The 242,344-nt window shown below is 37.3% G+C and overlaps 7 protein-coding genes and 1 pseudogene across 10 annotated transcripts; 3 read left to right on the top strand and 5 right to left on the bottom strand.

Annotated features, from left to right (window-relative positions):
* The first annotated feature begins 14,106 nt into the window (after positions 1-14,106).
* lrch2 (leucine-rich repeats and calponin homology (CH) domain containing 2) lies at positions 14,107-134,278 on the top strand. The gene is made up of 21 exons (XM_021471636.3): positions 14,107-14,347; positions 52,281-52,425; positions 53,758-53,884; positions 53,977-54,082; positions 54,235-54,371; positions 62,581-62,711; positions 65,068-65,155; positions 67,906-68,002; positions 72,330-72,430; positions 72,572-72,636; positions 92,429-92,533; positions 97,589-97,648; positions 101,463-101,511; positions 102,623-102,661; positions 104,375-104,515; positions 120,086-120,139; positions 120,558-120,621; positions 124,591-124,703; positions 127,298-127,435; positions 127,620-127,697; positions 129,803-134,278. The coding sequence occupies exons 1-21, from the start codon at positions 14,107-14,109 to the stop codon at positions 129,920-129,922; spliced, it is 2,199 nt and encodes a 732-aa protein (XP_021327311.1). The 3' UTR covers positions 129,923-134,278.
* Positions 134,279-144,120: 9,842 nt separating this feature from the next.
* On the top strand, positions 144,121-160,592 carry il13ra2 (interleukin 13 receptor, alpha 2). Its single transcript, NM_001113731.3, has 10 exons — positions 144,121-144,181; positions 145,731-145,860; positions 147,700-147,851; positions 148,480-148,633; positions 153,246-153,366; positions 155,022-155,206; positions 155,316-155,467; positions 158,742-158,898; positions 159,575-159,671; positions 159,760-160,592. The coding sequence occupies exons 2-10, from the start codon at positions 145,758-145,760 to the stop codon at positions 159,857-159,859; spliced, it is 1,221 nt and encodes a 406-aa protein (NP_001107203.2). The 5' UTR covers positions 144,121-144,181; positions 145,731-145,757; the 3' UTR covers positions 159,860-160,592.
* A 1,705-nt stretch (positions 160,593-162,297) lies between these two features.
* ftr84 (finTRIM family, member 84) lies at positions 162,298-223,352 on the top strand. 4 transcript variants are annotated; one of them, XM_073951148.1, is made up of 9 exons: positions 162,298-162,371; positions 214,737-215,257; positions 216,106-216,201; positions 217,640-217,765; positions 217,931-218,038; positions 218,202-218,358; positions 219,478-219,531; positions 220,348-220,401; positions 220,510-223,352. In XM_073951148.1, exons 2-9 carry the CDS (start codon positions 215,174-215,176, stop codon positions 221,052-221,054), a joined length of 1,224 nt encoding a protein of 407 aa, XP_073807249.1. In that variant the 5' UTR covers positions 162,298-162,371; positions 214,737-215,173; the 3' UTR covers positions 221,055-223,352. The 4 variants fall into 4 exon arrangements, with proteins under 4 accessions (XP_073807249.1, XP_073807250.1, XP_073807248.1 ...); XM_073951149.1 differs by lacking the exon at positions 219,478-219,531; XM_005165370.6 differs by lacking the exon at positions 162,298-162,371 and having other exon boundaries at positions 214,662-215,257.
* tagln2 (transgelin 2) lies at positions 166,541-174,307 on the bottom strand. The gene is given in 5 exon segments (NM_201576.1): positions 166,541-167,242; positions 168,559-168,661; positions 169,854-170,025; positions 170,116-170,300; positions 174,158-174,307. Coding segments are annotated over 4 exon segments (606 nt in total). The 5' UTR covers positions 170,296-170,300; positions 174,158-174,307; the 3' UTR covers positions 166,541-167,091.
* On the bottom strand, positions 178,052-180,673 carry LOC137490143 (uncharacterized; annotated as a pseudogene).
* On the bottom strand, positions 187,980-193,644 carry si:dkeyp-110c7.4. Its single transcript, XM_691963.10, has 4 exons — positions 193,514-193,644; positions 192,379-192,483; positions 192,140-192,280; positions 187,980-189,171 (listed from the first exon to the last, which is right to left on the bottom strand). The coding sequence occupies exons 1-4, from the start codon at positions 193,518-193,520 to the stop codon at positions 188,744-188,746; spliced, it is 681 nt and encodes a 226-aa protein (XP_697055.1). The 5' UTR covers positions 193,521-193,644; the 3' UTR covers positions 187,980-188,743.
* On the bottom strand, positions 194,009-205,029 carry tppp2 (tubulin polymerization-promoting protein family member 2). The gene is made up of 4 exons (NM_001326439.1): positions 204,892-205,029; positions 200,460-200,665; positions 200,225-200,378; positions 194,009-196,598 (listed from the first exon to the last, which is right to left on the bottom strand). The coding sequence occupies exons 2-4, from the start codon at positions 200,654-200,656 to the stop codon at positions 196,404-196,406; spliced, it is 546 nt and encodes a 181-aa protein (NP_001313368.1). The 5' UTR covers positions 200,657-200,665; positions 204,892-205,029; the 3' UTR covers positions 194,009-196,403.
* Positions 223,353-224,977: 1,625 nt separating the features above from the next.
* nfkbib (nuclear factor of kappa light polypeptide gene enhancer in B-cells inhibitor, beta) lies at positions 224,978-229,867 on the bottom strand. The gene is given in 6 exon segments (NM_001128795.1): positions 224,978-225,610; positions 225,693-225,929; positions 227,732-227,820; positions 228,015-228,219; positions 228,859-228,976; positions 229,061-229,867. Coding segments are annotated over 6 exon segments (1,185 nt in total). The 5' UTR covers positions 229,552-229,867; the 3' UTR covers positions 224,978-225,565.
* Positions 229,868-242,344: the final 12,477 nt, after the last annotated feature.

Genomic DNA, 242,344 nt, shown 5'->3' with positions numbered 1-242,344 from the left:
CCATTCCATCCCAAACAGCGGCACCTTAGTGAATATTAATTAATATTAATGAATATTACACCTACTCAATGAAAATCAGATGATTCACTACATTAATAAATCTGACATAACTTGATCAGAAATCTAAAAAGGGAGAAAAAGAGTAGGGTTAAAAAAAAGAGTGAACATCAATAGCAGCAGATATCACTGAAGTGTTTAACAGCGTCATCGTAATCTAGTGGTTAGCACGTTACGTTAGGACGTCGCGGATCCGAGTTCGAACCTCACCAGAATAGAATATGATATAATTTTTTAATTTTTATTGTTAAGACTTAAAATACTGTTTGGGTTACTTATCTAGGGGTACATTTTTTTGTTGACGGTGATGACCGTTACAAAAGACTGGATATCTTTAAATAATTAATGTTCTCATATTTATGAAAAACATTTGAAGTTCTAAAGCAGCTGTGTCCTTGAAAAAGACATGTTAGTTTCATTAGAAACTGAATTGGAAATTACGTCGTCGACTGAGGTGGACCGGGTTAGGGCTTGAAACTCCAGAGCTAAAAAGAAGTCCCACTCCGGCTCTGGCATAGATGGATGTCCTTCCTAGAGGAAGGGGGTGGTGGTGGGCATAGATTGTTGGATAGATGTCTTCCCTGTGGCAGTTATCTACATTGTAGGTAATGGACACAAGAGCATCGGTGGAGTTTTATCTAAAAATTGCTGGAGAACAGCCAGCAGGTAGGGCTCTGTTAGTGCTGTCTTTGTCTTTTACAGACTGGAGTGCAGCATGTGGAGAAAAATGGAAATCACCTACCTCAGCAATGACTGGAAACTGGGGGTCAAGAATATCCTTCAAAAATAGATGGATGGGTGCATGGATGGATGTCCTTCCAAGAGGAAGGGGGTGGTGGTGGGCATACTGTAGATTGTCAGATAGATGTCATCTCTGTGGCTGCACTGCTGCACTGCAGAAGCTCAGCCAGCAGGTAGGGCTCTGTTGGTGCTGCCTTTGTCTTTTGCAGATTGGAGTGGAGCAGAAGAAGGAAACTCACAAGGAAACAGTGGAGATTTATCTGAAGAACACTGGAGAACACTGTTTATTGCTGGAGATCAGCCAGCAAGTGGAGCTTTGTTAGTTTTGTTTTCGTCTTTTCCAGATTAGACTGGGGCATGTGGAGAAATAGGAATCACACCTCAGCGATGACTGCAAACTGAAGGTCTGGTTAGGCATTTCCTGAATGGATGGGTGGATGAATGAATGAAAAATAGATGTCCTTTCAAGAGGAAGGGGGTGGTGGTGGGCTTAGATAGTTAGCTAGATGTCTTGTCTGTGGCAGGGGTTTCTTTTTCAATTAATGGACACACAACAGGCAGAAGAAGCAAACTCACAAGAGCAGCGGTGGAGATTTATCTGAAGAACACTGGAGAACAGCAAGCATGTAGAGCTCTGTTAGTCCTGTGTTTGTCTTTTACAGACTGGAGTGCAGCATGTGGAGACAAATGGGAATCACCTACCTCAGCAATGACTGGACACTGATGGTCAAGAATATCATTCAAAAACAGATGAATGGGTGCATGGATGGATGTCCTTCCTAGAGGAAGGGGTGGTGGTGGGCATGAATTGTTGGATAGATGTCTTCTCTGTGGCTGTTATCTACATTGTAGGTAATGGAAATAAGGGCATCGGTGGAGTTTTATCTAAAAATTGCTGGAGCTCAGCCAGCAGGTAGGGCTCTGCTGGAGCTGTCTTTGTCTTTTGGAGATTGGAGTGTAGCCGAAGAAGGAGACTTACAAGGAAACTGGAGATTTATCTGAAGAACACTGGAGAACACTGTTTATTGCTGGAGATCAGCCAGCAAGTGGAGCCTTGTTAGTCTTGTTTTTGTCTTTTGCAGATTAGACTGGGGCATGTGAAGAAATAGGAATCACAACTCAGCGATGACTGCAAACTGAAGATCTGGTTAGGTATTTCTTGAATGGATGGGTGGATGAATGAATGAAAAATAGATGTCCTTCCAAGAGGAAGGGGGTGGTGGTGGGCTTAGATAGTTAGCTAGATGTCTTGTCTGTGGCAGGTGTTTCTTTTTCAATTAATGGACACACAACAGGCAGAAGAAGCAAACTCACAAGAGCAGCGGTGGAGATTTATCTGAAGAACACTGGAGAACAGCAAGCATGTAGAGCTCTGTTAGTCTGTGTTTGTCTTTTACAGACTGGAGTGCAGCATGTGGAGACAAATGGGAATCACCTACCTCAGCAATGACTGGATACTGATGGTCAAGAATATGCTTCAAAAACAGATGGATGGGTGCATAGATGGATGTCCTTCCTAGAGGAAGGGGGTGGTGGTGGCCATATTGTAGATTGTCAGATAGATGTCATCTCTGTGGCTGTTATTAACATTGTAAATAATGGATACACAACAGGGAGAAGATGGAGACTTACAAGAACATTGTGGAGAACAGCTTATGCACTGCAGGAGCTCAGCCAGCAGGTAGGGCTCTGTTGGCGCTGTCTTCGTCTTTTGCAGATTGGAGTGGAGCAGAAGAAGGAAACTCACAAGGAAACAGCGGAGATTTATCTGAAGAACACTGGAGAACACTGTTTATTGCTGGAGATCAGCCAGCAAGTGGAGCTTTGTTAGTCTTGTTTTCGTCTTTTGCAGATTAAACTGCAGCATGTGGAGAAATAGGAATCACACCTCAGCGATGACTGCAAACTGAAGGTCTGGTTAGGAATTTACTAAATGGATGGGTGGATGAATGAATGAAAAATAGATGTCCTTTCAAGAGGAAGGGGGTGGTGGTGGGCTTAGATAGTTAGCTAGATGTCTTGTCTGTGGCAGGTGTTTAATTTTCAATTAATGGACACACAACAGGCAGAAGAAGCAAACTCACAAGAGCAGCGATGGAGATTTATCTGAAGAACACTGGAGAACAGCAAGCATGTAGAGCTCTGTTAGTCCTGTGTTTGTCTTTTACAGACTGGAGTGCAGCATGTGGAGACAAATGGGAATCTCAGCAATGACTGGACACTGATGGTCAAAAATATCCTTCAAAGACAGACGAATGTGTGCATGCGTGGATGTCCTTCCTTAAGGCAGGGGTGGTGGTGGGCATAGATTGTTGGATAGATGTCTTCTCTGTGGCTGTTATCTACATTGTAGAGAATGGAATTAAGAGCATCGGTGGAGTTTAATCTAAAAATTGCTGGAGAACAGCCAGCAGGTAGGGCTCTGTTAGTGCTGTCTTTGTCTTTTGCAGATTGGAGTGCAGCATGTGGAGACAAGTGGGAATCACCTACCTCAGCAATGACTGGAAACTAATGGTCAAGATTATCCTTCAACAACAGATGGATGGGTGCATGGATGGATGTCCTTCCAAGAGGAAGGGGGTGGTGGTGGGCATACTGTAGATTGTCAGATAGATGTCATCTCTGTGGCTGTTATTAACATTGTAAATAATGGATACACAACAGGGAGAAGAGGGAGACTCACAAGAGTATTGTGGAGAACAGCTTACGCACTGCAGGAGCTCAGCCAGCAGGTAGGGCTCTGTTAGTGCTGTCTTTGTCTTTTGCAGATTGGAGTGGAGCAGAAGAAGGAGACTCACAAGGAAACAGTGGAGATTTATCTGAAGATCACTGGAGAACACTGTTTATTGCTGGAGATCAGCCAGCAAGTGGAGCTTTGTTAGTGTTGTTTTTGTCTTTTGCAGATTAGACTGGGGCATGTGGAGAAATAGGAATCACAACTCAGCGATGACTGCAAACTGAAGGTCTGGTTAGGTATTTCCTGAATGGATGGGTGAATGAATGAATAAAAAATAGATGTCCTTCCAAGAGGAAGGGGGTGGTGGTGGGCTTAGATAGTTAGCTAGATGTCTTGTCTGTGGCAGGTGTTTCATTTTCAGTTAATGGACACACAACAGGCAGAAGAAGCATACTCACAAGAGCAGCGGTGGAGATTTATCTGAAGAACACTGGAGAACAGCAAGCATGTAGAGCTCTGTTAGTCCTCTGTTTGTCTTTTACAGACTGGAGTGCAGTATGTGGAGAAAAATGGGATTCACCTACCTCAGCAATGACTGGACACTGATTGTCAAGAATATCCTTAAAAAACAGATGGATGGGTGCATGGATGGATGTCCTTCCTAGAGCAAGGGGTAGGTGGTGGGCATACTGTAGATTGTCAGATAGATGTCATCTCTGTGGCTGTTATTAACATTGTAAATAATGGATACACAACAGGGAGAAGAGGGAGACTCACAAGAGCATTGTGGAGAACAGCTTACGCACTGCAGGAGCTCAGCCAGCAGGTAGGGCTCTGTTGGCGCTGTCTTCGTCTTTTGCAGATTGGAGTGGAGCAGAAGAAGGAAACTCACAAGGAAACAGTGGAGATTTATCTGAAGAAGACTGGAGAACACTGTTTATTGCTGGAGATCAGCCAGCAAGTGGAGCTTTGTTAGTCTTGTTTTTGTCTTTTGCAGATTAGACTGGGGCATGTGGAGAAATAGGAATCACACCTCAGCGATGACTGCAAACTGAAGGTCTGGTTAGGTATTTCCTGAATGGATGGGTGAATGAATGAATGAAAAATATATGTCCTTTCAAGAGGAAGGGGGTGGTGGTGGGCTTAGATAGTTAGCTAGATGTCTTGTCTGTGGCAGGTGTTTCATTTTCAATTAATGGACACACAACAGGCAGAAGAAGCAAACTCACAAGAGCAGCGGTGGAGATTTATCTGAAGAACACTGGAGAACAGCAAGCATGTAGAGCTCTGTTAGTCCTCTGTTTGTCTTTTGCAGACTGGAGTGCAGCATGTGGAGAAAAATGGGAATCTCAGCAATGACTGGACACTGATGGTCAAGAATATTCTTCAACAACAGATGGATGGGTGCATGAATGGACGTCCTTCCTAGAGCAAGGGGTAGGTGGTGGGCATACTGTAGATTGTCAGATAGATGTCATCTCTGTGGCTGTTATTAACATTGTAAATAATAGATACACAACAGGGAGAAGTGGGAGACTCACAAGAGCATTGTGGAGAACAGCTTATGCACTGCAGGAGCTCAGCCAGCAGGTAGGTGTGACAATTAAAAAAACAAGACGTGGAACCCAAATGCAAGTAAAAAGTCTTTAATGCTTAACTTAAGCAAAACAGGGAAAATGGTGTGAGGCTGGAAGTAAGGAAACTGTAGGAGTAACTAAAGAGATGGTCCGTCTCCGATAAATGTTCATAAACTCATCAACAGAGCAGATCAAACATTCGCCGTAGAAGAAACAGCAATGTCTCCGATGTACTCATCAACAGAGCAGATCAAACACTCAGCGTAGCAGGAGGAGGGATCATCAGAGACAGCAACAAGGAAATCAACCAAACCACTCACCACCAGCGATCTCAACGGGAGGAGCCTGACAAAAACGCAAAGCACCGTGAACAAACAACGAACTGACAAAGTGAAACAGGAACGCTGATCATTTATAGGCACATAAAATGCGCTACACCTGTAGCGCGCTGATTATCGGCCGAGTGCGCTACGCAACAGTTCCGGTAACAAAATATCATGTGACCGCTCAGCTGATGACATGAAAACAAACACCCACTGACAGCCACGCGACACCCACACAAACACAGAGAGAAAAAGCACACATACTTAGAAACACGTATCATGATAATGAACTGTCACACAACGCAAACACTTCAAATAAGTAGCAGATGGATCCACAACCGTGACATTACCCTCTCCCCTAGGGACGCCTCCTGGCGTCCCCAGACGAGCTTACCTGGCGATTGTAATCATCGATAAGAGAGTGGTCCAGTATGTCCCCGGCCAGAACCCAACTTCTCTCCTCCGGACCGTAACCTTCCCAGTCCACCAAGTACTGAAATTCTCGTCCCCTCCGTCTAGAGTCCAGAATGCGCTTAACCGAATAAGCAGTCTCCCCATCTACGAGACGCGGCAGGGGGGGCAACTGGTTTGTGAGGATTAATTGCCGTATGAAAAACGGGCTTTACTTTGGATACATGGAACACGGGATGAATTCTCCTGTACGCTGGAGGTAATTTGAGGCGGATTGCCACAGGACTAATGATTCTAGTGACAATAAAAGGGCCGATAAATTTAGGAGCTAACTTATTACAGACGGTGCGGAGCGGAATGTTCTTAGTAGAAAGCCACACTTTTTGACCGACAACGTAAACGGGAGGCTTAGACCGGTGGCGATCGGCTTTAGCCTTGGTGCGCTTCCCCACTTGGAGGAGGGTCTGTCTGGCCCTATTCCAAGTGCGGCGGCACCTCTGGACAAAGGCGTGAACGGAGGGAACCGCAACTTCGGATTCCAGACTGGGAAAATCTGGTGGCTGGTAACCTAGACTACACTGAAACGGAGAAAGGCCCGTGGCAGACACTGGTAACGAATTATGTGCGTACTCCACCCACGAAAGTTGTTGGCTCCAGGAGGAAGGATTCTGCGAGACCAAACATCGCAATGTACGCTCAAGATCTTGATTGGCTCTCTCAGTCTGGCCGTTACTCTGGGGATGAAAACCAGAGGAAAGACTAACAGTGGCCCCCAATAAACGACAGAATTCTCTCCAGAATTTAGAGACGAACTGTGGCCCCCTGTCAGAGACCACATCCCTCGGGAGGCCATGAATTCGAAAAACATGGTCAATGACAGCAACCGCTGTCTCTCTGGCTGATGGTAATTTGGGCAGAGAGATAAAATGAGCAGCCTTCGAGAACCTGTCCACCAAGGTTAAAACTACCATGTTACCGTTAGAGGATGGAAGACCCGTAACAAAATCTAGCGAGATGTGTGACCAGGGTCTCGAAGGCACTGACAGCGGTTGGAGGAGTCCAGCAGGGGGACGATTGGAAGACTTGGAAACTGCACAGACAGAGCAAGCCAAAACAAAATCGCGCACATCATGAGTCATAGCTGGTCACCAAAATCGTTGTTTGACAACAAATAATGTGCGACTCACCCCTGGGTGACAAGCTACCTTGGAGGAATGACCCCACCGGACAACGTCGGACCGTAATCCCTCTGGCACGAACAAACAACTCGTGGGCATCCGATCGGGGGCGTTACCCCATCCAGGGCTGCACGGACCCTCGACTCAATCTCCCAGGAAATGTTCGCTACGATGATGTTCTGAGGGAGCACAGGATCAGAAGATGACTTGCGATCCGAAGGATCGAAAAGACGTGACAACGCATCAGGTTTGATCTTCTTGGAACCAGGTCTATACGAGATGGTAAAATTAAACCGTCCGAAAAATGATGCCCACCGAGCCTGCCTGGAGTTCAATCTTTTAGCGGATCTAATATATTCAAGATTTTTATGATCGGTCCAGACGATAAAAGGCACCCCCGAGCCTTCTAACCAGTGACACCACTCCTCCAAAGCAAGCTTGACGGCCATTAACTCTCGATTACCAATGTCTTAGTTTCTTTTAGCAGGAGATAATCGATGAGAAAATACGCGCAAGGATAGACCTTGCCATCCGAGGCGGAGCGCTGGGACAGAATTGCGCCGACCCCCACCTCCGACGCATCGACCTCCACCACAAACTGCCGGGAAGGATCAGGGGCAATGAGTATCGGAGCTGAAACGAAGCAGCCCTTTAGTTTGGAAAAGGCAGCTTCGGCTGCGCTGGACCACCTGAACGGCGTCTTGGTCAAGGAAGTCAGAGGTGCGGCGAGCTGGCTGAAATTGCGAATAAAACGCTGGTAAAAATTGGCAAAACCCAGAAACCTCTGCAGGGCCTTACGGGAATCTGGGGTTGGCCAATCTACCACAGCCTGAATCTTCTCTGGATCCATGCGCATCCCCTCGACTGACACGATATGTCCCAAGAACTGAACCGACTGTGCATGAAAAACGCATTTCTCCGCCTTGGCATAAAGCCCATTCTCTAGCAACCTCTGCAACACACGCCTGACATGTTGAAGATGTTCCTGGAGAGAGTGAGAAAAAATCAGAATGTCATCCAGGTAGACATAAATAAACTGATCTATCATGTCTCTCAACACGTCATTGACGAGTGCCTGGAAATCAGCTGGAGCGTTGGAAAGGCCGAAGGGCAGAACGCAGTACTCAAAATGCCCTCTAGGGGTGTTAAAAGCTGTTTTCCACTCATCCCCGGGTCTTATGCGAACCAAATGATAAGCATTGCGAAGATCTAATTTTGTGAAAAAGTTCGCCCCCTGCAGGCGCTCGAAGGCTGAAGACATCAGCGGCAAAGGATAAGTATTCTTAACCGTGATGCTGTTCAGCCCTCGATAGTCTATGCACGGACGAAGGGAACCATCCTTCTTTTTCACAAAAAAAATCCCGCCCCCGCCGGTGAAGAAGACGGGCGGATGATCTTGGCTGCTAAAGAATCAGAAATATATTTCTCCATGGCCTCCCTCTCTGGAACAGACAGCGAATATAACTTGCCTTTAGGCGGAGACGTACCTGGCAGTAAGTCTATAGCACAGTCATAGGGACGATGAGGAGGTAGAGAAGCAGCCCGGGACTTACTGAACACTCTCTTCAGGTCGTGGTACTCACGAGGCACGTTTGACAGATCCACCCGCTCCTCCTGAAACACAGAACAAGACACAGTGGAACATGCAGACAATAAACAAGACTTATGACAGCTCTCACTCCAGGAAAAAACTGTGTTGTGACCCCAATTAATATGAGGCTTGTGTAACACCAACCACGGGTGTCCCAGAATAGCAGGATTTTCGACAGTGTTAGTGAGAAAGAAGGTAATAGTCTCAGTATGGTTTCCTGAAGTGATGAGCCTAATAGGAGCTGTAATATGTGTGATAGTTGGAAGAGGTAGACCGCTAAGTGCGTGAACAGCTATGGAATTTTTAACTTCTAAGCTAAATCAGAGTCAATAAAACTCCCCTCCGCTCCTGAATCAATGAGCGCATGACAGGGATGAAAGTTCGAATTGAATTCCAATTTAATGGGTAGGAAAGTGGAATCGGGAGAGTCCTTCCCTGTCATGACCTCACCCACCAAAAGACTCTTACCAGCGGATGATTTATTGTTCTTGGCTGGACATAAAGCCGCATAATGACCAGCAACCCCACAGTACATGCACAAGCCCCCCGTGCGACGGCGTCGTCTCTCCTCCGATGAGAGGCGGAACCTTCCCACCTGCATGGGCTCGGGTTCCGGATCGGGGGGTGAAGCCTCCGGAAAACAGGTCTGTGAGCGAAACTCCCTGTGCATACCTCTGAGCTGCATACGGTTGTCCACCCTTATGGCCAGGCTGATGAGACCGTCCAACGTCTTGGGTAACTCCAAAGCGTAAATCTCATCTTTTATATGATCCGCGAGTCCGTGAAAGAACATGTCCCACTGAGCTTCACTGTTCCAACCACACTCAGCCGCCAGGGTGCGGAAATCGATAGAATACTCCGCCACCGTGTGATCTCCCTGACAGAGCTCCGCGAGACGTCTAGATGCCTCTCTTCCTGAAGCAGCCTGATCGAAAACGGTCTTGAGCTCCTCTGTAAAGGACTTAAATGTTTGACAGCAGGGCAGTTTCCTCTCCCACGCCGTGGTTCCCCATAATGCCGCCTTACCAGTCAAAAGGTTGATTAAAAACGCCACCTTGCTCTCCTCGGTGGGAAAAGACGATGGTTGCAGTGAAATGTACAGAGAACACTTGGCGATAAACGCTCTGCAAAGTTGGGGTTCACCTGCATAGGACTGTGGTGGAGGCAGTCGTGGTTCGGCGGTTCGGGGAATCTCATTGGCAACCGGAGTGACTGTTGGTTCAACGGAGGGAGCCGGTATGGTGGAACCGGCGCTGAGACCCGAGCTGAGTCTCTGGACTTGTGTTGTCAGCTCGGACACCTGATTTACCAGTGCTTGTATAGCCTGACTGGTCACCTTCATTTGTTGCTCCTGGTGATCCATCCGGGCGACACTGCGTGACAGCACATCCTGTATCTCCGCCGCACTTGCTGGGTCCATGTTTGGTCAGTTCGTTCTGTGACAATTAAAAAAACAAGACATGGAACCCAAATGCAAGTAAAAAGTCTTTAATGCTTAACTTAAGCAAAACAGGGAAAATGGTGAGTGGCTGCAAGTAAGGAAACTGTAGGAGTAACTAAAGAGATGGTCCGTCTCGGCAGCACCGATAAATGTTCATAAACTCATCAACAGAGCAGATCAAACATTCGTCATAGAAGAAACAGCAATGTCTCCGATGTACTCATCAACAGAGCAGATCAAACACTCAGCGTAGCAGGAGGAGGGATCATCAGAGACAGCAACAAGGAAATCAACCAAACCACTCACCACCAGCGATCTCAACGGGAGGAGCCTGTCAAAAACACAAAGCACCGTGAACAAACAACGAACTGACAAAGTGAGACAGGAACGCTGATCATTTATAGGCACATAAAATGCGCTACACCTGTAGCGCGCTGATTATCAGCCGAGCGCGCTACTCAACAGTTCCGGTAACAAAAGATCATGTGACCGCTCAGCTGATGACATGAAAACAAACACCCACTGACAGCCACGCGACACCCACACAAACACAGAGAGAAAAAGCACACATACTTAGAAACACGTATCATGATAATGAACTGTCACACAACGCAGACACTTCAAATAAGGAGCAGATGGATCCACAACCGTGACACTAGGGCTCTGTTGGTGCTGTCTTCGTCTTTTGCAGATTGGAGTGGAGCAGAAGAAGGAAACTCACAAGGAAACAGTGGAGATTTATCTGAAGAACACTGGAGAACACTGTTTATTGCTGGAGATCAGCCAGCAAGTGGAGCTTTGTTAGTCTTGTTTTCGTCTTTTCCAGATTAGACTGGGGCATGTGGAGAAATAGGAATCACACCTCAGCGATGACTGCAAACTGAAGGTCTGGTTAGGTATTTCCTGAATGGATGGGTGAATGAATGAATGAAAAATAGATGTCCTTTCAAAAGGAAGGGGGTGGTGGTGGGCTTAGATAGTTAGCTAGATGTCTTGTCTGTGGCAGGTGTTTCATTTTCAATTAATGGACACACAACAGGCAGAAGAAGCAAACTCACAAGAGCAGCGGTGGAGATTTATCTGAAGAACACAGGAGAACAGCAAGCATGTAGAGCTCTGTTAGTCCTGTGTTTGTCTTTTACAGACTGGAGTGCAGCATGTGGAGACAAATGGGAATAACCTACCTCAGCAATGACTGGAAACTGGTGGTTAGAGGTTATGTATTACCTGAATGAATATTAAAAAAAATAAATAAAAAATAGATGTCCTTCCAAGAGGAAGGGGGTGGAGGTGGGCTTAGATTGTTAGATGTCTTCTCTGTGGCAGTTATTTAAATTGTACACTGTTAACACTTGCTGTAGATTATGCAGTAAACAACCCTAAAATAGCCAGTGTTTTGCTGTAATAAATAGAAACAGCATTTTACTGTAGGATTTACAAATAGGATTTGTATGAAATTGTGTATAGTGCAAAGAATAAATTACAGTAATTTACTTTATGAATGAATATAAATGTTGCCCGTTGCTATCAGTGTTGGGGAAAGTTATTTTTGAAAGTAATCCAAAATCTAAAATCTAGTTGCATTACTTTTTATGGAATGTAATGCGTTACGTTACTTTTGTGCTACTTTTTCTCAACGGCCTGAGGCTTGATCTCTTAAGAATTTGCAGGGGTTGTTTCTTCTTTTTTTTAAATATAAGAGCTCTGCAAATAATAACACATAAACTTTATTTACCTTTAAAAACACATCAATTAATAATAAGTTAGGATAATGTTATCTTCTGAGAACTTCCCTTTTACTCGTCTTCCTCCATGTGTTCAGAAAAATGAGAATTCTTCCATCACAGAAATGTAGGGCTCTGCATTGTTAATTTCTGTTTGTTTTTGCAAGGAGAAAATTTTCTCCTTGAGTGCGGGATTTGGTGTTAATTTCAATTCAGCAATTAAATTTTTAAAAGCGAATTGATTAAACTAAAAAGTAACCCAAATATAACTTAATTTTTAAATGTAATGCTATTATGTAACTTGTGTTACTTGTAATGCATTAACCCCAACATTGTATACCATCAGTGTCAAACCAAGTTCCCACCCTACTTCAACACTGTACTGTACACTGCATGTGTTGTTCATTAATTTAACCCTTTTTTGTTTCATTGTAAATAGAACATGCATTTATATATGCTGATTTGTTTATTTTTGTTAGATATATGATGTTGTATATTTGTTTGCTGCCAAAACAATAAAATACGTTTGTCTAAAGAATGGACTATAGTGTTTTTCAGCCAATGATGAACTTCGGAAAGGTTAATGTGACTATTTTCAATTTCATAAGGTTTCTTTTACAGCATCGATGTTGTAATGTAATTACAATACATTCAGTTAAATATACTTAAGCATTAATTTGGTTGTTAAAGAGTAAAAAGAGATTAAAAAATGTTTGAATGCAAGCTCCGTCAGTAGAAGCAGGCAGCGCAAAAACTCTATTGGAAACACTGTGGTAAAATTATTTTCCATATTTTAAAGACATGGAATTTAATGCAGTGCTTCTTGTTTGGTCTGATATCCACTTTTTATTGTATCTTAGCCAAGCATTGAAGATCGCTATTCTTCAGATCTTAAGGGCGGCAATTTTGTATGGGATGACAATTAACCGGAAGCCCTGGGGCAAGCTGACTGAAATTAAAAGTCTTTATACATATACCCCATTGAAATTCTTTCTATTTTTTAATAACAGATAAGAATACTGATTCATTTTAGTAAAACTACAATAACTCTATATGATATACCATTAATGTGTATGCAGTAGCTATTATGCTATAGAATTAAAGTACAGTAATAGTGTAAGCAGTTTCCAGTTAGTTACCGCTACTGCATTGTTGCCACTATTTCTACTGTAAAAACAACAACAACAACAACAAAAACTTGGTAAGGTCTAATACATTTATTACAGTATTTATTCATTTTTGTTAACATTAGGTAATTAAATAAAGTTTCATTGTTAATTTATGTGAACTCAGAGGGCTTTAACTAATAATTTAATTTAAAAAATACATTAATAATAAAACAGATCTCTTTTCAAAACTTGGCAATGGTCATGCAAGCAAATTTGCTCTTCTCACACTGAAGCATAAATTTGCATAACATCTGAAAAACTATTTTAATTTTATGGGACCTTTAATGACACGCAAAGATGAATGTTTGCCACACAGTGTGAACTTACAAAATCATGATTACTTTTGATTTCATTAGTACTTAAAAAACAGCATTTATCTTTTAGTTTATTTTTGTATAACTTTTTTTTATCATGCAATAAAAAACATTACAATATGAACAAAGAGACAAAAATGGTTACATAAAAAAACTTCTAGCAAATTAAACAAGTTTAAATAATTTACACCAAGAAAGAGTTTTGCATGCAATATATTTATTAGTCTTTTAAGGTGTTCACATATAAATCAAAGTCCTTTCTGAAAATAAAAAGTAAGGGTGTTTCTTTGAAAATGTACATTACTGCATTAGCCAGAAAAAGCAATGAATTAATAATAAATTTACAATGAGAAGGATCTAAATTCACAGAGTAATTACAAAGATAAAATTTTTGGGAAAATACAAAAGTTTTGAAATATTTGTATTTTTTAATGAAATTGGAAAAATCAACCCAAAACACTTTACAGTAAGCACACTCCTAAAATAAATGATTTAGTGTTTCGTCATATTGAGTACAAAATTCTCATTTGGGGGAAACAATGTTATGAAATTTAGCTAGTTTGGTATTTATTGGGTAGCAATTATGAATTATATTGAATTATTATTATTATTAATAGTATTATTATGAATTTTGATTGAGACAGCTTTATTAGATAAAAATATTTCTTCCCGAAGAAACCAAAACTGTTCCCAGTCTAAGTCACCAAATATATTATTCCACAAACCAATGCAGCATTAATCTTTTATTTTCAACATTATTATGAACATTTACCTGCCGTTAAAGCAATCCCCTCCTCTTTTCAGTAGTAGCCCATCCCCTCCCCGCCTCCTTTCATCTCATCCTCTGCGCATGCGCGTCACGCCAGGCAGCCCCCTATTATTATTGTAAGAATAATTTCACTTATGAAAATGGCGGCGAGTCAGGGAGCTGTTGGATCAGCGGCGGCTCTCCAGAGCCAGCCTTACCCGAACGTTGCCCACTGGAACCCGGGCGTGATGCAGCAGCAGCACCCGCTTCACACCGCCCGCAGCCTGGAGCGCGCGCTGGAGGATGCCGTCTGCTCCGGGATGCTCAACATCAGCGGGAGGAAACTGCGCGACTACCCGGGGCTCAACTACGATCTGACCGACACTACACTAGCAGGTGGGTCCGCAGATGTGGGCTAATCTTCCTGTGCGCTCTACTGACCCGCTTCTCGCGATTCTCCGTTTAAGAACAGCAATAAGATGTATGAAAGGAAGCGCGCGGCTGCGTGTTTGCGGCATTTGCGCGCTGTGTCAATGGATGTTTGTGTGTTGGCTACAATAGACAGTGCACATGGTGCTTGTACAAGAGAAAACCGTTAGTCTCACGCGTTATCTCTCGTGTTTGTCAGGGCTGGTGTGCAGTGACAAGCACACTGAAACAGAATTAGAGACAACACCTCTGGTGTCTGGTTGTTTTGGCTTCTCATCTCTTACACCCCAAACCTTAATCCATGCATGAATGAAGCTCGAGAGAGCACTTGAGCTCAAACGACAGGAGACAATCTTCATTAACCTTTGCTCCAGTAATTTTAACATGCAAACTCATTGCACCTTATCTAGACTGTGACTAAAAGGCTTTCTTTGTGTGTCATGGAGCCGTTTCATTTCGATAATACAAGAGTTCGTCTAGACTATAGAGTGATAACAAGCATTTTAAACGGACGGAAAATGCAGATAAAGGATGTAGTGCCAGACAAAAGATGCTGCTGTCCGTCTTTCCCCTATAACGCGCCGTTCGCCATCCTCTCAGAAGGTGCAAGCAGCCCTAGATATAATACACACGCATATTTAACGTTAAACCGATGTTTATTATTATTATTTAGATAATAGCGTTGAAGGCTATTGTGCTAACAGTCGACAGGAACTGTAAATGAGCAGCACTATTACACATATTGCTGTATGAAGTGAATTGGCCGTATCGTTTTTAGAGACGAGGGTAGAAATTAAATGTCTGCATCTCTTTCGGAAGTGTCTGTGGTGTGTAATGGTAGTCTTGCCGCAGCAAACAGCCATTCAGATGTGAAGCAGACAGTGGGAGGAGGGACAGTAATCCGTTCATTCATGCACACACCTTACTCACAGCATCATGTCTACACACTCCCATTCAACTGTATTGGGTTACGCTTGTGAAAAGCCCTTCTGTAAATCTTTGGCTGCGTCTCCAAACTGCTTTAGCTGTGTGAAGGGTCGTTTGTTTATATCAAGCCCTTGTGTTTTGATTCCCTCACATGGCTTGCTGGCTGGAAGAAGGCTGTGGTTGTTGGAGATAACGGTGGACGTTGACTGGTTCCACTGTTTGTGACAGGCCCGTCGGCGAACAGATGACATTTGTTGATAGTACAGGGCTGCTGGTGCCTGCTTTTGTTTTCCTGCATCTATATTCATGTGTTTGAAAGAGGAAATAGTTGGAAGCGAACCAGACTGTCATCTAAAAGAGGAAGTGACTTTGTTGCTGACTCAACTGGAGATATTTGGCTGCTTCTGCATGAAGGGTGGAGAATCCTCATCTCGCAATCTGTATTCACATTTGTGAGAAAGAGGCTGTTTGTGTGCTTGTTAGTTTTAGTGTTTGTTTGACAGTTTGGGTAGGCTTGTGTGTAGTTTGAGCAGCTCCAGTGACCCACTTGGCAGTCCTTCCTATTATTGGCTGTGTTTGGCCACAAACATAACACTGGAGTATGAAGACGCCCCCCGAATCTCTGATGTTGAAGAGTGAGAAAGACGAGGAATTCCCTCTCCTTTTCTTTCTTGTCTTCTGTTTTTCCCCAGCCAATTTTCAGTTTGTACTGTTTGGTGTGAGCATGCCATTGTCTTCATTTGTGTCTTCACTGGTAATTTGGATGGTGATTGTGAACTAAACATCTATTTATCTATGATGTATATCTTTTAAGTGTGTGTGTGTGTGTGTGTGTGTATGTGATTAATAGCAGCATAAATAGCTACTACTTATCCCATGATAACGAGCACAAGAATGGGTTCACAAGAACAAGATGAGATTTTAGACTTTAAAGAAATCCTCAATGAACTTTAAAAAAAAAAAATCACAGAATGCACAAAACGTTGGTGCATTTTGAAATCAACTTTCATTCATTCATTTTCTTTTCGGCTTAGTCTCTATTAATCAGGGGTCGCCACAGCGGAATTAAAAACAGCATATGTTTTACACAGCGGAAGCCCTTTCAGCTGCAACCCAACACTGGAAAACATCCATACACTAATTCACACACATACACTACGGACAATTTAGCTTACCAATAGAGGTGTGAACCTACACTGGTCTTACGGTTCGGATCGGTTACAATTATCATGCCATCGATTCGGTTCAATTCGATATCTCAGTGCATTACGGTGCATTGAGGATGCTTTCTATACACAGTTTTATATTTGGGGGTGGGGGCTATAACAAGCTGTCTAAAAAAAAACACCAGAGTTACCCACCGCTCCCGCTCTTTATTTGGAAATTCCTCAGACCTCAATCCAGAAGTATCCCCGTAACAGCCGAAAGGAGAGGAAAATTCATGCCAGCAGGTGTATTGGGCCACAGTGAGAGGGAGAAAAAGATGGAGTTTACTTTCATTCCCTTTATTGCTGAGAAATAGGGGCTTCTGCTGTAAGTGTCAAGGAGAGACTGTCCAGAAAACACACACGCTGTAAAATTGTGCACAGTTTCTGCGTTTAGAAAGTAATTCCGTCATTAATATTAGTCCAAAAGGGTATTCATTCATTTATTTTGTTGTCAGCTTAGTCCCTTTATCAATCTGGGGTCGCCACAGCGGAATGAACCACCAACTTATCCAGCATGTTTTTACGCAGTGGATGCCCTTCCAGCCGCAACCCATCTTTGAGCGACATCTACACACACTCATTTACACACACTCATACACTACAGACAATTTAGTCTAGCTCTACTTTTTGGTACATTTTTGTTGTGCCATGTACCCTTTGGAAAGGGTACCTAAAAAGTGGTATGGTGCAGTTTGCTTTTTGGTACCTATTGACAGTGGAAACAGACATAAAAGCGTACTGAACTGAAGCGTACTCAATGGAAACGGGCTACTGTGTTTCTCATCTGCTCTTAGACTCATCTGCACATCACATTATTTGTTTTTGTGAATAAAGATTGTGATCATGGATGGTGGGTGGATGGGAGGGGGTTCCTCGGTTCGCTAAGAGAATATAGGGGTTTGTACTTGGAGACATGATTTCTTTTTAGAAAAATGACTTTTGCTGCTTGTTCAAACTACTTATTTAAATTAAGTTAAACAACACTATTCTTAATTTGGGGGGGGGGGGGGGGTGAATAGTTTTGTGTTCTGTCTACTTAAATTTTTCACAGTGCACCATACGAATTTTGCATGCTCAAACTCTAATGTGACAATGGCTCTAACGTTATAAATGTGTTTATCATAGAATATGTATATATATATATATATATATATATATATATATATATATATATATATATATATATATATATATTTTTTTTTTTTTTTTTTTTTTTAAATCATGTATTATCTTCACATATATGCAGAGTACATGGCATTTATTAATGTTTTGTTAATGTCAGTGCTGTAGACTTTTATCCGGCTGTAGTATGCAGTATATAATATTCATGTGCAAAGTTGTCTTTTATGAAAATGACTTGCATTAAGGCAGTTTGTGGTCATGCATGTTCATAAATTATGCATGTATCCGCTGTGCACACATGATGTTGCTTTTAGGAATTTACTATTAGGGCTGATGCAGTGAAATGCTTAATGACAGCCTGTTTTCACATATTGCAGTAAGGGAGATGATAATCACAGCTCTTTCTTGGATGTTTATATTGGTTTATGTGAGTGCCAAAATGTGTGTTCATAGTCATACAAACGTTCAATGAAAACATAGGATAAGGTAGTGATATCAATCCAGAAAAGGAAATTCAAAAATCATTGTTAATAAACGTTAAAAAAAAGACAATGGGACTTTTTCACCAAATATCTGTGTTCCAAAAAAAAAAAGAAAAAAGTAAAAAAAATCATACAGGTCTGCAACCTTTTTAAATAACTGTTTTAAATACTAAAAAATAAATAGATAAAAGTAAAAAATGCCTGTATTTTGATTTTGTTTTGAGTTTTCCATAACATGTTGTCTCATCTTGACAGTTTCATATTGCTCTCTGTCTCTCGGCAGAACCCTTTAGGGTCATGACATAGAGATTTAGAGGAAGTGGTCATAAGATAGCCGTACTGAAGCTATTTCACATTTCTTGATTTGGAACGAGGAAGTAAAGTAAAGCATGTTGGGGTAAAATGGAATACCATAACTATAACAGTATTCTCTATTGTTTATGAGTTGCATTTTACCTCATGAAAATACCATATTGAATAGAATAGAAAATATAAGGTGGTGTCTTTCACTCGATAAAAGTACTTTACATTAATGTTTGAGATGAATAGTTGAACAAATTCAATAATGTAATTTCTCAATTTTTAACCACGTCAAATGTGCTGCAACTTGAATAGCAAAACGACTTCTATAATGCATAGAAGTCATAACATTAAGCCATTAAGCAATTAAACATTTGGATTGGTGCCAATTAAAGGAGACTCAATTTGTAAAACAGATTTCCAACATGGGGTGACACTGTGGCTCAGTGGTTAATACAGTCGCCTCACAACAAGAAGGTCACTGGTTCGAGTCTTGAGTGGGTCAGTTCGCATTTCTGTGTGGAGTTTTCCTGTTCTCCCTGTGTTGGCGTGGGTTTCCTCAGGATGCTTCGGTTTCCCCCACAAGTCCAAACACATGTAGTATAAGGGAATTGAATAAATGTTAATTGTTGTCAAATGTACTAAACCTACTCAGAAATCACTAAATTTCAAAAGCCCTTTTAGCCTTTCCGTTGGGCCCAAAATAAAGTGTCCGACATAGAAATAAAAATACTATAAAAAATACATACATTTACTAACTGATTTTTTAAATGGCATTAATTATAGGCTAAATATATATTTTTGAAAATAACCACATTTTATTTAATTATTTTTATTTATTTATTTATTTATTTTAATTGGAAAATCTGGTAGGTCTAACTTTTTTATATTATTATTTGTTTTATTAACTAGATACCAAAGTACCGTGTTTTTTACAACAGCAATTTACACAAACACAAATTCGAACACATATTGATGAAGCATCTTTACTCAATATGTAAGACAATGCATAAACACTGATTTAGGGCGTACTCACACTATGCTATCCGAACCGTGCCCAGGCCCGTTTCCTGGATCGTTTGAGACGTGTAAATGCTCTGAATCGGGCTCAGGCATGGTTCACTTGGCCGACCCTGGCCTGGTTAGAAGAGGTGTGCCTGTGCGCGGTTTACTTGGGCGCACCTGAGCCCGAAACTGAAGACGAGATGTGACTTTTACGTGACTGTTTCATGTGGATTTAATTATCATTCTTATTGTTCAATGAACGCAAACTGTCGTAGATTATTAAAGACACAAACCCCTCACTGCATGTCAGCTGCACCTTTAGCAAACCTCCTAATTCCTGCAGCACGAGGACTTTATGGTTGTTTATGAGCGTCAAAAGTGGTGAAATATTTAACTGCGTGTCACTGCTTCCCAAACGACTAAAACAATATAACTAAAGCAATCTCCACTTTGCTGAGCGAATGCTCTTACTGAACAGCGCATCATCAATGACGTAAGCATGCTCAGACCCGAATGTAATGTGAGCGCGGGCCGAAAGTCCATGATTGACCATATATGGTTCATGTCTTGAATATTAATTAGCTTCGCTCTGACGTAGATATACGTGACATAGTAAATAAAATATACGCTAAAATAACCAATGGAGGAAATGTATCAATGTTGTCTCACTAGAAAACGTTGTTGCTTATCAAACGCAGCATGAGGCATGCATATTAATGATTTCAGAGCTTTTTTATGATATCAGAGCTTGATAACATGGCTGCTCGTCAGGTCCGGATGAACAACCCAATAGATGCAAATGCAGAGGGCATGGCCTGTGAGTCTTGTCACAGTTTGATTTGTCTTCTGATCGGTCTGTTGTCCACCGAGGTTTTGCACTCGTGAAATTTACATGAAAATGAGGAAACAGTGGTGTTTAACGCTCACAGTATGCCCATTTCTATATACTAATGTCTTATTATTCTACTATGCCTTAGTATAACCAGATTTTCATTATAGGGCACCTTTAAAACATGCAAGGGGGTGTATTTTTTGGTTAATGAAAGAAAAAAAAAAGTCATGAGATATGAAGAATAAGTCATAAACTTTTAATCCACAAGGAAGTGGTTTGTTTTCATGGGTGCCACCATGTTGACGTCAGAGTGACCATATAGAAAAGTGCCTCTGGGACTGTGGCCTAATTAATTACAGTGATCACAAACATAAAATCTTTTTAGGACTGAATATGACCACTGTATTGATGTGGGTACAAGAAGGAAAGCTAGTGATACTATAACCATCATCATCATAGTGTTGACTAGTTTGTTGTACTTATCCTGCTAAATCAGATATGTCCCCAACACCTCTGTGAAAATGCTCCACATTTGTACAAACAGTAACTAGACAGATGTTTTTTTTCCTGTGGTAGTGTGGTGACGAATGTTTGGTTCTTTTATTTTTTATCTTCAGGGTAGTCTGCACAACAGGAGCACTATAGTCTTCTACTGAAAGTAGTTCTCAGTAGACCAGTGCCTATTAAAATCAGAGTAGTTTGCTTTTAGGAATGGCTTTCAGCTCTTAAATTTTCAGACACATGTTTGGGGAAGATGATTGTGATTCATGAAGTTTCAGTGCTTTTGAATACTTACAAGACTGTTCACAATATTATTAACTTAACTTAAATGGATTAATTTTGAGAACAGACAAAAGATGTTCAATAATAACACTTTTTATAAAAGCTGGTCATTCGTCTGAATGGCATACTCTTGTCTTGGAACTGAGTTGAAGACCATTAATAGCATAAATGTCAGAGGAAAATGTATTAGATTATGAAGAATGTATGACACATTATGTCCACTCTCCAGTTTCCACTGATTACTAAAATACTGCATTTTATAGTCAGAAGTCTTAAATAGGAATCAGGAAAACATTTTCATAGTTCATATAATGGCCCGTTTTTCACTGAGTGGTACGGTACGGGTCAACATTTTCAGGCTTCCATTTACACTGTCAAAAGGGTACCAATGTTATACGACAAAGTTTCAGTCTATGTCATTGTCGCTTGAGGAAATGTCAAAGTAAAGCTGTACGAGTCGTTCACATATCATAAGAAGTACTTGCAAAATAAATGCTTTATACACATAAATATTTGTATATAAATGTTCATTACTAGCCCTTTTATGATCATGTTTGATTATAACTGCAAATCAATGATTGCGTGTGAAATAGTCTACTGCAATGTCTGCAGTTATATAAATTAATAAATAAACATAAATGCAAGAAATATGAACATATACAGTCTTCGATATTTTACCAATTACAGAAAAACTATATACAGCGTACATTTAGTCCTTTTTTGGGTTCAAAAACAACAAGTAATATAGCCCACACTAACCCCTCATCTGTACCTTTAATCTTCACATGTACAGGCACAATATACACACAATTTTTGAATTCACATAAAAACATATGTGCGTAACTGAGATAAACTTTTTATCCAATAAGAACAAATGCCCATCAACTACAATGGAAACACTTTTACTGAACAAATTCCAGTATGCACATTAAAAAAGTGTTCATGTGATGGTGAAAATGTGTGTGAATGGACAAACCAGCAGGCTGAGCACATTCTAAAGCATCTGAAATGTTGTTTTGGTCATTCTAAAATGCTGTGAGCATTTCAGTATTAGTGTTAATATATTATTAATTACCTCCAGAACTGTCAGGAGGGTCTGCGCTTCATGTCTGACATCATCAAACACCACCACGCGCTTATTGCATGTCAGCATTTGTCTTCTTAGGCGCAAATCATTTATTTAGTTAAGAAAAGATTGATGCAGCTTCTCCTACCTCAATAAATTCTATTTTTACTCTTGATATGTGGCACCAGTTAATCAGGAAGTGACGAGTCTGTTCTCTTTGACTCATTGGATGGAATTGCTGCTTTATTTTCACGTCTTTTATGCAATATTCCAGTTTTGCACATAAATTTAATTTGCATCTTTGGATGGAAAAAGCTTTTGTCAACTACCCATACCTGATGCAAAAGCCCCTATTTATTACATATTACATTATGTTTGCAATTTGCAGCTACAACCACCACAAAAAAGTTTTGTGCTACAAACCTTTTCGTAACTGTCATTCATCTGAGCATTAATTCAGAAAAATTACCACAGATTAAATGCACAATTCATAACAAAAGACAGCACTTTTCTGATGTCATGTTATATAACTATGTAACTCCTTTTTGCTTGTGTTGTTTGGGATTCTTTGTGTGTCCTCCTGTGAAATACTGTAGACTCTGGTCTTGAGATCTTGTGACAGTCAGACCTCAGCTGCAGGCAGGAGACCTCTCTGCCCTTTACAGATGAACACACACACACACACACACACACACACACACACACACACACACACACACACACACACACACACACACACAGCATTCCCCAGAGACTGAGGTAATTACACATGATCTGACATGCTGGCCCCATCTGTAAAGGTGTCAACTTCAAACCCTTGTGCTCAACATTATGGTCTTTGCAGCTTGAGTTACACATCAACGTATAATGATGCTTTACAGCACTAAGAAAAAAAGATTGAGGAGATGTGGACTGAAAATGTAATAAACTGGCCAATATATTAATCCAGGGGATGAATGTCATTGATATGGTTGAAAGTGAGAAAGGCATCCTAAAAACAAGGCTATTTCAGCTTGGTCCATTTGAAGTGAAATTGAAGTGAAACTGATGAGATCTGACTCCTTTTGTCTCACTTTCAGAAGGTGACTCTCAGGTCTCTGATTGCTTTATTAAACACTTCTTCTGAGCTCTTGGTCAAACGTTAAAAGCTCAGATTAAAAAAATGTCAATTTCATTCATTCCTTTTCATTCAGTCCCTGATTTGTCAGGGGTCGCCACAAAGGAATGAACCGCCAACTATTCCAGCATATGTTTTACACAGCGGATGCCCTTTCAGCTGCAACCCAGTACTGGGAAACACCCATACACTCTTGCATTCACACACTTATACACTATGGCCAATTTTGTTTATTCAATTCACTTATAGCGCAAGTCGTTGGACTGTGGGGGAAGCCGGAGCACCCACAGGGAAAAACCCACAAAACATGGGGAGAACATGCAAACTCCACACAGAAATGCCAACTGGTTCAGCCGGAATTCATTCCAGTGCCTCTTTACTGTGAGACGACAGTGCTAACCACTGAGCCACCGTGTCGCCATATCAATTTCTATGTTTTTTTTTATTTTTGTGTATTTTTGTCTGATAAACACAAAGGTTATGTTTACTTATGCAATCCATATGTCACATGAAATCTGATTTCACACCTGTTTGTTTACTGTACAGTATGTGTGTTTGTGTGTGTGTATTTCAGTGTGATAAATCACATCATATTTGATCAGATTTTCATCTTTTAGGACTTTTGTAGCTTCACACAAAGTGTGGCATACATGTTGCGAATGTGTCAGCAATTTCAGACACACTAAACATGAGTGCATGAATGTTGCTTAAATCTCTTCTGCTTTTCAAGTAAAGGTTTAGAAATGTCATTATATAAACATGAACAGAGGCAAAGTTTGACAAGTCTCTTTCCAGTGTGCTGGCGTTTTCACCATTATTTTGTCAAACGTAAATACTGTGTTTTGTAAATACAGCAGATATTGACTCCTCTGTTTGTACAAGCGATCCGGTTTCATGACCCGAGTTAGTTTCTTGTTGTTTTATTACTTTTGCTGAGGTGGTGTTTATTTTCTACACTCACTGGCCATTTTATTAGGCACTACCTACGCATCTTTGCCTTTGAACTGTTTTGTGTGTTCAGGAAGGTGCTGGAAACATTCTTCATATATTTTATGTAGCAGATGCCCTTCCAGCTGCAACTTAGTATTGGGAAACACACCCATACACACTCACAGAAATGCCAAATGACCCAGCTGGGACTCGAACCAGTGATCTTCTTGTTGTGTTAACCACCGAGCCACTGTCACACTGTGACTAATTTCTTTTATGTTTAAGTAGAGCAGAGGTGCCCAAATTCGGTCCTGGAGGGCCTGTGTCCTGCAAAATATAGCTTCAACTTGTTTCAACACACCTGTTTGTAAGTTTCTAGTAATTAATAAGAGCTTAATTAGCAGTTCAGGTGTGTCTTGTTTACACCAGATTCAAAGGGCTTCAACGTCAACGCTTGTCTGAAGTTGGGGCTGACGCAATTGTCATAGCAGCATCAGCCAATGAAATTAGTCAGCAATAGACCACTCTCTGAGCTGGTGTATTTGGATACAGTGATCTGATTGGTTGACGCTTCTGTTGGCACTTGAAAAGATGAGAAAGTTCTGCAGCACATAAAGCCACTGAAGCAGCGCCAACGGATCCATAATGCAGTTTGGCAACGCCTGACGTCACATATTTAAAGTAAATAGGAAGTGTTGACGCTGCCGCCCTGTGTGAATGGGGCGTTAGGGTTGGAGCTGAACTCTCCAGGACACCAGGCCTCTAGGACCAGGTTTGGGCACCCCTGAAATAGAGCTTTTGTCACTGACTAGTCTTACAAACCTCAACACATTCAAAAATAAAAATCTGTGAATACAACATGGCACAGAAAAAATGTTTTTTTAAATGCAATATAGAAATGCAGTATTATCCAACATATTCTTTAAAATAAAAGTTAATTATTAATCCAATTAATCACATGTAAAATACTGTTTGCTGGCAGTGCGTTGAACATGCTTCTTGTATATATAAAGTACATCTATACATTGCAAATGGTAACATTAGAAGACAATTAGTTTTTTACAGGTAGCCAGACATTTATAGGAAGTTATATTGATCAGGATATTGATATTGTAGCTGTCAAATTTTATTCTTAATCGTTCCCCTTTGGATCAATGTAACATTTCCTGTTTTGTCCTTCATAACTAGTACTGTAACAAGCACTTAATTAAAGTGGGATTGTTGTATGCCATTTTGACATGTGTACAAAAAAAAAAGTTAAGCGATTGCTGTTTTTGTGTCTACAAACAGCAGCAGTAGTGTTTAGCTAACTGGTCAACTGTCTTGCACATCCCTAATACTAACATGATAGCATCACACAGCTGCTGCAGATTTGATGGCTGTTTATTTTAGGTCTGTTGACCATTTAAGTAGTGAACGTTCAAGAAATCAGTTTGATTTGACCTTTATGAAATGGTGCATTCTCCTTTCGCAGTATAAGGCAATTCCACCCACGGAACTACCTCTCAATTGTTATTTTCTTATTTCAGACCATTCTCTATAAACCTATCTAAGTCCCAGTAGGTCAACAGTTTCTGAAATAATCAGACCAGCCTGGCTCAAACAAACTTGCCACAACATAGTTACTTAAATGATCTTTCTAGCTCATTCTGAAGCTTGACTTGAATTTCAGCAGATTGCTGTGACCACGTTTACATGTTGAAATGTGTGAGTTGCTGCTGTGTGATTGGCTAATTAAATATTTGCATTAAAAACCTGTGGCTTTTGTTGTCTTGTGTTCTAAGCTGTATGCTGGTCCTTTTAAACATTGAGCAAATTATAAAGATACATTTGTTGCAAACTGTATGACACTGCATGTCAACACTTAAATGACATAGTAAACAGCACAAATGTGAGTATTAGATCTGTTTGTATTCACTTGTTAAATGGTGGCCTAATTTTGGTATTTACAACTACAATTATTTTTTCCTTGTAGCAATTAATCTTTGTACTTTAGATTTAGTTTTCTGCATGTACTCCTAAATGGCCGATTTCAACCGGTCTGATCTGTTTGCAGTGGCGCAGGCAGTGTCATCATAGAGATGCTGCATATAACATGTTATAGGCGTGGAACTTTTCCCACAGTGTGTGAAAGTAGCACTGTGTTCTCGATTTGAAGCCACAACCACTATGTTTGGTGCAACAGACTAATCGTAACTGTCAAATTACCTCCGCCTAAATACGCAGTTCAGTTCAACACAGATTGTTTACCTGTGCTTGAGACAACATCTCTGTTTATTAATGATTAACTGATTAATGTGATCAGTTAAACAGCTTAAAATGTGATTTGGGTAATTTTTTCTTCATATTGTTTTTCTTTAAAGCTATTCTTAAAATGTTTGTTATGCGAGTATAAAAATCCGCTAGACCTATCAGTCAAAATTGTGTTTAAAAAGAGTGAACATCTGTCACGTCGAAGTTGTCTGTAAATGCTTTACCAGAACAAGATAATATAAAACTATAAACTATAAAGCAAATTATTTTTTAATTAAAAAAAAAATTTAAACTTACATCTGTACATACATGCTTTTGTTCAATGAAGGCGATAGACCACTTTAAACTGAATTATTGTGTGTCGCAAACAAATTGAGATTGAGTGAATCTTATTTATAATGTCTGGCCAAATTTTCTCAGAGAATCAACTCAAGCACATTTTCCCAATTTTGTTTCGACTTTGTTCGACTGAAGTTAGATTTTGTGAGGACATAAAAGAAGGATTAAGTCCATATTATTGTAGTGATATTACTGTAAACTTAGTAACTAAATCATTTTGATTAAGGTTTGTCTTTATCAAGTTAAAGATTACTGCTGACGATACTAACTGACTTTGCCATCTGAATAAACATAAACAAGGAACATTGATCGCACACTTACCAAATCCGTAGAGACAGAACAATCAACACCAACTGGAACCGTATCTTTTTTTTAAAAGATGAACGGCAAATCTGGATTTTACCATTTTCAGATCAGAAAAGCTCTCGGGTAAAAGATGTTCCTTACAAATGTATTTTTGTTGCATTTTAGCAGACCACATTTATAAACGCAGAACTGACGACCCATGTCTCAGAAACAATTTGTATACTAGTATGAATTACGGTTGGCAACACAACATGGCGTCTCTCTGAACACTGTAAAAAGTAAAAGAAGTCTTCAAAGCTATATCATGCATATTAATGAAGCTGCACCTCGTTCATAATAGAGCATGCTGATTGGTTCGAACAAAGTCTTTCTTATGAATTAATGAACAGATGTGCTAATAACTCAATGATGTTTCTTTGTGAAATAGATTCAAAATTGATTTTTAAACCGGAAGAACGAATTTGCTCTAAAAAATTGCAGAAACAACCAATTTTCACTTTTGTTGTGAAATACTTGTGTCCTAATAGCGTTTTTAGCAATGTGGGACATATATGACTGTCAACATCTCAAAAAATGTGTTTTGGTGTTTCGAGAGCCTTTAAGTAGTAGAAGAAGATTGTTTCAATGTTTTATTTGGATTAAATAATCAGAGAATGGCCTATTTATTTTCCATTATTTTCCAAAGCCTTGTCCGATATACTATTGAGACCAGCTATTAGCAATCTGCCTGTCATGGGAAGTGATTCACTCGATCACTTCCTGTGAACTAAATAAAATAAATTCTATGACTAATAATATTGGGGTTGACCAAGCCTCTTCGCTTAAAATAACGGTTAATTAAGTGTTATGAGAGCCTCAATCAAATCTACTATTCTTGAAACAAAACCGCAGTGTTGATCAGACACTGACAGTCTCATTCTTATGACAAGACTCACCATATCTTAAAGAAGCACCAGAGAAAAGCCATTTTCATTTTATTGAGACCTAATACTACTGATGATGCTGTATGTAAAAGGGCTGGTTGCTATCTGAATGTGTATTATGTACACTGAATGGGCATTTTGTGAACTCTATCCACAAAGACAGACAGTGTGTTGTTCGTGCAATAGGAAATACTGCATCATATGACAAGTATGCTGTTTCGTTTGACTCCATTCATTCTCTTTCTCTTTCTTTCAGTCTTTTAGACATTCATGGCTTTAATTTGAACATAATTGGATTGACTGACTATTAAGTAACATTGATTCAGCACAACTCAAATGAGTTCTGATGGAGACACAAAGAGTGCAAAAGAGAAAGAGACAAAGAAATTAAGGAAGTCTGTAGGAAGAAAATGAATGAATACGGAGCAGAAAATGAGAATATTTGTCGTACCCTCTTTTACTACCGTCTTTTTATCATGCACGATTATTCAGTACTGAATGATTTACCATGCTGAAAAACAGTGAGCAGTACATTTCTTGGTTGAAAGATTTCAGTATTGGATGTATTCCCAGTAGACTTAACCACAAAACCACCAGATTCACCAACTAAACCAGCATCAAACCAGTATTTAACTCATTACATTTTTGTGTGTTGTCCTGTGTTAGCTGATAATGATATACACTTGGTTGTTTAAAGAAAAAAATCATCCAAAAATACAGAAATTTGAAATCAACCTTATGCCATTCAACTTACCACAGACAAGATGTGCATATCTGTAGCTAATATATAATTTATATAGTAAAACAGAAAACTGTAATATAGCAAAATATTCTGAAAAAATATATATAAGATAACTGTTTTAATATATTGTGTATACCAAAAATGACATTTATTAAAGTTGTCAAATTATCCTTGCGTTGAATTTTTTTGTGCACATGAAAAAACGTATTTATATACACACACACACACACACACACACACACACACACACACACACACACACACACATATATAAATATATATATATATATATATATATATATATATATATATATATATATATATATATATATATATATATATATATATATATATATTGAAACTGTAATACATTTTCACGATTCCCTAAAGGGCACCTATTTTACCCCTTTTTCAAGATTTATGTCTTTTGTGTCTTCAGAATGTGTCTTTAAAGTTTCAACTCAAAACACCCATCAGATTATTTTTTAAACCTTTCAGAATATTGGAATTTTCTGCTCTAAACACAATGTAGCTGCTTTTGTTGCTGTGCCTTTAATGCTAGTTCTCCCCACCCACTGTTCCCATGCACGAGCATGATAGAGTCATTGCATCAATCTCCGCCTCACATTTCTCACATAACATTTGCTTGAAATACTACAGTAAGAACTTTCCCAATGATTATCTGATGTATTTGTTATAGAGTTAATTCAAGCCTTTCTGCAGCAATGAGTCACACACAATATCGTTACAAAATTCAGGCACACACACACAGCAGACACAAACACACAACGTACGCGTTTAACTTTGCAATGTTTTTGCACAGCAAATGTGACAGGATCCAAGTTAATATGCCCTGCTGTGTGGATATCCTTTACGTTAATGTACAAAATAAACCTGATTTATTGTCCAGAAACTGGGATGGAAGCTTCTTCTTTTATATTTGTACTGACATGCGGCTCCGCCGGTGATGAATTAAAGACGGTAAAATTGCTGTAATTCATTTCAAACATGCACTCTTTTAAAACATTTTAAACTTGGAAAACTCATTTTTTGATGATGATTGATGATCACAGAGAGCTGAACAGATCTTTTAATCCCAGTTGCTTTGCACACATGTCTTGTGGATATGATTATATGCATTACTATGGAGACATGTTAATACGTAACTGTCAATCAATTCGGTGGGCGGGGAAACCGCACTCCTATGTAACGTTGCAGTCGGCCTCAAAATAGGAGGGATTTGGATGCTTTTTTAACATCAGTAAATTTGAAAAAAGACTTATTGTCTTTATATCACCCCAATATGACTGGGGATACACTAAACCTACACACAGTTCTCTCCAAACAGCTTAATACTAGTATTTTCATCATAGGTGCCCTTTAGTGGCCAAAAAGAAGAGCATAGTTTTGAAAAATAAAGATCACTTTAAATCAGTTAAATTTAATATTAGAATAAATATATTAATTTAATAAAATCATATTAAACAAACTCCTGAGCTGGAGTGTACGTCTCTTTTTTTTAGTCCCAAATGTACTGCACGGGTCAGCCTTCTCAATATATAAAATCCTGTATTTTACTTTAACATTGTGCAAAACGTTCATTTCTGGATGAAAAGACAACAAATATTTTTATTTTGCTTTAAACCTATTTTAAAAAGTTAATCAGGTTTTGACAAGTTTAACTGATGTCATATGAGATGACTAGAAAAGTTAATTTGATTCAACCAAAACAATTAAGGTAGCAAGAATTTTGTTACAGTGTGGAGCGATGCAAGAGAAATCAGCTGTGTGAGCTCCATTTGTGGGTTGTTTATTGGCTGTATGGTAGTGTGGGAATGAGGGTGGTGTTGAAGGTGTGCATGTGTTAACTAAGCACCAAATCTCTTCCCTCCTGTTAATTAACCTGTCACTCTGTTGCTATCTATTGCCGGTTTCTATGGTAATTGAAGGATGGTGGGTCAATTAAGATGAGCACCTCTCTATAAACGTGCCGAGACTGTTTCTCAAGAAAGCTTGTGATTCTGCATGTATTTGCATGTTTTATCTTGCCGTTAAAGTTGATTGGAATCTCAAGACTTCTTTAAACAAACGTTTCATGTTAAGATTTTTTTCTGAAAGGGTAAGTGATTGAATGGCGAAACATCAGTTTATTTGATCATTCTGACCAGTCCTGCACAGCAGTTTGATTATATTTGAAAGGAATTACTGTGTGAGTTGTGTCTCAAATGGCAAACTATACACTATGCTCTCATCTACTATGTTTTTATGCACTTACACACACACCATAGTATGTATATATATATATATATATATATATATATATATATATATATATATATATATATATATATATATATATATATATGTGTGTAGTGTCCCAAGTAGAACACTAATTTCTTTTTTTTTATAGGTGAAATTTTAAACCGTTTCCCTGATATCATTTGATAGTTGCCAAATCAGTGAAATAAATGACCAAACTACCAAATAATACCTGCCATGAGTATAATCTCTCTCATAGGAGAAGTTTGCTTTCACATTCCAAAAAATGTAAAGTTATCCAACATGTGTACCCGAAAGCTCCGCCCCTTCAGCTATGAGAGCAAAGCAGCTGCCGTTGAGTGTGTGAAGTGTCCAACATTCCACATTTCATTTTACCGGCTGATTGAGTGCATCATCCAGGTAATTAAGGTGCACTTATTATTTTTAGAGTTTTCAGTTTGAACGCACTACTTACAATATTTATACTACAAAATGATGTTGAATAGTGCATAAGTATGCATTTCGGACGCACCTACGGCTTTTGCAATTCTGCTTGATGCTAATGGTTCAAAAGGTCTTAAAATCTTGGACAAAATTTACTGAGATTTTAACAGGTTTATGCGTTGGACATCATTGAAGATTAAGAGTTAATGTTAGCATCTGATAGCTTTAATTGTTGGAAAATTGTATGAGGTTTTCTTCCACTAATTTCATCATTCGATTTTCGATCATGTCACATGTTGTGATGTCAGGTGTCTCATTATTATTCATGAGTTTTACTACCCAATGAGAATGCATTTTTTCATGACAAATGTGATGCTATGCAGTTACATACCAGTTTTTTCTCCATCACTTTCTCCAATTGGTGAATTTTGTTCCTCGCCACTGACTAGCTTGCTTTGGGACTTGTAGAGCTGAATCGATGGATTTGCTCTTTAGTGTTTGGACTTTCAGCTGTGAAAATTAAACCACACTGAACTGAACTAAACTGAACTTCAACTTTGAAACCTGGACTGACAATGTATACTAGAACTTGTGTTAAGCTGCTTTGACACATTCTACATCATAAAAGTGCTATAGAAATAAAGATGAATTGTATTGAATTGAAGCTGTGCAGTAGTAGGGCATTCATTGTAGGTCGCAGGTGTTTGTTTCTGTGCTGTAAAAGTTCAGGTGTGTTCCGCAACTTTACCCGTGATGCTGCCATGGCTACACTCAGTTGGTGGGCCATCAACCACTGACACATCTAATCTGTTTTTGTGAAAAGCAAGTATTTCTCTCAGGAGACTTACAAGAACTGGAGAATTCATTACCATTCCAACACGTCTCCCATCCTTGCTGTTCCTGGTTCATCCATATTTCCCTCCAGAGTACTGGCAGGGTCTAATGTTTCACCTAGAGAGGGCAGGGGACATGCACGATTTTCCACCACACCTCCGTTTTGCTATTTTGGTGATTCAGAAGAGAAATCCTCAACCACTACATGATTTTGTCAAGTACGATGCAATCCTGGATTAACATCTATGTTGATCCTGGAACATCATTTTTGTTGAAAAATGTAATCCATACCTATTTCTTACCCCTAAACCCAAACATAACTCTAAACTATTACAAAAATCAGAGGGGAATAATGGCTGGATAACAATCATGTAGAAGTGCATAAACCTAACTGTAAGCCTAAACCTAACATAAACAGTAAACTTACCTCATAATACTGATTGGCTGATTGGTATGTTGTTCCAGGATCAACATAGATGTTAATCCAAGAACATGTCCTACTTGGTGAAATTAGGTTGGCGAAATCCTCAAGGCAATGCACCGTTTTCACTGAAATCTGCAATGTCACTGTCCATCTTTATTATGAGTATTTTTCTGGGGTGGGTTGTCACTCCCTCAGCTCGTTCTTGCTCCACCAATCCCGCGAACCATCAACTGCCTTCTAATCACCTGCACCTGTTCCCCATCATCAAGGACACTATATTGACCTTATTCTAAAATGCGCCTGTTTTCGCGATTGTCTTAGAACTTCAGATTCAGTCGCCTATGGGAAAAATAACTAGGAATAATAAACGGCGGAAAATGGTCAAACTACTTGCTCTACAAACAAATGTTTGCATAACTATACAGACCAAGTAGAATAATATAATAAGAAAATATCAAATTGCAACATCAAGCAGCGTAACGAGCTGTTTTTAACGTCAAAAAATGAATGAAAGTGAATGAGACTGGAAATCGTGAGACAAAAAGATTCAAATGGCACCGCCCGTTCGTCAGCGGAGAATAAGGTGAATAAACCCACCTCATTCTTCTACTCATTGGCAGGTATTAAAGTCAGATGGTTGTCCTCACCTTCGCTCCTTTGTCTTCTCCTCTTCTTCCATGGATGTTCCTTATGTACCTTTGGATCCTTTACCCACTGATCAATGAAAGTGATTACACTCATATGGTGTTTATTTGAAGATCTACTAGTTACCTGATGAACTGTGTGTCTGTATACTCATCTTCTGATGTTCCCAAGAACAAACTGCGTGTGATATCACTAACATCAGATGGTTACCTTATGAGCTGTTGAAGAAGATCAATAACGTTCGAGGTTACAGAAGTAACCCTTCGTTCCCCGAGGAGGGGAACGGAAGTGCCATGAATGGGAGGATTCGTATCAGAAGCCGCTTATCTGGAGAGTATTGAACGGGCCAATGAATGAAATTAATTGGCAGCGTAAGCTTGCGCAGGTGTGCGACATCTGCAATCATCTCAGCATATAAGCACACCTGAAGCCAGCAGACGCCATCCTTTTAAGCTGAAGAGACTTTCAAACAGCTAAGGGACAGTCATTATGGCGACGGAATATGGCACTTCCGTTCCCCTCCTCGGGGAACGAAGGGTTACTTCTGTAACCTCGAACGTTCCCCTTCGGTTGGGGAACTTCAGTGCCATGAATGGGAGAATATGGAAAGCGCCATAATGACTGCACCTTACCAACACCCCCGATGAGGAGATAGTCAAGCAAGCGTGACGCACCCACATCATGGGGGGCGCGGTCCTCCAACGTGTCCCTGGCCCTAATTTATCCTACTTCAACAGAAGTTTTACGGATTTAGATATATTTTTTGGGAAGTCGTGAGCATCTAGATAATTCTAGGAAATACGACAGTACGTTGGGAAGCGTGCAATCCCGATAGGGAGGACGCTGCGGAGGCCATCCGTTACCCAAGGGGGGGATAGATGGCAGAATTTACCTATGGACTAGCCCTAAAAGGGGGAGTACGCATAGCAAAGAGTGGTTAGCGGAGAGGGAAGACACGGGTCCGCCCAGGGGGGGGACTTAACCGTGGCGGAATAAGCATATGGGATCGCCTAGTGGGGATCACGCATAGCAGGCACCTATACCCAAAACGCGGGCTGACCAGCGGGCAGACCTACAACGTAGTGGGCCAGCAAGTGACTCCTCCGCTGAGTCAGTGCTGGGGGCCACGGAGGAATCTGCAGGGCTCACCTGACGGGGAACTTTACTGACAGATAAAAAAGGCGCACGTACCTCCGTGTTAGGGAGAATGGCGCAGCAAGCGTGTTTCAACACCCTACCGAGTTGTCTCCTCAATCACCAAAGGGTTACCTAATACCCTTGAGGAAACCGGCTCCACTCGCAGATTGTAAAACCTTGCAAATGTGTTGGGTGTCGCCCAGCCCGCAGCTCTACAGATGTCTGTTAGAGAGGCGCCGCGTGCACGCGCCCAAGAGGATGCAACGCTCCGAGTGGAGTGTGCACGTACTCCCGGGGGACACGGCTGACCTCGACTCGAATAAGCGAGTGAAATGGCATCCACAATCCAGTGGGATAATCTTTGTTTCGATACGGCACTTCCCTGCTGCCGACCGCCATAACAGACAAAGAGCTGCTCAGATGATCTAAAATTCTGAGTACGGTCCACATAAATGCGCAGAGCGCGAACTGGACAAAGTAAAGAAAGGGCTGGGTCTGCCTCCTCCGGGGGCAGCGCTTGCAGGTTCACTACCTGATCTCTAAAGGGGGTGGTAGGAACCTTGGGCACATAACCGGGGCGGGGTCTCAGGATAACGTGAGAGTAATCCGGCCCGAATTCCAGGCACGAGTCACTGACCGAAAATGCCTCCAGGTCCCCGACCCTCTTGATGGAGGCCAACGCAACCAGCAGAGCTGTCTTCAGGGACAGAAATCTTAGAGATACTGATTCGAGTGGCTCAAAGGGATCGGATCGCAGACTCGTGAGAACGAGGGCGAGATCCCAAGAGGGCATGAGAGGGGGGCGAGATGGATTAATTCGCCTAGCACCCCTAAGGAACTGGATGACCAGGTTATGCTTCCCCACGGTGCCGCCAGCTACCGCGCTATGATAAGCGGAGATGGCGGCCACGTAAACCTTGAGAGTGGAGGGCGACAGCCTGCTGTCCAACTTCTCTTGAAGGAAAGAGAGCACAACACTAATCTGGCAATTTCGGGGGTCTTCTCTGCGAGAGACGCACCATTCAGTGAATAGACTCCACTTCAGGGCGTAGGCGCGCCTCGTGGAGGGGGCTCTAGCCTGAGTGATGGTATTAACCACCGCAGTCGGTAGGTTACCTAAGTCTTCCTCGCGTCTAGGGACCACACGTGGAGGTTCCAAAGATCGGGGCGAGGGTGCCAGATGGTGCCCTGTCCCTGAGAGAGTAGGTCCTCTCTCAAAGGGATCCGCCAGGGGAGGGCCGTCGCGAGGAGTGAGAGCTCTGATATCCAGGTCCGGTTGGGCCAAAGGGGCGCAACTAGCAGAACCTGTTCCTCGTCCTCCCTGACCTTGCACAGAAACTGCGCGAGCAGGCTCACTGAGGGAAACGCATACTTGCGCATGCCCCGAGGCCAGCTGTGGGCCAGTGCATCCGTGCCGAGAGAGCCCTCGGTCAGGGAAAAAAACAACTGGCAGTGAGCGTTCTCGGGGGAAGCAAACAGATCGATCTGGGCCTCCCCGAATCGCGCCCATATCAGCTGAACAGACTCGGGGTGGAGTCTCCATTCTCCAGGGCGTAACAGCTGTCGTGAGAGCGCATCGGCTGCACGATTGAGCGTGCCTGGGACGTGAATGGCGCGCAGCGATTTCAGCCGCGGGTGACTCCAGAGGAGCAGACGGCGGGCGAGCTGAGACATGCGACGAGAGCGCATACCCCCCATGCGGTTGATATACGCCGCCGCCGCCGTACTGTCCGTCCTGACCAGCACGTGTTGCCGCTCCAGCACCGGTAAAAAGCGGTGGAGAGCGAGGAACACTGCCAACAGCTCTAGGCGATTGATATGCCAATGCAGCTGGGCACCCTTCCAGAGGCCCGCAGCCGCATGCCCGCGACACACGGCCCCCCAACCCGTGTTGGAAGCGTCTGTTGAAACAACAACATGGCTGGACGCCTGTCCTAGAGGCACACCGGCCTGTAGGAACGAGGGGTCGTTCCAAGGGCTGAGGGCGCGGCGACACAGCGCAGTAACCGAGACCCGGTGTGTGCCCGCGTGCCATGCGCGTCTGGGGACCCGATCGTGAAGCCAGTGCTGAAGTGGTCTCATATGGAGCAACCCGAGCGGCGTGACGGCGGCTGCGGATGCCATATGCCCCAGGAGCCTCTGAAAGAACTTCAGTGGGACCACTAGTTTGCTGTCGAGCTCCCTCAGACAGTTCAGCAACAGGCGAGCGCGTTCCTCGGAGAGGTGCGCTACCATGGTGATCGAGTCCAGCTCCATCCCGAGAAAAGAAATCCTCTGCACGGGGGCGAGTTTGCTCTTTTCTCGGTTGACCTGAAGCCCCAGTAGGCGGAGATGCCGAAGCACCTCGTCCCTGTGCACAATCAATTGCTCCCGCGAGTGGGCTAAAATCAGCCAGTCGTCGAGATAACTGAGTATGCGAATGCCCGCGAGCCGAAGGGGCGCTAGGGCACCCTCCGCGAGTTTGGTGAAGACCCGCGGAGACAGAGAGAGCCCGAAGGGGAGGACCTTGTACTGCCACGCTCGACCCTCGAACGCAAACCGCAGAAATTGGCGGTGGCGTGGAAGAATGAAGACATGGAAATACGCGTCCTTCAGGTCTATGGCTGCAAACCAATCCCGAGGACGAACGCATTGGAGAATGCGCCTCTGCGTGAGCATTCTGAACGGCAGCTTGTGCAGACAGCGGTTCAAAACGCGCAGATCTAGGATTGGCCGTGACCCACCGCTCTTTTTGGGTACGATGAAGTATGGGCTGTAAAACCCACTCTCCATCTCGGCTGGAGGAACCGGCTCGATTGCACCCTTCGCCAGGAGGGCAGCAATCTCCTCTCGCAAGACAGGGACGGACAGGGGGTTGACCCTGGAGAAATACACGCCCGTAAACTTGGGGGGCCGTTTCGCGAACTGAATCGCGTAACCGAGTCTGATTGTGCGTATGAGCCACCGCGAGGGGCTGGCCCGCGCTAACCAGGCAGGCAGAGCCCTCGCTAATGGAGTCATCGCTACAATCGCTGACGTACCAGCGGTGGGGCAGCGCGGAGTGGGTGTGCTGATCCGGGAAGCACGAGGGTCCCGCGGAAAAGCTGGAGGAGAGCGATTCGCTCTGGCTCCGCACCCTGACTCCGGAGAGGGGGCTGGAGGGCTGAGGGAAGGGAGACCGTCCCCCCAGCGCTCGTGAGCCACTGGCGAAGCACGTAGAGTCTGCGAGCCGGAAGGCAGCGCGTCCCGGACTGGCAGAACTCGTGCAGTCACATCCGGGGAAGGGAAAAAGTGCTCTTTTACTGATGTTTTGGTGGCACTGAAAAGTACCGTTGTTATCGGGGCCCCGCCCTCCAGCGGGGAAAGAGCAAGTTTCCTCTTCTCCGGATGGCCTGTCTCAGGGACGCTTCGCGGTCCGTTTACCGGACTTAACGGCGCCCTGGGCAGGAGGGGCTGCCTGCTTTCGAGGTGAACGCCGCGCCCGCTTGGCCGGAGGCGCAGGCGGGGGCGGGGCAGCACTCGTTGGCGGGCGCCCTCGGCGAGGAACAGCGGAGGTGGATGGCTCGGCGGGCGGAGCGGGCTTACGGCCACGCCGATAGATGACATTGCCCATCGCATCCGACTGCTCTTTCACCGCCTTGAATTCCTGGGTGAATTCACCGATGGTGTCGCCGAACAGGCCAGCCTGGGATATGGGCGAGTCAAGAAAGCGAACTTTGTCAACGTCGCGCATATCGGCCAGGTTTAGCCAGAGGTGGCGTTCCTGAACCACAAGTGTGGACATCGTCCTCCCCAGCGCACACGCGGCGGACTTAGTAGTCCGAAGAGCATAGTCGGTCGCGGTGCGCAGCTCATGTAATAAGCTTGGGTTGGACCCGCCCCCGTGCAGCTCGGCCAGCGCCTGCGCTTGGTAGCGCTGGTAGGTGGCCATCGCGTGCAAAGCAGAAGCAGCCTGGCCCGCAGCCTTATAAGCTCTGGCTCCGAGGGAGGCAGACAACCTACAGGCTTTGGACGGGAGGCGGGGCAAACCCCGCCACGTAGAGGCGCCGCGCGGACAAAGATTGACCGCGATAGCGCGCTCCACTGACGGGATCGCCTCATACCCCCTGGCAGCTCCGCCGTCAAGGGCGGTGAGGGCGGAGGCACTCGCAGCACGGGCAGAGAAAGGTGCCCTCCAGGACTGCGTGAGCCTACTGTGCACTTCCGGGAAGAAGGGGACGAGAGGCTTCGAAGGCTTCGCCTTCTGGTCCTCTACGTAGCACCCATCTAGTCGGTCCGGCCGCGGAGCTGGGGGATAAACCATCTCCAACCCCACGGCCGAAGCAGCCCGGGAAAGCACGGCTAACATGTCCGCTTCAGGATCCGATTTGACAGCGCTCACCTGCCCGGAGGGGGCGAGCGGGTCCGGATCTTCGTCGGACAGTGAAAGCCCACCCTCCGATGCCGCGGAGGACATCTGATCTCCGGTGTCAGCGAGTGTGAGAGCTACCATCTGGTTAGACGGATCACTCTCACCACCCGAAGCTTGGATGGAGCGCCGTGAGGAGCGAGAGGTCCGCGAGCCCGTGGGCGGCGGATTAGCTCCCGCTGAAACCCTCAGATCTGCCCGAGCGCCCGCTGCTTTTTTAGAACAGGAGGCAACTGGGGTGGCTCGCTCTCTTGCGAAAGTTAGCCGCGATCTTAGCTGTGCAACGGTCATGGCATCGCAATGACGACATGAACCGCCCGCGAGCACCGCATTAACATGCTGGACCCCCAAACATGCAATGCAGTGATCGTGTCCATCATCCGGAGACAGGAAACCCCCGCATCCAGAAACGCACAGTCGGAGCGCCATCCTGAAAAGGACGTGCTGCACGACTGTGTTGCTCTTTTAGGAAAGTTGCAACTATACGCACCGCTCTGGAGGACCGGACCCAAAGAACCGCAGGCAAGGGAGTAACCCAGCTCGACCGTCTGCCACCGCGAAGACCCACTCTGGACCGGGAGACACACTCGTTCGCTCTGAAGTGCTGATCAGCAAGAGGAACCCTCATCGACTCACTCAGAAAGGATCTGAAGCGAAAAGGATGGCGTCTGCTGGCTTCAGGTGTGCTTATATGCTGAGATGATTGCAGATGTCGCACACCTGCGCAAGCTTACGCTGCCAATTAATTTCATTCATTGGCCCGTTCAATACTCTCCAGATAAGCGGCTTCTGATACGAATCCTCCCATTCATGGCACTGAAGTTCCCCAACCGAAGGGGAACAGCATTAACACCACTCTCCTGCTTCATTTTGATTCAGTGACTTGTTTTGAATAATACTGATATAAGATAATCTTCCTTGTCTACAAGCATGACATGTATACACCTGGGCTATGAACAGAACCCTTTTTAAAATAGGCTTATTGTTTTTTTTTTTTAATACATTTATAGTGCATATAGAATCTAATATATGTACCAGGGCATGACATTTCTTTTTAAAATTACTTTAAAATGTTAAAATGTTACAGCGATAACTTATGGTTGTTAACTTTAAACCTCATGATTTAACTCATATTTACCACTGATCTCTGCTTTGTCCTTCCAAACTCACTCCTCTCCCTTCTGCTTGCAGCTATCCATACCCATTTAAGTTGCTTTAAAAATAATAATAATTTTAAGGTAGACTTAAACTGAAAGACCCTTTTAAATACTCTTTAAAAGGGACCAAGCCCATTAAAAGAATTGAGTTTTGTCATTTGCTCAACCTCAAAACATTCCAAAAACTGAATGGCTGTCTTTTATTCTGTGGAGCACAAATTAAGAAATTTTAAATGTTATTTTATAATGGTTGTCCACACATCCATTAAGCTGTAAACCTACAGGAAGACATTCTGAAAGTAATACATGTAAATTAACTTTTATTCACATATAAAGATTGAATTTGCATGTGTAAACCTAATTCAGCAGAACCAACGGACGTTGTTCTTGTGTGTCAGGAATGTTAAGCTTCTGTTGAAGCTAGAAAATATTCATTACCTTATATCAAGGGTGCCCAAACGTTTTCTTATGAAGGGTTAAACACAAAACTAGATTGAGGCTAGTGGGCTGAAGGTAAATATAGCTGCCATGGGTACTTCTCTATTTATATAATAATATTTAAAAATAACTAGAAAACATTGGTTTATGTTAACTAGGGCTGCTTGATTTTGGGAAAAATCATAATCACGATTACTTTGGTCATAATTGTAATCATGATTATTCAAAACGATTATCAGTTGAAGTCAAAATTATTCGCCCTTTTGTGAATTAAAAAAAAAAATCAAAAATCCCAAATGATGTTTAACAGAGCAAGGAATTTTAACAGTATTTCCTATAATATTTTTTCTTCTGGAGAAAGGCTTAATTGTTTTATTTTAGCTAGAATAAAAGCAGGTTTAAATATTTTGAAACCTATTTTAAGGTCAATGTTATTAGCCCCCATAAGCAATAAATATTTTTGATTGTCAGCAGAAGAAGCTGTTATACAATGATTTGCCTAATTACCCTAATTAGGCATTTGAATCGCACTTTAATCTGAATACTTGTATTTTGAAAAATATCTTGTAAAATATTATTTCCTGTCATCATAGCAAAGATAAAAGAAATCAGCTATTAAAAATGAGTAATTAAAACTATCATATTTAGAAATGGGTAATGGAAAAACTTCTTTCCATTAAACAGAAATTTGGGGGAAAAGGGTTGTTAATATTCATTAAGGCTAATAACTCTGACTTCAACAGCATATATTCAGTCATATATTCTTACATTCAAAGGAAAGAGAAATAAATACAATAGAATAAAAATATGAAACGAACTGCTTTAAGCATCTTTACTGTAAGACAAACACTTTAGCTACAGCAGTCCTTCAGTCAAGAGCAGTGAAGGATTTTCTCCTTTTGTTGTTTGATTAATAATGATGGAAACAGGTGGCGGCAGGAATATTGCGGGCTGTCACTTTAATGTTTTCTCTTTCACGTGTCTTTTGATTCTCAACTCATTTGTTTATTACACAAATGAGAGTTAATATGAATAATTACTAAACACTGCGATTTGATAACTATTTGACCATTAAAGCGCTCACGTTAAGATGACTTTAGATGTGTGTGCTCTGCTCGTCTCAGTGTGCGAATGAGACCGAATGCTGACTGCATGCTTTGTGTGTGTGCCGCACACACACACAGAAGCTTACGGTCTTGTTCGCGGTTTTAAAACCATGAATGCGCATCCCATGCTGCAAACATTACATTACAGTACAGGCTTTTAGTCATTTTTCATGTGAAGCGCAGCTTTGCAGAGCAACAAATGTGTACAACTGGAAAGGGGGCGGTATATGATGCAATAATTGTTTATCTCGATTAATGCTTTTTCATAATCGTTAGAAGCCAAAATCGAAATAGAAACGGGATTTTGGATTAATTGCACAGCCCTAATATTAACTATTCATTTATTAATTCATTTTCTTTTCGTCTTAGTCCCTTTATTCATCAGGGTTTGCCACAGCAGAATGAACCACCAACTTATCCAGCATATGTTTTACGCAGCGAATGCCCTTTCAGCCACAACCCAACACTGGGAAACACCCCTACACACTTTTACTTTCATACACTGTGGCCATTTTAGCGTACTCAATTCACCTATAGCGCATGTCTTTGGACTGTGGGGAAAACCGGAGCACCCGGAGGAAACTTATGACAACACGAGGAGAAAATACAAACTCCACACAGAAATGCCTACTGACCCAGCAGGGGCTCAAACTAGCGACCTTCTTGCTGTGAGGAGATTGTGCTAACCACTGCACCACCGTGACACCCTTTTATTTTAACTAAAGCAGTTTTATTTTATTTTTTATGTTTTTATAATGAACCTAATACAATAAAAACTCATTTATAACAGAATGGAGTTATGCTAATCAAGCTACACCTGATTTTGCCTTCATTTTCGCTGATGTCCTTGAGTAAAAGTATTTAAGGTTTTGACAAAGTATTTATTTATTTACAATAACATTTTATTTAAACATTTAAGTTCAGTTGGCTTTTTTTTTTTTACAGCTTAACAATAAATAAAACAAACAAAAAATATTATTTTACACTAGAAATGACAATCTCTGTTAAAATCATTTGCCCCAATACTCCTTTCTCAGATCCGATGGTGGGCCAAATCAAAGATTACAATGGGCCAACTTTGGCCCACGGGCCCTAGTTTGGGCATCTCTGCCTTAGACTTAATACGTTAATACATAGAAATGATGAGAGCTCAGCATATTAACTTTATCTGTGTTTCAAAGAAGATGAAGTTATGATTATGCCTGTATATTCATTCATTTTAAGTCTAGCCATGGATATTTGAAAGTCTTTTAGTTGTTGTTGTTGTTGCTTCATTTAAAATGTTAACTTCACTTAAAAAAATGAGTTGGCAGCCATCAAACACAGCCTGTCAGTTGTGCATTTTGAGACTGTTATTTTAGAGAGCAATAGACAAGACCGATAAAATATATCAGTGCAACTCATTATCATATTCATGAAACACATGGGGCACTGTGTTTGCTTTGTGTGTGTGTGTGTGTGTGTGTGTGTGTTTCAGAAATATGAGCCCTCTCCCTGTCAAGAAGACATTAAGGAAGTCTGCCGATAGCCCGTATCATATCCATTGGCCTTAAGTCCATGCATTAAAAGCACATTGATTTCTCATTTAAGTGTGTGTGTGTGTGTGTGTGTGTGTGTGTGTGTGTGTTTGTGTTGGTGTGCGGGTGTGTATGTGTGTGTGCCTGTGTGTGTTGGGGGTCTGGTCCCTTCTGCTAAACAGCTGTGCCTCGGTATTGTTTTGATATAAAAAAAGAAAATCACTAAAGGAAAAGAGACAAGGAAAAGAACAGATGAAAGAAGCAAATCTGAGACTATATGCTCATACTTTATACTTACAGCCATTTCCTTTTGGTCAAATTTCATTGGTTTTGTGCCAAAATATACAGAAACGCACACACACACACGCATGCACACACATACTACTTGAGATGCTGAGCTGATATTAGAAATGTCGCTGTCTCAAGGAATTCTCATCAATTTATCCCACTATCTTTCCTTCTCGCACACTCCTCTCTGTCCACGCATTTACGCACACACGTACACACACACACACACACACACACACACACACACACCCACACACACACACACACACACACACACACACACACACACACACACACACACACACACACACACACACACACACACACTCAATCAAGCTCTTCAGTCATTCTGTCCACTCTTCAAGGTTCTCTTCACTCAGTCAGTGTCTTTGTTTGTCTGACTCTGATGCTCACTTCCTTATATAGTCTGTCTGTTTCTTTCTCACTGTGTGTGTGTGTGTGTGTGTGTGTGTGTGTGTGTGTAATGCATTTGCACAGCTCTTTTCCAGTTCAAGTGATTAGTTAATCTCCTCAGGTTTTAGATAATTGTACACAGTAATATTCGAAAGCCCTAAGACATCAATGATTTTTAATAGTACAGGACAATCGTTAAATAAAAAGAGATAGAAAGTATTTTTTTGCAATATTTAAAATGGCATAATCATTTAATTAAGTACACATTCTATTCCAATTTTGGTGTGGAATATTTACATTAAAAACGGCGCTACCAAAGTGCATTGTTTCAATGATGATGTATCTAAACACTTTGTTTGATAACATCATACATACTATAAGGATTTAAAAATATACTTTTTGTGTATTGCTTGAATATGGTTAGCACTGTCGCGTCACAACAAGAAGATCGAGCTCTGGCTGGGTCAGTTGACGTTTCTGTGTGGAGTTTGCATGTTCTCCCCTTGTTTGCTTGGGTTTCCTCCACTGTCCAAAGACATGCGGTCATAGACTAGAAGATATGGACGTAGTATCCATGATGTCACCCATAGGTTTCTGAAGAGTGCAAATGAAGCTACAAGTAGGCGTAGCCAATTGTCACCATTTTGTTTTCACATCATCGAAAAATGGGCAAAGAGGCAGAGCGTGAGCGGAGCTACAGATGCCTGCTAGCATTTTGCTTAGATGGGCTTTTCTTTGGGAGAAAAGCTTAACTTCAATACCTGCGATTCATTTGTGTTCTGAGCACATGTGCTTGGTTGTACACTATATCAATAAAGTGTTTAGTCTTTTAAAAACACTGTTGTAACACATTAAGCCACTAAACATTGTTCTTAGGATGTTTTTCTACAGGAGGAAAATGCAAATTACTTCCAGATACTTTAAATATAGTCTGTGTTAGCAAATGCAAGGCTATTTATGAAATCCAGGCATAAAACTGTATAATCACATTTCAGATGACTGTTTTATAACCTACAGCCAATCAATCTGTCAGATTCTGGAGTGCATTACAGCTCTGAAGAAAATAATAATTGATAATTTATCTTAAAAAAAACAAACAAATTCATTTATAGAGATGGTATATAAGTATAGAATTTCACTCACCTGTGAAGTGAAGGCCACTTGAATGGTTTGTGAGCACAATTAAGTGCACACAGAATGCCATAATATCTGATAATTGTAAGAAATCATTCCAAAAGGCAACTGACTGTGTAAAGCCACATAAAACAAAACAAAAAAAATACAATATATATGCAGAGTTCAGCGGCTAATCAGACGGAATGACGTGACTGCAACCAGTGAGACCTAGCTGTCATTCAAGTGGCCACGCCTTTAATTATGCAGACTTTATATACCTTAATATAAACAAAACGGATGAGTTATAAAAAAAATTCACCCCCTCACAGTTGTCATGAAGGGTAATAATAGCTTTATACACCAAAATAGTTTTTTTCTACCAAGCTGTTTTTTTTTTACTGTAAAGTTTTAACCATTTTAACAGCGGACTCAATAGGAATCTGCTCTATTATGGAGCTAAGACTAGTGAAATTTCGATGAATTGCAGTTTCAGTTACTTGCGTATTAGCATCACTTGGGAGAAGGGGATGTTGTCGCTTGTATGCGGCATAGGTGATCTGAATAAGCTAAATTGGCCTTAGCGTATGTGTGTGAATGCAAGAGTGTATGGGTGTTTCTCAGTGCTGGGTTGCAGCTGGAAAGGCATCCGCTGTATAAAACATGCTGGATAAATTGGCACTGTAGGTTCATCAGAATACATTTATTAAGACGTGTTGGATAGTCTCCAGTCATACAGCATCTTCAAGAAGTCCCCAAGTCCGCACGAGCCTACAGGAGTCTCTTACAAATCTGCAGTCTGAAAGCAAGTCTAAAATGCTTCTATGATAAGTTTTTAGGAGGTGGGGGTGGCTAGGTGGAGATGGCCAAACAAAGCATGAGTTTCAACAAAAAGAGAAAGAAAAAGAGTTTCTTTGGCCTGAAAGTATCACCCAAAGGCAAAGGCACATGCGTTTTTGATGAAGTTTTGAATGAAATTAGATAATTAAAAACCAAATTAAAAACTTTTCAGTTATATAGATTGTTGTTTATTTGAAACTAGATTAGATATATTTATATTTCCACAGCTGAATTATTGTAAAATGGGATGAAATCAGCCTTAATTAATCCCTTACACCCTAGTTTTGTAAGACTATGAGATTCCTGGTTGTTAGAAAAAAAAAGTTGTTGACGCACGTTTTGCCTGTACTTCACTTTGAAGCCTCTGTGTAATTTGTAATATATGTTGGTGTGGTTACAGCTAATTTTACAGCTTGCTTTTCTACTTTCGGTTTTGCTCGCTTCATTATGGTTTTGGTCAGCTCAGTTTGCATTTAGAGAAGAAACTTTAAGTGGGTGGGGTTATTGCTATAGTTGTACCTGACAATTATAAATGTGACATAAAAAGAATGCACAGCTCCAACCGAGTCACAACACAGAAGCAAGAAATGCTACTGATAGAATGGTGTTTTTGAGCAGGATTCTGCCACTTCGGTCTTGTTAATTCTTGTTTTGGCGGCAGAGTCCAGAGACCAGTCCTGTCCTGTCTTGTATGTTGTGCTCAGTTTGAGAAAATGTTTTTTTTTTAATAGAGCAATCTTATCCTGTCCTTGTCTGTCTTCGTCTTGACTGTGCTTAGGCCATGTGCTCTACTGCTTGACATGGACCTGCGGGATGTGCACTTTTATCCTGGTGTGTGTTTTGTTCATGGCATGGTGTTTTTGGTACCAGAGCTCCAGTCTACTTGTGTTTGGTTGGCTCTGGGATCGGAAACATGCATGGCGCATGTGAGTGCAGGGTAAGTGTTGTATTTATCGTGTACTCATGTCTTGCATTCTGTCTCGTCTTGGTGTTTTGTAGAGCACATGGCTCCATGTTTACATGTTGGTCGCATGCTTTAGTGTTGTGTTTCTTGTGAACACGCAGTTAATGAGTCATTAGCCCCTTTCACACAGTGATACCAGTAAATATCCGGAAAATTACGGGAACGACTTTACCTGTAAATTAAAAAAAGCGCTGTTCGCACAGGCAAGGACGTTCCGGATTTTTTTCTAAAAAGAACATTCACACATCCATTCCAAAATACAGGTAAATTCTGAGAGCATTAACCAGAAATAACATCTTAACAGCTGTGTTTGTAAGCACAAAAGGGGTCAGGTTTTTGTTGATGGTTGATGGTACATAATAGGTGTGTGTGCTGGCGCTTACTGGCTTATTCACATGCACACGCGTTAAGCAGCTGAAGCAGAGCTTGAAGGTAAACAGACATCAGTTTATCATAAGCATTTTATCGAAAATTCTTTCCACAGTTGGCAGTAAAAAGGAACAAATGGATAAAAAGGATAAATGTTACCTGATGAACATCTAGCAGCTAAATGTGTCTGGAAAAATATTCAAATGCTTTTATTTTTGTTTTATTTTATTTTATTTATAAACTGCATGGATGTGATTGGGTCTGAATGTTCTGATTAGCAGGAGTAGATGTCTCACGTCATCACGCTGTAATTGTGAACGCGCACTTTCCGGCAATTTTTCTTTATGCGTTCACACATCGCAGCATTCCGGCGAATTACCGGTAATGTTACAACTTCTTTTTCCGGAAAATGGCCGGAATGAATTTACCAGTATATTAAAAAAGGACCTGTTCAAACATGATCCTTTTCCAGAAAATTGCCGATAATTTTCCGCAAAAGTCTGTATGTGTGGATGGGCTATTGGCTGCATGTTCTAGTCCTGTTTTCTAGTGAGCACATGGCTTGTGTTGTCTTTGTGTCATGTGCTCTCCTGTCTATTGTCTAGTCCCACAGCTGAATGAACCACCAATTTATCCAGCATTATGTTTTACGCAGCGGATGCCCTTCCAGCTGTACCCATAACTGGGAAACCCCTATACACTTCTATTCACACACATACTCTCGGACAATTTAGCTTACTCAATTCACATGTACCGCAGGTTTTTGGACTGTGGGGGAAACCGAACCCCCTGAGGAAACCCAATGCGAACACGGGGAGAACATGCGAATTCTACACAGAAATGCCAACTGACCCAGCCAAGGCTTGAACCAGCAACCTTCTTGCCGTGAAGAGCGCTACCCACAGCGCCACCATGCTGCCTTACTTTTTTGTTTTTCGTAATACAAACCCCATATTATTTGCCGCACTTGAGTCCTAGCTCTTTTTCCCACCCACCAACCGTGACAGGAAGGTAGAAATGAAATATTTTACATCACAGTATTTAGGTACAGAAATTGAATAATCAAATATAACCTGACATTGTGTAGTCTTCATCGGTTAAATAATTCAATAAATACATCTTTATTAGACTTACAAACAGTACAATTGCTTGTGTCTGAATGCTTACACTGTCATTGGCCTTAAGAACACATGTAAATGATCACTTTTCACATTATAGTTAAACTCTTTAGTGAATCCAAATTTCTGGTTCTGAACTGTGGCTCCTAAAAAACTATAATCCAAACATATAAACTTAACATTGCATTTCATGCAATGTGACTATTGCACATTGCAATATTGATGTTGAAACTATATGTTGTGCTGCTCTAGTATATGTTACATTTTGGTAAAGGTATAGCTGCTTGTAACCTCACCCAAGGTGGAAAAGCTTCTAAAACGAGCTGTGCTGAACCACTTCATGCAATGCAGTGGAAAAGCACCTTATCATGCTAATCAGCCCACACTGTAAACCCTAATATGTTGTCTTTACTTAAACAATCAAGTAAAGTTAATTGAACAATACTTAAAATATTGCACTTTGGCCCTGTAACCGAAAAATATGAGTTCATTTAACTTATATACAATGAAAATGCATAAACTTAAGATTTCAAGTATAGTAAGCTTAAAATCACAATCCTTTGAAAAAAATGGGTCATTATTAATATAGTCTTGACTGTGAAATTCTAATATGTGCCACCTTTTAGGGCAAGGTCTTTTTTTAATTAGAAAACAAGGCTTCATGCATAATTATTCACTATTCATTATTAATTATTGGAATAAATGGCTACTTATTTTCTTTTTAACATATTTTTCATAGCATATAATTACACACACACATAGAAACACACAGTGAACTGAACAATTTAAGTATAATCTACCAAACCGGCAAGTTAAATACCAAATAAATTGAGGCAACGAGTTTACTCAATTAATTTTGTTCAGTCAACTTATTAGGGTTTTTAGTGCATTGGGGACACATGGAGACATGATCTGAATATTACAGCACAAAGATATACCTTTGTATAACATTAATCTGACTAAATGTCTTGAGTTTTTTGTGCAAATGAAATGTGCCGCTATGTGTAGATGTTAATAATGTGTAGCCTTGGTGCTTTTGTGTTGAACCCCAAGCTATTGAACAAGAGTATATGCTGCTCTCTTATCAGCCGACTGAAGGCTGATCAAGAGGAATGTCTGAGGTGCAGTCAGCACAGTTTGGGTTGGTAACGGTTGCCAGGCAACACTGCTTCAGTCTGTAATAGTTGCCAGGCAGCACAGCTTCAGTTTGGCAACCACTGCTGCACAGCCAGAAATGCCTTTTCTCTCTCTCTGCTTGCATCCCATTGGCTGAAAAGTGCCAAGCCCAAAATAGTGAATGAATCCTTTTTTTTGCTGGCATTTAGCCTCAAACTCCTTGAAGGATGTAATTAGTAGACCCTAACTTCTGGTATCATTATCTTTCTTTATTCGTCTGTTTCCGTCTGCTTTTAAAGAAGTCTGAAAGACTGTAACTAAATCACTGTTCCTCATTTTAGAGAGGATGTGAGTTATAAAGGAAGTTGATTTTTCTTCTGCAAGCATGTCTGTTGTCATGGCAACAGCATGGTAATGGCAGCCCAGATTTAAAGTTGTAATGGAGTGCATTAGTGCCCGTCTTAGGAGAACTACTACGTTATGTCATTTACAGTGCTTCATAGGGAGGCAGTATCAATATTTCCATACGCACAAGATTCTTGCTTGGTATCGATACCTATAAAATATCCATATTAAAAGGATATAAATACTAAACGTGGGTTTCTGTAAATACTCACAATTTATGTTAGTATTTTAGTTTAATCATATTTTTGCAATAATTAAATTTCTTAATAATTATGATATAAATATTTGTGTAAAGTAATATTTTTAAATAACTTGTTCTCAATTCTCTTGGTGCTAATGCTCATTATGTCGTCAATGGAATTTGCATTTAACTGGTCCTATGTAAAAAAAGAAACAATGTTTTAAAAGTTGTATACAAACAGATGGCATCAGCAAAAGCATGTACAGTTGACTGACAACTTCTTCATTCACAACCATGGCCTATATGCAGACTTTTAATATTCAGTCAGCCTGTTCAAGAACTTTCGTTTCCCCCCTGTCATGTCTTTAAAGTATGACAATGTACTTTACCCCAGTATTTTCTATGGGGTTTCTGCATTAGCCTGCTGCTACTAATGGCACTTGCATTTACACGGTCATCTCGTTTTATTCTTGAACAACTAAATGAATGCTTAAGTCTATCTACTGATTGTATTTTAATTACATTACACCATCGATACTGTAAAAAGAACCATATAAAATTGAAAATAGTCAAATTAAGCTTTCACCAGAAGTTTATCATTTGCTCAGAACACTAGCTTTGCACATTTATGGTTTTAAAAATGTTTACTTATAAAGAAAAGGAAGGGAGTTTTTATTTGCGCAAAACTACTTATTTTAGTCTGAGTTTGAGACGGATGTCCATTTGGGGAATGATACATTGTAGACTGAGGTGTTTGTTTCTGTACAATTCAAAATAAAGTCAAAGCAAGATAAGCCACTGAGATTATTTGAAAAAATGGTAATTTGACTACTAATTAAATCAGTGTCTTTTAGCAAATCAGTTGAATGATTCAGCAAGTCACTTGGTTGCTGTCGACTGCCATAATGATGTAACCAGCAGAAAGTGTCACAAAAGACCCCAGATTGACAGTGTGTCTGAAACGTGCGCAGCAATTCAAGCAAAACCAGCTCTTAGTTCAGCTGAACAGTGTATAACTGTTGTTTAATTAATAGCATGTAAACACAAACGTACAAGATCAGTAAATTTACGTTTCCCTCTTCATACAAAAAAATTAAAATACTTAAATACGATTGATTGGAGGAGCGGCGTGGTGGCGCAGTATCGATGTCGCCTCACAGCAAGAAGGACGCTGATTCGAGTCCCGGCTGGGTTAGTTGCTGTTTCTGTGTGGAGTTTGCATCAGTGTTGGCGTGGGTTTCTGTGGGTGCTCTGGTTTCCCCCACAAGTCCAAATACATGCGCTATAGGTGAATTGGATTAACTCAATTGTTTGTAGTGTATGTGTGTGAATGAGAGTGTATGGGTGTTTCCCAGTATTGGGTTGCAGATGGAAGGACATCCGCTGCGTAAAACGTAAGCTGGATAAGATGGCGGTTCATTCTGCTGTGGCGACCTCTGATTAATAAAGGGACTGAGCCGAAAAGAAAATGAATGAATGAATGACTGATGGGGCCTCATAACTCATGTATTCAGGTCATTTTACTGCAGGTATCTGTAATGAGGCCGATGGTCCTGTACCTGTAATGAGGCTGATGGCTCCTGCCATTGGAAAGGAGCTGGAGAACAATTTTATTTAATAGATAAATGTAGAACAAATAGGTGGTAAGCTGGTGGCAGTCCTTCAGGGTGACTACCGCTGAACTGAAAGCATAACAAAACACAAGCTTCAGGCCTGGTTCTCTTTCGTCTACCACTGCTGCCTCTTCTCCTGTTAAGGTCATCTATATGCTTAAAGTTCATCACCTTTCACTTAAACTGTACAACTGCAGGTTAACTATATTTATATACAATAACCTTAACTGATAGCGTTATTTGTAATTAGTTAATTAGTTTAAGTTATTATTAATTAATAAAGTTATAGTAACATACGACTTCTGATTTTGATTGTAATGCAATAATTAGCACCTTTTGAATTGCTGCTTTGAAACATAAATTATTGTGAAAAGCGCTCTAAAAATAAATAATCTTGAATTGAATAAGGTCAACAACTTCTTCGTGAGACTCGAGACAGGTGGCTCACACAGAGGTCACACAGTAGTTAACACTCATGCCACGGGCCTCGGTTTGCTCTCATGGCTCTGTGCCCTGCCTGTGTCATATCAGCACTGCATCTGACTTTAATGTACTGCTTGGATAAATTAATAATCCTCCTCCTATTCGCTTTTCCTCTTGGATTCTTGTTTCTCTGCCGCTCTGTCGATGTCTGATAAGGTGTAGCTCCTCAAAAAGATGAGACTAATCAAGTAACTGGCTTCCTGGTGTTTGGATCAATGTATGATCAATGTATAATACAGTTGGAAAAGAAAAATCTGTAAAAAGTATCCACCTTATTATTTTATTGACTTTGATTTCTCCTTCTCCTCCGCAGACTTGTCGAAAAACCGTTTTTGTGAAATTCCCCCAGAAGTTTGTATGTTTGCACCACTGGAGTCATTAAACCTCTACCACAACTGCATAAAGACCATTCCAGAGGCCATTGTCAACCTACAGATGCTCACTTACTTGAACATCAGGTAATGTACACACACACACACACACACACACACACACACACACACACATGCACACACCGTGATGCCTTTGTCTGTTAGTTTAATCAATCAGCTCATTAAATGTAATCCATTTTGAAGACTTTATTGGTATCTGGCTTTTGTGCTATACATTGTTGTTTGTTCGTTATCAGTATTATTAGTACTGTACAATTATTAAGTTTTATTACAAATTAAACATCAGTTAAACGTCAAGCCTGAAATTATTCATACCCCTGGTAAATTCTGACTTAATTCTTTTGTTTAAATGTAAATAAAAGCTGAGAAATATTTTCTTTTTTTTTCTTTTTTTTCCCCCTTTTACATCGTCTTACTATCTTTTGGAAGAAGTCCAAAAGATGTAATTTCAAAATGGTCAAAAGTGTCAGCGACTACTTTTACATGGATATCAGTAATCGAATTATTCGCCTTAATCTAAATGAGACAACAATATGATGAAGGTGTTGCTTTTTGAATGTTCCTTTTATGATCACATTTTACATGTTATAGCACATAATTCAATAAATGTCATTGCTTCTCCACACTATCCATGTTTACTGTGGAGTTTCATGTAATTTTGGGTGTTTTAATTTAAAATTTTTTGACGTAACTGCAGCTCGGCAGTTTCACTTTCATTCAGAAACCTTTCATGCATGTCCCCTGTGATTGAATTGCTGGAAGAGGTTTGTTTCAATGGAATTTGATTCGGCATGCCGTTTGAGGAAAAAAAAAATCTCTTAATTTTGCAATGGAGGTGTCTGGGGTCCTTTGCTGACTCGGTAGGTGCAGAGAATAGTGTCAAACAGCCGTTTGTGTATGGAATATCCTGTCACAAAATGTATCAAACATCCTACACGATGGTAATAATGGTAGTACTGAACTTCAATAATGCGACTAAAATTGGCATACTCCACATGTCTTAATTCCATTTCTGTTTACTTCGATTACGACTTTAGTCGGATTAAGGTAATCAATAATCGCTGTTTACAAGGTAGACTCTTAATCAGAGTATTGCCTTAATTGTATTAAAACCTGATTATTGCTGTCCATGTAAACATACGCAATGTAAAAAGTGTCATTTATGTAAAACAGATCTTGCCAATAGGTGTGTATGATGCTTTTGCGTTTTGATAATTGACTTAGACACTTCTTTTTAAAATATTTTAAAAATCCTTTGCTCAAAAGAAAATAACTGTATGAGGTTGAATTGACTTTTGCCTCTTGTTGTTGGTGTTACCTCATTAGCGAAAGCAAAAGATGCTAAATAGTATTTACTTAAGGCTATTGAAGCTAAAAATTGTATTTTGTTGTTTTCAGTCGAAATCAGCTATCTGTTCTCCCCAAGTTTCTCTTCAATCTTCCTCTGAAAGTGCTGGTGGTCAGCAACAATAAACTCCCTTCTGTTCCTGAGGAGATCGGAAAGGCCAAAGACCTCATGGAACTGGTCAGTATGTAAATAAAGATGTACATGTTATATTAATATGCGTCAGTTTGTGATGTTTGTATACATACAGTGCATGAATTGTCTCTGTTCAGGACATCAGCTGTAATGAGATCCAGGTGCTTCCTGCTCAGATGGGGAAACTCCTCGCGTTACGAGAGCTTAACATACGGAGAAACTGTCTACAAGTGTTACCAGATGGTACTGACACAAGTCATTGACATGTCACCAGAAGCATGAATCAAATAAAACATACAGTAGCTTTGTTGTATATAAACTTGGGAAATCTAGTTATGCTGCTAGCACTTGGTTAGCAAAGAATTTCTTATATATTTATTTCCTTTTTAACACAGAACTGTCCGATCTGCCATTGATCAGGCTGGATTTCTCTTGTAATAAGATCACAGAGATTCCCATTTCTTACCGCAAACTCAAGCAGTTACAGCACATCGCACTCGACAACAACCCCATGCAGTCTCCTCCTGCTCAGGTGAGTCTGTGTTCATCCTTCCAGTGCCGTATGCTTTCTGAAATATAGAAAATGTAAACACAATTACAGGATCCACTTATGAAAATGGAATTGGCTGATTAATGCAGATTTTGGATGAATATATTTAACGTTCTGCAGTGCTGTAAATCTAACTAAATTGAAATCTGAATTAGTAGTGAATATTAATCCACAAAAGCACATGCTATTTTGTTAACTCTATGCATCAATCATGTGTGACAGTTGTGCAGTTTCAGTCTGTTGCCTCACTTTATGAGACATGAACACATTACTTTATTTCAGATCTGCACTGAGAGCCACTTACAAGCATTTGACTGTTTTTATCAGTATGTGCACAGAGGAGCTCAAACCTGTTGAAACAGAGGTTCTGTGTAAAGTGAAGTAATTCTATATCTGTTTCAAAGTAGATTATACTTCTCTCCGTTCAATAATAATAAAACTATTATTAATAATAAGGAATTTTAAGGAACAATTACACTGTTGTTCAAATGTTTAATTTTAACAGAATTTTTTTCTAATAAATTTAAACATTTGAATAAGGTTTTACTGTAGCTAAACTCTTATTAAATGTTTTAACAGAATTACTTAATTATTTCAATCATTTGGACAACCTTTTTGGATTACATTGTTTAAATTTAACCTATACAATAGATTTTTAAAATAATAAACAAAAAACAGAATCTAGACATGAAAATGGAGAAAAAACATAGGAAAAATAATATGTATTTTATGTAAATCTGCTCTTCTTTTGTGTGAATCTTAATGCTTCATTGTCCACTGACTCTGTTGATCATTTCTTTTGCTTTGGCGCCATCTAGTGTCTGACAATGTGAAATCCACAAAATATCTAGCATATTGATTCAATGATAATCTGGAGTGTTAAAATTGTTATTTATATCTCACCTAGCAACATGAGCCAGGAAAGCCCCTCAACCTAATTATAATTCAAGCAAACAGAAAACAAATGAACAAATAGAAATATGGCAAGTCAAGTAAATTGCAGTGTATAAATTTTGTCTGAGAAACAGCATGAGACATCATTGGTACCATCAGGGCCAGATTTATGTGTAGCTACATGCTTACATGCCTTTTATTTCGCTGTCATGCTTAAATTGTAATATACTGTATGTACTTAAGCTCAGTGGTAGGCAAGCTGATTTGTGTCCCGGCTGGGCCAGTTGACATTTCTGTGTGGAGTTCAAAGTCCAAAGTGGCTTTTTTGCGGCTGGAAGGGAATCTGCTGCTTAAAACATATGCCAGAATATTTGACTGTGGCGACCTCTGATAAATATTGGACTAAGCTGAAGGAAATTAACTTATGTACTCAACCCTCTACCGCACGCATTATGATAAATCTATAAAAAAAAACTTGACTGTTTTGGGTCAGTTGGCATTTCTGTGTGGAGTTTGCATGTTCTCCCTGCATTCGCGTGGGTTTCTTCTGGGTGCTCCGGTTTCCCCCACAGTCCAAAGACATGTGGTACAGGTGAATTGGGTAGGCTAAATTGTCCGTAGTGTATGAGTGTGAATGAGTGAGTGTGTGGATGTTTCAGAGATAGATTGTGGCTGGAAGGGCATCTGCTGCGTAAAAATGTGCTGGATAAGTTTGCGGTTCATTCCGCTGTGGCGACCCTGGATTAATAGGGACTAAGCTGAAAGGATAATGAATGAATGAAGGAATAATTGGTATTATAAGCTTTAACACAAAAATAAATGACACTTTATTTATACTTTCTAACAACTGATATTCCAACAGCTTTCATTCATTCCATTCTTTTTTGCTGAATATTTTTAAAAACAAACCAAATATTGTATTACCATGTATACAACATACAGTAAATATAAATATTTTCTCCAGTAAATATTATAACAAATAAATAACAAGTCTAGTATATCTAGATACATCAGAATAATGTAGCTACTAGCTAACAATATTTATATATTATATGTATATATACTATACTACACCTGTCTTATCTGCCTCTGAGCAGATAAGACAATCAGATAAGATCAGCACTTACCTGAACTGTCTCTATCAAATGTCCCGTCTGCATAATTCTCATGGTCACTAAAACCCATCTCATCTTCACTTTCATCTGCAGGAAGAGCCAGTTCTGTCTTTTTCTTCTTTCACTTACCATAGAACATGCTGTTGTGATCGCTAATACACTGTTCCCTGTATTCATATCAATTCAAAGTAGTATTGCCATTAAAACTAGATTTTATCCATATGCAAATGCCATTAACATATGACTAATCAACATTATACTACTAGCATTCATGCTGTTATTGTTATATTGTTACAACTTCAGTTCACAGCTGACCTTGCTAGCTAGCTAAACCATTGCAATATTGTATGTTTCACTGTTGCACAGTGGCAACACATACATTTTATCCATTTACAAAAAACTAATTTGATAAAAAAAAAAAAGTTGTGAATATGTAATCAGAACTCACTGATCCTTTGTTTTTATTGACGTTTACATATGCATTCAGCGACTACTCACTATAAACGCCAGAAATCGCGCTACAGAAAAATACTGCACGTCATGTGACCTAACCAAAGCACATCATTGGCTAAACTAAGGTCTTCTCTTTTCAACAAAAAAAATAATGATAATGTTGGCCTTAAGAAACTTAAGTATCATATTGCCATATGGTTACACAGTGCAGTAGAGGGTTAAGGTTAAAATCTATTTTGCTTATGTCACAAATAAAGCTTAATTCAATATGCTTTCAAAAATAAATTGTTTAAGTATGACTGTACGATATATTGATCTGAATTCAGTATTGCACAATTTTTCTGCATAAAAGCTGACAGGCTTATTAGATAGCGCTTACATACGACTAAAGGGATTTATTTTGCAAAAACAACCATCTAGATCAGAGATGCCCAAAGCAGGGCCTGTGGGCTAAAGTTGGCCTTTTGTAACCTCTGATTTGGCCTATCATCCCATCATGGAAGAGGGTAAAAATTATGAAGAGAGTTGGTGTGATTTACTGCTGAGCTACAGAAAAAGCTAATTAAAATGAAATGTTTCGATTAAATGTTGTAAATGAATCCAATTTTTTAAAAAATGTAAATACAGTTACTTGACGGATAGAGGACTATGCAGAAGACATCATCGAGCAAATCGAGGCAAAACTACTGTAACTCAATTCTGTTATAAATGAGATGTAGTAACTTCATTATAAAATGTAAAAAAACAACAACAACATTATACTGTATTAGTTAATATAAAGCAATGTTTTGTAGTTATATTCAAATTTTATTAAATAAATTTGGAAATTACCTAGTTCAATTATATTTACATCTGGCCCACTAGCCTTAATCAAGTTTGCTTTTGGTCTTTCATTGAGAAAAGTTTGGGCACACCTGATCTAGATGGACATTATCCTGCTTATTACACCACTAATTGCCTCAAAATTAAACTGTTAAAAACAAAACATTAATCTGAGCTGTAACAGCATTTAAGTAGCTTTTTAACTAAATGTTAAGCTTCTTACCTGAACCGCTGCAGTCTACACTAACCAAATATTTATTATTACCCACTTGCAAAATAGTGTCAACCAGTAAAAACAGCAGTGTGACAAATAAGCAATATTTACTTCCTTACAAACACTCATTGTGCAATTCTGAGTGTTTTGCACACAGGTAAGTGGGCTGGACTAACCATCTGTAGGAATACTCTTCTTTGTAAATGCACACCATAGACTTTCTTTTAAACTTGTTTTACAAAGATTCAATAAGGTGACATAAATGTGTATTTATTATTGGAGTACATTGAAGTCACGGTTTGGTACGCATCTCGGTTTAGGGTTTTAGGCAAGGGCTGTGAGCCTCTCCTTATAGTACAAGGTTATAATGACAACAGTTTTTTTGGGGGGCAACATACAGTATAGATAACAGAGATTAGGTGCTTTTTTAAAAACCTTTCTTGAGTGCTCCTACATTGTTGCAATGCTGTGGACTTTTTTTGCCTAAATTCTGTGACTTGCACATCTGGACTGACTGTATTCATCGTCAGAGTTTCCAGTGTTCAAATTGATGTTTATTTATGTAGCACCGAGTTCTTGCGAGACAGGACATTTTGTTCCTCTGTATTACACATATAGGCCTGTCACAATAATCAGTATACTGACTTCTCGCACAACACATGGACATTACCTCAATCATTTTTGGTGATATTTCCCGGACATTAAAAAATAATTCTAGCAACATTTTAGCTGATTGCACAATCTCTCTGTCTCTATTGGAGGTGTCAGTGTCAGTATGGTTAAAAACACTATAGTATTTACTATAAATTACAATAGTATATTTTCATGTGGGTGTCTGTCAAGTGAAAATAGATAGGTAGCAGATTTCTCAGCCTCTGTTAATTTTTACCTTGCACTTTTTTGGTAACAGTTATTATTATTTGCGTCTGCTAAATGACAAAATGTAAATGTCATTTAGTTATTTAATTATTATTTTTATTATTATTATTTATTTAGGACATGCATTTTCACATTCTAATTATTCAATTATTTAAATGACTATAAATAAATTAAATACTCTTAAGAATAAAATATTATGTGTTCTTTGGAAGACTGTACTTGCATTGTGATAAATATGTTGAGTTTGCACGTTCTCCCCATGTACGCGTGGGTTTCCTCCAGTTTTCCCCAAAGACATGTGGTATAAGTGAACTGAAGAAAACAAAACTGGCTGTAGTCTGTGATGTGTAAATGAGAGAGTCAACTTCAGTATTTAAGTTTACTAAACTTAAAACATGTTCATTACATTTCAATTATGAAGTCCTATCAACATCATTCTTCATTACAACTTTTCTGTTTAAGTTAATTGACTTTAGACTAGGCTGTCACAGTGGCACAGTGGGTAGCAAGATTGTCTCACAGCAAGAAGGTCGCTGGTTCGAGCCTTGGCTGGGTTAGTTGACGTTTCTGTGCGGAATTCCGGTTACCCCCATAGTCCAAAGACATGCGCTATAGGTGAATTGGGTAAGCTAAAATTGTCCGTAGTGTATGTGAGTGATTGAGTGTGTATGGGTGTTTCCCAGTGATGGGTCGAGGCTAAAAGGGCATCTGCTATGTAAAGCATATGCTCGGTAAGTTGGCGGTTCATTCCGCTGTGGCACTCTTAGATTAATAAAGAATCTAAGCTGTAAAGCAAATGAACGAATGAATGACTTAAGACTACATCCATTACACTTGTATTGTCAAGTCTTGTCAACTTTAACCTGAGTTAAGACAACTTTGCTATTTAAGTGATTTAAGTAATATTTAAGTGATAATTTTAAACTTAAAATTTTAAGGCAGCACAAACTCTTTTCAAACAAACAATTTATTTTCAAGTTTCAGTCATGTTATTTTCCTTCATGTCTTTCTGTAGAAAAGCAGTTACCAAACCACATTATCATGGTGGAATACAGCAAATTTAGTTGACCATTTGATATTCCTGTAAGGAGCCTGTGAACATTACACTGTGACCCTTGAGTTCCCCAGAAAGCATTTTTATTTTGGCTCAGTCACATGTTAGTATACCTGACTGTGGGCTCAAATGAATTTTTTTTTTTTGTTGGCACCTACTGTAGTGATGTAGTTCTAGTTATCTACCCATCATATTCTGAATGTTCAGATTTAATCTCACTGTCCTTCACGTTTGAGAAGACAGTAGTTTAGATGCTAAATGTTCTTCCTTTTCCTTGTTTCTCAGAAAAATGTTCTGAGGTAAACAATTGCATAAATAAGTTTTTTTGAGCTAAAGTTCAATCAAAAGGTTTTGTTTGTCTTCCAGCAACAAGACGTTTCAGAGAACATCCAGTCCCTTGACTGAGATTAACCTCATTTCAGATTTTGGAATGTCCCTTAGTCTATGTATAGTCTTTCCTTGGAAATGCAGATTGGCAATTTGCCCTAAGAGAAAGTCAAGTGACTTTGTTGGTTTTGTCGTTTTATTACTGTACATATTTTGAAAATACAAGCTGAACAGGTTTCTGAGAAATAAATCCACTTTTACTAAAGTTGTTGCATTGTACTGAATCTGAACAGTGATTTAAGAATGATTGCTGGTTCAAACATTTGGAGATTTGGAGTTTAAATGTTAGGTTAAAATTTTATGTTCACTAAACAAAAATATAATTATTTAATATATTTAGTTAAATGTAAACATTTTTTAAATATGTTTAATCTAAGGCATGCCGGTGACGGAAAAGCAGAATTTTTAGCATCATTTGCACCAGTCTTCAGCGTCACATGATCCTTCAGAAATTATTGTAATATGCAGATTAGCTTCTTAAAAATATTATTTACCATTGTTGGAAATTTTTTAAAATAATATTTTTGTAAAAATGCGTACAGCTAAGGGGAAAAAGACTACTTGAAAAAGTTTTGTTTCTGTAGGTTTATTGGATTTATTAATATATTTATTAACAGCTATGCTGCTAGCCGGCAGCTAGCTCTCTGCAACTCTCACATGGTTGCCCACTGAAGCTAAGCAAGGCTGCGCCCGGTCAGTACCTGGATGGGAGATCACATAGGAAAGCTAGGTTGCTGCTAGAAGTGGTGTTAGTGAGACCAGCAGGGTTTGTGTGGGTCCTAATGCCCCTGTACAGTGAGCGCCGTCCTTCGGACGAGGCGTTAAACTGAGGTCCTGACTATCTGTGCTTGCTAAAAATTGTTCTCCATAAAAGAATAAAGTCAAATTTGCCCACTGGCCTCCTAACCATCCCCATATCTTAATTGTATTTTAGCTTCATCACTGTGTCTCCTCTCCACCAATCAGCTGGTGTGTGGTGAGCAGTCTAGCGCAATATGGCTGCTAGGTGGATGATGCACACTGGTGGTGGATGAGGAGATTCCCCCAATGTATAAAGAACTTTGAGTGTCCAGAAAAGCAGTATATAAATGTAAAGAATTATTATTATTATATTTAATAATACTCTATAAATGTCTGAGTAAATTTCTTTCAGATTTCAAATAAAAAGAATGTTATTTGTGTGTTTTCTTTAGTACAGAAATGCTCTGTTTTAAAAACTAATTTTTGAGGTGCAGCTGATCACAGAGAGTTGGAACAGATCTTCTTCTCCCAGTTTCTTTGCAAATCCTGTTTTGTGGACATGTATTTACACGTTATTATGGAGACATGTTAATATGTTCCCGTAAATCAATTCGGTGGGCGTGAAAAACTGCACTCCTATGTCATGTGGTGGGCCTCAAAATCGTTTGGATTTGGATCCTATTTTAATGTCAGGAAATTTTAAATAAGAGACTTGCTGAATTTATATCATTCCAATATGAATGTGGACCACTATACCTACACACAGTTCTGTCCAAACAGCTTACAAAAATTAATTTTGCATCATAGGTGCACTTTAATTTTTTTAATTACATTTATTTAGAATAACATATTTAAATTTTTGTTTGTGTGAAAATCAGGGTTATCCTTTAAAACACTGGGTTATATAAATATGTCTTAAAACATGATATTTGTTTAGTTATTTTATGCAAATATATTGCTTCCAATGACAGTATGTTTAATTTTACACATGGGAAGAAATAGGGCTGCAAAATATATTGTTTCAGCATTGATATCGCAATGTGTGTGTCCATAACAGTCACATCGCAGGTTATGCAATGATGAGTTGGGACTTGGGAATATAATTGATCAGCAACAACAGCTGAGAATACATTAGATTCATTCACTATCACAGTCAATTGCTAAGTATAACCCTAGCAGAGTGACACTTTACCATTTACATGTGTTTTAAAGGCATTTTAAGAGAGCTCTCATATGTTCATGATTCATACCCTTATAAAATCAGCCCCAATCGATCCTAATTAATGATTTCTTTCCAAATAGAGCTATACCACAATATATATTGCACAAAATCAAAATATCTCAATGTCAGATTTTTCCAATGTGTTGCAGCCCTAGTAAGAAACATCAGTAGTTTACAGAATGAAATAAAAAAAATTGCATTTGGCTCAAACACACAACCATAAATTGCAAATCCAGAAAAAAGTGAAAATTTCAAGTGGTCTCTTAAATCGTTCCACTCCTGTATTTCTTTGACATGTCTTTGATGAATAGAATTCAGTAAAAAAAAAAAAAGACAGCGGTTTTGTGACATCTCATCTTTTGTTAGTTTGTTAATTAATATATAATAATAAATATCTTTTTTGCTTTCAGATCTGCCTGAAGGGAAAGATCCACATCTTCAAGTATCTGAACCTGCAGGCATGTCGTCTGGATAAAAAGCCTGACACACTTGACCTGCCTTCTCTGGGAAAACGCTGTTTACCTCAGCAGCTGACTGACAGGTCCATACAGCCTTTTGCCATCTATTTATTGCGATTTCATCTACCAACAACACCAATTTTATAGCCCCAATGAATCATGTCATAAACACGTATTTCACAGAAATTCACAGAAACACTTTTTTACTCTTCCATTTTTTAATGTCACTGAAACCTTATCTACTTTTATCTATAATTCGTTGTTTCTGTTTATAGCTACATCATATTTTACATCATATATATGTTTGATTGGGAGCAATGTATAGCAGATGCTGACATGAGCCGGGTTACCATCCTCTGAAGCAAATCTTTTGAAAGTTCGCCAAAAAAGAAAAAATCTCAAATTTGAATGAGGTGTTTTTTTTCCCCCCAACGAGTTGTTAGAGCAGCTGACTGTAGTATTAGTAATCCAACAGTAAACAAGGCAAGCATAAAGCAGACAGGACTGCAGTTAGAAATGGTTGGGCAAGTTATAATTGTAAAGTATATATTCAAAAAGGCAGCAACACCAAAGCTCCATAAATGCAAATTTATGCATTTTCAAGCACACCTTCCTCAGACAGTGTTTATCACAGTAAGGTGCTTCTTTTCTGTATCACATGATCTCCTAGTATCTCACAAAAAAAAAAAAAAGCAACAACAAAAAATAAAATAAAATACACATTTATAAATTGTACAACTTAGGTATATTCAAAACAAACAAACCATAATGTTACATCACAAATTAAAGAAAACTAAATATAACAAGGAATTATAACAAAAATTATACAATACAAAAGGATAGCTTAGTTAAAAAACAACAAAAAAGCATGATCGTCATATTAATTTTTATATGAAATATTCGCCGGTGACTAAAGACATTAATAAAGTGCTATTAAAACACTGGCATATTATTTCAAGTGATCCTACCCTCAAAGAATGTTTTGAAAATTCAACCTTGTTTAGTACACAAAAGAACATCTAACATCCGGAATATGTTGGTTGTAGCTGATCTAGAACATTTATTAAATGCCATGCCACATGGTAATTTAAAATGTGGCAATTGTTTACAATGCAACTTCAGTTACAAAACGTTAACTTTTACACATCCCCATACAGCAAAAAATGTAAAAAAAAGCGAGGCACTATTTTGTGCAAGACCGCCAACATAATCTAGATGTTGCAGTGCCCGGGTGGTTTATGTTCCCTTGGTAAGACGAGTAGGCCTTTAAAAATTCGCATCTTAATCAATTGCTGTTACAACCTGAAGCCTTTTGCATTTTCACTCTAGATACATTGTCACCAAGAGGTTTAAATAAGGGGCTTGACATTCGTCCTTTATAATAATTCTTTAATGTTTAATTAGGTGTTTGGGTACAGGTTTTTGGCTATATTTTGTTGTATGTTTTTTGTTTTATTTCCTTGTTATATTCTCTTTTCTTTAATTTGTGATTATTGTTTGTTTCTGTATTTTAATTTTGAATACCTAAGTTGTCATTTTTTCTTGTTTTGAGATAATGGGAGATCATGTGATCCGGAAGTGTATAAAAAGGAGCACCTTACTGTGATGAACACTGTCTGATGAAGAGCCGTGTGCTCAAAACATTAGACGCTTTGTGTCAGCCGTTTTTAATTGAATACATTTGCATTTTTGGAGCTCTGGTGTTGCTGCCTTTTTGAATTTATAACTTGCACTTTTTGCGTTTTTGACTGAGCACCCAATTCAAAGTGATGTGTGTGCTTTTGTACATTTTTGCAAATGATAATTGTAACAGCAAAGGCAGCATGATGACATCAAGCCACAAACATATGGGCACAATAACATCTGTGGGATGTTTAGAAGGTCATAGTGACAAGACATTTTAATAACTTTAACTTTAATAACTGTTGTAACAATTCCTATCCTAATTTTTTGTATATTTCATCCTGACAATATTTAATCAAGGCAGCATGGTGGCTCAATGGTTAACACTGTTACCTCACAGCAAGAAGGTCACTGGTTCAAGTCCCGGCTGGGTCAGTTGGCATTTCTGTGTGGAGTTTGCATGTTCTCCTTGTTCGCGTGGTTTTCTCCGGGTGCTCTGGTTTATGCATGTGCTATAAGTGAATTGAATAAACTAAATTGGCCATAGTGTATGGGTGTTTCCCAGAACTGGGTTGCAGCTGGAAGGGCATCTGCTGTGTAAAACATATGCTGGATAAGTTGGCGGTTCATTCCACTGTGCCGACCCCTGATAAAAAGGGACTAAGCCGAAGGAAAAATTAATGAATGAATGGATATTTGATTATTTATTTATTTCTTATTTTATTCCAGCTATCAGTTTCTTTAAAGGAAACTATGATGTTGTGTTATTGGTCATCTTGCTTAACTGCGTATGTGTTTGCTTGTTTGTTTGTGTAGTATGGAAGATTTCTATCCTAGTAAAAACCACGGCCCTGACTCAGGTATTGGCAGTGACAATGGTGACAAAAGACTGTCGACTACAGAGGTAAACACACACAAAGTACCACGTTATTTTTTTTATATCTCAGAATGTGCATGGCCATTTGTAAATCTTTTGTGATTGTGAATATTTGTTAAATGTAACCTACTTCCAATTAGCTTTGTGAATTAAAGGTGCTACTGTATATAAATTCACCTGCCTCATCTTGAAAGCGAACAAGGTTTCTTGTGTGATTCAATTTTATTGTTTTAGCTGCTTTATATTATGAGTCAAAGATGAAACCAGATTTTCATGCATCAAATCAATGAAAGTAATGACAAAGTGTTATTTTTGTGCATTATTTATTCATTTGTCAAAAACAATGATTGATCATGATTTACAATAGACAACTTTCTGAAATTGTAACAATATTTTAATAACAAGTCTTCTCAAGATTTATAGCTCATAAAATTTAGAAATTACCATTATTAGCACTATGAAACATTGATTTTTATATCTGACTTTTATTTTGATATATTTTTTAAATAATGTATTTCTTTGTTAGGAAGCTAAATTTTAAAAGAAACATAATACAGGTGCTGGTATACTTAATCAAATTAAAAAAAACATTTATTTTATATTTGAAAGTGAGGGGTTAAGAAATAATTTACTTGTAAGTTCAATAAAATAAACAGAATGTAATACATGTATAAAATGCCAGAACCCAAACAAAAACAACTAGGATCCTATAAGTGCCTTCTTTAATGTGCAACCTCCAGTTTTGCAAGATCATCATGTTTGACACAGTGGATAGAGCTTTAGTAATTAATGTAAATTTGGTAAAATCAGGGATCTTCTCTTTTGTTGCAAATAAAAATAATTTGCACAATATATGGTTTAATATATAACAACCTCGGAATTTGCCTCAATCATGTCTACTCTGCAAGTTCAAATAATTGAACTCAATTTTTACTAAAAAGATGCGATGCAACAAGATTCTAACAGCAAGTAATTTATCTGTCGACACATCAAAACACTTAAATACCAGTCATTCATTTAAATATCAGCCACTGCACTGTAGGGAACACAATGGTAAGGGTTATAATCTAATGAATACATATAAAAACAATTTAACTTTATTAAACAGACTGTTGTACTAGCAGTACTGATGTTGACATTGAGTCACTGATTTTCATTTTCAAATCTGAGGTACACTATCTGCTGCTGCTATCAGTAGTATGGCAATAAATGTAATGGACAATTGTGATCAAACTCTCATTGATAGCTTTTAACACTGAATATAGCACATAATCAGTACCTGAGGTGATCATTGTCTTTGTAGTTTATGCTGTTTTGCTGCGACATTGCGGAAAAAGAAACTTTGAAAATGTGCACGTCGCAATTAGTTTCAACATGAAAAGATAACATTTATTGTGGCATGTGTGTAGATAGAACACAGTGTACTGACTTTTCTTTCTTTCCACTCAACCTCTTAAAAACCTGCATATTAATAGCATCTCCTTGATGACAGAATATTTTATATACAAAGTGAGAGGGGACTGAATTGGGAATAAGTTAAGTTCTTTGCATTTCTATCCAAATCAAACAATTCATGACCACCACCAGGGGTGACACCTTGCAACACTGCATGGAAGAAGGTATACTGTACCTTAAGTAAACTTTTTAGGGTATAGATCGGTAAACATTTTTTTTATTCATACAATCGGATAATGCCTATGTAATGCAGAAAAAAAATCTGATTCCTTTGTATGTCAGAAAAAAAATGTAAAAAGGGTATTTTTTGCGAATAGAATTGCTAAAAAGACGTTTACCATTAAAGGATTGAATGTAATGGTCAATCTGTGATGATTAGCCTACTATTATGCTTGAAACTAAATGTAAAAAATAAAACACTATTCACAATATCACTATGTAGTTTTTTCTTACATTATTTAATCCTATACACACACACACACACACACATATATATATATATATATATATATATATATATATATATATATATATATATATATATATATATATTATTATATATATATATATATATATATATATATATATATATATATATATATATAATTTTTTTTTTTACATAAAGTAGACTAAATTTAGTAGCTAGATTATTTTAGAAAAGCAGTTCATACTTATGTACAGAGTGCTGCTGGTATGTTGTTGGTTGAGATGTTGATAATAGCCAATGGCATCTGTTTTTGCTGCTGCATCAGTAAAAACAGCAGAAACTGTGACATTACATCAGTCTGTAACACACAAAAGTCATTCAAAAACTGCCATGCCATATTATGAACATGACTGCAAAGCACTAAATAAATTGAGAGTTTTTTTAGCCATTTAGTGGGATACTTAACCTGTACATCTTACACAAAGTACAAACTGTCACTCTTTTTTCACAAGGAAGTCTTCGCTCACAGAACAAAACAGGCATTCATTAAACTAAAACCTAGTGTGACTAATGAAATGAAAGTCTTGCACATTCACAGAAAAGATCTAATTTCCGCATTGCAAAATAAGGTGGATAGTACAAAGAAGATCTGTAAATACAAAGAATACTGTTTTTCACTTGATGAAAAAAGATACCACACGTTAGCACAAAAGCTCTTGAATAGTTGAGCTGGAAACACCAGTTGAGCATGACGAAAGATAATCTAGTAGGATGATCGAAGAATTTTGTTGTGGGAGTAAAACAACTGTCAATAATGTAAAGAGTTTTCCAGCAGGTGTGTCTTACAAAACAGACAAAAAAAAATCTTGTGTTTTCTCTTTCTCCTGTTCCGCAGCCATCTGATGATGACACCATGAGTCTCCACTCTCAAGTGTCAGAAACGGCACGGGCTGACGCACACATTCTGCTCACAAAGCTTGACTCAAACAAAGGTGTGTTTTCAGCATTAGTATTATTAACCATAAATAATTTTTCATAAAAGATGTTTTGTTGTGTTGTGTACCATAGTAATAACTTCATAATAGAAACTATACATTGAAACTAGACAAACAGATCTGTGTCAAACAGATACCTATATCATACCTATGTCAGTGTACAGATTTATGTCCTGATATGACACAAAAACACATACACACAGACACACACACACACACACACACACATACACACACACACACACACACACACACACACACACACACACACACATATGCACACAGTTAGGTCTATAAATATTTGGACATGGACACAATCGCAACATTTTTAGCTCTATACAACAGCACAATGGATTTGAAATGAAACAAACATTAAGTGCTTTAACTGCAGACTGTCAACTTTACTTTGAGTATCCAAATCAGGTGAACGTTGTATAAATTACAACAGTTATATGTGCATATGTGTCTCTCACTTGTTAAGGGTCCAAAAGTAATTGGACAATTGGCTTCTAAACTGTTCCATGGCCAAGTGTGTGTTATTCCCTCATTATCCCGATTACAATGAGCAGATAAAAGGCCCAGAGTTTCAAGCATGCTATTTGCATTTGAAATCTGTTACTGTCAACTCTTAAGATGAGATCCAATCAGTCAAGAAAGCCATCATAAAGCAAAAAATAAAATAAAAAATAAAATAAGAGAGATAGCAAAAACATCAGGCATGGCCAAAACAACTGTTTGGAACATTCTTAAAAAGAAAGAAAGAATGCACCAGTGAGCTCAGCAACATCAAAAGACCTGGAGGACCATTAAAACAATTGTGGTGAACGACTGAAGAATTCTTTCCCGGGGAAAACACCTTTTACAACAGTTGGCTAGATCAAGAACACTCTCTAGGAGGTACTGTAGGTGTGTGTGTGTGTCAGACTCAACAATCAAGAAAAGACTTTAGCAGAGTGAATAGAGAGGGTTCACCACAAGATGTAAACCAATGGTGAGCTTCAAAAACAGGAAGGCCCGTTTAGAGTTCTAAAAAAGCCTCCACCGTGCTGAAACAACATCCTATGATGAGATCAAGATCAACTTTTACCAGAGTGATGGAAAGAGAAAAGAATGGAGATGGAAAGGAACTGCTCATGATCCTAAGTAGTGAAGCATGGTGGTAGTAGTGACATGGCGTGGCCATGTATGGCTGTCAATGGAACTGGTTCTGTTGTATTTATTGATGACGTGACTTCTGACAAAAGCAGCAGGATGAATTCTGTTTCAGGCAATATTTTCTGCTCATATTAAGCCAAATGCTTCAGAACTCATTGGACAGTGTTTCACAGTGCAGATGAAGAAATAACCCAAAGCATATTGCAAAAGCAACCAAAGAGTTTTTGTAGGGAAAGAGAAGTGCAATGTTATGCAAGGCAGAGTCAATCACCTGAGCTGAATCTGATTAAGCATGCATTTCACTTGCTGAAGACAAAAAAAAAGAGAAGGGAAAATGTCCAAGAACAAGCAGGAACTGAAGACAGTTGCTGTAGAGGTCTGGCAGAGCACCATCAGGAATGAAACCCAGCATCTGGTGATGTCTATGTTTTCCAGACTTCTGGCTGAAATTGACTGCAAAGGGTTTGCAACCAAGTATTAAAAAGTGAAGATCTGATTGACGATTGTTATTCTGTCCAATTACCTTTGGACCCTTAATAAGTGTGAGCCATATATGCAAATTGTAATTCCTACAGCGTTCACCTGATTTGGAGTAAATACTCTCAAACTAAAGCTCTAAGTCTGCAGTTAAATCACATCTTGTTTATTTAATTTCAAATTCATTGTGTTGGTGTATAGAGCTAAACTTGTTGGAACTGTGTCAATGTCCGAATATTAATGGACATTACTGTAGATATTTACAATTAACATTTTTTTATTCAGACAGATGTATTTTTACTTTGTAGCTTACTTTTGCCTCACTTAAAGCTAACCTTTAAAATATAAACAATATAACTGCACTGTTTCTTTAACCTTTATGCAGCATTACAGGTTATGGCCTACACACTTTTCTGACAATTTATTTGATACACCTTGTTAGTAATGGGTTGGAGCCTATTTTGTTTTCAGAACCGCCTTACTTCTCTGTTGCAAGATTCAACAATGTCCTCAGTGATATGACACATACTGACATAACAGCATTACGCAGATGTATGTGGGATTTGATGACTGCACGTCAGTGATGCGTACCGTTTCACCACAAGCTAAAGATTGAGATCTGGTGATAGTGGAGGAAATTTAGGGATAGTGAACTTTTTGAGAAACTTGTTTAAGATGATTTGAGCTTCGTGACATTGCATGTTATCCTGCTGGTTAGCTGGTAGCTATCACATCACAGCCATAGGCGCAGCTTGTCATTTGAGCTAGGGGCAGCCAGAGGAACCAGTTTAAGCTATTTAATTAAAAAAACAACAACTCTTGGATTCTTAAACCATTTATTTATTCAATTTCTTTTCGGCTTATTTAACATATTTCGGCATATGTTTTACCCAGCGGAAGACCTTCCAACACTGGGAAACACCAATACACTCTTGCATTCACACACATGTACTACAGCCAACTTAGCTTATTCAATCCACCTATAGCGCATGTCTTTGGACTGTGGGGGAAACCAGAGCACCCAGGAAACACATGCAAACATGGGGAGAACATGCAAACTCCACACAGAAATGCCAACTGACCCAGCCAGGGCTCGAACCAGCGACCAATACACTTACCTGGATATTTAAAACTAGCTTGAATGACTGATTTAGTTTGATCAGGTGTGTTTACTTAGGGGTTAAAGCTAAACCGTGCAGAGCTGTGGCCCTCGAGGAACTGGGTTTGACATTTGTGGTTTAAATGATGCATAACTGGGGCCCAAATATAACAAAAAAATCCCCCACATCAGCAACCTGAACCATTTGAATGTCATTTGGATGAGACGTCTTTCGGATGAGTTGTTAAAACTCTGGTCATGAATAATTTCATGGCTGTAACTCTGGTGTCCTACACTCTCAGAAATAAAGGTACAAAATCTGTTACTGGAGCAGTGCCTTTTCAAAAGGTACATTTTTGATCATAATAGGTCCTTAAAGGTATTATACTATCCATTTATAATACAGTGATCAGCATATATAAGTACACCCCTCACTAATGTATCTTTTAAATTCATATTTTTAATAGGAAGCCATACAATATTTTAGTTATGCATATATGTTATATTAGTCAGTATTGAAGCCAAACCTGGAGCTTATCTAACAAAATAACTTATGATAGCGGTCCAAAAACTAGTACACCCAAATTTATATGTTATAGAAAAATTTAAAATACAAATAAAAAAAAGAGGATAAATCAAGAGAAGCAAAAAATGGAAATATTTAGTTGAGATTTTGTAGGTTGTAATTTTTTTTTTTTTGCAATATTTTGTTTGAATTTAATTGTTTTATCTTTCCATTTCTAAATGTGTTTGGTGACAAAAATATTATTTCAATAAATATATCTGTTTAATAAATCTGTTTTGTTTAAATGCACCAAAATACATTGCCTAAAATCACTGAGAAATTGATAAAAAAATATTTATTTTCAAAATAGGGTGTACTCAATAATGCTGAACATTGTTCCTGTTAATACATATTAATACCTAAAAAGTACATATTAATATCTATTTATTAATAACTGCTTTTTTCCTAGCCAAAATAAAACAAATAAGACTTTCTCCAGAAGAAAAAATTATTATCAGACATACTGTGAAAATTTCATTGCTCTGTTAAAAATCATTTGGGAAATATTTAAAAAAGAAAATCAAAATCAAAAGGGGGCTAATAATTCTGACTTCAACTGTATATTTTTGATAACTAGCAGAGTGTCAGGTTTATGTAATTCACCACTTTGCAGATACTTGATTGTTGAGGCCACCACAACTTCCTGGCATTAAATAGCATTATAATAGCCAGTAATTGTTAGTTGTCAAGTGAAAAGTTCAAAGACATCAGCAAATTATGCAAAACCGCAAAAGCAATCTTTGGTTTTTTTTTTTTTTTTTTTTTTTTTTGATGTGACGTTTTTTTCGGTGAGTTTTATTTTACCTATGATTGACACTGCAACTGATAATTACAGTTATAACATTTACTGACATGCTAATCCTATACAAAGTCTACACTCCCAGCAATCTCACAAAATGCAAAACAAAGCCATTTTCTCTTCTCAAGAAGTGTAGCATCTTACATAGCCGGTGTGTCTAGTAGGCAATTAAAATATCATTTTACAAGAATAAAACCGCCTTGTCTCAATAAGATCTCATTGTGTGCAGATCAGGACCCGTATGACTTTATTGACCCCAATCCAGATGAAGAGGGCACTTTGTCTGAGGGCGATCTACAGCACAATGCACCTTATGTGTCATGTATAAAGGTATGTATAAACACATAGACCCTTATCTACATCCTATCTTTACTGTTTTTTTTTGTCATGCAAAGCAATCCCCCACCTGAATCCATAGTTACTAAAACACAAAACCAGCCTGTAAAAGATCTTCCCATCTCTCCTTCACAGGAGCTGGAGCGGGTCCTGAAAACACACCAAAGCAAAGACAAAGAGAACTGGAAAGAGGAGTCAGGGTAAGTCCATGATGTGAGATATTATGCAGGAATTTCCCACAAGTTGCACAAATACTTCATCCCACCACCTTTAGATTACTTCTATTATCATCAATGACCTTGGTTATACATACTACAAGTTAAAAACGAGTGTTTACTTACTCTTTCTTTAAAAGTACTGTTTTAAAAGGACAATGAATTGCCATCTTCAATACTGAATCTTAAAGGTAACTCGTTATGGTCATTTTTACAAGATGTGAAGTTCCTATGTCCCTAGAGTGTGTATGTGAAGTTTCGGCTCAAAATAATTTTTATAAATCTTTGAAACTGCCCCTTTGAGGCTTTGTTCTAAATTGTGTTGTTTTTCTGACTATCACTTCAAATTTTAATGAGATTGTCCTCACAGCCCTCTTTTCAGAAGGGGATGGAGCTATAAACGCCTATGTGTCAACATAGTGGCAGATTCAAAACTCTAATGGTGGACAGTTGCTTTTCACTCAGGGCTGTTTACGCTATTGAGGGTAATGATTGCTAATGATTGACTTTCCCTTTCTGATGACATGTACAAAGGGAGAATGTCAAACAGCGTGTTTTTACAGAATGTTTTTATGAAGTATGATAATTAAAATAGAATCAATTAATTGTTTAGCATTAGAGGCTGGCTATACTGTAATTACACACTGTTCCCCCACAACTGTGTATATGCACCTTATAAAAGTGATTTTTCCATAATAGGTTCCATTTCAAAACCAGTTTAACTGCATTGTGAAGGGCTAGAAAAGCGTTTAAATTAGAGAAATTAGAGAAAGTGATGTCAATAAAGAAGACAGTATATTATTCAACATAAGCTTATTCTGAAAACGTAGCCCTATATACGTTTCTGGAGATTGAGAATTATGTAGCCAGAAGTATGTATGGCTGCATTTCGTCTTTAAAATGAATGCTATAGGGAGGTATGACTGCGTTGCTTTTTGCGCTTTACCAGCTGACCGCGTATGTATGGACAGCTTTCCCCCTGTTACCAGTTTATCCTGTTAGCTCGCCATGTATGTTGGCGGTCTTGAGAGGCAGACAGGAGTTGACCACAACAATGGGGTTCGAGTGTGGTGAAGAACGGTTCCAGAAAGCATGTAAAACAAGCCAAAAAATAAAATAAACAAGTAAATAACAGGGTGAGCATGTGATAAAATCTAAACGTGTGGGGAAAAGCCCTTGTCTGTTTTTTTTTTGCATTGCTTTAGAAAATTGTTGGTTGGGCTCAGGGAAGTGGCTGGGTGGGACAATCAATGCAATTGGTTGGGTTTAGGGAAGGAGGAGGGTGGGTTAGTCGATCGGTCAGTCATTCAGTCAGTCAAACACTTAGTTGACAGCGGCCTCTGATGGGTTTACGTTAGAACAGCAGGGGTTAGGAGCAGACTCGCACTCGCGAGTCTCAAAAAAGCGTACACAGCGTCCTCTGGTGGGTTTACGCGAGAATAGGAGGTGTGAATGGCACTCATGAGAGAAATTTGAGATCTCCAAAAAATCATACACATAAGTGGATTCACAAAAAATAAAAACTGTAAAAAAGCATAGCTCCTGGGACGTATTTTGCACTCTCCAGAAATGTATATTGAGGTACTTTTTCAGAATGAGCCTGGCATAATGTTATTTAATTCATAAGAAGACCATAAAACAAATCCATATGAATAAATCCAACTATTCTTCCATCCTTTTGAATGAGACAATTAACCAAGGTCTTGGCATTCTGCGTTTTTAATGAAGTATATATCAAACTGTATGGGGAGGTTCAACAAATGCTAAAAATAAATGTTTACATATTACTTTCGAAAATCACCATCACAATATATATATATATATATATATATATATATATATATATATATATATATATATATATATATATATATATATATATATATATATATATATATATATATATATATATATGTCATGACTGTCTGTGTCTACCAGATTCCACTGTAGTTCGCCAGTAACTCCCTGCGAACTACAGTGGTGAAAGAACTACATATCCATACATTCCTTCGAGCACACACACAGTCTTTCATATACAGTATACTGATTTGCAATCAAAGCTGTCTCTGTTCACCGTTGATTTCCTGGACTATATACTCAGTCATTTAACCTCTGTTTGTTAGTTCATCGTTCGTACTTGTTGGTATATGTTCTTGAATCCAGTTTAGTATCCTGTCCTAGTTGCTGAGTCTAGTTAAAGGTAATCTGTTTAGTTCCTTGTTTGTTTGTTTATTTGATACTTTGTCACTTTGATTTTTTTTGGTTTTTGTTCTCTGTCACTGCACAATACAACATTAAACTGCACTTGGATCCTACACCCGTTTTTGTTCCTGTTTCATTCTGCCAAACGTGACAATTTATATATATATATAAAATGAGATCAATCTCGGTAAGCAGACGTAAGGATCTAATTGCAGTTTAATTTGATTATTCAAGCAGACGAAAACGGTCAATACAGAAATGGCTGGTACACAAGGACAATCCAGATCGAAGTCAAAAAAACAGGCATAAGGTCAAAAAAGGTGACAAAACAGAATCAAACAATAAACAAGGCTAAGGTCAATAACAAATAGGCAAAACAAAGAAATGTACATCAAAGACTCCATGCTAAACTGGTGTATGTGTGGTTTATAAATAGTCTGAATGATGTGTGCGTCTCATCACCGGTTATTGGCAACTAGTGTGTGTGACATGGCCTGATAAGCTTTGTAGTTCCTTCACAAGCCGTGTAGTTCGCCAGCGATCTGTCAGGAGTGGATCGCTGTTAAACGTGACAGATACAGGTACATTTTTATTTTATAAATTATTAAAATATTGGTGTCTGTGATACAGCAAGTTCAGTGATTGTTTTCTACACCATGATTTTATATAAAATCCACTTTAATGTGTGATTAAAAAAGTGAAGTGAAGTCAAAATATTCATTTATGACCACTAAAAAGTGGTCATAAATGAATATTTTCTCAATTCAATTGTGTAGCAGCTCGAACCCAGAAACAGTGTTCAATACATCATGACTTAACTAGCGGATTGGCACTTCTTGCAAAGTGTGTACACCCAGTGTGCTGGCCAAATTTTCTCATTCTGGACCCTATCATGATCACCTAATCTCATCCTGTCGGTTAGCTCTGTCACAGTGGTACCATTGTGTATAAACACACGTGGACGATGATGATTGTTTCTTTGCCTGATTTATTTTAATCCAAATACATGCTGAAATAACAACAGCATAATAATATAAAGCAGACCAGACAAATAACTGGGGAAACTGAGGGATTTGCATTCAAGATAAACTGAAAAGGAACACCTGTTGATTAATGAATGAGTGGTGAGAAACAGAATGGGAACACACCATACAGGGCAGACACGTGACAGTATCAACATTGATCCGCAAACATAAACAGAAGCTCAATCATCGCGCCGTGACAAACCTCAATACATCTTGTTGAAGGTTAAAAGAGCTGCTTAAGACGTACAAATAAACAGCATTCGGCACTGATCAATGTTTATACGAGAATTAAAGTCAAAAGCGATTTTGATTTTCGGTAGACTTGGAATAAACTCTGCAGTTCGTCTAGAAGAAATCTTATTGTGAACTTTTTTTAAGGATCTCAACTTTCAGAAGGTGGACAGAAATTTGATTTGATTTAATTTTTTTTCATCTGAAGGTGAACCGGTATCTTATGGGCTCATAATTAAGGTGAGTAAATAATTACAATTTCAAGAGTTCACACTTAGCTGATTATGCTTGTTTGGCATGCTGTCCTGGGAGAGAGCACTAGGCTCAAAAGACCTTGAGCCCTGGACTCCTTCCTGTTTGCAGGGCGAGAGGGGAGATTGAGCTCAGGTGGATCTCAAGAACTCGCCTGCTTATTTGATAATAATGAAAAATGAATTGCTTTATGAGGGAAAAACTGGAACTTGGGGCCGCCGTGCCGACAAATCTAGGAAAAAAATGCGGAGGGATAGGAGGGATTCTACAAGACAAAGATGTCTATTGTATGAAGAATATGCTTATAGTGACTAAGGAATCGTCTGATTGGAGAATCAAGTATTAGCTAATAGTGATGTAACGCATCACAAATCTCATGGTTTGGATCACACTATGGTTTTTGAGTCACGGATCGGACCATTTTTCGGATCAGCAAAAAAGGAAGGAGACAAATGTCATTTGCTTTCCATTTATTCAAAAATATTACTGCAAAAATCATTGGTTTTAACAAACAGAACTTAGAACCTGCAATTTTTCTAAAATAAAAGTCAAGAAAGAACCAGCTGAAAAAAATATTCAATACGAAAAATGATAATGCTAAATATAGAAATCTACCATCTTGTACACCATATCATATTTATCTTTAAATAATGATTCAACAATTCACACAAAACTTCACATTTCATTATAGGTGTATTATTTTTGAAAACCTGTTCAACCTATGGTTGTTTGTCACCACCCATGGGTTGAACTATGCAATTGCTTTCACCAGCATCAAAAATTCACCAGCGTCAAGTGCATTAAATGGGGATTTTAATCTTTACCATAAACATCAGTGTTTATATCTGAAGTATAAACTGTTCTCCCAGTACTTCTGTGTTATTTAATTGTTTGTAACTAACTGAAAAAGTGTAAAAACTGAATCTCTCTTGATTAAAAGCAGATTTGAATGCAGTACTTATAAGAATTATTAAACATAAGCAAATCATTATCATTTATCATTCATTTTGCGCGGGTTTGAATTGAGATCACAATCTTTTAATGTTCAGTTGTGCAGCTTTACACCGAACAAATTAATGCAGGCTAAACAAACAGTGACAGAGAAAAAACTTTAATTAATAACCTAATTTCAAGAGTTCACACTTAGATATTGTTTGACAAATGTTAGCAGGTTTGGCATGCTGTCCCGGGAGAGAACCCTGAGCTTGGAGATAATTGAGCCCAGGGCTCCCGCCTGGTCGATTGAGCATGTAAGGGGAGTACGAGATCAGGTAGTTTCAGAGAGCTCCCCATGGTAAAGGATGAAAGGGGAAGAAGGGGTGGATGGGGGGTTTCTTCGGAAAATGAAGAAAAGGCAGTCATTTTTTGCTAGGCTACTTATAGTGAGTTTGGATTAATCTAATTGGCTAACCAATGACTGTTGATGAGAGACCAGCTGTGGTCAATCATATCAGGTGCTCCTTTTGAAAATATTTTGTGAAACTTCACTAAATATTTAGGTCCCACCACAACTTTTCCGTCATCATTATACTTTACAGTGACGCCAAAATGCTTTCATACACGTGATTTGAATGACGCGGGAGGCGATCTCTCTTCAATTGTTATAAATGTTGTATTAACCTACAAGTTCTAAAAAGTTATTAATCCGCGGTCACATGCATTCTGAACCCTGGGGTGTGATCCGTACGGATCACAGACCAACCGTGATTCGTTACACCCCTATTGGGTTCAGCCATAATCAATCATAATCACACGATCCTCCTAAAGTTAGTTTGAACCTGCTGAACCTCTGACTGAAAGGCTCTTTTGATCAACTACATATGTAATAGATTGATATTTTTCATTTTGTATTTTGTTTCCCTTTGGAGTAGAAATTTGTATATTTATAGAAATGTGTATAATTCTTGTCATGTGACTTGCGGTTCATTCACCATATTCTTTCAAGTAGATGCCCCTAGAAAGCGTGAGCGCGTCGCACCACTTACTCACCACATACCGTACGCATTGATCCTAATATGTGCATGCAAGTTGCATGCCTCCATAGGAATTAAGGAATTTACACGCGCAAAAGACGTAATATGTGAATGGCCCAGGCAACTCGGTGGCGCAATGGTTAGCACGATCGCCTCACAGCAAGAAGGTCGATGGTTCGAGCCTCGGCTGGGTCTGTTTCTCGGGTGCTCTGGTTTCCCCCACAAGTCCAAAGACCTGTGGTATAAATGAATTGGGTAAGCTAAAGTTGTCCGTAGTGTATGTGTGTGAATCAGTGTGTATGGATGTTTCCCAGTGATGGGTTGCAGCTGGAAGGGCATCCATTGTGAAAAACATATGCTAGATAAGTTGGCGGTTTATTCCACTGTGGCGACCCGAGATTATTAAAGGGACTAAGCCAAAAAGGAAAATGAATGAATGAATAAAAGTGAACGGCCCTTAGTTAATAGCTTCACCTTATCCACAGTTAATCCAGTGTGGATGGGTCTCAGTGTACAAGCTCGGAACTTCCAACTAGTGCACAGTTTGTGTAACTTTTTTTAGTTGCAGCAGTTTTGTTCCAGTGTTCTGTCGAACCGGTGTCAATTTAAATGTGGATTAGTGTGATATAAAGCTGTAATATCGCCCTAACCTACCAAATCCCTGACCCCAACCTTAGAACTATTCAAATACAGTGTTTGTATCATTATCTGATAGGTAAGATAAAATGTCAGGACATTGTTGCAGAAACACAGTGTTTAGAAGCCTTTGTGATTATTTAATTGCGATGAATTAAAGTGCAGATAGTAATGAAATCGGTTAATCGTTGCATCCCTATTTAGCTGTAATATTTTATATACACAGTTGATGCATTTTTCACGTTTATCACAGTCAGAGCAGGTGATGATGTGGCAACTAGAGGCACCTATAATTGTGTGTGTGTGTGTTTGTGGCTTTGTGGAAGCAAGGAGGGACTGGAAAAGTGACAAACAATCCTTATCAAAGCAAGTGACTCATTTTTTCCATTGTTTATTGTTTTTTTTTTCTTTTCACTAGATAACTTAGAATAGGTGTGGCAAATATTTCCTGACTTGGATCATCCTGTCTATCAATGTCAACAAACCCCAAATGTGTCCCCGATTACACAACGCACTACACATGACATACTGCAATTAATGCCTTTGTTAAAAATGTCAGGAGTTACAGTAATATCTAGATCAGTTTGATTTCTCCTGTAAAATACCAGTTTGTAAACAGTCTGAAACAAGTCAAAGAATTAGTGAAGGGTAAGAAAGTCTACAGGAGTGCTTGTGAAATGGGTGTTTTCCCTTTGGTAAAGGTGACCAGACCTCCTGTTTCTCCCAGACTTATGTTTTTTCCAGTGTTTTTATCCTTCCTATTTTATATTTTTATATTTTTATTTTTTTTGGAACCAATCCGATCTTGATACCAAAATTCTTAGTATTGAACGATACAGATCCAATCCCGATACTGTGCCATTTTTTTAAATTAACATTTTATTACATTTTTTCTATAGTTCTGGTGATAACCTCAAATAATCTATCTTCTTTAGTAAAAATAACAGACCTATAGGCCTACTGTATATGACAGACCGCACAATCTAACTAAAAACATGATGCATGCTATAAACTATAGGCTAAATTATTTGAGCATTCATTATGACATTGATATGATCTGTGGTAATTTTAGGATTTGTCTTTAAAATCTGTAATAGGCTACTCTAATCGTTGATAAAATAATCAGCCTTTTAGCAAAGCCTGATACTTTCCTGCAGAATTGAAGCAGACTAAACTAAACCATCTGAGGCCAGTTTTACTTTATAAACATTCCCTCGCCTAAACTCGCCGTGAGAGAGATGGAGAAACTGAAAGCATTTCTGAAAAATTATTTTTTGTCTAAAAAAAAAAAAAATATTTTTGAAATGAATTTCGGTTGGTATAATTTGTTGGTTATTTTAATGTTTTTTTTTTTTTTTGGTCAGTTATCCACAAAATAAACAAGAAGATTTAAGGTGAAGTTCAAAACAAGGTCCGCTTATAGGCCTATGCTTTAGCACACAAACTGACAAACAGATCTGTTAAATAAAATATTAATATAAATAAAAGGACAGTGAAATATGTACAGTTTCAGAGTAGCCTATATTAGGCTTAATAATTTTCTGTTAATGACAATTCATATGTGCCAGGCTGTCAATTTCACTTTTAGTCTATTAATTTAATCAACTACTTTGACCACAATAAGCCAGGCTTTAAAAACTATTCACAGCACTTAAAGTATTCCCCTGGGAAGAACAAACTCAGTCAGAAGGATAAGAGAACAGAAACTTAGAAATAATCCTACCGAGCGACCCATGTCGTGTCTGCGAAGCCAGTGCCTGAATGAAGCGCTTGCATCACGGACACTTCCAAAACAGCAACACAAAGATAGAAACCAGTGCGTTAAAGATCTGTCCAATGTATTATTGAGCCTTTTCTCATTAAAAGTTTCAGGTAGGCCTACTGTGTGTGAAGCGCAGGTAATAACCCTCTCTACTCTAGTGTTGTGAATGCGATCTGCTGATCTAACAGACACAGCGCAACATGATAGCATCAATGAACTCCATGTTGCAGGTCTAAATGAACCCATTTACTGCAAAACTAAATGCATTTCTCCACCTATTACTTATATTAACAGGAACAAATAGTCTTGGAATAAAGTTTTTTGTGTCATGAACACAATGCGCAGTTTAAATTGTAAATGAATGGAGACTGATTGACAGGCAGGGAAGCATTGTGCTGAGCATGAGTTTAACCACTTGAATATTCATCTGTACTTCACATTAAACTATAAAATGACTTCAGAACATTTAGGATATAGTAGGCCTACGTGACAACTTTCTAGTGCCTTTTAATAGGCTACCTACCTTTTGTTGGCTTATAAGTTATACCGAATGTAGTGCATGAGCAAGATTGGATTTGGATCGGTACCCGCTGCCAGCATCGTACTATTGTATCATGCTTAAATAGCCTAATCAGTGATAGCCAATCTTGTCAAAATATGATCATTCAGTCATATTTACATATCGAACAACAGCTTCAGTGATGGCGACATCAAAACAGTTGAGAAATATGATAACAAAAAAATGAATACCATCAAGCAGTTATGTGGAAACAATCAGTTCAAAAGTTCAGAAAGATATATTACATCTCATGTAATTGCTAAACCTGTGTGTTGGCTTCAAAAAAATCACAACAAATGGGCTTAGTGATTATGTTACATAATGTGTGACATTTACCTCAGGAAAGCCTTTGAGTATTAAGAATGCATTTTTTTGCAAGACAAAACACATCTAGAGAGGCGCATATTGCTGAATATATGCACTGTACATATTCAGTATTCATATAACAATATTCATATGGGTTTTTTATCATAGGCAACATTTTAGTATTGATGGTGGTGTTGCTCTCTATGAGAAATCTGGTCAGACTACTTTTATTTTACTTGATTTGTTCACTCCTCAATTACAGATAGCTGTTATATCCAAGTAGTGGGACTGTTACAGGCAATGATATATTTGCTTTACATAGACATTACACTATTAGTTTGGTAAAATTAAATGGATGAAGATTGGAGATGCGATAACTATGGGCAGCGGAACTGAGGTGACTGCAACTGCTGTACTTATGCACTAGCGTTGGCTTGCAAACATGCAATCATGTTAAAGATTGCAGTTTCATTAACAATGTTCAATGGTAGAGTATGCTTTCTTGCGAAGTGGAAAGTGAAGGTGTTTTAAGTGCAGGGTAGAAACATTCTTAAAAAATCTAGGTTGGCAGCACAGTAGCTGGTTCAGGTGAATGAGAGATTGTATAGGTGTTTCCCAGTGCTTGGATGCAGCTGGAAGGGCACCTGCCACATAAAAACATATGCTAGAGTAATTTAGGTGTATGTTTTTTTAAGCTGTGCTGGACCTTGATAGAGGGAAAAGGATAGTGATTGGATTTGTGAAAACAGCTGCATTTACATTTGGACACGATTTTTGTAAACGTGTCTTCGCTAAAATATATAAATTCAATCTTAAAATCCCTCACTACATGTACATTTAACTATGTTATGTTGACTAAAGTGTCAGCTACACCACATTGATATATATATTTTTTTACAGAAATGTAAGTTAATAACAATGATTTTATATGTAGGCTATAGAATGCTTTGATGTTCATTTGTGTATTATTTGATTATTATTATTATAGTTATTTTTAGGAAATTTGGCGAGAACAACTTACAGTTGCCCAATAGAATGTACTTCTCAAAGTAATGGCAAAAATTAGAAAAAGCGTTTATAATAATAATAATAATAATTCGTTACATTTATATAGCGCTTTTCTGGGCACTCAAAGCGCTTTACACAATGGGGGGGGAATCTCCTCATCCACCACCAGTGTGCAGCATCCACCTGGATGACGCGACGGCAGCCATTTTGCGCCAGACGCACACCAGCTGATTGGTGGAGAGGAGACAGAGTGATGATATGCCGATCATGATATGGGGATGGTTAGGAGGCCATGATGGACAGAGGCCAGTGGGCAGATTTGGCCAGGATGCCGGGGTTAAACCCCTACTCTTTTTCGAAGGACATCCTGGGATTTTTAACGACCACAGAGAGTCGGGACCTCGGTTTAACGTCGAAAGACGGCGCTCACTGAGCAGTATAGAGTCCCCGTCACTATACTGGGGCATTAGGACCCACACAGACCGCAGGTTGGGCGCCCCTGCTGGCCTCACTAACACCACGTCCGGCAGCAACCTAGCTTTCCCAAGTGGTCTCCCATCCAGGTACTGACCGGGCGCAGCCCTGCTTAGCTTCAGTGGGCGACCATGTGAGAGTTGCAGAGAGCGAGCTGCCGGCTTAAACTGTTTAAACTGGTAAAAACTGCATTATTTTCTGTTAAGGATTACTTACACAGTAAAACAGGAATAAAACAAATTCTGAGAAAATCTGTATTTATATATACATCTACTGGAACTATTTAGTACAGCACTAAAACAGAATCTTACTGAAAGCTCAGTTTGAGTTATGAAACTGAAATCTGAAAAGTGTAGTTAGATATATGGGTTTGACTTTCTGTCAGGTTTTGAATAAAACATGTTTCGAAAAATATATATCTTATATACATTTAAAAATGTATATACATTGTATTTAATGACAGGTGGCACAGGTAGCAATGTCACCTCACAGCAAGTACAGTAGGTCACTGGTTCGATCCTCAGCTGAATCAGTTGGGATTTCTGTGTGGAGTTTGCATGTTCTCCCGTGTTGGTGTGGGTTGTCAATAAACATACTTTTATACATTTTTAATTTTTTTCCAATTTAAGATACTGAACAACCCAATATTATATAATATGGCTTTGCCCCAAAAATACGATAATTTCTTTCGGACCTGTCTGCAATATTTAAGTTTTAACGGCTTGCTAAAAGCCTATAATGCATAAGCCAACTGCTATGTCTGAGAAAGTCTTACCTCTGATTTATTATCGTAATAAATATAAAATAAGGACGCATGAGCGGGACTATGCAAAACAAACCCAATGTGAAAAGAGTTTATTCGCATGTGACTTGTTTTAGCTCTGTTGGTCGGTTTAGAAACTTTGCCGTGTGAAAGCAAACTGCACCAAGAACAAAGTGCAACATTGTTACAATTTTAATCCCTGTTTCGTAACAAATAAATCGATTCACAGGTGAAAGCATCCTGAATGACAAGCCCTGATTCTCGTGGACGTGTACAAGGACATGTATCTGAAACGTAAAACAAAAAACCGATCCATTGTGTTAGCAGGCATATACCTGTATTGGCGGGCTTGCCAAACAGAAGCGAATTTACAGCTATGGCTTTCTGGGTAAAAAAGGTTTTCTTATTTTAGACGTATTATTTTTTTTTTTTAGCTTTGTTTAATTAAAACATTTCAATATAATAAAAAGTACATGTAATAATTAAACTTAATAATTATATTTTTATTATATAATATTTTTTCCCGCGCCTCCCCTGACATGCTCTGGCACCCCCCAGGGGAGGCGCGCCTCACACTTTGAAAACCCCTGATGTAGAAAATCAAAAACCACTTGAAGCATAAAGTCAATTCTATTTCATTGGCACTTTCCCACAATGTTTTGTCACCTGTGTTACGAGTTTGGTTTGTTTTTATCGCTGTATTCCAGAGAACTACACTAGTGCAGGAAGTGGTGTGATTTTATCTCGATATTGGGAAAATGTCCCTTGTGTTCTGGTAAACTTAGATGAGAACCAAAACAAGAGCTTATATCTTTGTTCTGTGGTTATGACTTACCTTATCCAAAGCATTATGGACAGTATAGTTAAGATTAGACATTTTTATCTGTGTTCATTTAGATTTATCATCCAGCCTCCTGATGTTATGATAGAGCCAGAGGATGGAGGGGTTTGGGGGTATTTTCATTCATTCATTTTCCTTCAGCTTAGTTCCTTCATTTATCAGGGATTGCCCACACACTTCTATTTATCAGGGGTTGCCACAGTGCTAACCACTGAGCCACTGTGTCACCCCTCAGAGTATTATACTATGATTTTCTTAGTTAATTATTTATACATTTGATGATTTATAAGCAGTACATATACTGAGCATTTATCCTATTATACTCAAAGACCAAATGGGGTTTAAAGCTTCAAAACAATTAGGATAAGAGAGTTTAATATAGTATATAATTCATAATTCATATATAATACAGAAATATAATTCAGTGTAACAGTTTACTTATCTACCGTGTTTGGGGTAACACATTACAAGTCATTTAAGTAACATAATACATTTCTAAGTAACAAGTAAAGTAATGCATTACTTTTTAAAATTAAGTACTGTGGTCCCTCGCTATTACGTAGTACACCTTTTGCGATCTCGCAGTTTTTTTGTGCAATTTGACATGCATTTTTTTGTGTTATGCGTCCTGGTTGGCTGTAGACCATTGTCAATTAATCACCTCCGTGTCTCGTACAGTAAGGAATGCGTTCAGCTTGCCAAATTAACATAACTTTTAGCAGTGTGAGTTCCAACAAGGATGCAAAAAGGGTCGTGACTGTTAGCAGCAAGACCATTGCAAAGCGGGTGACATACCAGATGCGCCGCACCACACAGCGCCATGCAAACAAACAATAAGGAGGGAGTCTGCTTTCGCTTTGTGGATCAGTGCCTGCAGAAAAAGAACATTAGCCTAAGCTGGATGCCAATATTATCTGCAATAAAGCTAAAAATGAACCTTTTCGCTGACAGCAATGAATGTTTTCGCCTGACAACAGGTTTTAATCTTTGGTTTAATTCAGTAATATTGGACTTTTTTTCTATGAAACACTTTTTGAGAGTGTTTAAACAAGACAGAAAAGTGTCAAAATGTTAATGCCTGACTGAGAAAAGTGTAAAAGGTGTGTAATGAGGGATTTTACAGCCTTAAAACATCTATAATAATTGTAAAAAATAAAGTTGTGTATTAGAACGTAACTCCCACGATAAACGAGGGACCACTGTAATAATATTTTTAATGTAATGCAAGTTACTTTTTAGTTTAGTTAAATCATTTTTTAAAATTGCTAAATTAAAATTAATGCAGTCACTCAAATCCCACACACAATGAGAGAATGTAAGAACAGACAAAAAATGAAGATGGCAGAATGTTACATTTCTGGAAATATTCTCGTTACTTTGAGCACATTGGAAAAAAAGGAAAAGAGGATTATTTGAACAGACAGTGATTTTACTTTTTAATTAGACAAAAAGTAAAAAGTAGCAACTCCTATATAAATAAAATGTATGCAATTACTATTAAAAAACAAAACAAAAAAAACGCAAGTTCTGAAAGAGATCAAGCCTCAGCCATGTCAGAAAAAGTAACTCAAAATTAACGTAAAGCTTTACTTAAGAAGAACGCTTTAAGTCTGAATTATTAGCCCCCCTTTGAATTTTTTTTCTTCTTTTTCTAATATTTCCCAAATTATGTTTAACAGAGCAAGGAAATTTTCACAGTATGTCTGATAATATTTTTTCTTCTACAAAAAGTTTTATTTGTTTTATTATGGCTAGAATAAAAGTAGTTTAAAATTTTTTTAAAATTATTTTAAGGTCAAAATTATTAGCCCCTTTAAACTATATTTTTTCGATAGTCTACAGAACAAACCATCGTTATACAATAACTTGCCTTATTTCCCAAACCTGCCTAGTTAACAAAACTAACCTAGTTAAGCCTTTAAATGTCACTTTAAGCTGTATAAAAGTATGCTTGGAAATGTGTTGAAAAATTTTCTCTCCGTTAAACAGAAATTGGGGAAAAAAATAAATTAGTGGGCTGATAATTGAGACTTTAACTGTATATAGTATATGTATACGAATTAGGGTACAGTAAAAATAGTACACTTAAATATTTACCCTATGTGACTCTTTTTAGTCACAACTATGAGCATGCTGAGGCACTGATTGCTTAAAAAGGTGCCAGCAGCCAAATGTTTTGTCTATGGACAAGTGTTTTGGTTCCACAGATGTTCTGCTAATAGCTTTTTATGATGTCAGCTGCTCTTTACTGGAATTCTATAGTAAAAACAAATCGAACCTGAGGGGGTGAACATGAGGAGGCTATTAAAAAGAATTTCTTTTAGTTTAGCATCATATGAAGAAAAAAGTTCCTGTAATTTGGTCCTGTGCTTTAAGGTTTCCTCCACCCTTGTGGTTTTATTAGATGTAAATTCATATGCATATACTCATATTTTCAAATATACATTTAGTTAGGATGAGCTGGCAAATCTTACATTCAGATTGCTGCTGTGTAAAGATTCCAGATTTGTAGCATAATGGGTGGAGCCTGTGATTTCTTTTAGTATGTTTGATGAGCTACATTAATAATCCAAAAAACAATCAGCTGATTCAGTCAAATGCAATCCACGTTGATGTAATACTAAACACAATAGTAAAATAATAAATGTAATGCGAAAAGAAAAAAATTCATGACAGACTTTGTTTGCAGATTCGCAGGAGCTTTGCGTCATTGTCTTCTTGTGGTTTATCGCGTTGCTGAGACCTAAGATTTTCCAGAGAATTTCCAGATTCTGTATAATCCAAGTGTGCAACGTAAACAAACAAATAGATGAGTCAGCCGGTAAATTCCCAATTCCTTGCTATTCTTGTGGTTACGTGTTGTTGCTACGATGTATCGGCTTGAGTGGGTGTGCATGACGCTGTGAATGCACTTTTGCACGGGTGGAAGAGAAGAACTCCTTGTATGGTAAAAATGGGTGGTGTTGACGATGGATGATATGTGGTTTGTGACGTTTGGTTTTTGGTAGATTTACAATCAATAAATGTTTTCTTTTTCTGTCCAAAAGCCTTTTATTTCTATTGGTTTTGCCTAAAAATGCCTTTTTTATCAAATCAAATTGTAACACTTCTGAACTTAAAAAACAGAAAAATTACTCAAAAATGATTTGATTTTCCAATCAAGATATAACAATTATGTTCAAGGAGCAATTAACACCCCCAAAATATGTAATTGTCCTTCTAAACAGCTTTTAAATATTTACTCCTGTATATCCTGTGCACTGAAATTGGTCTGTGCTTTCTTAATTCAAATGTTTTAGTAATGAAAAATGTCTTTTTGAGTTGCTAATACATTTTTATCCTCACATGTATTATATTAGCAAATGTTTTGTAGAAATCTGCCTGTACATGGACATGAACTCATCCTGTACAGTAGGCTTTTGTGGAGCAAGTCCACTCTTTGCGGCTGTAACACTTTCAACTCTTCTGGAAAGGGTTTACACAAGTTTTTGGGAAATTTCACTTCCTAATCTGCAATTGCCACTCTGAATATCACACTAACTGTACCCAAAAAAAAATAAAAAATACTAATACTACTAATACTTTCCTTCTTAGACTTTACAGACCTGAAACTTGCCTATAGCACTTATTCATTGTTGCTCTTATAGTTGTGTAAATTGCTTCCTTGTCCTCATTTGTAAGTCGCTTTGGATAAAAGCGTCTGCTAAATGACTAAATGTAAATGTAAATGTAAAATTTTTGACATTTCATCTGGAAGTGCATTTGTGAGGTCAGGCACTGATGTTGGATGAAGGACCTGGCTAGCAGTCTCCACTCTAATTCATGAGTTTTTCAATCAGGTTAGGATCAGGACTATGTGCAGGCCAGTCCAGTTCCTCCACACCAAACTCCCTCATCAATTGTTGTCCTTGCCTTATGCACTGGTGTGCCGTTATGTTCGAACGGGAACATCCCCAAACTGTTCCCACAATATCTTGTCCAACATATCTTACATTAAAGCATTGAGTTCCTGTGACTAAAACTAAGAGCCAAGCTCAATACCTGAAAAACTCCACTCTAATTCATCCCAAAGGTGTTCAATCAGGTTAAGGTCAGGACTCCACACCAACCCCCCTCATCCATTTTGTTCTTGCTTTATGCACTGGTGTGCAGTTATTTTGGAGCTCCTCAAACTGTTTCCAAACTGTTTCTACAATATATTGTCCAATTCTTAGATTAAAGCATTGAAACTTCCTTTGACTTGAACTAAGGGGCCAAGGCTAACACATGAAAAACAACTATAATCCCCCTTTACTAAACTTTATAATTGGCACAATGCAGTCAGGCAAGTATTGTTCTCCTGGCAACCACCAGACCCAGACTAGTGCTCCAGAAGAGGACAATGGTTGGGACATTTTTGTTAGACTTTTCTGCATGATGTAAGTAGAGAAGAGTCATTCATTTGATAGTCTCTAATCACTGTTTAGCTTTGGAAAGATGTTCTTATACTGTCTGACTGTGATACAATGGCCTGGTTCATTATTGACATAAATGTGGACGAACAAAAGTCTCGCAAAAGCAATTTAAAGTGCATGTGTGAGGAGCACAAACAAAACATACGCATACATAAATTGGTATGTGCACAAATTATTAAGTGCTTTCAACTCTGGTGACAAAATTCACATCAATATGCAAACCCTCTTATAAGCATACTAACTGAAGTACGTACCTAAAGGGATAGTTTATCCAAAAATGTTGCTTTTCTTCTGCTGACCACAAAAAAGAAGAATAAAGAAGAAAAATATCGATAAACAGTTGATTGTAACCCCTGACCTTCACAGTATTTTCTTCTACCCTGGAAGGCGATGGTTACCACCAAATGTGTCATTGGCAATTTATTTTTATCAAATCACATCTTCTCATCACATGCTGTGTGATTTTCTGTAAAATCTGTCCACTCCATCTGCCCAATAACTGCGGAATGGCTCTGATTTTGAGCAACTTGCGGCAACTCTTTGTGTTAGACAGTTAATTCAAATGAGATGTGCTTTTGATGCTTCTCACTAGCAGTAATGATGCGCATATGGTAAGGTGACAGTGTTCCAGTAATCATGAGCATACACGCACTGCTGCTAAATGGACAATTGAAAGAAAATAGGGATAATTGCACTATATGACCAAAAGTACATAACTCAGTCTAATTACTAGGCTTGGCTCTTCCTTTATTTGCAGTGAAACAAATCATGTCGCATGAGACCAGTACTGTGTGTGCTTTTAGCTTTTTTGCATGTCTTTAATCCTGTTCCAAAATTATAATAAAAACAGAATATGGTATGGAATAAATTGTACAATACACGCAAAGCCCAGATGTCAACCCAATCAAGCACCTACAGTTTAAAGTGAATTAGAGCATCTGTTTATAGATTTTATTGCACCATCCAGTTGCTGACTAAATTCACTGCAGTGTTTGACTACTACCACTGTTTATAGATGTAGTAAACTTCACATAAGATATTACATCTGTTTAAAGGCTTCATTATGGTCTTCATGCCATTCCTATCCACCTGTACTATTGCTAACATACTGTAATTAGGACTGCTAGCTAAAGCACAATGGCCATGTTTGCATTATACATTCCCAAGAGTGACAACTGCATTTAAATGCATGAGTGTTTTGTGTGTGTGTGTGCGTGTGTGTACTCTCTACATTCTTGGAATTGAAAAACAACAGCGTAGCAAAAGTAATGCAAATATCTTATGTTGAAGATATGCAAAATTATTAACTTAGTGTTTGGTTGGTTTGTTAATATAATAGGGATCAAGAATGGATGCAATGATGCGTTTTCACAATGGGATTTTACAACCATATTTTAAATAAGATTCTTACTGCAGAAACTTAAAAATAGTGAACCTAAAACTAAATGTAGCTGCAGTTTGTACAGTATGTGGCCAATAATTTGTTTATTAGTAAATTTGGTGATGTACACTATAAATAGCCACCACAATGCATTAATTCATAGCCATAGTCCTTGTCTAATGGTTTTGTCATTAGGTTTCTAAATATAACCCCAAATCTGAAAAGGTTGTGACAGTGTGGAAAATCAAATAAAAAAAGAAAGTAGTGATTTCCAAATTTACTTGTATTTCATTCCAGACAATACAGCAAACATTATTTAATGTGTTCCTCATGATTATTTATTTATAATTTTTATTTTTTTTTCAAAATAAACATGTATTCCAGTTTTGGTTCTGGAACAGTAAAAAGTTAGAACAGTAACAAAACAGTAAAGCATTTTCCACTTTATAATGTTGCCATTCTTCTTCACAACACTTAAGGCATTTAGGGACTGATTGTGATGAAGTGCTTCAGGTGTAATTTTGTCCCATTTGTCCTGCAAACAAATCTTAAGGTGGGAAACGGTACAGGATCTTTGTTGTCGCATTTTGCGCAAAATGCGTCACACATTCTCTATTGAAGACAGGTCGGGACTGCAGGCAGACTAGGACTTTGTAATGTGTGCTGAATGTGGTTTTGCATTGTCTTATTAAAATATGCATGGGCGTCCCTGGAAAAGAAGGCAGCATATTGTGCTTTAAAATCTCTATGTACTTTTCAGCATTAATGTTGCCATTAGAGAAGTGAAAGTTACCTTTGCTAAGGGCATTGATCCACCCCAATACCATGACCCTGGCTTTTAGAGTAGTAACAGTCTAGATGATCATTTTTTTCATTAGTCCAGTGCCCACGGCATCCATTTTCCCCCCAAAATACCTGAAATGCTGATTCATCTGACCACAGTACATGATTGCACTGTGTGATGGTCCATTCCAGATGCCATTGAGCCCAGATAAGTAAACAGCACTTTTAGACACTGTTAACATAGGGCTTACTTTTGGCACAGTACAGTTTTCACTGGTATTTGTGGATGTAACTACGTATTGTGGTACTTGACAAAGTTTTGCCAAAGTAGTCTTGAGCCCATGTGTTGATATAGCTTATAGATGAATGATTATTCTTGATGCAGTGGGATCAGAGATCACAGTTGTTCAGATTAGGCTTGCGCCCTTGCCCTTTACGCTCTGAAATTCCTCCAGATTCCATTAAACTTTTAATTATGTTTTGCACTGTCGAAGGTGAAATATTCATGTCTTCCTATCTTTCTTCTTTCATTGTTTTTAAACATGTTATTAATTTTCTCACATATTTGTTGGCAAACTGGTGATCCTCTGCCCATCTTTGCTCCTAAAGGAATAGATCTTACTTGGACGCTACTTTTGTATCATAATTATAATCACCTGTTGACATCACCTGTTTAAAATCTCATTATTTAACCAATTTACCTGATTGCTAGCGCTAAACTGCTACTGTCCCAACTTTTTTTTAGAATGTGTTGACAGGTCTGAATGACAGGAAAGGATGTTAATTTGCACATGAAATAAAAGTTACCAAACGAAACATGATATATTTTGTGTTCATATTGTCTGCAATAAAATACAATTATATTGTATATTTATATGTATATATGTATAGTATATGTATAGAATTCACTACTTTCTTTCTTTTTTATTTGTGTTTTACATACTGTCACAACTTTTGCTTATTTGGGCTTGTATATTGTTAATTTATGAATTCCATTCACTTCAAAGGCATTAAATATACTGTCTTAATTTTGCAACTAACACTTTGTAAGATTTTGCTTTGTGCGAATTGTGTGCAGGTTAAGTATTAAGCAATGTTGTATTTTGTCTGTCTTTTTTCCACTTTAGCTCGGAGAAAGAGCAGTTAGCTGAAGAAGAGGAGGATGACCTGAAGGAAGTGTTGGATCTGAGGAAGATCGCAGTGCAGCTGCTCCAACAAGAGCAACAGAACAGGTGATCTTTCACACCAAGTCACATACTCGTGTAACTGTCAGAGCCCATCAACCACAATATCTCCATCAGACATCCTGTCTTCTGTATTAAAGCATTAGTCAAATAGCTTCATTAGAGAAATTAGTCACAAATAACCACATATTTAATTCACCCTTATGTAGGTATTTCGAAGACATGAAAAGCGAGTGCTAACTACTGATTTAAAAACACAAATTCTCATTTTATTTATATTTATTTGTGTTTTATTTATATTTTATTGGTTTTAGGATTACTAAATATATTTAGGGTCTTTATTGAGAATTTTAACTTGGAGTATTTTAACAGCCTGTTATTTGACTTTCCCAAGTTGGACAGTCTCACATATATTCTGCTTTATCACAGTTATCCCTGTACATTATTTAGTGATTTTTAGAGCTGAAATAAATGCAACTCTGACTTTATCAACAAATCTTTACGTTTCTCCATGGTTGCCTGCAGATTTAAAGGCATCTCAGTTATTTGTCATAAAATAATCTAGATTAAAGTCAATTATATATATTAAGAGCAGATTGCAATTGACATGAATACATAACTGCAATATTCAGCACTTTACTAAAATCTTACCTCTAGCATTGCTAATTACTGTAATCAGTCACACTGTATAATTTTAATTTTGTTAATTGACGTCAACTAAATAAAGAATTGCAAAGGAAATTAAAGGTTAAATAATAATACTTTACTTCAAGTGGATGTTAAGGTGTCATGAAAACTGTATATGCCAAGACACGTCATGAATATGAAGAAGATTTATTCATGCTTATGACATTCACTGTCATTCACTTGTTTTAGATGACTTTATGGTCACTTGACATATTTAAATACTTCATAATCCTGTCTATGCATTTGTCATAAAAACTTGACATTATCAAGACAACATAACTTGTCATAAATCTGTCATTAGTGAAGTTTATTTATAAACTTATTTCAAGAGGATCACTTTCTTATGATTGCTTGCAGCCGGTCCCACATTATTCAATTTATCTTTCACCAATCAAACGATTCCTAAGCCACTTCAAATACCCTAAGTTCCATATGACAGCCATCTTCGTTTTGAAGAATCCCCCCTTCCACCCCTACTTTTCCTCCTTTCGTAGATGGGTGGCACGGTGGCCCAGTGGTTAGCACTGTTGCCTCACAGCAAGAACGTCACTGGTTCTAGTCCTTACCAAGCCAGCCGATGATTCTTTGCGGAGTATACACATTCTCCTCGTGCTCACATGGGTTTCCCCTGGGTTCCCCCGGTTTCATCCCATCGCCCAAAAACATGCAACTTAATTTAATTTACTAATCTAAATCGGCACCATAAAAATACACCTAGTAAATCTCTTAGGAGCAATCACTATCTGTTCATTAGCTACTACGGCAGGGGAGTTCTCGAGATCTGCCTGAGCTCAAACTCCCCACTCGCCTTGCAAACGGGAGGGAGCCCCAGGCTCGAGGATGTGTGAACTCTTGAAACATGATTTTCATGAAGCCTTTATCATTGTCAATAAATGTCAATATATATTCTTGATCTTATTATAAAATTATTTGACAGAGTATTGCCACTTTTAATAATACGTTATAATGACAAATTCACTTTTGTTTCCCTGAAAAAATTATGAACTGAAAAATATTGATGACACATGTGTAGTGTATGTGTAGAGCTGACAAGTTATGTTGTCTTGGTAATGCCCTACTGTCATGATGAAGATGTCAAGTTGTCATTAAAAAGACAAAGGCAGGTTGTCATGTATTTGTTTATGTTAAGTCCTATACAATGCCATACTTGTATTTAAAATGACAACTGAGCAATTGACACTCAATAGCAGTTGTCATGAGCATGCATAAAAGCTCTTTTATATTTCTGATGTTATGATTATAGAGGTGTCTTATGAATACCTCTTCAAGTAAAATGATACCAAAATGTCTTGTATATTTGTTTTCTGATAATAGACAAATTTCAAATCGCCCTGGAATCACAAGAGGATGTGTAAATAATGACAATTAAATCTGGAGAAGTTTTAATTTGAAGTAAATAGGCTACTCCTCTCTTCAGCACTCCCTTTCTTTCTCTTGGGGCTGATCCTGATACCTCAGATGACTCTGCTCTCTTTCATTGCAAGTTATAGCAGAGACGAAAGCAAGATTTGGCAGATTCGATGCTCTAATCCATGCAATTTTCTGGTTCTAAAGAAGTGGATGACTGTCAGATGTTTTGAAGTAATAGAATCAGACCCCCCCCCCCTGCTTACTAACAAATGAATCACCATATTCCTCCTGCTCTGTCTCCTAACATCTCCTTCCCCATCACTTTCCTGCATCTCCACCGCACCCTGGGATCTGATTGGTGCTCGCATTGCGTTCGACTCTCAGGAGGCGGTCCCTAATTTGTAGGGCAGAGAGTCTGATACATCGTAGAAGAGCAGCGGGCAGAGCTCACAGGTAGAAGGACAGATGTGTGTCTACATGTGTGTGTGATATACAGTGTGTGTATATAAAAATGATGTTTGCTGTTTGTTTAAACTAGTTATTTAAAATGAGCTGCAACAACACAATTAGTGAGTTCTTATTACGACAACTTAATTGTTTTATGTTTAAGCTACTTAAATTTGTAAAAACTATTTGTTAACTAAATTCCTTCATGTTGTCCCAACACAAATCCATTTTGTGGGATCCAGCATTATTACAGTGTAGGACACATTCTCAGTATATGTGGTCATGTGCGTTTATGTGCATGTTTGTGTTAGTAAGCACATGCGTGTTTAGGTTTAATGATGCCAAAGAGCCGAGCAATACAATTGAAGTGTGTTGCACTTTCATATTCCTTATCAAAGTCCATATGCTTCTAGTACTGTGTTGCATGCCCTTACTTAAAAGGGTTGTATTCAAGTGCACACCTGCCAACACTCCCATTCTTCCCTTCGAGTCTCCCGTATTTTAGACTCATCTCCTGCCACCCACCCATTTCGTATTTTTCTCCCTCTAAATTCCTGCAATTTTACTTTCCTCAGCTTTTTGGTACAGTCTGTAACACCCCCGGGTTGCAGCAGCCGCCTGAAACCCGTTGCATAGTACAATTACTTACCTGGTTTTCAGCTGTGTTATTCAGACACCTCACCCCCGAGCCAAGCCAAGTCTTCAGAGTATGGAACACCAAACTTGGCTATATGTCACAATGATTCTTTCTTCTTAACTTACTATTTACAGCTAATAGTTTAACTTGCAGTATAAATTAAAAGCTTAATTGTGGACTACTTATGCATTTAAGGTTTGCTAAAGTTACATATATACAGTAGTACACTTTAAGTGCACCTATGATGAAAATCAACTTTTGGATGCTGTTTGTACAGAACTGTGTGTATGTATAGTGTATCCACTGTCATATTAGAGTGGTAGAAACTTTTTATTTCATGATGTTAAATTAAGACCCAAATCCCTGTGATTTTGAGGCTCACCGCACTGTGACATAGCAGTGCAGTTTTCTCCACCCACCGACAGGCATCATGTTTCAATAATGACATGTATAGACATGTCCACAGAACAATTTTTGGGCTTCAATATTTACACCTAAGAAATGGGACAGGACTACAGCACATGTACACGTCATCAGATGTCATCGCAATCTCTTGCTTCATGTAAAATCACGACGATCGCGACTGCTGTAGTTATTCCAGTTGAGTTATTTTTTGGTGTTTATCTTCAGGAAATCACTGATAGCATATATTATGTTATCATAACGATATAATGTGACAATAAGATCTATACTGTGTATTTACACAGTGGTCACATTCATCTATGTAAACACACCAAAAACAACATTAACATTATAGAAGGCACTGTAAAATTTTCCAGCCACTAGACATTACTGACAGGGTATTTGAGAGTCATCAAGTGTCAGAATGTTGTGGGACTGCTATACAGGAGTTATTATGATGGATTATAGATCACCAAATTTAGCGTTTTTTTTTTTTAAAGCATGACGGTAAAACACGAACGCAGTTATGAAAATATTAAAACGTGTTTGTTTGTTTTAAGAATTTCTAATAATGCCAAAAAATACTAATTTGTGGATCTCCTTACTTCTGGGTGTAACTATCTGCTGTTGTGGCTGTATTCTGGGATATTTTCTTACCCCTTGGTTTCGATTGTGGTCCTGAAAAATCTTTGTTCAAAGGGCTATTCACCCCTTCCCCTTAGCCCTACGCCTTCAAGCTAAAGAGAACTGGGACACCCCTACCCCTTGAACGAGGGGTGGGGGTTAGGGGAAGGGCTAAGGGGTAGAATTGGGATTGGGCCTAAGACACCAAAGGCTTATCTTACATCTTGTAAAAGGATTAAAATAGGTGTCCATTAAAAGTATACTTTTATTTACTTAAAATTGAGTCAGTTTAGTTTAAAGCTATATTTAAGTAGTACACTTACAACTATAGCACCAGTACTTACAGTACATACATTTTTTTTGCTGAGGCTGATTTTTAAGAAAATTAAGAAAATAGTTTCCTGCAATAAAAAAAAACAAAAAAAAAAAAAAAAAAAACTGTTGACGTGCAGAGCTGAGCTCTTTTCTTTTGAATTAATTGCTTCAGTTCCCATAAAAAGATTTAGTGTTCTTTTTGGAAGACACCATATGTTTTGTTACAGATCATTGCGGAGAGCTCTTCAATTTTACTTTTTTTTTTCTTTAGCTGTACATACTGTACGCATTACATCTTAAATTACCTAAAATACTTGCCAGATTAGACTAAGATACATTTCCAAATATCCCGATGAACGTTTTTGTCGCCTGTGAATAATTTTTATGATCAGATACCACATACTTAACTGTTCAGGTTACAAAAGCTAAATCCATGTTTGGCTCTCATGCGACAGTTTCTGTCAAGCACCTGGCCAATTACGAAAATACATTTGAATAAAGATACAGATCAAAGTCTTTGCTACGTTATAATCGACGCTGTATAAGAATGACTCATGCCCATGTTAAACATTTTTTCTGCGTCATTTGAAAAAGGCAAAAAGGTTGTTTTGATCTTGCAGGTTTCTCAGCCACTCAGGGAGCAGCACCAAACAGAGATCTCCATCTCAGACTGTTAGAAGGTATCTCTCTCATGCATAAACACCTCCATTCTAGCTCTTTCTTCATAAATCACCTTTATTCACCTTTTTACACACACCTAAGCTATTTACTGTGAATGTGGGATGTTCCCTATTTAGTAATTGAGTAATACTAATAATGTAATATATAATAATAAATAAAAGAAAATGTAATATAAAATAACTTGCGTTAGCTACATCAATAAATGTAATAATTAGTATTATTACAGATGTCAGTTTATAGAGTCGAACAGAGCTAAAATAACTGGGAGAAAGTTATACGGAAACCTTGAACATTGGGGGTAAAAATAGCAACACCCATAATTACTGTAAATATATGCTGGATAATGTTAACAGACATCATTACACATATATTGCCTAGCAAGTAGTCTGTAAATGTACATTAGAACTATGACGACACTTACTTTCATTAAAACTGGACCATAAGCTTCAGGATTGACATCTTAAGTGAATCAGATCAACTCTGGAATACAAACTGATTGGCTAAATACAATTTTTATTGAATGCCTTAAGCTTTTTTTACAGTTTGTGTTTTTTTGATGTCACTGTTTCAACAACCATAGACAGTGTCACAAATTTTATTTCCATCAAGCATTACGTTTTTTATTTGAGATCTTGTATTGGAATATCCTCCTCCATCTGATCCTGAGGAAGACCAACCACTATGTAAAATCTACTGCAAAAAATCTCAAATTTTTGTAATTGGCTTATAGGGTCAATCAGATCATTTTCCTCAAAAGTTTGAATACAGTAACTACAGCAAAAAAAAATCATAAAAAGCAGGAGAACAGCAGTCTGGCCAAGAGTAGATACAAGATTCGGCTGACTGAAGCAGGATAACAAATCTATTTTAGACAAAACAAGAACAACAAAAACAGAGACAAAACATTGGCTGGGGGCAAGCAGGTAGTGGATGAATTTTGGGTTTTAAGAAGATTAGTTTACAGTGCAATTAATAAAGCTTTAGAAAAACCTTAAACATTGGCTTGGAATAATTACAAATATCAATTTCTGACACCAGTGTTAATGTTAATGATTTACATTTTATTGTAAGATGTTGTCTTTACATTTTAGTGCTTTTTAAAGAATTTAATAATGAATGCTATTTTAAAGTGTTTTTAGTGAAAACAGACTGTGTTATTCATGACACAAATACATTTAGCGTTTGTTGGAAAGATATTTATTGAGGATTAAGAGGTCTTTTTGACAAACTAAGTAAATTAAAAGATGGGGATTAAATGGAAGGGTGGAGAAGAAGAGTTTGACAGCCCTACAGTTAGCAACAGGAATGTACAGTTTACACCTTGTATTTTTTTTCAGACCTGTGGAATTGTTTTGGATCAGATTTGAGGACAGTTTTCTCAGATTCAGTTCTTGGAATAGCTTAAAGTTACAGAATTTACAATTTTTTCCCCAAAGTCTGCATTCAACTGTTCAACAGTCCAACTTTGGTGTCACAAATTTAGTTTTTTAATGCTGATTATTTTAGTTAATTTGTAGATTAAAATGTTTACATGTAATTGTCTTTAAATTATATTTTTTCTTAGCAAATAATAATGATGATTATACAGTTTTACCGTGATTTACTTAAGACACCCAGTAACATTTTAATATAAGAATTTAAATTATCTAAGGAGCATTTTTGTAATGTATAATAGTGCAGCACAAAATACTAATCAACTGTAAATTTAAATACTTTTCCACTTTTTTTTAACCTTTGTTTTACCCATTTGTCAGCAAGACATTTTGTAATTATAATTATATTTTAAAATATTAAAATAAAGTAAATGTTAAGGTTTAAATGTATGTAATAAAATTTGTATGTATTAGTCTCCCATAGTTTGAAATTTTCATTTTATTTTAAACAAAGTAGACAGTTTATTGACATTAAATTAGTTTTTTGTCTTTTTTTTACTTTATATTTGATGGAAACAAGTAGTCTTTGAACCACATTTTATCTAGTTGCATGTTTTAAGACGTTAGCATATACACAATTCTTATTAGAAAGTTACATAAGTCTTATTTGTTTTATTTTGGCTAGAATAAATGTGTTTTTTTTAATTTATTTAAACCATTTTAAAGTCAATATTATTAAAATATATTATTAAATATTTAAGTCATTATTAGCTCCTTAAGCATTTTGACTGTCTACAGAACAAACCAATGTTATAAAATGACTTACCTATTTACCCTAACCTGCCTAGTTAACCTAATTAACCCAGTTAAGCCTTTAATTGGCCTTTAAGCTGAATACTAGCATCTTGAAAAATATCTTGTAAAATATTGTACTGTCCTTATAGCAAAGATAAAATAAATCAATTATTAGAAATTAGCTATTAAAATGCTAATAAGTATATTTAGAAATGTGTTGAAAATTTCTGGCAAAGTTAAGAAAAAAAATATAAAAGAATACATATTTAGCAGGAGAGTTCATGGGCCCTATCCTACACCCAGCGCAATAAGGCACAAGACTTGTTTGATGCGATTTGTTGCATCAGGGCCCAACCCAATCCTAATTTTCCCGTTTTAAGCCATGCTGTATAAATAGCAAATCCATTTGCAGCACTTTGTGGACTCATGGGTGACATGGGCATTTGTTGGCTCGTTGCTATTTTGAGAAACTAAAATAGACAGCGCAATTGACCAACTGAAAGCTGGTCTAAAGTCTGGCGCAATGAAGGAGGCTCATTCTTATCCTGGTGCTGCAGATGGTCTGTTTTCTTGCTAGTGAAGTGTTCAGTTTTTCCTCTTACAAAATCCGCCATGTAAATAGCAAATGCACCTTGGTGCAACTCAACTGACTCTTAAAGGGAATGGGAGATGAGACTCTGAATGGTTTAATACATGTTATCCCCTAAACACACCCATAACTCATTAAGAGAATAAGCACAACCCTGTTAGACCGTGCTCCTTGGCGCAAACCGTATTTTTCCATCCTTAAAATAGCAAAAGTGGATAGGACAAGCCCCTAATGCTTTTTGCACCATGCGTTTAGACTTTATGCCTAGATTGTTAAAATAGACCCCCATAATTCTGACTTCAACTGCATATTTACATATAAAAACATAAGACACACATGTAAGCAAGGTATTTTTAAATACAATATTTGAATACTCAAATTAGTTTACAAGCAAACTTTTTTCCTGTTGAATAAATTGTTTCATGTCTACATCATCCCTTTCAGTCTAATCTAAAAGTCATTTAGACAAAACTCTATTCATTAAACTTTTTTACTTCAAGTCTTTCAATCTGACTTTACCCTCAACCCAGTAATTTAGTTGCATGTAAAAATCAAAAATAAATATGCACATTTTCCACAAAACATTAAGCAACATTTTGAAAAAACTGTATATGACCTTTGCTTATCTAGTTTTGCTAAACGTCATATTTTAAAACGAATTTTTGAATTATAACAGAAACCTCAAGGCACATCATATCAGTCACAGACCTGTCAGTATTGTCTGCAAAAGCAGTCCCAGCTATATTACAGCCCCAGACATGCCTGTCAAGCTGTTCGCCCAGAGCATACAGCCTGATTTAGACCACTAGTCTTCTAGAATTACAAGCTGTCAATTTCAACTGTAAGGTTGTCTAGTATACAGCTCTCCATTACCTTTATCCTCCACAGACAAAGTAGGCGGATTAATGATCTGACAGCACATCAGGCCCCACCTCACACGCATGAGTGAAAACATACATTATTACATGTGAAAACCCAGCCAGAAAAAACATTCTCAGTTGCCCCTTAAGTCCTAACATGTTTTTTTGATCCTCAAAGTATCTGTTTTCTTTACAGTGCATCTCTAGATGAAGGAACCAGCTCCGCATCAGCATTCAGTGGACAGGTACACACATCTTTACCGACAGACGCCTTGATAAACATGTCTACATGAGTGCAATAATGCGTACAGCCATATGCTCAATTTGACATACCTTGTATGAAATACATGCTGGCTTCACACTTGAAAGTGTCAGTTATTTGACATCTAAGGTTTGATGGCGCAAGCCCTTATTTTTACAATAGAAGCGCTGACAGCACTTTATCTGTTAGTACTGTATAACACACAAGTTCTTTTGTACGTTAATCTGTGTTTTGAATGTGACCTGACATGCTAACTCATTGCCAGATCCACATGAAGTCTGCAGTCACTGAGCAACACATGTAAACACCCTAATCATATTATTGTCTTTTTCAGATTAAGGCAGATAATTAGATTACTGTTGTCCATGTAAACATAGCCTAAAATAATTTAGCTGGTGTTAGCAGCAATTTTCTTCTTAATGTATTTTAAGGGATGTTCATTTACTCACCCTCAGGCCATCCGAGATGCAATTCGCTTTTTATCTTTCAGTACAACAAAGAAAATCTTCAACTGTGGTCCTTGATGATGTACAAATTGTAAGGGATTTTGTGTAAATGCAATTATAATGTCACAGATAGTGTGCACTCTTCTTCAGATGGATCTTTTTGCTCGAGTAGATCTTAGTATGTTGTCAGGGGCCTCAGGTAGAAAATTACATCATCATTTACTCATCCTCCACTTGCTCCAAGCCTTGTGGAGTTTCTTTCATGTGTTGAACACAAAGCAAGATTTACTGAAGAATGTTGGAAAGCAGCAACCGTCGGCTTCCATAGAAATTTTTGTTTCTAGTATGGATGCCAGTGGCTGCTGGTTTGCAACATTCGTCAGATTATCTTACTTTGTGTTCAACAGAAGATAAATGTAAACATAAATGTTTAAAAACAATTCAGAGTAATTGGTGAGGATATTCTCATTTGTGGGTGAACTATTTATTTAAGCTTTCAGATGTCAATGCAAGTGCAGGACTCTTAGCTTTATTGGAGTGCAGAAAATGAATGCAGTCTGCAGATTTCATTCAAGTGTGGATATCATCATGTTTGTCGATTTCATTCAGTTTTTTTCCCATGTGTGTGTCTGTGTGTGTTGTTTCAAGGAGACTGATCTCACTGATGAAGATGCAGCTTTCTCTGAGGTCACTCTTCACTTCATCACATTTTTCCTTCTCATATTTCATTCTCAAGCCTGTTTCACACCGCAAGCGTGAGAAGAGGGTGTTTTTTTCGGCATCCATGTTAACAGATTAGAGTTTTCATACTGCACTCACGCTCAATTAAAGTGTCAGTGCATTGATAATGAACAAAGACACACATGGGCCTGTTGGTTAGCACATTTCTGCAGTGGTTTACATGTGTCAAATTGTAAAAGTAGACTTTAAAGAAATAATGATTAACAAACAATTTCATACTTATAAAATAATAATAATAATAATAATAATTATTATTATTATTATTGTTATAATAATAATAATAATTATTATTATTATTATTATTATCATAGTTAATGTTATTATTATTATTATTAAAGTAGGATTTTTTTATTATTTTCTAATAAATTTTACATTTAATTTCTTAATAAATTGCATCATAATTTATTTATTTATTCATTTATTTGATTGATTCATATTTGATTTTAGAACACGTGTTAGATTTTGCAAGTGGCTTTATGTTTTAGAAATAAAATATGTAATATTATCAATAATATTTGTAAAGGAAACAAAGGCCCTATATGTGCCATTTACATATATTTCAATTAACATAAAAAACGAGTGCATGTTTTTACCAAAACTAATATTGGATTTTTTTTAAATGAGTGGGTGTGTAAAGCAATATAATTTGCACTAAGAAATTCTGAGTTTTTTTCTATAAAAAAGTTCTTACCACCCCATTTAGAGCATCATTATAGGCAATTTAAAATATAACTAATGTAATTCAAACGATAGATCTGGGACAGTAAATCTAAGGTTTTGGGAAACACTCGTCACTACATAGTTCATCCGCGAGTTACGTTGTTGTTTGGGAAAGGCACCCTTGTGCAGCAGTCGGTGTGAAAGGCAAACACCTGTGGGCTTCTTCTGCTCTCCATACGCGCTGCTCACACACTGCTTGCGGTGTAAACCAGGCATTTTCATTCTTACCGAAAAGCTTCTAAGCTCCAATCATTTTAGTATGACTTTCATTAACATTTACATTTTCTATTAAAGGGAGGTTTCACTCAAAAATGAAGATTCACTGATCTTTGCACCTCACTTGTTCAAAACATGTCAAAACAAAAACAAGTCATTGACGTCCCTAGTATTTTATTTTTCTACTATAGATGTCAATAGACACCAGTTTCCAGCTTTTATTAAAAATATATACTTATTTAGTTTTCCAACAGAAGAAAGAAACTCGTAAAGTTGTTGAGCCAGGAGCCTAGGTGAGGAATTGGCATGCACATTTTAATTTTGGGTGAACCTTCCCTTTAAGTTAATCAGCAATGAACATAAGAATTTATTGTTCTTCAAAGTCTATTAACAACAAATGCAATATTTTTTTACTTTCTATCGAGAATCCTGAAAAATATGTAATATAGTTTTCACAACAATATTAAGCAGCAGAATGGTTTTCAACACATTCTTTTGATTTCATGCTTTTAATCGTTTATGACATCTTTGCCAACAAAAACCCATCTGAGTTATCAAACCACATAATGTGAGCAAATGTTTGATGGATTTTCAGTGTTGTTCAGCAATGACCCGAAAGAGCAAGTTCTGCCAGCTGGCAAGAAACACACTTCTCATTGCCTTCAGCCGATTTTATAGTTAGAGAGTCCTGTGATTCACTCTAATGTTTTGATTCTTCTTCAGCCTTCTTCATCTTGCTCATTTGACGGAAGTTTAAAATCAGAGAGCAGTGACTCAGAACCAAGATGGCCAGAGGTTCCTCCTGTGCTCAACCAGAATGAGGATCGTAGAAGAAACAAGTACCTGAGAAAAGACTACCTGAAGGTACAACACCCAAGCACGTGCACATTCCCATGCTGTCAAATTTTGTGTTATGATGTATACTCACGTTACTTTTTTATAGTCATTTTTTAAACACACATACAAATATTTCAATACTCTGTGCCAATTTAACCTGGTAGCCTGTATATATCACATGGATATTTCCTGGAAAATAGTGTGAATTGCATGTGACGTGCTTCACTGCGTTACTCATAGTTTTCGAGTACATTGTGTCTGTTGCTCCAAATGTTCTCCAAACATCCTAGGCTGATGTATTATCTATACTCATCATCATTCAGGATGTCAGCTGTTTATTTTTTTTTAGCTTTAGTTACTGGATGATTGTGCATGCAGATTTACTGCATGACTGCATTCTCAGATCTCGTCAGGTCATGAACTGGCACGCAATTGGCTGTAATTTTTTATATTTTTTGTCCCCTTATAGATGTTCTCCCTTGAGAGAGATTTTAAGACCAAATTGTATCTGATAGTTTGAAGAATAACTCTTATTTCTTATTTATTAAGTCTTTTTTACACTATATAAACTGTTGCAAATTTCCTATTGTCACGTCTGCCAGCAATGACTGAAGAGATCGCTGGTAAACTACAAATCCATTCTTAACTTTCGAGATCAGATAAGATTGGGCGTGCCCAGGGTGGTATGGCAGTAATCGATTTGTAATTCATGACTGATTTGTAGTTCACCAGCGATCTCTGCAGTCATCGAACGCTGGCAGACGTGACATCTACAGTTGAAGTCAGAATTATTAGCCCCCTGAATTATTAGCCCTCCTGTTTATTTTTTTCCCAATTTCTGTTTAATTGAGAGAAGATTTTTTTCAACACATTACTAAACATAATAGTTTTAATACTTCATCTCTAATAACTGATTTATTTTATCTTTGCCATGATGACAGTAAATAATATTTTACTAGATGTTTTTCAAGACACTTCTATACAGCTTAAAGAGACATTTAAAGGCTTAACTAGGTTAATTAGGTTAACTAGGCAGGTTAGGGTAAACCGGCAAGTTATTGTATAACCATGGTTTGTTCTGTAGACTTTCGAAAAAAATATATAGCTTAAAGGGGCTAATAATTTAGACCTTAAAACGTTTTTTTTTTTTTATTTAAAACTGCTTTTATTATAGCCAAAATAAAACAAATAAAACTTTCTCCAGAGGAAAAACTATTATCAGACATATTGTGAAAATTTCCTTGCTGTTAACATAATTTGGGAAATATTTAAAAAAGAAAACAAAATCTAAGGGGGGCTAATAATTCTGACTTCAACTGTATGTAGAGTTTGATTAATGCAAAATAATGGAAAAAAGCCTATATGAATTCCTAGTGACCCACACTAAACCGACGCAGTCTTCTAACATGGATCCAAATCACTAAGAACAGATTCTTCCTCTGAGCCCTGTAATTCACTATGAAAACAATTTATTGTGTCAGCTGAGGGTTCACAGAGATCTCTGGTGCATGTTAACTTCTCTGTTGATGTGTCAGTGATGCTTGACACATTCTGTAAGCAGATGAAACATGGAGAGTTGTTAAAACAGCACCATGTGTGGAGTGAAAAGATTCTCAACATCAAAGCCTCATGTCAGCTGTAAAGGAGGTTCTGGTCAGTCTTGCTGCCTCGGGACCTGAATATCTTGATGACATTGATAATGGGGATAGTGGAAAAAAAAACAATGACTCAAAGCACATGTGTTGATGAGCTACGAAACAGCAGGCCAATTTCTGCCCTATGCAGTGGCTCAACCTGACTTAAGTGTTGGCACAACCTCGAGAGGCATTCATAGCAGATAGAAATTTGATACATTTGAACTATCTGAAAGAATTTTGCGAAGAGGTGTGGTTTGTGCTCATCTAATCCACAATTACAGGAAATAAGGGGTGGAGGATATTTCGGGCAAAATGAGGGTTATTAAATGCAGGGTTCAAAAACATATTTTATCCATGCGTAACACAGTGTGGGACCACCACTGGCGCAATAATGAGATCAGAGACATGGGCGAAGTTTAATTTGTGTAGGTCTTTTACTTACCCATCTGTGAAGTTTGTTTAATTTATTATAATTCAGTTATAATTTAATTATAGCTCTGTTTTATTTCAAAGTCCTTAATTAGATTTTCTGCATGGAATATGAACATAATTATTACAATATTATTATTTTTATAAAATTATAATTCTATTTTATTGCTGATTCTACTGCAGTACACTCCTTACTCAAAAACTTATTGAAAAATAAAGAAAGAAAGACATGGGGTTAAAAAACAAATACTGTATATATACACTCACCGGCCATTTTATAAGGTACACTTTGATGATACCAAGTTGGACCCTTTTTTACCTTTAGAACTGCCTTAATCCTTCATGGCATTGATTCAACAAGGTACCGGAAATATTCCTCAGAGATTTTGCTCCAAATTGATATGATAGCATCATGCTGTTGCTGCTGATTCGTCTGCTGCACATTCAAGATGTGAATCTCCTGTTCCACCACATCCCAAAGGTGCTCTATTAGATTAAGATCTGGTGACTGAGGAGGCCATTTGAGTACAGTAAACTCATTGTCATGTTCAAGACGCCAGTCTGAGATGATTCACGCTTTATGACATGGCGCATTATCCTGCTGAAAGTAGCCATCAGAAGATAGGTACACTTTGCTCATGAAGGGATGGACATGGTCAGCAACATTACTCAGGTAGGCTGTGCTATTGACACAATGCTCACTTGGTACTAATGAGCCCAAAGTGTGCCAAGAAAATATCCCCAACACCATTACACCAGCAGCACCTTAACCGTTGTTGCAAGCCAGGATGGATCCATGCTCTCATGTTGTTGATGGCAAATTCTGACCCTACCATGCGAATGTTGCTACAGAAATCAAGACTCATCAGACCAGGCAACGTTTTTCAATCTTCTATTGTCCATTTTTGATGAGCCTGTGTGAATTGTACCCTCAGTTTCCTGTTCTTAGCTGACAGGAGTGGCACCCGGTGTAGTCTTCTGCTGCTGTAGCTCATCCGCCTCAAGGTTCTATGTGTTGTGCATTCAGAGATGCTCTTCTGCATACCTCGGTTGTAATGAGTGATTATTTCAGTTACAGTTGCCCTTCTATCAGTCTGGCCATTCTCCTCTAACCATGGCATCAACAAGGCATTTGCACCCACAGAACAGCCGCTCACTGGATATTTTCTCTTTTTCAGACCATTCCCTGTAAACATTAGAGATGCTTGTGCATGAAAATCCCAGTAGATCAGCAGTTTCTGAAATACTCACAGCCTGACAACCATGTCACGTTCAAGTCACATAAATCAGCTTTCTTCTCCATTCTGATGCTCTGTTTGAACTGCAGGAGATCATCTTGACCATGTCTGTATGCCTAAATGTATTGAGTTGCTGCCATGTGATTGGCTGATTAGAAATTTACGTTAACGAGCAGTTGGACAGGTGTACCTAATAAAATGGCCAGTGACTGTATATGTATAATGAATATAAATAATTCAGAGATTGTAGGGATTACAGAATCTCCAAAGATACTTTTGCCACATTTTTATATACCAAAACAGAACAAGTTGTCAAATTCAATATATGTTTCTTAAAATCTTAACTAGGACACTTGTAGTAGTTTGCCTCAACAGAAGATCATCACCTGCTTCTACGTCACCCTTCGTTTAGCTCCGCCCACTGAAATCACTTGTATATGTAAATAAAGAGAGGCAAAATTAGATCTATTTAAAAACCAGTGCTCTGAAGACAACAGTCGACTGCTGTTAAAATCTTTTTGATCAGACATTTAAAATGATACCAAACATAAAAAAATTATATATTATGTGAAGGACACTGTATAGACATTCCTGGTGAACTCATGGCATTGTGAGTGGTTTTTGGTCTGAGTCTGGTGGAGGAGGAGGGTGGTTTCAGGATGGGTGAGAACAGAGCACAGAGACAAATTACTTCCTGATGTTTTCTCCTGATTTGTGGAAATTTTGTTTTATTGCATTGAATATGTTTTTGTCGCTGCCTTGTTAGGAAAACAAAATGTACCCGTAACATAAAATATAAAAGTGCTTCTCCCGTTAATTATTCAACAACTGATTTACACTGCAGACCCAAGCAACAAGCAGTTGACTTCTCACACATTACACAACCCGACAATACCAGTTGAAAATTTTCAATTGCAAAACTCAAGCAACAACAGATGAGAGCAGATGTCAACATGAGTAACACAGTGCTCTAACAAGACCAGACAAATGGTCTGTTGTTGCTGCTCAGCATCTATTTGTGCATTAGGAATGGGCTACAAGAGGAGTGTTTTTTTCCCTGGTTATTTCATCATGTGTTTATTTTAGCTCTTTAATAATAGAAAGAGCAAGTTTTTAGTTTTGTTTTTAACAAGCAACAATGAGTACTTTTGCATGGACACCAATAACACATTTAATAGACAATATTCTGATTAAAAGTCTACCTTAAACATCGATTTTTTTGATTAATTCAATCCCATTAAGGTCATAACTAAACTAAACAGAAATCGGATTAAGACATGTGGAGGATGCTGATTTTAGTCGCATAACCAAAGTGCAGTACGGACATGTACACTCCTAAATCAAAATATTACCGCCATGTAGGGCTTTTCCTCGCATTTTGTGACAGGATATTCCATACACACGGCTGTTTGACACTTTTCTCTGCACCTATCAAGTCAGTAAAGGACCACAGACACATATATCTCGAAATGCAGAGGTTTTTGTTTCTCCCATTCGGCGTGCGGTATCAAATTCCATTAAAACACAACTCATCGACCAGTCATTAATTCATACTTGGATCCAATACCTCATATTATCTTAGGGGCATGAATAAAATGTTACCAAATAAAAGTGAAACTGCTGAACTGCAGTTAAAGCTGAAAAAAAAATTGTTCCCAGTGATGGGTTGCAGCTTTTAGGGCATCGGCTTTGTAAAACATATGCTGAATAAGTTAACGGTTCTTTCCGCTGTGGCGACCCCAGATTAATAAAGGGACTAAGCCGAAAAGAAAATGAATGAATGAATGAATGAATGAAACTGACAATGTTTACATGGACATCAGTAATCAAACCATTTGCCTTAATCTGAATAAGACAATAATATGATTAAGGTGTTATCATGAGTTGCTTTTTTAAAGTTATTTCCATGTACCCATTTGACATGTTATAGGACATAATTCGATTAACATCATTACATCACCATTCAATGCTAGTTTCCTCCAGCGCTTAACACAACAGTTTGTGTTGGTCATTGCACCATATGTGATTTTGGGCGTTTTGCTTTTAATTTTGTGAATTTTTTTACTTACGTTTTTTAAAATGTTTTTTTAACGTAACTGTTGTTAATTTTTTACGCTTTGTGTGCAAACAGATGATGGCGGACACAAATTTTCAAAACAACTGGCCAGCTCTGCCATTAATTAACATTTTATTCTCTAACTAGAGTATAGTCATCGTTTTCCACTTATATTAAAAAATGTGCTCTCTTGCTTCAAGGCATTCTCATTTGGTTGTAGTCAAACTCCTGACAGAATATAGAGAAGTAGAGAAATGTACTACTAAACGGTAGTGGTTTGATTTAAGCTGTTTACATGTCTGTTCTGCACTTCAATAATGCGACTAAAATAAACTTAATTCCTGAAGGATCGCAACTCTGCACTGTTTTGCTTCAACCCTAATCAAACACATCTGATCCAACTAATCAAGGTGTGCAAAAGAATCTTGAACACCTTGATTAGTTGCATCAGCTGTGTTTGATTAGGGTAGGAGCAAAACAGTTCAGAGCTGTGGCCCACCAGGAATTAAGATTGAGACCCATGGTTTAGGTGGATTATGACGGTAATTAATAATTGCTGTTTACATGGTAGACTTTTAAAGTCCCCATGAAACAGAAGCTGCGGTTGTTGTTGTTGTTGTTTTTTTTTTTTTTTTTTTTTTTGCATTGTGATGCAGTTCGTAGAGAAACGGAATATTAAATGACACAGAGGTGGGTGTGGCTTGTTTTTTTCTACTACGAGCTGATTGGATGTAGTAAAGAAGGCGTTTCATTCTGAAAAGGTGAGGAAAAGGGTTTGAGGAGAGTTATTACAACCTAATAGACAACTCCTCCTCACCATTTCTGTTTGTTGCTGAAACTAACAGTTGGGACTGCGTGGTTAAATATGTTAACCATACCCAATTCCTAAAATATATGTAATCTGACAAATTAACTGAGAAAAAAAAACACAGCTAGTGCTTTTGCAGATTTCAATTAAAAAATAGAAGGGCAAACAATTTTTTTCTTAATGACAAACTCATTTATTCATTTTTATTTATTTACAGTGTGCAATCTGATATTTATATAAGGAAATTAAGGAATAAAATTATGGGTTTGAAATGGGCGAACTTAAGCCTTTTGTTTTTGGTTCTTCATGACATACAGTACAGTGCAGAAACTCACTTCCCCATAACTATTCTTCTCTGCCAGGGGGATTTCCTTAGTCTGTTCATTGAGAAAAACACAATAGAAAAAATGTCATTTTCATTCGCTCAGCTTCCATGGAACTATCATGTGACCCAAATCAACACTAAACACCCTGTGCCCGGATGGCTTTACAATAGATTATATTTCTTGAATCAGGCAATTTAATCATTTCAGCTTTGTGACTCGACCCAAATGAAAGAAGATATGCACAGGCAAGCTTATTCTAGCGTTATGCTTGGGTCTGGGCCCAGTCTAGATGTGAATAGGGCTGTTGTTTGACTTTTAAAAGTATAGTTTTACTTTAGAATGAACCGATATCAAGTAAGACTGCATTATTACAAATCATTTAATAATAACAGTTATATTATAGAAAACATTTTTCAAATTATGAATTTAGGAGGTTGCCAGAGATATTGTAAATGGCTCAGTTTTTTTTAGATTATACTAGATTAGATTAGATTAGATTCAAGTTTATTGTCATTACACATGTACAAGTACAAGGCAACAAAATGCAGTTTAGGTCTAACCAGCAGTGCAATAGCAGCAAATGCAGGATATAGGGATAAGTTTTAAAGTGCAATTATAGAAAAACTATGGTAATATTAACAGATGGATGTACTATGAACATTATATACAGGTTGTATTAACTATGAGATTTACAATATATTAATTTATGTACAGGTTGCTATTAATAATCAGAAATATGCAGATAGATATGAACATAATCACAAATGTATATGTACAGTGGGTATGTACAATTCGTGCAATGTAGCGCAAAGAATATGTGCAATTTTATTTGTTTTTAGCCTGCTGGTTTTTGTCTGGGGGAACCTGAAGCGGATAGAAAACACTTTGTGATCAGGGTGAGAGGAGTCCTTGAGAATACAACGTTCTCAGTGCAGATAGTGTTTTCTGGATGTCCTCAATGGCTCGAGGTGGGGTCTCTGTGATCCATTGGGCAGTTTTTTACCATCTGCTGCAGTGCCTTACACTCAGCAAAAGAGCAGCTTCTATACCAGTCGCAGATGGTCAGGCGCAGTGGTAAAAGTTCACTAAGATGGTTGAAGACAGTAAAAGTAATTTAAAAGTAATTGAACTTTTAGCATTGTTTCATGTGTAAAAATAAATATACAAATTTGTCTGTTTAGCACATACATTGATAATTATTGTTACTATATTTACCATGAATGTAAATGAATGGGTTCTAAAAATATCTAAATATGTTTGCTATTACTAGAAAATATTACATGTTTTTTTGTGGTATTAAATATGATTTTAAAAAGTCTTAGTAGTTTTAATATTTTTTAGACCTAAAATATGCTACTTAAATGACTGATAATGAGGTTTCAGACTGGACCCCTTTGGCAAGTTAGGAAGCATTTATTGAAAATTTTATTTTTATATTTGGAGGTTCCCTAATGACTCTTTTTCTTCACAGTCATTAGCACATATAATAGTTCTGCTTTAAACCTCTGGAACCATAATAGCTTATGGAAAATAGAGATGAGGAATAAATTGGGGTGTATTCTAAAGTCAGATCCAAGAATGGCTTTGCTGTAGCTTGCTGTCTAGAATGTCTGTCCCTCTGCCATGAGCTCTGTAATGCTAGGAATCGAGGCCTTGGTAGTTTGAAAAGAGAAATTACCTTAAAATAAGGGTAGAGAAGAAGGGTTGCAGGAAATTTGAGTGTACTAACCTGACCTGTATACCACGTGTATACAGTATGTACCTGGTCTAACAGAAGCATGATGAGAAGAACAATTGGAGCAGATATTCAGCTGAATATCTGAACTATAACTGTGCTCAAAAAAAACATTGTTTTTCGCTTTCCTTTAAAAAACAGCAAACAATAATAAAATAATAATACTAAAATGATAATTATCTAGCAGTAGTATGCTTTAACTTGCTTCAAAAGCCAATTGAGGAATCTGAATCTATATGCGCTATCACGATTGGGAAAAATCTTGAAGCCATAAATACAAACCTCATATACTGTAAACAAATAAACAGGCTGTCTGCGGGTTCTTAAAACGTCTTAAAATGTCTTAAATCTCAAAAGCTTAATTTTAGGCCTTAAAAAGTCTTAAATCCTTAAAATATCATATCTTTTTAACATATCTTAATTGTCCTCTGTTCATGTATAGATACTTAGTCTGGTCATTAACACCCATACAATCCCAATCTCAATAAAACTTTCTGTTTAAACATACCATTTTCAACTCTATTTATAATACCCATAATGTTTTACAGAGCCCCTATTATGCATTAAAAGGTCATATTTTGGTTTTGGGGGTCTCCAACAACAGGCTGATATGCTTACAAGGTCAAAAAACACTTTCATTGTTTTATATTATGCATTTATTTTTACCTAATTATCCTAAAAACTTCCGTATGATTTGTTCACTTGTGTAAGAACAGCTGATGGTGGCCATAGTATCGACAAACGGCAGAGAGCCGCGAGCTCACAAGCGTAATTAAATCCATAAAGAAAGCATCACACGTTACCAGGGCCGGAGCAAGCTGAACTGCCGCTCTAGGCAGAGGACGATCATGCCGCCCTCAACCCCAATATGTGAAAACGAAAGTGACCGGTTATGAAAATGAAGTGAGGTGTCGCGGACCTTTATTCTGCCGCCCTATGCGCGGATATAACTGAGGACGCGCGGGTGCTGAGGGAGGGAGGGAGGGAGATGTCGCCGACGCTGCTCCCTCTATTCTGCCGCCCTATGTGCGGAAATAACTGAGGATGTGCGGGTGTCGCAGACATCTATTCTGTCGCCCTATGCGCGGATATAACTAAGGACACGCGGGTGCTGATGGAGGTGTCGCTGACGCTGCCCTCTCTATTCTGTCGCCTATGTGCGAATATATCTGAGGACGCAGATGGTGAGGGAGGTGTCGCGGACATAACTGAGGACGCGGGTGGTAAGGGGGGTGTTGCGGACGCCGCCCTGCACGTTACATTTTCAGCATGGCTTGATATGTGAATACAAAGAGTTAACCAGATACAGTACAAGCCACTTGGAGCAGTTACAAGTAACAACAGACAATTAAATACACATATTGCACGACAGAGAAAACAAGGAGGTAACCATTTTAAACGGACTTACTGGAAGAAACTGGTTCATCAACTGTGTACTGATAAAGTTCCTGTCAAGATCTGACAAAGTCCCATACATCAATAATTTTTTCTGATCCAAATGGCCGATGTATTCCCCATTGTAAACGTGTAGGTTGCTGTAGCACTCGTCAGATTAATGACGTAAACACAGCACAATGCTGGGGCTATAATGCTGAGATATTTTTGCAGAAATTAACTTTTTAACCACTGACTCTTCATAGCCTCTTTGGGCAGGAAAAATAACACTAACTTTCCCCTCACAGTTCAGAGCACAGCGTCTTTGTGACATGATTCAACAGGGATCTGCTTTGAGTCAACTCTTTGATGAATCAATAGTTTTAAACATGGTGCACTTTCAGATTTAAGCTGGGTATTTCACTTCACTTTAAGCTGTGTTACACACTGCATGAAAGGCCATTTTCAAAAACCCATAATAGGGGCTCTTTAATTACTTTCCTTACAGTAATATTTGTTTAAAAGTTCTTTATTTATTTACTGATGAGGATACTGACCTAACCTATATTTGTATTATTCAATTATTATTTGTATTTATCAATTATTTTTATTATTGTAGTATTAAATGTGTTAAATTATAATCTTTTTTTTTGATAGGACAAGTGAAAATCTTTTCCAACTGGTATATTCGAAAAAAAAAAAGTCTTTGGCATTTAACCTGTACAAGTCTAAAATTTCATTCATAATAGTCTTAAAAAGGTCTTAAATTTAACTTGGTGAATACAGGTCCTGAATAAAGTAATAAATAAATAAAAAAATACCCTGAATAAAGGTCATGTTTAGAACAAAAGAGCAAACATAGAACAAAACTAATGTCAAACAGCCATCTAAATATGCAAATGTGCTACAAAGGAAAATGAGCTGAACCTCTGAGCACAGTTAAGGCTGAGTTACAGTAAAATACATGCAAAACACCATGGACAAGAATACAAAAACAGAAAAAAATATGATTCTAGTACAAAAGACAGACACCTGAAAGTGGTGCTTACAGTATGGAGCAGCAGAGATCATTTGAAAAAAAGCAGCCCGGATCTTATAAACACTGCTTTTTATGGGATTATACGAAGAGACAGAAACATTTATAAACATTTCCTTAGTAAATTTCCTTCAGATATGCATACAGTACAACATCCAACCACCACCATAAATTCATCCGTTCTGCAGTCTCATGGAAACTCCTGTTATAGTATTTTACAGTCTTTTATATGTACTCAAATGTATATATTTTTTACTTGTTCAAACTACTTAATTAAAATGAGCTGAAACAACACAATTCTTGAGATTTCATTGGGACAACCTAATATTGTTTGTTCAATCTACATAAATTTGTTAAAAGTGTTAAATTAACTTAATCAATTTGTGTTGGAACCCTGCATTTTTACAGTGTACATTTTGTCTACAGTTTATGGATTATGATTATTAGCTGGCATTTTAGGCAGATAGTGAATCAGAGAGGTTTTTAGCTTTTCGCATAAAAGGTAAATCTGGAGAAGAAACAATTTGAGTGTGTGAATAGCAGAAACAACTTGAAACACTGCTAGTTAGGTATACAGTGCTGAGAAGTGTTCTGGAATAGTTGACCAAAAACCGAAAATGTTTCCTCATTTGCTCACTCTTCACTAGTTTCAAAACTGTTTGAGATTTTCTTTTGTTAAACAAAAGAAAAAATAATACTAAAGGAAACAGGACACCTATAACCATTGACTTCCATAGTATTTGTTTTTCCTTTTATGGAAGTCCACGGTTACAGTTTTCAGCTTTCTTCAAAATATCAGCTTTTGTCTTCAGCAGAATAAAAAACTTTGGAACAGCTTAAGGGTGAGTAAATAGCGATTGTGTGTTTATTTTTAGGTGAATTACCCCTTTAAGGTACATGTAGACTTAAAGGATTTAACATAAATAGACCATTTTGAATAAGCCATTAGGGAGACCTAACTTTTGACTGAGTTCAAACATTCTTGCCCACTCTCTTATTTTACAAGATCTTACATTCTGGTCTACGATTTATTCTGGCCAAGAATTTCCCACTTATACAGGAAGAGGCTGATTAATTAGCATTTAAACCAACCAATTACATTTTTTTCTTCTGAGATTAATCAAAGTAATGAAACTGGAAAGGAATAAATCAATTGAAGAGTTCAGATGCAAAAAAACTCTTAAGTGCCGTCTGAAATTTCCATCGAAATGGAAATTTTTCTCAGCCTCCTATGTTTATGTTGATTTATTTCACTTTAAAACCATAATAAAGGACTTATTCTTTGCCATAAAAGTGATATTACTGAACTTACACACAGGCGCCTGATAAATATGCTAGTTTTAAAAGAAAATTTCAGACAGCATTTAAAGGTTTTTGCTCTTCAATTCTTCACCAACCCCCCACCAAAAAAACCTAAATGTGTTATAATTTTGAAATTGAATGTAAAATTAATGTATGTATACAATTACTTTTCTTTTCTTGTTTTTTTTTACTGATTAATACTCATAAAACAGAAAAGAAAGGAGATTATACATGGATCGGCTTAAGAACTTTTGTAACCCTAAAGTCACCTTTATTTCAGCACATGCATGTGAATGTGTGTAGGTGGATGTTTTAATTTGGTGTTTCAGGTAGTCTGGCTGGAATTGAGCATGTGAATTTCCCTCAACATGTGCCATTTGTCTGTGCAACGTGCATCAGACCGTGAAGGGAGGATTGAGGAATTTTTGTGGGCCCTTTATCTCAGACTAGTCTATATAGGTCATTTCTGATATTAAAGGTTGAATAAATGTGAGGTATATGGCTGTTATGTGATCAGATTTTAAACAATGCGCATATCGTAGTCAAAGGTATTCATGATAACATGAATAATATACTGGATATATATAAAAGTGGTTTTCAAGCACGTTCTTGGAGGACTACCAGCACTTTATGTTTTGCGTGTCTCCTTTGTCTTACACACCCTTTTTTAATCTTGCTGTCAACGATTTTCTTAGTATGGGGGACAGGGCTTGACATTAACTTTTTTGATCACCAGCCACTGTGGCTAGTTGTTTTACAACATTACTAGCCACTCGGCATTTTCACTAGCCACAATTTTGTTGTTGGGAAAATATATTTTATATGCATAAATATGACTTTGACATGCAAAAATTCCTCGATTTAGATTGTGTGTTATGTCCACAAGCATCCTCATTCATTTAATTTTTTGTGTGTCGTGTATGAGCTTGCTCAATGAACATGAGCAAATGGGTCATGGTTTCATAATGTCGTATTACAATTAGTTTTTATTTCACATCACTTTCCAGAGCTCAAAATGAAGGATTTACCAAATTTATCTCTGACCACACCAAACATAAATAAATGAATTATTTCTTAGCCACAAATGTTAAATGTGTCAAAGCAAGCAAAATATAGCTGTAGACAAATACTTTTGATTTAACAAGACATTTTTAAAAACAAAACAAAACAATTGAAACATTTAAAAAGTAATTACTGTCATGTATCCTAAACATGCACTGTAATGGATATGCAATATTTGGACATGTTAGTAAGAAAAGGCATTTTGTACAATGTACTGATATCATTGATAAGGATGCACTGATTAGCCAATTTCACTATTAACCGAGCTTAAATTAAACTGCTGTAGCTAAACAAAGTTATGCCAACTGTGTGCTACTGTAGTTTACAGTTCCAAGCATAAACTGAGGCTAATACGCACACACACTGGATTACCTACAGCAGTGGTGCTCAACCCTGCTCCTGGAGATCGACCTTCCAGCAAAGTTCAGCTCAAACCCTGATCGAACACACCTAAACCAATTAATTAGGACCTGAACAGCACTTGATAATTACAGGCAGGTGTGTTTGATATGGGTTGCAACTGAAATCTGCAGGAAAGTCGATCGCCAGGAACAGGGTTGGTCACGCCTGACCTACAGTATAGCAGCAGGCCGGTCACATATTGCGTCTTTTCCGCATGCAAGTTCATTATTTCCAATGCATACGTGTACATATTAGGAGCGATAGAAGAAGCCTACTTGAGCAATACACTGATTTTGTTGTGCTTGGAAATACATTTGAATATGTTTGTAAAAAAAGCCACATTGGACAATGTACTGATGTTATGTAGTTTCAAAATACAACATATTAATGTTTTAATGTAGAAAAAGCCAATTAGGGTGTCTTAAGGAGCAAAAATAACTAATTGAATAGCACTGGTATAAACCTTAAAACATTAAAAAAATGTAATGTAAACTACTGTGTTTCAATCATTTATAGTGTGAGTACACTAATGTTTTAAAGAACTAAGATCTATACATTGTTTTTTTTTAGCCAGACAAAAACCATAAGCATGTAGTGATAAGAATATCATATAATTAACTTCAAGTTATTCACCGCATATACTAAGAAAACTTACTGTTATCCAATTTTTTCCCCATAAACAGCACAGCATTTTTAAAAGTGTAGCTGTAAATTTTAAACATGCAATAGGATTAAGAAAATACACAAGATTGTGAAAGAGTACAGATTACCTATTTACTGTTGCAGTCATGTGTTAACTCTCTTCAGTTTTCATCAGTCAAAATGGTGCATTTTATTCAGATAAATTACAATCAGAATGCATAAGTCTATAGTAAAGACTTTCTGTAAAGGAATTTCTGAAGTTTTTAGAATTATCAGGACATTCAAGTATGAATGAAACCAATAATGTGATAGTATTTCGGCACATTGGCTCAGTGGTTAGCACTGTCACCTCACAGGTCACTGGTTTGAGTCCTCCGACTGGGTTATGCCTAGTTCAGACTGCGTGATTTTAGCCACGATTTTGGCTCGCTGACAGGTTTTGAGAAATTGCCAACAAATGCCTGAAATCACAAGCAAATCGCTGCTCGTGCACGGGAGTGACAATCACACAGTATAAACTATCAAAGACGCGATCTGAGAGAATCGCAGATTAGTCGCCGATGCCTGTGAGATATTTGGCGTGCTAAATAGCTGGAACTGACGGCGATTCAAATCATGCAGTGTAAAATGAGTTTTGACTTAAAAATAACATCGGCGATCGCCTACAGCCAATGAGAGTGCAGCATCCACTTGTGTGTGTGTGTGTGTGTGTGTGTAAGTATACCTGCTGCAGGCCAGCGGGAGGCTGAGGGAGAAGTTAAAAGTGCTCATTTTCGATTTATTTTGACCCACGAAATGGAGGAAAAACTAGTGGAGGTTTGACAGGACTCAGGAGCAACCGTGTCTGTTTGACGTTTCATACAGAAAGAAATTAGTTTATTATCAACTTAAGTTGTGGAGAAATGTCTAATTCCCTTTAAACCCAGGTGAGCAAATATGTAAATTTTTTACCCCATTAAAGCTTCTCTCTCATTATGTAGTTAATAACAAAAGATATACTACGTGTTTTTGGCTGTGAGACGTAGTTTGGACAAAGTTGTCGGCGATTCTTTCTATTGTAAAGTCATGCAATGTGAAAGTCTCTGTAGCCGATCCATCTTGCAGTGTAAACAAAGCAGCGACGAAACGCTAGCCCAGATAGTCATGCAGTGTGAAAACATCTGTGACATGACTACTTTGAAAATCATGCAGTCTGAACTCAGCATTAGTTGGCATTTCTGTGTGGAGTTTGCATGTTTTCCACATTTTGTTGTGGCTTTTCTCTGGGTGGCCCAGTTTTCCCCACAGTCCAAAGACATGTGCTAGGTGAACTAGATGAACTGAATTGGTCATAGTGTATGTGTGTGAATGCAGGTGGGTGTTTCCCAGTGCTGGGTTGCAACTGGAAGGGCACCTGCTGTGTAAACATTGCTGAATAAGTTTGCTGTTCATTCCACTGTGGCAACCCCTGATAAATAAAGGGACTAAGCCAAAGAAAGATGAATGAATGAATATTTCTCTATAGGAAAATCACAAATCTGATCCTCCACCTCCCTATGTTTCTCCTTTAGTACAAGTGCCAAAGTGCCCGAAGAAACTCCAGTGGCAACGACATCGATTGTGAGGTCAGTGTATGTGCACGAATTTCTGCTTCATTTTGACATGATTGCACAACAAACATATCAAGTTTACGAATTTTCATATTTTTAAAACACTTACATTACCATGCCTTTAAAGAAAAGATTGATTTAAAGATTTAAAGAACACAGAAATGTCTATAATCATTATATGATATATTTTTGTAGTTACAGTATGGTCAGCATTTAATTATATAATATCATCAGTTACGTATTTGCTGTGTGCGAGAGCAATCTAATTTGTTCAGGAAATTCATGAAAGTGAACCCTGATTTGATGTCTTCTTCTGTAGAACTACAATATATGAACACATTTTTACCAAGAAAGGAAACATCTGTGTAAAACAGACCATCTCAGTCAGAAAAGACTGAATTCATTCCAACATGACAAATGTTTGTTGTTACAGGAGGGAATGCGGTCTAATGATTTCTCAACAACTCTCACTGTCTTCGGTCTGAAACCCAGATCAGGTACAGTAAATCTTCTTAATCTATACAGTAGATGCCAATACTGCAAGGTTTGGTAACTTTTGAGTCTAAATGAGTACTAAACATTATATTTAAATGCCCATTTAAAACTGTTTCTGCTTTGCTTGCTGCTTGAGAGCCATGTATTACAGGGTTTCCAAAGTCATTACATACTAGAAACACACAAAAGTCATAACTAAAATTATTACGAACTGTAAAAAGCAATTAATTGCTTGAAACATGAGTAAAGCTAGTAAACCCTTATGTACTGTTGGGGATTTTTTCATTCACTCTGGAGTGATTTTGAGACTTAATTTGACCATAACTTTTTCTGTTTCAACTAGCGGAATAATATTTTGTGACAAATCTTATTTTGACACATATTTTGAGAAAATGCTTTGACATTTTTAAAGAACTCAACGAAACACTCTGGACACATTTACTGCCTTTTTGTTATGTTAGGGAAGAAAACATCCACTGAAATAAACTGCTATAAAAATGCATCTGATAATTTTTATTTTTATTTCACTTTTTTGCATAAATCAGGGCTTATAAACCTCACTCCTGATCAAAACTACTAGATTATTTAGAAAATTGTAGGATTTTAACTCTTAATTAGCCAAATTCTAATAAATAAATTGTGTCACTGATTTATAGCTTGGAACTATTGAGTAAGCTTATTTTAATTCTGAACATTGTTTGTTTACTTAATAAATTTAAAGCTCAGTTTTTCTTTTATTAAAGTCTACTAATTGCTTTAAAAGCAGTGGGTTTACTAACTTTTAAAAAGTAAAGTCCATAAATAGGTTTTTACAGTGCAGCATTTAAGGTCTTTATTACATTAACAGTAGTTTTTCCCATGCACAGATTTCATCATAAAGTGTTGGTAAAGATTAGCATTTCTAATGAAAGATGTTGTCTTGAACTGTGGTCTTTTACTTTAGCGATAACGAGGTTTGCAGAGAGAGGTGGAATTTCTTTATCGTTTTTTTATGGCGTAGCATTTCATTGGAAAGCAAAAGGAAGGCCCATACAAGTGCTAATCTGGAAGGTCAGCCAAGGGAGACCTCAAAACTTCACTGGAAAGCACAAGGAAGGTCCATGCTTCCTATCTCACAAAAATACAATGACAGTTCAGCAGAGTACAATTCCAAACCACTTGTTTTGAAATGTTATCTATTACAAGTGCTTCCTTTTAGCATTTAAACAGATATGTATTTAAAATATGTGAACGTTGCTAAGATGCACTGATAGGTGCTGTGAAAGAGCCATTGTGTTAACAATCATTAAATCATCATTCAAATGTTTTGATGTTTCTTGTCTGTATAATATAGCATAAAAGCATCAACAAAGGAGAATAAAACCTCATTCTTTCTATGTTTGTCCTGAAATTAGATCTAATATCATGTAGAAATGTAGAGATCTGAAAAGTGCCTAGCAATTTTGTTCAATAAATAACTCTCTGTCTCGAACAATAATACTTTAACAGTTTGAGAAACAAAGTATAAGTCGGTTGATAAATATGTTGATAACATGTTAATGAATTAATAGAAGATAATAATAGCATTATACCTTAGGTGTATCTTATTTTCTAATAAATCAGACTGAAGTCAGTTGATCTGCTTATACTATGGTACTTATGGTTACCACATTTTCAGATGTTGTATTTCAAGACATTTTAAAGGTCCTATGAAATTAAAATTAAGTTTTTGTAGATGTTAGTATCAGTATTATTTGTTTTTAGGATATCTATAATCTAGTGTGCTCTAAAACAGTGACAAAATTCACATTTAGAAGATAAAAAACTGATATAAACATGTAAAGCTTGTAGTTACTTCTGCCCAAATGGATCACCGGTGTTTTTTACGTCACCACAGTACACCACAGTTTCTCATCATATAATAACCAATCAAATGCTCTCTAGTATGTGTCATGCCCCGTCCTCTTCGAGATGTCTCTCATTTTCTTTTCATTTGATACGTTGAGCTAAACCCCTCTTGCTGGCCGAGCTGTGATAAAACAAAACACTGTCGGCTGTTTTTGAAAAAGGTGAGGAGCTACACTATGTCCAACCTCTCTTTATGTTTCGGTTGAGATTACATGAAACATAGAATAAAAATGCAATTTTAGGACAAATTTTGAAACCACAAATTCCAAACCCTTTTTGTTTTGATTTGATTGGAATTCTGACTGCTGTCAAAGTCCCTTTAAGGCAAGTCATTTCACTTGGCGGCCATCTTTGAAACGTCTCTTGGGCAGTGTGCTTGGGCATTCTGTCTGCATGGGGAAACGTCAGATTCTCCAAAACTGTTTGCCAAGCGTACGATTACACTACATGTTTGGAATCACAAATAAAAGCAAACGACTGTCTCAAGTTTCATTTCTAACCGTCCAAATCAAACAAAATCACCATATTTTCAGGTTGCCCAACCTCATTTACACATTTCTACACAATATCATCCTTAAGATAATGCTACACCAGATTACACTGTCTTCTGAAGTAATCCACAACTTGGTCTTAATGGTGAATCTCCTTCAGAAATGACAATGAGTCTTTTTTTTACAAGTTTGTTGCTGTCATGTGATGTTCATTTGACAGGATGGACTGTATACCTCACGTTTGTTTTATACAGATTACAAAACCAGAAAACGTTTGTTATCAAGTGCACATGGTTCATTCAATAGTACAGATTTCTAGCTTCATTTGGATATATTCTATGTGTATTCTATTGTGTTTGCTGCTGTAGGCTGTGAAATATCTGAAATCATTGAGTGTAGTGATATGAAACTGTAATGTGGTCAATTATCTTAGCTGTGCATTTATCTGAAAATAATTGCACACATTAGGATGTTTATCATTTTATCAGAATCAAGGATTCAACAGAGTACAGCAGGGATCATTATATCCAACTTTGACTTTTTTCGTCAAGGCATGTTAATGTACAGACTGAGCAGTCATTGTCTTTAGTCTTTTTGAACAGATTTGTTATTTCTGTGTTAAAACCTTCACAGAAGTATTAAATGTAAAAGTTTATAGTTTGAATAGAAAATGCCGATGTCTAAAGGGAGTCGCACCCTGGATGCCCCACATTGCAACTTATCTTTCAGAACTGTAAACAGTTTTATATGAGGGCACGAACATCGGGGCCACCTTTTAGCATCTGTTCGTGTTGCTGTCTATAGACATCTATTTAAAAACATGACAAGCCATGGCATAGTGCATCCATTTTGTGTCCCACTTCTGATAAAAGAAAATAATTGTTTGAAAGCAACTTGACACTGCAAATAAAGATTGCAGCAATCACAATGTTAAGCAAATATATATATATATATTAGGTAAGCAATCATTACAGTTTTTGTCTCTGAACAATATGTTCAAGTGATTTTTCAAAAATGCAGATTCATCCTGCAATTAAATGTTTTTGGATTTTTGATAATTAATTCTAAATTAACTTTTAAAAAATAATGTTTTAATTTTATAATATAAAAGAAATTTTATTTTAGTGTAACTTATAACATAATTGGGGCCACGGTGGCTCAGTGGTCTCACTGCAAGAAGGTTGCTGGCTTGAGTGCTGGCTTGGTCAGTTGGCATTTCTGTGTAAAGTTTGTTCTCCCCGTGTTGGCATGGTTTTCCTCCAGGTGCTCCAGTTTCCTCCACAGTCCAAAGGCATGCGGTATAAGAGGACTGGATAAGCTAAACTGATCGTAGTGTATGAGTGTGTGTGAATGTATGGGTATTTTCCAGTACTAGGTCATCAGCTGCATAAAAAATATACTGGAATAGTTGGTGGTTCATTCCTCTGTGACAACTCTTGATAATCAGAGACTAAGCTGAAGGAAAATTAATGAATGAATAGTTACATAATTTTCATTTTTAGGGAAACTAACCCTTTAATGAACACACTGCAGTCATTGACAGTGTAGATTAAAAGATTCAGAATTAATGAAGATTGTGTGTTTTTTACTCAGCCTTCTCCCGTGGAAACCGTCAAGACTTCAGCTCCACAGACCCAAGCTTCACCATGAGGAGGAAGATGGAGCACCTTAGGGAGGAGATGGAGCAGATCAAACTTTTGCGGCAGGTCAGAATTCCTTGTGTTGCGAAGTTAAAAGCAAAAGCTAAAAGGATTGAGTCATACACCATAACTATGGTAACGCACATGAAGGCAATAAAACACACATGCAAACAAGTTCTGTTTCGATGTATACGTCCCTGCCCATTTTTGCCTAGAGGTTTACTGTTAACAATTCTCTTTAAATTTGTTGTTAGTGCTGATGGAGTCTGCGCATGCATCATTGTCGAGTCATGATAAAGATCTTTTACAGACAATAAATACTACCTTGTAATCAAGTCCTGTCCTTTTTAATTCCGCGGAAAGTACAAAGAGATTAGGAGTTGAAGTCACTGTGCAGGGCATGAAACCCTTATTTACTTGTGCGTCACAAGCTATTGACATGCACGCTATATGAGCTGCTTGCTGTATTTAAGTTACACTTGCTGTATGCACCATTTTTCAACAAAGAAGTAAGTTGAAGGAGCAAGATGTTTATTAGCTGGTAAATAACTAGAAGGGAAAAAAATTACTAAACAGTTTGTGCTACAAATCATTTATGATCATGATAATGCATTCAGTTATAATATCATAACAAATATTAGGCAGAAAATAATTTCGAATAAGGAACGTACAGTAAACAGCTTAGTTTTGTAAACAGAAATGTAGATCAGGGTTGGAATGTAACAAGTACTTGTGACTAGAGATCTTCCGATACTCTTTTCGCCTACCAATGCCAGATTTCCAATATCTGGGTGTGTATCAGAACATACAGCTGTATGTACACAACTAGTCCTGTGTAAATTGAAAGAACTATTTTATTTTATGGTGTGCTTGAGGAGTATCCCTTAATAAATGATGAGCAAGTGTGTGTGTGTGTGTGTATGTATAAGCAATATTACACGAGTAGCAGTGTGAGGTGGCTGTATATCGGCATTGGTGGAAGGCGTGGGTTGGCATGAGGCCACAGGCCATGCGATATACAGCCATATCGCATAGCTATGATGAGTGTAATATTGCTTTTATACAACAGTTTGACAGCATAATTGTGTATGTAAAGAACAAAAAACACAGTGTCTTAAAACCTTTTTGTAAGAGGAACTACTTTCTTCCGCCACTCATTCACATCTGCAGCTGAGATCAGAACAGCAGAAACCGTTACTAATTCACCAACGTCATTTTAGAGTTAGTATCTGAATAATTCAGATGACAAAACTGGGGATTTTGCTGACACTGTAAGATTACAAGGCTGAACTGCCATCAGTCTAAAAACATTTCCCAGTATTTCAAGCAGGATATCACAATAATTAACCCCGAAAAGGCCAAAGCAACACAAACATTTTTTTTTCTTTCCGTTTACTGAACTAATCTGCAGTAACGAAAATGGGAGGGTTATTAGTAACCAAAAAGTTAACTCAGGGTTATACAAAGAGTGGCCAACACAAAATACATACATTTCTAGTATGTGAGTTCCATCTCACACTCAATACACTACAATTATATGGTATAAATACAGCACTGCAACATCAAAAAGAGAGAGATCGACTTAGAAAGTCCCTCCAGTTTAATAATGATTGGATAGGCTGTAGTTTTTCCTCCTCTAAAGGCGTATTATGCAGTCTTTGTCGCAATCTTGTGAATAGCGCTGCACAGATGCAATCTAAACAGCTACGTTCTTACATAAAAAAGCCTCAAAACTATAGTGCGTTATTGATCTGCTGTAACTATGTGGGCAGAGTAATACAGAAGTGTGAGGAGGCTGTAGAGGCAATCTTAGTTATGCCAAAAATGCTGGGTCAGCTTTTTATTTTTACTTTCAGTTTTTAATTTTTTTATTTTTTTGCCGCATTTATTGTAAAACGTTTAGTTTGTTCTGGAAACTATTGATGACATTTCTTCTAAATCTAAAATAAATATTTATATTTTATATATTTATAAAAAAAAAAAAAAAAAAATATATATATATATATATATATATATATATATATATATATATATATATATATATATATATATATATATATATATATATATGCATAAAATAAAAAGGTGCCATGCTTCTAGCAATGCTTACATTTCTTCCTAGATAAAATAATACTAGTTTGTGAAATAACCCTAATTTTCAAATATTATTTGTTATTCTGACAAAATGTTCTTTCGTAAAAATTTACATTTGAAAGACATGTCATCAGACCTTTAGAGAATTAAACAAATATTTCAATTCTACCAAATCCCATATCTAATGAATAAAAAAAAACAAAAAAAAAACAAAACAGAGAAATTAACAATTTTATGATGATCTTTTAAATTAGTCTATAGCTGTAATTAGATTACTCATAGAAATGCATTTAGATTTACATGTGTGGTGGAGTGATGTGGGGTTGACTGATCCTAAAGCAGCCATGTCTAATCTCACATCTTCCTTCACTTCAGCTTCTGCATCTGCTCTCCTTGGTGCTGAAGAGCCACTCATGTGATGCCTGAATCTCTAAACAAAGCACTTACAGAGCCTTATCTTGACATTTAGCCTATGGGTGATTCTTTGTTAACGTGACATACTTACCTGTTATTTGGAATGGCTAATTTGCAAATGAAACAAACAGAGCCCTTGTGTGTGTTTGCAGAACCTCGAGTCAAGGTTAAAGGTTTTATTGCCAGATGACGTGGGCGCTGCGCTGATGGATGGTGTCGTTTTATGCCATCTAGCCAATCACATTCGTCCCCGTTCGGTCGCCAGTATTCATGTACCCTCCCCTGCCGTGGTAAGTCGAATATCCTATATCAATAAAGGATATTTACCTCAGAACTTCAGTCAAATAAGATTGTATTATGTTTGAGCTCTTTTAAATATTCATTAGTGAATTTACAGCATTCAAATCAAGCAGGATTTTGATTGTTGATGCTCTACTTGCTATAACTTTTATGTGTTTCTACTTTTTCTAATAGCCAAAGCTAAGTATGGCCAAATGTCGGCGCAATGTGGAGAATTTCTTGGATGCTTGTAAAAAGCTTGGAGTGCCACAGGTGGGATTGAGTGTCTCTTTCTTCTGAATCCATGATATTTTAACACTATATGGACTATTAGCCAATATCTCTATGTTTTTTTTTATTTATTTATTGGTATAAGCTCAAACTGAAACCACCAGGATTTAAACCACTCTACAATGTCTATAATACATATTTTCCCATGTGTGGTGAGCATTTGTGGATGAAGTAATTACACTGTAAACAATGCTGTAAAATTTACAGTATTACTGGCAATTTTGGTTTCCAGTATAACTAAAATTTACAATTATTCATTTTAATTAAATATTGTTTTTTGTTAACAGTGTGCTTGCACATTTTACAGGATTAAGGCAGTTTTTACAGTATTGCTGATGTTACAAATTTAATTAAAAATCCTTAATCAAAAAGAAGTTTAACAGAAATTTAACAAGATAACTGGGATTAAAAACATAATCTCTTATGCCCCCGAGCTCTCTCCCCCCAAAATATAAACTAAAACACAAACCACTGAGAATTAACAAGAAAATATGATTCATTTACCGAAAATTAGGAGCAAAATAACACCGGGAGGGGTTAGGCCAAAAAAGGGGTTAGGTCTGTTGGCATTTCCATGTGGAGGTCTCCTTGTGTTTGCGTGGGTTTCCTCCGGGTGCTTCGGTTTACCCCACAGTGCAAAAACATGCACTATAGGTCAATTGGGTGAGCTTAATTGTCTGTAGTGTGAATGTGAGAGTGTGTATGGTGTTTCCCAGTCATTGGTTGCAGCTGGAATGGCATCCACTGCATAAAACATATGATGGATAAGTTGGCGGTTCATTCCGCTGTGGCGAGTCCAGATTTATAAAGGGACAAAGCCAAAAAAAAAAATGAATGAATGAATGAATACATAAATGAGAATAAACCAAAATAACTAAATTAAAGCAACCTTACCCTGAAAAATAAATAAGAAAATAAAATACAGAAAACTTACCTCTCTACTAACAACACAGGACAAAACAAAAATAATAAACAGAAAGCACTAAAACTCCCTACCATGCTCCAAGCCAGACAGGGAGGCAGAAAACCGTGTGTCTCCAGTTAGAATGTACAACTTCACATCTGCATCTCCCAGTGATAGGTTGCAGCTGGAAGGGCATCTGCTGCGTAAAAAAATTAGCTAGATAAATTGGCGGTTCATTCCGCTGTGGAGACCTTAGCTTAATAAAGGGACTAAGCCGAAAATAAAATAAATGTAATTGTTAGAGTAAACCAAAATTGCCAGTAATACTGTAAATTTTACAGCATTTTGTACGGTGTAGAGATGCATTTGTTTTCTCAGTGGGATTTTAAAGAACTTTACCTGTTTTTTTCAGCAATTTGAATTGAATCAATCAAAAGAATAAAGATATTTATATTGTTGCAAAAAATCTGTTTTAAAAAGAATATGTGTCATTGTTGGAATTTACCGGATTTTAACATAGATTGTAAGTAAAAATGTTACTTGACTATTAAATTGTCATATCGGAATGTTTTCTGAAGGATCATCTGAAACTGAAGGCTAAGGAATAAACAATATTTGACCATAAATTCAATCAGAATACTGTTATATCAAAATTTAACAAAATATTAACATTTTTAATTAACATTTTTGGTCACACTTTATTTTGGTGGTCTGTTTGTTGAATTTAAGTTACATTGCATCTACATGCCAACTGATTCTCATTAAATTATAAGTTGACTGTTAGGGTTAGTGTAAGTTGACATGTACTTGCAAAATTTCCTATAGTCAGTTCAATGTCTGTTGAAGAAGCAGTATCAGCAAATGTTAAGCAGACAGTCTACTAATACTCAAATGGACCATCAAAATAAAGTCTTACCACATTTCTATGCAGTGACAACTAAAGACTTGTCATTCAAAAACCTTAAAACTCCCACCAACCCCAAACTCTTAAACAGCATTGTAAATATTAGATGCGATTAACATTTGTTTTTACCATGTATTCTTATTAGCAAAGCAGCAATATCAGTTCTTCGTCTATTTATACTGCTCTAAAAATAAAGGGAACACTTGAACATAATGTAACTCCAAGTGTTTCCTTTCTTTTTCTATTTATGCTTACATTTGCTTGTTTGTTTATCAACAGGACCAGTTGTGTTTGCCACATCACATTCTGGAGGAGCGAGGTCTGGTAAAAGTCGGCGTCACCGTTCAGGCTCTGCTAGATCTTCCGTCATCGAAACCCAATCAACTTTCCACCATGTAGCACCGCTAGATCATCTCATCTTTCTGTATCCTGCCTTACCACCTCATCCCGTCCCTTCTCTGTCAATGCTGATCTTTGACCTACCATGGGGAGACCACGACCCTTCAGGCCGGCAATTTCCCCCTACCTCTAATAAGCCTCTCTGGAGGGCTCGAGACCTTTTAATGCTCTGTTGGAGAGGAATTGCAAGTTAATGCCACACGTTTTATTCCGAGGGGAAATATCTGTTTATATTTCACAGCTGGACACTTTTTTGTTTGGTGTCTTCTCCTCATCTGTCTGGTGTTCACTCTTCTCTTGGACCGGTGAGCCCACAGTGGGTGAGGACAGGAGAAACGCATGCAGCTTTATGACTGATTCTGGAACAGAGGGATGGTGTTATATCAGTGCCACCACAACCCTCTTCTGTATGAAGTCAACAAGAGCTGTCTGTCATTCAGTTTCGTCGTGTCTGTCTCAAAAAAATGAGTGGGGAAGGAACATCTGTTGCACGTTCAACCAGGCGAGCACAGAGTTGGCATACAAAGGTATCACGGCGATCAGGTGAGTCACGGGCAGAGCTTTAGACAAGATTTATGTTTGATATCACGTGCCTGCACAAGACAAAGACGTTTTTATGCTCTTACGTGCATTCAGATGTTTTTGTAACTGGTTTGCCCACACGTTCTGTTTAGCTTTTCGAGTTCTCATGAACAGTCTGGAATTCACAACAGAGTTCCTGAACGTTTCACACGTGCCAGTCTGTAATTGCATATCATAAAATTGGGACTCTTCAGGTTGCAGGCCTGAGCAGGAATGAATAGTGAATAGTCTCAGCTCAAACTAGGTCAGTTATTTATATACAGTGCTGCATGAAAGTCTGTGAACCCACTGTGGAATTGGTGAAAATGTGAATAATGGTAACACGATAAGAGAGATTGTACAAAATTAACATTACTGGAGGACACTTGTGAGACTCAAACACAACTATTACAAAAGAGTTTTAAAAATAGCAACGAATAAAGCAGGGGTGTCAAAACTCGGTCGTGGAGGGCCAGTGTCCTGCAGATTTTAGCTCCAACTTGCCTTAACACACCTGCAAGCTTGATTAGCTAGCCCAGGTGTGTCGAATTGGGGTTGGAACTAAACTTTGCAGGACAACAACCCTCCAGGACTAAGTATGGACACCGCTGGAATAAAGGATGGAAAGGAAACGCGATGGCTTAAAAAAACTTAATGTTAAGACAACTTTTGGAATTTGAAGATACTTCTGTCATTTCCACACTTGTTTTTGTTTAATAAACATATATTTATTTAAATTTTGGCCTTTCGTCCACACTAATGCCGAGTTCAGACTGCATGATTTTAGCTCCGATTTTGACTCGCAGGCAAATCGGTGCTCGTGCAAGTGAGTGTCAATCACACAGTATGAACTATCAAAGACGCGATCTGAGTGAATTGCAGATGAGTTGCAGATGCCTGTGAGATATTTGGCATGCTAAATATCTGAAGCTGTCGGCGATTCAAATCATGCCATGTGAAATGAGGAGTTTTGACTGAAAATAACATCGGCGATCACCTAGAGCCAATGAGAGAGCAGCATTCCCTTGTTTGTGTGTACCTGCAGGCCAGTGGAAAGTTGGGGGAGAAGTTAAAAGTGTTCATTTTCAGTTTATTTGGACCCAAGAAATGGAGGAAAAACTAGTGGAGGTTTGACTGGAGCACCCATGTATGTTTGACGTTTTATACTGAGAGTTAAAAAAGAAAGTTGAGGAAAAATTGCTAATTCCCTTCAAAGCCAGGTGAGCAAATATGTCCATTTTCTACCCCATTAAAGTCTTCTTTCTCATTATGTAGTTAAAAATAAAAGATATACTACGTGTTTTTGGCTGTGAGATGTAGTTAAGATGAAGCTGTTGGCGATTCTTCCTATTGTAATGTCATGCAATGTGAAAGCCCCTGTCGCCGATCCATCTTGCAGTGTAAACAAAGCAGCGACAAAACGCTAGCCCAGATAGTCATGCAGTGTGAAAACATCTGTGACATGATTACTTTAAATATCATGCAGTCTGAACACAGCATGAGATGGCTTTTTTTTGTAAATGATAACATATTTTTGGAAAACAATGATGAACTTTTAGTCATGTGACCAATTTAGTTACACTGGTGGATAACATTAACAAAGATTATTTATACTGTGGATTGGTTTTCTTCAGATGGCACAGAATGTTTTCTTCCGGTCCACATTCTTGCTTGTTTTTGCAACTTTATACTCCTTTGTTACACGCAGCAACAACTCCACCTCACTATCGGCCCATTTATAAAACTTGCTGCTTTTCCTTGAAATATTGCTGTGATGTTTCAAAGAGCTGGAAAGTGAATAAATGCGAGGAAGAAAAAATGCAGGTCAGAGTGATTTATATCTTAACATAATTTGTCTTCTGAATACATGAAAGTATTCTTCTGTTATTTCTGGCAGAACTAATTTCAGCAAAATGAGAAAAACATCTTCATCCTGTTTAAAGATTCACAAAAGGTTCACAAACTTTTAAGCAGCATTGTATTTACACTACCTGACAAAAGTCTTGTCATCTATCCAAGTTTTAGGAACAACAAATAATAACTTGACTTCTAGTTGATCATTTGGTATCAGAAGTGGCTTTTATGAAAGGCAAAGGCCTCTAGATTATGCTTATTTAACAACAATAAAATATGATCATGCCTTGATTTTTTATTATTTAATTAGGACAGTAAGGTCTGACTTTGCTTAGACAAAAGTCTTATCACTGAACAGAAATAATGTACAGTAAATAATATAATAATGTACACTAAAGAAAAGTTATGCTGCAGTGGAAAAAGAAATCGTATTGTGTTTGATCCCCATGAGCTTGGGCGACTGCATCCAAACATCTTTGTAATCACTCAAATAACTTATTAATAAAGTCATCTGGAATGGCAAAGAAAGCGTTCTTGCAGGACTCCCAGAGCTCATCAAGATTCTTTGGATTCATCTTCAATGCCTCCTCCTCCATCTAACCTCAGACATGCTCAATAATGTTCATTCTGGTGACTGGGCTGGCCAATCCTGGAACATTTTGATCTTCTTTGCTTTCAGCTGCTTTGATGTGGAGGCTGTAGTATGAGAAGGAGCGGTATCCTGCTGAAGATTTTGCCGTCTCTTGTTGTTTGTAATGTAATAGGCAGCACAAATGCCATCCACTCTGCAGATCTCTTGCACACCCCTATACTGAATGTAACTTCAAACCATTATTTTTCCTTCACCAAACTTGACTGATTTCTATGAGAATCTTGGGTCCATAAGGGTTCCAATAGGTCTTCTGCCGTATTTGTGATGATTGAGATGCAGTTCAACAGATGATTCATAAGAAAAATCTACCTTCTGCCACTTTTACAAATGATAAACTAGACATCAAGTTATTATTTGTTGCTCTTACAACTTTGGTTGACTACAAGGCTTTGTAAGTTAGCGTATATATAGAAAATATTAAGAGGCAACCTGAAAATTGTCAGTCAATATTCTCATTGTACGTATAATAAAAGTATTAGAACATTTCTACATTATAATAGATAATGGTTTTAGTCCTTTATAGAATAAATCAGCTATTAAAGTAATCTTTACATTTTTCCCACACAATTTCTAAAAAATAATAAAGCGTGCTGAAATATCAGTAAGTCATGAGAACCAAAAAGACAAATCATAGCCATGAAAGACACATTTTTATACACATACATGGATTTTGTAGACAGATTTTCTCATTGTTTTTGTCTCATGTAAAAACAAAGGAACCAGAACAATCTTTGATGCTTGGAAAATCTAATCAAGCTGTAGGGGATTTGATGCGCAGCAGGTCACTCACCACAGCAAACTGTGAAGATTTTAAGACATGTTTGAAAATGTACAAATGCTTTTGTTTTATTAAGGAAATTATTTATTTACTTGTATGTACTTCTGTATGTTTAATTTATTTATTTCTTCGAGTTATGTTGACTACTTTATCAACCTCAGAAAAACTTTGACTATAAATCAGCAATACCATTTCAAAAGTCTGGAGTGTATCAGTTTCAAGATGATGAAAAACTGGATTAGCCACCTCGAAAAGTGTTTGTTCTTGAAGTTATTTGCAGTCAATAGCTGCATTCATGTAATCTCCTAATTACAGTAATTATGAGATTCCAACTTTAAAAAAAAATAGGTCACATCTCATAATTATTACTTGTAAACTGAGGATTTTCAGAGAGTTACAGATTGTGCCACGTGACCACTGCACTGCATGAGTGCCATAGATTGATTTAGATGCTGCTGTATATTTAGGTTTTGACTATGTTGCCAAGTTTGGACACATAAAAAGCTCCAAGTAGACCGTCCCTTTGTCATTTCAAAATTACGATAATCACAAGACTCGACAAACACAGCTCATTTCCATGTAACACTGCTTTTATATACACTGAAAGCTGTTTATTATAAGAAAGCTGTTTAGGATTAGATGTAGAATCTTTGTTCATGTTTAATTACGTAGGAAATAGGTTTACAAAGAAATCGGTCTTGGAATGCAGTACTGGTACACTGGTAAACACACACAAACAAATAACTTTGTAATTATAAAAAATTGGTCTGTTACTGTTCCAAAAAAATATTCCCAGAAACTGTCATTTAAGAGGGTAACAAACTGGTCTTGTTGGAAAAATTTAGCTTTATTGCACATTCCCATGATTCCCATTAGTCTCATTGGCTTCAAGTCTTTGGACTTTAAAAAAAATCTGAATCCTATTATATTTATGGCCATATGTGCAAAAAGAGCAACTATAGGTCCACATTGTACCAATAAATTTCCATACCATATCAAAATACCATAGTTAATCACTCTTGAAAACAGATTGATCCAATTAAGACCTTTTTTATATTTTAACCCCAACAAGAAGCAGTCTCTTCATCAGAAAGCAGTCTTTGCTATCGTTTTGAACATGGACTCTTAGTATAAGCGGACTAATTCATGGAACTGTCCATATGAGCCTCCAGATATTTATGTGAATGTCCTTGTAGGATGAAATGAGTTTTCCCAGATGTTTTGTTTGACCGTTCCAGTTCTCCTGAACACTCTGTGTCACAAATTCACTACTGAATTGCTGAACGTTTAGCTTGTAATCGTAGAAAACTACTTATAAAGCATACAGTACCAATTGGGACTCAAGCTCAGATTATAAGTGTCATCTCAGAAAAATAGTTATTGGTAAGACTTTATTTTGATGGTCCATTTAAACATTAGTAGACTGTCTGCTTAATATACTGTATGTTGATACTGCTCCTCCAACAAACTTTTAACGAACTATAAGAAACTTTGCAAGAACATGTTAATTTACACTAACTCTAGCCACAACCCTAACCCCAACCTATATAATCTAATGAGATTTAGTTGGCATGTAGATGCAATGTAACTTAAACTCAAGAAAATGTAGCTTCAAAATAAAGTGTGACCTCGTTTTTCAGACTACTGGTGCTCTTTATCCCTGAAAATATTTGTTAAAAACACTTGGCAGAATAGTGATTCACTTTCAAAGTAAGTGGTGTAAAAGAAAATTGATAGCAGGATTAAAATCTTGGCAAAATATCCCCTTGTGTGCTGATCTTCTGCACATGCTGACATTTGGCACAGTAATTTTTATCCTTGTAAATTATACTTATAGTACAGTGTAAAAATAAACTGTAAATTGACAGTTTTTCAGGGGCATATCACAGGCGACACAGTGGGTAGCACGATTGCCTTACTACAAGAAGGTCGCTGGTTCGAGCCTCGGCTGGGTCAGTGGGTTTTCTTCTGGTGCTCCGGTTTCCCCCACAAGTTCAAAGACGTGCTCTATAGGTGAATTGTGTAAGCTAAAATTGGCCATAGCGTATGTGTGTGAATAAGTGTGTATGGATGTTAATGGGTTGCAGCTGGAAGGGGATCCGCTGTGTAAAACATATGCTGATGTTGGTGGTAATATTCCGCTGTGGCGACCAATGATTAATAAGGGGACTAAGCTAAAAGGTTAATTAATGATGACTGTTTTTCATATTTTATTATTAATTTTTTTTACACTTTCTGTATTTATGCTTTTGATTTTATTATGGAATCTTAAACTTTCCTCAAAATCTTATAATGTCCAAACATTCGACAAAGTGACATTTTGAAGAGTTGGAAGTGGTATATTGCACTCAAAAAATAGTTGTGTTGTTTGTTCAAACAACTTATTTATAATTAGTTATTATTAAAAACAACACAATTCTTGAGCTCTTTTGAGACAAGTTAATAGTTTTATGTTTAAACTACTTTAATTTGTGAAGACTAAGAAGTTTGTCCCACCACAAATCAATTGTGTGGAACCCAGCATTTCTTACAGTGCGTCAGGGTTGGTGTTGTAAATTATGGTACAAAAGCCTACATTTTTCTAGTACTTTTTTTTGTCATTTTACAAACTTAATACAGACCCTGCTCATTCTTAAAACGCAGCCATATATACATTTCTGGAAAGCACAAAAAACATCCCAGGAGGCCACCAGAGGCCGCTGTGTACATTTTTTTTAAGGTCTCAAAATTCTCTCGCCAGTGCCATTAGCACCTGTTGTTCTCACGTAAATCCACTATAGACCGCTGACCAACTGACCGATCCCCACACCCACCTTCTACCCTAAAACCAACCAATAGTGTTTTAAAAAGCACAGACTGACCCACCCAAAACCCAACCGACAGTGTTTTGAAACAATCCAGAAAAAAAAGCCCTCGCCTGGTTTTTACCATGTTTTCAGATTTTATCACATTCTCACCCTGTTATTTACTTGTTTAGTTTATTTTTTGGTTTTTGTCTTACCTGCTTTCTTGAACTGTTCTTTGCCAGACTCAAACCCCGTCATTACGGTCAACTCCTTTACACGTCTCAAGTTTGTCAACGTACGCTGCGAGTCACTGGACAAACTGGTAAAAGTGGGAAAACCGTTATTACGGAGGAAATCAGTCAGCTGCTAGCAAAAAAAGGAACAACGTCATACCGCCCCGTATCATTCATTTAAAAGACGGAATGCAGCCATACGTATTTCTGGCTACATAATTTGCGATCTCCAGAAATGTATATAGTGCTACGTTTTCAGAATGAGTGTTGAATAAATAGTTAAACTGTCGACAGAGCAGAGAAAAAGCACTCATAATGCAATTCACAACCATAAATAAACACCATGTGAGTCACAAAGTACAAAACCTGTTAATTAACCAATATTTTTACAGCATACAGTATATTTGTTACTACTTTCTCGTTTTATTTACACGACCACATGTTTACAAGACCACAAAAGCTGTATTCTCATTACCTTTACAGTACATTGAGGTAATAAACGGCATACACCAGATTTGCAGAATGTAGCTTTGGCAAACATAATTGCAGACGCTGAGCTAATTACAGCTTATGAGGGGTTACGGTGGTTCGAGTCACTTTGGGAAGATTGTATTTATGAGCTGAGAGCTTATGAATGTCAAATGTAAAGTTGTAATTACTAGTGGAATTTTCTTGAGATGAGAAACCATCTTCACTTAAATCATGCTGTCAGAATTATCTCATAACGATCTTAATGGCTGTTTATAAGCTCTGTTCATTCATATCGCACATTTAAAGGGGTCATCAACTGCCCTTTTTAATTAGCACTGTCCTTGGAAGTCTGCTCATATTGTTTTCAAGATATTTAAATCATAAAAAATAATTACGCAATAATAAGCGATTCGTTTTGTTTTTGATGCTGTTTATTGGAACACAGGATTTGAATAGGCATGGCAGATTATTGATTCTGTGGTAAACGCACACTGGCATGCTTGGCTCACAGTATACATATTTAAACAATTTCAAATGTTGGAAAGGACAGCTCTGTACCTGCCAATGTAAACTTCTGCATAAATGTTTGACAGCCAGCTTTTTTGGTTATTGACAGTGCTGTAATTAGGATTTAATAACCATCTGAGATGACAAAGGTTTTTATTTACTAGCATTACAACACACTGTATGGTGTTTGCTTTTGATGTCTGATTGCGCATTTGGATTACCAATATGGTAAAGCAACTAGAAGTATTTATGTGTTAAAAATTAGTACTATTTTTTAATTTACAATAAATAATCTAATGTTGCTATAGTATTGTACCTACATTGTTTCACCTACAATAATAAATAAATGTACAGCACCTTTCTTAAATAAAAAAAATAAATATATATTAAAAAGGAAAAATGCACCCAATAAATAAAGAGTTTAAAATAGCATGTTATGCAGAAAAGGCTGAGAGAGCTTAATGTGCTTCAATTTAAGAAAACACGTACAATTAAAAAACACCAGCAAATTAAGAAAAGATCTTCATCCGTTTAAAAGCAAACACGCTGCAAATCTTCACAACGCATACACAATTAAAAAAAAAAAGTGCTACATTTTCTTACAACACAAACAATTTACAAAAACACACTGCATTTTTTCCACAACGCAAACAATTTACTAAAACGTGCTGCGTTTTCTCACAAGGCAAACAATTTACGAAAACACGCTGCGTTTTCTCACAACCCAAACAATTTACAAAAACGCGCTGCATTTTCTCACAACGCAAACAATTTACAAAAACGAGCTGCATTTTCCCACAAGGCAAACAATTTACAAAAACGCGCTGCATTTTCCCACAAGGCAAACAATTTACAAAAACACGCTGCGTTTTCTCACAACCCAAACAATTTACAAAAACGCGCTGCATTTTCTCACAACGCAAACAATTTACGAAAACACGCTGCATTTTCCCACAAGGCAAACAATTTACAAAAACGCGCTGCATTTTCCCACAAGGCAAACAATTTACAAAAACGCGCTGCATTTTCTCACAACGCAAACAATTTACGAAAACACGCTGCGTTTTCTCACAACGCAAACAATTTTTACGAAAACGCGCTGGATTTTTCTACAACGCAAACACATTTAATAAAAACGTGCTTAATCTGCTGCCGTATTTTTGTAATTGCATGTAAATTCTTAAATTTCTTAAATCAGTTCTTAAATTGCAGCACTATAAGTTCTCTCGGTCACTGTAGAAACTAATGTTATGATTTTTCCTGTAATAAGCATAAATACAAGCTTCCCAGAATGACTTGGATACACATTAATTTAAAATATGTTTTTATTTGCAAGCTTTTCCTTCCCTTTTGTCACTTCTCTAAACGTAAGTGAAACGGCTTCTTATACCAGAACAAACGTAGTGCTTTATTTTGATGATGGTTTTATTTATTTGTTTTACATTTATATTTCTTGGCTATAGGTTTGTTATGGTTTTGGCTTCATGAGTGACAGTCGTCCCACCCTGTACCAGTAAATATATCAACACTATCATCAGTAGAGAGATGTCACTGCGAGAAGAGTTTTGAAATTGAAGATAGATTACATGTGCACCTGGATAATACAATTAACACAACACTCTGCACAGACGAGGTTAAATAAATACGGCAATATACAATTAAAGCATCGTTTTTTATTTCACGATGACTTGCCAAAGATTGAGGCTTATGTTGTTGTGTAAAAGAGCATGTTTGAAGAGTGTGCTTTGGTTAAGCATATTATAATCAAATCATTCAGAAATAACAGATAAGCATAGTCTGCTACTACAGTTCATACTGTATATATGAAAACTGAGCCCGCTTTCTTGCAATAAACAGCTTTATTAAGTGAATGCAAGCATTAACACATACCTTTTTTTAACCTTCACTATAAAGTCTAAACAGTTTTCCTCACATTACTGTTCATGACTGATCACCACGCATTCTTATGAAGTCCTTTATCTCTCTTATTGCTAATTAATCACTAGCACAAATTGAAACGGAGCCTTCCTATTAGTGCTTTAAAGAGACAAAGTAAACATTATATATTGATTCATGCCTTTCAACAGTATCTTACCTGGCAGCAGGTTTTAACAGCGTTTCTGTGGAAAGCAGTTTTTGCATCCGCATTTGCAGCAATTAGTAATACTTCACACCCCTATCATCCTTCACGTTCAAGTCCAGAAGTGACTAATGGATTGTTGACAGCATTTCCTCGGGCCCATTTCTTCATGACACAAGCAGTCAAGCGTTCAAAAAGGTTTCTTCTTAACAGGGTATCTTTCTATTGGTTTCTGTTTTGGAGAGATTGGAAACGCATCAGTGCAGATCGATTTAAAGTGGCAGCTTCAAAGGTGTTGCTTTCTTTCCGTTTGGCTGCAAAGTTCGTCACATAATACCCAATTAGCCATCTGCCATACTCATCCACATGTGCTGTCATTACTCGCAAGACTCCTGAACTAAGATCGTGTACTCCATGCCACATATTGACAATATGCTAGTAATAATAACTGAACTGTAGCAGACAAATGAAAGGCTGATTCTGCATTGTGGGAAACTGGTCGACATCTGAAACTGAATATATGCACATTTACACTGTTCGCTATGAGGAGGACAGTAAGCGAGGAAGGGTGATTGCGATGAAAGCCATTCTTGTGTGTTTATATTTCCTAACTTTTCCATCTTGGCTTTGAAAGTCATCTCACTCATCGGCTCTGATTCCAAATGTTGGGTTTGGGAAAGAAATGTTGATTTAACAGTAATGGATGGCACGGGCCCTCCCACGCAGTCTCTACTGTAATGTAAATATGTTTTTGTATGACACAAGTGGATCATGCATGCGTGGCTCATGTACATACTCTCTGTTTCAACACACATTTGAATGTTTCCTAAAGAGAAGGACAAACGGAACGATTCAGATGTCAATAAAATGACCTTTTACAGTGTTTCATTGTGCTTCTTCTTTAATTCTTCATGACAGGAAATGCCCTGTGTAAGTGTCAAACTGAAATGAGCAATGATTAAAACATCAAAGATGAGTAATATGGGCTTGGGCTGTTCAAATATCTGTCTGCACCATCTGCTGCATGATTAGGGGAACTATGAATTTCCAAGGAAAGCTTGTGACTCTTTTTTTTCCAGGGAATCTCCCAGGAGAATGCAAGTGGTCATGAAGAAGCGTGCTCTCTCAAGTTACACTGCTGAACAAAGTGCTATATAAGTCGAGCTGGTGGTTCAATGGTCACGGAATTAAAATGAGCTGCAGAAGTGAACCCTTATTCAAAGCAGATTTATTACAGCTGGTTTTATTATGCATTGTTGAATGCATGCTATAGATACTGCATATGGTTTCCCAGTGCTAGGTTGCAGCTGGAAGAGTGTCTGCCGCATAAAAAACAGATGCCAGAGTTATCGGTGGCTCATTCCTCTGTGACGACCCCTGATAAATTCAAAGAGTGAGTAAATGAGTAAGATGCTGCATATGCTACTTTAAGTACCATTGATGGTAAATGAAAAATGTGCAAAAAGGATTCACAAAATAGGCTAGCACATACGTATACTCATTGGCCACTTTATTAGGTACATCTGTCCAACTGCCTGTTAACGCTTCTAAACAGCCAATCACTTGGCATCAACTCAATGCATTTAGGCATATAGACATGGTAAAGATGATCTGTTGCAGTTCAAACCAAGCATCAGAACGGGAAAGAAAGGTGATTTAAGTGACATTGATTGTTAGTTCCAGACTGGCTGGTCTGAGTTTTTCAGAAACTGCGGATCTACTGGGATTTTCACGCACAACTCTCTCCTAGGGTTTATATAGAATGGTCAGAAAAAATATATATATTCAGTGAGCGGCAGTTCTATGGGCACAAATGTCTTGTTTTTGTCAGAGATCAGAGGAGAATGGCCAGACTGGTTCCAGCTGATAGAAAGGCAACAGTAACTCAAATAACCATTCGTTACAACCGAGGTATGCAGAAGAGCATCTCTGAGTGCACAACACGTCCAACCTTGAGGCAGATGTAATGTAATGTAATGTGTGTATTTATATAGCGCATTTATTGTGAATGGTCATACAACCAAAGCGATTCACAATCATGAGGGGGTCTCTCCACACCACCACCAGTCTGCAGCATCCACTTGGATGATGTGACGGCAGCCACAGGACAAGGCACCAGTGCGCTCACCACACACTAGCTATTGTGGAGAGTAGAGAGACAGTGATACAGCCAATTCAGTGGATGGGGATGATTGGGAGGCCATGATCATAAAGGTCGATAGAGAGACTCTACTCTTTTCGAGAAGTGTCATGGGATTTTAAATGACCACAGAAAGTCAGGACCTCGGTTTAACATCTCATCCAAAAGATGGCACCCACTGACAGTATAGAGTCCCCTTCACTTTTACTGGGGCATTAGGACTCACACAGACTACAGATTGAGCACCCCCTCAGGGCCTCTCTAACTCTACTTCCAACAGCAACCTAGTTTTCCTATGTGGTCTCCCATCCAGGTACTGACCAGGCTTAGCCCTGCTTAGCTTTAGTGAGTGACCCGTCTTGGGCTGCAGGGCGATAAAGCTGTGGCTGTGGATGGACTACGGCAGCAGACGACCACACCGGGTGCCACTCCTGTCAGCTAAGAACAGGAAACTGAGACTACAATTCACAGAGGCTTACCAAAATTGGACAACAGAAGATTGGAATTTGTTTCCGCTACGACTTTCAGATTTTAGGGTCAGAATTTGGCGTCAACAACATGAAAGCATGGATCCATCCTGCCTTGTATTAGTGGTTCAGGCTGTTGGTGTAATGGTGTGGGGATATTTTTCTGGCACACTTTAGGTACCAATTGGTACCAGTTGACAATGTGTCAAAGCCACAGCCTACCTGAGTATTATTGCTGACCATGTCCATCCTTTTATGAGCACAGTGTACCCATCTTCTTATGGCTACTTCCAGCAGGATAATGCGCCATATCATAAAGCGCAAATCATTTTAGACAGGTTTCTTTAACATGACAATGAGTTCACTGTACTCAAATGGCCTCCACAGTCACCAGAACTCAGTCCAATAGAACACTTTTGGGTTGTGGTGGAACAGGAGTTTTGCATTATGGATGTGCAGCCGACAAATCTGCAGCAATTGCATGATACTCGGATGTCAATATGGAGCCAAATCTCTGTGGAATATTTCCAGTACCTTGTTGAATCTATGCCACGAAGGGTTAAAACAGTTCTGAAAGCAAATGGGAGTCCAACCTAGTTCTAGTAAGGTGTACCTAATAAAGTGGCCGGTGAGTATGTTATATAATTTAACTAAACTAAAATAGCAGGATTAGGATTTTGTAAACGGAACATATTTTAAGCCATGTGTGCTGTTGAGATTGTTTTTATCCACTCTGTGGTCATTTTATGTCTTAATTTGGCCACAAACTTTAAGTTTTAGCAAATTACATGATTTTTTGGAGACAAATCTTATTTGACACATATTTTGTGAAAATGCTTTGAAAATTCTTAACAATAAACTCAGTAAAAATAACACATTTTACCTCTTGCCAACAGGGAAAACCACCAACAATCAAAAATGCTTGATTCTATGGTGTCATGGCTTTGCAATCAAAAAATGTCATTTTAATGAAAGTCAATGAGCCAAAGACAGCCACCAACAAAACGAAAGGGCAGTCAATTTGAACAGTACACAAGGATTAAGTATTAGTTTATAATGCTTGCATTACGGTCTGTTTACAAGACCCCGATCCTGCTTTTTAGCACATTTTATAGCATATTGAATTACAAGGCTCTTCTTTCTCACATTTTTTATTTCTCATCAATGGTAGTTGCTTGAAAACCTGCTGTTTCCTATCAGCATTAAAACACAGAGGGTACATGTTAATCAGAAGAGAAAAAAATGTTTGTGCTTGTGAGTTAAAATAGCTCAGCTCTCTCTTATTCAATATAAACATTCCTCCTGGAAACACATTTGTCTTTTTTTCTCCCACTCGCTTAGCTTTAATTCGTCACATAAGTGGGAAAAGTGAATAAACAGAGTGAATAAAAGTAAACATTGAGTGACTTGATGCTCACAACTCGCACAGAAACATATTTGCAACCTTGCCTCTTTTTTTTGCTCTATGTAAATACAGCTCCAGCAACAAATAACCCTTTGTTATATATTGTTCATGTTGAGCGATCACTTTACCAGTTCATGTTGAATGATAAAACCACATGTATTAAACTTTTAATGACTTTAATTATGTCTTGGCAGAGACTTGTATGCTGTGGTAGGTTTCCTTATAATAGGTCTGGAGTTCTGCTTAATAACCAACAGGAGGCGTCTCGCCTACAAAATCCCAGAACAGAACATGAGTTCATTCAGACCATCTTCAGGCACTGACTGTGAGTATACTTTTTTCCTCTGGTCTTTTGTACTTCAGTAGCTTTCTCTTGTTTGACATGTGAATGTTCAGTCTTCTTTATTATCCTCAGATCTGTTTTATTTATCTGTATATGCTAATTTCATTTATAATATTCATTTTGTGAGTACAGATATCATTTATGGTAAATATTTCAGTTTATTGAAATAACAGCTTTTATTTTAACATGTCAAGTCAAATTGTTACGTTAGATTTAACAAAGTATAAAACTATATTACACATTTGTGTTGTTTTTATGCTTTATAAAATTAGAAACAACTTTTGACATTGGATATCAAAATATATACTGTACATTTCTGTGTGTATGAACATTAATATACTTGATGTATGTTATTATTAATATTTAAAGGGATAGCTCTCTCAAAAAATAAACCAAAAAAGAATTTGCAGACTATTTAAATCCCTTTAAGTGGTTCAAAAGCTTTATGAGTTTCCTGCTCCTGTTGACACTATGTAGTACTATGGACGTCAATGATTACAGGTTTCTAACATTTCTCAAAATCTCTTCTTTCGTGTTCAACAGAAAAATAAATTCATAAAGAAAACAAGTGTGAGTAAATTATTGCAGAATTCTCAATTTTGAGTCAATTATCCCTTTAATTTATTTGAATTTCTTGCTTTCCTTTTAATTTTATGCAATCTATTTCAATATAATGATTTGTGTTAAGGGAAAAATTCACAAAGAAATGAAACTTAATTTGCTCAGCCACTCATTCAGTTTTTTCTTCTGTGCTACCTTAAAAATTACCCCAAAAAACGTAATTTTCGCTCAATTAAATTAATTTAAACCAAAATACAATGGTTACCAAAAATAACTAAAAAGCATCTTTTTTTCAAAAACACAAGTTTGTAAAACACTATATATATATATATATATATATATATATATATATATATATATATATATATATATATATATATATATATATATATATATATATATAAATATACACACACACACACACACTCACATATATATATATATATATATATATATATATATATATATATATATATATATATATATATATATATATATATATATATATATATATACATACATACACACACACACATACTTTTCTTTTTCAAATAATTCAAGTTTTAATCAAATTCAGATGTGGTTGGAAGAACAATGTTTAGATGAAAAGAGATTTGTTTTGTAAATTTTTTGACAAAGCTATTCATTTTATGCAAAGAACAATGAAGATATACAGTGATGCAGAACAGCTATTAAGATGCCAGTGAGCTGATATGATATTAAGCAGTCTTTGCTAGTGAAAGTTCAAAACAAACCAGTTTATCATAACAAAGGGGCCACACCTTTAGCGTGAGCGTTTAATGTGTGTGAACAGTTATTCATTTTCGAACCACAAAGGGTAAAAAATGGGGACCGGTGTAGTTGTAAATCAATTTAAACAGAGTGCTGTTTTACCTGCATTGCAGGTCACAGAAGAATGAAAGCTCATCATTGGACTGATGTAAATGTTTAATGCTTTATCCCTCTATAGGCACAGATAATAACATTTCTAAAGGACATGCTGCTGCTGAATAGGTTCTCTGTATGGCTCTCTGCGTTCGCTGTGCTTTTGCTGACTCAGCCCATCTCCACATCAGAGGTCATGGCCTGCGGAGCTGCGGGTGAGTTTCCTGACTGATTCCAAAGAAGCCATTAAAACAACAGGCACAATTCCAGGCCTCCTCCAAGGGAATCACATACATACTGTATAAGATAGTCTGCGCTTGCATGGGCAAATCTTGAATCATTTGATACTAAAGGTGTGTTCACACTTGTTGTTCGGTTCACTTGACAATGACAAAAAAGAAAACGGAACATTTAGTTCTTTGTGTTCACGCTATTATTTCAAAGGCTGAACTTGAAGATACAAAACAAAAGTTAGGACATATATCAGAACTTACTGAACATATAAAGGAACGTGAAACTGAAGGAACGTGAAACTATAATTCATAACGACTATAGTGTGAAAAAAGAGGTACTCTTGAGCACACTTTCTGTTTTTTTTCTCCTGTTTTTCATCTTGTGATGACATGTCATGTTGTTATATAAATATATGCCTCTAGTCCATATTGCATTGACCCACATGCTACTAACATATCAACTGCACCAGAGTTTTAACCAGAATGCCTAGTGTGAACACATCCTAAAATACAGCCCGTATGGTGTCTTTAACATTTGTTTCATCATGTCCTTTTGACGCGATTTCTTTAGTTGCTTAACTTAATGACTAGACCAACAAAGAATTGAGATGACGTTTTGCCACAGTTAAAAGCTTGTCTGATTCCACTATATTTCATTATAAAAAGTTTGACTCATGCGACTGACTCAGCAAACTTACAGAGTTCAAAATGTCTTTCGGCAAGCCAAGTTTTAAAGGATTAGTTCATACAAAAATGAAAATTCTGATATTAAAAACTCATCTTTGTGCCATTCAATCCCCTTTGACCTTAATTTTTAGAGAACAAATAAAGATATTTAGATGAAATCAGAGAGCTCTCTCATTCTCCACAGACAGCCAAGATGATTAATAATAATAATAATAATAATAATAATAATAATAATAATAATAATAATAATAATAAAAATTATAATAATAGTAATAATAATAATAATTCCTTACATCAGGGGTGCTCATCCCTGTTCCTGGAGGTATACCTTCCTCCGTAGTTCTGCTCCTACCCTGATCAAACACACCTGAACCAATTATCTAGGACCTGAACAGCACTTGATAATTAAAGGCAGGTGTGTTTGATGCCGGTTGCAACTGAAATCTGCAGGAAGGTAGATCTCCAGGAACAGGGTTTGGCACCCCTACCTTACATTTATATAGCGCTTTTCTTGACACTGAAATCGCTTGACACGTTGGGGGAATCTCCCATGAGTGTGTAGCATCCACCTGAATGATGCAGCGGCAGCCATATTGCGCCAGATTGCACACTACACACCAGCTAATTGGTGGAGAGGAGACAGAGTGATGAAGCCAATTATGATACAGGGATGGTTAGGAAGCCATGATGGACAGAGACCAGTGGGCATCCTGGGATTCTTTTACAACCACAGAGAGTCAGAATCTCAGTTTTAAGGTCTCATCCGAAAGACTGCGCTCACTGAGCAGAATAGAGTCCCCTTCACTATACTGGGACATTAAGACCCACACAGACCACAGGTTCAGTGCCCTGCTTAGCTTAAGTGAGCAAAAATGTGATAGTTGCAAAGAGCTAGCTACTAGCTGATTGAAGTGTAGCATTACCAAAACATTACTTGTGACTTCAGTGGTCCAGCTGTAATCATATGAAGCTTAAACAACACTTTTGAGTGTGTTTCCTGTGTGCAATATAATGTATTTGCATTAGAATCATGAGGGTGAGTGATTAATAACCAAATTAAAATTTTTGGGTGAACTAATCCATTAACAGTGCAACAAATATTGCTCGTTAACTTACACTATTCCTTCCTTACAGTGGATCCACCTGCTAATATTGAGATAACAGATCCTGGCTTTCTGGGTTACCTCAATATCCAGTGGACTCGTCCAGCTAGCCTTCAGAACCTCACGGGCTGCACAGTGCGATACCAGCTCCGATACTTTGACACCTACGAGGAGCGATGGAGGGTGAGAATCCACCCACAAAACAGGCCTCACACACATTTATTTTCATTTCAATTAGTAAACTTTCATTCTGCTGCATATTCTGCCACAAAAACAAACACGTTTTGCCTATTTCACACTTCATGCATGCTTCACTCTTTGGCATGATTTGAATGATTTGCTTTGATTAACAGAAGATTTCTTTTATGCTGATTTTTGTGGAAATTCCTCGTTGAAGATCTTTATTATCATAGCTCAATATCAGCCATCGGAATAAAACTGTGTTTTCAAAGCAACTGAATGGCATGACAAATATTATCTAAAAACTGAGAATGGTCACATTGGTTTTACCTCCATTTCATTGCTTCATTTAATGAATCACACTTAAGTGCACTCTAAGGTCCATTGCAAGCACAAGTGAAACAACAGTGTAGAGTTCCAGGGAACTCCAAAAAGCCGAGCCAAATCTTTGTTTAATTTAATGCAATCCTTCTGTGACCACAACCACCTGCAGGCAATCTTCAAAAAAATTATAAAAGAATGCTCACCTCTTACTTAGAGTGTCAGTGTAATTGAAATATATAATCCTATTATCCGTACAGTGAAAGCACCGTGATTTGTGACTCCAATTGTGCTGTTTTGTGTTGTACAGAGTGTTCGAACTGTCAAACTGACCTACGCTGCCCAGTTTGACCTTGAGAAACCAGTCAAATTGAGAATCCTCACTGTACTGAAGTGCGCCTGTACCAACGGGACAGAAGTCCAGGGAGAAGAGACGGAGACAGTGTACACACCTGAACCCACAGGTAACATTGATTTAAAACTATTGTAGACCACTGAAGCCAAAACATGTTGTGGATTCTTATTTTATGCAATCTGATTGAAATCTTACTGATTATATTAGTCGTTTAAATATACACTCAGTTATCCTAAGTGTTGCTAAATTGTCCCAGTACATTTTATTAAACAAAAAAAAAAGATCAATCCAATACCATAGTGTAAGTCATAGCTCAAACTTGATTCCTGGAGGGCCGCAGCTCTGCACAGTTTTGCTCCAATCCTAATCAAACACAGCTGATCCAACTAATCAAAGTGTTCAAAATTACTAGAGAATATGGCTGTTTCTTAACATGCGTTCTTCAGTGATCTTGCGTCCTCATGTTCTTATGTAACATCATCATCAACTGCCAAAGTTTAGTTCCAAAACTCATGACCGCAAGAACGGAGGAAGCGTGAAAGTTCCTGTATGTGTTCTTGGTATCGCAGATGCATCGATGCAGACTTGAGCGCAAAACTCGCTCTAGAAGTCCCAGAAGTTATTTATCTCAGGAGTTTTCCCAAATAAAAAAATGAAAACATTCACATGAAATTCTTAATTAAGGCATAAACACATTAGGGGGGTTTATTTGTTGAAATTCATATTAAAATCTGTTTTATTTATATTGTGCAAAGTATTTTTGTAAAGTCTTTATGCATAGTTTATATTGAGAAAAGGGGACAAGCAATAAATCGCATGCATGCTGTAATGTTTAAATATTTTTCCATTAAAAATGCATGAAGCACGTGACCAAGTGACCATCAGGAAGAACGCAGCATCTCATTTTTCAGAGGATGTGTTCTCTGTTCTCGTAATTTCCTCATTCTTCCGAGGTGATCTGAAAAAACTGGTCTTCACTAGAACGCAAGTCCGTTCTCTGCGTTCTTGGAATCGAGAAACAGCCTATTAAGCAGCTGTGAGTTGGAGGTGGTTGGAGCTAAAATCTGCAGCTGTGGCTCTCCAGGAATCGAGTTTGAGACCACTGCTGTAGGTTGATGATTACCTGATAGGTTGCCAATTCATTAAACGTTTTATTTGACAGAGCATAGTGAAGCCTCTCACTACTGAAAGCCAGGAAAACTTTTGTTAAACTTGTAGGCTTGTGCTGTTATCATTTTCAACTTCATATCATGTTCTGAAGAACAGAATCTTCTGACCTCCCACTTAAAAGTAATACTGTATGTGAAATGCTGCTCCACTTCAGACATCCAGCATGAAGTCATTTCCAAGAAGGCAGTGACCAACGAGCAACTGATCAACTGTTGAGCAACTGCTTATATTTGACATTGGCCCAGCTTAAATGCAGCATGAGTTCCAGTCAATCACACATCATGACTACTTTTTGACAATATGAAGTCAAAAAGATGCATGGTTGTTTCACTTTTAAAAAATCAACCAAAATGCTGTCTTTCATTTTTTAAAGGTTTTGAGAAGCAGAGATGAATGTACTGTACTACCATTACATATAATTAACATCTAATGCTCTGCTTAAAAAAAAGTTGAACTAAGTAGCTCCACAATATGCTTGTTGGAAGTAAGCCACCTTAAAAGTCAGATGTCTGACTTCATGTGGTCTTCTAGACATTATTTCCAGTCATAGGTGGTGAAAAAATATCACAACATTAAAGTGACATCGATTACGCGCAACAAGACGTCCATATTGTGTAAAACAAGTTGCATGACTTAGGGCCCTATTTTAACGATCTAGGCGCAAAGTCTAAAGCGCATGGCACAAAAGCAATAAGAGCATGTCCGAATATTCTTTTGTGATTTTAAGGATTGAAAAATTCTGGGTGCTTATTACCTAAATGAGTTATGGGTATGTCTTGAGCATAACTTGCATTAAATGAATCAGAGTCTCATCTCCCATTCTCTTTAAGAGTCAGTTGGGCCACACCATGGTGCTTTAGCTATTTACATGGCAGACTTGGTAGGTGGATAAACTAAACGCTTCACAAGCAAAAAAACAGTTAAACAGACCATCTGCAGCGACGTTAAAGAATGAGCCTCCTCCATTCAGCTTCTTTACTCTCTCTTTACTTTCACATGGATAAGGAAACCACACTGCACTGAAAACATCCGTTAGCCTACATATTTAATTTTGTTTGTTAAGCTCAAAGATTCGTTTCAAAACTATTTCTTAATTCAGTTTTAATTTCCAACAAACGAATAAATGAACAATAATATCGAAATGTGGTCAAAAGAGTGTCAGGAATGAACTGAAAAAAGGCATGGAGGCAGTGATTTTATATTAATGCAGAAATAATAAGTTTTGTAACATTCTAATCCTTTATTTTTTTCATATGTAAAGATATTTGTGTATTACTTTACACCCCGTGTATATTTGAACCCACATAGGCGTAAAAACGTGTTCTGCTTGACCTGCTTTTATTTGGTCAATGGTGTGGTCTATTTCAGTTCTTCAAAATAGCATCACGCCAACAACGCGCCTTACATTTTAGACCAGCATGCCCGTGAGTCCACAAAGTGGCGCAAATGGATTTGCTATTCACACAACAAGGTGCAAAACAGATTTACTTAAAGTCAGCATGGAACAGAGGGTTAAGATTGTCCCTTTTCCCCCATATTGTCATGTACAGACAAGTAAAACATTCTTTAAATGAGAAACAAAAATTGGGTGGTTGATAATTTCATCCTTTGAGAACCAGGTTGAATTGTTGGTAGAAGGGTGTTGGTAACAAACTGAAGTAAGACTGATGAATGGACAAAAGCAGGGCTGAAGCGAGAATCACGTCGATACTGTAGCCTCACCCTAAAGGCATTCCATGTGACCAAAAGTAAAGAAAAGTTGTTTCAAGAAGTTGAGGGAAGATTGTGGTATTTGATTAAAGTTTCTGAGGGCAAATACATTTTTTACAAAATAATAAAGTGCACAGATACATTATTTATAACAATCACTACAACACAGAAAGATATTTTAAAAAGTACCAATTGATTTCATGCCGACTTTAAGATGCCTTCAAAGGAGCTTCCAAAGATGAGCATAAATTATGTCTTTGATGTTAAAATCTAGTGAAGCAATATTTAAAACACTGCCATCAGTTCATGCTTCGTTTAACAATTTCCCCGAAAAAGGGATGTGATGACTTTTCCCATTCTAATTAGAAACAATAAAACAGTCAGATAGACTTTACAGGAACACTCAACACATATATCAGTAAAGCCGCATTAACATTAACGCAGGTATTGCATAAGATTTAACGTCTTTGTGTGTGATGTAATACCTTCGAATTTCAGATATGCAAAACTATCAAAACAATAATTACACAAAAATGTAACCACCTGAACTGATGAATGTGAATATGCATTCTGAGCCTTTTTGATCTGAACTATTGTATAACAAAAAAATGACCAAATGGACCAAACAAACACACACAAAAATGATTTTAAAAACATGCTAAGTGTCTAAACACATCTGGAAGGGATTAAAACTGTTTCATCATGCGCTATTTATTTGGGAATTTATTTTGAAGTGAATTAAACAGCCATTGCTTCAATTTTTATACAGTAAATGATCAAGTAAATTTCAGTTGAAGGCCTAACCATCTGTGGGATTACGATCCCTCTAATTTGATGATAACTGAGCCTGAACCATGGATAAGAATTTCTTTTGAAGCATAACTGCCATTTCAAAATTAATCATTCTACTATAGAACAGAATTCTTCAATATTGTAATTCAGGCCAGAAGTGAGCATTCACATGCATTTCTCAAGCCATTCAACAGCCAACTCTAATAGAAACATTTATTGTTAAAATGATATATATTCTATTTTTATATTGCTTTGTTATCTTGTTTGAAACTGCTTACTCTATTTTAATATTATATATTTCTGCACCATCGCGTCATTCTAATGCATGCTTAGTTTGTCAGTCATCTGCATTTCATTTAGTTGCTATTCATTTGCCCTCTTTAGTTTTGGTTTCCATAGTTTCTGATCATTATTTGATTTATTTCTTCTTCATTTCATTCAGTATTTATGCTGTATTGTACTGTTCTATGACAGTTATTTTTCAACGATCTGTTTGTTACTCTTCTACAATGTCCTGAGTTCCTTATGTATTTAGAACAAAATATCCCCCCATCCCCCCATGTAATATTGTTACATAGATATTTAATACATTTCTTTATGATTTATATCATATACACATATTTTATATCTAAATATAGATAAACAATTTCTCAAACATATGCATGCCTGTGTGTATTTATATTTATTTTACAGTGCCAATAAAAAATCAACATGCTGTGTGAAAATCTATATCTTTACTCATATTACACCCTGCTTTCAAAAGACCTTCGAGATAAAATTGTAGAAAGGCACAGGCTAGGAGAAGGCTACAAAAAAATTTCAAAGGCTAGAAGAGTTGATTTCAGGCTTTATGACAAAGGAAGTAATTATTTCAAAGGGTGTGAGGATTTTCTAGGAATCTGTACATAGCAAGTATAGACACACTGTCAAAACAACCTTTAATTTTGGATTAAATTAAAACAGATTTTTATTTTTTTTTTGCCCTGCACTAATCACTTTTAAGTGTTTAATTTCTGTTTAACTAAAGATGCCTGTGATTTTTCTCTCAGGTTTGGCAGGCTCAAGAATAAGAGATTTTCACTGTATCTACTATGGGAAGGAGCACATGGAGTGCACCTGGAAGTCAGGACCTGTCCAGCCTCCAAATTCAGAGCACTACCTCTATTACTGGTGAGTGATTCTATGTAAATACTGCTGAAATTAGACTATTAAACATCCCAAATCATTTAACAGATGCATTAAGCACAGTTGCTCTGTGCCTCGGGGAGACTAGATGTCAGGTTGATACTCAAGTCAATTACTGTGGAATAGCCTGGATTTTACAAGTGTATTGAGACAATACACTAATGGCATGCAAAGGCTTCCTGTTCCATCTGTTCCATGGAAGAAAAATAAATGAAGTGCTCTGTTCATTTGAGTTTACAAACATTTGCATTTGGCAAACTTCAACCAATTTGGTTGTGTTCATGGTGGAACCAATAGGATAAACACTTTCTGCTGAACTACAGGTCAAGACAGAGCTTTTTAGCTGACTTAGCTGTGCTTCCATGAATCTGCTTTGCAAAATACCACAGAATCTTAAAGGTGATGCCAAAATACCATTCTGATCATAATCCACTCATCTATTCATTCATTCATGCATGCTATTTTTCTAGCTAATTTGCAAGATACTAGTTTTCAGCTTAAAGTGTCTTTTAAAGGCTTGACTAGGAAATTGATGTAATTAGGCCGGTCATTGTACAGCGGGTTTGTTCTGTCGCCATTAAAAATAAATGTCTTAAGGGGCTAATAATAAAAGTATTTAAAAAATAAAAAACTTATTTTATTAAAGCCAATCTAATAGAAAGAAGACTTTCTGTGGAAGGAAGTGAACATTTCCTTGTTCCGTTAAACGTCACTTGAGAAATATGTGAAAAATTACAAAACTTTCACTGGAGGGCTAGTATTTTTTGCTTCAACTATGTGTTTACAAGGGTGTAGAATTGGCATGGATGGAAGGGACGTGTCCTCACCAATAACCACCAATTTCTGACATACCCCTACCAATAATTTAATCAACTTCAAATTAAAGTAATGCTCTGTCAACTTTAAACCTAAATGTGCACCAAGTCAAGTTCGCTACGAGTTCACTGTAATACTAATAACCAAGGCTGTGCAATTAATTACAATTCAGTTTCAATTTTGACTTCTATGATTATGAAAAACAATAACTGGCATAGAACAGTTAAATTGTGTCAAACATCTCTCTAAATGTCTCTATATTCATACCTGCTCAAAGCCCGACTGCAGCTAAATGTAAATAAACTGTTACAGCATGGGATGGGATTGTTTATAATATTATTAAGTACTTTAATCATGTTTTTAAAAGTACAAAACATAATGTGTGATGTGCTTTACACTCTCAGAAACAAAGGTACGTGAGCTGTCACTGGGGTGGTACCTTTTTGAAAGGAACAAATTTGTACCAATAAGGTCCATATTAATACCTCAAGGGTACATATTAGTACCTAAAAAGTACAAAAGTGTTCCACCTAAAATTTTTAGGTAATAATATATACTTTTGGGGTACCAATATGGACCCTTCAAGTACAAATTTGTACCTTTTAAAAAGGTACCACCGTAGTGACAGCTTGCGTACCTTTATATCTGAGAGTGTAGAGAGTGTCCCCACCAATGTCAAGAGCGAATCTACGCCCTTTGTGTATATATAAACATATATCTTACACATAGACTTAGACATAAGTCACTTTGGATAAAAGTGTTTGCTAAATTAATCAATGTAAATGTAAAGTAAGTGCACTCAATAAGTGTATCTGTTTTTCCAGGCACAGGGAAATGGAAGAAACAAAGGAATGTCCAGAATACATTGTATCATCAAACAATGAGAGAGGATGCAGGTTTCCTCGCCAATCACTCTTGGAGTTTTCCAAGTTTAATATGTGTGTCAACGGATCTTCTTCAACAGGGAGTCTAAGACCAGCCTACTTCTCCATTGAGATCCAAAACTATGGTAATTACACTGACAGAACAAATTGCATATATACTGCAGAATAACTAGGGACACATAAGCAGTTGATTTGACCCAAAGTGCATAATGGAACATTGTCTTCTGTCTGCAGTAAAGCCTGCAGCGGTCTCTTCTCTGGACGTGTTAGAGACTGATGGACGGTTGAAGTTAGAATGGGCGCCACCTAGCGGTCAGGTGCCAGAACACTGCTTGGATTATGAGGTGGAGAGCAGCACTCTAATGGCAAATGGCAAAGAACTGAAGGTATTCTAATCCTTTTATCTTACTTCCTTCTATACAGCGATCTTCTGTTTTGTGTGCAAACTGTGGTGCATTTTTGAGCTTGCTGGTTCATGTTTTAGACGTTTCACAACAGTCACACAAAAATTTGGTTGTGCAAGATGTCTATAGATATTATGATATCTCAGGACTTTATTTAAAACTAACTTCAACATAAAATACATCCCAAGTGTAAATATAAGCCATCAGCTCCACTTGATTGCAATGCTTCAGATTTCAATTCTGCAGATTTAAAGCTTGTATATTCCCCCTTAAGAAATCACATTGAGATGGGTAGAGTTCACCAAACGTGAACTTCATGGTTGCAATCTATTTGGCTTTCAGGCGCATGCTTGTAAACTCCCCAAGCACTTCTATTCAGGGAATTCTCTCTGGTCTTTTAAAAACTGTTCCACTGCCTGAAGTGGACATGGAAGTTTTTGTTAGATTTCAACTAACGGAGTCTGGGCATGTTCAGATACTCACAATTGTATTCTTGGCCACTTGAGTACTACAGTGAGTGTTTTAAAAACAAAAATCACCTAAATGAGGTGGCTTATCATAGGGCAGACCCCATAGACTATACAATAATATGTATTACTTTCGTCATTTAATATATATATTTTTTTGCTAAATGACACTACATAAATTATATTACATTTATACCACAGTACTGTTTGCAGACATGAGGAGACCTCAAATTTTGGTAGGCGGCAATAAATAGGTTATTACCCAAATATCTACTGGTTGATGGAACACACAGGCTATACAAGACATTTTTATACAAAACAATAAAATAAATTTTCAGGGTTTATTATAACACAGACAAGAGATGCAATTATTTTTAATCAATTCTAACAGTGTTTTATGTCATTTTAAAATTATAATTTTAAATTATAAAAAAGGTTTGTATTTGGAAGCTTTTCGATTTGGGTCAGCTCAATTAAGGTGGAAAACCCAGCATAAGGGGTTAAACACATACCAAAATGCTCTGCATTCTCTGACATCACATTCAGAAATAAAGACCCACAACTGTTACTGGATTGGTAGGTTTTTTTTGTGTGTTTTTTTTTTTTTTTTGAGTTACATTTTTTCTGAACTGACAAATTTGGTTCCTTGAAAGTATTATATAAGTACCTAAATTATACATAATTATATTAAGTGTTTGTACAATTTACTTTTTTACTGTATAATAATAAAGTATAAAAGCATACCAGTACTGCACCAACAACAGCTTTTGTACCTTTATTTCTGAGAGTGACAACACTGATAGACTTCATCAATCAACATTTTATGTAAAAAAAGCTAAATAATTATTGATCTCAGAGGTTACGTTCAGATAGTAAGCATTTTTTTCTGGCAGACTATCTTCACTATTAAGCGAAGTTTATTTATAAACTAATTTCAAAAGGATCATGTGATTATGATTGATCACGGCTGGTTCCGCATTATTCAATTTATTATTCACCAATCACACGATTCCTAAGTCTCCGTAAATAACCATAGTTCCATACCAGTCATCTTCGTTTTGAAGAATTCCCCTTTCCACCCCTATTCCTCCTCCTTTCTAGATGGGCAGACCAGTGGTTAGCACAGTTGCCCCACAGCAAGAATGTCATTGGTTCTAGTCCTACCAGTCAAAGTTGACGTTTTTATTCACATCTTCACATGTTCTCCGTTCTCCCTGTGCCCGCGTGGGTTTCCCCCCGGTCCCCGGTTTCCTCCCACCATCCAAAAACATGCAACTTAAGTTAATTGACTAATCCAAATCAGCACTATAGATGTGCTCCTAGTAAGCAGTTATATCTTCACAGCAATGCCTAATTGCACACTAGCTTCAAACAGCAGGAGAGTTCTCGAGGTCTACCTGAGCTCAATCTCTCCTCTTTCCCTGCAAACTGGAGGGAGCCCGGGCTCGAGGATCTTATGAGCTCAGGGCTCTATCGTGGGACAGCATGCTAAACACGCTTTTTAATAAATCATCAGCCTAAGTGTGAACTCTTGAACTGCAGTTGATTAAATAAGATGTATGTGTCCATATATAACCAAACTATCTGCAAACTACTGTTTGGGTAGCAAATATACAAGTAAATTGACCTGCAAACACATTGACTTGCAGTATCTCTCTATCAAAACAAACGCCCTGTTCAGCTGATTTGAGCATGTGTGTGTGTGTGTGTGAGTGACAGAGTGAGTGAGTGAGTGGTATTTGTGTAAAAACACTTATGGCTTTCTCCAACATTATTTCAACAAGTAGGACATGTTCCTGGATTAACATCTATGTTGATCCTGGAACAACATTCCAATCAACCAATTAGAATTAAGAGATATGTTTACCGCTTATGTTAAGTTTAGACTTACGGTTAGGTTTATGCACTTCTACATGATTATCCAACTATTATTCCCCTCTGATTTTGGAAATAATTTACAGTTATGGTTTGGTTTAGGGGAAGGGAATAGGTATGGATTACATTTTCAAACAAAAATGATGTTCCAGAATCAACAGATGTTAATCCAGGATCTTACTTGGCAAAATCATCACATGCTTGTGGCTTTTCTGTCACAGATTTTGACATCAATGTATGCCGTGCTAAAAAACACACAAAAGACCATCTAAAATTTGATTTGAGCAGCTAGAACATCTGGTCAGAGATCTAAATCTTTCCACTTTTCGTGTATTTTGCTTCTCAGATTTTCAAGGGTTGCCCACCAGAAGTGGCCATTTGTACAAAGTAATTAATTATACATATCAGTGTCAACAAGATGGATGGAAATTAGTGAGAAAGGGGTGCTAAAAAATGAACTGGAACTGTAATACAGCCAAACTCAAAATAGGTCCCCTTTAGCTTGTGTTTCTGCTGTCCTTCATTCACATGCCTGACAAAGTGCTTTGTAACCACCCCTTTCCACTCGCAGATCACTTTCTGTGAGCACTCTGCTAATGTGCTGATAAGAATCAGGTGTATTTGATAAGAAGAACATCCAAAACGCCTTTAGCAGCACAGCAGAGGAAAACTGATGACAGGACTCTCAATATTTTCGTTGCGGTGCAAGAGCTAGTAATTAGTAAACAGCTCTTGAACATGAATGACTTGAACAAATACCACTCACTCGCATTTCATTCTGAATCTTGGCATGCACCGTTAAACAAATGTTTGATTAAGGTTGTGTGCCAAACCAAGCAATAAAAAAGAAAGAAAGAAAGCCAAGAATCCCATCTGTCAAGCCAATCTGTGTTATTTTTATTTTCTTCTTTCAGCAAACGGAGATTCTGGAGAATCTGGATCTGGGCACATCTTATGAGCTCCCGAGAGAAGCAGAAAGTAAGAAAACCTGCTTTAATCTCAGATCGAAAGTGAATATGTACTGCGCTGATGGAGGATTCTGGAGCGACTGGAGCCAAACAAAATGTACAGGTGAGACAGGTTTTTAAAATTGACCTTGATTAATTTCATTCATTCGTTTATTCTTTCCAATTTGTCTTTTTATTTTTTCAGAACATTTATATTAAGATGGGATTTTAATTTTATATAAGATTCATCAGCATGAACCACGCCACACTTTGAGCTAGACTTTATTATAAGGATGTAGGGGATGGTAAGAGAACAGGGGGATGAAGGGAAAGAGAAGTAAGAGGATGAACAGTGAACATTTAGATAGGTAGGTTGATCAGGTGTCCTACAATGATGCCCAGAGTCTTAGAGTGGGGGTACCATCTTTGTAATATTTTGGTTGAGGGATTGGATCCCCCGATTCAACCTAGGAGTGAAGAGAGTGTTATAGGATTGTGAATGGGAAGAGAGGAATTAGAGGGACTGTGGATTCAAAAGAATGAGAAGAATAGTGCTAGAGGGCTGGTCTGCCTTAATTAAGTTTTAGGGAGTAGGTGATTGGTTAAGGAGACAAAGTGAGGCGGGGTTCCTCTGCCGAACTTTTGTTAACAAGTTAACTCCATTAAAAATTGTACCATGACAAGCTTTTCAGCTTTTGGGAATATTTTTTTTATGAATAATGTAAATGTGTCTGCTAAAATGTTTGATGTTAAATAGTTCTTTGCGGTTTGATCATTTAATCATGTATTTTTCCTCAAAGTCAAACCAACATTGAATTATCGTTTGCTGGACCTGGTGATGATTGGCACTGCTGGAGTCATCATCTTCTGTCTTTCCTTATGGATATTAACGAGGATGTGAGTTTTCAGCCAATAGAAAAAAATTTATGCATACACCATTATCTTTGCCGTTTGTTGACACTCAATCTCATTTTTGTTCTGACAGCTGCATAAAGCCGTGCAGCAAGAAGGATGTCATCTACACGCTGTACAAGCAGAAGGTCAACGAGAACATGCCTTCAATCTTCAGCCCCATTTTCAAGTGATGATGCTTCCTATGACCTGCTTTTGCTGCATTACCATTCATACCTAATACTACATCACTAAATGCACACTACTCAGAGAAATAAACACGAGAATTGAGACTCGTCAGAGCCCTCGCACAGTTTACCTGGTAGTGGATTCAAAGTGAGCGCTGAGAGGCTTGTGGAGCAGATTTGTGGAAAACCAAAAGAACCAAAGCACTGACCTGAATGTAGAATCCACTTTGTTGTTTACCAAGCCACTCTACTATTAGCTAATGTGTTTACACAAATGTTATGTGCCTGTTAAAGTTACTCATATATAAATATGAATTATATTATAATATATTTTATTTCAAATGCCAGTGGTCTTGCCAGTTTTGCCCAGTTTTCAATAGCATCTATTCAGTCTTGAATATTTGTTCTTAATGTCAATGATCTTGCCAGACATGGCGTACTGTACAGTTTCAGTTTTGTCTTTTACAGTTTTCCTGTTTTTTTTTTTCATTCAATTTTTTGAATTTATGCTGTTTTTAAAGTAAATGTATTAAAATAAATCATAGATGTTTCAGATGCCAATAACATTGCCAGTTTTTGTTCGTTTTTATACATTTTCCTATTTTTCTACTTGCCAGGTTTTCTTGAATTTGTTTGTCTTTTACATTAAACCATATACTGTATTTGTAAGATGCCAGTAAACTTGCCATTTTTGTGTACTTTTGCAATTCGCGTATTTTCTATTAATAATAAAAACAGTTCTTGAATAAGTGATCTGTTTGTGTGTGTGTTTTTTACCCAAATAATATACCCAACAAAGTCAATCCAGGGCACAGTTAAACGTACCGGGCACTTTATTAGGTACGCCTGTCAAACTGCTTGTAGCGCAAATTTCTAATCAGCCATTTACATGGCAGCAGCTCAATGCATTTAGGCATGTAGACATGGTCAAGACGATCTGCTGCAGTTCAAACAGAGCATCAGAATGGAGAAGAAAGGTGATTTAAGTGACTTGGAATGCGGCATGGTTGTTGGTGCCAAACGGGCTCCTCTGAGTATTTCACAAACTGCTGATCTACTGGGATTTTCACTTACAACCATCTATAGGGTTTACAGAGAATGGTGCAAAAAAGAAAATGTCCAGTGAGCGTCAGTTCGGTGGGCGCAAATGCCTTGTTGATGCCAGAGGTCAGAGGAGAATGGCCAGACTGGTTCCAGCTGATAGAAAGGCAACAGTAATTCAACTCACTTGTTTCAACAGATGTATGCAGAAGAGCATCTCTGAGTGCACAACACATCGAACCTTGAGGCAGATGGGCTACAGCAGCAGAAAACCACGCCAGGTGCCAATTCTGACAGCTAAGAACAGGAAACTGAGGTGACAGTTCACACAGGCTCCCCAAAATTAGACAATAGAAGATAGGAATTTGATTTCTGCTGCGACTTTCAGTTTTAGGGTCAGAACTTGGCATCAACAACATGAAAGCATGAATCCATCCTGCCTTGAATCAGCAGTTCAGGCAGGTGGTGTAATGGTGTGGGAATATTTTTCTGGCACACTTTAGGTACCAACTGGTACCAATTGAGCATTGTGTCAATGCCACAGCCTACCTGAGTATTGTTGCTGACCATGTCCATCCTTTTATGACCACAGTGTACCAATCTTCTGATGTACTTCCAGCAGGATAATGCGCCATGTCATAAAGTGTGAATCATCTCAGACTGGTTTCTTGACCATGAAAATAAGTTCAGTGTGCTCAAATGGGCTAAACAGTCACCAGATTCAATCCAATAGAACACCTTTGGTATGTGGTGGAACGGGGAGATTCACATCTTAGATGTGCAGTCGACAAATCTGCAGCAACCTCGTGGTGCTATCATGTCAATATTGACCAAAATCTCTGAGGAATATTTCCAGTACCTTGTTGAATCTATGCCACAGTGGATAAGGGCAGTTTTGAAGGCAAAAGGGAGTCCAACAGTTTGTCTACAATTCATTTAAAAGCTTTTACATTGGAAGTTATATTATTTTAGGTACATTGAGTTTATAGAGTGGGGGTTGACATAGTGCTTATAGTGTTCTGGCAAATTAGGGGCCTAGTGGGTTGCCAGGGATTACCAACATTCCATATAACCTTTACATTGCACAAAAGACTCTCAACAGTGGTAAGTTTTTGTTTTTAACATTAATAAAATCTTCCCCTCACTTAGAACAAATGAAGAAGTCTTGCTCATGAGAAAATAAATGTGCTTTTGTGTCACGTGTCACTTATTAAACAATCCATTTGCAGCAAAAATACAACTCGTTTGCACCTGAAACTAAATTTTTGAGATGAGGAGGTTTGCTATGAAAGTTGCACGTTTTATAATCACCGTGATTTCGTGGGAAAAATGACAATTTCTTTCACACAGTTGAACAAGAGAATTACGACTGTGTATTATCAGCGGATTTGGCAACTCTGGCTGTGGCATATTGGTTTAGTTGGTGTGTCAAACACCAACTCAGGAAAAATAATCCCTATGAAATGAAACTTCAAAGGTAAAGTACACGGTTTACACCTTTTTATGCTTAAATCTTGTATTTCATGTATTAGATAAATTAGTTTATGCTGTGTATTTAGCTTGAGAACCTGACTGTGCAGCTGCGATTGCGTATTGTGGGAATGTTGAAGAAACTATTGGTATTTTTTTTTTCATATAGGCGATTGTAGCCCGACTCTTGTTGATACATAAAATGGGCTACTTGAATATCTTCTGTTGAATCTGAACCTGGCCTGCAGTCCAAACTTTCTAAGCATTGTATTTCTAGGAACAGGAAACGTACACATTGGACTATAAAATTGTTGTTTTTGTCTGTTGCAACACACTGTTCATAGCAACTCTCGGCCAAGAAGGTCAAGTTGCAACATTAGATTTTATTTTCAGTGGAATTACTAGGATAGCAAGACAGAGTTTCGGAATGATAACGAAGAAAGTTCAAATAAAGGCAACATCATCTTTTTGGTGGTGACATGAAGTTGTTGAGTACAGCTTGCTACATAAACAAAGATATCCAGTGCAAACTAAATGAATTACATTTTATGACTGTACATTATTCAATATTCATACCGAAAGAACGCTTGGATCTATTTAAACAATCTGGTAAGTCTTGCCGTTGGTTTGAGTGTCCACCAGCAGATGGCAGCACAGTACACATAATGCGTATGTCTATCGTTTCACACCCAAACTAATTGAATCTGTCGTTTTCATAGCGGCCATAACAAAATATTTAACCACCCGAGAATACTTTTCTTCTGTATCAAACCACAGAAATAATGATTATTTTCTTGTAGTTAATGTTTCGTTCTGGGCTGTGGCTTGTTGTTCTGGCAGCTGCTGTTGTTGTTGTTGTTTTTACCATAAATGTCAATGGAATTTCGGTTATGTAATTCTGGTGATCTGCTGAGCCACCAGAGACCCATGCTAAATCATGTAATGAACAGACCAGGAAGTGTGAAGGCAGGATGTATAGAGAAGGAAGGAAGGGGGAAGACAAAGGGATGTCAGTACTAGAATAAGATTTATATAGTTCTCAGATGTTCTTTTGTTTCCCAATAATTACAGTGACATTCCAACAGGCTCCTGATATTTATTATAATTCTTTTTTTCCCCAAACACTCTGCACCAGCCTTGAATAATACAACAGTAAACCTAATATAATCATACACTTGATACTGTACACATTCAGGACTAGGCCTAGTCTGTTTCAAACCTTTTAAATGTTATTAGGATAATTTATTTTGTATTGCGATATACAGATGAGTGAAAAACTCTGGGCAGTCTTAAAAAAGCTTGTTTGTTGACTGAATGGAGGCAGATAAAAATATAAATCTCTGTAAGAAAGAGCTTGATTTCTAGCTTCTTGAGGCTGTCCCACCAGAAGAATTAAATTCACCATAAAAATAAAATGACATATTTATTAGAAAGGGGTAAAACAAATTTAAGTTATTTAAAATATGCATGGACGGCATCAATATGGATGCCTGTAGTGTGCATTTCATTCTAATATTAATTTTGTTGTACATCATGTGTGTGTTGTGGTGTTGGTTTGCTTTGAATGGCCCATTTTTAATGAATTTGGTTCAAAGTAATCTTATGGATAGTGCATCATTTATTTTATTTTTTTTTCTAAAAGAAACAATTATAGTCTCTAGGCAAACTATAAAAACATTAAGGTTATGCGCATTCCTGTCATATAGGACTGTATGTGTGCATGCACATAGTGTAGGGTTTTGTTGTTGTTGTTTTTTTTGCATGCATAACACAGCATTCTTAGTCACTTACTGTACATAGGTCTTTGTAAACAGGGATTGTTTTCACAATACTGTTGTCTTTATGCAAAACATTTTTAAAGTGCAAAGGAAATCTATTTATACATATAAACTGTCTATATTTGAGTGCGTAAATATGCCGGGCAAGTCAAATGTTTGGAGTCACATGATTGAATGTTTCTTCTTAATGGTCTTAAAACATCCTTGTTCAGAAGGCACGGGAAAAATAGGTTATCTACACATTAATCCCTTTACTAAACCTAGTTTTATTCACTGTTTATTTAAGGCCTGTAAAGGAGATTAAAAGTAAGTGTATCTAATTAAACAAGATCCAAACTCAGTCCTGGAGGGCCATTGTGCTGCATATTTTAGTTGCAACTCCAATTAAACATACCTGAGGCAGCTAATCAAGCTCTTTCTAGGTATACTAGATCACCAGGCAGGTGTGTTTGATTAGGGTTGGAGCAAAACTATGCAGGACACCGGCCCTCCAGGACCGAGTTTGGACACCCCTGCTCTAAAGGGGTTAGAGCATAGAGATGAGCTCTTCCCAAAAGAGTGCTGTGCGTAATACCAAATAACTGCACAATTGATCATGGTCTAAAGTTTCCATCACATGTATTTTTCAAAAAGCCTTCATTCCAAAAATTCCATTTGATCACTTTGGTTTGGAGTAACACTTCAGTATGGCAGCCATGATTTTTTCACTGCCCTTTGGAGGACAATATATTCCAATTTGGAATGCACCAATAGACTGGGCAAGTAAGACAACGCTGATCTCAGAACTGGCATTAGCATTATTATTGTTAATTTATAAAGCAGTACATCCTTGATAAACTTTCTGACATGCATTGCTCTCTGGGGGTTTTTGCTCAACTGCTGGAGCTCAGACGTGCACATGACAGCGCATTTGTGTGTGTGTGTGTGTGTCTGTGGACCCATGATGTGTGTTTTTAGCGGTATAGTGTGGACGGAGAGCTGTTTAGAAATGCTAGATGAAACGCCAGTGAAAACGTGGATAGCTTTGCAAAAAACAAAAAAGTGCAAACATTTGTTGTAAAAGATCCAAAGAAAATCGGCACACTGCCACTTTAGCTCTCAAAAAATCTTTAATGTCACACGGTCATATGATGTCAACACAATGTGTACATAATGTTTTTTCCCCCTAGGTCTACTGGCCTTGTGGTTGATTCATGTGATTTTGTGCAGGTGTGATGCGCTATATTTATATATTGAATACTCTGTCTCCGAGGATGTTAATAGTGAAAATTTGGATTTGTATTTTAAATGTTTTTTTTATAATGGTATGTATGTATCTCATATTGTCATATGTATATTATTGTATGTAAATGTTCCTGTTTATCGGCTTGTTAGCTGATTGTGATAATTGACTGCAGGTGCTGTGTAGAGCTGTTTCACTATTTCTGGAGTACTTCCATTTATAATGCTTTACCAGATGAAGACCATGTCGATCGAAACGTTGTGACATTGTGACATTAAAGATTTTTTGAGAGCTAAAGTGGCAGTGTACCGATTTTCTTTGGATCTTTTGCCACAAAAGTGGATAGTTTTAAAATGGCATTTTAGAATGAAAACTAAGACGTATTAGTGTATAAACGGGGCTTAAGTGTGTATTTTTCGTGATCAGGTTTGCGCGGGGCGAGGAGGAGGATTGCGATACTGGCTCAGCATCGTGATGTCTATCGGCTATCGATAATAGACTATGGCATCGTCTAATGACGCAACCCTACAGGGAACTCCACATCCACTCCACATTTAGTTATGTGAACCAAAAATTATCCATGTAGCCCCAATACAAAATGATTAAGTTAATATAAAAAGCCTGCATGTAAATTATATGTATGATGTGTTACAGGGTAGGACCTATGTTTTGAAAATCTCTGGTCTAAATGTCTGTCTGGTACTGCGTGTGCGTTCGTGCGTGTTAGAGGATCAGATAAAAATCTCATTACTCTCAGACCATGTCTGTAAGTTAATTTATATTGCTCATAGATTGTTGCCATGGTGCTTCTGTTCAGGCTAAGAAAAATAATGATGGCAAAGAAAACCCTCCAACCTTAAGCTCCACCTCCAATTTCACCCAAGTTTGAACGCCTTTTGCAACTTCTGTGGAATTCCATGTCAGCGCTCAGATCACCCTCTTACTCTCTCACTCCCTCTTTTTCTTCTGCTCAGTTCTGTTTTCCTTCTTCCACAACTAAAGCATGACCTTTTTTTCAGTAAAAGCAGAAAGCTCAGACTGCATAAAGAGATGAAGCAAGAAATATTTTTGGGTCAGAGGGGTGGGAGAAAATCTTATCTGGCATCTGTAACTACCGGAAGGGTTACGTAATTGTCAGTGTGAGACAAAGGAAGCTAAATGAAACACAACTGAGACTTTTATTAACTGAATTTTATTAGCAAAATCAATTATTAGTTACTCATATACAATGTATAAACATAATGATGTGAAGATCTAGATTTGTATTGAATTTTTTAGATCACAAAATAAGTTTATAGCCGAGCATACAAATTAAATCTACAGAAACACAAGACAAGACAAACACCTGACTGTGCGAAGCCAAATTTACCTTACAGGCTTTTTGTTCCCATGGTGTGCAGCAGAGTGCGTTTCTCTGGAATGTTAATAATAGAATAATGGAATGTATGTCTGTCTGCGCCATAATAGAATTGAGATCTAAATGGAATGTATGGAACACTGGCTCATGTGAGGAGTAAAGATTGGATTCTGAAACAAGGACCTAGAGCAGTTTTGTTTTTTGTTTTTTTCTTGAAATGATACAACGCATTTGTAAACTTTGGTTTTAGCTGTGTGTTATGTTCATTTTTTTTGTCCAGCTGGGGTCTGCTGAAGGTTTAAGTAAGACTATGCAACTGGTCAGTCTTTCTGATGGGCTGAGAAAGACCGATCACAGGTCATCCGGCTTTTTATTGGTTGTTTAGGATCTGCCGAGGTCGTCCGTAACCGGTCATTCCTGCTTGCGATGCCCCTTTGTTGGTGCCCATCTGTAGGCCGATTACACTCTGGCCTTCTTTCATCTGCTCCTCAGAGAACTCTCTCCTGTTCTCTTGTGATTTCCTGATGGAAATGAATAATATTAATAATATTTACAAAAAAATTAGCACTCTTCTGTAGGGTTGGGCTATAAAACTCATTAACTGAACAATAATTATCACGATTTTATGAACTCCTGTTCAATAAATAAAACTCAATAAATGCCCATTAAAAAAATTATGCTTCAAAGCAGACATTTTTTAATGTGAAAGTTTAGCTTTGATCAGTAGCAGATCTTGGTCTTAAAGTGATCACGCGATTCGCTCCAGAGAAAATTGCTTGGATTTAGTGTTGAACACAGTTGTCTCTGTGAATTGAACTGCTGATCCATTATTGCATTAATGTATAATAACAGTAATAGTTGTAAGCTTATTTTTCACTTAGGAATGGGAAGAGCCATTTGCAAATTTAATGTGTCTGGCGTCAGGAGTCATTCTCTCCCAGCTAATTTTAAGCTGTGCAAAGTAACTTTTTACGCTGCTTTTTTTAACCATCCTATTATATTATTTGAAGGTAGTGTAGGGCTGGGTGATTAATCGAAAGTAAACTGCAAACGAAAATGGTCAAAGTTGCGATTGTAATGCACATCTTGTCAGGGAAGCACTGTTGTGTGATCAGCAGTATATCTTCTCCAAAGGCCAGAGGGCGCTCCTGTGTGAAGGAGCCAAAGGAATGCCAATATTTACCTGCTTTCGTTAATTCAGTGTGCCTAATAATCATATTACTGTGGAATCATCTTATACAAAGATTTTTTTAAAACACTCAACTAGTGTTGTCACAACACTTGAATTTGATAATTCAACGTTACTTAAAACGTAAAGTAAAAAATGATTTCTGAAGGCTCTTGTGATGTAATGGCTGCTGAAACTTTGTTACATTTAAAGTGTTGCAGTTCTATTAGCACCCACAAGTTGTCTAGCAAGTTCACTGAGCATATGAAATCTTTCAAAGACATTAAAAAAACATTAAAAAAAACATTAAAAGACATTAAAAAATCTTTCTGACCCCAAACACACTCGGCGTGTTTTCAAACAAATTATCATCCTAAGCGGCCAGAGAAGCTGTATTTGCTTCTGTTAACTTCTGCTTGTTTATAGCCGTCTCTCTCTTCTTTTGTAAAGTTTCATAATCGCATATTTCTATTAGACCGACATACTGGACGCATTAAAACTGTCTGGCCAATAAGTGTTTGTAATCATGTTGCTATGACGATCTGCCACATCTACAGATCGCCCAGCACAGTGGCTTGTTTTTGTTGTCTGGTCGCTATGGTGATGAGCTGCCGGTTCATTCTGCGAACAGGAAGAAGAAATGACAAGTTGACAACAGCAAGCACTTACTTTGGGAACCAAGCAGGGTCACCACGGTAACAACCGTCATCCTTAGTAACAGCCAGACTCCCCAAAGACAACAGTGTCATTTGCACAGCAGCGAGGTCCTTACCTAACAAAACACACACATACAACATAGACCTCATCACAATCATGTCTTTAGCTGTTTTTCATGAGAACGGTAGTGTAACTGTGGTCTTATGAACTGTTTCAACTTTGTGATTGTTAGTTTTTGTTAGTTTCTCATTGTTTTGTGTGTAATTTTTACTTTGTTTATTTGCTTTCTATTTTGGTTTTGGTATAAAAGTTTATATATATATATATATATATATATATATATATATATATATATATATATATATATATATATATATATATATATATATATATATAGAGGTGTGAATCTACACTGGTCTCATGGTTCAGTTCAGTTACGATTATCATGCCATCAATTCGATATCTCTGTGAATAGCAGTGCATTGAAGATGATTTACAATTTTATATTTTACTTGATATTTTACTTAATTCTTGAAATTAAAAATTATATATATTTATATTTACATACTATTTGTAATACAATTTTGTCAACATGAGCGTTCATAGCCAATAAACTATTGTAAATATCCTGCTTGCTTTCTGAGCCTTGTCAAGCGAATTCTTACACGGCAATGATTGGTCACGCTCAACAGAAAGGGCTGCGATTGGCTCTGACACTCTAGTGCTGTTCACAGATGAGTGACGGCATAAACGGCAGCCGCGATTACAGCTTTTATGATAGAAGCGGTGGAGAAAACTCGCTTTGTAGACATGCGCTTGTGTCTGGATCCACAAGTATCGCTATAACAGCTGAGAGGAAAGGAAATGTCACGCCAGCAGGTCAAAGGGCAACGGTGGGAGAGAGAGAAATAGAGTTTACTTTTATTTTCTCAATTGCAGTGAAATAGGGGCTTCTGCTGTAACTTCAGTGTTAGTGAAAGACTGTCCAGCAAATATGCACATACATGTAGTGAATTGTGCACAGTTTTTGTGTTTTTAAGTAGTTGCAGTGTTTAAATTACTCGCGGTCGCCTTCCTCGTCATGGCATTTTACCGCGACATAGCGCATATGAGATAAATGACGTTAGTGCGTAATAACCTATCTATTACTGAACTGATACTCAATTGTCTGCATTGCAGTGTGCACCATAGAAACAACTGATTTTGACACCCCTATAATATATCTATATATTGAGAAAGGCTTGAACACATTTTTGTATAATATAAAATTAAAATGAATGTTAAGCTGAAGGTAAAGAGACTCTCACCCTCCCATAAGTCGACTGTCTGAAAGATGTCAGATTTGGTGATTCCGTATCGTTCGGCAGCAGTGAGAAACTGAGAGATCTGCTCCATCTGTTTAAAAGCCATGCTAGAACTCTGGATCTTCTTCACAGGCTTTGAGTCTTTGAAGAGACTGTTGATCAGCTCGCATAAAATCTGCAAAGATAGAATAAGAAAAGAGTCAGTCATAATTCTGGAAATATGTTGCTATGACTTAACCTCATCAAACTGATTGCGGTGACTTACACATCCATCCTTGAGCCACTGCTGAAAGCCTTGTTTTCCAGGTTGAGGTTTTCCTATAGCTTCTCCACACTGACTGACGATCCACTGTACCAGCCGCCCCTCCAGCTCTGGGTCATACTTTTTGTCTATCTTGCTCTGCACCTCGCGACTCAGACCGTAGGACGGACCTTTATTTGCCATTTTGACTGAGAAAACATACACACAAGTCCTTTCACTTCAGTTATTTGTTTCCACTTGTGACCATTAGTTGTAGTTCAGTATTTATTGTTTCAATATATTTACTTTCAATTTTAGTTTTTGGCATCGTTTGTTACACTGTCTAAGATATTGTCTTAAGTTATTATTTTTGCTGATATCAATACTGGCATTATTATAACTGGTTATATCCAGTGTTGGGGGTATTGCATTACAAGTAATGCGAGTTATGTAATAATATGACTTTTCTTAGTAATGAGTATAGTAACGCATTACTTTTCAAAATTAAGTTATAATCTTTGAGTTACTTGAAAAAAATAATGCAAGTTACTTTTTAGTTTAGTTAATTGCTTTAAAAAAATAAATTGCTGAATTAAAATGAACACAGACACATTGAATCCCACACAATGAGAGAATGTTGGAACAGACAGAAATAAAGATGGCAGGGCTTTAGATTTCTGCAATGGAAAATTCACATTATTTTAAACACATGGAAGAAAATAAAAAGGGGATTGTCTCAGTGGACAGTGATTTTACTTCACTAATAAGATAAAAAGTACAAAAGTGGCAAACACGTTGCTTTAAACATTCATTATTCTGTGTATACAGCATCTAGAGGTCTGGGCTCAGGAAGTTGTTCGAAGATAACATTATCCTATGTTACTTATTTATTTTTTTCTATTTAAAAAAAGAAGAAAAAAAACCCCTGCAAGTTCTAACGGAATAGAAACACAAAAGAAACTTAAAAGTTACTGATTATAAAAAGTACCCAAGTAACTTAACTAGTTACTTTTTTGGTGAGTCACTCAATATTGTAACAAACTACTTTCTAAAGTAACTTTCCCCAACATTGCTTCAGTCATTCAGCAGATGCTTTTATCCAAAGTGACCTACAATTGAATAATATGCAAGAATTTCTATATTTTATCTGTTCCATTGGTAACTTTTCTGTGAAGAGCTTGTAAAGAAATGTAATAAATGAAACCAAAGCTCTGTAAACTGAAACTGGCATCTAGCATTAAGTACCTCGCCTGTAAATATGATGATGCTGCTGAAATGACATCGCTTGTGCAAATATCACTACTCTATAATTAGATGCTTTCTTTACTTCTATTTTCTCAGTTTACTTAACAGCCGCTGACATCATCCTTTAAAGGGACAGTTCCCCCAGAAATAACATTTCCGTTATTATTTACTTGTTTCAAACTTGTTTGAGTTTCTTTTTATGTTGAACACAACAGATTTAAAAAAAAAAAAAAAAAAAAAGTTAGAAACCGTTAACTGTTGACTTTTTTTTTAACCATTGACCTTATTTATGTTAATGGCTGCTGGTTTACAATATTCTTCACAATATCTTGTTTTTTTGTTCATCGTAAAAAAGAAACTCATAAACATTTAGAACCAATCAGTAAATAGCGAATACATTGTTATTTTTTGGATGAACTATATTTTTACACTTTTGCTTTTTTGTTTTATAAAGTTACTATTTACTTTTTATTTTTCATTAAAGATAATACCAGACCAAACTTATAAAAAAGCTGTGCTTTTGTATTTTTTTTAAGCTGCCCCCCTTTATTTTGCATGATTTGTTCAGTAAGGTTTCGTTTTGCTGAAAGCTGGAATCTGTGTAGGCAGAACGTTTCACTTTGGTTAAAGTATGTGTTAACTGCCATGAAAATCACTTAAAGTAAATTTCATAACAGTAATGCCAAGTTCCATCGCGAGAAATTTATATGCTTTGGCAATAACCTAAACTCAAAGGTGTATGTAATCCTAATAAAGCATGTAACAGCCTCTAAATCAGCATCTAAATTAGCGAAGAGAAAGGCATTTAACTTGAGTCTTGACTAGAAACTGATGACCATGAAGTTTAAAAAATGATGCAACCTGCTTTTGAGTCAACGTGTACTTATCACCATTGAAACAGCTGTTATAGGCCATACTGCATTTATCAGGCCTTCATTTGAATTCATTACTGTCGCATGCGCCTCATCAAGAACTAAAATGCAAACACAACAGTATAGGCAAACTACTACAAATAGAAAGTGACAGTCCTACCCTAAATCATCAACTAAAAGTTACCTAAAACTTATATAACGTTTTGTCACCAAACTTACCAGAAAATCATTGGTTTGAGAGTTCTGTGTGAGCTGTGTTTTATACAGTACATTACTACAATATTTACAATGAACTAGGGCTGGGCGATATGGCAAAAATGCATTCTCAATTAATTCTTTTCCATATTGAACGATAACAATATATATTTCGATATCAGTTGTACCCCAACAATGACTGAAGCTATAAAAAAAATGAGAGGGTCCATTAAATAGCATAACCTATTTCAGTGCATCTCTAATATCAACACACTTTTAGATTCTCATTGTTGCACATTTCTGCTGTGTGATTGGCTCTTAGAAAGTCCAGAGCTTATCATTATTATTGACATAAATTTCATCACGATTCAGTATAATATTGTTTACTGGCCCAGCCCTACAATAAACCTTCAAAATTGTGCAGAAATATTGTGATGCACCTCTAGTGTCTAAAAGGTCAGAATTTGTGATTACTGTCTGACTCCTTTACAACATCCAAACACATAAAGCATATTCTAGTTCATTTTTCCTCCCTGCTGTTTCCACTTTAGTGCACTCAGATTCCACAGTAATCTCTAGAATTGCTATAATACCAGACATTCACAAACCTGTCATACACAAGCACATATCCATTTCCCTGCAAATCATTAAACTCAGTCATCTCTGCTTTGGGTGATGTATGAAAATGACAAGTTACAACTTGCTCTGCCCATGTTTGTAGAGAAGGTGAGGTTACTGGGTGTTTGTGTGTTTGTCTTATGAATGTAACATGTGCATATCACAGTCCAATCAGTTCACATCCGGTGAAGCGTTTCCTTTATTTGTAAGTAGTAGAGCCCCACCTGTTGAGCCAAACACACAAACAAAGTGCACCTGGAGTCTCTGATGCAGTTATATTGAGTTACAAAACTACCCGTACTTATAAATGTCATCACATCTCAAATTGCGTAACACAGTTCATCTTATCTGTTATTTGTCTTCAGGGAATGTATCATGCAACATTAGGACTCAGCTCTTAGTAACATCCTGAATAAGATGTGGTGCGTAAGCAGACATTTTGATATAGAAAATGAAGACACAAATGATTAAGCCTGGCTTCACGCGATGTTCAGATTAATTAAGGTTTATCAAATCAAAAAATCTAACAGTTGACTGAGCTTTAACAGCTAACACCCAGTCCTCAAATGCAGGAAACCACAGGCTGTGAGAGGAGTTGGTCTTAGTTCAGAAGCAAAAGCATTTTTGCAGAGATCTGATACTCTCATTTGAATGTCTCTCAAAAAAAAAAAAGAAAGAAAGAGAGAAAGAGAGGAGTAAAAAGAACAGCCCTCATTTTTCAGGGGAAAAACATGTGCGTCATTCAGCCAGATTATCGTTCAGTTTTGGAGAATGTGTTCTGAGAGTGAGTGAGTGTGTGTGAAGAAGAGAGTGAAATGACAGGGAGAAGACTGAACTTGCAACATGTTATCAGCTACTGCCAATAAAAACACTTTGCAGGCACAGAACATGTGAAAACAGGCAGTGGAATTTAACAGGGTTTTAAACCGTGAGCTAAAATAAACATTTCTTCATCACCTAAACATCATTCAATGTAATATTCAGTCAATACCACTAAAACTTACATCTAAATACTCAAACTCAAAATCTTTCCCTGTTATTCTTACCTGTACACCTACTGTAAGTTACTTGTACACCTTTTCTGTCTAAGTGCACATCTATTCAGTACAGAACATAGCAAAACATAGGTTACTTACCGGTATATGTATAGAAACCCTGCTCAGTAGTTTTGATGTGGAAATGCGAGTGAGTGTGAGTGTATATGAGAGTCTCTTCCTCTTTATGACAGAGTTCAGGGTCCAAGCTCAGGGAGTGCCACCCTTATGGAAATGACTTCACCAAGAGCGAGACCAAGCATGACAAAGAGGGAGTGTTGGACAGCTAGAAAGGCAAAAGAGGAGGGAACCAAGTCCATAAAAGGTCATGACTTTTTTTTCAGAGTCTCTCTTTCTCTTCACCGTTTTCTGCCCCTCCCTTCCTCTCTCGTTTTCCTGTATTGCACTGTGCGTCCTTATTTGGGAGAAGGAAAAGAAGCGGTCTGAACAGAGCCAGGAATTTCTTCACATGCCTTTTCCCTTGCACCGCCCAGAGCTGAGGGAAGAGGGTGAGAGGAATGACAAGGGCATAAATGAGAGATTTGGCATTTTGGGGGGCACAGCTGATTTGTATGTTTGATCAAACAGGAAGTCACACAGTTGACACCTGACAGAAAATAGACATGCATGCCATTCCTGACATTTTATGACATCACTGAACAAAGTGAACTAATGATGTCATCATTTAACCTGTGCTTCCATAGTAACAGTACTGAGTCACTTCCTTTTGGTTAGTTTTTATGAGTTTAACCATCTGTTAACTTGGGAATACAGACTTGAGGATCTCTTTAGGATTTGCTTAAAATAATCGTATAATGTGGCGACACAGTGGCTCAGTGGTTAGCACTGTCACCTCACAGGAAGAAGGTCTCCGGTTCGGGTCCCGGCTGGGTCAGTTGGCATTTCTGTGTGGAGTTTGCATGTTCTCCCAGTGTTTGTGTGGGTTTCCTCCGGGTGCTCCTGTTTCCACCACAAGTCCAAAGACATGCACTATAAGTGAATTCAATAGAATAAATTTTCTGTAGTGTATGAGTGTGAATGAGTGTGTACAGATGTATCCTAGTACTAGGTTGCAACTGGAAGGGCATCCGCTGTGTAAAACATATGCTGGATAAGTTGGCGGTTCATTCCGCTGTGGTGACCCCTGATGAATAAACCCAGCAGGCACAGAATGTCAAGGTAACGTCAGAATAATGTTGCATTTTGGGTGGAAATGAAAATTGGATTCACGTCAGAACCCAACACCAGGCTAACATCAAAGTCCAATGTCGGACAGATGTTGCTTTTTGGTTATTTTTTAGCACAACCTAAAATCAACCGAATATAAACGTCTAATTATGTTACAGCTTGACATTGTTGGACTGATACCACTATGACGTCCATCATACGTTGGATTTTGGTTGCTACACCTGAGGAATAAATGTTACTACTTGACATCAATATGACGTTGGTTTAAGATGTTGCCTCGACATTGGATTTTGGTCACTTTCTAACATAACCTAAAATCAACCAAATATCAATGTCATTTCATGTTAATATTGGACGTCAAAATAACATTTTTCTTAGAAGCTGCCGACCTAAATTCAACCTAATTTCAACGTCTTATATAGTTGTGTGTCTGCTGGGAAGGGACTTAGCTGAAGGGAAATAAATGAATGAATAATCGTGTAATTGTAAACAGTGTATTTGCTATTTAAGACCAATTCACGCTACACTTACAGTTAGAGAGATGGTAAAAGACCAATTTTTTGGGATTAGTGTGTTTGTTACCGCTTTCAGAGTCTGTCCTGTTTGTTGAAGAAATGTAGTGATTGTCCGTGTTAGTCTGTGTCTGTCGGTGCCGTGAGCTGGCTCTAGTCTTATGTAAGTTTTTATCTCAAAAATCCTTTAAGTTTAGTTTATTCACTGACTACTCCAAGAATGCCATTCATGGGTTTATCTCCTTTAGAAGTGTAAACAAAGCTTCCTGGAGACTATTCAAACATTGAGGGTGGTGGTCTGCTCAAATTAAAATAGTGAGTGTTTTGGGTGTGGCTGTAGCTGTCAGACAGAGCTAGAGGGTGTTTATTCAGTGTCAAATCATTATGTCTGATGTGTTACACGGGAAAATAAATTCAGGGTATGTTTACATAACAAAGTACATAAAATTTGAAGAGTACCTCTTTTGCATCTTGAGTATATTCGTATACAGATAACAATGCTAGCATAACAGTCCCTGTTGTCATGGACTTAAATAACTAAAAACACACTATTTTGCATATCAGTGTTGTAGATGGCCTAACAATATACAGGAGATGTGTTAATTCAGTCTCTCTTGTTGTTGTGCTGTGATCTTGATCAGCTCTTTAGTTCCTTACAGTTCAATAATTGTAGTGGGCCAAGCATTTTCTAGAGATTTTCAATAAAGTTGAGGTCAGGATTCAGGACTGGTCATTTCTTTATTTTAGCTGTGTTTAGCTGGTTTTACTTGTTTTTGAAGAGGTCTCATTTTCCTGCATGTAAATCGCTGGCTGATTGGGCAATAGACACTTCCATAAAATGAAAGTTGAACCAGTTTTCTATCTAGTAAACATGCTCCTCACCAAATGTCAGTCTGGCCTTATGATGCCTTGTGCTGATAAAAGTCATTGGGACTTCAGGCTAAATTCTCAGAAACATGGACCCGTTGTATGCTTAGAGACATATCTTTACCCCGTGCAGAGCCCTTAACCTGATTTCAGTCCAAGTAGAACATGTACCTGGATTAACATCTGTGTTGATCCTGAAACAGCATTTCAATCAGTCGATCGAAATATTAAGGGATATGTTTACCATTTATGTTAAGTTTAGGCTTACAATTTATGCACTTCTACATTATTGTTTTCTAGCTATTATTCCCCTCTGATTTTGGAAATAATTTACAGTTATGGAAGGGTGTAGGGGTAGGAAATAGGTATGGATTACATTTTCGAAAAAAAAAAAAAAAAGATGTTTCAGGATCAAGATGTTAATCTAGGATCTTATTGTACTTGGAAAAATTATGAAGTGCATTGAGATCTGAAGTGGTGAGCTGAGTGCCTATTGAGCTACATTTGCCCCTTATATATTTGTATTTCAATATCTACAAGCTTTTTGGGGGACTTGAATAAGTTAGAAACCCTGTAAAGATGCAATCTTCTAGAAATTGCTGATATGGAAGAACCAGTTTTTCTCATGCATAAAGGTTTGTCCATTTCACCTTCTACTGGACAACCTGATGTCGGAGGGCTTTAGTAATTTCAGAATGGCTCACTATCTTGCAAATTCAGTGAAAACTGGAAAGTTTGGCTGCCAGATCAATATCATGTTGTGGGTTATTTTAATTAATGAATTATTTATTTATTTTGATCTCCAGTGAGCATTTACATTTATGCATTTAGCAGACACTTTTTATCCAAAGCAACTTACACTCGTGAACACACACCCGGAGCAGTGGGCTGCCTGGGGAGCAGATGGGAATTTGGTGCCTTGCTCAAGGGACTAACCTCAGCCCTGGTATTGAGGTGGATATTTATTCACCTGCTGATGCCTGGACTGAAATCTGTGACCTTTAGATCCCAAGCCGAACTCTCTTACCATTAGGGCATTTTTTTTTTATGTAATGGCTTTCTGTGCCTCTACACTAGTCTTTGAAGTTTTGGCTATGTATGTACTACAGATGTGGATTCTCTTTATCTGAATCTGTAGCTGTACGGAGTTGCCTTGTGCAGTATTTCTTTATTTTAGTGAAACTTGATGATGGCAGAACCAACAAGTACATTCTCAATAAAATCACACTTTTGATTGTAATATATTCTCAAAAACGATTTGTCACCACAGTCAGTTTAATGCTTTTAATGCATTTCTTACAACTACGTAAAAGACTTCCTGATGAGTATTTCCATGAATGAAGAGAAGGTCAAACAATGTTTGTCTCCACTAGCCTTAGTTTATTCTACTCAACATAATGATCACATCACTGTCAGTGTATCTGTGAGTTTGTGTATCTTTGGCTCTGCTTCCAGCAATGACGTGCTGTTTTAGCCATCAGTTGGATAGAGTAAATATCTGCTGAAGATGTTTCTGCCCCGCATGTCTCCGCACACTTCTCTGCCAGACATGAGCTCTGCATAAGCCTGCTCTCAGGGTCTGAGATTGAACAGAACAGTTTGTGTGGCGCTGTCTTCTGCATCTTCCCTGTTGTCCTCCCATGTGCTGGCTTCTGAGCAGCCCTGCCTCACTAGTGCCACCCGCTGGTACAAACACTGCCCTTCAGAGCTCTTGTGTACACAGTCAGACTGAAGGAGAAGATGCCCGCAAATGGAGCCGTGAGGATACCTGAGTGACAGAAATATACTATTATGCATGCATTTATATATTTGTTTATAAGTGCGTTTATGAGACAGAGAGAGAGATTCTTTATATATTAAATTACCAAATTAGTTATTTTTTTGTGTTCTAAATATAATTCTAATTCTAGCCTTAGTTTTTATATTTAAATTAAAATGTTGTTGTTTTTTTCGCTCCATATTAAAAAACAATTGTATATTAGAATATTTTATTAAATATTAATATATGTAAATATTTTTTTTATCTTTGTCACCAATTCTGTTCATGATATCTATGGACTGAGTTTCCAAGCGCAGCCATGGGCTGGCGGGGGTCCAGTTGGGGGACCACAGGATTTCATCTCTGTTATTTGCAGATGATGTTGTTCTGTTGGCTTCATCGAACATGGACCTTCCGCAAACCGCCTTCTGGGGCGGTTTGCTCCCGAGTGTGATGCAGCTGGGATGAGAATCAGCACCTCCAAGCCCAAGGTCATGGTGCTCCACCTAAAAAAGGTGGTTTGCCAAAAAAGTGCTTACCCCAGGTGGAGGAGTTCAAGTATCTTGGGTTATTGTTCAAAAGTAAGGGGAGGATTGAGCTGAAGGTGAGATTGACTGGTGAAGCTGCAGCAGTAATGCGGTCGAACCGGTCCACTGCAGTAAAGAAGGAGCTGAGCCAAAAGGCATTGCTCTCGATTTACTGGTCAATTTACGTTCCTATTCTCACCTATGGTCACAAGCTTTGGGTCATGACCGAAAGGACAAGATCTCAGATACAAGTGGCTGAAATTAGTTCCTTTGCAGGTTGGCAGGGCGCACCCTTATAAATAGGGTGAGGAGCTCTGTCACCCGTGAGGAGTGAGCCGCTGCTCCTTCACATAGAGAGAAGTCAGTTGTGGTGGCTCGGGCATCTGTTTCGGATGCCTCCTGGACGTCTACTTAGGGAGGTGTTCCAGGCATGTTCACCGGGAGGCCTCGGGGAAGACCCAGGACACACTGGAAGGACTTTGTCTCTTGGCTGGCCTGGGAATGCCTCGGGGTGCCCGAAGGAGCTAGAGCAAGTGTCTAGGGAGAGGGAAGTGTGGGGTTCTCTCCTGAGACTGCTTCCCTCACGACCCGGCTCCGGAAAAGGCGACGAAAATAAATGAATAAATGAATTTTTCTTAGAATTTTACATTTATTTTATTACCATATTAATATTTAAATTTTCTTCTAATTTTGCTACGTTATTAGAATTTTTCATGTATTATTTTAAATATATTTTTGCTGCAATTTCATAAAAGTGATTTTTTTGTGTGTATATATAATTTTTTTTTAATTTTGCAAAAATTTTTCTTTAATTATTGGTTTATTAATAGTGTCTAGTTTTACTCTGATTTAAGACATTGTTTTACTTATATTTATTTGTGTATTTTATTAATTTTATTGTAATATTATTTTATCATAAGATCATTTTCTTTAAGTTTAATTTTTCTATATATTAATTTTATTTATCAAAATTTTTTGTTTATTTACATTTTCTTTAAATCCTGTGATGCTGTTTATTTTTTATTTGTTTAGCTGTGTTTTGTATTGCTCTTCTAACAACAGACAAACTACAGTATATGGATTCAGTATACAATATGTTAATAATCCTTCCAGAAGATGGATGAAGCTTTGTTGACAGACTTTGAGAGTGAAAGACAGGAAGAAGTGTTGTTGTGTACAGAGAGCAGGGTTGTATGCATTGCCGTGGTTGAGTGTGGTATTGGTATAGGGAATGGGCACATCACAAGTAAAGGGCCCAAAACATCCAGACATCTGAGCCATAGTTGTGGTAAATGCCACCGCCCTGCCAGCTGCAGTAGCAAACAAAGAGAAACACATGTGTCTTAAAATAAGAATCAATGTATCAGAGAAACAAAAGGCGTTCTTCAAAAACAGTGCATTGACCCGTGGTTTTGTCAATGAGCTCCTAAAGGTCTAACAGTGAATTCCTGACACTCATGAGGTGCTTGAATGTTTCCTTTTCCAGCTGGTCCATCTCTGCAGTGGCACAGCAGCAGCTCTTCTGACTGTATGAGCACTTGCAGTCCCAGCCTGCACATGGCAGAGAGCCCTGCCATGCGTCTGAAACTGAGAGAGGCGATAGGTCAGACGGCACGGTCTGAGAGACAAATCAAACATTGAGAGTCCCAAACGCACCTGCTGCTGCTTGCAGTTCTGGAGAAATACTGACTGTTTCTCTGGTGCCAAATAGCACAACCATCACACACACGCTGACGGCAGCAGTGCTGATCTTTACAGCCAGCATGCTTGAAAACACACACACAGATGTAGTTTGGGCTGAACAATGTATTGTTTGAGCATCATTATCACAATGTGTTTTCTGCAATAGTCACATGGCAGGAATGGATTATTTATTAAAGATTACAATATGCCGGCGCCATTAGCCTAGGGGTACTACGCGCTGACATATAGCACCAACATGCCCACGGCGACCTGAGTTCGATTCCCGGCTCGAGGTCCTTTGCCGATCCTTCCCCTCTCTCTGCTCCCAATGCTTTCCTGTCTGAATTATTTACTGTCCTGTCATAATAAAGGTGAAAAACCCCTAAAAAATAATAATAAAGATTAAAATATAATGATATTAATAAATATATATATTTTTGTTTTTTAATTCAGTGATGACCGTCTTTAATTTTGATTGTTCAAATTCTGTAGTTGAATACTGCTAGACTCCCCAAAAAAACATAAAGCACTGTTTGTTTATTTATTTTTTGTTACAATTTATGCAGATGCACCTCATAGAAAAAGACTTGATCATCTTAGTCATTCTAAATGAATGAAATCTTTCCTAATAGAGTTATTCAAAGCATTAAGTGAAATTATTTTAATATTGCAATTTTGTATCGCAATAAAACAAAATTTCACTTTGTTCGATATTTCCAACATCGTGCAGTGTTGTGCTGTTAAAAGATTACTAACATCTAATCATTCATAATATTGTGTTTACATAATATGTGTGTGTATTTAAATATGATGTCTGTGTATATAGTTGTCACCGACTCGGTCCCAGTCATTCCCCTCGCTGACCAGCAGAGGTCACCATCTCCAATAGTGCTAAGAGAAGTATTGAGTACGGCCCATTTTGAAAATGAATATTTTTATCGATTTGTCAGTAAATATGGGCAATATATTTTAGTGGATTTAAACAAAACATTTATTAAACAAATGTAATTTAATGATAAAATATTTAAGTCACCAAACTTATTTAGAAATTTAAAGATAATACAAATTAAATTCAAGCAATATATTGCAACCTCCAAAATTTCAACTAAAGTTTAAGAATTTTTTTGCTTCTCTTGATTTTTTTTCTCTTTTTAAATTTGTATTTAATATTTTTATATAACATCATTTTAGGTGTACTAGTTTTTGGACCATTATCATAAGTTATTTTGTTAGATAAGCTCCAGATTTGGTTCAGTACCGACTAATCTAATGTACAGTTGAAGTCAGAATTATTAGCCCCCCTTCAAATATTTTTTTCTTTTTAAAATATTTCTCAGATGATGTTTAACAGAGCAAGGAAATTTTCCCAGTATGTCTGATAATATTTTTTTCGTCTGGAAAAAGTCTTATTTGTTTTATTTCGGCTAGAATAAAAGCAGTTTTAAATTTTTTAAAAGCCATTTTAAGGACAAAATTATTAGCCCCTTTAAGCTATATCATTTTTTCGATAGTCTACAGAACAAACCATCACTATACAATAAATTGCCTAATTACCCTAACCTGCCTAATTAACCTAATTAACCTGGTTAAGCTTTTAAAATCACTTTAAGCTGCAAAGAAGTGTCTTGATAAATATCTAGTAAAATATTACTTACTGTCATCATGGCAAAGATAAAATAAATCAGTGATTAGAAATAAGTTATTAAAACTATTATGTTTATTAATTAATTGGGGGGAAAAAATAAACAGAGGGCTAATAATTCTGACTTAAACTGTATATGCAGAAATGTAATATTGTATAGCTTCCTATTAAAAATATAAATTTAAATAATAGATTTGTGAGGGGTGTACTTATATATGCCAAGCTCTGTATATATAAACACATACACACTTGCATGCATATGTGTGTATTTAGTTAAAAACATTTTTATTGTTATTTTTTAATACATGTGTATATGTGTTTTCATATATACAGAACAAACACAGTACAAACGAAATTATTATGTAAATGCAAACTTTGGTTTCGTATGTGATTTGATCAAGGTTAATCATTGACCAGTGCTACAGATATGCAAATACAAGATGCTGTTAAGTGAAAGTTGTTGTTAATACAGGATGTGAATTTCTTCCTCTTTTGTGAAATTACAGTTCATATTTTCACAGCACCATAAATATCAATGTTAAATGCTTGACTGGAAATCGACCACACTGACCAAAAAACAAACAAACAATTTCACAGATTTAAGTGCTTTCAATTTAGAGCAATGCTGAGTTTACAGATATTTGAATTAATCTGAACAAAGCAATTTGCCAAAAATGGGAAAACTGTTAGTGATTCAGTTGAATTCAAACAGTTTTATTTGTTTGCATTCGAATGTTTACCGCATTTCCTCACATACTGTATAAATAATATCATGCATATAAATAATAACAAGATACTTCAAGGCCTTTATAAAGTTTTCCTTTAGTATTTAATATTTGTTTCTGCATGATTTAGATCTGCAAGAGCACAGATCCTGCTAATTGATATATTTTTATTTTATCTAATGGAGAACACTGCTGCAGTTCTAACTATCACAAACATCACAAAAACAAAATTCATGATTTTTTAAATATGGTGCTCCTTATGATGATCTAATCGTGCCCTAAATGGCTTGAGCAATCTTAGCAACCCACAAAATGTCTTACTAGCAGGGTGCAAATTACAGGGGGGTTTAGGTGGGATTGAACCCCTAATAATGCTTGATCCCCCCGGAAGGACATGAGAACAACATGTATGGGGGTCAGTCCTCTAAATAGTAAGCAGTTTGCTCTGATCTGCATCTTAAATACTAATATTACTAATTAAATAATTCATTCTTTTTGTTGTCGGCTTAGTCCCTTTATTAATCCGGGGTCGCCACATCGGAATGAACCACCAATTTATCTAGCACGTTTTTTTTTTTTTTTTTTTATGCAGCAGATGCCCTTCCAGCCGCAACCCATCTCTGGGAAACATCCACACACATTCATTCATTCTCTCACACACACACACACACACACACACACACACACACACACACACACACACACACACACACACACACTCACACTCACACTCATATACTATGGACAATTTAGCCTACTCAATTTACCTGTGCTGCATGTCTTGGGGGAAACCGGAGCACCCGGAGAAAACCCACGCAAACGCCGGGAGAACATGCAAACTCCACACAGAAATGCCAACGGAGCCGAGGCTCCAACCAGCGACCCAGTGCTTTCGCCTAACAGCAAGAAGGCTTGCTATCTACTGCGCCACTGCTTCGCCTAATTAAACAATAGTTAATATAAATATACAGTTTACCAACCCTATAAGGGATTATACCATTATGAATGCATAATTATGTCAATTAATGTAAGCTGTTAGACACGGTAAGTGTTCACAAAACCCTTTTCTTGTAAAATAGGTCCTTGTTTCTACATATAATCTAAAAGTAAAGTCAAATCATATGCATTGTTTGCATAGTTTGACCTACAGTAACCTGCTAATGGCTATTTACAGGATATTGCATGTAGGTCAGAATACACAAACTGTCTCACAAAACACTGAAAAATTTTATGTTTATTTAGTCATTAATTTTCTTTACGGCTTAGTCCCTTTATTAATCTGGGATTGCCACAGTGGAATGAATCACCAACTTATCCAGTATATGTTTTACGCAGCGGATGCCCTTCCAGCTGCAACCAGTTACTGGGAAACATCCATATACACGCATTCACACTCATACACCACAGACAATTTTTGCTTATTCAATGCGCATGTCTTTTAATTGTAGGGGAAACCGGAGCACCCGGAGGAAACCAGCTCTAACATGGGGAGAACATGCAAACTCCACACAGAAATGCCAGCCGAGGCTTGAACCAGCAGCCTTTTTGCTGTAAGGCGATTGTGCTACCCACTGCGCCACAATGAGGCCAAATTAAATATATTACATTAATAAAATATATGACATTAAAATTGATGCACTGAAGCATGTATTACACACACAAAAAAAAAAAATATTACAGAAAAAGTGACTCCCCTGATCGTCAATGTATAATTCACACCCTGCTTACTTTTCCCACATTTTAATCAGCAATCAGAGTAAATATGTGAACGTTTAAGGAATGGCACTTTTCAGCTAAATATTTTTTTTTTATATATAAAAAATATTTTGAGCTATACAGTATGAATCAATATAGAGAGAGTATAAGATCCTCTTTCAAAACAACCAACACATGAGCTGAAACGATGTGCTTTAAATGGTAATTCAATACCTTTTATTAAATAGAGATCTACACATTTTTTTCTCTGCCCTTCCAAGCTTTTTTGTTTATAGAAATAATCTATTTTCTAAACAGCATATGCACATGTTCTCACCTTTTTCGTGACCTAATGTAACCCTGCTTTCCAGTAACAGCAGCTTTGTTGTTTTGACGGCGTTTGGGCTTCTTTAAATCTTCTGTCCGTTTCACAGCATTGACACTCTTTACAGTCAATCTTTGTTGATCATAAGTAGATTTTTCCTCAGTGACTGAGCAATAATTAATTGTTCCTGCTTGTATTTTTTTTATCAGTGATGTTCCACCCTGATGACCATCAAATACTGTGTTGTGCATATCCTATAGTTGCTCTAATCTAAAATCCCAAGACACATGGCGAATACTTTCAGATGTCCTTCTCTGAACTGCTCAATTTCAGCGTTTAATAAAGCGATAATGACAGAAAGTCTGCGAAACAAGAGTATCAGTGGGTCAGCTGGCTCTGGTTGCAGATGTGTTTGTGTTTGTGATGAATTGGCTAATATTATCAGTTATGAGTGGATTAACGGCCTTATTAGGATTGCTTTGTCCTTTAGAGAGATTGAGGATAGCACATGTTTGTGTGTTGTGTTCGGTTTAATGTGGCTCATCCAGGTGATGTAATCCTCAAACCTCATGTATAATATTAAAAATATAAATCACTCCAAAGTTTGCTACAGAATGCTGGCAGAATTAAATGTGAGTAACTGTCTGGCAGATTGAATGTTTGTTCAGACAGATAATTTCTCTAAGAACTGTTAGGGTTTCAAAATAAAACAGTTGCCGATACCTCATTTATCCTCTTAACATTCATTCATTCATTTTCTTTTCAGCTTAGTCCCTTTATTAATCTGGGGTTGCCACAGCGGAATGAACCGCTAACTTATTCAGCACGTTTTATGCAGCGGATGCCCTTCCAGCTGCAACCCATCACTGGGAAACATCCATACACACACACTCACTCACACACATACACTAGGGTCAATTTTAGCATACTCAATTCACCTGTACTACACGTCTTTGAACTGTTGGGGAAATCGTAGCACCCGGAGGAAACCCACGCGAACACAAGGAGATCATGCAAACTCCACACAGAAATGCCAACTGACCCAGCCCGGGCTCGAACCAGTGACCTTCTTGCTGTGAGGCGATCGTACTACCCACTATGCCGCTCTAACAGTTAATAATGTAAATAATTATTAAAACTACTGCATACTAAGTTACTTTTATTGATGTGTAGTTAGAGTCAATATTGTGTACAGTACACAAGAGTATCTGGAAAAATACTGGCATTAGTATAATAATTAGGGTAAACCATTTGTTCAAAAGCTCAACAATAAACTACAAATGGATTTCCCTTTGGCTATGTTGGTGGCTGTTTTTGCCCCATTGACTTCCATTATAACCACATATATTGACTGCAAAGCCACGACAGCATATAATCATGCACTCTCACAACCCATCACTAGTTTTTAGATGTTTTTATGTTCACTTTGCTTGAACCTTCTTTTTTTTTCAGAGGCTCTTTTACGTTGCATTAAGATGAAAACTAATCCCTGAAATGCTGCTCTGAAGTGACTGATGTTTATCTGTTTGCAGGAACGTCAGTCAAAACATCGACCTATAGTCATTAACTGGTATTTGTACCCTAAACTATATGAGCAGTCTTGACAATGTTATTATTATTTCATGAACTAAAAACACCAAAAAGTCACTATTTGGCACATCAAAATTAGGCAGAGCAGAGATTAAGATCTCTTTATGCATTTTGAAAGTGTAAATAACCTGAAAACACCCATGAATCACAAACAAAGTATTTCTTATAATTATATTTTTCTTCTGGAGAAAGTCTCATTTGTTTTAATTTGCCTATAGATTAAAAGAAGTTTTTAATTAAAACAAAACATTGGTTAACTTTATTATCCCCCTTAAGCAATATATATATATATATATATATATATATATATATATATATATATATATATATATATATATATATATATATATATATATATATATATATATATATATATATATATATATTGAGAGATATATATATATATTGAGATATATATATATATATATATATATATATATATATATATATATATATATATATATATATATATATATATTTATTTATTTATTTATTTATTTATTTATTTATTTATTTATTATTATTACTTTTCTTTTCATTGTACTTTTAACTTGCATATTTAACCTAATTAGTCAAATTAAAGTTTTAAGTTGAATTTTAAGCTGAATACTAATACCTTAGTAAAATATTATGTACTGTCATATAGCAAAGATGAGATAAATCAGTTATTAGAAATGAGTTATTAAAATTATTAGGTTTAGAAATGTGTTGACAAAATCTTCTCTCCGTTAAACAGAAATTAGGGGAAAATATAAAAGAATTGTCTTTCTACAGCTCCCTTTCTTCACGTGCTCAATACTTTTTCCCTGTGTCATTTAATTTTATTACACATAACTTAATTTCCGAACTAAATAGTTTTGTGGATTTTTTTTTATTGTTGTTACCACCATCTGATGAAAATTTTAAGTCAAGCAGCACCTTTAGAAATATGTTTTCTGAGAAAAATGGTGACGTGTTCAATACTTATTTCCCTCATTGTATATGTATGTGTATATGTGTATACATTATATAAACCATGGAGATATATATATATATATATATATATATATATATATATATATATATATATATATATATATATATATATATATATATATATATATATATACACACACACACACACATATATATACAGTATATATATATATATATATATATATATATATATATATATATATATATATATATATATATATATATATATTTATATATATTTATATGTGTGTGTGTGTGTGTGTGTGTGTGTGTGTGTGTGTGTGTGTGTGTGTGTGTGTGTGTGTGTGTGTGTGTGTGTTTGTGTGTGTGTGAAACTATTAAATTTTGTTTCTTTACAGTAATTTATCTACTTAGAGAGGATGGACACAGAATATTAACAAAACATTTGATAAATGGATGAAATAATGGGAGAAAGTAAAAGTTGGACATTCTGTTTTCATTTCAGCATTTTACTATAATGATGAAGTTCTCTCTCTGTGTGTATGTGCGTGTGTGCATGCGTGTGTGTTTGCGTGCGCTTTTACAGTTCAGGATCGAATATTTAAAACAACTTCACCACATTGAACCTTCTTAAATCAGGTGTGTTGACATCTGAAATGGTGGTCAATAATTGAAATGCTCAGAAATTTGCAAATTCAAGTTCTGTAATGTATGAAGACAATGACATTTATGAGAGCGTCTGACTGATATAGCTTGTAACATCTGTATTGGGTAAAAATGATATGATCAATATCTGGGCAATGTATGTTTGTTATTTAAATGTAATAAAACAATGTTTCAATTAATCATATTTTATAGTTTATTTTAGTCATACAAGCTGTTTTAGTCAGCTTAATGTAAGTTGATGATATTTGATTCTGTTTAAACTTTGAACAGTACATTTGTGCGTGATTGTGTGCACTTTTGTAATTTATGAACACGCATGTTTGTGTAATGACATAGGTATAAGATATAATGTTAAAGTGGTTTATGAGGACATGCCTTGTGTTCTTATCATTAAATTTTTTAATCTTACTAAACGGTCTATTCACATTCAAAATTTGCCACAGGGTTTCTGTGAGGGTTGGATTTATTTATTTATAAGACAAGGCCATATAGTGTTTTTTACAGTATTAAATGCATACACCTATGAAGAGTCCTCATAAACCACAAAAACCAACCTGTGTGTGTGTACATGTTTCACTCAGTGGCGTACAGCAGAAAGCCACTGAATGTGTTGTAGTGGTTCTGATCATCACAAAGCCAGCATCCAGCCTGGAGACTGATGGTAATGCGGTCTCCTACACTGAGCTGTGCGAGTAAGACAGCAGTGGCCTGGTCCTCCTGGTCTTGATCATAAACCTCTCTGAGAGCTGCTAGAGCCACACCGTTCTTCCTGATGCTGGCACACACTGCCAGCGGTGCGCCTGGAGAGCCTGCGTCGCTGAACACAGTGAAGGCCAGGTTATAAACGCCTGAGCGTGGAACCGTGAACACGCCAGTTGTGGAGTTATAAGCCTCTCCAATGTTGATGAAGATGCTCTGGTAGACCACGGTAATCGGCAACTTCACTGGACCAACACAACGCCTTTTGTCAGTCAGACCAACAGAAAATGCCACTCGGTTGTCTGAAGAATAACAAAGAGCATGTGTGAAACCCAGATGTAATCATATTAATAGGGAAACTGAGCTTCATTACTTTTAAGATTTAAATTAACTTTCAAGATTATTTAGGTTTCTTTAAGGACTGAAAAAATATTTCTGTTTTATATCAGCAGCAAAATTTCTTTTTTATTTTGTGGTGTCTTTTATGACAATATTTCTGTTTTACACTGTAATGTATTTTGTATGTTTTGTAATGTTGCCAGGTTAATAGCAAGATATTGTCATAAGCAGATGTTGGTGACACTAATATAATAAAAAGTTTTACAATATTATGACGTTTACCATAAAGGTAGAACAATTTTAATAGATAAAATACTCTACACTGCCAAACCAGAAGGTAGATAGGATAATTATCTAGTTCAAAATAAGACAAAAACCAGTTTATATTACTTCTGTGCTTTCCTGTTAAGTTCACTCAAAACTATAAGTTTTAACAAAATCCCCATGTCTTTGGAAAATGAATGAATGCAACAAATGAAAGATATATCTGAAAGAATTGCCTTTCTACAGCTCTCTTTCTTCACGTGTTTAATATTTTGTCCCTTTTTTCCCTCTTTAATTTGTATTACACATAACTAGGGCCAGGCGGAATCTGCGGACATTTTTTTGCTATTTCTGCTGAGAATTTTGGTAAAAATCTGGGGATTTCTGCGGAATTATTTTGGGATTATCATAACTAAAGCCTTAATATATGAAATAAAAAATAATATCTTTTTAACTTTTATTTAATGTTTAAAATGCAAATCCAATTAGATTCACTTTATTTGGTAAATAAAGCAAGTTTGTCATATACAGTTGAAGTCAGAATTATTAGCCCCCCTGAATTATTAGCACCCCTGTTTATTATTTTCACCAATTTCTGTTTAATGGAGAGAAGGTTGTTTTAGCACATTTCTAAGCATAATAGTTTTAAAAACGTATTTCTAATAACGGATTTATTTTATTTTTTACATGAAGACAGTAAATAATATTTTACTTGATATTTTTCAAGCCACTTCTTTATAGCTTAAAGTGACATTTAAATGCTTAACTAGGTTAATAAGGTGAACTAGGAAGGTTAGGGTAATTAGGCAAGTTATTGTATAATGATGGTTTGTTCTGTAGATTATCGAAAAAAATCTGCGGAATTTTGTGAAACATCTGCAGGAATTCTGTGCACGCAGATACCGGGTGGGCCTACACATAACTTAATTTGTAAACTAATTAGTTTTGTTTTCTTTGCATGTATGGATTTCTTTGGTTGTTACCAACATCTGGTAAACAAATTTTCTTTAAAATTTTTTTATTTTTATTTCACCTTTAAAATTACTTTTCTGAGGAAATGGTGAAATGTTCAAAACTTATTTTCCCCATTGTATATGTTATATAATATATTAGAAACCATTCTGTTTATTTACAGTTTAAAATACTTAGAGAGGATGCAAACAGAATATCAACTTTTAAACTTTTATACCTTTAATGATACAGGTGATAATAGAACAGTTTTAATAGATAAAATACAGTATTCTACATTGCCAAAGCAGAAGGTACATAGGATAATGATCTAGTTCAAAATAAGATTTCATTTGAAAAGAAATTAGTTTCTATTACTTCTGTGCCTCCTGTTATGTTCACTCAAAACTATAAGTTTAAACAAAACCCGCATGGCTTTGGAAAATGAACGAATGCAACAATTAAAAGATATATCAGAAAAATTATTTTTTTCAGTAGCATAGAATACAAATAAAACCGATCATTTTTAAAATTTAAAAGATAGTTCACACAATTTTGGAAACATACACATCCTAAAATTTTGCCAAACCTGAATGGGTTTCTTTTTGTTGCACACAAAAGAAGATATTTAAAATAAAAAATTGTTAACCAAACCAATGATTTACCATTAATTATTAAGCAGACTCTTTTATCCATGTGACTTATAATGAGGAAGGCATCATATGACTTTGTACTCGCAATAAGTGCTACTAATACAAAGTTTCTGATTCAGTTTGGAAAATACAAGCTAGAAGAGCGAATATAATTATTAATTTTAATTTTGTTTTTTAAGTTAAAGGGCTCACTGAACTGAGTTTTACAGTAGGTGTCTTTTGAATGTTGCCAGTGTGAATCATGGTAGTCCAGCCAGGAAAGCATTGCAGTAGTCCAGTCTTGAAATCACAATTGAACCAGCAACTGTGCTGAATGCTCTTTAAGGAAGGTCCTGAACTTTCTGATGCTGTACAAACCTACATGATCATGCTGTGTTTGCCATGTGATCTTTGAAGGACAACTGTTCATTAAAGATCACTCTACAGTTCTTCACTGAATTCACTGAATTCCTTCACTGAATATCAGATGACCCCAGATAGATTGTGAAATTATGCTGTATAGCTGTATTGCAGGAAGGAAAAGAAGCTATCAACAGATTGAGCTGCAGATGATATTTCATACAAACCAAGAGGTCCTCCAGGCAGTGTGAGATCCTTGTTGTTACTGTAGTATGGTTGAAATGCGAGATGTGTGTGGTCAGCATAACAATGTTAAGAAAAGTCCTGTTGGGAGTGATTGAACCTTGCAAAGTAATGTAAATGGAGAGGAGAATGGTTCCAAGAACTGATCCCTGAGGAACCCCTGTGAAGGGGTGGTTTGCTTTAGACACATCTCTCCTGGTTATCAACCTTCTTCATAATATTGCTTTTGAGTTCAGCAGAAGACAGATACTGCTATAGATTGAGAACAAGTTATTATAATATTTATCATTTATATTATGTAAATGATTCATTATTTTTGTGTGAATCTCTCTAAGTAAAGTCAAATACCAATTGTTTTACAAGCTGTTAGCATATCTGAGCCTAAACTTCAGGTGCTTTTATTTCGCAATATTAGAGATGTATAAAACGTTGTTTTTCTAAATTATACTTGAGGAAGCATGTGTTTGTGTGTTGGTGTGTGTACCTCTGATGTTTTTCAGTGTGTTTTGTGCTTTGGCCAGCGAATCCTCCAGTGCGTTCATACTAGAGTTTAAATATTGCTGTAACTGCCATTTTTTCTTCTGCATCACACAACAACCACATGACTCCTGGTCAGTCAGGCACGCTAGTGAGAGAGAAATAAAATGTTGCACGTGTCTTTAAGATTTAGTGCATTTCACATGGCTGTTATTAAGATTTATTGTATAAGGCATTAACTCTTACGGTTGATGGGATCTGGAGCGAGGGTTTGTCCTGGTCCGTCCCAGCTGTAGGTCTTTGGCTGGCTGAGCACCAGCGGCAGCGCGCAGAACAGCACAACAACATTTCCTGATTTAAATTGTTCACAAAGGTTTATCACATCATGTCATGATACCATTATACAGTCTGTACAGTTCTGAGCCAGTTTAGCTTAGGCTCATGAAAATGGTGCAAATGTATACAGATCTGTCAAACATAATGTAGCCCACATGGACTCTGTCTGCAGACTCCATCTTAAGCGCTCGTTTATTAAATATGTCAGCTAAATGAATCATTCTTTCAGCTTCCATTAAGAGTGCAGTTCTCTCAGCTACATTACATACACAAACTCAATATAATACGAAAAAAAGGTCTTTAGATTACATCAGGGCTTTGAGTAGCTAATATTATATTTTTAAATATTTGTAAAAAATACGATTGTACTTCTCTTAAATAAAAAGATTGATTTAGAATGAATTATAATAAACAAAATGTATATAATTAAATCATAATACATAGAATATAATGAAAACTTCTAACAAAAACAAAGAAAACCATTTGAGGAAACCGACTGCAACAAACCATTTCAAAAAGTACTCCTAATGAGTACTGTGAACCTAATCTATTTGAGTAAACAAAGCAATTTGAGCACAGTAAAACCTAATAAATGATGAGAACTGAAACCAACTGAGTACTGTAAAACTCAATAAGTCAAGGCAACTCAAACTGTTTGAGGAAACCGATTGCTACAAACTATTTGAGTTAAAAAAACTAATCTAAATAAGTACTGTGAACTTACTCTATTTAAGTTGAAGTAATGAGGTATTTAATTAGCTCATTACCTTCAACACTGAGTTCAAAACTCTTTTCAAATTGGTAGAATTACCTTTAAGCCAATTTTAAGTTAACTACACACCTTTCATTTGATAAAGTTGACTGTTGGGTTTTACAGTGTAGTAAAAACAAATAAATATTAAAACTAATAGTTAGACAAAACAACAGCTGAATGGTATTTTGTCCCCTATAAATGTTTAACAGGCACAACAGTCTGACAAGCTAATGTTAGGCTCTTACTCTCAGAAAAATAGTTTCTGTACATAAACAGTGTTTATTTTCTCACCTTTCATGTCTCACAGCTGTTTCTGCCTATTGAGTCTTAAGCGAGTGAAAACCAGAGTGTTGTATTCGGCTTTATATCCAGCCAGATCTCCTCCTTCCACATTCAATAGAGGCAGATTTAGGTCTGTGTGTGTGTTTATAAAGAGGAGCTTTATGTCAGTAATATGAATAAAAAGCTACAACAAGTGGGACGACTGCTCCTGTAACCGTGATTTACCTCTGATGCGTTGAAATCCAAAACCTCACCAAGCTTTATACAATACTGCAAAACAATGAAGGGCATAAGAGACATGAAATGTGATGAAGCTGACCGCAAAGCTTCAAACCTGCTATCTCAAACATGTGCTTTCCCAGGAAAGGATTTCTGTTTCATATTGATTGGGGCCCCAGAACAGCTATTCAGAGGAACGCACCACACCTCTGTCTACAATGCAGCAGAAGTGATGGAAATCATCACAGTGATGTGTGTTGTAATTTAAGTATTCCCACATGGTGCTTCATTATTGGACTTTATTTGACTCAGTTCAGTCTGATAGAGATCTCGGTGCAACAAAGCTAAGAAGCTCAAAAAGCACACAATAAAGCTCAGCAAATAGCCAGCACATGTATATAAACCTCTGTGGAAAGAAGGAAGCAGTTAAAATGACACTTCATTCCAAAAATGAAAAGTCCAAGCAAGCATGTTTTGTTTTTAAAAGATGTCTAACAGATGTCTAAACATGGTCATCTTGGCTAAAACATGGCTAAATTTGGGCTGTCAGTGAAAATCTAATAGATGTCTAAGAATGAGAAGCCAACACAAAAAAAGTGTATCAAATCTATTTGTTTTGGCCTATTCTTAGAGATCTATTAGATTTTCACTGACAGCCCAAGTTTAGCCTTGTTTTAGCCAAGTTGTCTACGTTTAAATGTCTATTAGACGTTTCTTAAACACAAAATTGTTTGTCTGTCAATTTGTTTCAAACCTATATGATGTTATTTTTGTGCAAATCACAATAATAATATATTGACCATTTGGCAGAATCAGATATATCTTTTTTGTGTGTGTGTTTAATAGATTTTTGGAACAACGTGAGACTGAATAATTCATTTTGGGATGAAATATGCCTTTAACTGTTAATTTTTGGTTCATTTATATTTATAAATTATGCACATTTTATGAAAGGCAAATGGGAAAAAAACAACAGCTTGTTAGGGCTGCACGATTAATCTAAAAAAGATTGTGATCTCGATTTGACCCCCTCACACAATCTTAATTCAGCAGCGATTCAGCCAATTATATTTTAAAGTACGGGAGAAGCATAAAGGAGGTCACACAAGTCTTCACACTGTTTTATATACTTTTTCCAGCAATGTGGACACCTCCAAATGGTTTTAAAAGGGTCACACGAGATGCGTCTGAAAATGCCTAGTACTCAGTAGGTGCATTTGAATTTAAATGAACTACTCGGCCATTAGAAAAGTACGTTCTATACAGTATGAATGTGAGCAGTATGAATGAAACTCGGATGTACTACATCTGCCATTTTGTCATCGACACATTGAGTTGTGTCGCTTCACTCCCGTTTATGAATTCTCTCACAGGGCATCATGGGATAGCGTAGCGTCCATACGATGCGCACTTCAAAATCTCGCTGGAAGAAGCAGGTCATACAGGTACTTCTCGCATACTGATTTTTGAGACCAGATCCCATCAACCGTAAGAGTTAATGCCTTATACAATAAATCTTGATAACAGCCATGTGAAATGCACTAAAAATCAGTATGCGACGGCAGCCATGACATTAGCTGCACTCAGCGGTGAAATTAAAAACAAAAACTGCACACATCATTTAACTATATATTACATTTTAGTTATGATTACGACAAGCATTTGGTGTGTTTTTTCTTTCATAGCAAACACAAAGTGTTGTGCATGAGAATAAATGTTTTACAGTGTCATTACAAGTGCTCTAGAAGCTATAATGTTGAATAAAATGCAAGAGGGAATTTGATAATGACAAATGTCTCATTTTACCAGTAAAAAAATGTCTAATATAGTTGTCCATGACAAATGACAAGCATATGTCTCAAACCTAATATTTAAACTTTAGAATTATAAAAATTTGTATTCTGATGTCATCACTTTACTGTAAATTAACAAACAGGACAAATTTAAAGTCTATTCAATCCACCATCGCATGTCTATACAAGTTTTAGTATTTTATCCAACAGCAAACCTACACACAAGCCTAATATTATTTGTTGTTGTTTCACCATATATTTGAGATAAAATAATAATAATAGCATACTCATATTAGCCTTTATCTACAGAATTGTGAGAAAATTGTGATCTTGATTTTAAGCTAAAAAAATCGTGATCGAATCTCATTTTAGTCAGAATCGTGCAGCCCTACTGCTTGCTACCACGTGAAAAATCACTAACATGATGACAGAATGTACTGTAAAACCCCCTAACAACTCTGTTTTTTTTATATTCAACGGAATGTTTTTGTTTTGCATATTTAACTAATTTACACATTTGACAGTTTTCTTTTAAAGTGACTTGCATTCAAGGTATGTATTTATATCAGTTATATTCCATCATACCTAAATCAGTGTTTTTGAGGTAGCAGCTAGCATGTTTGGACAGAAAGACAAGTTGCTACATGGCGAAAAGATCCAGTGTCATAACAAACGAAAGGGTATTTATAATTTATAACAGCAGCATATTATATTTGAAAAGTAATTGCAGATATAAAAGTGAAAAAAAGATTACAGTTATTGAGCAAGATTTTTGCCAGGGGTTTGCTTTTGCAGGCAAGCCAAGACCTAGCAGCCGAAATTAAAGCAGGAAGACTTCAGACGTACACATTATGTCATGCATTAAGCATTCCTCCCCTTTCATCCATTCATTCGTCCTCTTTTACTTTGCTGTCATAGCTGCCTTGGCCTTTGTATGCAGAGACGTATCCACTGGTGTCAGGGATGTCCGCCCTTCCCTCGCGGCCTTTTCCCTTTCCAGATTCATCAAAACGCTCCTTATGAGACCCGGTGTACTTGCTGGTGTCTGTTAACCTATCCACGGCTGAGGCTTTTGCCACTTTCTGTGGAGGGAAAAAGATGGTGGTTAATGTGCGTGTTTGTTTCTTTAAAAGCAGGTCATATGGGTTTTCAAAACAATATCTCATTTGCGGTTTTTAATGTAGCTGTGTTTTAATGAAAACACAACTCATAAGTTGTTAATGAAAACACTGCATGATAAAGATATTGGGCTCATTGTATTATTTATATTAAATGAATAGGCGAGACAGTGGCGCAGTAGGTAGTGCTGTCGCCTCACAGCAAGAAGGTCGTTGGGTCGCTGGTTCGAAACTCTGCTCAGTTGGCGTTTCTGTGTGGAGTTTGCATGTTCTCCCTGCCTTCGTGTGGGTTTCCTCTGGGTGCTTCGGTTTCCCCCATAGTCCAAAGACATGCGGTACAGGTGAATTGGGTTGATAAATTGTCCGTAGTGTATGAGTGTGTGTGTGAATGTGTGTGTGGATGTTTCCCAGAGATGGGTTGCGGCTGGAAGGGCTGCGTAAAAACTTGCTGGATAAGTTGGCGGTTCATTCCGCTGTTGCGACCCCGGAATAATAAAGGGACCAGCTGACATGAAAATGAATGAATGAATATTAAATGAATATACATGTTCATGAATCATAAACAGAAGAACAATTTTTTAATGTAAATCCTTGGTGAAGCTGTTATGACATCAATTTTGACAATGACTAAATTTTCTGATTCACCGAAGTGTTCAGGTTTTCTAAGTGAAATAAATGTGTACCTGCTCCCTTTCATGTGTAAATGCTGCACAACAATTTCTGTTTTCTTTTTGACATGCTGATTAGTGAATTTTAAAGCATTGGCATGATAGTTTATTTAGTTTGTTTGGCCTGTATTTTATATGTTTATTTTGACAACTGAAAATTTGGATAAAACTCAGAAGTTCTCAACTGCCTCCAGAAGGACATTTTCAGAAGAGAGCCTGGCATTTTGAAGCTGTGCGACAAAAACAGCAACAAAAAGTGTCTTGTTGCACACACAATAATTGAATTGAATATATTTTTGGCCTAATAATATGGCCAGATGGCCTATTTATCTTTACTACATTTATGAAACATAATGGAGCTGAGCCTTTGAAGGGAGTTCATAATATTCCACTGTGTTCTTGGACATAATATATGTCGTTTAGTAATTTATAGGCAGTGGTTATGCAGGGCTGGGACTTTATTCTCAAATCTGATGTTTAGGAAGCATTTGGTCTATCTGGAGCAAAGCTTTTAGAAAGGTCTGAGTTGCTGTAGTTGTTGTACGAATGTTTCATGAATGTGTCCCATTGTTTCTTAAAAGAAACAGTGATTTGCCTTTGACAGGTTTGTTTTAAAGCAATTTTGTTGTATATAAAAAAAAATAATTCTGCTACTTCTCTATGACACATTTGCATAATCTTTCCTGCCACCTCATAAGTGACGTTTAATATTAAACTGATTTCGAGAGGAGCACGTGCACATGATTGACCCAGCTGGCCCACATTAGCTAATCACAATCCTCCAATCAAAGGATCCCAAGTCACTATATATATCCTCATTTCCTTTCTACAACTATCTTCGTCTGGAAGAAAACCCCCTCCTCCCCTTCTTCCACTTTTATCCAGAATGGGTGGCACTGCAGCCCAGTGACTAGCACTGTTGCCTCAAAGCAAGAATACCAATGGCTCTGGGTCCTCGCTAAGCCATTTGGTATTTCTGTGCAGAGTTCGCATGTTCTCCCAGTGTTCGCGTGGGTTTCTCCTGGGTTCCCTGGTTTCCTTCCACAGGAAATATGATTTATATTATAGACAAAATAAGTATTTTTTTCGAAATGTCTTACTATCAGGAAGTTCACCGTAGCATTAGCAGTGGGGGAGTTTTGAGATCGACCTGAGCTCAATCTCCCCTCGCCCTGTGAAAGGGAGGGAGCCCTGATCCTGAGAATCTCTTGAGCTCAGGGCTCTCTCCCAGGACAGCAAGCCAAACAAGCTATGTATAAATCATGAGCTAAGTGTGTATTCTTACAGTCTTTATTTGACAATTTCTTGCTCAGTCCCACATCAGCAGTGAGACACACATGCAATGTACAGTGCCATAATTAACAAGCAATCTCCACTGATGCTGAATAGTAGATTCTGTCAAATGAAGTCATTATTTTTGTTTTATTGCTTCAAAAGTATTTTTGTAGTTTCATAAAATTCCATTACATCACCATGGAGGGTCAGAGAGCTCTCGGATTTTATCAAAAACATCTTAATTTGTGTTCTGAAGATGAATAAAAGTCACATTTAGAACAACATGAGGGTAGTTAATGACATATTTTTGGGTGAACTGTCTTTTTATTCAAAATGTATAGAAGGCCACTTTGGTGAAAGGGGTTTGGATGCAGACTCAGTGCAATTTTAATCTGAGCTGCACGCAATGCTTTTTAATGCCAACACCAGTGGTGTAGGCCTAGTCCTTGCTATACGCACGTATACTCAGCATGCTTACTTTTTTCCATGAGCTGTTTGGGTATTGCCACTTCTGACGATCAATAAATGCGTGTATTCTCAGTATACTCACTTGTTTTTCTAATTAAACTTCCCTAATTTACGTGTAATCACGTCCCCTTTAACTGTATATGAAATGTTGTTTTTTTTTACTTGCATCTTAATTTGTTGCAATTGGTGCATTTTTTGTTTAACTTGAACCGTTTTCGCTCCCTGACGACTGAAGCAGCTGTGAGAAAATTTGGGGAGTTTTTCGAAGACCACGACAAGTCAACTGAATGATGTCTTGCTGAAACATTCAGGTTAATTCATGAAGCAGCATGGGCATTGCTTTAGCCCTCCTATATTTCTATTCAGCACCTGTATCATTTGTACCCCAATGAAAGGGTCATGGAGGAGCCATCGGGTTTCCCCATCTTTTCCCAGTGCTCCCATCATCATCACAGCTGTTTACTTCAGCGAACATGCATCTCTTAACGAACATATCGCTATGTTTATTTCAAAATTAACTATGAGTATAAAACACATTACAGTGCATGTGGTATTAACTATAGCATACATTCGATTCGTTCACAGAATTAAACGACAGAACCATTCTGGGAATGGACTTATTTTAACTGCGTATCAGAGTGAAATCAGAGTAAAAATACCTGTTGTATCATATTTTCTTTTTCCTATTATGACTTATATTATGATAGTGAAATATGTCAAATAGCCTGTACATTTTTATATGTTCATATTTATGCCATTTTGAATGTTAAAATGTGGCAGTTTTATTTATTTAATACATGGGGGCACTGTTAGCTAAACATAAATCATTAAAAAGGTATAGATAGCTAATGAATCAAAGAAACATTGACCTTTGTCGTTTCTTTGCCTACTTTCATTTAAAATTCGGGTCGGGTGTAATAGCACACCATCTTTTTTTTAAGACTACACCCCTGGCCCGCCCCTAGCCCCACCTCTAACCCTAAGTGCATTGTGTCTGACATAGCATTGCTGAAAGATGCAATCTCAGCTTGCATCATAAAATCTGCATCCAGATACTGTTGGAAATTTGACAACCTGTTTTTTAAGCCTCAGACACAATGTTAGAACACATAAAATACCACATGACTTACTTTTTATAGCTTATTTTCCCAAAAACTAATGTAACTGATTTGTACTCACAGTGACACCAATGTTGGTTGGTTCTTTGCCAGCAATGAGGCCATAGAGGAGCTGCACTGCCTCCTCCTGGCTCTTCCCTTTAAAACGTTTCGTAGCCAGTTCGCCCATGGCTTGAGTGAACTGCTCAAATGTGATGACACGTGCTGATTTAACCCTAGCACATAAACATTATACAGTTATTCATCCATTAAAGTGCACAGGATTCAATTAAAAGCTGAAATGACCATACTCATACTTGACTTTGCTGAAGATGATGTCTACGTCTGTGCTGGTGACATTTTTCCCATCGATGACCTTACAGTCTTTACACAGCTTAACAAAGTTTTTCCCGTTCATTTCCTTCCCCGTCGCTTTGGTGTCTCCATGAACTGCAAATTTACGAAATGCCATCTCAACCTCTCCCAGCGATATTTCACCCGAACCCTCAGCCATGCTGCCGATCTGCAATTTTAAAAAGGATGAGTTTTAAACAAGATGCACAAAATATCTTCCAGTGGTGGAAAGAGTACTGAAAATCATACTTAGATAAAATTATAACAAAAATTATAACAAAATGTGGTGCGAGTAAAAGTATCTGTGGCAAATATTACTCAAAGTATGAGTAAAAAGTAGACATTTCAAAAGCACTTGAGAGTAGTGAGTATTACGCTGTAAAAAGCTGATGCGAACATGTATTTTCTGGATGTGTGTGTAAATGTAATATTCTGTAGTGCATCTAGTTCTGTAGTGCATCATACAGTCAACATCCTTCATTTCCTCCTCAGTGACATGCAGTTTAAACAGTCTCTGGGTCATTGCATATAAAGACTTTGGACATCTTTATGGACACTTTTAATGCTTTCTAACTGTTTGCTGCATTTACAAAGCACCCATCTCTTGAGGTTGATCAGTATAATGTTATTTACTACCTATGTGCGATTTAATTAGACGGGAATCACAGGACTTAATTTTCTATTCAGCATAGACAAGAAAAAGTAAAGTATTGGAGTAAAAGTACAGATACTGAACTAAAAATGTACTAGAGGGAAAATGGACTCAGCATATTGGTAAAGATAGATAAATGCTTTAAATAGATTTTTTTTTCCTGCTGGTTGATCCACGTGTGCTATTGGCCATGAATAAACACACACACTTTAGTAGTGTTTATGCTACAGAAAAGACTAAGATGACACGAGTGTGAGTTTTTCAACCATGAAAAAAATAGAACTTCAGAATTGCAATTTGTCAACTAAGATCTAAATATTTCCCTTGAGTTTCATTGTTCTCTGCAGTCCTTTTTATTTGTGGTTTATTAATCAGGAATTATATTAATACACTAAAGTTTTGTATTTCTCTGCATATATTGGTTTTCAGCTTCCAAATATAAAGTTATCATGTTGGCCAAAAGGTAGACAAAATGTTTTGAGGCTATGCTGTAGTATATTTTCTTAGCCACTGCGTCGTCCCCTGTTTAAAATTGCAAAATGTAATTAAGAAATGATTTCATTATAAATCTGTCTTAATTTGTTTTACAGTAAATTGTAAACAGAAAAAAATATTTACATCTTAGACTTGTCATATTCATAAATAGAGAGGATGCATGCATGTGTTCAGATGCATGTATGATGTCAGAGTAGCTTAAAGCCCAAAGTTAGTTAGTTATTGACCATGGATATAGAAAACAGCCACAAAAAAAAACAAAAAAAAAAACTATTGGAGTACAGTCAAGTTAAAAGGGAATGCAACAGCCTTTGTAATAAAACCATAATGGATTCAGGTTTGTTAGATGCTTAAACGCATTTAAACAGACCCACAAATTGATTGTACTGCATTGATAGGTATCCACATAACTTAACATTAGCAAGAGATTATATAATGTAGGCTACTGTGAAGAGCCAATTTAATAGGCCTGTCAGTAGTGCATTGTAACAATCCAATGAAGCTCACAATGATGGAATGTATAAGATTTTATTTTTTAGGTTATGCTGTGTCAGTTTTAAACCTCGTTTATTACAAAGTAGATGATGGGTTAAGCCATTTAAATGTTTTCTAATCTTTTTATCAAAACTTATCTAATCTTTTTATCAAAACTTATCTAGTTATCAGGTCTGTATTTACTATTTATATAATATGATATAATAAATTATAATATAATATAATATATTATAATATAATATAATATAATATAATATAATATAATATAATATAATATAATATAATATAATATAATATAATATAATACTGCATTTTTTTTACTTTTCCAAAACAATGCTTTTTTTCTGCAAATATCATGCAGTTTTATTTATTCACCACTAGAAGGTACTAAAGTGTACCTTTTAACAATTACAACACTGCATGTAAACAGCAGCTTTGCTGTAAGGTTTTATATTTTAAGCTCTGTAAAAACCAATAATATCTGGATGCAGCATATATGATGCAAGCTGAGATTGCATCACTCAGCGATGCAATGCCAAACACAATGCACTCAATAGAGAGATTGACGTCACGGTTATGAGTAGGGTTAGGGGTGGGGTTAGGTGAGCGCATCAAAAAGCATTGGATGCAGCCCAGATTGCACCAGGTCTGCATCCAGACCCCTCTCGTAAAAACACATCCAAACACCTAAACACCTGATCATCTATCATAGCAAACCTTTTTTTCTTGAATGTCAGAAATTTGGTGTCAGTGACCATATTTTCTTGCACAAAGTTGCCACTTAATGTATTTTAAAAATAATAATATAAACAGTTACAGTTTAACTGAAGACTTTAAAGCTTTGTTTATACATCTATACAGCATGACCTCTCGTAATAATGTTTGTGTGTTTGCTGGTATGCACCGACATTAAAGCTGCCGTGGTGCTGTAATGATACACCCAGGATTACTGATGTCCAATACATCTTTCTTGCTTATAAATGTCATGCTAATTGCCGCAGAGAGAGCGAGAGAAAGAGAGAGAGATGTACATTACTTACACTAAAAGCTAAAATGTAATGAGCTCCACTTTACTAAATTAGCTCCAGTCTCTCTCTCTCTCTCTCTCTCTCTTTCTCTCTCTTCTCTCTGAATTATCGAAGTGATGTTCGCACTGTTTTTAATTATATTGGAGAAAAATGCATTTATTCTTTCAGCGTTAAAGTATTAAAAAAAGGAAAAAAAAAAAAATAGGATTGATTTACCTTGGAGAAAATTTTCCGAAAGTTAAAGATGAAATAATGCCGGTATGGGAAGCAATTCATAAACCACTATTGACAAAGCGGGTTCAGTGGATAATACTCCATGGTATTGTTGCTGAAAATGCTTTTGTGTTTATTTTATTTCTGATGTTAGTGATTTATGTCCATTTTGTAATTGTAGAGAAACAATTTTTCATTGTTTTCTTAAATGTGAATGGTTGTTTTTATTATTTGAGTTTTTGAAAGAATTGTTTGTTTTGTTTTGAGAAATTTTCTCTGATGTTTGTTTCGTTTTGGGAGTAAAAATTGGGAGAAAAAACAAATGTTTGTAAAATAGTAAATTATTTGGAAGGAAAAGCGAAAATAACAATTTACATAACAAGAAAAAGGGAAAATTGAACAAAGATGTTCTATAGTTTTTTAAAAATGCAAAATAAGGACTAGAATATGCCTAGAATTTAATTATAGATTGATGGACAATAATGAAAGATATTTGGAGTTGAGATGGAAAGATGTGTACTGTTATAGGTGAAAGTGTATCTTTTTCTGAATTGTTTAAAAAAATTGTCAAAACCTTGTCATGTTGGCAATTGTCAAAATTGTCATAAATGTTTTTTTAATGATTATATACTCATTGTATTTCAATTGCCTTTTAAAAAGGCAAAATAAAGTTTTGTTAAATCTTAAAAAATCTCTCTCTCTCGCTCTCTCTTTCTCTCTCTCTCTCTTAAAAACTTGTAGAGTGGCTATTAAAGAGAAAATATAGAGATTTTGGAATTTTTATATTGCTTTGATTCAGTCTAAAATCATAATGGAATATAAATTTCATCAACTCACAGGGAATTTACTTGAACTATTTTCAATATACAGTAAACTGTGTGTGATGAAGTTTTATGTATGCTTTGTGAAGATGGTATTATTTTATTGTTGATGTTTGATGATCTGATGGTGTTTTGCTCTCTGAGGTTTAAATCTTAATTAAAGTTTTGTTTTTTTTTTTAATTCCTTGTCTCTTTCTTCATCTATAATATTGGGTATTTCAAATCTGTAAAACTAAATAAGCATCTTAAAATAAGCATGTTTTTCTTTCTTTTTATAATATTGGGTATTTTAAATCTTTAAAATTACAATTATAGCATCTTAATCTTAACTTTTGGGCAGCATGAAAGAATCAAGGATATGAAAGAATAGAACATAAGAAAATACTGAATCAAAATACCTCAAAAATAAACAAATCTCTTGCATTTTTAGAAATGAGCAGGCTCTTGCAATCATCCATATATTTCTTCATCGCATAAATGTAACAAGCAGCTTCTTTATGCTCTATTCTTTCATTTTCATTCTGTCTGTTAAGCATATTTCCCATGTTCTATTGACCTCAACAAACAAGCGTTAAGTATACCTCGTGCATAATTTAAAACTCTTTTTGACCTTGTAGACACTGCATACAGAAAACACTTCCGGATGGGTGTGTGTTATTCTTGAGTGAATGAGCAGGAGAGATTAGCCTACCTGACAGAGGTGGACAGTCTTGGATGCTGATGCTAAGCTGCTCCGAAAGGATGCTGAATGTGGGTGTGTGTTGTTGCTCCGTCTTCCTGTCTGCCTCTTCTAAGTGCGTGTATGCGTGTGTGTGTGTGTGTGTAGAATGACGTAAAGTTGAGGGGAGGAGAGAGAGCACAGCCCAGCACTGATGACATCATTTGCTCTTCTCTCTCTTTTCTTTCTGGCACACGTCCTCTTGTCTTCCCTCTTTTTTTCTGCCTTTGTGACCCTTTTCTTTGTCCTCTGCTGACTAGATATTACTTAGCTTTTTGTTTACTCTTCATCTTTGTTTTTCTTTCCTCCTCCTGTCCTTGCTTTTGTCTCTCGCTCTCTCTCCTGCCACGCCCTTTTCCATCAGTCCCTTCAGAGGGTTATAGTGATCTGCACACACATGTGCACGCATGTTGTTGCTGTGATGCTCCAAATGTTATTTACTCTAATGGCTTCTGTGCATTTCTGTCTAATGCGACTCACCACTTACCGATAACGCAAGCACTTAGAGAAAGACACACTCAGGGATAATGTGACTTGCCTTGAGTAGAGAAACAGTAGATGTAGTTTCTGTCCACATATTTTGTGCTTTCTAGGATATTGCATTAAAGGAATAGTTCACTCAAAACGGACAATTCTATAATAGTTAACACACCCTTTACTTGGATCAAACCGCTTTTACTTTCTTTCTTGTGTTGAACACAAAATAACACATTTTGATGTCAGCTGAAAAAAATGTAACCATTGACTTCCATATTTGTTTTTCCTACACTCTCGGAAAAAAGGTACACAAGCTGTCATTGGAGTGGGACCTTTTTAAAAGACACACATTTGTACTTAAAAATAATATATTTGGACCTAAAAAATTTAAGAGGTACACTTTTGTACTTTTTAGGTATTAATATGTACCCTTAAGTTATTACCATGGACCCTTTAGGTACAAGTGTGTATTTGAACCCCAGAAAGGGTTTGCTCATGTACCTTTATTTCCGAGAGTGTACTATGGAAGTCAGTGGTTTTCTTTCTTCAAAATATCTTCTGTGTTCAACAGAATAAAGAAAACAATATAAGGTTTAAAACCACTTAAGGGTGAGTAAACTTGTTATTTTCTTTGGGTGAACTATCCCTTTAAAAGCCAAGAATGGAGAGTCAAGATGCCATACATTTTCAAATGTACATAACAACATACTTTTAACTAAGTTGTATTGAAGGTTTTTTCTAGCACAGGTAAAAAAAAATTAGGTTAGAAGTAAATTTTAAAGTGAATAACTTCATTTAAGTTAAATTTAAAACTTGTGGTGGAAAGAACGCTAGCTTTCATACATGCAAATGTTCTTGAAATAACTGGAATTTGGTCAAGTTGCAGTTATTACGAGAACATTTGTGTGCATGAAAGCCCTAGCTTTGTTTCTGTCACAAGGTGGTAATTTAAAGCGCACCTATGATGAAAATCATCTTTTGTAAGTTGTTTGGACAGAACTGTGTGTAGGTATAGTTTGTCCAGAGTCATATTGGGGTAATAAATACACAATAAGTGTTTTTTTTTAATTTCCTGATGTTTAAATAGGATCCAAATTCCTCCCATTTTGAGACCGACTGCAACTTGATGTAGGAATGTGGTTTCCCCGCCCACCGAATTGATTGACAGCTGCATATTAACATGTCCCCGTAGTAACGGAGTATACTAGTAAAGCAGTATACTGTGATCATAACAGATAAACATAAAAGGGACTAAGCCAAAAAGAAAAGAAATGAGTGAACATAACGGATACTCCATACAGCAGTGGATATTAACATTTATCCTGTCACATTTGCCGTGCAAAAACAGTGCATGGTTATACGCGTGTGCTGTGTGTGTGTGTGTGCGTACATGTACTTCGTGAGGACATTGTGTGCGACTCATCGTTGCAACTTCACAACAAATACATCAATAAACCATTGGGAAAGTTCTTACTGTATTATTTTTCACAAACATTACATGAGATCTGCTTCCTTCATGTCTGTCACTGTGCTGTTTATCTGACACAGCCGAGGCGGAAATTGAGGCACACTTTGACTGGCACTTGGGAACGGTGGGCAGAAAGGACTTGCATTAAAGGCAAAGGCAACAAACACAGCTACATTGTGTCCAGAGCAAAAAACATAATATAATATTATATTTTATTAAATATATGATAGCACTTCATCATATCACATTTGAGAATGTGATTTTGTATGGGTGTTTCCCAGTATTGGGTTGCAGCTGGAAGGATCTGCATTGTGTAAAACATATGCTGGAATAGTTTTCATACCACTGTGGTGACCCCTAATGAATAAGGCACTAAGCCAAAGAAAAATTAATGAAAAAATGTTTTTGACTTGATATGGACATTAATTATACAGATTTTGGAGATTGTAGAGCAGAGAGATGATTATAATAATGATTAAGTGCCAGTAATAATTTATGGTTTCTGAAGAAATTTGTAAATCTAAAACTAAAGAATCTGAAAATAAATATTTTACATTGAGTACATACATTTTACAGTATTAAGTTTATTTGTTTATTTTTTATTGTGTTTTGATCAAGTAAATGCAAGCTTGGTAAGATGTGATGCAAAAAAATTACAGATCCCAAACTTTTGACTGGTATTAAATCCACATGCAATGATCAAGAAACATTTTTTTAGTAATGTAAGATAATGATAGAAACATTTAGCTGGATGGGGATGATTGGGAGGCCATGATGGGTATGAGGGCCAATGGAGAGAATTTGGTCAGGACACCAAGGTTACATCCCATAGAATTTTCAATGACAACAGAGAGTCAAGACCTCGATTTATTGTCTCATCTGAAAGGCAGTGCTCACTGATAGTATACTGTCCTCTTCACTATACTGGGGCATTTGGACCCATACAGACCACAGAATGAACATCTACTGCTAACCACACTAACACCACTTGCAACACCAATAAAGTTTTCCCGTGTGGTCTCCTGTCCAGGTACTGACCAGGCTCAACCCTGCTTAACTTAAGTGAGTAACTGGTCTTGGGTGGTCTAGGGCAGGGGTTCCCAAACTTATCAGCCCGCGAACCCACAATAACAATGCCAGTGACTCATGACCCCAATATCCTCTGAGGTGGTTATAAGTACAGAAACCTTGCATGCAATGGTGCACACACACCCATAGACCCAAGTCTATTCTTTGTTGAATTTTTTAAACCTATGTCAGTGTTGTAAATGTGCCAGAAAGTTTAACCTGGTGTTATAAAATCAATCTGCTGCATCTGAGCTATTGCAGTGTCTTTAATATAACGTAATTATCCCAGGGGTCACAATCCAATAGAACTAATAGCTATAAACTACTATAGTACCTATACAGTATTTAGTAACTATAAACAACAATTTTTTTTTTCTTTTCAGTAGGTTATGGACAAAATATGGTAATACTTATGGTTTAATAAAAATAAATAGATTTTCCTGCAACCCCTGGGGGGGTCCTGACCCCCACTTTGAGAACCACTGGTCTAGGGTGGTATGCCTTTGGCAATAGCTAGGAAACTATATTTTTGCTAGCATTTTACAAGCATTACATTTCACTTAATTTTGCAATCGATTATGCAGCTTATTAAAATAAAGCACAAAATACAAAATGCATTGCAATAAACGGCACGGATGAACATAAGTAGCATTTTGCACGTGATATAATCAGTCTACTTTAGTATTTATATTTGATTTAAGTACAATCCATTTTTATTTGAGGCAGTACATCCATTTAAACCAGAAATTACCTTGAATAATGAACAAACCTTCCACAGATTTGCTGTATAAGAGCTCCCTCTACAGTGTGCTGGAAGCAGAGCATGTGACATACATTGGCTACAAAGAGCAAGAAGATGGATGAATTCTGAAGGTCAAAATCATTAAAAACCTCCATTCGGCCGTTGTGGTTTGTTTTGTTTTTTTTGATGCTAAAGATAACAAGCTGGCAAAAGCTTTATAAATATTTACCCACGTACACCAGAGTCTCATACAGAATGACAAATGGGAAAAGCACTCTAAAAGATGTTTGAGCCGTGTACATATTTTGAGAGCAGTGGAGGCAAGAGCTCAAAACTGTTTAATTCTAAAGGCATGAATATAGGAGCATTCAGAAACGGTGCTTTTATTCACAAACTAACCAAACAGTTTACTAATAATGTTTCGATTTTGAAATGAGTAAATTGTTAAAATTGTTTGAACGCATTAAAACATCCTGAAGTCTGGTTGCGATGGAGCTGGGTAAATCATTCCGTCAATATTCTGGTCCCTGTGAACACAAGCATTTAACTGCTTCATATAAGAGAAAGGATCATTAGCAACAAAGCAACGGAGTATGCATGCAGTGTTCACTTCATAGGGAGTATTATGTAATGTGTGCAAAAATGTGTGTTTTCCCTGAAGTGCAGGTCTGGCACCTCATCCAGATGGTGGCTCAGCATCCTTTATCGCTCCCACCCGGACACCATTGTGAATGCACATGGAAGCAGAAATAATATAATTATTATTTCCACTTTATGTTTAAGTTTCAGAGCACAAGACTTCCAGTTTCAAACAAATTGCTACCTACACTATAATTGAGAAATGTGATCTTGGACCACAAATCTGCACAGTTACATTATATACATTGTATGCTTCAGATTGATAGATTTTTCAGTAACACTTTATAATAACTACACACTAGTATGAATCATTTATTAAGCTTTAGCAAACAGTGAATTCATTATTTGTTAAGCATTAACCCTACGTTAATAAACATAAGCAGTTTATAAATGCAGATACAAAAGCTCTATTATTCTTGACATACAAGCACATGTATAATGTGCTTAATGATTGTGTTTTCATACTTTGTTGATTATTATTTTTCATTACTAAATTAAGTATTGCATCATTTACAAACCAGTTATTTGAGGGAAGTTGCTGGTTTTTAAAGATTATTCAGAATGAGTTAGTAAATGATTAATAAGCTATTGAAATTAACATGCATATCTTATTTTTCGGGCATATAATTATCGGTAATGTGTATGTTAATAAATGCTTTATTAACACAACTTCATGTAATTTTGTGACCTAATCTAAAGTGAGGACTATATTACTATTTTATAAATCCCTTATAAATTACAATTAAAGGCTTAGTGATATTATAAACAGGAAAAAAGAAAATAAACGACTTCATTCATTTCTATTCATTTGAAGACACACAAATGAAACCGTATCAAATGAAAAAATAAATCTTTGCAACCTTAAATTAAAATTACTGTTATTCGCTAAATAACATAATATGTTGTTAAATTATTATATTGTTGTTGTTTTATCCAATTTTTACAGTAATATATTTTTTTTAGATAGGATTGCAGAGATATTTATAAACCATAAATAGTCCTCATTTTAAATTAGATCACAAAACTGCATGAAGTTGTGTTAATAAAGCATTCGTTAACATACATATTAACCATTACTATACACCTAAATAAAAAGATATATAAATGTTGATTTCAATAGTTTATTAATCATTTACTTACTCATTCTGAGTGATCTTAAAAACCCTGAACTAAGTACACATGGTTTGTAAATAATGCAATACTAAATAAGGTCAAGAAAAATAAATCATTAACAGGGTATGAAAACACTATCATTAAACACATTATACGTGTGCTTTTAAGTTAAGAATAGAGGATTTGTATCTGCAGTTATAAACTGCTTACTAACGTTTCTTAATGGGGTCAATGCTTTACAAATAATGAATTCACTATATGCTAATGCTTAATAAATAATTCATATTGTTTAGTTATTATAAAGTGTTACCAATTTTTCTTTTATACTAAAATCTTTAGGATATTGAGTAAACAACATGTTCCATAAAGATAATAGATTTCCTGGCCTATACTGAAATTAGTACTGTCAATTATTAAGTTGCACAGCTAATAGCTTAATTTTATTTTATTTTTGCAGTATTTAGATTTTTTGTTATATCTTTCGAACCCTTCAATTTCTGATTTTCAAATTGTTACACATCTGACAAATATTGTCATATCCTAACAAACTGTCAGCTTTCAGATGATGTATAAATCTCAATTTCCAAATAAATGACATTTATTTTGTGGTCTAAAATAAGCTGGATACTAAAACAGATGAAAACTATTAAAGTCATTTGTCAAGTTAAACTAATGAAAGTAAAACACACACACACACACACACACACACACACACACACACACACACACAGGGTTTTCTAGTTTGTTTTTACCAATTTAGGCAAAAGTCTCAGGCTGGATTGTCCTTCCACTTCTCTATATCTACTCACTAATATTTCATGTCACATTTAAGCATTTAGCTGATTGCGTTTTCCAAAGCAACTTACAAAAAAAGACACAAAACAATTTAAAAAAGAACAAACAATCTTTGTGCACAATGCGGTTCGTTCATTAGGCAAATAGAAAACCACTCAAGAGAACAAAGCCAGAGTTTGTTTGTGTGTAATGGTTTTGGTGGTTTACTATGACAGAAAGGCATATAATGACATGGGTATGACATAGGAATTTCAAGGTGGTTTACGAGGACCTTTAAAATCTGCTGGTTTCATCTGTGGGTTGGGTTTTAGGGTGGGTGTATAATACATTATGCCACAATTTAAAATACATTAAATAAAATAAACCCTTATATATATATATATATATATAGAGCGCTTTTCTGGACACTCTAATCGCTTTACATCCTTTTTTTGGTGGGGGGGGGGGGGTGCAGCATCCACCTGGATGACATGACAGCAGCCATTTTGTGCTAGACAGCACACCACACACCAGCTGATTGGTGGAGAAGAGACAGAGCGATGAGGCCAGTTAAAATAGGGGGGTAGTTAGGAGGCCATGATGGCCATTGGGCAAATGGGATTTTTGATGACCACAGAGAGTCAAGACCTCGATTTAACATCTCATCCGAAAGACAAATAAACGACCAATAACAACGTGTGTGTGTGTGTGTGTGTGTGTGTGTGTGTGTGTGTGTGTGTGTGTGTGTGTGTGTGTGTGTGTGTGTGTGTGTGTGTGTGTGTGTGTGTGTGTGTGTGTGTGTGTGTGTGTGTGTGTTAAATATGTGTGTGTAAGCCTTGGATTAACAGTGCTGGGTGGCTTAGTAGAAAAGTTGTGCTTTCAGCTGCACCAGAGATGATATTTTCTCAGAGGGGATATGAGGGGATTTAGCCCTCATTGCTCAATACGTAACTTTAGCTGTTTAGAGGAAGTATGTATTTGTAGCGGTGAATGCAGTGGTAATCTTAAAAGTCAGCTTCAAAACTTTCAATTTAATTCTGGCCACAACTGGGAGTAAGAGCAGGAGGGGTGAAGACCATTCTCTTCAGCTGATTTGTGACTGCCATCTTAGTTGTTGTCATGGACCCTATAGTAGCACAATAATGTTGTGTTTAACCGATGGATTTGCAGTGGTTACAATAGTGTTACAGTACTAAAACTGCAAATATGAAATACTCATTCTGAGATGTTAAATCAAATTATTTTATTTTTTAAATAATGGCTCTTCTCCCATTTTCCACCTTAAAATCTCTCTGAAGAGCTGTCATTGTGAACCTGTGCTGAGTTTCCCAAGCAGTTTGACCTTCACTCTTCTCTCTCACGTCCAGCATGTGTGTTTGTTTGTGTGTTACCAGCATGATACTAGGCTTGGTGTTTACAGTACACCCTGTGCCATCATTGTTTACTCACAGAATGCCAGCACTGAACTGGGCCAATTTATTCCAACCAGTTTCCATATTTACAGACAAAACAGTCTCTCATTTCACTGCAGTGCATCTTTGCAATCCCACACACACACAGAAAGAGAGAAAGAGAGAGAGAGTAGGTGGCTTGGCTACCTGCGAGTTTTAATTGTTAGAATTTGAACAGTAAGAAGTTTAAAGCAATGTAAAAAATGTTGGCTTGCACAGAATTCTCAATTCTTCCATGTTGTCCCAACAGTAATTGATTAAGTTAACCAAATTGTTTTTACAAATTTAAGTGGGTTGAACATAAAATAATTAAGTTGTCTCTAAAAAAAAAACTCAGGAATTGTGTTGATTCAGCTCATTTTTAAATAAGTAGTTTGAAGAAGCAGCAATTTCTTTATTTTTTTTAACATTTTTTTTATTATTATTATTTTTTTGTTCATGCTAAAATAAAAAAAAATTGTTTTCATGTTCAAACCTATTATGACTTAGACAAGATCACACCAGAGGAGTTTTTCAAATCCTTACTAATATTCTGATTGCAGCACACACACATTAGGAGAATCTTAGATTTTTTTTCTTTTAAATCTCAAACTTTCTCTTCTAACACTACAATATTTGAAAATCACAGAGCGTCACTCACTATAAGAGGTTATTCAGGCTGTGTGATGAACTTCTTGCACATTCTCATTAACAGTTACATTTAAAAACACCTAAGCCTTACTTTCAAATTTTTTTCTAATCCACGCTATTTATCTTCTTTTTGTTGTTGTTTTTTTCTTACTACAAACAATTTGATACCACCATTTGTCAGTTGTCGTACACTTTTTTTTCACACATTCCATAATCATGTTGTTATGTTGTTTCTTGACTATTGTAAATGATGCAGTAATGTAATCATACTGTAGTTGTGTTCAAAAGTGTACGTTTGATATGATCTAGTGATCCCAATTTGTATGAGTGCATATCTGGAGGTGCAACATCAGGGGATTGTACAATGGTGGTGGCTTAACTCTAGATTACAGGATTAGTGGTGTAAAGTAACAAATTACAAATACTCAAACTGCTGTAATTGAGTATTTTTTCTTTAGGAATTGTAATTTACTTAGTATTTTTAAAAATGTGTTCTTTTACTTTCCCCTAAGTACATTTTTAGTGCTGTATCAGTACTTTTACTCCACTACTTTTCTTCAACTCGCAGTCATTACTTTACTTTTTCTTGTCTATGGGAATTAGAAAACGTCCAATTTCAAACAACCAAATATTAATGTCTAATGATGTTACAGCTTGATGTTCTGTGCACGTTAAAACTACGACGTTTATTAGATGTTGTATTTTGGTTGCCATACCTGACAAATAAATGTCAGTATTTGACATCAATATGATGTTGGTTTAAGATGTTGGCTCGACGTTGGATTTTGGTCACTTTCCAACACAACCTAAAATCAACCAAATATCAACGTCATTTGACATCATTATTGGACATTAAAATAACAGTGTCCTTAAGACACTGGTCAGCTGACCTCACAACCTAAATCCAACCTAATAATAACGTTTTATGACATTGTGTGTCTGCTGAGCAAGAATTAAATGCACTACAGAATGTTACGTTTACACATCCACAAATTAGATACAAATCAGCTTTTTACAGCGTGATACTCACTACTCTTGAATACTTTTGAAAGGTCTACGTTTACTCATACTCTAAGTAATATTTACAACAGATACTTTTACTCTACTTGCACTACATTTTTAGGTAAGTATTGATACTTACTTGAGTTTGATTTTTTAGTACTCTTTCCACCACTGGGGATTAGTTACAAGTTAAAAAGAAACAAACCAGTGCAATCTGGCTTTGGTTGTATCATGATACTATGATGCTGACCATCAGTGACTTTCTGTAAGATATTTGGCTCAGAAACCCTCATGCCAGCTCATCTCGTGTTTACACACATGCTCAGCTCACTTCAGCACCTCCACCCTCAGCGTTCATATAAATGCAGGTGTGTTCCTGCTTTATGTGCTCTTTCAGTTCACCTGTTTTTTTAAAGCATGGCCGAAATCGACTACACCTGTCCTCTCTGCGCAGACACCCACCGGGACCCCGTCACCATCCCATGTGGAGACACCTTCTGCCTGGAGTGCATTAAGATCTACTGGGACCATTCTGACCACCTCGGCGTGTACAGTTGTCCGCAGTGCCAGACCACCTTCACTCCTCGTCCCATCCTCAGACGTAATGCTCCCCACATAGGAAACCCAGAGCCTCAGCCGCCTCCTCGGGACCCCAACCCGTTTCCTTACTTCAAGCGTGACGCACTGTGTGATTTCTGCACTGGTCGTCGAAGCAAAGCGGTGAAGTCCTGTCTGGTGTGTTTGGCTTATTACTGCGAGACGCACATTAAGCCCCATTACGAGTCGACCACATTTAAACGGCATAAGCTTGTGGATGAGACGGGACACCTAGATAGGAAGATCTGCCCACAGCATGAAAAAGGCTTGGAGCTTTTCTGTCGTTCTGATCAGATGTGCATCTGTGTGCTGTGTACAGTCAGAGAACATCGCAGCCACAACATAGTCAGTGCAGATGATGAACGCACAGAGAAACAGGTGAGATGCGAAGAGATTATATTTGTTGCGAATAAACTTCAAAAGGTGTTACATGGATCATATTGGAGAAGTCCTATTACACAAATGTGTGTTTTCTCTGTCAGTGTTGTTTTAGGGAGAAATTTTAACTGGAATAAACTGGAAGATTCATAGACATCAAATCTAGGAAAGTTGTCCAAACTGTTTTATGGCCAACAAATACAGCAATAAAGCAACAAACGTTTAAAACCTTTTTTTTTTGTTGGATTAATTGCAGTATTTGTTGGCCAGATGGATGACTTGGCATTTTTGTTACCATACAGTGTTTTCAAGATAAATGTAATTGTTTCAAAAAGTGTTTAAAAATAATAATAATAATAATAAATTGAAACAACTGTAAAAACATTTTTATAATGTCATTTGTATTGTTTTTATTTCAGATTGGTGTCACTTTTGAATATTTTGATTTTGATGCATCCTTTGTGACAAAAAAAAGTAACTTCTAATGATATAAAATAAAGTGCACAGCTTTAGAAAAATAAAGAGTCCAGTTTCTCTGGATTTAATGTTTATTAGGTTTGGGTTTGAGTAAATCAATATTTTAATAACATTTTAAAAGTCGCTGAAGCCTCTAAATGTCATTTTAAAATATATTTTAAAATGAGCATTTTCTAAACATATGAGAAAAATGCTCCTATTAAAAGACAATTCCAGATAGCATTTAAAGGCTTTTGCTACTCTCAAATTTCAATTAACAAGGGGATGGGGCGGTGCAAAGGGTTGTCTATTGAAGGCAAATTGGCAATTGCTATAGTGGATAAATGTATTTCCTGCAATGTAATGAGTCTCAAATCTTTGTGTGGTTGCAGAAAATCTTGGTGGCTACTCAGTCGAAGGTTCAGCACATTATTCAGGATCGAATGAAAGAGTTTCAAGAACTCAGACACAACGTAGAAGTCCTTAAGGTTTGACCTAAACAAGCTTTGTGATCAAACATGTCTCATTATTATTCAGCTTAAGTGATTATAACTCAGTGTTTTTTAACTGCACCCATTAGACATGTATTATTACTGGTCAGTTTTTACCCATAAAAAGATTACTAAAAATATAGTAACTAGAAAAATTATATCCAAAAACTGATTATTGCTCGTGGAAATATATAACAACAACGTACTAAAAACAGAAAAGTATTCCTGTGATTTTGAAACAGTTCTCATTCACATGCTATATTATGCATTTAAAGCAATGTCACTTTGTAAAGAAACACTAGTCCAGCATTGTTGTTTTATTCGTCAATTACTAAGAGTGCATTAGTGCCCCACCAGTGATGATATACAGCCATTTTGCACTGCTACGAGTGTGATGTTGCGTTTATACAACAGTTCGACGGCATAATCGTGTACATAAAAAAAAAATCAAACACGGAGAGTCTAAAAATTATTTTGTATAAGGAACTACTTTCTTCAACCACTCATCTACAGCTGATGTTAGAACAGCAGAAACTGTTACTAATTTACCAACATCACTTTAGAGCTAGTATTTGAATGATTCTCTAGCGTAATATCTAAAGTGATGACAAAACCGGTGATTTTGCTCATATTTCAAGATTATAAGGCTGAACAGCATGAAATTTCCATCAGTCTACAGAGATTTCCCAGTATTTCTCTATTGCAATCGAAAGATCACAATAATTAACTCTGTAAAAGTCAAAGCATTGCAAACCCAACCAGATTACTGTTGTGTTTGCAATAAGGAAAAACTCTAACACATGCAAGCAATTAGTTTTTCTTTCTGTTTACTGGACTAGTCTGCAGTAACGAAAACAAAAGACGCATTAGAAACAAACATTATTATGCGGTCTCTTTTGCTATCTTGTGAATGGACAACGTCAACCGTCTTTGCTCTGCTACAAAACAACTACAATCTCGCCTAAAAAAGCCTCAAAAGTACATTGTAGGCCTCTGCTTTTCACTGGTGTAGGCGGAGTAATACACAAGAGTAAAGAGGCTGTATGACTTCTGATATTGAAGAATATTGCATGGCTATCAGCCAATTAATTCGAGAACCAGACCGAACTGTTGTATGAATATGTATATATATATATATATATATATATATATATATATATATATATATATATATATATATATATATATATATATATATATATAAACTTAAATGTACCATATGAATAAGAATTCCAAAATTGTATATTTCCCTATTGTATACTATATAAAAACCTTTTGTGAAGTAAGTTCACAGTCAAATGTAGTACCTATTATTCAGACAGTATGTGATTTCAGATCCAACAATAATGTCCCAGTTCTTCTATCGTTTGTGCTCTGTGCTGCCCCCTGGCTATGTGGATGCATGCTGTTGTTGATTTTCACACTTTCTTTGAAGGGAAATGCACAGCGGGCCCAGACTGACAGTGATAAAATCTTCAATGAGATGCAACAGGCAGTAGAGCGGTGGCACGCTGAGATCACCCAGCTCATACAGGCTAATCTACAAGCCTCCATGGCTCAGGTAAATACACAATGCATTCAGATATGAATGAGGAAGTGATGCATTCATCTCAGTAAATTTAAAGCACTTTACACTTTAATTGAGCTTTATGCAAGTACTGGGACAAAAGGACATAACTGATATGTTTCAGACAAACTGACTGTAATAGCTTTAATGCACTGACAGGCTCAGGGATACATAGAGAGACTTGAACAAGAGATCATGGAGCTTCAGAGGAGAGATGGTGAATTACGTCTAATACTTGACACAGAGGACAACATTCACTTCCTACAGGTAAAAGAAGTGTTACATCTTCTTATATTTAACATTTTCTTTGTCATTAAGAAAGGTTAAATCACTTGATTTAACTGCCTAACTGCAAATGTTTTGTTTGAGATGGACGTTCATGGAAGCTACTTTTCAGCGTTGATTTGAAGTGTCTTCATTTTTTGTACAGAATTTCCCCACACTGTCTGTCCCTCCGGAGCCCATGGTACCTAAAGTTCTGATAAACCCAGAGTTCTCCTTCAGCGAGATCACCAAGAGCGTCTCTGACATGAAAGACCACCTGGACGACATCTGCAAAAAAGAGCTGGGAATTATCTCCAAACGAGGTAAACATGAAGACTCACGGAGAAGCTGAGTAAAAGATATGACCTTGTTTTTTTACTATTGTTATATCTATACAAAGTACAGATAGAAGACATCACTCTGCATTAGACAGACAAAAAAAGATAAATCTACTATTGCTACAGACAAATTTCTGAATGAAATTCAAACAATGACGCAGAAGGTGTTATATACTCGACTGTTAATGGTTTCTTATTGCTATCAATGTGCAACATTAGAAGTCTTTTTTTAACATGAAGGTCTTTAAAGTCACATTTGATCAATTGAATGTATCCTTGTTGAAAGTAATGTTTTTTAAGGGGTGCTCCAGAGTGTATTTTTAAGGCTTGGTTCTGTTTATAAGATGCAAAGCAATGTGTGCTCATGCTTCATTTGTAAAAATCTTGTTTTTCGTTCATATGTCTTTAATATCATACTGCTACTAAGCTAACATGAAAACGACAATCATGTTTCCTAGTTCCTCCGAAAGCGCGCCTTCAAGAGGCTCTGATTGGTCGACTAACATAATGCGCTGTGATTTGTGGATCAGCTCCAACTGTTCCTTTTTTGATGAGTTTTTAGTCGAATCCAGCACTGAACTGGGAGATATTCTGAAAGCTGTCCTTTTTCAAATGCTAGAGCTATATCCATACTTAAAATTAAATTGTAAGCACTGTGTCGTGTCCTTTGGAAGCCCAAATACAGAAACAGGAAAAAGCTCTGTGGAAATAGCAGTGTTTGGACGCCACTTTAGCTTCCTATGCTGTAACGGTACAGCGCCTCTGGCCATGTCCCTTTGCTCAGTGTGGTAAATGCGGGTGTTGTATGCGCGTAACCTGAAGCATTTGTGATCTCACTAGGCCAGATGTATTATTTTGCAGTCCCCAAAATTTGCCAAGCCAAGGTCTCCCTTTGCATTGAACTTTGAGCATATTACATTCAGTGATGTTGTTTATGTTTACACAGCTACATTACCCATCAATAAAGTTTAAAATATGATGTCATAGAGGACCACCCCTTTATATCTTATTGACCCCAAACTTGTGCATGATAGTGTACATAAAGATTTATTTTTATACATAAAGATTTTATATTAATTTATTATATTTATTGTTTCCTCTCAGTGAGTGACACTTCAGTGTATGTCCTGATCCCGAGGTCTGGAGAACGTTTGATTGGTGAGGAGAATATCTCAGTTTCTAGATTTTTTTAAATAAAGAATTTTAAGGCGTGTTTACACCAAGAGTCCAGTACATAATAATAATTATAATAATAATAATAATAATAATAATAATAATAGTAATGGCACAGTGGGACAATAGTTTTGGAATAAGAGCTATTTTATTCATTGATTAAATTGCCTTGGTCCTACACCTTCCACAGAATATTAATACAAATATCAATACATTTGGACCACTTAATGCTATCAGGGGCATCACGGTGCAAAGTGAGTAGCGTTGTCACCTCACAGCAAGAAGGTTGCCGGTTCGAGCCTCGGCTGGGTCAGTTGGCATTTCTGCGTGGAGTTCTCCCCATGCATGTGCATGTTCTCCCCGTGTTGGCGTGGGTTGCCTCCGGGTGCCATGCTCTATAGGTGAATTGGGTAAGCTAAATTGTTCGTAGTGTATTATATAGCATGGGTATGGGTGTTTCCCAGTGATGGGTTGCAGCTGGAAGGGCATCTGCTGCGTAAAACATATGCTGGATAAGTTAGCGGTTCATTCTGCTGTGGCGACCCTTGATTAATAACGGGACTAGGCCGAAGAGAAAATGAATGAATGAATTATGCTATCAGGATGTGAAGAGACTTTCAACCAGCATAACAAACATCGTTTGTGAAGACAGTCACCTATTGTTTTTTTTAAACAGATCTTTATTGTACGTTGTTGTTGGTGCTAATATGCCTGTTCTTATAGTTATCTCCTTTAGTTATATAGACTGAATAAGGCTGAACAGAACTATGCATTTATGTGTTGCTTACACTATATTTCCAGCTCAGATAAAAACAGACTTCCAAGATCCTAAAACAAGACCGGATTTCCTCAGATGTGAGTGTACAAACAATTCCACATTAATGAATCTCTTCACTGTACAGATGATAACATTATTACTTAATGATCTCTGTTTCACTTAATTTCTGCTGTTTAATTTCACAGATTCTTGTAAACTTACATTTGACCCCAACACGGCCTATAAAGAGCTAGTCCTTTCAGACGGGAACCGCCGTGTGACCCGCAAGCGAACAACCCAGTATTACCCAGATCATCCAGAGCGATTTGATGGCTTTTGTCAGATCCTGTGCAAGGAGCCGCTCAGCGGAGTGCGGCATTACTGGGAAGCGGAGTGGAATGGGGAATTTTCCATCGGAATTGCCTACAAGAGCATCAGCCGCAAAGGTAAGAACTCCAACAGCCTTCTTGGATACAATGATAAATCCTGGAGCCTTCTGTGCTCAGACTCTGGATACTCAGCTTGGCACAATAAGATGGATAAAGATCTGCCTGGTACACCTCGCACCTCTCGGATCGGTGTGTATCTGGATTACGCTGGAGGATCTGTGTCTTTTTACACTGTGTCTGAGGCGATGGAGCTTATACACAGATTTCAGGCCAAGTTCTCTGAACCGCTGTTTGCAGGGTTTGGTGTTGGATCATCTGTAAATCTGTGCGTGCTCGAGAAGAACTTCCGATCATATCACTAAATGGGTTTAAGCTTGGGCTTTTCTGTTGTTTAATTGGGAAAAATACTTAAAAGAGTGATAGCCAGATCAAGGCAGTATTTGGAGATTCATACTTTTCTTCATTAAGCTCTTAATGAAATTTATAAATATATACTGAACCAATGACCGCTCTGGGAATCTCGCAGTGTTTCCAGGTCACTTTTTGCAATGTAAATAAGGATAAAATATCTTATTGTTTAAAGAAGACTACTATTAGGAGCCCTTGGATGGGTACATTATTTTCAGGAGAACTAGCATATGAGCACACTTGTAGCTTGGGTCTTTTGATCCAGATCAAAAAAGGCAACAATGCATTTAGTTTTGGATCGCTTGCTATTCTGATTGTCATGTTTAAGACCAAACCTAAAGATACAAAAAATAGTTAAATGAGCATGTTGTTTGTTTAAATTCAAGTGTTTTTTGTAACTGAGAAGTCATTAAGAGCTTTGGTCTAGGTTTTCCGTCTACTACTACTTCAAGGAGATGACATTTACCACTGTACTGAAATATAATGGGCAATGTAGCTTCTATTTGATGAGAACAGACTGCTGTGTAAGTGTTTTGTCCTCAGTAAGGTCACATATTTTGATTTCACAATGTTTTTGTTTTGTTTGTTTTTTTTGTCTTTAGATTGTGTTGTGGTCATATTTCAAACTAGTAGAGTTGACTTGGAAGTGGACAGAGAATCTTTTTCAAGGGCCTCATTTATATATACATGTATGCACATCATGAATTTGCCAAGTTTTATGCTATCTTGGATTAACATCTGTGCTTATTCTGGAACATCAACCCAACCATAAATGTAAACTATTTCCAAATTCAGAGGGGAATAATAGTTAGATAATCATGTAGAAGTGCATAAACCGTAAGCCTAAACTTAACATAAACCGTATCTCTTAATTCTGATTGGCTGATTGGAATGTTGTTCCAGGATCAACATAGATGTTAAGCCAGAAACATGTCCTTCTTGGTGGAATCAGGTTGGTTATACATGTGTGCATACATATATAAATGAGGCCTTTAATAAGTTTTTCTGTCCACTTGCTGATTATATGTAATGGTCAATGTACCAGGGACGACATGTGGTCAGGGGATGCCATCATCCTCAGTGGTTATCATAAGATGTATGATAAAATCAATAATTGTCCACTGATCTGTGTTATAAATGCAATAAATGTATAATTAAATTAATTTAAATTATTTTATAATCAAAATTGAGGTATTTTGCTTGTCCTGTTCAATTATAGCGATGTAAGCAAGCTGTGCCTCATGTCAGAGTGCGCAATCCCTTGCAAACTGGGTTGGCTTTGGCTTAATCAGTGTATGCTACCAATTTAATGCTTCATTAAATTAATGTTTTTATACATTGTAAACATTTTTATTATATGCCCTCACTTTCCGTATAATAGGTAATGTATGTCTATCAGATATTTCAGGCCCATAGCCAGGGGGTTTGCGTAATGCAAAAGACCTCATTGACAAAAGTTCAGAATTTGTCCAGTACATGAGCTCATTTGGGCGAGGCAGTGGCACAGTAGGTAGTGCTGTCGCCTCACAGCAAGAAGGTCGCTGGGTCGCTGGTTGGCGTTTCTGTGTGGAGTTTGCATGTTCTCTCTGCCTTCGCATGGGTTTCCTCTGGGTGCTCCGGTTTCCCCCACAGTCCAAAGACATGCGGTGCAGGTGAATTGGGTAGGCTAAATTGTCCGTAGTGTGTGTGTTTGAATGTATGTGTGGGTGTTTCCCAGAGATGGGTTGCGGCTGGAAGGGCATCCGCTGCGTAAAAACTTGCTGGATAAGTTGGCGGTTCATTCCGCTGTGGCGACCCCGGATTAATAAAGGGACTAGGCCGACAAGACAATGAATGAATGAATGAATGAGCTCATTTGTCAAATTTTGACTGCTATGTCATCCTAAATAGTAAAAATTACACCATTGAAAAAGACTTCAAGACCACTAATCTTCTGTTAGGTATCGCTTCCATGTGACTCCAGCTAATCAGTTTTGTCTAATGCAAACAATTAATTTTCATGAGTCCAACGTCCAGCTGTGCAAGAAACTATACAATCTGATGTAATTGAAGTCTTCTTTTGCTACTGTATTCTTTTTAAATAGAGAAAGCATTTTACAAGTCTTTTTTATTCTCAATCTGGGACCTTACTCTTGAAACAAATAATGACCCATAATAAGATTCATTTAAATACTAGTATCGCTATTGTTATCCATGAATTTTCAAATGTACTTTATTACAAGAGAGGCTATAAAAATCATGATGCTGTACATTATTATGTTTTCATTTTTTTATTAGTCAAATGGCCAAATTCGGACTGAGGAAAGTTGAATGTGCTGGCCAGTTTGTTATTTGCCTAATAAATGACAATAGGCTACAGTTTTTAATTTAAAACTTTAACAGATTCCTATTATTTGTTTAATGAAATTTGATGTAATAAATTAGTATCTTAAAAACAATTTTCTTTCATATTTTTTTGTTTTCTAAATCTTGAGGAAATATGTTGGCACATCAAAATTGTGGTTATGAATACAAATTCTAATACTAAAAAACGAGTGCTTAAAATGTCACTAAAATGCAGTATTTAAATCTACATGGTGACATTTACAGTACTTATAAAGGACATGTCTGTATGAAAATAGAGATGTTTAAAACTGGTGACCACTCACTTAAATACACTCTACGATGTTTGAAATTAGATGAGATCGATTGTGTTAATAAGCACGAGACAAGTAAAACCAGTCTTTGCGTCATTATTATTGTTTATTGTCCTTTTCTATGGTTGCTAAGAGCTTTTCAGTGATTTCACCAATCACCAAGTAAACAGAAATAAGTACAGGTGAGAGGAAATCTGTGCAGCATGTATTTGTACACATGGATTCAAACACAAATCCAACTTCCCTTAAAGCAACTGTACCACTCAAACCTTTAAGACTTGGGTCAGACTTGCATTACTCCAAACATGTTACTTCTCCCACTCTCCTGGATGTTACTGTGACCTTAGCTTCAGAAAGAATAAAGTCAAATCAATGACATATTCCCAGTGGACAAATAACAATTACAAACTTGCTCTGCACAACAGTATTCCGTCAACTCACAGAGGACAAGTAGAACAGGAGCCCTGATTTCCAAATGAGCGTCCATTTTATCAATCATCAACCAAAAATATTCACACTCAGCCAAATAAAACATCTGAAACCGGTGACAAAATGTCCACAACCCTAATGCCCCCATGTGAGTGACTAAAAATCTTTACTTTAATAACAATTGGAAACAAAATAAATCAAATCAGTATATATATTTTTAATTATAGTAGTACATTTCAAATATAATTTAAATGCTTTAAGAATTGTGTAAATTTAATGTAATTTGGAATGTTGTTGATTCTTGACGATATGATCATGTAACTGCATTTAGTGAAGTCTGAAATGTGAACAACGTTCAAGAATTTCAGCATGTTAATCCAAAGTTGTGAATCTGTTGTCATTTCTATTGTAGAATTCTTTAAAATTGTAATTTGATTTATTTAGTTATGCATAAAACGCTTTAAATCGCTTCCTGACCAACTATCCTTTCCTGCATTGCTCATGTCCACTTCTTGTCTATCCTATTTGACCCCTAAGACCCATTGTATTATACAGAAAAGCGAATTAAAAACAACCACTGTAAACACACATTAGACGGTTGGGAAGTCACAATGAAAACAGTGACACTCCACTCAAACACAGCAAATAGTTGGTTTAGCAGTGATAGTAATTCAGCCAGTTTATTAAAAACCATTCGTGTTTCTCTTCAATAGTTCTTCACCTAAATCTGCCAAATAATTTAGCTTTAAAAATAAAGGAAAAAGCCTTTTTTTTTCATCTTGTACATCAACACATCCCTTATAGTGGGGGCATCACAGCTGCATGATGCCTTCATACAGCATAGACACGCTGTTTAGTGTCTTCTAGCTAATTTGGTTCTTAAAGAGATAGTTCAACCAAAAAAAGGGATCATTTACTCAACCTCTTGAACACGTACTGACCATTTCATATTTGAAACACACACATTTACTGTAAGACATGTTAGATGAACGTTGCTTAAACATTGGACATCTGTGTGCGCACAAAAAAACACTTCCAAAATAACCCCAACATATCTTCTCCATACGCGTTTGAAGTAAATGATAACAGAATATGTGTCTTAAGATGAACTATCCCTTTAATTCTGATACATACTAGATGATCTGATGAATTAATTAAATGAAAAGCTGCCTCCATTGTTAGAAGGCTTTATGTGACGTCAGGCTTAAATAACTTTGATCCTGATAAACAGAATCTATGTAATCAATCAACCTAAACCAATACCAGCATACAGACATCATACGGTACCATTAACAAAGACACACACATACAGAATAGCCTCCACCAGATACACTCAGACACCACAATCATTCAGCTGGAGCTCAAAGGGTCTATGGCAGAGCAGTGTCCATGTTTTACAGCTACAGCACTCGCTGTCCATTAATGATGACATCATCAAACTCCTCCTGCGACAGAATGAGAACTGATGAGTATACAAGCAGATTTGAAGGCATTCGGCTAGTAAATGTGCGTGGTTTGGGCTTTTACCTCTTCACTCTCTCTGCATTCTTCCTCCTCTTCATCGTCCTGTGAGTAAGTGGCCCCATGGGCACGGAGTAGGGTCTGGATATCTTTGTTGGGTCTGTAAAGGGCACAGTAGAAGGGTGTGTGGCCTGCATACGACCGCTGATTTACCAATGCACCAGCGCTCAATAGTAGCTCCACTGTTTCTAGCTTCTGACTTTCCACTGCCCAGTGCAATGGAGACCGACCTGACCCCAGATCCTACAAAGTCAATAAGATAATCATTATTTTATATATATATATATATATATATATATATATATATATATATATATATATATATATATATATATATATATATATATATATATATATACAAATTAAGAAAGAATAGGAAGAAAAGGAAAACAAATATGGCTGTATATTTAACTAGTGGTTGGCAAAGCGAGACTTTATGAATCCGCTTCACTGAAACAGTCGAATCAAATGTGTTGAAACTTCGAAACGTTTTAAAAACCTGTCTCAACAGTGACACCTAATGGTCATTTTCATGTATTGCTTAGGAACAGCTTCAACAAACAAACAGTTAAACAAATTGAGTTATTAAACTTCACGTTGTAGAGTTGAAGTTTCAAGTGATTTAGTGAAGAGTTGGGAGTTCCTGGATTGAATGCACAGATAATGGGTTCAAATCCAGGGTGATGCAGCTACAGATGTTAGTTTTTAAATGTTCTGTTCTTGTAGCGCAATATATTTTAACATTGATCTGACATCCGAATTAACACTTTGTGAATAAATATGTCTTGTTCTGGTCATTAAAAAGTAACATTATTAAAATACATCAAGTCATAATTTCCGAATATTTGTACAATTCGGGATTCAAACTCAGGCCATTTGCAGCATAGTTTCTCTGACCGTCAGTCAATCGGAGATTCGACAAGTCTCGAAATGCCTCTGAAACAACCAATGCTTTGAATCGCTTTAGACACGTGACCTGGTGTTTCGAATAATCTTAGTCACGTGACTTGGGTGTTTTGCGTCGGTGCAGTTTTTTGAAACTCTTGCGCTTCAGGATCTCGACACTGTGTCGAAACATCAGCCTTCCCTTTATTTAACAGTACACTATGTAACTTTTGGTTCAAAAAGTGACTCCATCACAACTTCTGAACCATGTTTCTGTTGTACCCTGAATCACCACAGTAAGCGTATAATGAGGAAGGAATACATGAACACGGGCTATTGTATTATTAAAAAAAATAATGCACACACATGATGTGGCCCTGACACACAGTGGAGTGTGCATTATTTCCTAATGATTCAGACTAAAGTCAATTATTCAACTTATACTATGGTTACCACACCTAAAAAAAAAAAAGACATTATTTAGATGTTGTATTTCAAGATATATTCGTCAGGCTTTTATCCTCAAACTATCCTATCCTTCTATGTGTAGTGCTAGTTTCTTCTGCACCTCAAAGTATATTGTTTTGAACTATTGTGAAATAACTACAATCATTCAGTGTAATGATATTAATACTTGCCTAAAAATACTTTAGATTTGTGTTTCTCTGAAAATAACTGAATATCTTAGATTTTTAAACAGCCAATGAGCATAAATCAAGCATTAAACAGCCCTGTAGTATTAGTGATTTCAGTTTACACCTGTCAAGATGCATTTGGTGGGAAAATGCATACATTCTTCATTCGCCTGTAACTTTTTGTATCCATACACAAAGAGAAATAGCTCCAGTTACTCTTGTGTATGTAAGGTGTGGGGGCAACATTAAAGTTAATGACCATGACAATTATTAATCAAAACAACAAATCATTGCTTGTAAAAACACATGAACCCCAAACAAAAAGAGCCTGTAATAACACCTGAATAAACATTGGCTTGTAACCTAACAGCCAGCCATGTAGCTTGTTTTAATTGTGTACATATGTGCTACAAACCACATTCATCAACACAAATGTTCTCCATAGAGATGAATGCAGAGACTATTAACTGCTTGAGAGACAAAAGCTACATATTGCACCATTAAATCGAATGCTATTTTTCTCACCCGTTGATTGGCATCTGCTCCTGCCTCCAGCAGCATTTTGATGACATCAAAATTGCCTCTATATACAGCCAGGTGCAGAGCACTTACACCTTGAAAAGAGAGATGAACAGAGAAAGTGATTAAAATATGAATGTAAAAGGCCTATTGATGAGTGTTAAAAAATAAAAATGCAATTTTTTGATAACCATAGAAGCAACTTACAACAACCTTCAATGCAATTTATTGAAAGTCACTTTGGATGCTTTAAAATGATTAACATAAGTCTATTTGCTCGAGTCTGTACCTGCATAATTGGTGAGGTTTAGGTGCTCTGGTGGTGTCCGTGAGCAGCTGGTCAGCTCTCTCACACACTCTGTGCGCAGCTCTCTCACAGCCAGGTGTAACGGTGTGTTTCCACCCCTCTCTTGGATCTCTGCACTGGCTCCGCTCCACAATAACGCTCGAACACACTCACTGCTGTCGACAATGACTGCTAAATGCAGAGCGGTCTGAGTAAGGAAGAAAAAGAGTGTGGAAAAAGAACTATTAGACATATGGAATCCATAATGTATTTGGCATATCAGTGCTGTTATATTCACTTATTATAAGTCACTTCCAGTTAATTGTTTTCTCCGTTCACCACTTATATACATGGTCTGTCACAGTCTCTGTTATTACTAGTGATAAATTGTGTATTTGGGATTATGAATGGGATTAGATGCACATGAGAAAATCCGAGTTCATTTGAGTGACTTGTTGCTGTAAAAAACTTTTTTTTTTCTTACAAACTTTGGTCATTAGCCTGTGATTTAATGGTTCATTCATAAAGAAAGTCCCTTGCTGTGTTTCTGAACTGTTTGAATGAATGATTGAATGAATCACTCATTTGACAAAGACTTGCAGCCAACTATTTGGTGATTATTGCACATCCCTATCAGAGAACAGACGTTGTGAGGGTCACAGTTAAAGCTTTAATTAAAGGTGATTTAATTAAGGAAAACATAATAGGCACACAAATTAAATAATCTACTGCAAATGTTTTAAGCCAAAATAAATCAGATCACCAATAATTAACAGCTAATTGCTTTTCATCAATAGATTGCTTGCTCGTTTTATTCTAGAAGCATCTGGCAATACTGTGCATTTACCTGGCCCAGGTCATTCTGGATGTCCAGGTAAGGAATCCAGGTGTTGTCCATCCCAATGTTTTGAAGGAGGCACTGGACAACACCCCATTGCTCATGAATCAGCGCCAAATGAAGTACTCTGAAAAACAAAACAGAAAAATATACAGTCTGACAACAAAACCGATAACCGTCCACTCCAGACGACAGCACAGCCTTAACTTACGTGTCCCCGTCCTCCGACAGAAAGTTGAGCGTGTTGAAAAGCTCTTCCCTCCGCTGGCGGCCCTCCTCTGTGTTTGTGACCGCCTGTCTGTCTGTCCCTGCGGGCTCGCTCAGGATCATAGTACCAATCCCGGCGGAGAGACACCCCACCACCGCATCCTCGTTAATGGAGTCCCCGATGGCAGAGTCAAGCCTCTCTCCGCCGCCGATCGACACACAGTCCGCGCTGCTTCTATTGTCGGGCGCATCCGAAGGCGGGATGTCCCGTATGTCAGACACACACCGTCCAGGTGTCCACATCTGCTCGGTCTCGGTGTAAGTGTCGTAGGGAACATCAAAACTGAGTCCGACTCCGCTAAAGGAGTCCAGTCCGCTGTCACACCAGTCCTCTGAGACAGAATCCAAGGCACCCCTTTTCTCCACAGCGTCGCTGCGTCCAGGCCGTGCATTCTGTCTCCGGGATTCACCGTGAATATCCTGCGTCCCCTCCATTTACATAAATCAGCTGTTTCAATTATGTCAGCCGTAACAAGAGAAACTACCTTTCCTTTCCTCACCAACAAAAGTGTTTGCGACGTTTGCCTTCAGTCCAGGTGGATTCCGTCTGACGGGTTGTTGATGTTTTTAGGGGAACAAGATGGGCTCTTTCTGGACAAATTCCCAAACAACAGCGGCAAGCGCTGTTGCACAAGCCTCAGATTCCCTCCATGTCCAGAGCATTCTAAAACTACAAATCGCTCACCTCTTGAGTTGCTGCTTACTGTTTTCTAGTTTGTCCAGAAAAGGCAGCGTAGGTGTTTTCCTGGGGAATTCCCAAAGCCACTGTAATCAGACACTCAAATTGCAAATACGCATGCGCGAAGCCCAGGACGCGCATGCGTATCACGTGCATAAATAGTCAGATTTTCTTTGGGAATTCCATTGAGCTCCGTTTGTTTGGGAAATTTCTAATAGTAATCTGAGTTGTAATTAAAAACAAGGTGAATAAATGGCGCACCCATTCGATTATTCTATTAATTGGTACTTTGCCTATTGTGTGGGTTGGGTTAGTAACACAATGCCTAGACAAAAATAGAGACCAGGAAGTTTTCCTCTCAGATCTCAGCCTTACAGTTTAGTCCAGTTTTGGTTTACTGCAAATTGCAATAGTGTAAAACTCTACAAAAACCATGGATTCACAGGAAAACATAATCAAAACACAATTCTAGTGTAGATAAAAAGGTTTCATTAACCAAAAATTAAACAAAGCTTGTAGAACTATCCAAATATTCAATCAGACACACACACACACACACACACACACAAAACCAATAATTCTGATTTTACAATAATAATGATAACTATATGGTTATTATTGTTATAGTAATACAGACAAAGGTCTTTTTATGTAGTAGAAATATGGTCTTGGACCCACTGTCAACTCAAGCAGGGTTATTATGTGATAGTTTTGTGGTTGTTGTTTGCAATACCAACATAACAGAAAAAACAACAACATACTTTACAATAAAACTTGTAGTATACAAATTGTTGTAAAAAAAGAGAACACCAAAACGCATATATGGAACATTATATTATTATTCAGCTCTTTCTAATCAGCTTTTATTTAAATGGGTGGGATCATATGATTTCCCCACTGTAGCCCATATCCAGTTAAACTGAAGTTGTTAACCTACTTCCCGGTGTCCTCTATAAAGACTTACCTTTGTCACTTCTTCCTGCTCTTCTTTTTTACGAAAACAAGAAATCTCATCGTTCAACAGTGAGTGTGTAGCAGTTTAACACCCTTTAAACACCAGGTGGCAGTGTATATGTTAATTTCATATTTGTGGTGCTCTGGTAAACAAAAGAATTAATCCTCACCCATGACAGGATGATGTCATTGTTCATGTTTGTTCACTTAAAATTAAAAAAATAAACAACTAAGTACTAAATCACAGTGAAATAAGATTAGCATGTTTTATTTCATTTTGTAAGTAGCAGGGTTACATTTGAATGTGTGAAAGTGTGATGATCCACTAAAAATAAAATGGATTAAGGCAAGGACACTATATTTATATAAATATTGCCCTGTGTTAACATGTCTTAATCATACGTGCTATTGTAGATTGAGGGAAGGATGATTCAGAGTGACTAAGAAGCTAAAACGTGATGATAGAAAGAGTCATTCAAGCAAAGGTGTTTTGAAGGTGGTTGTCTGTGCGCGCCTAGTACAGTACCTTACATTATGGGCACCAAATGTCCCCGCAAATATAGTAATATAGTCTTTTTTGACCTTGTGGTAATATGTTTCAACGATTAAGAAAAATGCAGAATGTTTTTTGTGATGGTTTAAGGGAAAGGTTGGGTAAAAGGACAAAATACACACGTTGTACAATATAAAGCAAAAGTCCCCACAGGAGTAACATAAAAAGCTGAAACATGTTAAGCACCTACATGTGAAAAATGGCTTATAAATGTTGTTTTAATGAAGATATAAAAACATGCAGAAAGGTTTCTGTGAGATTTAAGTGCAGGATTAGGGGACAAAATGTCATCAAAATAAAAGAACTTAAAGGAAACTTGACCTTCAGAGAGACCGGTGTGTATGAGTGTGCCTAGTGCCTTACATTACGAGGACCAACTATCTCCTCAAATCTAGTAATAGAGTTATTTTTGACCTTATGATAATATGTTTGGCCCCGATTAAGAAAAAATGTTGAATGTTTTCTTTGATGGTTGTGTTTAGGGGTAAGGTTGGGTAAGGGGACAGAATACTCATATTGTACAATATACAACAAATGTCTTCATAGGAATGACATTAAACCAGAAACCCATAAACTTAAGTGAAAATTGCTTAAAAATATTGTTTTAATTAAATTTTCTGTGAGATTTAAAGACAGGATTTAGCGACAAAATGTCATCATAATAAAATAACTTAATGTAAACTCTCCACCTTCAGAGAGACAGGCATGTGTGTGCCTAGTACAGGGATGCCCAAACTCGGTCCTGGAGAGCTGGTGTCCTGCATATTTTAGTTCCAACCCCAATTAAACACGCTTGAACCAGCTAATCAAGCTCTTTTGAGGTATAAACTTCCAACCAGGTGTGCTGAAGGAAGTTGGAGTTAAACTATGCAGGACACCGGCCCTCCAGGACCAAGTTTGGACACCCCTGGCCTAGTATCTTACATTATGGGGACCAACTACCCTCTCAAATTTAGTAATATAGTCTTTTTTGACCTTTTGGTAATATTTTGGCCCCCAAAAACCCTTTAGGGGTATAGGCGTATAGGGTTTGGTAAAGGGACAGAATACATACATTGTACAATATAAAAAAGTCCCCATAGGATTTACATAAAAACTGAAACATGTAAAGCAACTACATGTGAAAAATGCCTTAAACATTATATGTTTTAATGAAAATATAAAAAATGTAGAAAGGTTTCTGTAAGATTTAAGGGCAAGATAAAGGGACAAAATCATCAACACAAAAAAACTCAATAGAAACTCCACTTTCAGAGGTGTGTGTGTGTGTGTGTGTGTGTGTGTGTGTGTGTGTGTGTCTAGTACCTTACATTTTAGGGACCAGATAGAATAGGATAAACTTTATTTCAACAGTTTTATCGAGGTGGGAAAAAAAAACAAAAGCTTCAGTCTGTTGGTTTTACACATTAGCATTCTTAGTCTTTTTCTTGATGGTAACAGCTGATATTCTCTGAAAAGAGGATGTTTGGAATCAGCATTAATTATGGCTCTTCTCATGACTGCCTGTTTATATAGAGTCTGTATGGGCTCGTATTGTTTTATTTCTATGACTTTTCTTTTTCTATGATTTCCAACCAGACTGTGATTCCATATAAGACTCTTAAACATAGCTTGGTAAAAAACAAGCAAGATATTGCTACCCACCCCATATAATCTCAGCCTTCTTTAAAAATAAAGCCTCTGTTGTAGTTGTGTGCATAAGCTATCAATGTGTGTTCTCCAACAAAAAACACTGTCCATATGGAACCCCAGGTATTTGTAAGATGTAACTTGCTGTATCACTTTAATAATCACAGGCCTATGTTCAGAAACGCTTCTTGTCAGGGACCATTACTTGTGTCTTTTTTACATTAAACACAAGACAGTTCTTATCACACCACTGAATGAAATTATCAATTTCACTGTGGTAGAATGATAGGTTCATGTCTTTGTGAAAAAGACTTAAAAAGGCAGTGTCATATTTCATAATGTAATTATTGTCCCCTCAAATATAGTAAGTCTTTTTTGGCCTTGTGGTAATATTTGTGCCTCTAATTAAGAAATAATGCAGAATATTTTCTGTGATGGTTTAGGCATAGGGTTTGGTATAGAGACAGAATACACACACTGTACAATATAAAGAAATGTCCCCATAGGAGTAACATAAAAACATGTAAAGTACCTTCTTAAATAAAAATAAACAGTGTTTTAATGAAAAAAAAAAAAACTAAAATATAAAAGATTTCTGTGAGATTTAAGGGCATGATTTAGGAACAAAATGTCATCAAAACAAAAGAACTTAATGGAAACTCTCCACCTTCAGAGAGACAAGCATGTGTGTGCTTAGTAGCTCACATTATGGGGACCAACTATCTCCACCTCAAATAAAGTAATAGAGTCTGTTATCACCTTGTGATAATATGTTTGGCCCCGGCTAAGAAAAAATGCAGCAATTTTTTTTGTGATGGTTGTCTTTAGGCGTAAGGTTGGGTAAGGGGACAGAATATACCCTTTTTACAATATAAAACAAATTGACATACCTATAGAATCTCAAAAACACCTATATGTGAAAATTGCTTAAAATAGTGTTTCAGTGAAATTTTCTGTGAGATTTAAGGGCAGGATTTAGGGACAAAATATCAATAAAACAATATAACCCAGTGGAAACTCTCCAGCTTCATGAACATACATGTGTACGGGCATGTGAGCATCATAAAAAGTCCTGGGCCGAATGGGATGTTGCTGGAATTTGAAGAGATTGCTGACAGAGTTTAAGTTCGCCTCTCCCTCTCTGTGTCTCGCTCTCCCTCAGTCTCTGTGTATCTGCATTGCAGTTTTTTCAGCAGGACAGAATCCTTACGCCTCTGATAAGAAACCCACTCCCATACCCATCAATATCCTTCAGGAAGAGAGGGAGCGTGAGATATGAAATACACAGAGAGATGCGTGACAGGCATGTTTTCCCTTTGACTTATGACTTGTTCTCCCACCTATATCCAGATGGCTCGTGTCTCTGTGCTTCAGCGCTCTGTCAATCGCTCATTGCCTCTGGACTGTCTCTTGTTTTTGTACTGTACTGTAAAGTGTGCTTTGCTCTGCTCACCGTGATGTCCTTTGTGCTGTGGTCTGAACTGTGATGGATGTTTGCAGCCTCTGTCAAGAGCAATTAGGAAATAAGATTAGCCCTGCACTTAATTTATGCAGCCGTACAGTGACCACATATTGATCACAGTATGGGGCAGTGTGCAAGGCATTCTTTAGAGAATGCAATAGAACTATATATATATATATATATATATATATATATATATATATATATATATATATATATATATATATATATATATATATATATATATAGACGTATACATGTAGAACATTACAGTATGTATAGGTAGACATTAATTCCACTAAAATTAGTCATCGTTATCAGTATTTTGATATAGGACTTTTTCCTTGGTAAAAAGATGCAGTCATAAAATATTTAAAATCTACATTGCCTCCATGTTAAAATGTAAAGACTCATATATATATATATATATATATATATATATATATATATATATATATATATATATATATATATATATTGTGATGGGCTGAAGAATCACACGACAAAAAGAATTAAAGTTTAGATCCCAGAGGGTGGATTTATTTACAAAGGTGCATGAGTGCAAGATCCAAAGGGGTGCTCCAGCGGGTGATGTTCTTTCATCCGTGGGGTGCTCAGTGTCTGTGAGATGGGTCTAGGAACCCGATCGGTCACCAACTGCTGTCTAGAGGAAAGAAAGGGAGAATAAGTGTTACTGCTCTGTTTCCTTCGTATGCTTCTCCCTTTCTGGTTCTTTTGGTGAGGCTTATGTAGCCGGTCTTGGATGAGTTGCAGCTGGTGCCGATTAGTTGGGAATGAGAGGGCCCAGGTGTTCCTCGTTCCTCTCCAGGACGATGCTGATAGCTTCATGGGATGCTTGTCACACTCCCCCCCCCTAAGTGGCGTCCTGGTCCTGTGGATGATATGAGACAATAGGGGAGAATTAAGGGGTGGGTGGGGAGTGACCCCTGACAGACCTGCAAAAGCCGCCCAGATCCGAGAGAGTCCATCAGCGTTGGCGTTGGCAGTCCCGGCCCGGTGACGCACATTGAAGTGGAAGTCCTGGAGCGCGAGGAACCATCTTGTCACCCTGGCATTTGTGTCCTTTGCCCTGGCCATCCACTGCAGAGGTGCATGATCGGTAACCAGGGTGAACTGGCGGCCAAGGAGGTAGTACCGCAGCTCCAGGACTGCCCACTTGATGGCAAGGGCTTCTTTTTCTACGGCAGCGTATTTTCTCTCGGCTGGGGTCAGCTTTCTGCTGATGTATAGGATCGGATGCTCTTCCCCTTCCTGAACCTGTGACAGAACAGCTCCTAGTCCTGTGTCAGAGGCATCCGTCTGCAGCAGGAAGGGACAGCCAAAATCAGGAGCTCGAAGTACTGGTTCTGAGGTCAGTGCTGTCTTTATGCTCCTGAAGGCTTCCTCGGCTGCCGGCGTCCAGTTTACCTTCTCTGGTTTCCCCTTCCTGGTCAGATCTGTCAGAGGGGCGGCTAAAGAGGAGAAATTAGGGATAAAACAGCGATAGTACCCTGCCAACCCTAAGAATGCTCGTACCTGGGTTTTGGACACCGGCCTGGGAGCAATGCGGACAGCTTCAACCTTTTTTTCTTGGGGTTGGATGAGTCCTCTTCCCACTTGGAAACCCAGGTACTTCGCTTCAGAGAGAGCAAGATGGCACTTATGAGGGTTGGCCGTGAGTCCAGCCCTCCGGAGTTCAGACAGCACCCTCCGTAGACGGTCCAGATGATCCTCCCATGTCTCCGAGTGGATCACAATGTCGTCTAAGTATGCTGCGGCATATGCGTGGTGGGGCCGGAGTATGATATCCATCATACGTTGAAATGTGGCAGGGGCCCCGTGCAGGCCAAAGGGAAGGGTCCGGTACTGCCAATGACCACTGGGGGTGGAAAAGGCAGTTTTAGGTTTGGCATTCTCAGACAGTGGTACTTGCCAGTAGCCTTTGGTTAGGTCTATGGTAGAGATGTACCGGGCCCTTCCCAGGCGGTCCAACAGCTCATCCACACGAGGCATGGGGTAGCTGTCAAATTCTGAGACTTCATTAAGCCGACGAAAGTCATTGCAGAACCGGAGGGTGCCATCAGGTTTGGGGACCATCACGATTGGGCTGGACCATGGACTTGATGAGGGTTCTATCACCCCTAATTTTAGCATTTGTTTTATCTCCTCTTCTGTAGCCTGCCGACGAGCCTCAGGGACCCGATAGGGCCGCTGCCGTATGATGACTCCTGGCGGTGTTCGTATATCATGTTGGAGAAGGCTGGTTTGCCCGGGGAGATAAGAGAACACATCTGGGAACTGACCGATCAGGTGCCGCAGATCCCCCTTTTGAGCAGCCGAGAGATGGGGGTTGATGTCAACAACCAAGGGTTCAGAAGTGGCGAGGGCAGCGAGTTGGACCCTAGTTCCAATCCATTTCTTTAGAAGGTTAATGTGGTACAACTGATCTGCCTTTCGTTTTCCTGGTTGTTGCACCCGGTAGGTCACTGGTCCGATTTTTTCCAATACTGTGTAGGGGCCCTGCCATGTGGCCAGGAACTTACAAGCTGCATTTGGAATTAGGACCATGACCCGATCTCCTGGTTGGAATTCCCGTGCTTGTGCTGCTCTGTTGTAGTGGCGTTGTTGGGCCTTTTGTGCTGTAATCAGATGCTCCCGGACTAACGGCATGACACGGTCGATTTTTTCCCTCATCTGCTTGACGTGTTCCACCACAGACCGATGGGCCGCCGGCTGCTGCTCCCAGGCCTCCTTTGCCACATCCAGGAGGCCACGGGGTTGTCGTCCGAAGAGGAGCTCAAAGGGGGTGAAGCCAGTTGAGGCCTGGGGAACTTCCCGGATCCCGAAGAGAATGTAGGGCAGCATAAGGTCCCAGTCACGCTTGTCCTCCGCGGCGACCCGTCTTAGCATTTGCTTTAGTGTTTGGTTAAAGCGTTCAACCAAGCCATCTGTCTGGGGGTGATAGACAGTGGTCCTCAACTGCTTCACCTTCAGCAGCCTGCAGAGGTCAGCCATTAGCCGGGACATAAAGGGGGTACCCTGATCGGTCAGGATCTCTGCGGGGATGCCAACTCGGCTAGAGAGCAAGAAGAGCTCCTGGGCGATGGCTTTGGCGGTGGCTTTCCGAAGGGGCACCGCCTCTGGGTAACGGGTAGCATAGTCAACAATCACCAGGATGTGCTCATGTCCCCGGGCAGATTTAGGCAATGGCCCAACCAGGTCCATCCCAATGCGCTCGAAGGGCACCTCAATAATTGGTAATGGAATTAGAGGACTCGGGGGAGGTGTCCTTGGTGAGGTTCGTTGGCAGGTGGGGCAGGCCTGGCAGAACCGCTTTACATCTGCCTCCAGTCCTGGCCAGTGGAAACGGTCCCGTATCCGCTGGACTGTATTGGCCACCCCAAGGTGTCCTGCCATGGGATGGGAGTGGGCCAGTTCCAGTATTGCTTCAGTCTTGGATCGGGGTACGACCAGCAGTAGTTTTTCCTCCCCCCTCCGCTGTGCGACCCAGTAAAGCAGGCCATTCTGGACAGCAAAGTATGGGAGAGGGTGGGGACCAGGCTGACTGTCTTTTCCCTCTATGACTCGGACTTGGGTCCAGCAATGTTTCAACCTATCGTCTCCCTGTTGTTCCTTAGCAAATGAGCCCCCTCCTGTGACCTGTTGAAAGACATCATAAAACAGGTTAGTATTATGAGAGGGGGACTCACCATCTCTCCCGCTGTCTGATGCCAGAAGGACGGGTCGCTGACGAGGTCTTCGGTTGGGCTTTTTACGGTGACGGCTCCCTCTGGGGCTGGCAGGTTGGGAAGCTGCGGCTAACAGGCGCTCTAAACCTGGCCAGTCTCTCCCAAGGAGCACAGGAACTGGTAGATCTCTCACCACTCCCACCTCGACTGGCCAGGTATCAGGGCCGGCTGAAATGGTTACATGACGGGCAGGGACCTGACGGGTGTCCCCGTGGACACAAGTGATAGGCAGGAAGGTCTTTGACCCAGTCCGTGGGGCCAAAATCCGTGCGTGTACCAGACTAACCGCACTACCAGAGTCGAGTAGGGCCCGGTATGGTTTTCCGTTGACCTTGACATCAATGTGTTTCAAACATTTGTAAATAAGATTCAATATCATCGTGAGGGGTTAGCTTTGGAAGGAGTTGAGTGGCTCGGGCACGAGGGTCTGGTAGCGGAACACGTTGTGCAGCAGCCAGACGCAGGGCAAAAAGTTCTTGCTCCGTCTGGTCCTGACGAGCTGCCAGATGCTCGGCCACTTGCTGCTGGCGGATGCTGACCTCGGTGAGTCGCTGGAGAAGTTCATCCATCCTGTAGGGGGAGTGAGCGCTCGCCTGCACACAAAAGGAAGAGAAAGAAAAAAAAAATAAATAAATGATTTTTTTTTTTTTTTTTTTTTTTTTTTTTTTTTTTTTTTAAATAGATGAGTGGGAGTCTGGGTGTCGGTGATTCTTCACTCTTCTGCCCGCATTCTCCACCAGTGTGATGGGCTGAAGAATCACACGACAAAAAGAATTAAAGTTTAGATCCCAGAGGGTGGATTTATTTACAAAGGTGCATGAGTGCAAGATCCAAAGGGGTGCTCCAGCGGGTGATGTTCTTTCATCCGTGGGGTGCTCAGTGTCTGTGAGATGGGTCTAGGAACCCGATCGGTCACCAACTGCTGTCTAGAGGAAAGAAAGGGAGAATAAGTGTTACTGCTCTGTTTCCTTCGTATGCTTCTCCCTTTCTGGTTCTTTTGGTGAGGCTTATGTAGCCGGTCTTGGATGAGTTGCAGCTGGTGCTGATTAGTTGGGAATGAGAGGGCCCAGGTGTTCCTCGTTCCTCTCCAGGACGATGCTGATAGCTTCATGGGATGCTTGTCACAATATATATATATATATGAATATATATATGTATGTATATATACAGATACAGTTGAAATCAGAATTATTGGCCCCACTTTGATTTTTTTTCTTATTTAAATATTTCCCAAATGATGTTTAACAAAGCAAGGAAATTTTCACAGTTTGTCTGATAATATTTTTTCTTCTGGAGAAAGTCTTATTTGTTTTATTTTGGCTAGAATAAAAGCAGTTACTATTTTTTAAACACCATTTTAAGGACAAAATTATTAGCCCCTTTAAGGTTTTTTTTTTCTTGATAGTCTACGGGACAAACCATTATTATTCAATAACTTCAATATCTTTGCCATGATGACAGTAATATTTTAGATAGTTTTCAAGACACTTCTATACAGTTTAAAGTGATATTTAAAGGCTTAACTAGGTTAAGTAGGCAGGTTAGGGTAATTAAGCAAGTTATAATGATGGTTTGTACTGTAGACTATCGAAAAAAATATAGCTTAAAGGGGCTAATAATTTTTACCTTAAAATGGTGTTTAAAAAATTGAAAACTGCTTTTATTTTAGGTGAAATAAAACAAATAAAGACTTCTTCACGAAGAAAAAATAATATTATCAGACATACTGTGAAAAGTTCCTTGCTCTGTTAAATATAATTTGGGAAATATTTAAAAAAGAAAAAATATTTGGGGGGGGGGGGGGGTTAATAATTCTGACTTCAACTGTATATAGTTGAATTATTATTAGCCCTCCTGTGAAATTTTAATAAAAAATAAATAAATCCTAAGTGTTATTTAATGGAGAGAGGATTTTTTTTCATCACATTTCTAAACATAGTTTTGAAAATGTTATAGCTTAATGTGTCATTTAACTTGGCAAGTCATTGATTAGGCAATTAGGCAAGTCATTGTAAAACAGTAGCTTGTTCAGTAGTCAATCAAAAAAAGAAAAAAGATCTAAGGGTGCTAAAAATATTGACCTTAAATAAAAAGAGAAAAAACTGCATTTATTCCAGCCAAACTAAAACAAATAAGACTTTCTCCAGAAAAAAATACTGTAAAAATGTCCTTGGTTGGTTTTGTTTGAAAAATATTTATGGAATAAATGTAATATATTTATATACAGTATAATAGTATATTTATACAGTGCTCAGCATATATAAGTTAACCCTTCGAAAATTTTATCTTTGAAATTTATATTTTTATTAGGAAGCTCTACAATATTATATTTGTGCATATACATTAGATCAATCAGTACTGAAGCCAAATCTGCAGCTTATCTAACAAAATAACTGATGATAACCGTCCAAAAACTAGTACACCCAAATTTAGATGTAATAGAAAAATACTAAATACAATTTTTAAAAAAATTAATCGTGGAAATTTTGTTGGCTGCAATTTTTTTTGCAATATTTTGCTTGAATTTAATTGTATTATCTTTCAATTTCTAAAGATGTTTGGTGACTAAAATATTATTTTAATAAATATATCTGTTTAATAAATCTGTCATTTTCTTAATTCTCAACTATGCTGTACTTCATAGATTAGGGATATTTTTTGAAAAAATCGAACAGTTCATATTATCCATCCATTTGTTTATTATCTTTTCAGCTTAGTCCTTTTATTGATCCGGGGTTGCCGCAGCGGAATGAACCGCCAACTTATCCAGCACGTTTTTACGCAGCAAATGCCCTTTCAGCCACAACCCATCTCTGGGAAACATTCATACACACTCATTCACACACATACACTACGGACATTTTAGCCCAATTCACCTGTGCCACATGTCTTTGGACTGTATATATCACACATATTATAATTTTATTATTTGGTTAATATTAAATTAATTAAGATTTCCCAATACTGGGTTGCGGCTGGAAGAGCATCCACTGCATAAAACATATGCCGGAATAGTTGGCGGTTCATTCTGCTGTGGAGACCTCTGAAATAGAGACATAGCCTAATAAAAATTAATTAATGAATAAATTAATTAAGGTGATTAATTTTGCTGTTGCAACTTCTGATAAAAAGGCAATAAGCAAAGCAAAGTGCATGTTTAAAATAGTTTTATTATTTTATTTATTTTATTGTAAAATAATTTATATATATTTTATTTATGTTAAATTTTTTTAAAATAAAAACTATTTAATACATTGTAAAATATTAAATGAAATATTGAGTGTTAATATGTTAAGATGGCATAACCTGATGTGGGAAGATGGGGGAGTTCAGGTATTATCCTGTACTGTTCAGATCTGCTCGGGATGAACATGCTGTTTATTATAATGGAAGCAGGGAATCTGAAGGAGAATCCCTCTCTCGGGGTGATGGGGGCTGATGGCAAATGCTGAGCTGCAGACCAAATCTGCTGCCACTGCACTTTCTCTGGTCATTCCTCAACACATACACACACACACACACACACACGCACACACACACACGCACACACGCACACACACACACGCACACACACACACACACACACACACACACACACACACACACACACACACACACACACACACACACACATTGCTTTACATCCAGACTATAAAAGGGTCCTAATCTCAGTAACACCCTCAGTAATGTATTAACTCTGAGCAGGCACTGCAGTGCTGCACTGCGCTATACACAATCAACATTCCCTCACAAAAGAACAATAAGCTTGTAAAAATACTCTCCAGCCATGTAACCGGGGAATTGCATCTAGACTGCACAAAAGGACCCTTTGCCTGGAGTGCAGTTTTATGGCGTTTAGAAAGAATATTTTAAATTGCACGGCTTGTTTACAGCTTATGAAGCCTCTGGATTTGAACATTGTGTGCTAGCTTGTGAATGTTGAGTAGAGGAAAACTAGCTCAGCCCACACAGTCAGAGTCCATCACAGCACTGCAGAGAACCATGAACCCCACCGACAAGCCCACTGTATGATTAACACCCTCTATTCGGGATAAAAGAAATTCATATGTTGCCGTCAAACTAATTTCAACAGTCAGAAATTAGTTTGTTCAAAAGCAGCACTAACTGGGCTTTACATATTCAGTAGTGACGTGTTTATTTAGTAAACATACAGTGTCTTATGTAAACATATAGTATTGCAG

This window comes from Danio rerio, chromosome 5 (assembly GCF_049306965.1).
Source record: "Danio rerio strain Tuebingen ecotype United States chromosome 5, GRCz12tu, whole genome shotgun sequence".
Lineage (NCBI taxonomy): Eukaryota > Metazoa > Chordata > Actinopteri > Cypriniformes > Danionidae > Danio > Danio rerio.
Note: the sequence above shows the minus strand (reverse complement) of the source record. Positions and strands in the feature narration are given on the sequence as shown.

Coding starts and splice junctions, on each gene's coding strand:
- il13ra2 (NM_001113731.3), top strand. CDS start 145,758: ATGCTGCTGCTGAATAGGTTCTCTGTATGGCTCTCTGCGTTCGCTGTG. Junction 145,861..147,699: donor CATGGCCTGCGGAGCTGCGG/GTGAGTTTCCTG, acceptor CCTTCCTTACAG/TGGATCCACCTGCTAATATT. Junction 155,207..155,315: donor CATTGAGATCCAAAACTATG/GTAATTACACTG, acceptor TTCTGTCTGCAG/TAAAGCCTGCAGCGGTCTCT.
- lrch2 (XM_021471636.3), top strand. CDS start 14,107: ATGAAAATGGCGGCGAGTCAGGGAGCTGTTGGATCAGCGGCGGCTCTC. Junction 68,003..72,329: donor AAAGCTTGACTCAAACAAAG/GTGTGTTTTCAG, acceptor CATTGTGTGCAG/ATCAGGACCCGTATGACTTT. Junction 120,140..120,557: donor GCAACGACATCGATTGTGAG/GTCAGTGTATGT, acceptor TTGTTGTTACAG/GAGGGAATGCGGTCTAATGA.
- ftr84 (XM_005165370.6), top strand. CDS start 214,700: ATGGCCGAAATCGACTACACCTGTCCTCTCTGCGCAGACACCCACCGG. Junction 215,258..216,105: donor ATGAACGCACAGAGAAACAG/GTGAGATGCGAA, acceptor GTGTGGTTGCAG/AAAATCTTGGTGGCTACTCA. Junction 218,359..219,477: donor GGGAATTATCTCCAAACGAG/GTAAACATGAAG, acceptor GTTTCCTCTCAG/TGAGTGACACTTCAGTGTAT.
- tppp2 (NM_001326439.1), bottom strand. CDS start 200,656: ATGGCTGAGGGTTCGGGTGAAATATCGCTGGGAGAGGTTGAGATGGCA. Junction 200,379..200,459: donor ATCATCTTCAGCAAAGTCAA/GTATGAGTATGG, acceptor TTTATGTGCTAG/GGTTAAATCAGCACGTGTCA. Junction 196,599..200,224: donor CAACCAACATTGGTGTCACT/GTGAGTACAAAT, acceptor TTCCCTCCACAG/AAAGTGGCAAAAGCCTCAGC.
- si:dkeyp-110c7.4 (XM_691963.10), bottom strand. Junction 192,281..192,378: donor CGCTCCAGATCCCATCAACC/GTAAGAGTTAAT, acceptor CTCTCTCACTAG/CGTGCCTGACTGACCAGGAG. Junction 189,172..192,139: donor CACACTGAAAAACATCAGAG/GTACACACACCA, acceptor GTTATTCTTCAG/ACAACCGAGTGGCATTTTCT.